Source organism: Xenopus laevis, chromosome 6S (assembly GCF_017654675.1).
Source record: "Xenopus laevis strain J_2021 chromosome 6S, Xenopus_laevis_v10.1, whole genome shotgun sequence".
NCBI lineage: Eukaryota > Metazoa > Chordata > Amphibia > Anura > Pipidae > Xenopus > Xenopus laevis.
Window position 1 is genome coordinate 54665146 of NC_054382.1, and position 288358 is coordinate 54953503.

Genomic DNA, 288358 nt, shown 5'->3' on the forward strand with positions numbered 1-288358 from the left:
GGCCCCCATCTTTCTGAGAGCTGCTGACTTCGGGTAGGCATGGACATTTAAGGGGCCCTGGCCACCAATTTTCTTATAATGTGTGTGGGGGGGGGCCCTGGCCACCAATGTTTTTCCTCATGTCTTGGCCACCAATGTTTTTTCTCATGTGGGGTCCTAGCCACCAATATTTTTTAATGGGGGGGGCCCTGACCACCAATATCTTTTTATTTTTTATTAACATGTGGGAACCCTAGCCACCAATATTTTTTTGTTTTTTTACTGTGTGGTGGGGGGGGCAGACCTGTGGGGTGGGGAGGGCGGACCTGTGGGTGGGGCTTGCGGTGGACGCAGCCCAGGGGGCCCAGGAAATGTTGTTGCATCCTGCGCCAGGGCCTGCCCCCCCTCTAGTTACATTGCTGAAGAGAATAAACTTAGTCAGGCAGGCAAGGGTCAAACCAGGAAGTCAATTAGAGGGGTTAAGCAGAATCAAATTTGGTAATCAGGCAAGGGTCAGGAGTCAGGATTGTCAAATAGCCAGGCAGGGGTCAATACAGGAATCAGAATAGCAGGTTATCACAAAGCTCAGAAAACACCAGGAACAAACTCCTATAACGTCTCCTATCACAAAGGAGGAAGCGGCGCCTGCGGCTAAACAGACTGGCGTTGCTAGCGTCCCTGCCGTTCCCCCACTAGACCACCGGGGTGAGTTTTTATTACACTCCCTTACAGAGGTGTCTCCCCCCATCACGTTACCACTACTTCTATGCACACGGTGGTAAAGGTGTTTCAGAAGTCTCAAAAACTGGCACAGGGAACCTCTACAGCCTGCCCCCCCATACCCCATTGTGGGGCAATAATTACCTACCTCGTTTTCACTCACTCCCAGACATAGGGTCAAGGGGGCAAGTTGTGAGTGGGGAGGACAAAAGAAGATTGGAGACTTCATACATTGTTACCGGAGGGAAGGAATTAAGACATGCAGAAGGGGACTTCGGAAGAAGGCGCTGATTTACATTAGTAGAGGTAGGGATCTGATTGCGGATGGACTCTACTTTGTCTTTAAAGAAATCAGCAAAGTCCTGAGGAGAGTTTGTCTGGTTGACTGATACTGTTGATGAGGGATGGAGAAGAGTATTGAATAGAGAAAACAGGCATTGTGGGTTGGATTTGTGATTGTTTATAAGGGTACTGTAGTACTCTTGCTTGGCTTTTGACAAGGCAGAATTGAGGCAGGACAATAGAAATTTATAGTGAATAAAGTCTGCTTGCGTACGGGATTTCTTCCACATACGTTCAGTAGATCTCGTACAGGAGCTCATAAGAATCTGGTTTGTGAATTCAGTCAGGGTCATAGATTCAGAGCACGTGTACTTAGCCTGCAAATGAGACAATGGTTGAGGATAGTATGTGATTATACTCACTTACCAGGGTATCAGGATCAGACGTTTCCTTAAGGGAAATGAGACTGGACTTGAAAGACTGAGCTAAGGCTGGAAGGTCAATGTCACATGTATCCCGAACTAAGACAGTGGGGGAAGAAGCAGGTGGGCACGGAGAGTGAGAGATGGAAAATGTAACCAAATTGTGATCGGAAAGGGGGAAGGGTTCACTGTTAAAACCAGAGAGAGAGAGAGAGAGTTTTTTAGTAAACACTAGATCCAGAAAGTGGCCATCCTTATGCGTAGGGGTGTTTGTCCACTGCTGGAGCTCAAAGGAGGAGGTTAGGTGGAGAAAACAAGAGGGCCAGGGTTGTGAAGCATCATGAATGTGGAAGTTAAAAACCCCAAGAATGATTGCAGGGCTGTCAGTGCAGAGGAAGAAAGAAAGCCAGGTGTCAAAGTTAGAAAGGAAGGCAGCAGAGGAGGATGCTGATGGGGGTCTGTAAATGACAGCTAAACGCACAGAGAGAGAGGGTGGAATATGTGAATGGCATGCACCTCAAAAGAGTTAAATGAGAAGGCTGGAGGAATAGGTTTGAACCGACAGCGAGAGGAGAATTCCAACTCCCCTCGTAAAATGTACAAGTTACAAGACTACAGGGAGAACCTGTAATCAATATTATGTGACTAGTTTAGAAGTGGTAAATGAACAATGCATACATATAACTCATTAAACAGTGGTAGGTGTAATGCAGATGAAAATGCAATAGCAGTTTTAGCAGATTTACCAATAAAGGTGCAAAAATGCAAACAACTGGGCCACCGCAGAGTTGGAAGGGAATGCAATAGCAGTTTTAGCAGATTTACCAATAAAGGTGCAAAAATGCAGACAACAGGGCCACAGCAGAGTTGGAAAGGAATGCAATAGCAGTTTTAGCAGATTTACCAATAAAGGTGCAAAAATGCAGACAACAGGGCCACAGCAGAGTTGGAAGGGAATGCAATAGCAGTTTTAGCAGATTTACCAATAAATGTGCAAAATTGCAGACAACAGGGTATTCCCTTAGGCGCATGCGCAGCGCGTCTCTTCTATTTAAAGGCGAATGCGCGCTGGCGCCGTGACGTCAGCGTGCAATGGCGTGAAATTCAAATGCTTAAAGGGGACATCCTGGTGTAGAATCGTTGCCCATTATAGGATTTGTTCCTGGTGCTGGTTACTTGCTACTTCTGATTCTGTTCCTGACTATCTGTTGTGACCCCTGCCTGTTCCTGACGCTTCTAACCTCTGTATCCTGATCCATTGCCTGAATTCGACTACCCCTCAAGGAGGAAGACAATGCGGCGGGTGTCCCCACCGAGGGGGCGGCAGGTGTCCCTGCCTTCCCCCCACTAGACCACCAGGGCGAGTTGCTCTTACACATAGGTATAAGTATGGTTCCCTCACATTTCAAACCCTGTACTAGGATCATTTAAGTAACTCAGTAGTTACCTGTGAATTGTCTAAACATGTTAAATTGCTCCACAGAGCATTTAACACGCCCCATGTGTCTTTAACAAAAACAAAAGAAACAAATGGAAACATTTGGGGAACACGGTGACCAGATGGTTCATTAAAACTCCTCAAGAACTAGAAGGGATGAGTCTTTACCATGAGTATTGGGTATTCTTTGGGAATGTACAGTAGGCACTCACTTTCAAAAAGTGAATCTGCCACACTGACATACATACCAACAACATGAAGACTGGCTCGAATTGGCCAATCTCCCCTCCCAACTCTGGACTACAGGGAAGGCAGATGTGGGATTCATAAAGGGAGCAGGGGCAGTCACCATTACCCCCAAATAAAACTTCAGACCCCCATCAGAGGCAATATCCCTTGCAGAGGGAAGCGGGGGGGGGAATACAGCCAATAATCTCTGAATTATTAAAAATTGGGGTTCTCAGACCCTGCCCAGACTCCCCCTGTAATACCCCGTTGTTCCCTGTTAAGAAACCTGATGGGAGTTGGCGCATGGTTCAGGATCAGCTGCAGTAAATCAGGCCATTATTCTAAGACTGACCCAGTGACATTAGGAAATGCCAAATGATGAAACACATTCAAGCCTTAACAGCATCCAACTACCCCCCACTTACCACTACATTGTTTCGCTATGCTGCAAGCCATGCTCAACAGGAGGGATGGTAAATATTATAAACAAAGTCTTTACGACATATGGTTACTCTGCGTCCAAAACCAGGGTGGTTTCCACCAGCAACATACCCATTTTAGACAATCTGCGTGGATTTTATCAAATTACACACACCAGACGCTGACAGCGCCGAAGCTGTGCGGCCATTTCCGAAGTCACAATGTCATGATCAGCCGAAATGCGGAAGTGTTGAGAAGCTGAAGAGGCAAAAAGACCCGAAGACACAAAAACAGGCGAAGCCGAACTCCCGAAACGGTGAAAAGACTGGAAGCCACCAAAATAGCCAAAGCCAAAATCCCGAAGCGGCGAAAAGACCCGAAGTCACGAAAACAGCCGAAATTGAAGTCCTGAAGTGGTGAAAAGATCCGAAGTCGCGAAAACAGCCGAAATTTAAGTCCTGAAGCAGCAAAAAGACCCAAATTCACGAAAGGAGGCGAAGTTGAAGTCCTGAAGCCATGAGTTCAATTCTACTGAACATCAATTTGTGTGTTTTCTTTTTAATCCCCTGGCCACTAATGTATTATTTTAATACTCTAAAGGCCCCTGCCACCAATGTTTTTTTGAAAAATATTCTCTGGGCTCCAATTTTTTAAACTTGTTAGGGGGGCCCTGGTGCCAATTTTTTTTTTTTAAATATTCTTTGGGGCCCCAATTTTTTTTAACTTGTAAGGGGGGCCCTGGCACCAATGTATTTTTAAAAAAATATTCTTTGGGGCCCCAATTTTTTTAACTTGTAAGGAGGCCCTGGCGCCAAAGTTTTTGTAAAAAAATATTCTTTGGGGTCCCATTTTGTTTTATCTTGTAAGGGGTGCCCTGGCGCCAATGTTTTTTAAAAAAATATTCTTTGTGGCCCCAATTTTTTTTAACTTGTAAGGGGGCCCTGGCGCCAATGGTTTATTTTTTTACTTATAGGGGGGCCCTGGTCACTAATTATTTTTTTTAACTTGTAGGGGGGCCCTGACCACCAATTTTTAAACAAACTTTTAAGGGGGGCCCTGACTCCACCGTTATAACCATCAATAGCTTTTTATAACTTGTGTGTTTGGGGGTTACCTTTTTTATCAGTGATGTCTGTGTGGTCTTTTAACTGTTGTGTGGAGTGGGTGGGATCTGGGGTGGGGCTGGGGTGGGCGGGGCCCAGGGGGATAATTTTGTTGTACGGGCCCAGGGGGATCATTTTGTTGTACGGGGCCCCGTGATTTCTAATGGCGACTCAGCCAGAGCACATCAATAGTTATAATGGTTCCCACTTCGTAAACCAGATCATCACCCAACTAACAAAACATTTTTCTATTTCACTAAGAAACTGCGCTAATCATCCACAATTAGCAGGGTTAGTGGAAAGGCACAATGGCATATTGAAAAACAGGCTAAGGAAATTAATGGAGGAAACAAAAATGATATGCATATAGTGCCTGCCATTAGCATTATTGGCTATATTTCGAGATCATCTATGGTCGACCATACCGTATACCTCAGCTTAGCCAATTTCAGATCATTGAGGAAGAGGCAGACCAGAGTTTGGCCAAACACGTGCAGAATGTTAAATAAACAAGATCTCCTAATTCTCTTCCCATAAGCCCATCCCAACAGTAAAGGTAATAAAGAGAAAGAATTGGGCAGCTTCTCGTGGGAAGGGCCTTATCAGGTATTACTGTCCATCACCACTGCTGTAAAAATTGCAGAAAGGGTGTCCAGGGTACACGTCAGCCATTCTAAACTAGTGAAAAAACTAGGGCAAATAGGCCTTTTGGTACAGTCTGACTACAAAGGGGGCTCTCTCCACTAGGGAGGGGGTCTTCTCAATGTCAGTGATGAACCGTGGGACTATTTGGGAGCAGTAGCAGGAATATGGAAAAAGTAGAACCATACAATACCTGGATACCATTTTCAATGTGAGGTTGTGCAGGCATGTTGGCACTAAAAACTTTTTCATTCCATTTCCATGGCTTTTCTTCCCCTTGCATCCTAATGCTGCCAGCCACAATAATACACCCGCTGGGGAGCATCCCTCACCCCCAAAAAATAGAACCCTTCGGGGTGTACGAACAACAGCTAGATGGGATTGGGGACCACCTCTCAAGTATTATTCATATCCACCGTGGAGCAAACCTCTAGACATTACCATTATCGAAGGAACTACCACCACAGTTGAATTTGATGCCAGTGACGTAAATCAGTGTGATTCCTTAGAGAATGCTAGATCCTTTGCCAAGGAAAATAGGTATATGTGCATTATTGCACACCCCAACCCCTGACTAAAGCCCTGCCCGGATTGGTCTGGTGGAGTACAGATCCCCAAGGGTGGGAGATAGCACCATGGGTAGGAGACTTTAAGAAATTCATGCAGCAGTGAATTTCCATAATAAAGAAAGCACCATCTGCTTACTGCACTATGAAGTCATGTAACCTACTGCTCCTAACTATTAAAAATGCACATCTCCGAGACCAAAACCTTTTTGGTCTCGGGATTACCATCACAGGAACAGACCCCATGGGATTGATATAACCATAAGTAGGGCAGAGGCCATAAAAGGTGATTCCACAACCCCATTCCTCAAAGAAAACATCTCTATCTCTGATATTCTGAGCCCAGGCCCTGAAAGGAGGGTAACTTACTTACCAAATCTCACCCTCAAAAAATTTTTCAAACGGAGAGAGGTGTCCCAGACTGGAACGAGTGGCTAAAGTGGGTCACATACACGGCCACCCGGGAAGGAAAAGAAAACTGCTTCACTTGTGCAAAAGCACAACCAGCCCTTGGCACAATGCCATTCCCGCTAAACCCTGATAATGACTTAGATGGGTTGCATTGTGTGCTTAAGTTACAGTATATACTCAAAAAAAACCCCTGCAAACTGTACCACTCTGTCCCTTCTCTACCCTGCTAGCCCTTTGAAAGATTTGCCACCTGCCACAATTCTGACACAAAAGATACCACATTTAAAAAACTATGGTTCCAGGACCACTGTAATGTGCAGGCAGATATATGGTGGTTATGTGGAGACATGAAATTTTGCCCCTTACTCCGAGTCTCTGGAGTGGGAGCTGCTGTTTAATACAACCTATATTGCCTTTCTATGCTTTTCCCGTAACCTCTATTTTGGAGGTACAAAGATTGGAAATGATTCACTGCTCCAAACGAGAAGTCCGACCTTAAGGATCTTTCGACAATTATATATACATTGATGCTATAGGAGTACCCCGAGGAGTCCCAGATGAATATAAGGCCAGAAATCAAATCACCACTCTTTTTGAATCCTTCCTCGCCTGGTGGGCGACTATAAACAAGAACGTCAATTCGATTAACTCATCTACTACAACCAACAGAGATTTGTCAACTTCACCTGTGATGAATTTAAAGGTGTAGCAAGTTAACTGGAAGCCACCTCCTTGGTTGCCTGGCAAAATCGTATAGACTTGGACATGCTTCTTGCCGAGAGAGGTGGCGTATGCAAAATCTTCGTTGACGTGTTGCACCTTCGTCCCTAATAACACGGCTCCTGATGGGAGCATCACAAAGGCGTTGGAAGGGCTGAATATGCTATCTAATGAACTGGCAAAAAAACTCTGGGATATCCAACCCTTTCACAGACTTTCTACAGACTTGGTTCGGGAAATGGAGCGGACTTGTATCCAGTGTGTAAATTTCAACTGCCATGCTTGCAGCTATTTTGGTAACCTGTGGGTGCTGTTGCATCCCTTGTATTCGTGGCTTATTGCAGCGTCTTGTTGATACTACCTTTAATTGTGAAACAGATAGGATGCGTAGGATGAAAATGCTACTCCCAATCACTAATGGGTTTGTTTCTGTCACACATAATGCATTCACAAGTATAAAAAGGGTGGAAATTTAAACTTAATTTTACTTGAAATTTTACTTGAAATTTTACTTGAAACGCATGATGTGCGTATGTATGGAATGGCCTAATCCCGGGGATAGTGGCGTTTTCTGTTGTCAGATCTCGCTCAGACGTGGATGGGTAGACCTTCTGTAAATGTATCAAATCACAAATGTGTGTGGGTAGGCTCAGAAATCCGGATGAACCATCCTATGCCCATTCCTATATCCAACCATTATGTGTTAAATTTATGTAGCTCACATCTAACTTTTATCAATATAGGTATGCAATATCATATCTTGTATTCAGGCACTTTGGTGTTCTAATTTCAAGCTTCAGAATCCAAAATGCCTCTCTTAAATTTATGGAATATAGTGGATCACCTCCTCTAAAGGGTGTCTTGCCTGTTCGATAACTTTGACGGCCAGATCTTGAATGCCCTTTGAAGAACATAGGGCAAAATGTTTGCCCACAGGGGACCCCTCATCTTTTTTATCAATTGCCCTAATATGCTCCCTAACCCTTTCTTTTTTTTTTCTACCTTTATTTATTTTTTTTTTTTATAACATTGGTTTTTTATTAGATTTTCATCACATATATAACATGCAGATGCAGTAGGAAGATAGCAATTACAGTAGTAAAGTTTGCAGTATTACAATGTACAAAATTAATACAGTCAAGTGATCTACAAAATTATAGCAGACACATAGTAAGTTGGCTATACAATATGTGCTAGAAGAGCTAAACAGTGATGAGAGATTAGTGAACTGAGTCAAACCATAATAAGTAAAGAAGTAAAAAGAAGTAACTTCCTGTATGTGAACAAATAGATTGTCCGTGAAAATTGAGTAGGTACAATATGGCAATTGGGAATTTAGCACTCTAGTGCTCGGATTTTAGTATGCAGTTGTCCGAGAGTATTTTACTGTTGTATGTTTTCTGTTTTCTGTTTGCCCTATGCATGTAGGAGGAGAGCAAGCTGAGTTACAATGACAAAGTGGTATGGTTACCATGTGGAAAGTTGTATCTAACCAAAGTGTAGTATACTAGTTAATTTTTCCATTATAAAGGTTGCGTTAATTCTAGCCTTCGGTTCCCCAAATTGTAAGGAGGTAGATAGCCAGGATTTTGCCATAATCTGTTTTGCTGCTGTAAAGATATGCGTTATCAACGTATACGCAGGTGCTGGTATATCCTTTATGGTGCAATTGAGTATTGCTTGTGCTGGGTGTTTGGGTAGATTGATATCTAAAACTGAGTAGATTAACTGGTATACTCTACGCCAAAATCTCTGTGCTTGTGGGCAGGACCACCAGATGTGACTCATTGTGCCCTGGTCTTGGCAACCCCTAAAGCAGCAAGGGTTAGCAGTGGGGTCCCATTTTGCTTTGCGGGCAGGTACCATGTACCATCTGCTCAGTACTTTGTACAAGGTTTCTTTAGCAGATATGTTAATGGAACAGTGGTTGGACCGTTCTATTGCCTGTATCCAATCCGCTTCTTCCAAGTTGCAGTTCTTGGGTCCAATCCAGAATGTATTTAAGTCCCATTAGTGGGGCAGTGTTAGTCAAACGTTGCTGAGGGTATTTAGCATAAATGGACTTTGAGTAGGGCTGAATTTGGTAAAAGCGAAAGATTTCGGAATCAGGAGCTTGATACTTGTCTCGGAACGACGGCCAATCCTTGACCACATCTTGGGGTAAATGAAACAGTTTGGTAATACCTTTGTCAATCCACCACTGAAATGGTAAAGAGTGTAACCCTGGTGGGAAATCAGGATTATTGAAGATTGGCGAGGCAGGGTTACTTACGGGGAGAGATGATGGAGTGTTGTCGCCTAATTTTGTCCCAGGTTAGCAGTGCAAATTGTATCACCGGATTAGAAAGAGGGGGTCGAGAGCATTTTTCTATCCATAGTAGATGTTGTAAGTCCAAAGACGGGCAATGCGTCCTTTCAATATCTACCCAGGCTGGAGGATTGGTGGTTACATGCCATTTAATAAGTTGTGCCAGTACAGCCGCGTGGAAGTAGTTTAAATATTTTGGGACACCCAGGCCTCCTTGGGTCCGGTGGCGAAATACTATAGTTTTTGGAATCCGTGGTTTAATGCTCCCCCATAGGAACTTCTGGCTGGCTCGTTGTAACTGGGTGATCAGCCCCATAGGTGGGGTAGCTGGTATAACTTGGAATAGGTACAGAATGCGTGGCAAAATTGAAATTTTGAGTGCTGATACCCTACCGAGCCATGAGATATTAAATTTTCCCCAATGTTCAAGGTCTTTGAGGAGAGACTTAATGAGCTGTGGATAGTTAGATTGAGCCAACGTGGAATACTCCGGTGTAATTAACCCTTTCTTTTAGGCAACGTTTTGTGCGCCCCACATATTGTTTCCAACAACATTTGCATTCCAATAGATAAATTTCTCTCTTAGTATTGCAGTTGTAAAAGCCATAGTTTTGAAATGTCCTTCCCGTGGCATTGGACTTGAAATCAGGCCCTGTGGAAATGACTGTGCACATCTTGCACGGTATTGTCCCACATCTGTAGGTTCCTTTGACTGAAAGCCAGGTAGCACTAGAAATGGAGCGGACTTGTATCCAGTGTGTAAATTTCAACTGCCATGCTTGCAGCTATTTTGGTAACCTGTGGGTGCTGTTGCATCCCTTGTATTCGTGGCTTATTGCAGCGTCTTGTTGATACTACCTTTAATTGTGAAACAGATAGGATGCGTAGGATGAAAATGCTACTCCCAATCACTAATGGGTTTGTTTCTGTCACACATAATGCATTCACAAGTATAAAAAGGGTGGAAATTTAAACTTAATTTTACTTGAAATTTTACTTGAAATTTTACTTGAAACGCATGATGTGCGTATGTATGGAATGGCCTAATCCCGGGGATAGTGGCGTTTTCTGTTGTCAGATCTCGCTCAGACGTGGATGGGTAGACCTTCTGTAAATGTATCAAATCACAAATGTGTGTGGGTAGGCTCAGAAATCCGGATGAACCATCCTATGCCCATTCCTATATCCAACCATTATGTGTTAAATTTATGTAGCTCACATCTAACTTTTATCAATATAGGTATGCAATATCATATCTTGTATTCAGGCACTTTGGTGTTCTAATTTCAAGCTTCAGAATCCAAAATGCCTCTCTTAAATTTATGGAATATAGTGGATCACCTCCTCTAAAGGGTGTCTTGCCTGTTCGATAACTTTGACGGCCAGATCTTGAATGCCCTTTGAAGAACATAGGGCAAAATGTTTGCCCACAGGGGACCCCTCATCTTTTTTATCAATTGCCCTAATATGCTCCCTAACCCTTTCTTTTTTTTTTCTACCTTTATTTATTTATTTTTTTTATAACATTGGTTTTTTATTAGATTTTCATCACATATATAACATGCAGATGCAGTAGGAAGATAGCAATTACAGTAGTAAAGTTTGCAGTATTACAATGTACAAAATTAATACAGTCAAGTGATCTACAAAATTATAGCAGACACATAGTAAGTTGGCTATACAATATGTGCTAGAAGAGCTAAACAGTGATGAGAGATTAGTGAACTGAGTCAAACCATAATAAGTAAAGAAGTAAAAAGAAGTAACTTCCTGTATGTGAACAAATAGATTGTCCGTGAAAATTGAGTAGGTACAATATGGCAATTGGGAATTTAGCACTCTAGTGCTCGGATTTTAGTATGCAGTTGTCCGAGAGTATTTTACTGTTGTATGTTTTCTGTTTTCTGTTTGCCCTATGCATGTAGGAGGAGAGCAAGCTGAGTTACAATGACAAAGTGGTATGGTTACCATGTGGAAAGTTGTATCTAACCAAAGTGTAGTATACTAGTTAATTTTTCCATTATAAAGGTTGCGTTAATTCTAGCCTTCAGTTCCCCAAATTGTAAGGAGGTAGATAGCCAGGATTTTGCCATAATCTGTTTTGCTGCTGTAAAGATATGCGTTATCAACGTATACGCAGGTGCTGGTATATCCTTTATGGTGCAATTGAGTATTGCTTGTGCTGGGTGTTTGGGTAGATTGATATCTAAAACTGAGTAGATTAACTGGTATACTCTACGCCAAAATCTCTGTGCTTGTGGGCAGGACCACCAGATGTGACTCATTGTGCCCTGGTCTTGGCAACCCCTAAAGCAGCAAGGGTTAGCAGTGGGGTCCCATTTTGCTTTGCGGGCAGGTACCATGTACCATCTGCTCAGTACTTTGTACAAGGTTTCTTTAGCAGATATGTTAATGGAACAGTGGTTGGACCGTTCTATTGCCTGTATCCAATCCGCTTCTTCCAAGTTGCAGTTCTTGGGTCCAATCCAGAATGTATTTAAGTCCCATTAGTGGGGCAGTGTTAGTCAAAGGTTGCTGAGGGTATTTAGCATAAATGGACTTTGAGTAGGGCTGAATTTGGTAAAAGCGAAAGATTTCGGAATCAGGAGCTTGATACTTGTCTCGGAACGACGGCCAATCCTTGACCACATCTTGGGGTAAATGAAACAGTTTGGTAATACCTTTGTCAATCCACCACTGAAATGGTAAAGAGTGTAACCCTGGTGGGAAATCAGGATTATTGAAGATTGGCGAGGCAGGGTTACTTACGGGGAGAGATGATGGAGTGTTGTCGCCTAATTTTGTCCCAGGTTAGCAGTGCAAATTGTATCACCGGATTAGAAAGAGGGGGTCGAGAGCATTTTTCTATCCATAGTAGATGTTGTAAGTCCAAAGACGGGCAATGCGTCCTTTCAATATCTACCCAGGCTGGAGGATTGGTGGTTACATGCCATTTAATAAGTTGTGCCAGTACAGCCGCGTGGAAGTAGTTTAAATATTTTGGGACACCCAGGCCTCCTTGGGTCCGGTGGCGAAATACTATAGTTTTTGGAATCCGTGGTTTAATGCTCCCCCATAGGAACTTCTGGCTGGCTCGTTGTAACTGGGTGATCAGCCCCATAGGTGGGGTAGCTGGTATAACTTGGAATAGGTACAGAATGCGTGGCAAAATTGAAATTTTGAGTGCTGATACCCTACCGAGCCATGAGATATTAAATTTTCCCCAATGTTCAAGGTCTTTGAGGAGAGACTTAATGAGCTGTGGATAGTTAGATTGAGCCAACGTGGAATACTCCGGTGTAATTAACCCTTTCTTTTAGGCAACGTTTTGTGCGCCCCACATATTGTTTCCAACAACATTTGCATTCCAATAGATAAATTTCTCTCTTAGTATTGCAGTTGTAAAAGCCATAGTTTTGAAATGTCCTTCCCGTGGCATTGGACTTGAAATCAGGCCCTGTGGAAATGACTGTGCACATCTTGCACGGTATTGTCCCACATCTGTAGGTTCCTTTGACTGAAAGCCAGGTAGCACTAGAATTACTTAAGCCTTTAGTCACTAGGCTGGAGGCTAGTGTCTTTCCTAATGTAGAGGCCTTTTTTGAGACACATCTGATGTCCATCAGCTTCGGTGTCTCGGCTAGCCTAATGTCATTATATAGGACTGGAAGGTGTTTCCTAATAATACCACAGTTCTTGCTGTATTCCTCACTATATTCCGTTATGAAATGGATTTGGTTCCTTCCCTTTGTAGCCGATGCCTCCTCCTGTGAGTCAGTGAGTGGGCAAGTACTAATTCTCATAGGCAGTCTTCCTGCTTTATCATATGATGCCCTTATGATTTCCTTGGAGTAGCCATGCCTACGTAGTCTATCGCCCAACAATCTTGATTGTTATTTAAAATTTTCACTCTGCTAATGGCATGAATAAATAATCTTTGATTCACATATCGGAGTGCTGCTGGAATTATTGCTTTACTTGTCACCCTGACTACAGTTCCTTCTATATCTAACAAACTGGCTATAAGGGATACTCCGTATGGTATGCTTGGGATGGCAACTACTGGCTTTTAGTATGGTGTTACCTGCTATCTGTTTCCTAAAAATGTTAGAATCAATGCTCCCCATCTGGCAATTACCTCTTAGGTTGAGATCCAGGAAATTGATCTCCAAATGATTGTGCTCTAGTAAAAAAATTAAATTGTGCAGGTTTTCGTTTAAATAAGTATGTTTAAATTAAATAAGTATAATATCAACTCCTGTGGACCGCCCCATATAAACAGGAGATTGTCTATATAGCGGCTATACCACACTATATGTTGACGAAAGGGGTTCTCACTTCCATAGACGAGGGACCGCTCCCACCACCCCATATAGAGGTTGGCATAGGAAGGGGCAAAGGATGCCCCCATATGGGTCCCCCGTCTCTGGAGGTAGACCCCCCCCGTCAAAATATAAAAAATTATGTGTTAACAAATATTCTAAAACTAAAAGTGTGAAGTGAATGAAATCTCCCGTGTATTGTTGTGTATCTGTCAAAATTTCAGTGATGGCTACTATGCCCAATTTATGAGGTATCATTGAATAGACTTAACGTCCATTGTGACCCATGTGTAGGTGTCCAACCATTTTACAGTGGACAACCTATCTAGCAAATGACCTGAATCTCTAATAAAGGAATCCAATTGGGGTACCAGAGGGTTCAAGCAAGTGTCCACCCAATCTGAAAGGCCCTCTTTAACAGACCCTATAGTGGCCAAAATGGGCCTGCCCTCCAGGGATGATAGTGATTTGTGTTCTTAGGGAGGTGGAGGAAGATCGGGACAATTGGCTGTGTTCTCTCCAAATATTCTTTATCCTGAGGATCCACCATCCCCAACGATAGCCCATAGGAGAGCAATTGTTCAACAATCACCATATACTCACTTTGCGGATTAGATGGCAATCTTTGGTAGGTGTCGGGGTCATTAAGCTGTCTTTCGGCTTCAGATATGTAGTCTGTAGTGTTCATGACCACAATGCACCCTCCCTTGTCTACCTGTCTGATTGTAATAGCTGCAACCTGCAGCTTGCTTCTGTATTAGCTTGTCTCCTTGTATACGAGAATAAAGAAACTTACATGGTTCTTTGTGTACCCATGTCATTGGCAGAATTTTCTAACACATATCTACATAGGGGTTGCTCCAAAAAGTTCAACAAAGTTTGGTTCCCTTGGATATCTTTCCTGCTTCAAAGAATGGCAGTAGTCTACAATATCTTGGGAAAGTTGTTATGTACAAAGGAATCTTTTTACATCAGGTAACGTGATAGACATGCACTTTCTGTTTTAGGCATTCAACTAAATGATAAGCATATTATGTTTGTAAGATAAAAATCAGTTGGGAGACTATCTACCAATGTAAATAATCACCTGCTAACTATATTCATATGGTATGGAGTTGTCTAGATAGACAAAAATTCTGTAAATGAGTGTCTGAGGAAATAAGCCCACTAGACCCGGTTATACTCCTACTAAACCAAGTAGAGAAAACTGCTCCCAATCCAGCAGAAAGGGCGCTCCTGTGTTATCTTTTTATCCAAGCCAAAAGGCTCATTGCACTTAATTGGAAAACTAACCAACCCTCCTTCCAAAAAGAAACAGTGGGTGGAGATGGTTAACGTCTCAGTCCCCTTTAATCAACTAACATATCTACGTATGGGTTATTTGATTGCAAATAACATCCCCCCCTTTTCAAAGAACGACAGTTGTCTACAATAGGTTGGGAAAATTATTTTATTGTTACTAATAATCTCTAACATTTTGGGGGTTATTTAATAAAATCCAAAAAAAAATCACTATTTTCTTCTTCTTTTCAAAACCACTTTGACCAAACTCCTGTGTATATTTTATTATCAATACATTTTCTCAAGAAAATCAGAAATTGCCACATAACAATCAGGTGTCAGAACATACACATTTCACAGGGTTAAACACAGAACAAAAATGGGAAGTCTTTAAAATGCTACTTAATAAATATACTTGTAAGCAAGAAACGTTGTTGCAAAGCAAAACCTTTTTGGTTCAATAGAAGCGTTGGTGTTGAAGTGGGTAAGAAAAGACGTGCTTTTAAGGCTTTCAAGTTAGCTGGTAAAGCCGAAACATTTATAAGGTACAAGGAGACCAATAAATACTACAAAGAAGCTATAATGCAAGCTAAAATTGATATAGAAAAGGATATTGCAGCAAGCAGTAAAAAAAAATCCAAATTTTTTTTTAAATATATTAATAGTAAAAAAATTAAGCAGGAAGGGGTGGGACCCTTACTATCAGAGGGGGGGTCAGCTGGTTGATGAAAACAAAATAAAAGCGCAGATTCTGAACTCATATTTTTCATCTGTCTACACAAATGAGGAACCAATAAGTGAAGGTTTCCTTCTTAATAGTACCAATTCTAGTAATACAACTAATGATGCATGGTTCACACATGAAGAAATTCAAAAGAGACTTGAACATGTTAAGATTAACAAAGGTCCGGGGCCAGATGGTATTCATCCCAGGGTAATTAGCGAGCTTAGCTCTGTGATTGCCAAACCTCTTTACTTAATTTTTCAGGATTCATTGAGATCTGGTATAGTGCCGAGAGACTGGCGAATTGCTAATGTGGTGCCTCCATTCAAAAAAGGATCCAGTTCTCAGCCTCAAAACTATAGGCCAGTTAGTCTGACGTCAGTGGTAGGAAAGCTTTTCGAAGGGTTAATAAAGGATAAGATACTAGACTTCTTAACAAATCATAATACTATGAGTTTGTGCCAGCATGGTTTTATGCGTAATAGATCTTGCCAGACTAACTTAATTTCTTTTTATGAGAAGGTATGTAGAGACCTTGATTCTGGGATGGCAGTGGATGTGATTTACTTAGACTATGCATTTGATAGAGTGCCACACAAAAGGTTACTGGTTAAATTAAGGAATGTTGGCCTGGAAGATAAGAATTTCTTACCTGTAAATTGTCTTTTCTTCAGGTCCCCTCAGGCAGCACACCAAAGAGATATAGGCCCTCCTACTAGGGACAGGAAACAACATAAAAACACCCTCCCCCGTTATTCCCCTGTGTTAGTTAACAAGATCCACACACACAGAGGTTGCTTTGACAGAATTTAATTAAGAGGAGGGTTAAATGGTGCTGCCTGAGGGGACCTGAAGAAAAGACAATTTACAGGTAAGAAATTCTTATCTTTCTTCAGGTCCCCAGGCAGCACACCAAAGAGATTTTGAAAAGATTAATGGGAGGGAACACAAACTGCCTGTAGTACTTTCTGGCCAAAAGCAGCCTCCCTTTGCAGAGAATACGTCCAGCTTGTAGTGCTTGGAAAACGTATGCATCGAAGTCCACGTTGCAGCCTTACAAATCTGCTCTGCCGATGCTTCCGCTATCTGTGCCCAGGTCATAGCCACTGCTCTGGTCGAATGAGGTTTGATTCTTGCTGGTGGGGACAGATTTCTGGACTCATACGCCAAAACGATAACCTGCTTTAACCACCTAGAAATCGTAGGCTTTGAAGCAGCCAACCCCCTAGAAGGGCCTGAGAAATTGAGGAAAAGATTATTCGATTTCCTGAACTGTGCTGATCTAGACAGGTAATAAATCAGGCATCGTCTGACATCCAACTTGTGAAGCTTGCACTCTTTATCCCCCACCGGATGAGGGTAAAAAGATGGTAATATAATCTCCTGAGAGGAATGAAAAACAGAAACCACTTTAGGAACAAAGGATGGAGGAAGTCTCATCACGACCTTGTCAGGAAATATCTGTAGATAAGGATCTTCCACAGAAAGACTCTGCAATTCCCCCACTCTCCTAGCTGAAGTGAGAGCCACCAAAACCATAGTCTTCAGCGTCAGAAGCTTAATATGGATCGAAGAAATTGGCTCAAATGGATCATCGGACAAAACTGATAGGAGAAGATTGAGATCCCACGGTGGACAAACATCCCTAATAGTAGGCTTCAACCTACTTGTTGCCTTGATGAACTGTTTGACAAGGAGATTCTCACCTAGTGAAATGCTCCTCATTGCCCCCAAAGCTGCCACTTGAACCCTAAGGGTAGCAGGTTTCAATCCCATATGAAACCCTTCTAGCAGGAATTGAAGTATCTGAGGAACAGAAGCCTTGTAAGGATCAATAGAACGGTCTCCACACCAAAAAGAGAATCTTTTCCAAATTCTAGAATAGATCCTATTAGTTCCGGCTTTTCTACTGTGAACCATAACAGCAATGACATCGGATGATAGCCCCTGCTGTGTTAGTGACTGCCATTCAGGATCCACGCTGACAGAGCTAGTCTGCTGGGATTCGGATGGTTCACCGGTCCCTGATGAATCAGAGTTCTGCTGGAGCCCAACAAAACAGGATCTTCCTCTGCTAATTCCAGCAGAAGAGAAAACCAAGCCCTCCTGGGCCAGTATGGAACTATCAGAATGACTCTGGCTCTGTCCAGTTTGATCTTCTTCAGAACCCTGGTGATCATCGGAAGTGGAGGAAATATGTACCCCAGACTGCCTCTCCAACATTGAAGCATAGCATCCACTGCTACTGGCCTGTCTTGCGGAAACTGGGAATAAAATCTTTCCAACTTGGCATTTTCTCTTGTTGCCATGAGATCTGTGGTCGGACGGCCCCACCGTTGACTCAACATTTGAAATACTGGTTGACTTAGAGACCATTCCCCTGGCAACACCAGCCTGCAGCTCAGAAAATCTGCTCTGACGTTGTCTGAACCTTTTATGTACACTGCTTGCAGCGTCTGGAGATGTGTCTCTGCCCAAAAGAGAATCTTGAGAGCCAATTCTAGCAAGCTCTGACTGCGGGTCCCTCCTTGTCTGTTCAGATGAGACACTACAGTAGTGTTGTCTGTTCTGATCTTTACCGACCGGCCTCTGGATAAATGTGCTGATGCTCTGAGAGCTCTCCAAACAGCCAGGAGCTCCCGGTGGTTGGAAGAGAGAGACGCTTCCTGAGGAGACCACATGCCTTGCCAGACATTCTGCTCCAGAGTCGCTCCCCACCCTTGCCTGCTGGCATCGGTGGTGAGAACAAGCCACTCCTCTATGACCCATGGTACACCCTTGGACAAGTTCGGATCTTTCCACCAACTGAGTGAGTGCCTCACATGAGGGGGTAATATCATGAGATTGTCCAGAGAACTCTCTGTGCCATCCCAAACTCTCAATATTGCTCTCTGAAGAAGCCTCATGTGCAGTCTGGCCCAAGGCACCGCCTCTATAGTTGCTGTCATCATTCCCAGGGCTGACATAGCCTGCCTGACTGGGACTTCTCTCTGCTGAGAGAGACCCAACAAGGACCTGCACAGGCTGGTCTTCCTCAGCTGAGGAAGGAAGGTACGGCTCTGATCTGAGTCTAGCAGGACTCCTAGAAACTGCTTCCTCCGAGACGGCTTGAGACTGGATTTCTGATAATTGATCTTCCAACCTAAAGTCTCTAGACAGCAAATCGTCTTCTGGAGATGACTGAGAAGAAGACCGCTGGAAGACGCTTTCACTAGCCAATCGTCTAAATAAGGAACAATCGGAATCCCCTGAGTTCTTAGAAAGGCCACCACCACCACCAAAACTTTGGTGAAAATTCGAGGAGACGAGGACAGACCGAATGGTAGGGCCGCAAACTGATAATGACTCGTCTTGTGCTGATCTTTGATAGCAATCCTCAGAAATTGTTGATGCTCCTCCAAAATTGGAATATGGAGGTAAGCGTCCTGAAGATCGATCGTTGCCATGTAATCTCCTTCTTGCAAAATTGAGACTGCTGATCTGAACCCTTCCATCCTGAAATGAATCTTTTTCATGAAGGTATTGAGATAAACTAAATTGATGATCATCCGGAATTTGCCTGACCGTTTGGGGACCAAAAAAACTGAAGAATAGATTCCTCTTCCCTCCTCGCCTCGAGGAACAGGAACCAAAACACGGGACTGCACAAATTCTTGAACTCCCTTGAGAAGAAATGTTCTCTTCACAAACTCCCTGGGAACTCTTGTGCAAAGAAATCGAGGTTTTGGGTAAGAGGCCAGCTCGAGCCTGTACCCTTCCTTGATGATGCTTAGGACCCAAGGATCGCTGGTAATCCTTGTCCATTCGTGAAAAAAATAACGTAGTCTTCCCCCCACCGGTCTGAATAATCTGGCGTCAAAACTGATCTGTTTTGCGGGACCCTTCTGACTTAACTCCTCCTTTCTGAGGCTTACCTGGTCTGCCACGTACGGAACGAAAAAAGGTCTTCTTTCTTTCTCTTGAATCTTTATATTGACTTGATGGACGAAAAAAAATTTTCTGAGGGAAAAAACGTCTGTCTTGAGGCAAATACTTTTTCGTTTCTCCCAGCTTAGAAACTAGAGCTTCTAATTCCTTACCGAACAAAAAAGGACCTTCAAACGGCATGGCACACAGCCTATTCTTCGACGCCAAATCCGCTGCCCAATGTTTAAGCCACACCGCACGCCTACCAGCTACTGCCAAAGCAGAAGACCTAGCTGCCATTCTAATGCTCTCAACTGATGCATCACATAAATAATCGGCTGCCAGTTTAATTATTTCCATGGAAGACCTCAAATCTTCACGAGAGACTCCATCTTCTATGTCTTGATCCAGCTGAGTAAGCCACAGCCTAATAGACCGAATGACACAAGCTGTAGCAACACCTGGCCTAAATCCTGCTGCAGAAGATTCAAAAAGCTTTTTGAAGGCAGCATCCACCTTTCGATCCATAGGATCTCTGAAGCTAGCTCCATCCTCAACCGGAATAGTCGTCTTCTTTGCTAGTCTGGCCACTTCCACATCGACTTTAGGAGAAACATCCCAGGCGGCGGCCACTTTGTCATCAAAGGGAAATAACGCCTTAAGCTTCTTAGGCAGTGATAATTTCTTTTCAGGTCTCAACCATTCCTTGGAAATGATGCTTGAAATAACTTTGTGCACTGGAAAAACCCTAGGTGATTTCCTGCAACCCAAAAACATCAAGTCTTGCTTTGAGCGAGGCTTATCTTCATCTTTAAGATCCATAGAAGATCTGACAGCCTTAACCAGATGATCAATATTTTCTACTGAAAATACGTAAGCATCTTCCTTAATCTCCTCCTCATCCGAAGAATCCACCAAGACTTCATGTATATCAGGCACCTCCAACTGGGGAGCATCAGAAGTACTTGCCTGGGGTTGAGGCTGCGCCGCAGATTTAAACATATCAAAGGTTTGCTGCATATTAGACTTAAACCAAGTCATGAATTGCGACATAGATTCAGGAATTTCCTGATGAAAATTTTCTTTAAAGCAATCTGGACAGATCCTCTTCGGAAAATCTAGAGGAAGCTGGGCCTTGCACAATGCACATCTCTTAGACCTTTCTCCTTCCTGATCTCTAGTTTCCGAGCGGGAAGACATGGCTAAAAGAAAGGGAAAAAAGAGAAAGAGAAATTGCCTACAATCATTTCCTTAATCTCCTCAATAGTGCCTGACTCCAAACAAGAACTTACCAGAACAGTAACCAACCACACAGCGGCCGCAGAGTAGGGAGGCCACAGAGAGGCAAAACGAAACTGGCTTTTAAAACTGCCGCCGGGTCAACACGTGACCCGCAACCAGGAAGAGAAAACCTACTAGCGCAGCAGATGGACGCGGCTATTCCCCGCCGCATAGTTAGAGCGCCGCCGGATCGTCACGTGATCCGCCTGACTACCAGGAAGTGAAGGATTTCAATGGCGCAAAAGCGCAGGAGTCAGAAGCGGCTATAACAGTGAAAAACGGCCGCACAGATACAGCGCCCGCTGGCGCCTTCAATATAGCAGGGAAGCGTCACTGTTCATCATGAAGGTAACACTTAAATATTTAGGCAGTCCACAGCCCCAGCTGGAGCCCCTGACATTAACCCCTACAAGGGGATGATAGCAACCAATCCATATAAAACCCTAAAAGGAAGAAAAAAATAGGAATCCTGCTGGACCCCCATAACACTCACCTAATCCCTAGAGGACAGGAAACAAAAACACAGGGGAATAACGGGGGAGGGTGTTTTTATGTTGTTTCCTGTCCCTAGTAGGAGGGCCTATATCTCTTTGGTGTGCTGCCTGGGGACCTGAAGAAACATAGTATTTGTACCTGGATAGAGAACTGGCTTAAAGATAGACTACAAATAGTGGTGGTAAATGGAACATTTTCTAATTGGACCAGTGTTGTTAGTGGAGTACCGCAGGGCTCTGTACTAGGTCCCTTGCTTTTCAATTTGTTTATTAATGACCTGGAGGTGGGCATTGAAAGTACTGTTTCTATTTTTGCAGATAATACTAAATTGTGCAGAACTATAGGTTCCATGCAGTATGCTGCCACTTTGCAGAGTGATTTGTCTAAATTGGAAAACTGGGCAGCAAACTGGAAAATGAGGTTCAATGTTGATAAATGCAAGGTTATTCACTTTGGCAAAAATAATATAAATGCAAGTTATACACTAAAAGTGTGTTGGGAGTTTCCTTAAATGAGAAGGATCTAGGGGTCTTTGTAGATAACACGTTGTCTAATTCTGGGCAGTGTCATTCTGTGGCTACTAAAGCAAATAAAGTTCTGTCTTGCATAAAAAAGGGCATTAACTCAAGGGATGAAAACATAATTATGCCTCTTTATAGGTCCCTGGTAAGGCCTCATCTGGAGTATGCAGTCCAGTTTTGGACTCCAGTCCTTAAGAGGGATATAAATGAGCTGGAGAGAGTGCAGAGACGTGCAATTAAATTGGTAAGAGGGGTGGAAGACTAAAATTATGAGGGTAGACTGTCAAGGTTGGGGTTGTTTTCTCTGGAAAAAAGGCGCTTGCGAGGGGACATGATTACACTTTACAAGTACATTAGAGGACATTATAGACAAATAGCAGGGGACCTTTTTACCCATAAAGTGGATCACCGTACCAGAGGCCTCCCCTTTAGACTAGAAGAAAAGAACTTTCATTTGAAGCTACGTAGGGGGTTCTTCACAGTCAGGACAGTGAGGTTGTGGAATGCACTGCCGGGTGATGTTGTGATGGCTGATTCAGTTAATGCCTTTAAGAATGGCTTGGATGATTTTTTGGACAGACAATATCAGAGGCTATTGTGATACTAAGCTCTATAGTTAGTATAGGTATGGGTTTATAGAATTTAATTAAAAGTAGGGAGGGGTGTGTGTATGGATGCTGGGTTTTCATTTGGAGGGGTTGAACTTGATGGACTTTGTTTTTTTCAACCCAATTTAACTATGTAACTATGTAACTATTGTTAAGGTTCTATTCCTTGGTCTGCCTGCATTCAGCATAAATAATAACATAGACAGCAAGATTATCCCAAAGTTTTGAAAAATACATATATGTGAACCCTAGTTAAAATATTTTTGACAGTTAGTATCATAAAATACTCGTACAGTATATATCAGGTAGGGATGCACCGAATCCAGGATTTGGTTCGCGATTCGGCCAGGATTCAGCCTTTTTCAGCAGGATTCGGATTAAATTTAGGGTTGGGGAGGGAAATCGCATGACCTTTTGTCTCAAAACAAAGAAGTAAGATTAGGAATCGGTTCGGTATTCGGCCGAATCTTTCATGAAGGATTCGGGGGTTCGGCCGAATCCAAAATAGTGGATTCGGTGCATCCCTAATATCAGGATAAATGCTCCAATTGTATTCATATCCATAGTCATTGTATCCAATCAGATATAAATCTAGTACATAAAATCTTGATCATCATAATCGTAAATTAAACTTTGGTTTTTAAAATTCCTACTATAAGTTAGATAAAACAAATCACGTCAAATTCGTAGTTAATACCAAGTGGTAAGTGAGTATGTAAATAAAAAAATCCAAAATACCTTCCTTTTTGCTAAAAGGCCTGCTAAATCACCCACTCTTACACCTACCCTTATTCTGCTGATCCCTTGTACTGAAAAAAAGATTTTATTACTCCCATTGCATTGTTCTAAGTGTTTTATTACTTTTTTCAACAGCTTTTGGGTTTTTAATCTTAGACGTTCCCTCACTCTTTCCTTCAATGACCTATTTGTGCAGCCTACATATTGCTTTTGGCACTTAAGACATGTCACTAAATCAATCGTCGTAGGTGTATTGCAATTTATATATTCCTTTATCTTAAAACTCCTGTTTGTCATTGTCGATTTAAATTCTTTTGACAGCTCTCACTGTAAAAAAACCCCTTCCGAGTATTTAGGCGGAACTGATTTTCTTCTAATCGGAATGGGTGACCCCCCCTTAAGCGCCTCTTCTCCAGCATGAACATCCCAAATTTGGCTAGTCTTTCCTTATAGCTAAGATTTCCTATACCTTTTACCAGCTCAGTTGCCCTTTTCTGTACCCTCTCTAATACAATAATGTCCTGTTTGAGTGATGGAGACCAAAACTGTACTACGTATTCTAGATTGGGCCTTACCAATGCTCTATAAAAAATGACCGCTTTCTGTTGTGAATCAATGAGAAATCAGCCCAGTTCTCCAAAAACCCTCCTCCCTACACCATATATAGGTAGATATATCTTAATGATATTCAGGATTGCATAAAACTGCTTACTGTACCTGGTGACAAAAGGGACCCTATCAAAATTTTCTACCTGTTTCCTAACTAGTTTTTTAACATTCAATAATTCCTGCCTTTCTGTTTTTTAGCTCTCCGATAGGCTTTTGCCACTGTCTCTTGTCTATAACCCCGATCAAGGAATCTCCTTCCCATGTCATCTGCCTGTTCATAGAAGGCCCTATCTGTTGAGCAGTCCCTACGTAATCTCAAGTACTGTCCCACAGGTATTCCCCCAATCAGACCTTTTGAATGGCAGGACGATGCATGTAGGAGGGTATTCCTGCTACAGGGTTTTAAATAAATTGTTATATGTATCTCCTTACCAACTGCCATTAGTTTCACATCTAGAAATTGTATTATTCTCTCTCTATATTCAATAGTGAATTTCAAATTTAGCTCACTTTGACTGAAAACTTTCCAGATCTCCCTGCCATATGCAAAGTAGGTCATCGGTACAACGTAGGTACATTTTTAGGTGTCCCTTCATACCGGCAGAGATGTGGGTATCCTCCAACCAACCCATGTATAGACTGGCGTAGGATGGTCTTAAAGGACCAGTAACACCATTTTAAATTCATAATCAAAAATAATGGATATACATTACTTACCTCCAATATGCTGCTCTTTCCTGCTGTTTGAGTAAGACATCGGAAGAAACTCAAACCGGCACTGTCCCATGGCCTCCAAGGGGTCCCCGCCATCTTCTTGCTTCTTCTCCCTTGTTCTTCCCTACATGCTTGCTGCTGTGAGCCTCTTCCGGGTCTTGACCTGGCTTCCTGTTTCTTGGCGTCACTGTTACTTAGCAACCAAGTCGCCGGCTTCAATTCCCTCTGTCCCCCAGCCACTCTTCCCCTGCTGTTCCTCTCCCCTCACTGTTCTCATTCTTCCTGCAGCATGGTTTGCCCATCCATTTTCCCTCTCCCACCACAGTTCTCTCTCCCCGCAGCCTCCCTTGCCCAGCCGTTCCAGCCCCTCCCCTCAGCGTCTCTGACTCTTCCCCGCAGCCTTTCCCTCCCGCGCAGTCTCCCTTGCCCAGCCGTTCCGGTCCGTTACATCTCTGCAACTCTGTCTTCCCTGCAGTGCAGCCTTTCCCTCCCCCTTAGTTTTTCACATCGCACAGTCTCCCTTGCCCAGCCGTTCCAGTCCGTTACATCCCCTCCGCAACTCTGTCTTCCCTGCAGTGCAGCCTTTCCCTCCCCCTTAGTTTTTCACATCCCACAGTCTCCCTTGCCCAGCAGTTCCAGTCCGTTCCATCCCATCCGCATCTTTGTCTTACCCACAGTGTAGCCTTTCCCTCCACATAGCCCCCCTTGACAAACTGTTCGCTCACCAAAGTCTTTTACTCCTTCCGCCTCTCTCCAGTCTGCACAGCAATAATTACCTCCCGGCTTCTCTGAATTACCTCCAACTTCCGGGTTCCTTACAGCGGAAGTGCTGTGTGGAGGAACAGCGTTGGGAGCGAGCGGTCGCCTATTCCTTGTTCTCCAGAGAAGGTTTTTTGGAATTTTTAAAAAAAATGTAAACTATGTCATATAAATGTATTGGGGCATGACTGTTATTTGTAGCTCATAGAATCGATTTTTTTGATAAAATTTTTTAATGTTACTGGTCCTTTAACTACGAATTTGACATGACTTGTTTTTTCTAACTTATAGTAGGACTTTTGAAGGAAAGGTTACATTTACGATTATGGTGATCAAGATTTTATGTACTAGATTTATGTTTGGAAAAAGCCGAGAAAGAATCTGATTGGATACAATGATTATGGATATGACAATTGGAGAATTTACCCTGATATATACAAGTATAAAAAAAAATATTTTAACTAGGGTTCACGTATATGTATTTTTCAAAACTTTGGGATAATCTTGCTGTTTGTTATTATTTATGCTGAATGCAGGCAGACCAAGGAACAGACCTTAATGTGTATGCATAATTGTGTTCTGACACCTGATTATGTGTCAATTTCTAATTTTCTGTGGTTTTAAGATGTAGAGGGGAGGGAACTCCTTTGGTTTAAATAATGTTGGGTATTGGGTTGGGTATTATCAATGCCTATGATTAACTACCAGAGGATATGAAACGCGTAAGGTGGAATACCAGGTGGTCTGTATGACTATTTTTTAACATGATTTTTGAATAAAAAAAGAGCTTTTTTTAGATATCAGAGTTATGGGATGTTATTTTTGGATTATCGATTGAAAAACCACGAATTGTTCGGATTATTGTATTAAGCTCATAGCAGATCTCTTCCGATTGTAAATGGGACATCTTCCATTGACTTCTACATGACCTCGGCAGGTTTGAGATGCTTTTTTAATCAGACTTTTAGGAGCCTCAGGGTTTAATAAATTAGGAAAAAATTAAAGTTGGTGTTTTCCCCTTTAAAACTCAGAACAGAAAAAAAAAATCTTTAAACTTAAAAAAATAACCCCCTAAGACTGTTCCTTTGTACCTCAGGTAATGTGACCATGCACTCTCTGTTTTAGGAATTCAACTAAATGATACTAAATGATATGCATGTGATTGCATGTAAGAATAAGTCAAGACTAATTACTTGCAGTATCACATCACAACATTGTTTATTATGTGACTTTGTACAATACAAAAAAAAACAAAACAGAACACAGCTAAATTATGTTGTTCCGCTTCTTATTAGGCAATTATTTCATGTCTAGTCAAACATAAACTAGACTGCACAGAGGGATAAAACAGGCTTGTTAATTTGACCTTGAAATCACCAATAAAGAATAATTCCTGCTGCCTTACCAGAAAACATAAGGAGGGATTGATAAATTGAGGATGGAGGAAAGTTGTACTCAACTGTTCATACTACAACAAAATAATGTAATAAGTAAATGTTATTACAAAAGGAAGCAGAAATTAGACTTTCCTGGCTAAAGAAGTAACTAAATAGAAATAGCATATACGTAAAGATTTCACCAAACACAATAGGGTGATTGTATATAAAAAAGAAAATAAAAAATAGCATTTTGTGCAACTGTAAATGGTATATTCCTAAGTGTATAATTAAACAATGGAAGTGTCAAAATGATAGGAAAGTTGTAAATTACAATGTATGGAAGTCTTGCATTACATAAGCAATAAGCATAAGCAAGTTAGATGCAAGTATGGCATTTTATCTTCATTGTAAGCCACAGTCCATGTATTGTGGAGTATCCTGCAATCAGCCCCAAGACCTTAGTTATACAAGTGGAAATGCTTTATATTGTGTCTTAAATGAAGACATCTGTTAAAAAGAGATAGAGGGAAGAAGGGAAAGCAATCACTTGCAGTATATAGTTCTCCAAGTATACAAAACCTCAGTCAAGGCATGTTTCTCCCTCAAGAATTATATAAAAAAAATGTCATGCTGTTTAATCCAACATTTATGGATGCAACTGGTTTCAATAGTGGCTGAATGGTTCCAACAAATACTGATGTCTGGGCTGGCAGGTTGGCAACTTATAAAGTATGACAGAGTGGTGCTCCAGGAATGTTTCTAAAATATCTTCCCTTTCTTTTTGTTTTTCTCCAAAGTCCTGGGGAAAGAAGCAAGATAAATAAGCAATATAAAGTGAGAAAGACATCAGCGATATAACCGTAAACATAAATATGGCAATACAAAGATAATGTTATAATTGAAATCATTGGGTTCTCCAGACAAAAGATGGGAAAGAAGTGGAACTTCAACAAGTAGCTGCCCATTGTTTATTAATGATTCTTTATGATTTCAAATATTTTGTGATGATCACACACAGGGTGCCATTTAAATTCAGACTTTACTAAAGAACCATTAGGTTTAAATAAGGTTTAATAATTGTGATGTTAAAACATGAATAGACTAGCTGACAATGCAGTAATGAAAGTAATAAAGATAATAGGGGTCAATACCTGGATTATTATTGTAATTTTATAATTAAATGCATTATACACTATGAACTGCATTGAAGGATTAGATTGTATTATACGTTGAAAGTCCCAGACACAGTGGGGCTCATTTATCAAATTTGCCCATGGGCAGTAACCTGTAGCAACCAATCAGTGAGTGGCTTTCTTCGGCCAGTTGCAGGTAGAACAGTGAATGCAACAATTTGATTGGTTGCCATATGTTACTGCCTATGGGCAAATTTGCCCATTGTTGATAAATGACCCCCAGTGAGACATTTCTTTTGGTATAATTGTAACATATGTAATAATAATCTAGTATGTAGTTTCCTTTAACAATGTCTTGAAATTATGTTGCAGTGAATATGATGTATAAGTGGATAAGGAAAGATGTTTACGGGACAACGTTGGGAACGAGAAATATGGAATGATGTCTGTACATTAATAGTTGAAAAGAGAAGATACTACAGTATGTACTACATGCAGCTATTATTGGTTAATTGCACATTGAAATGCACTTTATATTTAATATTAATCACAGTTTAGTGATATGAGATATGTAGCACATTATGTATTATATATACAAGAGGTAATTTATAAGTAATTTATACACAATTGATATACAATTTGTGCACGAGTTTGAGGTGTGCTTTTAAAGATTGGGACTCGAATATGATAGTCATGTTTAAGATTCACTTTATTTTAATGGGTATAATAGCATTGTGATCTATTTTATATTTGTATTTATCAATTTTAATAATACACCATAAGTGAACACAGGTGTGTAGTGTGTGTATTTATCACAGTATTTATAAAGGTGTGTTCATGTGTTAGCTCTGATGAAGTGCCAGTAATTCTGGGCACGAAATGCATAGGCTGAAACTGCACGATTGATTGCCACTGTTTGTCACACTGTTTGCTGAAATAAAGCCACAATTGATGAAGCATTACATGCCTCCTAATCTATCTGGCTGAGCACCCGCAGTGTGGAACTCATCGTGTTCTTTACTAAAGAACCTGCTTAATTATCCTTACAGATATAACACTGAATTGGAGTCAAAGGAATTGAGTAAACTTATACTAATGTAGTTTTTGCAAACACTGCTAATAATTTAGGCCACTGAGGCCAAGATTCTCCATGGATAGAAAACTTGCCCACAGGTTTTACTTTTGCAATATGCCTGTCCTCTCAGCATCACTGTCTGAGCATTCTGCAGTGTGGAACTCATTGTGCTCTTTACTAAAGAACCTGCTTAATTATCCTTACAGATTTAACACTGAATGGGAGTCAAAGGAATTGAGTAAACTTATACTAATTTAGTTTTTGCAAACACTGCTAATAATTTAGGCCACTGAGGATAAGATTCTCCATGGATAGAAAACTTGCCCACAGGTTTTACTTTTGCAATATGCCTGCCCTCTCAGCATCACTGTCTGAGCATTCTGCATGACTAAAGATGTGCAGGTTTAAATTGATATAGACAAAACAGCTATTCAAAAGATTAATGTACATTAAAAGTTATTTATAGGTTATGTAGATAATATTTCGCTGATGGGGCTGCTTTTGTAATTTATTGTTAGTTGAAGTTCCTAACCCTGTTTATTAACCTGATTGTCCTTTCTCAACATGTCAGTTATAGCCTCTACTGCTAATGGACCACTTCTACACAAATATGGCAGCCCCCTCATAGAGAATATTGGTGATCAGACGGGTAATGTAAAATCACTTGGCAAATAATTTTATGCCAAAATTATAAGGACAATATTATTATAGATGCAAAAAAGCAAAACAAGTTTCATTTCTGGTGTCCGTATCCCTTTACATGTAAACTGTAATTCTTTGTATACAGGGTCCTCACAGAGAAAGGGATTACCTCTAGTTTACAAAGGTAAGAACAGAATATTGTAAGAATTTTCAATGAAAAAGGGTTAAAAATAAAAAGGTAAAATCACTAAGGGATGCCAATTATTTGCACCCCTGATTATAATGGCTTACTTCAAACCTAAAAAAAAACATGGCAGCACATTGCTATCTAGAATAGTACCCTGGACTGGTGCAATTTTTCAAGAGAAGCACTGGCCTGGGGTAGAAGATAAGAAATGTTGCCTTTCCTTCTCCTTAAAGGATACATTTTACATAACCTTCATATTCAGAGATTTGATTAATCTTTCCTCAAACAATGTAATGATGTAGAAAAAAAAACAGTTTTGAATGCATTTTACCTGCTAAAAGTGTCATTACATCAGAGCTGCAATGAGAAACTCTCAGTTCAGAAGCTAGGCTGAAATGAGAGGTGGGAGCGTCTTCATTCTCTCACAGGTAATGGTCATAACACTGACTGACAGGCTGAGCTCTGCTGTAGCTTGGAAACCCCCTCCTTCCTAGCTCCTCACCTGCTAGCACAGCTATCACTGCTCGTATTGCTTCTGCCATAATCTGATTATTGCTGCTGCCCCCTGCGACCCACCCCCATCTTGTGTGTAGGGCAGGGAAATTCATTGGGGAGGGGGGAGGAGCGGGAAGGGCGATAACCAGACTTAAATCGAAACGGTTTCATCGTTAAGCTGGCTGAATGTGTCACGGCTGGGATACAGCTGGTTTAAATGAGCGGATCACTTCCACTCCTAGCTCCTCACTTACCTGCCCGGCTGTCACTGCTCTGTTCTGTTCTGCCCCCCCCCCACCTAATTGTTCAATGCCCTGTTCTTGTGTAGTGTGGAGAAACGCATTGCCGAGGGAGAAGAGAGATGAGTCACTGGTCGCTTCTCCCTCAACTCTGAGCTCCGTTGCTGCAGTCTGAAGGTGCACCTAGTCTGTGTGCAAGGGTGCCTGCTCATGCACAGACGAAGCTGGGCGGGGACGAGCGCAAGCAGCCCTGAGAAGGACCCAGGCGTAATTAAAATGGTGCCTAGATGATATCGGTAACCAGCGCCTCCCACCAATGCACGCCCAGTCCTTCTCAGTTGCTGCTGCTCTCTGAAAAAAAGAAAGTGAAAAAAAAAAAGAGACGGCCGGCGGGTGCCCTGGCCGGCTGTAGAGATAACAGGACAGGAAATCAGGAGAAAGGGAGGAGCGAGATAAGAAATGCTAAGATAACAAAGAAAGTGGGCCTGAAAGGTATATAAAACCATGTGTTTTATTAAATTTTATTGCAAAAAGAATGGATTAAGCCACAGTTCAAAATTATGGTATATGTCCCTTTAACACTTGGCTAAATTTGGATGGGTTTAAAGAACGCCAATACAAAAAAAATATTGAAACTGCTATTGAAATATTCTCTGTCCCTTTATTTTCTCTGCACTGGTGGCGCTGGCTTTTGAAACAATGTAACATAAACCAACAGATGAACAGACCTGTCTTGTTGAAGGAGATGCCACAAATGCTGCTTTCAATAGCAATTATTTAAAAATAACTTTAAAGCACTAACAATTCTCAATAAATTCATATTGGAAAGTTGCTTACAATTGTGTTTTCTTTTATTAGGCAAAAAATTTTTTTGGTTTGTCCTTTAAATGCCATACCGATTATCAGCAATACATTTCTGCCAGATGTTTTTTCTATTAAATATACTAAACTATAAATACAAAAATATATCGTTGATTTATATATTTTATTTCATTTATCAGTAATCCACTAAGGAATATTTGCAATGCAATAATCTAAACACATAATATAGAAGAGAATATGGCTCAGTTACCTGGAAGTGTTTTGCTGGTCCAGTATACGTTGTTGAGTCTCCCAGTTTAATTTTTCCTCCTCAAACTGACGCCGCCTTTCTTCTAATTCTTTGTGTTGAGCTTCTAGATTCTTTTTCATCTGTTCGTGGCGTCGCTGAAGCTACAAGATAAGTAAACAAAGTTAAAAAGAATTGAAAAACTGTTTTACAAAAGACCTAATACAGCACAAAAAAGTAGTAGGTAAATACAATAGAAGAAAAATCAAAAAGCAGTACTAAGATATGTAAAGGTTGATAGCTGAATAAATCAACTATACAGGCAGTATTAAATAATACTGTTAAAGAACTTGACATCCTCTTAATAAACACGTTTAATTAATAAGTGTCACAAAAGCGACTCACTCAACCACACTTAACTCTTGGGTTTGGCTACAAGGGGTTACAATCAGTCTCTCAATCACCTTACACACAGGTTAGACTAACATCAGACACCCCAAAAACACACCACCACCCACAAAGTTCATTCGCTGCCACCATCTATCATTAACAGGCGATAGAAACCTAATGTGACTATTCCCCTGCCCTCTATAACAGGTAATAACTCACACTACACAATACATCAAACACTCTCTCCTATGGTAGTTACTCAGGGTAAGATCCTACTAGTCTAACAAGCACTCCAGCAGCCAAAGGGTTAATCTACATTCAAACACACTTTCCTGCTAGCCGTACTAGTTATTCAACATACAAATAGGCAACTTTCCCTTTCCACACATACACGTAGGCACAAGCATTCATATGGGCAATGAGTTCGTTTAGAGCACAAGGACTAACGTATTAAATGATATTTAATATTTAAAAGAAACAGTGCATATGAATATATATAAAAATAATATTACAAAGATGACACACAGTTGCAAATACAGTAAATAAAATAAAAGGGAGTAAAAACACAAAGAAAACCCTTACTTTACCAAGTTTTGAAGTTGTCAGTGTATTTCCTCTGAGGCACGAGTTGGAAGCTGGACATACAATCCACTGAAAAAATGGAGCCTCCTTGTATGACAATGTGATATTGGGAATGTCACCTTTTTATTTCCTGCTGGGACACTCCCCTCATTACCTTATGCATGAGGTAGGAGTGCCCAGGAACATGTCATTTACGACCCCCTGCAGGGGGTTTGCTACTCTCAGGCAATATTCCCCAATATCCCTTAATGAAATATGGGTACTTGCCAGTACCCAATACTATAATAAAAACATGGGCAGGCTGTGATCCATATGTGGGCAAGAAGAACAATACCAAACACTAATAGGTTCCCACTTTCCAGTCCCCCAGGAACCAGCCCTCCTAACAGGTGGGTATAGGCTAGCCCTGTTTGGTATTGTTAGGAAGCATGTGACCTCCTCATAACCAATATGTAAGTTATAAGGTTGTGAATCCTATGACACAGGAGATATGGATACTTTCCTATAATCCATAATTTTCTACTAGCTATCCCCCCCTGCTGCTCTAGGTCCACAGCTCTGTTCTTTGATCAGCCGATCAAAGAACAGACTGGCCCAGCTTCCTTGCCCAAATGGTGTGGCTCCAGACCGTCTCAGATGACCGATATGGATGTCACCTTTCCACAGCCCCCTGGTGAGATATACAATTAAGGGTCTCTGTGTGAGCCTGAGACTGAGTAATTATAGTATTAACTTTTAAAATGCCAGTGCAAGGTGGCCCTGGCATGACACCTCCCCCCTCAGGAATGGGTACAGAGGATGGCCTATCGGCCTTCCCCTGTGCCCACTAGCTCAGCACAGTCTCCCTGTCTGGAAAGACCATCTGCATTCCCATGCTCACTGCCCTTTTTGTGCTGTATAGTGAAGTCATATTGCTGAAGGATTAAACTCCATCTGAGGAGTTTCCCATTATCCCCAGCTACTTTGTTTAACCAGCTTAGTGGATTGTGGTCTGTGATAACCGTGAAATTGCGCCCATAGAGATAGGGTTGTAATTTCTGCAAGGCCCAAACTACAGCTAAACATTCCTTCTCTACAGTGGCATATGCCACTTCCCTGGGTAACAGTTTCCTACTCAGGTATATAACAGGATGTTCTTCCCCTTTACTGTTAACCTGGCTTAGGACAGCTCCCAGGCCATAGTTAGAAGCATCAGTCTGTACCACAAATCTGCGGGTAAAGTCAGGAGCTTGTAGAACAGGGGCACTGGCCAGGCTAGTCTTTAGGGTCTTAAAAGCCTGGTCACAATCGGCTGTCCATTCCACTAGACGGGGTAGCTTCTTTTTGGTCAGGTCTGTTAGGGGTTTGGCCAAGGCGCTGTAATTTGGGACAAATTTCCTATAGTACCCCGCAGTGCCCAGAAAGGACATTACTTGCTTCTTTGTCTTAGGGGTGGGCCAATTTGTAATTGCCTCTACTTTCCCCGGCTCAGGGCGAAGTGTACCGCTCCCCACTCTGTGTCCCAAGTACTGCACTTCAGTCATCCCTATTTGGCATTTCTCAGGCTTAATAGTTAAGCCTGCCCCCTGGATCCTGTCTAGCACTTGGGACAGGTGAGCCAGATGCTCCTCCCAAGAGTTGCTAAAGATGGCGATATCATCTAGGTATGCCACCGCAAAGCCTTCTAGTCCACCCAGTAGTTGATTTACCAATCTTTGAAACGTGGCGGGGGCGTTTTTCATGCCAAAGGGCATTGTTTGGAACTCATACAACCCAAAAGGTGTTATAAATGCTGACCTTTCCTGTGCCTCTGGAGACATTGGGATTTGCCAGTATCCCCTACTTAAGTCCATTATTGTAATGTACTGGGCGCCAGCCAACTGATCCAACAATTCATCTATCCTGGGCATAGGATACGCGTCAAAGGTGGTGACTAAATTTAGTTTCCTGTAGTCCACACAAAACCTAGTAGTACCATCCTTCTTTGGAACTAGAACTACAGGGGAAGCCCATGGGCTGTGGGATGGCACAATTACACCAAGCCCTATCATCTCCTCTATTTCCCGCTGCAGGTTCTCCTTTACTTCCAGGGATACCCGGTAGGCCATCTGCCTGATAGGGCGATTATCCCCGGTGTCTACATGGTGTATGGCTAGTGAGGTTCTGCCAGGTTTTCCGGAGAACGTACTAACATAAGAGTTAAGTAACCCCATCACCTGAGTTCTTTGGTTAACGGTGAGCATGCTGCTGACCTGTGACCCTCCTATGCCCTCTGTTCCCTGGGCCATCGCAACTAAATCTAGTAAAGGATCAGAACCTGATTCCTCAGCCATACCACAAACTGGCATTACAGAGACCTCCCGCTCATAATGGGCCTTGATCATGTTTACATGATAGACCTTTTTTCTTTTCCCATCTTCATCTAGGGCAATTACGTAATTCACATCATTAGCCCGTTCTAGAATAGTGTATGGGCCTTCCCAGGCAGCCTGTAGCTTATTCTGACGCATTGGCACCAGGACCCACACCTTCTGTCCCGCTTCATAAACTCTTTCTCTGGCATGGCGATCATACCATTGTTTCTGGTAGGCCTGTGCCTGGGTTACATTGTTATGTGCCAATCCCGTCAATGCCTCCATCTTTTCCCGGAATCTTATTACATATTCAACTACTGACACCTCAGGAGTATCTAGCTTGCCTTCCCATGCCTCCCTTACCAGATCTAAGGGGCCACGTACCCTCCGCCCATATAACAGTTCAAATGGGGAAAAGCCAGTGGATGCCTGTGGTACCTCTCTGTAGGCAAATAAGAGGTGTTGGAGATAACGCTCCCAGTCCTTCCCTTGGGATTCTACAAAGGTCTTTAGCATATGCTTTAGAGTGCCATTAAAACGTTCACACAGGCCATTAGTCTGGGGGTGGTAAGGGCTGGCAATTAGGTGGTTCACCTGTATTTTCTTACACAGGCACTGCATCAGGTTAGACATGAATTGAGTCCCCTGATCAGTGAGCATTTCTTTGGGAAACCCCACTCTTGAAAATATGCTTAAGAGGGCATCAGCAACCTTGTCTGCCCGGATGGAGGATAGGGCTACTGCTTCTGGGTACCGGGTAGCATAGTCTACCACAGTGAGAATAAACCGTTTCCCTGAACTGCTGGGTATAGCTAAGGGCCCTATGAGATCCACAGCTACCCTTTGGAAGGGTTCATCAATAACTGGTAACGGAACTAATGGGGCCCTTCCCATATCTCCATTTTTCCCCACTCGCTGACAAGTGTGGCACGAACGACAGTAATTGGCAATGTCTGTACCCATGTTAGGCCAATAGAAATTATGTACTAAACGGGCCTTGATTTTCTGTACCCCTAAATGCCCAGCTAGGGGGATTTCATGAGCTATTCTTAGAAGCTGTTCCCTAAATTGCAAAGGCACCACTAGTTGCCTGTCACTTACCCACTTCTCTTGTGTAGTTGTAGGCATGGATTCCCTGTACAACCTATTTTCATGCCAGTATATTCTTTCTTTATCAGTCTCAGCAGGGGGTTGGGCTGCAAGGCCTCTCATCTTTTCGAGGCTGGCATCGGTCAGGAGGGCTGCCTCAAATTCCCGACCGCTTGCCTCAAACCTGGGATCTGGTGTGAGTGTGAGCAGGGCCCCAGAAGCTGGAACCCCCCTGTCCTCTGGGTCAGGACACAGCAACGCTACAGGCAGGGGACTTCCTTCAGAGGGGCCCTCCTCCCCACTCAGTGACAGACCCTCCAGCCCTGTACCCCCAGTCTGATACTGGCTTGCCCTTACAGACTGCTGCCGGGTTACTGCTGCAACACAAGGGAGGTTCCCCCCTCCCACATCACAGTGGCTTGCTACTGGGAATCCCCCTACACTCCCTGTGAAATTGTTCTCCCCCCGAGATAGAGATGGGACATACACTTCCCCTCCCCCCAGGTCTATGCATGGGGATTCAGCTGGCTCTAATACAGAATTGCATGCAAACACATCCTGATTTCCCTCCCAGCCCCCATCACAATCAACATCATTATCAGATACCTGTAGATGAGCAGGATTCACGTAGGGCTCTGCTGGCTCCAGAGGGTCCCCTGCGGGCACATACTGTGACACCAACCTGCCCAAGTCAGTACCCAGTAACACATTAGTAGGGATGGTTTCCGACACCCCTACCTCCCGCAACCCCCTCCCTGCTCCCCAATCCAGGTAAACCCGTGCCATGGGCACTGCAGGATGGACTCCCCCAAATCCTGTGACAGCCATGGTCTTCCCGGGAATAATATCCTCACAGTTTACTAGCTCTGGGCGCACTAAAGTCACCTCTGCTCCTGTGTCTCTGAGTCCCACAGTTACCTGAGTGCCCACGGTAACCGGCTGCAGATTGTCCTTGTGGCTCCCCTCTGTCCCAGCAACAAACAAAACAGAAGGAGATGGGCCAGGGGGTTTTCCAGGTGGTGTAGGTTTCCTTTTGTCAGGGCAGACATGACTAAGGTGGCCCACCTTATTACATATAAAACAGCGGCGTGCATCCACCTGTCCCGGCCTTACCCCTGGGCTACTTGCAGGAGCAGCTGCAGATCCCCCCGGTTTGTAAGAAGGGAAGGAGGGGCTTCCTCCTGGCTTTCCTCCTTTCCAGCTATGGGACCCTGGGTTTGGAATAGGCTTCCTGGATACTGGCATCCGGTTTGCAGTATATGCATCTGCAATTTGTGCTGCCTGATCAGCAGTTTTGGGCTCACGGTCAAGGACAAACTGCGGGACTTCCACTGGACAGATACACAGGAACTGGTCCAGTATCATCAGGTCCTCCAATTCTGTAAATGTTGAGACACTGCGACCCTGCACCCACTGATGGAAGGTGATTCTCAGCCTCCCAACCACATCAGTGTAGCTGTCGTGCGCCCCACGCTGTAGACTCCTGAATTTCTTGCGGTGTACCTCTGGGGTGAGGTTAAAGTGCCTAATTAAAGCTTTTTTTATTTCATCATAGTCCCCATCATATTCTAGTGGAAGGTCCGCAAAAACTTCCAGAGCTTTGCCCTTAAGCCCTGGGGTCAGGAAACTTGCCCACTGCTCACGGGGTAAATGAAATTGCCTGCAGGTTTTTTCAAACCCCCTCAGAAAAGTGTCCAGATCCCCATCCTTCTCCATCACGGGAAAATTCTCCAGACGGGGTTTGAAGACATTGGCCTCCCGGGAGTCACTGCTGTGAGGTGGGGCAGTACCTTTTTGGAGCCGTGCCATCTCCAGCTGGAATTGTCGTTCTGCTTGGCGCTCAGCTGCCTCCCTCTCTGCTGCTGCTGCTTCCCTCTCGGCTTGGCGCTCAGCTGCCTCCCTCTCTGCTGAGGCCTGGCGTTCTGCTGCTGCAGCCTCGGCCTGCTGGTATTGCAGTATAAGTTGTAGCCGTAAGTTAGGGTCCGATGAGCCCAGCTGCTGCAAAACCAGTTGCAGAGAAGATCCTGTACCACTCTGCGAACTGTTGCTGCCACTCTCTTTCTTTTTCTTTTGAAATTCTTTTTATTGAGATTTTCAATAAAATACAAGTATATGACAATATGATAAACATACAGTGTTTCAATAAGGAGAAAAAGAAATATTCATAAGCATTACAGTAAACATTTGACATGAAAGACAACAAAATAAATAAACAAACAAAGAAAAAGGGGAAATACAAATAACATAAAATAATGAAATATCAGAATAATAATAATAAAGTAAAATAAAATTAATTTAGATAATTTAGAAAAATAGACCTGGTATTCTCTCCTACAAATTAAAGTCTGACAATGCAAAAAAAAAAAAAATATATGAAGAAACATTTTTGTGAATGAAGGCATTAAATATCTCTTTTAGCATTTTATTAGCATAGATCTTGTCCCATAAGGCTAAGGATAAATGACCTCTTATCAGCCTCTAAAGATGAGATATAAAGAGACCATCTATTCCTTATTCTATTTCTCTGGAGAAGATCATCCATTCTAAATCTAATTACCTCTTGAATACATAAGTTAAATAGATAAGACAGCACATCCTTCAAAGAAGGGGGGTTCTCTTTTATCCAGTACAAGAATATAGATTTCCGAGTAGCTGCCATAACTAACCAACAAAAAGATAATATTTCATCTGAGACATTAATAGAAGAGCCATTGCAAGATACCTGAAAAAAGTCCTTCACATCTACTAGAGCATATTGAGGATTTAAAGAGACATCTAAATTAGTCAATTTTTTAATAAAACCTTTTATTTTTTCCCATAGGTTTCTAATAATCGGACAATCCCAGATATAATGAAAGAAGTCAACATTCTTCTCTGTACATTTTGGACAAAAAGAAATCTTCTGAGCGCTATCACAGTTTTGGAACAATAAGCCATAACCTAAATGAATGAGCCGGAAATGTTGGTCTCTCCAAGACTCAGAACATATATTCTTTCTAAAATTTTGGAAAGAATGCAGAAGTTCCCTGGAAGAAACATCAGTTCCCAAAAATGAAGACCATTTTTTGCTCGAGTTCTCTAGTGGATCTAAATCCTTGGAGACTGACTTTAAAAGATGTAATGAGATCCATGAAATATTATTTAGTTTAATATCTTCAACCAACTGTAATAAACCTTTATAAAACTGATGATGACTTAATTGTGTTTTTGTTCTATTATCGATTAATTGAAAGCCTTGTCTAACCTGCAAATAGCTGAGCCTTTCCTTCTCAGAAAGACTATACTTTTCCTTAAACATTTTCCAAGGGAGTGGGTCTCCCAAAATTGGATCTAAAATGTGAGTAATTTGAGAAATACCAAATTTTCTCCATTTGTAAGAAAATTGATTTCTTTGCTTTATGGGAAACCCCTTCAGAAAGAAAGGAGATAAAAAAGGTGAGACATTGAAGTTTAGATTATTCAGTTTACATAGAATTTTCCAAGTACTGGTTGTATCCCTAAAAATTGGATTTCTCTTAATATCTATATGTTGCTCAGACCAGTTTTTATGTAAAGAAGATATAATATGTTCTTTTGAGTCCAAAAATAATTCCAGATTCAGATTAGTAAATTTCTCAGTACCCGACAGCCATTCCACAATATATCTAGTATTAGCAGCAATATTAAACTTTCTGAAGTCTGGGACATTAAGTCCTCCTAAACCTTTAGGCTTTCTAAGTTTAGATAAAGAAATTTTAGGTTTTTTGTTATGCCAAATAAAATTTCTGAGGATTCGGTCTAACTTCTGCACATCAAGATGTTTTAGCAATAGCGGAAGGTTCAGAATAGGAAACGCAATTTTTGGAAAAATTAGCATTTTGAATAATGCTATCCTTCCCATTAGGTTCAATGGACTATCCATCCATTTTTTGCAATGGGTTTGCATTATGTGACTTAATGGAGAAAAATTTAAAGGGTATAATTTAGAGAGATCAGAAGGGATCAAAATTCCCAAGTATTTCATTTTACCAGAAGGAGATTTAATTTGAAGATCAGCTAGCAATTGCCTCGGAATGTTAGAACAAATGTTCAGAATATCTGTTTTACTGGAATTAATGAAATATCCTGAAAAAGTCTTATAATAGTCAAAAATATTTTTAAGTGATAACGTTGGATTACTAACAATCAAGAGAAGGTCATCAGCATATGCTAATGATTTGAAATGTTTACCATCGATCATCAGACCTTGGAATATATTTGAAGAATCCAGAAATCTAATTAAAGGCTCCATAGAGATATTAAACAAAAGTGGGGACAAAGGACACCCTTGACGAGTTCCTCTGAAGAGATCAAAAGTCTCTGATAATTCCCCAACTGCTGCGATTCTTGCTTTGGGATTAGAATAAATAGAGCTAAGTAATAACATAAACTGACCTTTAAAACCAAATCTGTCACAGCATTCTGAGAGATATTTCCAAGAGACATTGTCAAAGGCTTTCTCAGCATCTAAGCTCAATATTGAACATGGAATCATAGCTTTCTTGGCTTTGTAAATAATATTTATTAAAGTACGTATATTCTTAACCCCTGTTCTATTTTTTACAAAACCATTTTGTTGAGGAGAGATAATACTAGGTAGCAATAAAGAAAGCCTATCAGCTATTATTTTTGTTAAAATTTTAATGTCGAGATTTATTAAAGAAATAGGTCTAAAGGAAGCCGGTTGAGAAAGATCTTTGCCTTCCTTTGGAATTAATTTGATATGAGAAACCATACTAGAATTTAAGACTTTCCCATGACAATAAATTTCATTATATAGATTGGTCAAAAAAGGGGCTAGTTCCAATTTTAGTGTTTTATAAAAAGGAGAAATTAATCCATCCGGCCCACCAGCTTTGAAATCCTTTAAAGAATTTATGGTAGACAATACTTCCTGAATATTAATTGGTTGATTAAGCACATCTAGTTGCTCTTCAGATAGTTTTGGGAAATTAACCTTCGAAAGAAAATTCAGACTTTCAGTTTCATCTAGCTGTGAAGGAGAATAAATAGATTCAAAATAACATTTAAAGATATTTACTATGTCTTTTGGGAGGTTAGTCATCTTACCCAAATGATTTCTAATCATCATTGGTTTATGAGACCATTTACTATGTTTAAACATATTGGCGAGAAATCTATTTGATTTATTATGTAAATTACCAAACCCAGCTTTACAATAGGCGAAAGAAGATTGGTCCCTCAAATTAACCCAATGTTTAAGTTTATCTAATGCTTCTTTATATTTTTCACTATGTTGTTTAGTAGGATGCATAACGAAATTCAAATATGCCTTTTTTTGAGCTTTAGAATGCAAAATAAATTCTTTATTAATTTTTCTCATATAATGTATTCTATATGAAGTAATTTCCCCACGGATTACCGCTTTCCACGCATCCCATAACAATGGCAAGTTGGGTTCATCCTCCTGAGTTGACATATTTTCTTTAAGAAACAATTTCCATCTCTCTCTCAGCTTTTTATTAAATTCCGGCTTATCTTTGAGGAAAATTGGGTAAGACCAAGGAATGTAAGATTTTGGTGAAGGACCTAGAGCTACCTCTATTAAGACCGGGGCGTGATCTGATAAGTTGATACTACCAATATTTGCTGATCTAGTTTTATTAAGTACATCTATTGATGAAAATAAGAAATCAATACGAGTTCCTATTCCATGAGGATGAGAGAAGAAGGTAAAATCTCTATCTGTCGGATTCAACATTCTCCAAAGGTCCACCATCTTAGTTTGACTTTCAAAATTCGATAACAATTTTGATTTTTTAATAGACTGTTTTTGGACTGGGCCACTTTTATCTAAAGGCCATAAATAGGATTCATTAAAATCTCCGCCAATAACAAATTTATTTTGTGGATAAGACCCTATCTTCTGGATTATCTGAGAGTAGAACTGTTCTTTACCTGAATTAGGAGCATATAAGGAACTCATGAACCAAACCTTATTTTGTAAAAGCACCTCAGCTATCACGAATCTTCCATCATTGTCCCTTTCTGAGTTCATTAATTGGATATTCAAAGACTTATGAAATAAGATCGCTACTCCTCCTTTTTTTTTCACTGCAGGGGAATAGACTACATTTCCAACCCATCCCTTTTTTAATTTTTCAGATTCTACGTCAGAAAGATGAGTTTCCTGTAGCATAACTACTTCTGATTTCAATTTTTTAACTCAGCTAACACTCTTTCTCTTTATAAATGAATTAAGCCCATTCACATTCCAAGTAACAATATTAAGCATTAAAACCTATCATAAGATATAAAACATTGTTACAAGAATACCAAAAGTTTCTAAAAATACCAGGTCTAGTAAAATAAGAGGAGAATGTAATGTAAGCCAGGTCACTTAAGTGAATGAAAAAATAAAATCGAATCATCATAAAAAAAAATTGGACAAAACTCCAATAAAATACATAAAAAGACATCAGGGATGTAAACCATCTATTGATGAAATGAACATCTTTAAGTATATCAACCCAAAAAAACCAAAAGCTTCTTAACTTTAGTGCTTTGGTATCAAAAAATCTCAACCAACCAAAAAAGAAAAAAAAACAAAGCACCAGAAGAATAAACATTAGGTTCAGTGACTTCACTTTTTTCCTAAAGAGAGAGAAAGCTTAAACTCTCTTACAAAGATAAGTGGCAGGGAAAATTCCACATCATCTACCACTTACAAACTCAAAACCTTCAAATTTTAATTTTAATTGAAATATCAAGTTAAATTAGGTCATCATATTATCCAAATTAGATTGTTCCTGTGTAATAGGGGATCTGGATCTAGATCTTGGATTTGCTGTTGTATTCTTATCTTGAATCTTCTGTGTGGGACGAGAAAAAACTTTTGTTTCTTGCCTCCTTTCCTTAGCCGAAGCAGGAAAACCAAATCTTGCATCTTTAGGGTGATCCTTAATAAAGGATGAGGATTGTTTCTCAAGCCGGAATATGAAGTTTGAAGCATCCTTCGGGTTTTCAAAAATGTGGGTTTCAGTTGCCAGAAAAATCTTCAATTTAGCTGGGTACGTGAGTGCAAATTTAATGTTCATCTTAAATAAAGATTGGCAAATTGTAGTGAATTCCTTCCTTTTTTGAGAGAGCAAAATTGAGTAGTCTTGGAATATGAGGATTCGGAAGCCATCAATATCCAATGTATGGTTTTTCTTATAAGCTTGAAGAAATAGAGCTTTTTCAGAATAGTCTAAGAACTTAGCAATAACTGCTCTTGGTTTGAGGGGAGCTTGTTCTCTCAAAGGTCCAATGCGATGGACTCTTTCTAGCTTAATGTTTGTCAAGTTTTGTGAAATCCCTAGTTTTTTAGGAATCGTTGAAGTAATCATAGTGATAATGTCACTCATCTTATAAGATTCCGGAATTCCTATAAATCTTAGTTATTTCTTCTTGTCCTATTTTCGAGATCATCAATTTTAGATTGCATATCCTTTGTCTTCTTTTCCAGATCATCCAATCTCGTAGAAGTGAAAATTGTGTCATCTTGAATATCAGAAACCAGAGATTGTAATTCCTGCATCTGGCGATTCTGTGAGGTAAGGTTTTCAGACAAACTTTTAATAGTGCCTTGTAGAAGTTCAAGTGCTTTTTCAATAGCTGATTGAATAGCCTTTTCAATCGTTGGGTTAAGTAGTTTTGCAACTTCGGCTGCTAGAAGAGAATTTTCAGTAGATTTTTGTTGTGAGCTTTTAATAGAGCCATTGTCATTTTCAGAATTTTTGGAATTCTTCAATTTACTTCTTTCGTAGGTTTTCCCATTACTTTTAGTAGAGAAAACTGAGGGGGCAGGAGAAGTATCCATATTTCAGCAGTAGATTTTCGTCAAAAAAAAAAAAAAAAAAAAATATAATATATATATATATATATAACGAAATCCACTATAGTTGCAAGCAGTATCTCGAGAAAACACTTAATCTACTTGAATGTAGACTGGTGTGTGTTTCAGACTTGGGGTGGAATAAAATGTCCCAAATATATATTTTCTTCACAGTTTGCAATACTCTTTGCAGTCTGGTATGAAGATGCAGTAAATAGGTTCAGATAATTCACTTGTTTTTACCTCAGCTTCTGTTTATTTGCAATACAAGAGTCTTTATGCACAAATATTACTATTTGTGAAGAGAGTATAACATGAGGCCATAGTTTAACCACCTTTTTTTCTCACACAGATGCGTCTCTCATTAGTCAAAGTTAGGTATGACTGAAGATCTTATCATCTCCTTAGTAAAATAATGAGACTCACTTTGTCTTTCCCTTCACACCGGTTAACTTTTCCTCCAGCTCAATACTTTTTGTGTAGAAGCATTAAGGCATAATATAAGGGTGCATCCTGAGGTAAAGAAAGAACCCCTTGTCGGCCATCTTGCTTCATAAACAAATGCGTCACACAGTAATAACTTTTGTTATACTTGGGGTTATTACTGCTCCTTTACAAAAACTTAGTCACTGACTTTTTCCTCAATAAATATTTCCCTTTACCTCAGTTTGGTTTTCTGTATTTTGAAAACTGTTAGGCTTGGTAAAAGGAGTTATCGTGAGGTGATACTTCTGTCAGCCATTTTGTCCCAAAAGTATGACTCCCAAATCTTTTAGTTTTGCCAGGAACTATTTAAATCATTAATATATAAGTTATAGTTACTGAAATCCTCGAAATAATTCTCTTTCCTTTCCGGTTCACAGGTTAACAAGTCTCCGTTTCAGAGCCAAGGCCATGGGCACCCGCCAGCACAGAGTCAAAACTCTCCTCTGCTCTCCCCAGCCGCAACCGGATCACTTCGGAAGACTCGCAAAAGAGAACAGGAACTCAGAGGATCTTCAAGGTAAGTAAATGAAGTATCTTGCCGAATTTAAATAGCTGTTGTAAGTGGAAATGCGCGGAGCTTCACTCCTGCCCTCCCGCTCTCTCAGGCGCCATAACCAGAAGTCTGCTGCCACTCTCATCAGAGTGGTACTGGCCAATAGCAATGTCCATGGTTTGGCCCACCTGCCCAGTGCTGGACTCTTGGTCACTTTCAACCAGGGATGCAATAAGCCATTCCTTGGTCTGATTTGCTACTGCGATCCCTCTCTCCTCACAGAGTCTGGACAGCTGTTCCTTGCTCTGCCTCTTGTAGGATGCCATCTCAGAGGACAATTGCCAAATAAAAGATAGGAAAGAAAAAAGAAGGGAAGGGCACTACTGTTTGCAAGTATGTCTTTTCTAGACTATGCACTGCGTTTGTCCTTGAAGACTGTATATTCCTCGCAAGGATGTACAGTCCTTTAGTGCAAGGGTTAAACACTTAATCCAAGCACTAATGCTCTAATAAAAAATTAAATTATCCCACCGCTGCCAACCAATTGTCACAAAAGTGACTCACTCAACCACACTTAACGCTTGGGTTTGGCTACAAGGGGTTACAATCAGTCTCTCAATCACCTTACACACAGGTTAGACTAACATCAGACACCCCAAAAACACACCACCACCCACAAAGTTCATTCGCTGCCACCATCTATCATTAACAGGCGATAGAAACCTAATGTGACTATTCCCCTGTGTCACGAACACAGTACTTCCAACCGCACGTGACTTTAGGTGTGGCTATCAGGGGTCACTCACTCAGTCTCTCACCCACCTTGCACACAGGTTAGACTAACACAAAAGCACCCCAAACACCAACCAACACCCACAAAACTCATTCGCTGCCACCATCTATCATTCACAGGCGATAGAAACCTAATGTGACTATTCCCCTGTTCTCTCTAACAGGTAATAATTCACAATACACCTACTGATTCAACAAGTACTTCAGTATGCAGAGGGTTAAGGCTCAACTCTTTCAGGCTAGGTTCGTTTAGAGCATCAAAGACAATCTTATTAAATTCTCTTTAATATTATAAAAGGTATAACAGTGCAAAATACAAAAAGATGTTACAAAAGAGACATACATTCAATAATACAATTACAAACAGTTGTAAAATAAAAGGGAAAACATGGAAAACCTATACTTAACTCCAAAGATATAGAATTCCTGGTCCTGGAGGCAAGGGGAAACAAACGGGATAACTTCCAATCGCAATTGGTCCTCCAAAGTAAATCCAAAGTTTAGTCAGAAGAGCTGACTATTTATTAGTGATTTCAGGGCATCAGGTAACTGCACACTCCCCCCTCCCTCAGGAATGTAAGGGGGTGTGGCCTAGCAGGACACAGATTGAGTTTTTATGACCTCCTGTGAGTAGGAACTGGACCAAGAATATAATGACCATAACTCCTTATTGGAACCTATGTTCCTATGAGAGAGATGATATTATATTCATTGGTTATTAATTCTCTCAGGGATTCCATAGATACTAAACATCAATACTTTGTGACCTGCCCCTGCCCAGATATTCACATCTAATATACAGAGTACCAAACCTAGTCATGTTTGGACTCGTTGGAAAGATGAAATTGCCTTGAACCCATCATCAGTTTTTTATACTGTTGGTACAACAGGTCTGGGTTCTGTAAGGATAAATATATTGGAGTATACATTATATGTAACCTTTACTTCACCTTTGAGGGTCTTGCTGGGAACTTTAAGTTCTCACTCCTTGGGCTTCCCCCTCCCCATGGAATGGCTCTTATCAGCCAGGGCATGGAGGAGGGAATTACAGCTCTGACCCCTCTGACCATAGTGAAAAGAGGCCTGTTATGTGTCTGATTTAGATGCTGGTAGAAATATTTCTCATGATACCTTGGCCTGTTTTATTAACTATTACAGGCCTGTATCATGACACCTCCCCTTTTTAGAGTGAGCAAGGGGAGATTGACTTACAGGTCACTCTTAACCTTGCCACAATAAAAACATAAATCCATAGCCATAGCCAGGTCATTATCGAAATATCCATTCATATTATACAGTATGAGGGATCAGGCTACCTCCCAGGCCTAAAGTCTTGTTCCTTGAGGGCTGTATCAGTATAATCCCAGGTACTGGACTGGTTTGATGTAGGTATACTTCCCGTTTTGCCTCTATCTGCACTGTCTCTGGACAGAGTGCAGGTTTGCATAGTAGGCAATGGTCTATCACTTCTCTCCTCAGGCATCTGACCTATTCCTCCCACCTTGTTCACTGAGGGGCCCTCCAGCCTATCTCTAATCTCCCATTCCCTGGGCCTAGACATAGAAACTAGCTGGCGGCCTCCCACCTTGTTCACTGAGGGGCCCTCCAGCCTATCTCTAATCTCCCATTCCCTGGGCCTAGACATAGAAAGTAGCTGGAGGCCTCCCACCCCCTTGATGCCACCCTGGTCTCCACTGACCTGCTTAGTCTTGGGTTGGCATAAACCACTGGGCTCGTCCTTAATACTCTGGACTTCTGGAAAAATTACTTTGTTGCTATCTGACTTGGGAGCAACTCCTGGTACTGTCAGCCTTTCCTCCTTAGTACTGACCACCTTAGCCCCCCTCAGTACTGGTTCTGGCATGAGGGCTATTCCTGGCCCACCACTACCATCACTCTCCCCAGTCTGAGTGGCACTATCCACTAGGACCCTACTCTGAGTCCTAACCACCTGTCCCTCATGCTTCTGCACTGACTCCTGAGCTTGGCGTAGCTGCTGACCTCCACTCAAGACCTCAGGCAGTTTGGGTACAGGATCAGGGATTACACGCTGGAAATCCCTCACTGCCGGTATACTACCGGGCTGCACCAGGGAGACTCCTAGGGGAAACCTCTCCTCCCCCTCTCCCTTCTTATCCCTACTTTGGGACAACACTGGTTCAGGCACTGGTTGACTCTGGCTCCTGCCTCCCAGTCCTCCCTCCCAGTTACTTTGCTGCATTGTACTTTTTACAATTACCTGTTGAGGTGGGTGGCCACACTCCAGCGCGGCTGGACCTAGTGAGACCTGGTCATAGGGCACAAAAGCAGTTATCATGTAACCCAAGTCATTCCCCAACAAGACATTTACAGGAATTTCATTAGTTACACCCACTTCCCTTAGACCTCTCCCCGCACCCCAATCCAAGAAAACTTTTGCCACAGGCACCTTTGGGTGGCTCCCACCCACTCCCTTTATGGACAAAGTCTTTCCAGGAATAATGTCCCCAGTGTTTATCATCTCTGGACGCACCAGAGAAAAATTAGAACCTGAGTCTCTTAGTCCCTGAGTCACTTTGTCCCCCACAATCACAGACTGCATATGATGATGTAGATTCTCAGGCTTACCAGACACAAGCATCACAACAGGCTGTCCAGGTGAAGTTGGTTCCTTCTTTTGTGGACAGTCAGTCCTCACATGGCCCATCTGGTTGCAGGAAAAACATCGGCGGGTATCCTTCTGCCCCACAGCTGCAACAGACCCCCCAAGAGATGAATTCTCACCAGACTGTAGACTGCTGTGTGCGGTTCCTCCTGTTGATCGCTCCTTGTAGCTTGGTACAGATGTTCTGCGGTGGTCAGACATCCTATTTGCAGCATAGGTGTCTGCTATCTCTGCTGCCTGATCTGCTGTTTTGGGCTCGCGGTCCATAATGAATTGCTTAACTTCCATAGGACACGTCTGCAAAAATTGATCCTTTATCATCAGATCTTCCAGGCACTGAAATGATGTAACAGAGAGTCCTCTCAACCAGGATCTAAAAGCGGTTCTCAGACTACTCACAACATCAGAGTAGCTGTCTGTAGGTCCGCGCTGCACAGTTCTAAATCTTTTGCGGTATACTTCTGGTGTAAGATGGTACTTTTTGATGAGGGCATTTTTTATAGCATCATAGTCCCCATCAAACTCTGGTGGTAAGTCCACAAAGGCATCCAGGGCTTTGCCTTTCAACCCTGGGGTGAGATATTTTGCCCATTGCTCACGGGGTAAGTGATACTGTCTACAAGCCCTTTCAAAGCACCGCAAAAAGGTATCCAAGTCACCATCTTTATCCATAACTGGAAATTTATCCACAGAGTTTATTAAAGGGCGTACTTCCTGGGTCTCACTGGACCGTGAGTGTGATCCCTGCTGCTGGAGCTTGACTAACTCCAGTTGATGCTGTCTTTCAGCTGTAGCAGCATCCCTCTCTGCTTGCCTTTCAGCTGCTGCTGCTGCTGCTGCTGCTGCTGCTGCTGCATCTCTTTCTGCCTTTCTTTCTGCTGCTGCTGCAGCTGCTGCATCTCTCTCTGCCTGTTGATATTGCAGGATGAGCTGAAGACGCAGCTGGGGGTCATCTGAACCCAACAATTGCAAAGCTGCTTGCATGGATGAATTCCTGTCATCCTGCCCACTGCAACTAGAACTGTCCTCTCGCTGAGAGGATCCTGGAACAGAGTTCATCACTGGGACATCCTGAGTTGCATAGTCTCCTGACTCAGGTGTGTAGTTCTGCTGCTCCTGTTGCACCAAGGCACAAATCAACATTTCCTTCGATTTGTCCGCTGCATCAATTCCTCTTTGCTCACAGAGATTGATGAGGGTCTCCTTGGTCTGCCTTTTGTAAAGTGCTGCCATCTTGCAACACTTTGCCAAAATAAAAGATAGAAAAGAAAAACAAGAAGGGAAGGGAAACTGTTTGCAAGTATGTCTTAATAAAAATAGTATGCACTGAGTTTGTCTTTGAAGACTGTAAACTCCTCGCAAGGATTTACAGTTCTTTAGTGCAAGGTTTAATGACTTAACCCAAGCACTAATGCTCTAAATAAAAAATATCCCACCGCTGCCTACCAATCTGTCACGAACACAGTACTTCCAACCACACGTGACTTTAGGTGTGGCTATCAGGGGTCACTCACTCAGTCTCTCACCCACCTTGCACACAGGTTAGACTAACACAAAAGCACCCCAAACACCAACCAACACCCACAAAACTCATTCGCTGCCACCATCTATCATTCACAGGCGATAGAAACCTAATGTGACTATTCCCCTGTTCTCTCTAACAGGTAATAATTCACAATACACCTACTGATTCAACAAGTACTTCAGTCTGCAGAGGGTTAAGGCTCAACTCTTTCAGGCTAGGTTCGTTTAGAGCATCAAAGACAATCTTATTAAATTCTCTTTAATATTATAAAAGGTATAACAGTGCAAAATACAAAAAGATGTTACAAAAGAGACATACATTCAATAATACAATTACAAACAGTTGTAAAATAAAAGGGAAAACATGGAAAACCTATACTTAACTCCAAAGATATAGAATTCCTGGTCCTGGAGGCAAGGGGAAACAAACGGGATAACTTCCAATCGCAATTGGTCCTCCAAAGTAAATCCAAAGTTTAGTCAGAAGAGCTGACTATTTATTAGTGATTTCAGGGCATCAGGTAACTGCACACTCCCCCCTCCCTCAGGAATGTAAGGGGGTGTGGCCTAGCAGGACACAGATTGAGTTTTTATGACCTCCTGTGAGTAGGAACTGGACCAAGAATATAATGACCATAACTCCTTATTGGAACATAGGAGAGAGATGATATTATATTCATTGGTTATTAATTCTCTCAGGGATTCCATAGATACTAAACATCAATACTTTGTGACCTGCCCCTGCCCAGATATTCACATCTAATATACAGAGTACCAAACCTAGTCATGTTTGGACTCGTTGGAAAGATGAAATTGCCTTGAACCCATCATCAGTTTTTTATACTGTTGGTACAACAGGTCTGGGTTCTGTAAGGATAAATATATTGGAGTATACATTATATGTAACCTTTACTTCACCTTTGAGGGTCTTGCTGGGAACTTTAAGTTCTCACTCCTTGGGCTTCCCCCTCCCCATGGAATGGCTCTTATCAGCCAGGGCATGGAGGAGGGAATTACAGCTCTGACCCCTCTGACCATAGTGAAAAGAGGCCTGTTATGTGTCTGATTTAGATGCTGGTAGAAATATTTCTCATGATACCTTGGCCTGTTTTATTAACTATTACAGGCCTGTATCATGACACCCTGCCCTCTATAACAGGTAATAACTCACACTACACAATACATCAAACACTCTCTCCTATGGTAGTTACTCAGGGTAAGATCCTACTAGTCTAACAAGCACTCCAGCAGCCAAAGGGTTAATCTACATTCAAACACACTTTCCTGCTAGCCGTACTAGTTATTCAACATACAAATAGGCAACTTTCCCTTTCCACACATACACGTAGGCACAAGCATTCATATGGGCAATGAGTTCGTTTAGAGCACAAGGACTAACGTATTAAATGATATTTAATATTTAAAAGAAACAGTGCATATGAATATATATAAAAATAATATTACAAAGATGACACACAGTTGCAAATACAGTAAATTTTTTTTAAGCAAAACCTTTTTGGTTCAATAGAAGCGTTGGTGTTGAGGTGGGTAAGAAAAGACGTGCTTTTAAGGCTTTCAAGTTAGCTGGTACAGCCGAAACATTTATAAGGTACAAGGAGGCCAATAAATCATGCAAAGAAGCTATAAGGCAAGCTAAAATTGCTATAGAAAAGGATATTGCAGCAAGCAGTAAAAAAAATCCCAAATTATTTTTTAAATATGTCAATAGTAAAAAAATGAAGCAGGAAGGGGTGGGACCCTTACTATCAGAGGGGGATCAGCTGGTTGATGAAAACAAAATAAAAGCGCAGATTCTGAACTCGTATTTTTCATCTGTTTACACAAATGAAGAACCAGTAAGTGAAGGTTTCCTTCTTAACACTCCCAATTCTAGTAATACAACTAATGATGCATGGTTCACACAAGAAGAAATTCAAAAGAGACTTGAACAGGTTAAGATTAACAAAGGTCCAGGGCCAGATGGTATTCATCCCAGGGTAATTAGCGATCTTAGCTCTGTGATTGCCAAACCTCTTTACTTAATTTTTCAGGATTCATTGAGATCTGGTATTGTGCCAAGAGACTGGCGAATTGCTAATGTGGTGCCTCTATTCAAAAAAGGATCCCGTTCTCAGCCTCAAAACTATAGGCCAGTTAGTCTGACGTCAGTATTAGGAAAGCTTTTCGAAGGGTTAATAAAGGATAAGATACTGGACTTCATAGCAAATCATAATACTATGAGTTTGTGCCAGCATGGTTTTATGCGTAATAGATCTTGCCAGACTAACTTAATTTCTTTTTACGAGAATGTAAGTAGAGACCTCGATTCTGGGATGGCAGTGGATGTGATTTACTTAGACTTTGCTAAAGCATTTGATACAGTGCCACACAAAAGGTTACTGGTTAAATTAAGGAATGTTGGCCTGGAACATAGTATTTGTACCTGGATAGCGAACTGGCTAAAAGATAGACTACAAAGAGTGGTGGTAAATGGAACATTTTCTAATTGGACCAGTGTTGTTAGTGGAGTACCACAGGGCTCTGTACTAGGTCCCTTGCTTTTCAACTTGTTTATTAATGACCTGGAGGTGGGCATTGAAAGTACTGTTTCTATTTTTGCAGATGATACTAAATTGTGCAGAACTATAGGTTCCATGCAGGATGCTGCCACTTTGCAAAGTGATCTGTCTAAACTGGAAAACTGGGCAGCAAACTGGAAAATGAGGTTCAATGTTGATAAATGCAAGGTTATGCACTTTGGCAAAAATAATATAAATGCAAGTTATACACTAAATGGCAATGTGTTGGGAGTTTCCTTAAATGAAAAGGATCTAGGGGTCTTTGTAGATAACACGTTGTCTAATTCTGGGCAGTGTCATTCTGTGGCTACTAAAGCAAATAAAGTTCTGTCTTGCATAAAAAAGGGCATTAACTCAAGGGATGAAAACATAATTATGCCTCTTTATAGGTCCCTGGTAAGGCCTCATCTGGAGTATGCAGTTCAGTTTTGGACTCCAGTCCTTAAGAGGGATATAAATGAGCTGGAGAGAGTGCAGAGACGTGCAACTAAATTGGTTAGAGGGACGGAAGACTTAAATTATGAGGGTAGACTGTCAAGGTTGGGGTTGTTTTCTCTGGAAAAAAGGCGCTTGCGAGGGGACATGATTACACTTTACAAGTACATTAGAGGACATTATAGACAAATGGCAGGGGACCTTTTTACCCATAAAGTGGATCACCGTACCAGAGGCCACCCCTTTAGACTAGAAGAAAAGAACTTTCATTTGAAGCAACGTAGAGGGTTCTTCACAGTCAGGACAGTGAGGTTGTGGAATACACTGTCGGGTGATGTTGTGATGGCTGATTCAGTTAATGCCTTTAAGAATGGCTTGGATGATTTTTTGGACAGACATAATATTAAAGGCTATTGTGATACTAAACTCTATAGTTAATATAGGTATGGGTATATAGAATTTTAATTAAAAGTAGGGAGGGGTGTGTGTATGGATGCTGGGTTTTCATTTGGAGGGGTTGAACTTGATGGACTTTGTCTTTTTTCAACCCAATTTAACTATGTAACTATGTAACTATGTAACTATGTAAATAAAATAAAAGGGAGTAAAAACACAAAGAAAACCCTTACTTTACCAAGTTTTGAAGTTGTCAGTGTATTTCCTCTGAGGCACGAGTTGGAAGCTGGACATACAATCCACTGAAAAAATGGAGCCTCCTTGTATGACAATGTGATATTGGGAATGTCACCTTTTTATTTCCTGCTGGGACACTCCCCTCATTACCTTATGCATGAGGTAGGAGTGCCCAGGAACATGTCATTTACGACCCCCTGCAGGGGGTTTGCTACTCTCAGGCAATATTCCCCAATATCCCTTAATGAAATATGGGTACTTGCCAGTACCCAATACTATAATAAAAACATGGGCAGGCTGTGATCCATATGTGGGCAAGAAGAACAATACCAAACACTAATAGGTTCCCACTTTCCAGTCCCCCAGGAACCAGCCCTCCTAACAGGTGGGTATAGGCTAGCCCTGTTTGGTATTGTTAGGAAGCATGTGACCTCCTCATAACCAATATGTAAGTTATAAGGTTGTGAATCCTATGACACAGGAGATATGGATACTTTCCTATAATCCATAATTTTCTACTAGCTATCCCCCCCTGCTGCTCTAGGTCCACAGCTCTGTTCTTTGATCAGCCGATCAAAGAACAGACTGGCCCAGCTTCCTTGCCCAAATGGTGTGGCTCCAGACCGTCTCAGATGACCGATATGGATGTCACCTTTCCACAGCCCCCTGGTGAGATATACAATTAAGGGTCTCTGTGTGAGCCTGAGACTGAGTAATTATAGTATTAACTTTTAAAATGCCAGTGCAAGGTGGCCCTGGCATGACAATAAGGAATAAATAAAATTCAGTGTGGAAGATAATTCTGCCCCCCATTCTTGAACAACCTTAAGGCCCATGGTGCATTGTGTTTTCCTACCAGTGGGTAACCTCCTGAATGTGGCCATGCAGTAAGGTCACACACTTGAATGAAAAAGGAATAACTGTAAGCTCTTTTGAGCAGAGTCTTCTTTACCTCTTGTATCACCTTGTGGTTGTTTATGTACAGTCATATGAAAAAGTTTGGGAACCCCTCATAATTCTTTGGAGTTTTATCATTGGCTGAGCTTTCAAAGAACTTCCTTTTAATATACACAGTAACATGCCTTATGGAAACAGTAGTATTTCAGCAGTGACATAAAGTTTATTGAATTAACAGAAAATATGCATCATAACAAAATTAGACAGGTGCATAATTTTGGGCCAACAGAGATATTACATCAATACTTATTAGAGCCTCATTTTGCAAATGTAACAGCCTCTAGATGCCTCCTATAGCCTTTGATGAGTGTCTGGATTCTGGATGGTGGTATTTTTGACCATTTGTCCATACAAAATCTCTGCAGTTCAGTTAAATTTGATTTCTGCCATGCATGGACAGCCTGCTTCAAACCCTAAAAAAGAATATGGCTAAAATGCCATATTTGATATACATTGTACCAGCCTAAAGGTTCAGCTTAGAAATAGCAGCAATGATCCAGGACTTCAAACTTATCACAGAGGGTCACCGCCTTTGAAAGTCTCTGCGACACTCACATGCTCAGTGGGCTCTAAGCAGTTGTTGAGAAGCTAAGCTTAGGGGTCACTGCAAATGAAAATAAGGTTTGTCTGTAATATAAGCCGATGCTACAAGGCTGAATATTAAATTCTGATGCGAATTGCACTAGTTTCTGAGACGACATGTAGTAATTAACTGTATTAATTACTAATCAGCATCATATTCTGCATCTATTCTGTATATATTGTATATTGTGAGTTGGTCCCTAAGCTCAGTAAGTGACAGCAGCACAGAGCATTTGCAGTGAATCAGCAGAAAAGAAAAGCATGGGGAGCTACTAGGGCATCTTTGGAGACACAGATCTTTACTGCTAAAGTACTGTTGTTGCCTTGGGCTGGTGAATAAGCCCAAAACATAAAGTACAACATTTCTAGCCTATTTCTTTAGTTAGGCTTTAGTTCTCCTTTAAAGTGACCTAAAATAAGATTATTACCTCTGCTTCAGAGTCCTTAAGTTTCTGAACCTTCTCCTTGACCTTCATTTCAAAGACCTGTTCCATCTCCATCTCCATCTTCTTCATCTTGGACACATGTTCTCGTCTCTCTTCTTCCATTTGAGCCAGTGGGCTCCTATAATACAACAAAACTCGTAAATAATTTGAAAGCTTTCAAAAACCTAGACAAATGCTTAAATAAGGCAGGAAAGAATAAGTAAAGAAAGATGACATGACCATGGAAAACGATCAGTGACTGATTAAAGGGAATCTGTCGTCATTTTAAACTTTTTTTTTTTTGCATTTTTATAAAAAACACACATCCATAAACACTGTCTGGCAAATAAAATGTTAATCCACAAATCCATGCATAAGTTATTTTAGTTTGTATTTTGTCATGGGGGCTTCCATTTCTGCTCATTACACATTCATCCTGTGCTGCTCTAACAGCAGGCACAGCATTACCTGTGTGCTTGGAGGCAGCCACTCTGTAATTAAAAGCCAGGTCGCACTACGACATGAGAATCTAGCTGTACACTCCCCCTCCCCTCTCTGCCCATGCGTGTGATGTTTGGAGGAGAGAGTTCACATGGTTTGCAGGGAAGCAATTATTCACTTTCCTATGTTCTGCATGCTCTACAGCGTGCACTAGCAGACCCTCCTCCCACAGACACTATCAAAGCTCCTGCCTTTCTGTAAGTTTGTTCTCTGCATTCCTTTGGAGGGGGGACCTTTCTCTCCTTGCTGCCTTCCTAGTTTGTTTTACTGGTTACTAGATGAGGTAAAGGAGCTGTTAGTTCCCTCTGCTATCCACCTCAAACAGACCTTGCTCCTTTCCTGCCTGCAATACTTCTTTTTACATTAACTACTTACTGCCTCCTTTCTCCTGAGCTATTTTAACCCTTCCTAGACTTCCTCCTAAGTTTTCCTGGTTTTCAAGTATGTCCTCCTTATTTTATCCTTTTTTTCTATTCCCTGTCCTCAGTCCTGGGAGTGTACTCCTGTGTTTCTGCCATTCATTTTTGTTTAAACAAATATAATAAAGTATCTATATAAAATATTTTTTCCAGTGCCCAAAATGAATTGTGTGTGTGTGTATATATATATATATATTTATTTATTTTTGAAACGTAAGTGGGGGAAGTGATCACAGGACTATCTTATTTCAGTCCTTCTGAAGTGTGGTGTCAGTGGGAGCTTATCTTGATACCTGCCTATTGTTCAATTGACAGGCTCAGCAGACAAGGCTCTATTTACATTACAGCAGCTTGTAGGAGGGAGGGGTAATGACATCATTCCAACTTGCAGTGCAGCAGTAAAGTGTGACTGAAGTTTATCAGAGCACAAGTCACATGACCTGAGGGCAGCTGGGAAATGTCAAAATGTCTAGCCCCATAGCAAATTTTAAAATTAGGTATAAAAAATCCATTTCTTGTTTTGAAAAATGGATTTCAATGCAGGATTCTGCTGTAGTAGCACTATTAACTGATACATTTTGTAAAAACATGTTTTTCCATGACAGTATCCCTTTAAATTTAATTCCACAATTTTGCAGTTTCAAATTGACATTGCATTCTACCACGTTTCAGAGGAAACATGTAAATTGGGTCCAGACAGTACAAAAAGTATTAATGTGTTTTTAGTGTGCACACTATTACACATAGTTTTATGGCTATATGGCTGGTCATATAGGGGTTAATACTGCCTGCTAAACTGGCCACACTCCATACTAGAACTAGCTAATTTGGTATGTATGGGCCAAAAAACATCTTCCTGAATGATATATGGTCATGGTCAGCCACAATTAAAAATGCAGGGCAAGGACTGCATCAGGTCATTAATGTAGTCCTCTACTGCTGGGTCTGCATAGTTCCCTACTGTGATTGAAATGATCTATTGACAAATAGATCATTATGGGTATGGCTAGTTTTAAAGGGGTGGTTCACCTTTAAGGTAATGTTTAGTATGTTATAGAAAAGCCAGTTCTAAACAACTTTTCAATTGGTCTTCATTATTTATTTTTTATATGTTTTTTTGGGCCTTTTTCTTAGGAGTCTTTACAGCTTTCAAATCAGGGTCCTCAGGGCCTCTAGGCCCTCTCCTAATCACATTCCAGTCACTTCAAATAATTGCATGGCTGCTAGGGTAATTTGCACCCTAACAACCAGATTGCTAAATAAAAAAAACTAAAAAACTCAAAACTACAAAAAATTAAAACCAATTGGAAATTGTCTCAAAATATCACCCTGTGTATCATACTACAAAGTTACATACATGCATACAAAGTTTAAATTAACTTTTAGCATGATGTAAATTGTAAAGAGTGATATTCTGAGGCACTTTGCAATTGGTTTTCATTTTTTATTATTTGTGATTTTTGAGTTATTAAAGGACCAGTAACATCAACATTTTTTACAAAAAAATTTGTTAGAATACAACGAAAAGCAAACCTCAAGACAAATTGAAATTTAAAATAGCAAAGCCTTTATTAAGAAATAACTTACAGAAACTCCACTTCCTGTCCTCTATAGAAAAGGTGAAAGGGCGACCATCCATCCTGCTGGGCTCGATTTCTCCTCCCTGGCTCTTCACTGACAGCGTGTCAATCTCCTTCTCCAGCACTTCCTGAAGGCAGGCTCTGCAGAGAAATGCGGCTCCCTTTACTGCTCCACACAGTGATTGGGCGTCTGCCCAGTAGCCCGCAGCAGCAGGCAGAAGGAATCTTCTCGGTGCCACAATAGCCATGTTTTGCTGATCCGGAAACAATACATTTACTATTAGAGAGAGCCTAAAAATAATGCAGGGGGTTCTGCGTTACCCGTGTGCATGGAAGGTATGCTGCCGGTCTGCTATCTTACAGTGGGGACAGGAATAATGACACCGCTGCGGCCCTCTGAAGAGCTGGAGAAGGAAATCAACACACTGTCAGTGAAGAGCCAGGGAGGAGAAATCGATCACAGCAGGACGGATGGTCGCAACAGGAAGTGGATGGACAGGAAGTGGAGTTTCTGTAAGTGATTTCTTAATAAAGGCTTTGCTATTTTAAATTTTAATTTCTTGATGGTTTTTTTTCTGTTGCATTCTAACGAATTTTTTTGTAAAAATTTTTGATGTTACTGGTCCTTTAAGCTTTTATTTATTGAGCAGCTCTTCAGTTTTCAATTTGAGTAATATGATTGCTATGGTCCAAATTACCCTAGCAACCATGCAGTGATTTGAATAAGAGACTGGGTTATGAATAGGAAGCAATCTGGATAGAAATATAAGATGTAAAAAGTAGCAATAACAATACATTAGTAGCTTTACAGAACATTTATTTTTTGATGGGATAAGTGACCCCCCCCCCCCCCATTTAAAAACTGTAAATAATTAGAAGAAGGCAAATAATTAAACTATACAAAACAAATAATGAAGCCCAAATGGAAAATGTCTTAGAATTTACCATTTACCTAGTAAAAGCTAACTGTAGGTGACCCACCCCTTTAAGAAAGAGAGTAGGGTAATGGCAGATGGGGAGATTTGTAATGTTTTTGTTGGGACAGCAGTGGGTACAAGATTTTCCACTAATTAAGCCACTCTCTATATGGGGCATTGGGAATCCTTAGTGACTGACCCCAAGTTGGCACAAAGCGCCAACCATGTAGCCTGAAAATGTTACATAGATGATTATCTTTTAATTTGGAAAGGATCAGTAGAAGGACTTGAAGAATATTATGTGAATACATATAACCTATGATTCACTTAGTACTTATAGCACAACAACCATAAACTTTCTAGATCGAAAAATCCATAAAGAAAATTTGAAGCCAGTTTCTATCAGAAACCAACTGACTAATGTCTATGTATCATATAGAAGTGGCCATTATAAGAGATGGCAATTCACTTGATTTATTGCTATGATGATGGGGGACTAAATGCTGCCAAACCTTCTCATGTGTCATTAACCTTAAAGGACCAGTAACATAAAAAAAAATGTTTAAAAATTCGAAAAATAAACACCAAGACAAATTAATCTTTTAAATAGCAAAGCCTTTATTAAGAAATAACTTACAGAAAGTCCACTTCCTGTCATCTTCAGAAACGACGAAAAAAGGCGACCATCCATCCTGCAGCAATCGATTTTTCATCCCTGGCTATTCACTGAAAAGGCATCGCCTTCATCCTCCTCCTGGTGTCAAGCAGCAGCGGTGTCCAGCATCAGCGGTGTCACAGTCTCTCCTGTAATTTCCCGACTCCTGGTGTGACAGCAGTGTCAAGTTTGTTCCTGTGCTGGCGCGATCAACTAACAGCAGCGGGTCCTCGCTCATGCCTTCCACTAGAGTCTCCCAACGCACTCGTTCGTGCTAGTAGCTGTAATAGTGCTGACAGGACAGAGCGCAAGACTTCCCCGGGCGCAGTTTAGTTTCAGCCAGGCACAGTCAGGCTTTCCTGAAGCCGCAGTTTAGTTCCAGCCGGGCGCAGTCAGCCTTTGTCTTGGTGTTTATTTTTCGTTGTGCACGAACGATTTTTTAAACATTTTTTTTTATGTTACTACTATGTTCAAAATGAGTCAGTTAATAGTGTTGCTCTAGCAGAATTCTGCACTGCAATCCATTACTCAAAAGAGCAAACAGTTTTTTTATATTCAATTTTGAAATCTGACATGGGGCTAGAAATATTGTCAATTTCCCAGCTGCCCCAAAGTCATGTGACTTGTGCTCTGAGAAACTTCAATCACTCTTTACTGCTGTACTCCAAGTTGGAGTGATATCACCCCCTCCCTTTTTTCCCCCCAGCAGCCTAACAACAGAACAATGGGAAGGTAAGCAGATAACAGCTCCCTAAAGCTCCCCGTAGACGCTACGATTCTTCTTGCTGAACGACCGATTTTAGGGAAGCCTGACCAATCCTTCGAAATTATCGTGCGGATAGTGGGATTCGAACGATCGTACATCTTACGATTTTTCGGCCGACATCTGTCAGGAAATTGATCGGCCAGGTCAAAAAATCTTTGTCGGTCCCAGTGCAATCTATCTATGTTTGCAGGGCCAAGCAGGCAGCTCCCCTTTGTTTTCCTGGCAAATTGGTCTTTTTAGTTGATGGTAAATTCATACGATTGTTCTGAGAAGATCGTGGTCTCACGATCAGGATCTGATCTTTGAAAAATCTCAACATCTATGGCCAGCTTAACACAAGATAACAGCTGCCTGGTAGATCTAAGAACAACACTCAATAGTAAAAACCCATGTCCCACTGAGACACATTCAGTTACACTGAGAAGGAAAAACAGCAGCCTGCCAGAACGCATTTCTCTCCTAAAGTGCAGGCACAAGTCACATGACCAGGGGCAGCTGGGAAATTGACAAAATGTCTAGCCACATGTCAGATTTCAAAATTGAATATAAAAAAATCTTGTTTGCTCTTTTGAGAAATGGATTTTAGTGCAGAATTCTGCTGGAGTAGCACTATTCAGTGTCGTACTGGGGGTCCTTGGCCCACTGGGACTGCTACCTTGGGGGCCCCCACACACACTGTTAGACTGGGACACCAGGGGCCCACCCAAAAGTACTATTATTCTTCCTCTCCTCGCTCAACCTTTATTCTCCTAGTCTCTTTTCTTTACATACTATAATCTATTAATCCATCTATTTAGCTTCTTAGTTTTCATAGAAATTGATAATGACCATGAAATAGGCCAAATGATTAGCAGCAAGAGGGCTCACCGGGAGTTTTCCTGGTATCCCGGTGGGCCAGTCCGACACTGGCACTATTAACTCATGCGTTTTGAAAAAAACATGTTTTCCGATGACAGGATCCCTTTAAGGCTATGGGCACACAGGCTGTTGTCAGTCTGTATAATGTTGCAGCCTGAGAGAAGCAGATCTGTTCCTTCGATTTAAATCCAATCAACCTGTCTGCAGTCACACACAGCGGAGCTGAAGTGGTCAGTATTTGGACTGACCTCAGCAGGTGTGTGACTGATTGGATTCAAATCAATGGAGCAGGGGCACTGAGCAGATCTGCTTCTCTCAGCCTGCAACAATATGCAGGCCTGACAACAGTGTGTGTCCATAGCCTAAAGTGACCTACCTACTGTGTTACAAAAATCCAGAAAAACAAATACAACTTCTTTATCAGACAAAGTGGAGAGGAAGGAGAAAACTTACAAAACCTAGAAAAATGAGAGTCCTTTAAAAAACGTGTCATTCATTGTAATGTTGAAATCAAATTGTGAAATGTAAAACAAAAGCTTAGGTAGTTCTCAAATTAAATCCTCACATTCCTTAGGGCTGATAATAACTGGTATCTTTAGAACAAAGCATTGTAATGTAACACAGAAATCAGACTACTGACTATAACAAGCTACTGACTATAACATAATAAAGAATCACCTTTAAAGGGGTTGTTAACTTTTTTTCAGTTCAATTGGTTTCAGATAGTTCACCAGAAGTAAAGGTTTTATCCAATTAGTTTCTATTTTGTATTTGTGACTTTTTCTAATACTGAAGTTTCATTTTTCACCTTCTAAAAAAGCTTTAACTGTTTTAAATTAATACATTTAGTTGTTACATTTGTTATCTTTGTCCCTGCTAAACAGACTCCCAGAGTTTCATTAAAGGCAGCTGTTAGAGTTGATACAATAGTTGTGAATATAACACAGATGCTGCTGAAAAATTTATCAACTAAATGTAGCAAAATGCAACAGTTCAGAATGTTCCTGCATCACTGAGCTGACAGATTGAGACACTAAAGCAGGCATGTTCAAAGTCTGGCCCGCGGGCCAATTGCACCCCGTTTTCAAATATACACGGGCCCGCAGCCTCCATCATGAAATTAATAATAATGCGGCCGCCAGCACAGTGCGATCAGGAATCCCGTAACCATAATATTTGGGATCATTAGTGAAATGATCTGCCACTTGGTTATACTGCTGCCTGTGTGCGGAAGGTGTTAGCAAAAGACACGTACTTGGACATAGTGATGCAACGCTGAAGGTGTTAGCAATAGACACATACTGGCACGTAGTGACGCACCGCTCTCGCATACTTCTTTAGGGATGAAGGTGTGAATAGACATACTAACGTGCCAGTACAGTAAACTAAAGAGGTATGCGAGAGTGGTGCGTCACTACGTGCCAATATGTGTCTGTTGCTAACACCTTCAGCACACAGGCAGCAGTATAGACCAAGTGGCAGATCATTTCACTAATATGCCCAAATATTACTGCTACGGATACACAATTCCTTGTTTAAATGAGTTAAATTATGTTAATGGTTCAAAGAATGTCAGGCTGAATGGTCGGCCCCCACACATTCTCACCTTACCAAAAAGTTTGGACACCCCTCTACTAGAGACACAAACATTTAACGTTAAAATAAAATTCTGGGAAACGTTAAGAAAATAAAAGATGGAAAGTGATTGAAAAAAGTTTGTTTACGGTGAACAATCTGATAACAACTGAACTGAAAAAAGTGTTTGGAAGGTGAACAACCTCTTTAATAGCCTAGTTAACTATACAAAGAAATGTTGGGACCAGGGCCGGACTGGGAGTAAAAAGCAGCCCGGGCAAAAAAATCAAAGCAACCCACATGTACACATGCGATGGTCTTGTACTCATCCACTTATATATATATATATATATATATATATATATATATATATATATATATATATATATATATATATATATATATAGTAAAACTGCAAAACATAATGTGCATAAAGAGCTGCCTTTCTCACTTAACTGTAATTCATGTAAAATATGATAAATATTCTCTACCCATGTGCCTTTATATGGTAACAGAACAACCCCTCAGTGACATCTAATATCCTTATTTACAGTAGGGGGTACATTATCCCTTATAATACATGAGTGATACTCAGAGTTCCCTGTATAATCAGCCTGCAGCCTTGTGTCTTTATATGGTCACAGAACCCCTCAGTGACTTCTAATATCCTTATCATTTACAGTAGGGGGTACATTATCCCTTATAATACATGAGTGATACTCAGAGTTCCCTGTATAACTCAGCCTGCAGCCTTGTGCCTTTATATGGTCACAGAACAACCCCTCAGTGACTACTAATATCCTTATCATTTACAGTAGGGGGTACATTATCCCTTATAATACATGAGTGTTACTCGGAGTTCCCTGTATAACTCAGCCTGCAGCCTTGTGTCTTTATATGGTCACAGAACCCCTCAGTGACTTCTAATATCCTTATAATTTACAGTAGGGGGTAGCATGAGTGATAAAATAAACAAAATAACGAGACCTAAATATGATGAGGTGTGGGCAAACTGAGAATTTTATCACTCAACCACCACAAATGAAAGGTAGGCCATCTACCCGCCCTTACCTTCAACCCAACATTGCCTAGTGCTCTAGTAAGGTGCCAATTATTTTCTTGTATTTTTCTTTTTTGTGTAATTATTTTAAATGTTATTTTACTCTCAGTATGTTTTATTGTTATTTAAAGATATGGTCATTACCATTACGGTTATATGTTCCACTGACATCTGTAATTTAGGATTTAGTTTTCATAACAAAACAAAGCAAAAACTTCTATATACTAACTTTTCAATATGATTTTTTGTTACACACCTGGATCAGTTTATTCCAGTGTCTTAGGTAGCCATACACCAAATAAAGTTTTTTTTTTTTTTTTTTATAAAAAGGAAGCAGCTGTCTGTAGGAAAGGTGAGGCTGGGCTGAGCTTGCACGCACTGATGCAGGAAAGGCTGGGCTGCGCATGCACCAATGGTTGAGTCCCGGAGTATACGCGCTGCCACTGCTTGCGGTGTGCCGTCTGTGTATGTGGGTGGAGATGGATCGAGGGCGCTCGCCCCAACACATGGAACCCCTGTATAATGTCTCCTATACTTCTCCCGAGCCTTTCAAAATAGAGGCCCCTGTTCCCCGCCCCAAGGTTGTGGCGTCTGCCTCCCCTGTTGTTACGTGCCTGGCTGCCTTCTCGGTGCAGCTGCTAAACACGCACCTCCCTCCCTGCCTGGGCGACTTGGGTCAGCTTCAGTTCGCAACTTCACCTCCTGGGCTGCAGAGGGCGCACGTCACGCTTGCTGTAGGAAACAATCTTTATGAGCTGAGTGTCAGTGAAGGGGCTAGTCAATAGTGCGGTAGAGACGCTGCAGCGGCCCACTTGAACAAAATACAAAGCGGCCCCTCGGGCATTAGCCCGATATGACAGATTGCCAGTCCGGGTCTGGTTGGGACAAAGTAATTAAAACAAAGTTTGTTTATGGTGGACAATCTGATAACAACTGAACTAAAAAAAAGTGTTTGGAAGATGAACAACTCCTTTAATAACCTAGTTAACTATACAAAGAAAAGTTGGGACAAAGTATCAATTTACAGAGCTAAAAGGAATAGTGTATTACTTTTGTACATAGTCCTGTGAATACAACAGCACAAGTGAGGCTTTCTTTAGATAAATTTGTCGCCACACACCCAAGACAAGTGGTGGCTCAAATTGGTTAAAGCTGGCCATACAAAGGCATGGGCGTAACTACCGCGGGAGCAGGGGGTGCAAATGGGCCAGGGCCCGCACCCCCGCAGGGCCCCCCCGAAGATCGTGCGCGCTGCAGCCGGCTGGAGTCGGCTGCACGAGCGTGGGGGCGGGCCAGTCTGCACGGCCCGCACCAGGGCCCGTCCCCACCAAGTTACGTTACTGTACAAAGGCCAACATGTCTGGTACTCTGTGGGTTGCACGGATGGATACACTGCCCACTTTTCTATTATTTCAGTCCCATTGGCTTTCTGATCAGCAGGAATTATAAAGCAGCTGTCCCTCCTCTTCACATCATTTCAGGAGCCTGACAGAAACTTTCCATTGGGAGCATAAATCAGCCTTCTGGGCCACCCGAGTTAGCAGAACTAATTCTACCCCCACCCTTCCCTCCATTGCTAGGTGTTACTATACACTCCACTTTGATTGGAGTTCTGCTCTTTTAGCATAAATTAAACTCCGCTCTAAACGTTACTAGGTAATATTTCTCACTTTCCCTCATGGCAGAAAGGCACTGCCCAAATCAAAAACTTTAATAACAAATGTCAAACATAGAGGGGCTTCTGAATAACCTGATGCAGATGACCCAAATTCTGCCTACTCACTTAACTTTCAAATAAACAATTATTGCAATTACTTGACTGATGTATATAAATATGTGTGAATGATGCTATAAGATCAATTTTAGTCACTCGTGAACCTGTTAAAAAGCAGAAAACTGGTTTCTGACATTTTTAATGTTTAATAAATAAAGTGAGGATTAAACAAAAAATTATTAAAAGACAAAAAAATTAAAAGGACCACTCACTTGCCTTCAACTGTGTCATATCTAAAAAAATAAAACAACACACACAAAAACACACCAAACAAACCAATAAGCAATTAAAAGTCTTAATTTTGCATGTGGTGTTTCAAAGATAGATTAAACAGATTCCAGAAAAGGGGCAAACAGTGTTAAAGAATTGTGACATGCCACTGGCCTGCACATGCACTTTTAAGGGGGAATTAGCGTTTGGTAGGCAGGTAGCGTAGGATTTTGGAGCTTAGAGACAGGGACACCAAGGTTTAGGACAAAAACACAGGTTTATTAAGCACTGGACATTCCCAACAAAAAGGCAACAGAAAAAATGTTCAGGTTACAGTTCAACTTCACTGTAGCACATGCAGGGTACAGTTCAGTAAATACACTGCAAAACATTCAGGGTTTTCCCCCCTCTGGTCGCTCACCATCAAAGGAAACTCTCACCCTCTTTCTTGCACATTGAAGTATTTGGGCTTCACACTCAGCCCTGCTGGCTTACCCTCCTGGGACTCAGACTCACAAGCCTCTGCCAGTCCTTTCCTCTTTCTTTCTCCACAAGGGATTTAGGCTCCAAGCTCTGGAACTCTCTTGCTGGCAGAAAAGCTCCTTCTGCCCAGCTCTGTCTCTCACAGCACCTCACTTCCCTGGAGAGCCCTGAACTGTGCTCACACAGCCCTTTTACATTGCCAGGTAGATCCTCTCTCAGCTGCCACTTAATTACCTGGCTGAGAGGGAATATTAACCCTACCTGAGCCAAATATTCCTTTGCAGCACATACAATGCAGTTTAAATGCACTGTTTTATGTGTCTTTTGCTCTAAGACAGTGGTGTTTCCCAAACACCCTGTCACAGAATGTAGTCAAATTGTATTTTAGACAGGCAGATTAGTTCAAGTATCAGTTCACTAAGGGCAGCACCATCAGTAATATGCATTACTAATGTTTTATACTCCTTAAATATTCATACGCTGTTTGAGTCTATGCCTGGAGAGAAAACACTTGCAGCATGTAAAATATGCCGGAGAATACTTTAAACTGTGTTGGCATGTGCAGTCTTGACAGGCTGAAACAAAACAGTAAATATCAAACTATCTTCAAATAATGAATATTGCTGTCTCTATATTTTAATGTGTTTAGAACAGGAAAAAAGGGAAAGCGAGACAAATTAGAACTATTATTTTAGTCAATGTGTAGGGTTTGCACATTGTAAACATTTTGGTCTCTTATTGCTTTTCAACAAATACTATACCATGTGCACTGCAGTGATACTTTTTAAGTGGTACACACCACATTATCCGCAACCTTGCCTACAATATCCCATCCATCTCCCTCCAACACCCACCTTGTTTATTATAATGGCCAACTTATTTTTTAAATTAACAGCTACCACTACATTCCCAGATGGTCCAGCAATGTGGTTGATACCAGTTAAACTGCAAAAGTAAATGTGTGCACCTATGGCCTGCTAAAATTACCAACAATTGGATCATTTGGGGGAGCGTCTAAAGCAGCCACTACTTTTGCAACAAATACTACCATGTGAACTGCAGTTTACAGACACTTTTTAAGTGGTAAACGCAACATTCTAAGTAGCCTTGCCTATAGTTCCCACTCATCTTGTCCATTACAATGGCTGCAATGTATTATTATTAAGCAGCTGTTTGTTAAAATAGACATTGGCATTCATATTGCTCTGAAGCAAATAAATCGGAGCTCTGTTAGTAAAAATGTATTCACTTTGTGTACAAGTCAACACATTTGAATGAGTATAAGAACCCAAACCAGGATGGCCCCAATGCTCCAGGTATGTCATCAAGGGATGCCAGCTGCAGGGGAATAAAACTGCAGTCTCCCTCTCACACTGTGGTGGTCGCGGATGAACAAGGAGCCTTCCTGCTGTCTGCTGTGGTCCCCGATGTCCTGTGCCAGCGTGATCTGACTTGCCTGCCACAAGTATAACTTTTACACATCTGTTATATACACTTAATTATATTTTTGCCTAAGGGTTCAAGCACATGGGCAGATTCGGGGAGATTTAGTCGGCTGGCGACTAATTGCCTCTTCTGCGGGGCGACAATCTCCCTGAACTGCCTTCCCCCTACCTGCTATAATGACAAAATGCTAGTGCCCATGCACTCGGCACTTCGATTTCCGAAGTCGCCTGAAGTTTTTTCGGGCGACTTCGGAAATCGAAGCAACGCAAGTGCATTGGCGCTAGCGTTTTGTCATCATAGCAGGCGGCAGGCAGGGGGAAGGCGGTTTGGGTATATAGTTGCCCCGCAGAAGAGGCGATTAGTCACCAGACGACTAAATCTTCTGGAATCTACCAGTGTGCTAGCTCCATGACTTGACTTTTTTTTTTGCAGCGCTCCACTTTTTCCAGTTAGTTGAGCACACACACGGATACACATATACATTAGTATATTGCACACTAATCACAGGTTGTCACTTTTCATCACTGGGTTTTTTCTGTGGTTTTATTGAGTTTTATAATTTGTATTGCCAGTCATTTGCTGGTTTTTGCTTATTTCTTGCTTATTCGTGATTGTTTTTATCACAGTTTTAGGGATTTTATTACATTTTTAGTTTTGTGTTGCTGCTTATTTTGATTGTTCTTCATCTTTGGTTGTTCTCAATCTTGATTGTAGTTATTGAATTTTCATCTCTATATTACTTTTTACTGCTTGTGTTAGGTTTATTACGCTAGTAGTTAGTATTCTTAACTTGAATCACACAGCATAATCACTTTTTCTGTTTTATTGATTTTATTGTGTTAGTTATACAGTTGTATTGCTGTTCATTATTACAGTTTCTGTTCATAGTTTTTAAAACCTGTTCATATTGCAGCGTTATCAGGTAATAATCACTGTTCAATCAGTTAGTTTTAGATCAAAGTTTTTGGTTCATAGGTGTTTTATTTGCTATTGATTATAAGTGCTCTAGAATAGTGAGGGTTCTGTTCTAGAAACTTCCAGGGAGTTGCAGGGTGTTGGGCATTTTTTTTTCTTTGCCAGATTTGTTTGAATTAAGTTTTTTTTTTCTCTAGTCTCCACCTTGGTGAGTAGTTTTACTGCAGTAGTTTCTGCGTTTGCAAAGCTGTCAGTGGTGAATCACACCATAATCACTTTTTCTGTTTTATTGAATTTTCATTGATTTTATGGAGTTGGTCATACAGTTGAATTGCTATTCATTATTGCTTTTGCTGTTCATTACTGCTGTTTCTGTTCATAGTTTGTAAAACCTGTTTATATCGTAGCGTAACTAATGATCAGGTAATAATCACTGTTCAATAAGTTGGTTTCTGATTGAAGTTGTTGGTTGATAGGTGTTTTATTTACTGTTGATTGTAAGTGCTATAGATTAGTGTGGTTTCTGTTCTACAAAGTTCCAGGGAGTTCAAGAGGTTGACATTTTTTTCTTTGCCAGATTTGTTTATATTAAGTTTTTTTCTCCTCCTTGGTGAGTAGTTTTACTGGAGTAAAGCGGTCAGCTTTATTGTTTTGACTGCTGATCCCACTGTTCCATTTCTGATTACATAGTTTACTTTATTTGTCACGGATTGTAAGCTCTTTGGCCTGTAAATCTATAGATTTTGTTGGCAACATGACCAAAAGGTTTTATTTAATTGAAGAGGCGGCTGCTCTTTGCATGGCATCTAGCTCAGAGGAGTTTAGTGACTCTGAGTATGTGCTCCTGCATCAGATAGTGACTCGTCTACTGATGAGTGACCAGGTTGTACTAGCAGCACCCCCCTTACTGCCCTTGAGGAGCCCATGGAGCTTGAGCAGGATGTGGATGATCAAGGTGTTGACAATCAGGAAGAGGGCAATAGGGCTGATGCTGCAGCTGGAGGAGAGCCTGTATGGGGGCCTGCTGGTAATTTTCATCCTGAAATCCCCCCATTTACTGCAGTCTGAGGTGTAGAGGTGAACACCAGGAATTTCGACCAAATTGATTTCCAATTATTTTTGACTGAGGCCATCCTACAGGATATGGTCCTCTATACGAATTTGTACGCCGAGCAATATCTTGCCAAAAATCCCCTACCCAGATATGCTCGAGCACATGCGTGGCATCCTACAGATGTTAACGAGATTAAGAGGTTTATGGGCATCACTTAAGCAATGGATCTCGTAAAAGCAAATTATTTGGAGTCCTACTGGGATACAACTACAGTGTTGTCTATCCCTGTTTTTTCAGCCACGATGCCTAGAAACCGGTATCAGCTACTGCTCTGGTTTCTTCATTTTAACAATAATGCCACAGCTGTACCTCTTAACCCTTTAAGTGCCAGCAGAATTTCACATTTTGGTTACGCGAAATGCCAGCCGTTTTTAAGCATTTTGTACTTGTTCAGAATAACACGGTTTTATTGTAGGAAAACCTCGACGAAACTAGGAAAATTATATATTGTTTTTTTCGTTACAAATTGGGCTTCGACATGCAAGTGGAATTTTGTGACTTTTCAGGAGATTTAATGTATATTTTGGGTGAAATATGTAAAAAAAAAAAAAAATTGTTAAAAAATTGTGTATATCTTGAGTTTTTTTTCCACAGAAAAGTTAATTTTACATGAATTTTTTTCCTGTTTCTAAAAGCCCAGATCCTGCCAAGTCCAACGATACCAAATATGTATCAGTAACCCACTTTCTTTGTCCAGGAGTAACCCCCAAACTAAAACAGCAGTTTGTATAATTTTACACCAGAACAAACTAGATAAACACACGTGACAGTTGATGCTGCATAACTTATATGTAAATCTAACTTATCCCTTCATGTTTGGTATTTATAAAAACTACAGACCTTCAGGTTTCTAGGGGTGCTGTAGTTTTCACTCAAAATTCAAACATGTTTTACAAGTGCATCATGATATTTAGAGCTTTTTTGTTGCATTTTTAGTTTTTTTCTAAAATGCAAACTAAGACGCAGGCACAAATGTAAATTTGACAAAATAACACCGTTCTAAATGCTATAACTACAGACAATTTGAAAGACAAACTTCTCTTGAATAAAACGATACCCCATATGTATGGATACACATAGAGACGCAGCCCCCAAACACCCCAAAACAGGAGCAATGCATAAGGGCAATTGCAGTTGAAAATCTGGGGGCTGCTTTCTATGTGTACTACTTGCAGTTCTTCAGTCTAAACACCCCCAAACTGTGAAATAACCCCCACAAACCATATATTTCCGAAAAGTGCACTTCTTCAGCTATTCAAATATGCCATTCTTGCTTTTCTACATGGAAAACTGTGGGCGCAGTCATTCATAGAAGTCAGCGATTTGGTCTGAAATAAATTAAAAAAGAGTTCCAAAGTTAGATTTCTCCCTAATTTTCCATGGCAACTAACAAAAACCTGCTCAATTACAATCTGCAGGTTCCCCTGAATAGAACGATACCCCATATGTATGGATAAACATAGAGACGCAGCCCCCAAACACCCCAAAACAGGAGCAACGCATAAGGGCAATTGCAGTTGAAAATCTGGGGGCTGCGTTCTATGTGTACTACTTGTAGTTTTTCAGTCTAAACACCCCCCAAACTGTAAAATAACCCCCACAAACCATATATGTCCGAAAAGTACACTTCTTCACCTATTCAAAGATGCCATTCTTGCTTTTCTACATGGAGGATTGTGTCCGCAGTCGTTCGTAGAAGTCAGCGATTTGGTCTGAAATAAAGGAAAAAAGAGTTACAAAGTTCAATTTCTCCCTAAGTTTCCATGGCAACTAAAAAAAACCTGCTCAATGACAATCTGCAGGTTCCCCTGAATAGAACGATACCCCATATGTATGGATAAACATAGAGACGCAGCCCCCAAACACCCCAAAACAGGAGCAACGCATAAGGGCAATTGCAGTTGAAAATCTGGGGGCTGCGCTCTATGTGTACTACTTGTAGTTTTTCAGTCTAAACACCCCCCAAACTGTAAAATAACCCCCACAAACCATATATGTCCGAAAAGTACACTTCTTCATCTATTCAAAGATGCCATTCTTGCTTTTCTTCATGGAGGATTGTGTCCGCAGTCGTTCGTAGAAGTCAGCGATTTGGTCTGAAATAAAGGAAAAAAGAGTTACAAAGTTCAATTTCTCCCTAAGTTTCCATGGCAACTAAAAAAAACCTGCTCAATGACAATCTGCAAGTTCTCCTGAATAGAACAATACCCCATATGTATGGATAAACGTAGAGACGCAGCCCCCAAACACCCCAAAACAGGAGCAACGCATAAGGGCAATTGCAGTTGAAAATCTGGGGGCTGCGCTCTATGTGTACTACTTGTAGTTTTTCAGTCTAAACACCCCCCAAACTGTAAAATAACCCCCACAAACCATATATGTCCGAAAAGTACACTTCTTCACCTATTCAAAGATGCCATTCTTGCTTTTCTACATGGAGGATTGTGTCCGCAGTCGTTCGTAGAAGTCAGCGATTTGGTCTGAAATAAAGGAAAAAAGAGTTACAAAGTTCAATTTCTCCCTAAGTTTCCATGGCAACTAAAAAAAACCTGCTCAATGACAATCTGCAAGTTCTCCTGAATAGAACAATACCCCATATGTATGGATAAACATAGAGACGCAGCCCCCAAACACCCCAAAACAGGAGCAACGCATAAGGGCAAATGCAGTTGAAAATCTGGGGGCTGCGCTCTATGTGTACTACTTGTAGTTTTTCAGTCTAAACACCCCCCAAACTGTAAAATAACCCCCACAAACCATATATGTCCGAAAAGTACACTTCTTCATCTATTCAAAGATGCCATTCTTGCTTTTCTTCATGGAGGATTGTGTCCGCAGTCGTTCGTAGAAGTCAGCGATTTGGTCTGAAATAAAGGAAAAAAGAGTTACAAAGTTCAATTTCTCCCTAAGTTTCCATGGCAACTAAAAAAAACCTGCTCAATGACAATCTGCAAGTTCTCCTGAATAGAACAATACCCCATATGTATGGATAAACGTAGAGACGCAGCCCCCAAACACCCCAAAACAGGAGCAACGCATAAGGGCAATTGCAGTTGAAAATCTGGGGGCTGCGCTCTATGTGTACTACTTGTAGTTTTTCAGTCTAAACACCCCCCAAACTGTAAAATAACCCCCACAAACCATATATGTCCGAAAAGTACACTTCTTCACCTATTCAAAGATGCCATTCTTGCTTTTCTACATGGAGGATTGTGTCCGCAGTCGTTCGTAGAAGTCAGCGATTTGGTCTGAAATAAAGGAAAAAAGAGTTACAAAGTTCAATTTCTCCCTAAGTTTCCATGGCAACTAAAAAAAACCTGCTCAATGACAATCTGCAAGTTCTCCTGAATAGAACAATACCCCATATGTATGGATAAACATAGAGACGCAGCCCCCAAACACCCCAAAACAGGAGCAACGCATAAGGGCAAATGCAGTTGAAAATCTGGGGGCTGCGCTCTATGTGTACTACTTGTAGTTTTTCAGTCTAAACACCCCCCAAACTGTAAAATAACCCCCACAAACCATATATGTCCGAAAAGTACACTTCTTCACCTATTCAAAGATGCCATTCTTGCTTTTCTACATGGAGGATTGTGTCCGCAGTCATTCGTAGAAGTCAGCGATTTGGTCTGAAATAAAGGAAAAAAGAGTTACAAAGTTCAATTTCTCCCTAAGTTTCCATGGCAACTAAAAAAAACCTGCTCAATGACAATCTGCAGGTTCCCCTGAATAGAACGATACCCCATATGTATGGATAAATATAGAGACGCAGCCCCCAAACACCCCAAAACAGGAGCAACGCATAAGGGCAATTGCAGTTGAAAATCTGGGGGCTGCGCTCTATGTGTACTACTTGTAGTTTTTCAGTCTAAACACCCCCCAAACTGTAAAATAACCCCCACAAACCATATATGTCCGAAAAGTACACTTCTTCATCTATTCAAAAATGCCATTCTTGCTTTTCTTCATGGAGGATTGTGTCCGCAGTCGTTCGTAGAAGTCAGCGATTTGGTCTGAAATAAAGGAAAAAAGAGTTACAAAGTTCAATTTCTCCCTAAGTTTCCATGGCAACTAAAAAAAACCTGCTCAATAACAATCTGCAAGTTCTCCTGAATAGAACAATACCCCATATGTATGGATAAACGTAGAGACGCAGCCCCCAAACACCCCAAAACAGGAGCAACGCATAAGGGCAATTGCAGTTGAAAATCTGGGGGCTGCGCTCTATGTGTACTACTTGTAGTTTTTCAGTCTAAACACCCCCCAAACTGTAAAATAACCCCCACAAACCATATATGTCCGAAAAGTACACTTCTTCACCTATTCAAAGATGCCATTCTTGCTTTTTTACATGGAGGATTGTGTCTGCAGTCGTTCGTAGAAGTCAGCGATTTGGTCTGAAATAAAGGAAAAAAGAGTTACAAAGTTCGATTTCTCCCTAAGTTTCCATGGCAACTAAAAAAAACCTGCTCAATGACAATCTGCAAGTTCTCCTGAATAGAACAATACCCCATATGTATGGATAAACAGAGAGACGCAGCCCCCAAACACCCCAAAACAGGAGCAACGCATAAGGGCAAATGCAGTTAAAAATCTGGGGGCTGCGCTCTATGTGTACTACTTTTAGTTTTTCAGTCTAAACACCCCCCAAACTGTAAAATAACCCCCACAAACCATATATGTCCGAAAAGTACACTTCTTCACCTATTCAAAGATGCCATTCTTGCTTTTCTACATGGAGGATTGTGTCCGCAGTCGTTCGTAGAAGTCAGCGATTTGGTCTGAAATAAAGGAAAAAAGAGTTAAAAAGTTCGATTTCTCCCTAAGTTTCCATGGCAACTAAAAAAAACCTGCTCAATGACAATCTGCAAGTTCTCCTGAATAGAACAATACCCCATATGTATGGATAAACATAGAGACGCAGCCCCCAAACACCCCAAAACAGGAGCAACGCATAAGGGCAATTGCAGTTGAAAATCTGGGGGCTGCGCTCTATGTGTACTACTTGTAGTTTTTCAGTCTAAACACCCCCCAAACTGTAAAATAACCCCCACAAACCATATATGTCTGAAAAGTACACTTCTTCACCTATTCAAAGATGCCATTCTTGCTTTTCTACATGGAGGATTGTGTCCGCAGTCGTTCGTAGAAGTCAGCGATTTGGTCTGAAATAAAGGAAAAAAGAGTTACAAAGTTCGATTTCTCCCTAAGTTTCCATGGCAACTAAAAAAAACCTGCTCAATGACAATCTGCAGGTTCCCCTGAATAGAACGATACTCCATATGTATGGATACACATAGAGACGCAGCCACCGAACACCTCAAAACAGGCACAATGCATAATATTGGGGCTGCGAATTTATGTGCAGTTCTCAACTCTTTTCATTCTAAACTGCCCCTTACCTGTGAAATAACCCCCACAAGCCATCTATTTCCTAAAAGTACACTTCTTCAGCTTTTCAAAGATGCCATTCTTTCTTTTCTACACAGAGAATTGTGGCCGCAGTTCTTTGTAGAAGACAGCGATTTGGTCTGAAATAAAGGAAAAAAGAGTTACAAAGTTCGATTTCTCCCTAAGTTTCCATGGCAACTAAAAAAAACCCGCTCAATGACAATCTGCAGGTTCCCCTGAATAGAACGATACTCCATATGTATGGATACACATAGAGACGCAGCCACCGAACACCTCAAAACAGGCACAATGCATAATATTGGGGCTGCGAATTTATGTGCAGTTCTCAACTCTTTTTATTCTAAACTGCCCCTTACCTGTGAAATAACCCCCACAAGCCATCTATTTCCTAAAAGTACACTTCTTCAGCTTTTCAAAGATGCCATTCTTTCTTTTCTACACAGAGAATTGTGGCCGCAGTTCTTTGTAGAAGACAGCGATTTGGTCTGAAATAAAGGAAAAAAAGAGTTCCAAAATTAGATTTCTCCCTAAGTTTCCATGACAACTAACAAAAACCTGCTCAATGACAATCTGCAAGTTCCCCTGAATAAAACGATACCCCATATGTATGGATACACATAGAGACACAGCCACCCAACACCCCAACACAGGCACAATGCATAATATTGGGGCTGTGAAGTTATGTGCATGCATCCATATTTTATCCTAAACTGTCCCTTACCAATAAAATAACCCCCACAAACTATAGATTTCTTGAAAATAAACACCTTCAACTATTCAGAGATGCCATTCCTGCTTTACTACGCGGATAATTGTGGCCACAATCCTTTGTAGAACTCAGTGCTTTGGTCTGAAATAAAGGAAAAGACAATTTACAAAGTTAGATTTATACCCAATAATTTTGGGACCAGGCCCGGACTGGCAATCTGTGGGTTCTGGCAAATGCCAGAGGGGCTGCTGTATGGTTCCATAGAAAGTTACCATATAGTGGGCTGGTAGGAGGCTGTGTGGGCTGGTAGGGGGCTGTTTGGGCCTCTGTGTACTTGGAATGGCAGGGCCTATTTTGACTCGCAGTCCAGGCCTGTTTGGGACTACTCTTATGGATCTGCATCTGGGCCCCACTACCCCAAAAATATATTTCACTCACCCTTTTCGATTTAGTGGAGCGTCCGAGTTTCATCTGTCCTGTTGTGCAACGATACCAATTTTATTTGCTTCTTCCTACACTTTCACCAATGACAAAATCTGTACCACATTTGCAAATATATTTACCAACAGAATCCATAGTACATTTGACCCATAAAATTATGCAAGTGTCCTAAGAAGTGCACACCAGAAGTTTGTAAAAAAGCTGGTGCCCTACTGGTGGCAGACATGGCACGTGATAAAAGTACTATTCCTATTCAGAGAGCCACTGCAACTTGTCTAACCTAAATACTGCATAAATATTCAATGTGCGCTACAAGTACAAAAAAATGAATTGTTCCAACCACAACTTTTCGGGAAAAAAATTCTGAATGCCTACACTATAAACAATTCTAAATGGAAGACCATAGTGTTCCGCCACCCTGTGCTCAAAAACCTTTACTATACAAGAAAACTGAAGACATGCTACCCACAAATCCAGAGATGCCTAAATCTACAAAAACAAATGCAAATGTTGCCCAGAAATACAGACAAAACTATAGATAAATGCGCTGATAGAGGAGCTTTTGAGGTGCCAGTAAAAAAAAAAAAAAAAGACTTGTGGCATCAGCATTAGAGATGCACATCATCCCATGTATTCATCACGCACCACAAGTTCTATCGTGCGCCCTCTCGACCAACCAGCACCTCAGTTTTGCTATAGCACCAGCGCAATACAAATGCTATCCATAAAACTACAACTGGCCTAAAGCACCGTAGCTCAACACAAAAGCTGAATGCATAGACTAAGAACAAACCTACATACAATTATCTATAACCTAGTTATAAGCCAAGTAGGTACCTGCCAAAATGTTAAATCTCAATGGGGGGCTTGAATCTGAAAAACCACTGCACAAAACAAAAGAAAGGCACATCATTTTGCCAGCACATATAACCAGTTATTGCTAGCTCATGCATAAAAACCTAGAGTGTGAAATGTTAGATCTCAATGGGGGGCTTGAATCCAAAAAACCACTGCACAAAACACAAAAAAGCGCATCATTCTGCCAGCACACCTAACCAGTTATCGCTAGCGTGTGCATAAAAACCTAGAGCGTAAAATGTTAGATCTCAATAAGGGGCTTGAACCTGAAAATAAAGAACAAAGAAGGACCGCTACTGCTCACCGCTCTTGCCTATATCCAGGTGCTCAGTCAAACAGTGTCCCCATTGTGGACGCTACAAAACTCGACAGACAGACGGCACTTCTGGAATAGGTTTATTGTGGTTGGCTGTAAAAACCTAACGCGTTTCGGGAGTAGATCCCTTAGTCATAGGACCTATGACTAAGGGATCTACTCCCGAAACACGTTAGGTTTTTACAGCAGCAACCCCAATAAACCTATTCCAGAAGTGCCGTCTGTCTGCCGAGTCTTGAACCTGAAAAACCACTGCACAAAATACAAAAGAAAAGCACATTGTTTTGCCAGCACACCTAACCAGTTATTGCTAGCATGTGAATAGACACCTAGCGTGTGAAATGTTATATCTCAAAAGGGGCTTGAACCTGAAAAACCACTGAAAAACCACTGCACAATCACAACTTCAAAAAAAACACGAAATAAAAAGCATCACTTTGCCAGCATGTGCATAAAAACAGAGCATGCCAAGTTTACTACATCCTTTTACCACCAACAAACCCAGAGAACCCTAACCTACCAACACAACTCAAGTCCTCTCGTAGTGTACCACAGTGTGGTACACCTCAAAACAGGGTTGGAAACACAAAGCAGGCTTGCTAGGACACTTGGGACAAAAATATCGCACATCTTTTCGAACACCCCTGGAACAGCAAACCTTACAAGTTCTCTGGGCATATCTTTTATTAGGAGTTGGTGGAATTTGTGCAATGAAATGCTTACCCACCATTCGGGCAACATTGTCATTGCCAGGCATTTCTGGAACCTCCTGTACATCACCAAACAAAAGGGCAGGGAGCAGTTGCAGCAGATAATTGTATAAAGACAATTTTGGGCCTGGTACTGCCGCCTTGTAAACGACATAGGAATTATAAAGGGCCATTTGAATCATGTAAATTGCTGCTTTTTTGTACCAGGCCCTGATTTTTCTGGTGGCGTCATAGTAAGTTTGAATTTGGTCTGTTTTATCAACGCCACCCATATGCTTACTATATTCTTTACAACAGAGTGGCTTTGATTTTGCGGGCCTGCCACGTCTGTGTTGGACAACTACACTCTCATTGTGGATAGTAGTAAGCATACAAACATTTTTTGTGTCTGCAAATTTTAGTGCCAGGAGCTCATCACTTCTAAGAGCATATACTTCTCCACGTTTTAATTTCTTTTGCACCAGTTCCTTAGGCAGTCCTTTGCGGTTTTGCCTAACGGTGCCACAGGCTGGGGTGTCCAACCAGTAAAGGGTTCTAAATAAGGGGATGCTAGTGTAAAAGTTATCCACGTATAAGTGGTAACCTCGGCCCAACAGTGGAGATATGAGCTCCCAGACAATTTTACCACTGGCAGTCAAATCAAGGGGACAACCGGGGGGGTCCAAATTAGTGTCCTTTCCCTCATAGAACATGAAAGAATTAGTATAGCCAGTGCTGCTTTCACAGAGTTTGTAAAATTTCATCCCATAGCGAGAACGCTTACTAGGGATGTATTGGCGGAATCTTAGGCGCCCTTTGAAGAGCAAAAGGGACTCGTCCACACATATATTTTGGGAGGGGGTGTAGACCTCTGTGAAGCGCTGAGACAGGCTATCTATAAGGGGCCTCAATTTGTAAAGCCTGTCGTGACCGGGCTCATTAGGGGGAACAGCCGCTGCGTTGTTGCTAAAATGAAGAAACCGCAGTAAAATTTGGTAGCGGTTTCTTGGCATAACGGCTGAAAAAAGAGGGATGGAAAGGACTGTAGTGGTATCCCAGTATGAAGCTAAGGTATTGCGTTCTACGAGTCCCATTGCCAATGTGAGCGCCAGGAATCTTTTGATTTCATTTACAGTAGTGGGATACCACGCCTGGGCTCTTGAATACCCTGGTAAAGGGTGGCTGGCAAGATACTGCTCAGCGTATAAATTTGTGTACTGGACCATGTCCTGTAGGATGGCCTCTGTGATAAAAAGATTGAAGAAATCTATGATTTGAAAGTTAGTGGTGTCCACCTTGACGCCCGCGACTGCAGTGAATGGGGGAATTTCGGGGGCATAATTACAGGGAGGCCCCCACATAGGCGCTCCGACTGCTGCATCACCACTACCCTCACCCTCTTCTACCTCCATGGGTGCATCTGGCACACTGCCACCAGCCTCTGCCTCTTCCTCTGCTTCTTCAGCAGTAAGCGTGCCGCTACTACTAGCCTCTGCGCTAATAGTGCTGCTATCACCAATCTCTGATTCCTCACTAGAGTCATCAGATGGGACATACTCAGAATCGGAATTGCTAAATTCCTCTGAGCTGGAGTCCTCGCAATACCTAGCCGCTTCCTCAGCGGTATAAAACCGTTTGGCCATTGTGCCAGAAATTTACAGACAACTACAAAGCTAAGAATCAATAGACAAGTCAAACAAATAAAAAAAAAATACAATCAACCACAAAAAAAAAAAAAAAAAGCAAGCCAGCAAGATGACTGAGACTCCTGCTAATATAAACAACCAGAAGAAAAAAAAAAGCAAGGCTGCAAGATATGACCAAAAGTTAACCCCTGCTAATATAAACAACCAGAAGAAAAAAAAAAGCAAGGCTGCAAGATATGACCAAAAGTTAACCCCTGCTAACAGAAACAACCAGAAGAAGAAAAAAAAGCAAGGCAGCAAGATATGACCAAAAGTTAACCCCTGCTAATATAAACAACCAGAAGAAAAAAAAAAGCAAGGCTGCAAGATATGACCAAAAGTTAACCCCTGCTAACAGAAACAACCAGAAGAAGAAAAAAAAGCAAGGCAGCAAGATATGACCAAAAGTTAACCCCCTGCTAATATAAACAACCAGAAGAAAAAAAAAAAGCAAGGCTGCAAGATATGACCAACAGTTAACCCCTGCTAACAGAAACAACCAGAAGAAGAAAAAAAGCAAGGCAGCAAGATATGACCAACAGAAAAAACCTTGAGCTTGAACAAATGAACCCTTATGGAATGCTATGGAATAAAGATATGGCACAGTTTACAATCCACGTAATCCCTGACTTTCTGGAACAATCACCTAAAATCAGAAAACAGAATAAGACCACTAAATGGTGTCACAGCAAAGGGAACTTTCTTTTGGGGCACTAAACAAGCAATAAAGTGTGCAATAAACAGTGCAAAGAAAACTCCTGAAAAAATCACTAAAATGCAACACTACTCAAAGCAATAAAAGAACAGCGAATACACTAAATTCAGCGGTCAAGGGTCCTAGATTCACTAGTGTCCTACAAAGGGAACTTTTTCGGGGGAACTAAGCAAGCAGTAAAAACAGCTAAAGCAATAAAAAAACTGTTATTGGAGTGAAATTGGTGGTCAGAACTATAGATCCACCAGCGTCACTGCAAATGGAAAGTTTTTTGGGGAACTAAACTAGCAGCAAAGAACAATGCAAAGGGTAAACGTAATAAAACCACCAAAAGCAATACAATGAACAGTTATTTGGGTAGGGGAAAACTTTTCTAGAAAACTAAACCAGCAGTAAAGAAAAATATAAAGAATAAACGTAATAAAATCACTAAAAGCAATAAAATGAAGTTATTGGAGTGAAATCGGTGGTCAGAAATCTAGATCCACCAGCGTCACTGCAAACAGAAACGGATGAGAACCAAAAAAGTAATAGTGCAATAAAAGTGCAATAAAATCACAAACCAATGATGAAAATGGCCAAAAAACAGTAAAATGCAATCAAATCAGAGCAGAAATAAAGTTTGAGCAACAAATAAAGACAAATGACTAAAGAAAGCAAAGTAAAAAATAAGTAGAGATAAAAAGTAAGAAAGTAAGTGTGTAAGTGTGAGTGTGTGTGTGTGTGTGAGTGTGGGAGTGTGGGAGTGTGAGTGTGAGCTTGGCAAAGTTGCCTGTAAGTGTGCTAAGGCCAAAGACAGAAGAAAAAAAAAGAAAAAAAAAAGATTTTTTTTTTTAGAGAGAATATGTAAAATAAAGGGTGTAGAGAGGTGCAGTTCAGCTCACAATGTTGGATCCAGGCAATCCAGGCGACCAATCCAGCGATCAAAGCTCAGACAGGCAGCAGGGGGTACTCCAGCAACCAAAAGTGCGCAGCAGGAGGGAAGGTGTGTCAGTTGGGGGGAGTTATTTATAGGGGGAGCAGTGGAGACGTCATCAGTGTGCTCCTCGTGGTCTCCACTGCTCCCATTGGCTGCCTGCGACGATCGACGCAGCGATCCGGTAAGTGGACCACCTCTGCTCGTTGCCTAAGGGGATCTGTGCCTCTTAGAAGCGATGCGCCGGCTTTTTGTGCGCATCGCTCACTGCGCTGGGTGAAATGCTGCAGAACGTAGAAGCTACGTTCTGTGGCATTTCATGTTACTTTGCCTCAGAACGTAGATTCTACGTTCTGTGGCACTTAAAGGGTTAATGAGCCGGCAGTGGCATAACTACCGGGGGAGCAAAGGGTGCGATTGATTATGGATAAAACAAAAGGGTCCAAAGAAGCGTAACTTTTTATTACTCGTCTTTGGAGAGAAATCTAATGTTGAATCTGTAACCATGTAATTCTGTGGTGAATAGCCTCCAGAATTTTGTATATACGAAGGCAAGGACATCACTTCTACAAAACTAAAGGTGTGTATGTTCACTACTTATACAATTTGTGGGGTATTTCACAGGTAATGGGGTGCCTGGAAACAGCGCCGACGCTGCTTGCTCACATATAAACAGCGCCATCTCATGTTGAAAGGTGGTACTGCAGCTATAATTGTTATAGTTATAGCTGCAGTATACAGTTATAATACACAAAAGCCATGAATATCTTGTAAATTATATCCTTATAAACGGTGAGTTCTGATGTCATCAGTTATAAATGGTGAGTTCTGATGTCATTTCTGTCACATGACTCATTGAAATTTGTGTATTATAATAAATAAAGTACCCCCAGTTGCCAAATATGAGGATATTAGAAGTTACCTCGGAGTTCCATGACCTGTACTTTTATATGGTCATGAAACTCCTCGGTAACTTATAATATCCTTATATTTTACAAGAGGGGGTACTTTATTCACTATATACATTTATCTACAAGGGCCCCACCCATATTGGGATCCCCAGGGCAAAGGGTGTTGGAAGGGCCACAGACTGGATATTGCAGGTCTAGTTAATGGGTGTAGCATATATAACGACCTGTATATTGGGCTACACTGTAACAATTACAGACTAGATGTAGGCAGTTTGTTGTTTGCATCTGAAAGGTGGGGGCTATTTGCCTGCCTCAATAGGTATGGGGGGGGCAAACCATCCTTGGAAACTTTATCTTTGGACAGAAACAACCAACAAGTGACTGCAGCGCAGAGAAAGAGAAGCAGAAATGCTGTAGAGCCTGGTGAAGGTTGCTGGCACTAAATGTTTGGAGTTGTATGTACTGTAAAGTATAACTGTTTTCCATTGTGGAATAGTAGCTGAAGGGCCACATATTGAACATGGCTGGTTTATTCATACACAGTCCTGGCTAACACTTCTTGTGGCACCCAGACATTGCATCACAGCATTTAAAACACTGTTGAGAGACGGGGTTACATTACGCACTAGTCTGCGGTGTATTTCAGTAACCAGCCATGCTCATTTGGCTGCCTATTGTGCAATTGTATCTCAGTTTCTGTCACATCAGTACTGGGCTTTGCTCCAAAGTTAAAACAAAATCACCAGTGGCATTACTAGATATTGTTAAAGAGCAATTCACCTTCATTAGCAAAACTGTAATAACACACAAAAACCACAGAAATTTGTTCAAACTTTCATAACCTGCGAAATTATGGTAATGTAGAGAGGGTGCAGAGAAGGGCAACTAAGCTGGTAAAAGGTATGGAAAATCTTAGTTATGAGGAAAGACTAAGGCTAAATTGGGGATGTTCACGCTGGAGAAGAGGCGCTTAAGGGGTGAAATGATAACTATGTATAAATATGTAAGGGGATCATATAATAATCTCTCTAATGCTTTATTTACCAGTAGGTCTTTTCAGCTGACACAAGGTCACCCATTCCGATTAGAAAAAAAGAGGTTCCGCCTAAATATTCAGAAGGCGTTTTTTACCGTGAGAGCTGTGAAGATGTGGAATTCTCTCCCTGAACCAGTTGTACTGGCTGATACATTAGATAGCTTTAAGAAGGGGTTGGATGGCTTTTTAGCAGGTGAAGGAATTCAGGGTTATGGAAGTACAAGTTGATCCAGGGACTAGTCCGATTTTTTTTCTTTTTCCCCCTCTGAAGCAAATTGGAGAGGCTTCAGACGGGGTTTTTTTGCCTTCCTCTGGATCAACTGCCATTACTAGACATTGTTAAAGAGCAATTCACCAGCAGGTTAAAAAAAGTAGAAAGTTTGAACTTGATGGACGCATGTCTTTTTTTCAACCTAACTTACTATGTAATTAGGGGGTGTGGCCACAAAAAATGGGCATGGTCAAAAAAACCTTTTTGTTTCCAAAATGTTGGGAGGTATGATTTTGGGGAAAAATCTAACTTTGGGGCTTTTTTTTTTCAGGGCAAAATGCAAATTTCTATGGAGAACTGCACCCACAGATCTGCATGTAGGAAAGCAAGGAAGGCGCCACTGAATAACTGCATGTGTGCACTTTCAAGGCATAAATAGTTTGGGGAGGTATTTTAGAAGTAAGGGTGTTTAGACTGAAAAACGATGGTGTGCACAACCCCAAATTTAGGGTGTTTGGAGACTGGGTCTTTAGGTGCACCGATACATGTAGGGTATCATTTTATTCAGAAGAAGTTCTACACTGATGTTTAGCAGGTTTCATGCCAATACTGGGGAGAAATCTAACTTTGGATCCTTTTTTCTTTATTTCAGGCCAAACTAGAAATTCTACAGAGAACTGCGTCCACAGTTCTGCATGTAGGAAAGTAAGGATGGCACTGCTGAATAGCTGCAGGTGTGCACTTTCAAGGAGGGGGTATTTCACAGGTAAGGGGGTTTAGACTGAAGAACTGCAAGGTATGCATCTAGAGTTCAGCCAAAAAACTTACCAGCTGAAATTGCTCATGTATTGACCCTGTTTCACAGGTAAGGGGATGTTTAGAATGAAGAACTGCAAGGTGTGCACAGCCCCAAACTTTCCAGCAAAATTGTCCGTATGTATTGCCCCTGCTTTGGGGTGTTTGGAAGCCGCATCTTTAGGTGCACCCAAACATGTGGGGTATCGTTTTGTTCAGGAGAAGTTGCTGATTGATATTTAGCAGTTTTTTTATTTTTTTAGTAGTCATGGCAATTTTGGGGAGAAATCTAACCTTGAAACTTTTTTTTTTAAGGGCAAACTGCAAAATTCTATGGAGCCCACAGATTTGCATGTAGGAAAACAAGGAAGGTGCCGCTGAATAGCTGCAAGGAATATATAGTTTGTGGGGGGTATTTCACAGGTAAGGGGTGTTTAGAGGCAAGAACTGCAAGGTGTGCACAGCCCCAAATTTCCCTTATGTATTTCCCTGTTTTGGGGTGTTTGGAGGCCGCGTCTTTAGGTTCACCGATACATGCAGGGTATTGTTTTACTTGGGAGAACTTGTTTGTTCATATTTGGGTTCATTGGACTTTGCGATACTGATGGTGTTTCAGAAAAAAAAAATCACCAAAAACATTGTTGCGTTTTAGGTTGATCTTTATGAATGCAGCTACATTTAGAGCACAAACTACAAAACAGCTTAAAACCTAGAGATCGTTAGTTATGCCATGTTAACCTATAGATGCCCTTATCTGTTGTGTTCCAATGGTAAATTTAACAAAATGCTGCTTTATTATTTGGGTGTGTTGCGGACAAGAAAAGTGGGATACCAATACATATCTGGCATCGTTGGTTTCAGCAGAATCAGGCCTTTTACAAACAGTAACATTTTTGTCAGTAAATGTAATTTTTCTTTGAAAAAAAAAATTTTTTTTTATTTATTTTACTTTTTTTATTTATTTATTTATTTTTTTACATATTTCACTCAAAATTTCTGTTATATCTCCAGAAAAAGTACAAAATTTCGTTTCAGTGTTCAAACCCAATTCATTAAGGAAAAAACAATATATAATGTCTCTTATTTCACGTAGGTTTTCTTGTCAAAAAATTTAAGTAAACTTAATGAGTGCAAAATGTCTAAAAACTGCTTGGCAGTAGATGTTTGCATTTAGGCCAAATCAGCCGGCAGAGAAAGGGTTTAACCTGGTTAAAAGGGAAAAAAAAGTTCTGCAATGTTCCAATCTCTTTTTTTGTCAACTGAAGTTGTACAAAATATCTTAATCATAAGGAATAACGTAGGGTCTGTACAAGCCATACACCCAATAAAGATGGGATGGTAGTCATATTTATGCCTACCATCCCAATAATCATTCACATGTCAAATCTAATATACTACTAAGCCTGGCCTAAATGTTCATTGTAAGTCAATAAAGTAGACACAAGCCTCCCAATTTATCAGACAGTGTCGGACTGGCCCACAGGGATACCAGGAAAACTCCTGGTGGACCCAGGTGTCAGTGGGCCTCTTGCTTCTAAGAATGTGGCCTATTTCATGGTCATTCTCTATTTCTTTATGGTAAAAAAGAGGATTAATAATGGAAGAATAAAGTATAGTAGATATAATATAGTAAAGTAAAGTATAGTAGATTAATATAGTAAGTAGATAAAAAAACTAGGAGAATAAAGAGGTTGACTGAGGAGAGGAGGAATAATAGTTTGGAAAGTGGGCCCAAGGTTTTCTGGTGGGCCCCTGGCATCCCAGTCCGACACTGTTATCAGATATCCCAAGTTAATACCCAAATAACATACAGTCCCTATGTTAGTGCAGCTATCCAGACATCTTGCTTGATTGTGTGCACTATGTGGTGCAGAGAGATATTACAATATGTCTTGTTCTTAAAGGGATACTGTCATGGGAAAAAAAAATTTCAAAATGAATCCGTTAATAGTGCTGCTCCAGCAGAATTCTGCACTGAAATCCATTTCTCAAAAGAGCAAACAGATTTTTTTATATTCAATTTTGAAATCTGACATGGGGCTAGACATTTTGTCAATTTCCCAGCTGCCCCTGGTCATGTGACTTGTGCCTGCACTTTAGGAGAGACATGCTCTCTGGCAGGCTGCTGTTCTTTCTCAATGTAACTGAATGTGTCTCAGTGGGACATGGGTTTTTACTATTGAGTGTTGTTAGATCTACCAGGCAGCTGTTATCTTGTGTTAGGGAGCTGCTATCTGGTTACCTTCCCATTGTTCTTTTGTTTGGCTCTTGGGGGGGAAAGGGAGGGGGGTGATATCACTCCAACTTGCAGTACATCAGTAAAGAGTGATTAAAGTTTATCAGAGCACAAGTCACATGACTTGGGGCAGCTGGGAAATTGACAATATGTCTAGCCCCATGTCAGATTTCAAAATTGAATATAAAAAAATATTTTTGCTCTTTTGAGAAATGGATTTCAGTGCAGAATTCTGCTGGAGCAGCACTATTAACTGATTCATTTTGAAAAATGCTTTTTTCCCATGATAGTATCCCTTTAACATAAATGATACTTTGCTTATGTGTCTATTAGATTTACATATGTAACACTACACACAGCTGTTTGCAAGTGTTGCTATGACAGCTTGCAAACTGTTCTGGCACCATTTGCATGGGGGAGAGGATTTAGGCCTTTGTTTGTCCATTGTACTCACCTGAGGTTAATGTCTGTGACCAAAAACATTGGATACATTTCTTTATGATAAATTAAAGGTCTTTATGACCTGATGAGTGAAAACATTACACACTAAAAGCCACAGCATAGTGTAAAACTAAGCAACCAATACAGTTGCTAATAATTATTTTAGCATTTGTCAAACAGAACTGGGCTAACAAGAGGCCTCAGTTGATGATGGATTGGAAGTCTGTGGGAAGACCTGTAGCTAGTGCCCTTTCTGCTTCGTATGGGTGGCCTGCCCAAAAAATATTATTACGTTGCATATAGTGATAGGCGAGTCTGACCTGTTTCGCTCTGCCAAAAATTTGCGAAATGGTGAAAATTCCACAAAATGCATTGAAGTCTGAGGGCGCAACAATTTTTTTTTCACCCATTGGAGCCTATGGGCGTAATTTTTGAGGTGAAACTCATCAAAAATTTTCACTCATTACTAGTTGCATACATTTCGCCCACACTTCTTGTTTAAGTACAGTGTCATTCACACATGTGGCCATATTCTGTACAAATGGATTGCAATTTGGATAGTGCCATGTGTAACCATCTTAACCAAGATCGTTTTCTGAATATATAGCTACGGTAACGTTACTTAAAGGGGTTGTTGACATTTGAGTTAACTTAAGTATTTTGTAAAGAGTGATTCTGAGACAATTTGCAATTGATTTCCATTTGTTATTTGTGGTTTTGAATTATTTAGCTTTTTATTCAGCAGCTCTTTCTAGTTTGCAATTCCTGCAATCAGGTTGCTAGGATTCAGTTTACCATAGCAACCATGCACTGATTTGAATAAAAGACTAGAATATGAATAGGAGAGGCCTAACTAGAAAAATGAGTAATATAGTAGCACTAACAATACAATTGCAGCCTCACAGAGCATTTGTTTTTTTTTAGATGGGGTCCCCCATTTGAAAGCTGGAAAGAGTCAGAAGAAGAAAGCAAATAATTTCGAAACTATAAAAATAAATAACGAAGACCAATTGAAAAGTTGGTGAGAATTAGCCATTCTATAACATACTAAATGTTAACTGAAAGGTGAACCACCCCTTTAATATGGATGCAAATCATGTACAAAACACTTTACAGATAGGAAAGCAACCAGTAATGGCAGGAGGAGAGAACTGTAGAGCATGCACAAGAGAGTGGTGATCTGAAATGTGTATGTTGAAAGAATGAATATTGTAAAAGGTTAGATGAATGGAAAACGGAGATGTTACACAGAACAGAGGATATGTAGTGAATGGCACTTACTTTGTTAATTGCCCTTTGTTCTTATTGTTATCAACTCCATTATAAGTCACGGCTGCCAGTTTCCTGCTTCTGTAGTTCTCATAATGTACATTGTTGGTCACATCCTTGAGATCTTGCATATGAGTTCTAAAAAAAAATATAAAGCAAAACGTTGTGTAGCAAAAAACTAGATGAAAAATATTTTTCTCCTTATTTTTGGAGTATAAACAATGTAAAGTGTTAAAATGAAATTACTCCATGTTTGGTCCTTGCAAGGCAGATCATTAGATTATCTGCGCACTGGCAACCTATCTTGCTTGCAAGTACCAAACATGTTTGTCTTGTGTAGCTCAAGAAATAACAAAAACCATATAGGCCAGCACAAGCACAATATAATGGAATGGGGGTATATCACCCCTTCAAGAATGGAAAGGCACAACGATATAAGCTTCTGTGCTTGTCATTAAAATCATTTAATCCCCTTACTTCCCGCGAACTTCAGGCAAACAGGCTTCAAAATTGGACAGTGCTCTAGAACGGATATAAAAAATCAAATAACCCAAAGGGCAGAGTCACATGAGATGTTTTATCAATAGTTTTCTAGGAAGAAAACAAAAAGAGAACCAAGACCTGTTGCAAATAGCTTACCATTGGAACTTACAAAATATGCAACCATTTGTAACCTAAAATAGCAGGGTTTAACATTTCAGGATCATGAATTAGGCACTAGGTTTATTACAGATGCTCATTCTGTAATTTGGATAACTGGATATTGAGCCTTGTGGAAAAGAGATTCCATACTCCTATCAGCTGCTTTGTAAGCCAACCGATTTTTAATACAGGACCACCACAGCACCCTGAAATTTTCATTGTGCTTGGCAGGTTACTACCTATATGCTGGTATATAATCCCCTGAGAGGTGATATGGTGCTAGAGCCAGCCTGGCTGCTTGAGCAAGGCAAATAAGGCCTAGCCATTTTTAATATTTTTATTTTCAAGAAAGTAACATCTTTTACAGGAATAGGCGGACACTGGACATTTCCCAGCCTGCTTGGGCATTAATAAATTCTAATTTTTACCTCTTATTCCTGTGTTATATGAAATAGCATGAACCGTATGGTAATTTTCAATGACCGTTCTCACATTTTAAAAGGAAAAAGAAAAAGGGAGGGGAAAAGGAAACGTAGTAAAAGAAAAAACAACTATATGTAATGATGCTGTCAATTCTGGTCTTATCAACTATATCTGTCCTATGGCGGGGAATGGTAAGAATCTGCCAGTTCCAGTTAAGGCAATATGGAGTTCTATATGAATTAAGTATTTTGATGGAAATGCTTTCATAAGCCATCCATGAATTCCAAATCTTGTTGTACCGTTTCCCTGTACATCGGCTTGTAAGTTTCTCCAAGATAAGAACATTGTCGAGTTTGGTTTTTACTGTCTGCATATATAGGGCAGATTGCTTTCCACACTTTGGCAATTGTTTGCTTTGCAGCTGAAAAAATATGGGTAATCAATATCCTTGTATATTTATTCCCACTTTTGGGCACTCCCACTATAGAGTATGTGCAAAAAAGAGCCCGATTGGCCACAGTTCCTGAAGCAAAGAGATGATGTAGAAGGGTACCATTTTGCCAGGGTGACTGGGACCAGGTTCCATTGGTGTAGCCCTTTCTGTGAGGTTTCCTGTATGGAGATATTAATGGAACAGCAGATGGAATTTATAATAATGTTCCTCCATGTGTCGCAGTCATAGCAGGTCTCTTCAACATCATTGGACAAAATGCAGATCCTTTATGTCAGTTTGGTGGACCATATGGTCATATAAGATTGAAATATACATTTATTGTGGAAGAACCTGAAGGCACAGCAGTTCAAAATAAGTTGGGCGTGGGAAGTTGCTCTCCTTCCATAGTGATGTAATGTCGTATTTGTAAATATCCGAAGATTTCCTGATGAGGCATATTGTATTGGTCTTTAAGTTGCTGTTCTGAAGGTAGTGATGTCTGTTTAATGAAGGAATAAATTGTAGTTAGATTTTTCTGATCCCACCACGAGAAACTCCCCTGGGAAAGTCCTGGAATAAAATCCGGATTAGATAGCAGACTTGAGGCTGGTTTGTATGAAGATACTAATTTATATTTGGGCCCAAATCTCCGCCATAATTTAAGGGAATGTGTTATAATTTGGTTTGTTTGTCTTTGTGGTAATAAATATTTAGACCATAATATATTCCACGCAAAACCAGTGTTCATAACATCTTGTTCTATTATAGCTCACAGTGGGGCATTATCATCCCCCTGCCATGCTGTCAACTGACTTAATTTGGGCTGCTATATAATAATAATGATTAGATATACCGAAGCCCCTTTTTATCTATTCCTAGGTGCTATGGAGAAGGTAAGTCTGTCTCTCTGCCAGCCATTTTGTCCTAAATGTGAACATCTACTGCATACCAGTTTTTAGACATGTTGTACTCTTTCACTTTAAAGGGCCCCATAGACGCAAAGATTTTTATTTGGTGAACGATCGATTTCAGTGCTATCCAACCAATCCATCTAATTATTGTGAGATTAGTGTGAATTGAACGATTGTGCATATTATGATTTTTCGTCCATGTGTCAGAAAATTGATCGGCCAGGGTAAAACATTTTTATTGGCCCCAGTGCAATCTATCTATGTTTGCAGGTCCAAACAGGCAGCTACCCTTCAGTTTTCCTGGCAATATCGCTTGAAATGGTCTTTTTGGTTCATAAGACAAATCGTACATTTAAACAATAGTTTCAAGATAATCGTGGTCTCCCGATAAAAAAAAGATCTTTAAAAATTTTTACATCTATGGCCAGCTTTAGGGCCTTTCCAGGGAGGTCTTTTAGTTTACCCAGGCAAACAATATTTTGTTTTTTTTTTCAGGACAGTTTCACATATGCTAGAATTTTGGTGTAATTCCACTTTTGTAAAAAGATATAATATTTTAAAAATCATGTTTCACATAGTACAATCACATATATCAGAAATATAATTCATTTTATGTATGAGAACACAGCTGATTTGGAAAGTTATACAATTAGGTCCATCATATTTGGACAGAGAACTTTTTTGTAATTTTGGATCTGTACATTACCACAATGAATTTTGAAACAAACAACTTGGATGCAGTTGAACTGCAGACTTTCAGCTTTAATTCAGTTGGCTGAACAAAAAGACAAAGTACACATTCCCCCGAATCCAAATTGGGTATGCATGTCTTTCTACTCCAAAGCACCAAGCCGCAAACCTTCCTTAACCTTGGCAATTTTGGTGACATTTCCAAAAATCATCTTAAAACTTCCAACCTGCAGCATCGTATTTCCCACATACAGGGCCGTCATCAGGGGGGCACAGGGGGTACTCATGTACCGGGCTCGGGCCTAACGGGGGCCCTGGCTGTGCTGCACTTTTCAAATAGCCGGGCCCCCCTTGTCAGTAACAAAGCCGTGCCAACTCTTCTGAAAAGCCGAAGACCCGAGCAGCCAAAGACCCTGAGCAGCCAAAGTCCCGAGCATCCAAAGTCCCGATCAGCCAAGTCACGAACAGCCAAGTCACGCACAGCCAAAGTCACGCACAGCCAAAGTCCTGACGCTGCAAAAAGACCCATAGCTATGAAACGAGTCGAAGTTGAAGTCCTGAAGCCACGAAAAGAATCAAACTTGAAGTCTATTGCAACAATGTTTAGTTACAAAATTGTTAATGTTTACAGTATAACTTTTTGTTTCCTTTTTCTGATAACTAGCTTGCCCTAAGGGGAGGTCTTTTTCACACTAATGTATAAATGTTTATGTCTTCACTTGTACGGTATAACACTTGATAAAGGGCATTGAGCCTGAAACATGTTGTGGCAATAAAAGCACATTTAGCATCAAGTACTGCATTGCCGGCTGAATCTTTCAGTAACTCCGTATTATTGTGAATTTTTGTACATCTGAGGTGGGGGTGTATACTAAGATTGAAGAGCCAATTAACTTATCCCTCAGAGCACAGTCATCCTTATCTTGTGGAAGTTCAGTTCTACTGAATACCAATATGTGTTTTGTTTTTTTTAAACCCCTAGCCACCAATGTATTATTTTAATACTCTATTTAACAAATATATTCTGGAGTCCCAATGCTTTTCTTTTAACATGCACTGGCACTAACATTTTTTTTTAACTTATGGGGGGCCCTGACCACCAAGGATTTTTAAAAAACTTTTCTGGGGCCAATGTTTTTTTTCTTCTTAACTTTTATGGGGGGCCCCGTAATTTCTAATGGTGGCCCTGCCCACATATTATTAGGTATCAAGACAAATCACTACAAATATGAAAGCCTGGGGTCCTCTGAACAGTTTTATGTTTCTCATATGTATAGGTTTACCCAAATACATGGCATATAGGGGCCCCAAAATGGAGACCCCCCCATATGGTCTGCCATTTCAGGTTCTGCAAAATCAACACATTTACATAGTTTTTGGGGGGGGGAGCAAAGGTAGAAAAAAGTACTTTCACCCCAGAAAACCATATATTTTTGGAAAGTACACATTACCCCGAATCCAAATTGGGTATGCATGTTTTTCTATTCCAAAGCACCAAGCCGCAAACCTTTCCTAAATTTGGCGATAAAGGCAGCTGTTTTTACATTTCTGAAAATCACCTAAAAATATTGCGATTGCCCACATTTATCTCTCCCAATTTCTTACATACAATTGGAAAACACCCTAGATATAGACGCCAAGAGTCTACTGAACAGTTTGATGCCCAATATGCATAGATAAACCAAAGCAGCTGACATGTGCAGACCCCAAATAAAAACAGTGCATATGCATTTTCTCGTCTGCCGATTTGACTTCTGTGAACAAAAGCCCCTCATCACTGAGTATTATGTGCCACAAGACTGCCTAACAGCACAAAGACAACCCCAAAACCATATATTTTTGTAAAGTACACATTCTGACGAATCAAAAATAGGTAATTAGGTCTTTCTACTCCAAACTACCATACTGCAAAGCTACACTAAACACAGCAGTTGTATGACATTTCTGAAAATCGCCTAAAAATATTGCAATTGGCTGCATTTACTGTATCTCACCCAATTTCTTACATACAACTGGAGAACACCCTAAATATTTATGCCAAGGGTCTACTGAACAGTTTATGCCCAATATGCATAAATAAACCAAAGCAGCTGGCATGTGCGGACCCCAAATTAAAACAGTGCATCTGAAATTCCTCGGCTGTCGATTCGACCTTCTGTGAACAAAAGTCTCTCACTGCATATTATGTGCCACAAGACTGCCTAACAGCACAAAGACCCCCCCTAAAAACATATATTTTTTGACATTTCTGAAAATCGCCTAAAATGTTGCAATTGGCTTTATTTATCTCACCCAATTTCTTACATACAACTGCCATTTCACCTTCTGTGAACAAAGACCCAACTGCATATTATGTGCTACAAGACCCTCCTAACAGCACAAAGACCCCCAAAAACATATTTTTGGAAAGTACACATTCTGATGAAAACAACAAAGATAAAGACGTCTTTGCACACTAACTAACAAACTGCAAAGCTTTTCTAAATATAGAGGTTTTTACAACATTTCTGAAAATTCCTAAAAATTTTGCAGTTTGCCACATTTATCTCACACAATGTTTTACGTACAAAGAAAAATCATCCTAAATATGGATGTCAGAGATCTACTGAATAGTTAGATGCCCAATATACATAGAATTACCAAAGTATGTGGTATGTAGGGGCCCCAAATGAAAAACGTGCATATGAATTCTCATGCTGGCCAACTCAGCTGCTAAAAACAGAGCCTCAACTGTGCATTATGTGCCGTAAGACCACCAAACTGTAAAAAGACCCCCAGAAAACCATATATTTTTGGAAAGTACATATTCTGATGGATCAAACAAAGTAAAATATATCTTTCTATACCAAAGCACCAAACAGCAAAACTATACTAAATATACATAAGGAACAATAATGGATAAAATGCAATAAAACCACAAAAATTGTGTAAATCAATGAAATAAAATAACTGATCCGACCACGTAATTAGTGGCCAAAAACGATTATCCAATAGTCACGCTGCCAAAATAAACAGTTTTTAGGTAAAAAAAAACTAGGGATGCACCGAAATCCAGTATTTTGGATTCGACCAAACCCCCGAATCCTATGCAAAAGATTCGGCCGAATACCGAACCCGAATTTGCATATGCAAATTAGGGGTTGGGAAGGGGAAAAATTGTTTACTTCCTTGTTTTATGAAAAAAAGTTGTGCAATTTCCCTCCCCCCTTTGTATGTGCAAATTAGGATTCGTTCGGCCGGGCAGAAGGATTCGGCTGATTCCATTGTGCTAAAAAAGCCTGAATAGCGAACCAAATCCTGGTAAAAAAACGCGCACTTAGCGTTTCTTGAAGCAGGAGGATCGCTGACATGCTTGCCAGACAAAGGGTTAAACTGATTCATTAGTTATTATATTTATCTTTAGTCCAGCTGTGCAGAATCTCTCAGTTTCCAGTTTCAATAATGGTAGATGTTATAGCTGATATAATAGTTTCTAAGATTCCACAGATGCTGAAATGGATCACTCATGTAGTAAATTGCAGCAGGATTACTGAGCTGCCAGATTGATGTTTAGTGTTCCTGTCTCTGGTGTTCAAATAATTGGGAAATGGTAAAAAATAATTCATGGAGCAATTCAAAAAGCTCATTATTTCTGGTGAACAATCTTAAAACAACTAAACTGAAAAAAAAAGTTGAAAGTACATGTATTTGCTTATACATTCTTCCAATGCTTGAAGAATTTCAAGTGCAGTTTGAAATAGGACAGATCATTATATATAAATGTCTAATTTAAGACACCATTCATCTGAATGGTGTCTTAAATGCGACATTTATATATAATGATCTGTCCTATTTCAAACTGCACTTGAAAGGAAAAATTAAGGCAAAATCATGGAGGGTGCCAATTTGCTTGACAACACCCAGCAACTTTTAAAAAGAAAAATATACTGAACTGGGTTCTGCTTAGCAAAGTGTGTTGTGGCCATTTTAGATGTCTTCCCAAATATCCTCTGCTTCATATATTGTGTGATGCACATGTGCACATCTTAATTTGGTGCAGGGGACCATTTGGAAGGTATATGGAACCATCAAACTCAGAATCCACTTGGCGTGTCAAGCTCTATATTAGCAAAGGGAATCACAAATTACCAGTGCCTCTGATTTTAGTTTGCATTGTACTTCAAATTTCACTTGTTAGAGAGGCAGCAAAGCATAAACAAAATTGAAGACCAAATAAAAATTTGTAAAACATGTTTGACACCGAAAAAGGATCTCCGTCTGTAGTTTCTGAACTAGTAGTCCACACACAGATACACAAACAACTTCTCCTTACCTTATCAACATGTTTCGCAGAATAGTGAAATCACAGTGTTCCCCATTTTCCACTAGAAAACACAATTATATATTAATTAAAAACAATTCTTTAGCATAAAAGCAAAAATGGAGAGCATTATTTTGTAATATCATATTAAAAATACATAAACACTGTGTTCCCTATTAAAGGGGATAAATCTGGTGCTGACTTCACATGTTGACATTAATTAAAATTAGCATTTATTTATACACAAAAAGAAAAATATTTAATCAAAGGATATATTTAATCAAAGAATATATTCATTGCTGCCAGTATATAATCACATAAATTGCATATGCCACTGAATAAAGTTTGACAGTGTATTGGATCATGTTCCTGGAAGTAAATTCCCCAGACATTATCTGCCTTATGCAATGTATTAATTGGGTTGCCACCCAGCATGTAAATCTTCAGCTTGGGCTGGGGCCAGTACTACTAATTCACTAGCAATGTAACTGCTAGTATATTTCTAACACCCTATAAATCCCTCCCTTCCCTGACCCTCTCCACCGACAGATAACTAGTGATGAGCAAATTGTTCTCCAGGTTTCGCTACGAAAAAGACACATATAGAATCCAATGGGTGAAAAAATTGTTTCGCTTCAAAAAAAAAAGAATGCATTTGGAGAATATTTGGCGAAACGGGTCAGATTTGCCATCACTACCAATAACCCCTTATATGGGTAGCCCTGCCTATTCCTGTTCCCTGCCAGTGACGTAATGCCACCCCTCCCATGAGATTTCACCACACACGCTCCAACGGAAAGGTCAGTTTTATTCATGTAAAAAGATGGCAACCCTAATTGGGGGAAGGTTTAATTTACAAATTGCAAATTGGACCCATACATTAAATAATGACCTGCTTTTTGGCACCAGAAAATACAGATCTCAGGAGGAAGGTTTTGGTGAAATACCTGAAAATTGCCTCAAAGCTTCAACTTTACAGCATCGTATCGCCCATGTATCATTACATACGAAGTAAAAGCACCCTAAATATGATTGCCAGGGGTCGTCCAAACAGTTTGATGCCCATTGTGCATAGGATTACCAAAGTAACTGGCATTTAGAGGCCCCAAAATGAAGTTAGCGCATACTAATATTATGAAATATATAATTAAATATATTATTATAATATCACTGTCAGCTAATAAAAAATCAACACATTGACTGCTTTATTTGTGGGGTAAAACCACAGAAATATATGTTTACCGCCCAAAACCATATATTTTTGAAAAGTACACATTCTACTGAATCTAAAATGGGTACCCATGCCTTTCTGTTCCAAACTCTTGAGTCGCAAGGCTTTCCCAAAATTGGTGGTTTTGGTAAAATACCTGAAAAATACCTCAAAGCTTTAACTTTCCAGCATCGCATCATCCGTGTATCATTACCAGCATAAATTATTCGAAATATGAACGCTGGCAGTCTACAGGTTGATACCCAATATGCATAGATTTACCAAACTATATGGCATACAGAGACCCCCAAATCCAAATAGTGCATATGAATTCTCACGTATGACACTCTGGCTACTACAATATAAGCATCTGGTATGTGTATTATGTGCCATAGGACCCCTCAGTATAGAGACCCTCGAAAACCATATATTTTCCAAAAGTATATATTCCGACGAATCTTAAACAGGGAATACTTCTTTCTACTGCAAACTACCAAACTTCAAAGCTATGCTAAACACTATTTAAGATATTTCTGAAAATAGTCACAAAGCTTGCAGTTTACCCCATTATATACCCCACAATTTGAAACATACCAGCAAAAGGAAGCCTAAACATGAATGCCAGGGGTCTACTGAATAGTTTGATTTCAAAACACTTTACACAGACCATTACTCTAATTAACCATGTACAGAGATTGATACAGAGTTCGGTGGCAATATACCCTAAGTACTTATTTTAACACACAAGCTCATGAGTTTTTGCTTTAAGTGGGGTAATGCCTCATCTAGAATATGCTTTCTCAAAAACTGACCCTGCCTATGTATATTGGCGAGATCTGGAGGATACATAGGTATCCCTTTTTAGTTGTTTAAGTCCTTGATGACACTTAACTGTTACTGTAACGCCAAGGAAGACAACTTTGGGCCCAGCACCAATGTTTTCCCATCACTGTCTTACATGCGAGTAAATGGCAAGCATTTGTCTCAGTGCTTGGCACGTGAAGGTTGCATGGAAAAGCATCAGTGTGCTACTTTTGCTTTCAGTGCCGGCACAATCACTTGGAGTCCTTAATGATGAGGCCATTTTGGAGGTATTTTATTTTTTGGCTACCTATAAATGTGGTGCTTTGGTGCCTGAAATTTCCTTAGTGCTGCTGCCGTTAGGTGTTATTTTGTCTTGTAAAAAGCTATACTACAATATTTTAAACGTTAATTAAACCCCATATTCTGGACAGAAAAGTAGATCAGACAGCTGTAGCAATTATATTTTAAAAACTGAGCAACAGTTTACAGAACACAAAAAGCGGATTTGCTAAAATATTTTTGTGGTAGCCTCTTCCAGTGCAACGGTTTAATGTTCTATGCCAAATCTACATTTCCTGTCAGCCAGGAAGACATCAAAGTACTTCCTGTTCTAGCATTCCAAATAGTCTCAAGGCATTGCATACTTTTATACATTAAAATGCAACTCCTTGCACTGCTAAAAATATTTTTTCTTTCATTTAATTTTACCAAAATGTAAGATCACAAATATATTTGGCAGACTTGCTGAGTGATAAAGTAATTATGTTTATTAATTTTTTCAAATGTAGAGGAAATTGACCATACATTTATAAAATATCATGGGGCTTAATATATTGTGGCATGACTAATATGATTAGTCAATACAGAACTAAGTATGAGCTGCAATTCATCCAGAAAAATTTCTACATGAAAAATAAGGATCAAGGGAGGAAAAAAGCTGCAACAAAGCATTAAGGAAAAAGACCAGAACAGTAGGGATGAAGAAGCCGTGGCTCCTCTTTTCTTCCATATCTACCAAATCACTATAAACGAGCAGATATGGTGAACACTGATTTTCATAGAGGCCTGATGGAAAAACGAACTGACTTTTGCACCACAAATAACATCACACGTTGGGCACCTTGCACATAAATCATGGTGTGTGTAAATATACGCATCCTTTTGAACTGTGTTTAGTGAGGTTATCAGTTATAATTAATGCTTAGTGATGTAAGTTGTCTTGAATGACTCACTGAAATCTGGTTATTATGAAAAATAATGTAAAATATTGGGATATTACAAGACACCCAAGAGTTTATCCATAGTTTACCTTAGTGATTATAGATAAAAGTGCAATGCTGGCGTGTCTGTGAGGGGAGGACAAGGTTTACAAATGTGTGCAGAGACAGGATTTTGTTAAGATTAAAATAAATAAATAAAAATCAACTCACCTTCAGCAACTCCCCACGGATATTGTCTTCCTCGTACTCTCTTGCCATTAACTTCTATGGTAGTATTACTTCCCACCACAGCAAGAGGTAGGCCATCCTAAAACCAAATATAAAGTTATTGAATAGATCAGCACAATTGGTGCTGTGAAGTCAGAAAGGACCCCCCCCCCCAAGTAACATTACATGATTGTAATAATCCTGTATATACAGTTAGGCCCATAAATATTTGGACAGAGACAACTTTTTTCTAATTTTGGTTCTGTACATTACCACAGTGAATTTTTAATGAGGCAACTCAGATGCAGTTGAACTACTAAGACTTTCAGATTTAATTCAGTGAACAAAAAGATTGCATTAAAATGTGAGGAACTAAAGCCTTTTTTTAACACAATCACTTCATTCCAAAGTCACAAATTAAAAAACTGAAAATAAAATGTTAATTTCCAATACTTGGTTGAAAACCCTTTGCTGGCAATGACAGCCTAAAGTCTTGAACTCATGGCATCACCAAATTCTGGGTTTCCTCCTTTTTAATGCTCTACCAGGCCTTTTTTTTTTTTTAAATTCGGGTGGTTTATTGAGAAAATAAAAGCAAGCAGTTTACAATGAAAAGTCAAAATAAGGGAAAACAATGTATTACAAGTTACATGTCCAAAAACAGATTGTAAAAAGCATAGCATGCATCAAAATTTCGACATAGGTACATACAGTAATGTCAAGACCATATTGGGGTCTCCCTTTCGACTTAAACTGCTAGAGGTTATCTTGGGTGTTGGGGGCAAATGTCGGTCCAGGGTCCCAAAATTTGATGGAATTTGGTGGGGACTCCCCTTTTTAAATACATTAAATACTCAGTGTTGCAGGTATCCTGCATTATTGCTTTCCAGGTAGAGAAGGTAGGAGGAGTCACTGCTCTCCAGTTCTGGGTAATTAATCTCTTAGCTAGTAGTAGTGTCTCAAGGAGGAAAAGTGACTGGTATTGATTTAACTTCAGGTCTTGTATTATGGCCAAGATACATGTTTTAGGTGTTCTGGCAATTGTCACCTGAAGCACCCCTATCTAATACTTCCCTCAAGTATGAAGTAAGCTTAGTGCAGCTCCACAACATGTGAAGAAGAGTTCCCTTGTCCAAAGCACACCTAGTACAAACATCCGGGGTGCTTGCATTCATGTAGTGAAGTCTGACAGGGGTGTAGTAAGCCCTATGAAGAATGTAGAATTGAATTAGCCGTAATCTGTAGTTGGGGGATACTGAGGGGATTCCTGCGCTTCTTGCCATTCCTCATCAAGGATCGTGCCCACGTCCACCTCCCATTTAGATCGTAACCTACCTAGGTTATTTACGTGCACTTCTTGTAGCAACGTAGCATAAAACATAGTGTCCTGACCTTTTGTATGGTCCCTCTTAATGTAAACCAAAAGGGGGTGTGTGGACGGCGATATGTCGTGGCACTTGTGTGTGACATTGAGCTTGTGAAAGGACAACCATTGGTTATGTGGAATCTGGAATTGGTCCTTTAATTGTGCAAAGGAAATTAGTTTACCATTGTGCCATACATCACCTAAAGTATTCACACCATGGTCTGACCAAAGACTCATTGGGCCTAAATTTACCAATAAGGGGTAGTCTTGGTTGTTCCATAGTGGTGTAAGTGGGTCTGTGGCAGGAGATTTAAGAAGTGTATTTGCCATTTTCCACACCTTACATAGGAAGCTGATGGGGGGGGGGGGGAAGTAATGCCTGAGATGTAGTGGTAGATTTCCCTAGGATCCATCTTACTGGATTATCAGTGAAGCCAGTCAACTGAGCCCAAAGTGAGTGCAGCACTCTACGATGCAAACTTTCCACCCATGTGGTTAAATGACATAGTTGTGCGTCCCTCTGTATTTACTTTCATGCAGTCTTCTCTTTATGGTAGACTTGGATATTAATACGCCTACCTCCTGGAGACTGTTGTCCACTTGTTTGGCTGTTATGAAGGGGTTTCTCTTCACCATGGAAATGATTCTGCAATCATCCACCACTGTTGTCTTCCGTGGACTTCCAGATCTTTTTGCGTTGCTGAGTTCACCAGTGCTTTCTTTGTTTGTCAGGATGTACCAAACTGTAGATTTTGCCACTCCTAATATTGCAGCAATTTCTTGAATGGGTTTTTTCTGTTTCTGCAGCTTAAGGATCACTTGTTTCACCTGCATGGAGAGCTCCTTTGACCGCAAGTTGTCTGTTAACAGCAAAATCTTCAACATACATGCATTTTGCTTCATTGATAATGACATAACAAAGGAATGGCCCACACCTGCCCATGAAATAGCCTTTGAGTAAATTGTACAATTGGGAGGCATTTCTTTTGAGCCCCTGAAATGAAGTGATTGTGTAAAAAAAAAGGCTTTAGTTCCTCACATTTTTATGCAATCTTTTTGTTCAACCCACTGAATTAAATCTGAAATAGAGTTGTTTCATTTAAAATTCATTGTGGTAATGTACAGAACCAAAATTAGAAAAAAGTTGCCTCTGTCCAAAGATTTATGGGCCTAACTGTATGCACAAATTCTTCAAACACAGCAATGCATACACAGCAAAACCATTGCCTCAATACAATCAGTTCTCAGTAAGGAGATACCATATAAACATATAATTCAATGATGCATTTAAAGGCAGATTGTTGTATCAGTATATGGTTCCTGAAATATATTTATAATTGATGCAAAATATATAAAAACACATTTAATTTAAAGCCAGAGAAAGAACGCTTAAAAATGTGCAACATGAATACAGTGTACATATACAGTCATATGAAAAAGTTTGGGAACCCCTCTTAATTCTTTGGAGTTTTGTTTATCATTGGTTGAGCTTTAAAAGTAGCAACTTCCTTTAAATATATAACATGCCTTATGGAAACAGTAGTATTTCAGCAGAAAATATGCAATATGCATAAGAACAAAATTAGACAGGTACATACATTTGGGAACCCCAAAAGAGATGTTACATCAATGCTTAGTTGAGCCTCCTTTTGCAAATGTAACAGTTTCTATATGCCTCCTATAGCCTTTGATGAGTGTCTGGATTCTGGATGGTGGTATTTTTGACCATTCGCCCATACAAAATCTCTCCAGTTCAATTTAATTTGATGGCTGCTGAGCATGGACAGCCAAGTATGGACAGCCTGCTTCAAATCATCCCATAGATTTTCAATGAAATACAAGTCAGGGGACTGTGATGGCCATTCCAGAATATTGTACTTTTCCCTCTACATAAATGCGTTTGCAGAAGTGTGCTTAGGGTCATTGTCTTGTTGGAATATCCAACTCCTGTGTAACTTCAACTTTGTGACTGATGCGTGAACATTATCCTGAATATTGGGTTGAATCCCTGAACTAGCCACACAGCTCCACAGCATGATGACAGTAGGTAGCAGGTGTTTTGGTGTTCTTCTTCCACCATACAAAGCGCTTTTTGTTATGACCAAATAACTAAATTTTTGTATCATAAGTCCAAAGCACTTTGTTAAAAAATTCTGTGGCTTGTCTAAATGAACTTTGCATAGAACAAGCGACTCTGTTTGTGGCGTGATTGCAGAAAGGGCTTCTTTCTCATCACCATGCCATACAGATGTTCTTTATGCAAATTGTGCTGAATTGTAGAACAATGTACACCATCTACAGCAAAATGTTCTTGCAGGTCTTTGGAGGTGATCTCTGGGTTGTCTGTAACCATGCTCACAATCCTCTGCATATACCGCTCCTGTATTTTTCTTGGCCTGCCAGACCTGGGTTTTACAGCAACTGTGCCTGTGGCCTTCCATTTCCTGATTACATTCCTTACAGTTGAAAAGGACAGTTTAAACCTCTGAGATAGCTTCTTGTAGCCTTCCCCTAAACCATGATACTGAACAATCTTTGTTTTCAGATCTTTTGAGAGTTGCTTTGAGGATTCCATGCGGTCACTCTTCAGAGGAGAGGCAAACAGAAGCACAACTTGCAATTGGCCACCTCAAATACCTTTTCTCATGATTGGATGCACCTACCTATGAAGCTCAAGGCTTAACAAGCTAATCCAACAAATTTGGTGTTGCCAGTAATGAGTATTGAGCAGTTAAATGCATTCAAATTATCACAATTACAAGGGTCTTTGTTCAGAAAACACTCCAGTACTCAGATGTTCATGGACAATGAAAGACATACCACTGCTTATTGTTGAAAGTGGAGTAAATTATTATGCTGTCTGAGAGGGGTTCCCAAACTTTTTCATATGTATTCTTTTTTTTTTTTTTTTCATTTATTAAAACGGATTGACAGGATTTTATTTTCTATAGCAACCAGCTAAAGTCTTCAATGTATGGTAGAGGAAAACATCAAGCTTTGCCGAGTTAATAATGTGTTTTTTTACTCTGGTCATACTTAGCTTTCTTATACAAGCTTGAATTGATTTATCTATCAGGAGGTTCTGACCAAAACTAGGTGAAAGGTGACTTAAAACAATACAATATGCAATGTGTATACTTTATACCTTAATTTTTTTAACAAGCTTATTTTCTTCTTCATCATCTGTTTCTGGAAATTCATAAATCTTGATTTTGTGCTCCTGAATTTCTTTCATTATCTAGAACACACAGTAAAATTATTTAGAACATACAGAAAAAAATAACACAGTGTCAGACTAGAGGGCCACCCAGAGAACCTAAAATTCAGGACCCAAAACTATTAGATTAGGAGAGTGGTAAATATTATTGTTATAGGAGGGAAATAAGCATCATATGGTATTGTGCTTGGCAGTGGCCCACCAGGGGATCCCCTGGTAGTCTGGGAAGTCAGTCCATCCTTGGATCAGCCTACAACAAACCGAGCAGACTGACTCTCAGAGCACCCTGGGAGGCAGTGGCTCAAATCCGGGTGGTGGAGGGAGTGCAAGGAAGGAAAGGCAGGTTTTAGTTATAGGGGATTCAATTATTAGAAAGGTGCATATGGTAATCTGCCGTAAGGACCCTTCATGCCGAACAGACTGCTGCTTGCCTGGTGCTAGGGTTGGCATGTGGTGGAACCAGTGGACAGATTATTGGGAAGGGCTGGGGAAGACCCGGCAGTCTTGGTACACATAGATACCAATGACCAAGTTAGAGGAGGTGGTGAAGTCCTCAAGAACAATTTTAAAAAACTAGATGCAAAGTTGAGGGCGAGGACTTCCAAGGTAATTTTTTCAGAGATATTACCTGTGCCACGAGCAACACTAAGAAGAAAGTGGGAGCTTAGGGAGATTAATGCGTGGTTGAGGGATTGGTGTAGGGAGGAGGGTTTTGGGAGAACTGGGCTGATTTCTCAGTTGGCTACAGGCTCTTTGCTAGGGATGGGCTATACCTCAATGATGATGGTGCAGTTGTTTTGGGGGAGAAGATGGCTAGACGGTTGGAGATTTTAAACTAGGCGTTGGGGGGGGGATTCAGTAAAATATTCAGTGGAAGACAGGTTAAAAGAGATAGTGGGCAAAGGAAGGGAAAATGGGGGAGGAGATTTGTTTGGGGGTACTGTTAAGGATAGGGAGGACCACATGCCATTTGTTCAATATGGTACCAGTATTAAATGTATGTTTGCAAATGCAAGGAGTCTGACTGGTAAAATGGGAGAGCTGGAGGTGCTGGAGGGAAAATGTGATGTGTTTGGTGTGGCCGAAACATGGCTGAATGAGTCGCATGACTGGGCAGTTAATATCAGCGGCTATATTTTGTTTCGGAGGGACAGAGGCAATAGAAAAGGAGAAGGGGTATGTCTGTTTGTTAGGCAGGATTTAAAAGCTTATATAAAGAAGGATGTTATGTTAGGAAATGAGGGGGCAGATTTCTTATGGGTAGAGTTCTTCACCAATTGTAAAGAGTCCAGTAAATTAATTGTAGGCTTATGCTATAGACCCCCTAATGTAAGTGAGGAGGAGGAGGCGAAGCTCCTCATGCAATTAGAAAAGGCTGCTAGTTTGGGTAAAGTAATGATTATGGGGGATTTTAAATTATCCAGATATTGACTGGAGCAACAGTACTGCCAGATCAGTTAATGGGAAAAAGTTTATAAACTTGCTGCATGACAATTTTATGGCACAAGTTGTTGAGGAGCCAACCAGAAAAAATGCCATTGTGGATCTAGTGATCTCTAATGACCCAGAACTTATAGCAAATGTGCAAGTCATTGAACCCCTATGTAATAGTGACCATGTTATATCATATAATGTCTGGTGCAAAAAACAAATATATACTGGGGCCACAGAATTTCAGAAAAGCTAATTTTAGTGCCTTGAGGGCTGCCCTTCAGAGCATTGATTGGGGCATTACGTTTTCAGCTAAAAACACAGAACAGAAATGGTTGTCATTTAAAATAATATTAAATCATTACTGTTCTCAATTGATTCCCTTAAGGAGTAAATGTAGAAGCTCTAAGAATCACCCTATGTTGCTTAATATAGGAGTAAAGAAGTTAATAGGAAAGAAAAGAAAGGCATTTAAAAACTACAAGTCTGTTGGGGCAAAAGCTGCTGTTGAAAATCAGCAATCCGGAAGGCAAAGAAAGGAAATGCTGAGTGCATTGCGGCGGAGGCTAAGACTAACCCCAAAATGTTTTTTAAATATATTAATAGTAAAAAGACGCAGGATGAGAGTGTTGCTCCATTAAATAACAGTACCAGTATGGTTGTAACAGATACAGAAAAGGCAAATGTGCTTAATCAGTTATTTTCTTCAGTGTATACAATAGGAGTGTGAGTTCACAGGCTCACGTCATAGCTGCACTGATGGCTCAGCGCAATCTACGTTGATTTTGTTGGTGGTATAATAAAAGGGGAAATTCCCCTACTGCAAAAAATTGTGTGTGTGCGGATCCGTTAATCTTCTTTGCTGTTGCTAAGGGACCCTGCCTGGTCTACAGAAGTCCAGCACCACCATAAGCAGTGAGGGTGAATTACAGGTGTGCGGTGGTTACAATATACTGTATGAATCAGCTCAATCTAGTCAGTGGCTGACTCAGGATATGATCCATAATGTTTTAATAAAAATTAATGTAAACAAAGCTCCAGGGTCTGATGACATACTGTACACCCCTGGGTTCTAAGAGAGCTTAGTTCAGTTTTAGACCAGCCACTATTTCTGATTTTCTCAGATTCGCTAGTATTGGGACCTATGGATTGGAGAAAAGCTGATGTAATTCCATTATTTAAAAAGGGATTACGATCCCAGCCTGGCAATTATAGGCCAGTAAATTTGACATCTGTGGTGGGCAAATTATTTGAAGGCTTATTAAGGGATCACATTTAAAATTTTGTCCTAGTGAATGGCATTGCGGGCAGCAATCAGCATGGCTTTATGAAGGATAGTTCATGTCAGACTAATCTGTTTTTATGATGAGGTAAGTAAGATGCTGGACAGTGGGGGGGCAGTAGATTTTGCCAAAGCATTCGATACCGTGCCCCACAAATGACTGCTTTCTAAACTAAGGTCTGTTGGGCTTAATGAAGTCGTTTGCACATGGATAGGAAACTGGCTACAGGAAAGGGGTACAGAGGGTGGTTGTTAATGGTATATTCACTACTTGGAGTAAGGTTCTTAGTGGGGTCCCTCAGGGCTCTGTATTGGGTCCACATTTATTTAACTTGTTTATTAATGACTTAGGGGAGGGTATTGTAAGTAATGTATCAGTGTTTGCAGATGACACAAAACTATCCAGCCCAATTAATTTCATCTATGATGTGGCATCCTTGCAACAGGATCTTGAAAAACTGGCAATCTAGGCAGCTAAGTGGCAGATGAGATTCAATGTTGATAAATGTAAAGTCATGCATAGGATGTAAAAATATCCAAGCCACTTATACCCTTAATGGGCATGCACTAGGCAAATCCATTATGGAAAAGGACCTTGGAGTTCTTGTAGATGATAAGCTTGGCTGTAGCAAGCAAACCAGTCAGCAGCATCAAGGGCAAATAAGGTATTTAGCTGTATTAAAAGGGGCATTGATTCACGGCAGGAAGCAGTCATTCTTCCATTTTATAGAGCACTGGTAAGGCCCCATCTAGAATATGCTGTACAGTTTTGGTCTCCATCTCTCAAACAGGACATTATTTTATTAGAGAAGGTCCAGAGAAGGGTAACTAAGCTGGTAAAAGGCATGGAAAATCTTAGCTATGATGATGATGATATGATAACTATGTATAAATATATAAGGGGATCATATAATAATCTCTCTAATGCTTTATTTACCAGTAGGTCTTTCCAGCTGACACGAAGATACCCATTCCGATTAGAAGAAAAGAGGTTCCGCCTAAATATTCGGAAGGGGTGTCACGGACACGGTACTTCCAACCACACGTGACTTTAGGTGTGGCTATCAGGGGTCACTCACCCACCTTGCACACAGGTTAGACTAACACAAAAGCACCCCAGACACCAACCAACACCCACAAAACTCATTCGCTGCCACCATCTATCATTCACAGGCGATAGAAACCTAATGTGACTATTTCCCCGTTCTCTTTAACAGGTAATAATTCACAATACACCAATGCATTAAACACTCTCTCTCACTATAGTCAGTTAGTTCCTACTAAATCAACAAGTACTTAAAGGGATACTGTCATTGGGATAAATATTTTTTTCAAAATGAATCAGTTAATAGTGCTGCTCCAGCAGAATTCTGCACTGAAATCCATTTTTCAAAAGAGCAAACAGGTTTTTTTATATTCAATTATGAAATCTGATATGGGGCTAGACATTTTGTCAATTTCCCAGCTGCCCCATGTCATGTGACTTGTGCCTGCACTTTAGGAGAGAAATGCTTTCTGGCAGGCTGCTGTTTTTCCTTCTCAATGTAACTGAATGTGTCTCAGTGAGACATGGGTTTTTACTATTGAGTGCTGTTCTTAGATCTACCAGGCAGCTGTTATCTTGTGTTAGGGAGCTGCTATCTGATTACCTTCCCATTGTTTTTTTGTTTGGCTGCTGGGGGTGGGAAGGGAGGGGGTTGATATCACTCCAACTTGCAGTACAGCAGTAAAGAGTGATTGAAGTTTATCAGAGCACAAGTCACATGACTTGGGGCAGCTGGGAAATTGACAATATGTCTAGCCCCATAACAGATTTCAAAATTGAATATAAAAAAATCTGTTTGCTATTTTGAGAAATGGATTTCAGTGCAGAATTCTGCTGGAGCAGCACTATTAACTGATTAATTTTGAAAAAAAATGTTTTTTCCATGACAGTATCCCTTTAAGCGTGCAGAGGGTTAAGGCTCACAGTTACACTCTTTCAGGCTAGGTTCGTTTAGAGCACCAAAGACAATCTTATTAAATTCTCTTTAATATTATAAAAGGTATAACAGTGCAATATACAAAAAGATGTTACAAAAAGAGACATACATTCAATAATACAATTACAAACAGTTGTAAAATAAAAGGGAAAACATGGAAAACCTATACTTAACCCCAAAAATATAGAATTCCTGGTCCTGGAGGAAAGGGGAAACAAACAGGATAACTTCCAATCGCAATTGGTCCTCCAAAGTAAATCCCAAGTTTAGTCAGAAGAGCTGACTATTTATTAGTGATTTCAGGGCATCAGGTAACTGCACACTCCCCCTTCCTCAAGAATACAAGGGGCGTGGCCTAGCAGGATAGAGATTGAGTTTTTATGAGCTCCTGTGAGTAGGAACTGGACCAAGAATATAATGACCATAACTCCTTATAGGAACATAGGAGAGAGATTATATTATATTCATTGGTTATAAATTCTCTCAGGGATTCCATAGATACTAAACATCAATACTGTTCGATCTGCCCCTGCCCAGATATTCACATCTGATATACAGAGTACCAAACCCAGTCATGTTTGGACTCGTTTGAAAGCTGAAATTGCCTTGAACCCATCACCAGTTTTTTATACTGTTGGTACAACAGGTATGGGTTCTGTAAGGATAAATATATTTGAGTATACATTATATGTGACCTTCACTTCACCTTTGATGGTCTTGCTGGGACCTCACTCCTTGGGCTTCCCCCTCCCCATGGAATGGCTCTTATCAGCCAGGGCATGGAGGAGGGCATTACAGCTCTGACCCCTCTGACCATAGTGAAAAGCGGCCTGTTATGTGTCTGATTTAGATGCTGGCAGACATATTTCTCATGATACCTTGGCCTGTTTTATTAACTATTACAGGCCTGTATCATGACAAGGGGGATTTTACAGTGAGAGCTGTGAAGATGTGGAATTCTTTCAGTACAGGCTGATACATTAGATAGCTTAAGAAGGGGTTGGATGGCTTCTTAGAAAGTGAGGTAATACATGGTTATGGAATACAGCTAATAGTACAAGTTGATCCAGGGACTAGTCCGATTGCCATTTTGGAGTCAGGAAGGAATTTTTTCCCCCTCTGAGGCAAATTGGAGAGGCTTCAGATGGGGGTTTTGCCTTCCTCTGGATCAACTGGCAGTTTGGCAGGTTAAAGAAAAAAAAAAGTTAATAGGTTGAACCTGATGGACGTGTGTCTTTTTTCAACTTAACTTACTATGTTACTATGTTTAACCATTTCACTGCCAGCAAATTTGACAATTTTTATTGCCAGACAATAAAAATTATGAACAGTTTGTGTGCTTTCACTTTAGGGGCCTTTACTGGGGGGGTCTTTAAGTTTAACCAGGAAAACAAGACATTGTTTGTTTCAGGACAACCTAAGCTTTCAAGATATGCTAGAATTTTGTTGTAATTTTACTCCTGTAAAAAGATATGGGCTTCTAAGTGTATAAAAAATGTTTTGCATGATACAAACGCATGTATCAGAAACATAATTTATTTAATGCACGAGAGCACAGCAGCTTTGGAAAGTTCTGTGTCTCCTGAATGCGCCAATACCAATTATTTATAGTTTTATGGAGAGTTCTCACTTCTATAGATCAAAAACTAGAAGCAGCAAACTACCAAATTTCCAAAGCACCTCTCCACAAAACTGCATACATCTGATTTCAAGGCCATACATTCCACTAACAGTAGGTTTACCCTAAAAAAAACTACACATTATTGGAATGAACAGATTCTAACGAGTTCAAATGGGTAAATATAGATTTGTACTCAAAACTACCAAGTTGCAAATCTTTCCTAAAATTAGCAGTTTTTATAAAAATGTGTTACATTTTTGAAAAGTGACCTCAAAGTGTCCAATTTACAGCACTGTATCCAGGTCCGGATTTGTGGAAAGGCCACCTAGGCCCGGGCCTACAGTACACTGGGGATGTGCTGGAGATACAAATTTTTAAATCTCCATTGCTCCAGTCCAGATGAATTTGCATGAATAAAGGAGAGGGGACAGGGGCGATGAACAGCAGTGGGCCTAGGGGCGCCCACTATGTAAATCCTGCCCTGATCGTATTTCAAAAATATCAAGACATACCAAGATACCCCCTAAACATGAAAGCCCGGGGTCCGCTGAACCGTTTGATACCCAATATGCATAGGTACACCTAAGTATTTGGCATATAGGGGCCCCAGAATGACGACATCCTATACGAGTTATCAGTTCTGTAATTCCAGATACTGCAAAATCAGCACATTTACAGCATTTTCAAGGGCAAAAGTACAAAAATGTATGTTCACCCCAGAAAACCATATATTTTTAGAAAGTACACATTCTGACGAATCTAAAATGGGTATGCACGCCTTTCTACTCCAAAGTACCAAGCCTCAAAGCTTTCTTACATTTGGCAATTTTTTTGACATTTCTGAAAATCACCTCAATACTCCAACTCTGAAGCATCGTATTTCCCACATATCATTACATACCAAGATAAAACACCCTATATATGAAAGCCCAGGGTCTGCTCAACACTTCGATACCCAATATGCATAAGTACACCTAAGTAGGTGGAGTATAGGTGCCCCAGAAAGAAGACACCTCATACTTTAGTAATTCCAGATGCAAAATCAGCACATTTATGGGCAAAAATGTATGTTCACCCCAGGAAACCATATATTTTTATGAAGAACACATTCCCCTGAATCTAAAATGGGGCTGCATGTCTTTCTACTCTAAAGTACAAAGCCGCAAAGCTTTCCTAATTTTGGCAATTTTTATTAAATTTCCAAAAATCACATAAAAATATTGCAATTTGCCACATTATCTCACACAATTTCTTACATACCGTATATACTTGAGTATAAGCCGACCCGAGTATAAGCCAAGGTACCTAATTTTACCTACGAAAACTGGGAAAACTTGACTCAAGTATAAGCCTAGACACAACTACAGCCCTGTCTCCCAGCAGCGCACATTCTGCCAAAGCGACCCCCCATCGATCAACCGGACTTCTTTGCAAAGTTGATGGTGACAGAGAATTGCCAAATAGATTACTGTGTGCATTGTCCCACTGTCCCACTACCATGTTCAGAGGGTGCTGTGTGATATTGCCATCACTGTTAATCCTTCATATAACCAACAGAGAGCGCTGTGTGATATTGCCATCACTGTTAATCCTTCATATAACCAACAGAGGGCGCTGTGTGATATTGCAGTCACTGTTAATCTTTCATATAACCAACAGAGGGCGCACTGTTATTCTTTCATATAACCAACAGATGGCGCTGTGTGATATTGCAGTCACTATTATTCTTTCATATAACCAACAGAGGGCGCTGTGTGATATTGCAGTCACTGTTATTCTTTCATATAACCAACAGATGGCGCTGTGTGATATTGCAGTCACTGTTATTCTTTCATATAACCAACAGAGGGCGCACTGTTATTCTTTCATATAACCAACAGAGGGCTCTGTGTGATATTGCAGTCTCTCCCCAAGCGAATTGTTGTTATAGGAATGATTAAAAGTGACTGCAATCTCAGCTACTGCCCACTGACTCGAGTATAAGCCAAGGTAGACTTTTTCAGCACATTTTGGATGCTGAAAAACTCGGCTTATACTCGAGTATATACGGTACAATGGAAAACCACCCTAAATATTGATGGCAAGGGTCTACTGAACAGTTGGATACCACATATGAAGTGACGTGATTGGGATTACTGGACTATGATTACATAATAGTACAAAACATTCAGGCACTTGAATTGGATCAATTGCAAAATAAAGTACTTTGATTTGAACTCCTGCCTCAAAGGTGGTCCAATGTGCAAGCTAAACATTTATTGTAAGAGTAAAGTTCCAAAAGAAACCAAAACACTAAACTATAAAAGAGTCAAAAAAGGTAGGAATTGCACAGCATTAAAATTGGATTAAGAATGAATTTCATTGGGTTTGTTGGTGCCAATCAACGTGCATCATGTTGCATATATACTATCTAAAAGCAGCCGTTCCATTCATTTGAGAGAGATGCAGGTGGTCGATTTCCTTTTAGAATCTGAATTGCAGAATCTAAATGGGCTTCTTGCAGCATTTAGGGAAATGAAAACAAGGGGGTGGGATAAGCAGCAACTGTCAAGTAAACTGGAAGCAAGAGACGGGACAGTTAAGGTATATGAGTTTATCACAGTTAAAAAGTGGAGTAGGCAACTGATAGGGCCTATGACTATCTCGTCTCGACCAGAGATAGATTGATTCAGTTCAAGATCCTACATAGACTCCACTTAACTCCAAATAGGCTGTTTCGTATGAACAGACTCGACTCACCACAGTGTCCTAAGTGTAGGGTCTCAGAGGCGTCTTACCTAAACCTCATCTGGTCATGCCCCCGAATTCAAGCCTTCTGGTCTCAGGTTCTCAACTATATTCAGGATAAAACGACACTACCCAATCTGATAACCCCTCAGGTGTGCATTCTTGGTGTAATAGATGAAGTAACCCCAAGGGCGGCCATGAGAATTCTTTTTCGTACATTACTGTTCTATGCCAGGAAATGTATTCTCCTGAATTGGATGTCCCCCCAACCACCCACATTTAATGGCTGGTTGAACTTGCTAAAAACAACACTCCCCCTAATACAACTCACCTATACTGCAAGAGGATGTCCTCAGAAATATGATCTGGTGTGGCAGGACTGGCTGGAGGCCACAGAGGAGCCTTAATGTTAGAAATGGCAAGATAACAATGGCATTTATATCTATATCACCTACTTAAGTGCTCTAGGGGCAATAGATCCAGAATTATACCCGAATTAAAGTATATACAAATGTAAAGGATTCAATTATTTCAAATGCTGATATACTGTGTGATATATTTACAATAAGATGGAACCATGCATAATACAATATTTGTTTGTTTTTTTATTGTTTCAAAATGCAAAATAAAAACCTTAAAAAAAAAATGTGGAGTAGGGGAATGAAGGGCCAGGGGTGGCGGCTGGTCAATAGCTAGATCACAACAGATTTTGGTGTTTTGGGTGAATATGTTGAGGATAACCACTCTGAACTGGCATGTATGGAGCAAGTTGACTCACAGAGTAACTTGGTATTAGGAAGGAGTGCTAGGAATGTTCTTTCAGCAGATATAAACGGCATCTACCAAGATAAGAAGAAAGGAGGTACTGTCATAATAGTGGAAAGGTTTGGCTGTACTGGCAGATAAATTACAGTAGATTCAAAAAGGGGCTGGGTGGCTTAGCAAGTGACAAACCATGGGGTTACTAAAATTAGCTATTACCACAAACCTGATCCAGAGATTGGTCCAAATGTCATACTGGGAGTCAGGAAGGAATTGCTTCCCCTCTTAGCCAAACTGGAAAGTCTTCAGATGTGTCATTAGGCCAAACGTTTTGACTTGATGGGATGCACTTGTTTTTTTATTTTTAACCCTTTGCCTGCCAAGCACATAGGCTGTACGTTCTGGCAGGCAAGGGCTCAGACTGCCAAACACGTACCTTGTACGTTGTTTGGTATTTCCTGCTTTCTAATGTGATCTGCGGCTCGCAGGGGAAGGAAACAGCCGCAGATCACTTTGCAACCCCCTAGGCAACGCGCACTCGGCCCTCGATCCCCTGCTGGCCCCACCGATCGACCCCCCACCCGACCCCAAGATCCGCCGACTACCCAAACACTTACCGTGTCGGATTTCAAGGCACTTTTCTTTTCTTCTGTGATCTGCGGCTCGCGCTGCTGGGAAAAGCCGCAGATCACTTAGGCCAGCGCCTTAGGCAACGAGCTCCGGGTCCTCAGTCGCCTGCTGGCCCCACGATCATTCCCCCACGTGACCCCCAAGCAGCGCCAACGTCAGCTGACACGTGGCTGCTTCTGGGGTAAAAAATCCTGCCTCTCAGCACCGCCCCCCTTCTTCTCTGCTGGTGCTGATCTGCCTGGGAGCCTTCCTGCTGCGGACCTCCAGTTGTGTTCGAGAGGGGGAGACTTTGCCTATCCCCAGGTACAAAATTTACTTTATTACACTTTGTTTTTATCAAACTTGTTTTTTTTTTTTTTACTTTTTTCAATTTCTCACTTCTTTCCCCCACTATATTTGTATATTTGTACACCCATATACCCACACCAATACTCACATATATACACACACCTTTGCAAGAGTATACACCTGCATAATTATATTTATTTGCTGTCATTTTATCATTTTCGCTTTTTCTGTGATTTTTTTTATTGAATATTCTGTTCTGTTTTGCTTATGTATCTTTAGTATAGTTTTGCTGTTTGGTGCTTTGGTATAGAAAGATATATTTTACTTTGTTTGATCCGTCAGAATATGCACTTTCCAAAAATATATGGTTTTCTAGGTTTTTTTTACAGTTTGGGGCTCTTACGGCACATAACGCACAGTTGGGGCTCTCTTTTCAGCAGCTGAGTTGGCCGGCGTGAAAATTCAAATGCACATTTTTCATTTTGGGTCCGTACACACCACATACTTTGGTAAAGCTATGCATATTGGCCATCAAACTATTCAGTAGACATCTGACGTCCATATTTAGGGTTTGTACGTAAAACATTGTGCGAGATAAATGCGGAAAACTGCAAAATTTTTAGGCGATTTTCAGAAATGTTGTAAAAACCTCTATGTTTAGAAAAGCTTTGCAGTTTGGTAGTTTGGTGTAGAAAGACGTCTTTATCTTTGTTGGATTCATCAGAATGTGTACTTTCCAAAAATATATGGTTTTGGGGGGTCTTTGCTTTTAGGAGGGTCTTGAGGCACATAATATGAAGTCAAGGGTCTATGTTCACAGAAGGCGAATCGGCAGCGGAGAAAACTCATATGCACTATTTTCATTTAGGGTCCGCACATGCCAGCTGCCTTGGTATATCTATGCATATTGGGCATCAAACTGTTCAGTAGACCCTTGGCATCAGTATTTATGGTGTTTTACAATTGTATGTAAGAAATTGGGTGAGATAAATGCGTCCAATTGCAATATATTTAGGAAATTTTCAGAAATGTAAAAACTGTTGCTTTTATCGCCAAATTTAGGAACGGCTTGCGACTTGGTACTTTGAAGTACAAAGACATGCATACCCAATTTGGATTCTTGGGAATGTGTTAATTCCAAAAATATATGGTTTTCTGGGGTGAATGTAGTCTTTTCTGCCTTTGCTCCCCCCCAAAACTATGTATGTGATGATTTTTCAGTACCTGAAACGACAGACCATATGGGGGTCTTCATTTTGGGGCCCCTATATGCCACGTGCTTGGGTACACCTATACATATTGGGCATCAAACTGTTCAGAGGACCATAGGCTTTCATATTTGGGGTGATTTCTCTTGATACCTAAAAGTATGTGGGAAATACGATGCTGCATGGTGGAAATTTTGAGGTGATTTTTGGAAATGTCACCAAAATCACCAAATTTAGGAATGGTTTGCAGCTTGGTGCTTTGGAGTAGAAAGACATACATACCCAATTTAGATTCGTGGGAATGTGTACTTTCCGAAAATATATGGTTTTCTGGGGTGAACTTACTTTTTTCTACATTTGCCCCCCTCAAAACGATGTAAATGTGTTGATTTTGCAGTATCTAAAATGACAGACCATATGGGGGTCTTCCTTTTGGGGTCCCTATATGCCACATGCTTGGGTACACCTATACATATTGGGCATCAAACTGTTCAGAGGACCCTAGGCTTTCATATTTTGGGTGATTTCTCTTGATACCTCAAAGTATGTGGGTAATACGATGCTGCAGGGTAGAAATTTTGAGGTGATTTTTAGAAATGTCACCAAAATCACCAAATTTAGGAATGGTTTGCGGCTTGGTACTTTGGAGTACAAAGACATGCATACCCAATTTATATTTGTGGCAATGTGTACTTTCCGAAAATATATGGTTTTCTGGGGTGAACTTACTTTTTTCTACATTGTCCCCCCTCAAAACGATGTAAATGTATTGATTTTGCAGTATCTGAAATGTCAGACCAAATGGGGGTCTTCGTTTTGGGGCCCCTATATGCCACGTGCTTGGGTACACCTATACATATTGGGCATCAAACTGTTCAGAGGACCATAGGCTTTCATATTTGGGGTGATTTCTCTTGATACCTAAAAGTATGTGGGAAATACGATGCTGCATGGTGGAAATTTTGAGGTGATTTTTGGAAATGTCACCAAAATCACCAAATTTAGGAATGGTTTGCGGCTTGGTACTTTGGAGTAGAAAGACATGCATACCCAATTTGGATTCAGGGGAATGTGTACTTTCCGAAAATATATGGTTTTCTGGGGTGAACGTACTTTTTTCTACCTTTGCTGCCCCCAAATCTATGTAAATGTGTTGATTTTGCAGTACCTGAAATGACAGACCATATGGGGGTCTTCCTTTTGGGGCCCCTATATGCCACGTGCTTGGGTACACCTATACATATTGGGCATCAAACTGTTCAGAGGACCATAGGCTTTCATATTTGGGGTGATTTCTCTTGATACCTAAAAGTATGTGGGTAATACGATGCTGCAGGGTAGACATTTTGAGGTGATTTTTGGAAATGTCACCAAAATCACCAAATTTAGGAATGGTTTGCGGCTTGGTACTTTGGAGAAGAAAGACATGCACACCCAATATGGATTCAGGGGAATGTGTACTTTCCGAAAATATATGGTTTTCTGGGGTGAACGTACTTTTTTCTACCTTTGCTGCCCCCCAAATCTATGTAAATGTGTTGATTTTGCAGTACCTGAAATGACAGACCATATGGGGGTCTTCCTTTTGCGGCCCCTATATGCCACATACTTGGGTACACCTATACATATTAGGCATCAAACTGTTCAGAGGACCCTAGGCTTTCATATTTGGGGTGATTTCTATTGATACCTAAAAGTATGTGGGTAATACGAAGCTGCAGGTTACAAATTTTGAAGTGATTTTTTGAAATGTCACCAAAATCACCAAATTTAGGAATGGTTTGTGGCTTGGTACTTTGGAGTACAAAGACATGCATACCCAATTTGGATTCTGGCGAATGTGTACTTTCTGAAAATATATGGTTTTCTTGGGTGAACTTACTTTTTTCTACTTTTGCCCCCCCCCCCATGCTATGTAAATGTGTTGATTTTGCAGCACCTGAAATGATTGACCATATGGGGGTCTTCCCTTTGGGGCCCCTATATGCCAATGCTTTGGAACACCTATACATATTGGGCATCAAACTGTTCAGAGGACCCCAGGCTTTCATATTTGGGGTGATTTATCTTGATACTCAATAGTATGTGGGACATACAATGCGGCAGGGTGGAAGCTTTGAGGTGATTTTTGGAACTGTCACCAAAATTGCCAAATTTAGGAAAGTTTTGCAGCTTGGTGCTTTGGAGTATAAAGACATGCATACCCAATTTGGATTCGGGGGAATGTGTACTTTCCGAAAATATATGGTTTTCTGGGGTGAACGTACTTTTTTATACCTTTGCCGCTTCCCAAAACTATGTAAAGGTGATGATTTTGCAGTACCTGAAATGACAGACCACATGGGGTGTCTTCATCAAACTGTTCAGTGGACCACAGGCTTTCATATTTGGGGTGATTTATATTGATACATAATAGTATGTTGGAAATACGATGTTGCAGGTTGGAAGTTTTGAGGTGATTTTAGAAAATGGCACCAAAATTGCCAAATTTAGGAAGGGTTTGCGACTAAGTGCTTTGGAGTAGAAAGACATGCATACCCAATTTGGATTCGGGAGAATGGGTACTTTCCGAAAATATATGGTTTTCTGGGGTGAACGTACTTTTTTTCTAACTTTGCCCCCCCCAAACTATGTAAATGTGTTGATTTTGCAGTATCTGGAATTACAGAACTGATAGCTCAAATGAGGTGTCTACATTTTAGGGCCCCTATATACTACATGCTTAGGTAAACCTATACGTATTGGGCATCAAACTGTTCAGTGGACCCCAGGCTTTCATATTTGGGGTGTTTTACATTGATAACTAATGATGTGTGAGAGATATGATGCTGTAGAGTGGAAGCTTTGAGGTTATTTTTCAAAAAATTCACCAATTTCTATAAAACATTATAAATTTAGGAAACAATTGCAACTTGATAGTTTGGAGTACAAAAATATATTTACCCATTTTTGATTCACCAGAATCTGTTCTTTCTAATAATGGGTTGTTTCCTAGGGTAAACCTACTGTTAGTGGAATGTTTGGCCTTGAAATCAGAAGTATGCCGTTTGGGGAGCGGTGCTTTGGAAATTTGGTAGTGTACTGCTTGTAGATTTTGAGCTATACAAGTGAGAAATTCCCCTAAAACTATATATATATTTGGTATTGCCGCGTTCAGGAGACATAGACCTTTCTAAATCGGCTGTGTTCTAGTACATAAAATAAATTATGTTTCTGATATATGTGATTGTTCTTTGTGAAACATGATTTTTTTCATTTTATTAGACACTTAGAAGCCTATATTTTTTTACAGAAGTTGAATTACACCAAAATTCTTGCATATTTTGAAAGTTCAGGTTGTCCTGAAAAAAACAATATTTTGTTTTCCTGGGTAAACTAAAAGACCACCGCAGGAAAGGCCCTTAAAGTGAAAGAGTGCAAAATATCTAAAAACTGCTTGGCAGTAGATGTTCGCATCTAGGACAAAAGGGCTGGCAGGGAAAGGGTTAAAGCTTAATTATTATGTAACCTTAAACAGATTTCCATGTATATAGCATAATCAGTCCTTTCAAATACTGCAATCTCATATGGGTGCTTTATGCCTAGGACAAAATTAATCTTGTAGCAGACTTATTTCATTGTAAAGAGGCTTTACCGTTTACTCTAGGGCTCACCACACAGACCACAAAATGCAGTAAAAAGGAATTTATTTTACCCTTCTACAAGTAGTCAACTACATGTTGCAATGTTTAGGACTGAATATTGTCCTATATGTTGCAGCTAGCTCTGATCATATTTGGCTTCAAGGCCTGATAGAATGCCTCTGCAGTATTATTACTAGCATTGTAGTAAATCTCATTATAACCTACCAATTATGATACACAGCATTGTTCCACTAAAGCAATGCTCCCCATGCAGTGGCTCACAAGCAACATGTTGCTCCCAGTAACCTCAACACAGGTGCTTCTTTCTAAGTCCCTGGTCACGATGGTAGCTTCTTTCTTACTTTTCAAGTAAAAAAAAAAAAATTCCGATGGGAGGTGCACAGTGTTGGTTCGGCTGCAAATACAAGCCTTCGTACTGTAGAAACAAGATAGGAATAAAGGCACACGCCACTCAATGCTTCTGCACAAAAAATCCAAATCTTCTTTATTAAGGTGAGATCCCAGCAAAATTTTGAATTCCTGGCTTGAAGGCAACCTTTGGTTGCATAAAGACTACGTGCATTGCCAGGGCCTTTTGTAGACTGCCAGTCCACATAGGCTACAACAGCCAATAACAGCACCTATTTGGTATCCGTGGGAAATTTTCCATGCTTATGTTGCTCTCCAAACTTTTTTACATTTGACGTGTAAAAATAGTTTGGGATCTCTGTTCTAAAGGATGTCCAATACTGGCCAATGGGGAGTCATTTACCAGCACTGGGCACATTTGCCCTTAGGCAGTAACCCATGGCAACCATATTGCTGCATTCAATTCTCTTGTTGCAGTTTGGCTTTAAAAAGTTAATCAATGATTGGTTGCTATGGGTAACTGCCCATAGGCATATTTGCCCAGTGTTGACAAATGATCCCTATGGGAGATGAACTTCCTGTAATGCTCTGGATAATGGGTTTCCAAATAACTGATCCCATACCCATACTAGTAAAGATAAAGCATAAAGGAGGTTTAACATGGGTCCAAAAATGGTATCACTATGGAATAGGCTTTAGACTAATGAGCTATGATCACCTGTTTTTTGAACTGGTGGCATTCTTCTGGTGTGAGAGTATCAGCTTTGGCAATAAGCGGAATGATGTTGACCTTCTCATGCAAATGTTTCATGAACTCAGTGTCCAATGGTTTTAGCCTAAAAAAAGAAGAAAAATTATTGGTAAAGGCTTTTGCCAGTGAAAGCAGTATATGTTGTATAGATCTCGCTACTTTCTCTGTAGAACCAACTTCAGCTACACCTAGAACAGACTGGGATAAGCAAGTGTTTCTTTCAGTTGCATTTGCAAATAACACAATTCAACATATATACTTAAGGTACATTGAATAGTTGTTTCAAATTATATTTTTTCATAATTATTGGTGATTACATTAATAGTTTTTTGTTTTCTTCAGTCTTCATTTATTTTCAGTCATATCCACAAACTGTTTCAAAATGTACAAAGAAACATTCTAGCTTCTATCTTATAGACTAGAAAACAGTCTTTACAATTTTAAATGGGCAAATAAACAACTAATGTTCCTTCTGGATTGCTCATTTCCACTCTCCTTGTTCTTATAGAGCAGTGGTGCCCAGCCAGTGGCTTGTGAGCAACGTTACTCACCAACACTCTGGATGTCGCTCACAGTAGCCTCAAAGCTAGATCTTATTTTTGAATTCCTGGCTTGCAAGCAAGTTTTGGTTGTGTAAAAACCAGATATACTGCCAAACAGAGCCGCCTGTAGGCTGCCAGTCCACATAGAGGCTATCAAATAGCCAATAACAATCTGTATTTGGAACCCCCCAGAATTTTTTGAATGCTTTTGTGGCTCATGGGTGAAAAAGGTTGGGGACCCCTATTAAAGAGCAATTGCATACTGCATAGTGCACTGTCACTCCAACATTACAGGGTGGTGAAATGTGCATATAGTTTTCCACATTTCAAGAGCGGAATGTGATAGATAGCTAAGGAATATGTAATGTAAAGATCAAACTTTATCTAGGCATTAGGTTAAAATGTATCAACACATAACATTGACTGGGGTAATGGGGTTGCTAAGACAGAAAAAGCTAGTAGGTTTGTAAATATGCTGAATGACAACTTTTTATTCCAGCTCGTTCAAGAACCTACTAGAAATAACTCTCTTTTGGACCTTGTAATAACTAACAATACTGAACTCATCTCTAACATTTGTGTGGGTGAGCATTTAGGGAATAGTGATCATAACATGGTCTCCTTTGAGATTCTGTTGCAGAAGCAATTCTATAAGGGAGTAACTAAAACACTAAATTTCAGACGTGCAAACTTTGACAGTATAAGGGCATCTCTGCAACATATTAAGTGGGAAATGCTTTTCACAGGGTTAAACACAGAACAAAAATGGGAAGTCTTTAAAATGCTGCTTAATAAATATACTTGTCAGTATATTCCACTTGTAAGCAAGGAACATCGTTGCAAAGCAAAACCTTTTTGGTTCAATAGAAGCGTTGGTGTTGAGGTGGGTAAGAAAAGACGTGCTTTTAAGGATTTCAAGTTAGCTGGTACAGCCGAAACATTTATAAGGTACAAGGAGGCCAATAAATCATGCCAAAGAAGCTATAAGGCAAGCTAAAATTGCTATAGAAAAGGATATTGCAGCAAGAAATAAAAAAAATCCAAAATTATTTTTTAAATATGTTAATAGTAAAAAAATGAAGCAGGAAGGGGTGGGACCCTTACTATGAGAAGGGGGTCAGCTGGTTGATGAAAACAAAATAAAAGCGCAGATTCTGAACTCATATTTTTCATCTGTCTACACAAATGTGGAACCAGTAAGTGGTTTCCTTCTTAACAGTCCCAATTCTAGTAATACTGTACAACTAATGATGCATGGTTAACACATGAAGAAATTCAAAAGAGACTAGAACATGTTAAGATTAACAAAGGTCCAGGGCCAGATGGTATTCATCCCAGGGTAATTAGCGAGCTTAGCTCTGTGATTGCCAAACCTCTTTACTTAATTTTTCAGGATTCATTGAGATCAGGCATAGTGCCGAGGGACTGGCGAATTGCTAATGTGGTGCCTCTATTCAAAAAAGGATCCCGTTCTCAGCCTCAAAACTATAGGCCAGTTAGTCTGACGTCAGTGGTAGGAAAGCTTTTCGAAGGGTTAATAAAGGATAAGATACTGGACTTCATATCAAATCATAATACTATGAGATTGTGCCAGCATGGTTTTATGTGTAATAGATCTTGCCAGACTAACTTAATTTCTTTTTATGAAAATGTAAGTAGAGACCTCGATTCTGGGATGGCAGTGGATGTGATTTACTTAGACTTTGCTAAAGCATTTGCTACAGTGCCACACAAAAGGTTACTGGTTAAATTAAGGAATGTTGGCCTGGAACATAGTATTTGTACCTGGATAGAGAACTGGCTAAAAGATAGACTACAAAGAGTGGTGGTAAATGGAACATTTTCTAATTGGACCAGTGTTGTTAGTGGAGTACCGCAGGGCTCTGTACTAGGTCCCTTGCTTTTCAACTTGTTTATTAATGACCTGGAGGTGGGCATTGAAAGTACTGTTTCTATTTTTGCAGATGGTACTAAATTGTGCAGAACTATAGGTTCCATGCAGGATGCTGCCACTTTGCAGAGTGATTTGTCTAAACTGGAAAACTGGGCAGCAAACTGGAAAATGAGGTTCAATGTTGATAAATGCAAGGTTATGCACTTTGGCAAAAATAATATAAATGCAAGTTATACACTAAATGGCAGTGTGTTGGGAGTTTCCTTAAATGAGAAGGATCTAGGGGTCTTTGTAGATAACACGTTGTCTAATTCTGGGCAGTGTCATGCTGTGGCTACTAAAGCAAATAAAGTTCTGTCTTGCATAAAAAAGGGCATTAACTCAAGGGATGAAAACATAATTATGCCTCTTTATAGGTCCCTGGTAAGGCCTCATCTGGAGTATGCAGTTCAGTTTTGGACTCCAGTCCTTAAGAGGGATATAAATGAGCTGGAGAGAGTGCAGAGACGTGTAACTAAATTGGTTAGAGGGACGGAAGACTTAAATTATGATGGTAGACTGTCAAGGTTGGGGTTGTTTTCTCTGGAAAAAAGGCGCTTGCAAGGGGACATGATTACACTTTACAAGTACATTAGAGGACATTATAGACAAATGACAGGGCACCTTTTTACCCATAAAGTGGATCACCGTACCAGAGGCCATCCCTTTAGACTAGAAGAAAAGAACTTTCATTTGAAGCAACGTAGGGGGTTCTTCACAGTCAGGACAGTGAGGTTGTGGAATGCACTGCCGGGTGTTGTTGTGATGGCTGATTCAGTTAATGCCTTTAAGAATGGCTTGGATGATTTTTTGGACAGACATAATATCAAAGGCTATTGTGATACTAAGCTCTATAGTTAGTATAGGTATGGGTATATAGAATTTAATTAAAAGTAGGGAGGGGTGTATTTATGGATGCTGGGTTTTCATTTGGAGGGGTCGAACTTGATGGACTTTGTCTTTTTTCAACCCAATTTAACTATGTAACTATGTAACTCCATTTAAATATATGATTGAATAAAAAAATTGGGGGATGTAACCCTTAAAACATTTTAAGTATGTTGTAAACAGTTATTATATTTCAATACATTTTAATTTAAGATATCAAGATCAATTGGATTTATTGTTTCTGTGTGTCTGAACCCAAACTAAAATGTAATTTCACAATATGAATTTGTGTTTTGATCTGTTTAAGGGGAAACAAGGATTTCCCACTGGATGAGATGGCACTAAAGACAGAAAGGGCAGCATTTTAGAACATGTTTCTTAAAGGAGAAGAAAAGCTCCAAGACAGTTTATTGGCAACAGATTAGCCACAATAGTGCAGGATAGAATGCTATATTTATTCTGCAGAATGCTTTACCATACCTGAGTAAACAGCTGTAGACACTGTCTCTTTTTGTTTAGGATAGAAGCTGCCATATAAACTTGGTGTGACATCACTTCCTGCCTGAGTCTCTCCCTGCTTACTTACAGCTCTGAGCTCAGATTACAGCAGGGATGGGAGGAGGGAGGGGGAGAGGAGCAAACTGAGCATGCTCAAGCCCTACCCTGGAGGTTTATGCTGAAAACAGGAAGCCTGATACAGAAGCCCATGTATACACAATAGAAGGAAAGAAATACTGTGTTTCTTTTGACAGAGGACTCAGAGCAGCATTACTTTGAGGGTTTACTGGTGTATTTATATACACCTTTCTGATAAAGCTTACTTAATTTTAGCCTTTTCTTCTCCTTTAACCTTTAATCCCCAGATATTGTATATGCTAAGAATATGGTAGTGTAATGGTTGGCACCCTGAATCTAGAACCAATGCCAAGCACCCTGGTCTCGGTTCGTGCTTCTGCCTGTAGCAGCCGCCTTTGGCCTCAGGAGGAGCCCTCAGTTACTCAGATGCCGCCAGATCTTAAAACGAGAGGTGCAAGGCGAAAGGTTCTAAACAAGCGAAGGGGCACAACTGTAGGTAAAATCTTTGGGCAGAAGGTCACGGTACAAGACGTTAGGCAATAGAGTAGTCAGATCAGGCCGGGTCGAGGCAGGCAGAGAATAAACGTAGTCAGGCAGGCACGGGTCAAACCAGGAAGTCAATCAGAGGGGTTAAGCAGAAGAGGTAGTCGGTATTCAGGCAAGGGTCAGGATCCAGAAGTCAGAATAGTCAAAAGCCAGGCAGGGGTCACAACAGGAATCAAACAGGTTCAAAACAGATTAGCAAAAGCTCAAATAGCACCAGGAACAAACTCCTATAACGGGCAATGAACTGCAACCTAAAAATCCCTTTTATACTGTTTGAATTTCGTGCCATTGCGCGCTGAAGTCATCACGCCAGCACGTCCACGTCTATAAAGGAGACTAGATGAGGGCGCGCGCCCTAAGGAGCAGCAATGGCGCAAGAAGAGGGGCGGCGGTTGTCCCTGCCGCACCACTACACCACCAGGGTGAGTTGTATTTATCACAGGTAGAATATGCTGAGTTGTACCCTCATGTAAAAAATAGGATTTCTGTGCTTCTCCAGCATAAACACACACATATATTATATAGAAAAAAGTGAACCGCTAATATTAAAATAAGCATCAGAACATTTTTATCACTTAATTCTTATTAAAGGAGCAGTATACCCCTTTGTTCAAGATGGTGAAAAAACTTCTGAACAAAATGTTTTCCCATCACTGATTTACTTTACTGCCATCGGTAAAAACATTTTGGGACCTCAAGTACCAACCTGCATGGATGGTTATAGATTTGCAGAGGAAAATTAGTAATTGAGTGGAAAATTGCAGACCAATATTTAGCTTTCCATTATACTTAAATAGACAAGTTGTTTGCACATCTATCCATAAATAAGTGCTATTAAGACAGTGTGTAAGAAGTACTGTGCATAAGGTTGAGCAATGTAACTGTAGGCAGCTGTAAATTCCCACACAATAACATTAACATAAATGCAGTTATGTATACATAGGTTTGCTGAATTAACTAAAATCATCAAATCCATTTATTTCACCTGTAAGCCATAAAGAAAATGCATTTCCTGCAAGGAATAAGACTATATAGGACTGTATGTCAGATTAAATTCAGATTAGAATAAAATACATTTTTTTAATACAAACCCGTGGCCTGAAGGAGCAATAAAATATAAGCAGCAGTGCACACGGTTGTCTGGCATCTGACGTCTGTTGACTCGTGATTCTGCATTTAGGTAGTCTTCAAATTTACTGTCAATGTAATCAATGACAGGCTGCCAACTGAAAATGAAGAGTAAAAAAAAGCTTAGAACTTACTGTGACCTGACAAAACAGCAAATGATTTCAAATGTTGCATTTCAGTCTTTGCTCCAGTATCCGGGCCTTGGAGAGGCCAATATGCAATCTGCACCGAAAACCTTTTTTTTTTAAAAAGAAAACTTTAGAAATTCTACTTTATTTGTTGAAACAACATTCACAGCCCCCATCAAACTATCATCTGTTCGAAGATTCATCTAAACCCCAAAAACTGAATGATGATATGATGATGATGCTTCTCTGAGCACTTTGTAATTCACATTAATTTTCTATTACTAGCAATTTTGAAAGACCGTTTTAGACAGCTAAGATATAGACTTTCTGAAAGTGAGCAACTTTAGGGTTAGGTGACTGCACATAAAGTGCATAGAGAAGTGCAAGAAGTTTGTGCCACTGTAATTTTGGCTTTCAAAGCATGGTATTAGCAGTCTAACAATAACTAAAATAGGAGCCAGTGGACAAATGTTCAAGGACAAACAAAGAAAACATATAATGTAATATTCTTTGTTATATAGCACCAGTTATTGTGTTCAAATTAAAATCAATATGGACACCGCAGGTGTGTAGACTGCCTCCAGATGAGAAAAATAAATCATTATTATTGTTATAAAACTTTTCTTATTGAATTCTAATTCAACTGATTTGAATTAGATCTGCTATCGGCTAGCAAGATACCCATCTCCACAGACCACTTTCCACCTATAGCTGATGCTTCTGCTGGTAGTCAGGTATTTAAGTAAAAGGGGAAGTAAAGGCTAAATATTCAGAAAGCACTTCCCGGCACACTTTAAACAAAGAAATATATATATTATAGTTCTACAGATGGATACCTATGTGGGAAAATTCAGTTAACATACTAACCCACACACCTTGCATCAGAATTTACAAAAGCCGGAGCAGACAGAGGAAAAAAGGGTTTAAGCCAAAAAGGGGTATTCTGATGATCCCTACTTGAAACGAAATATCACATTGTCTGTAGCGGATTTCTTTTAATTGATCTGAACTAGAATCCTCAAAGGAGATGGTTATTTCCTGAAAACGCACGCTATCACCTCAACAGCACTATCAATAATAACCTACACAGGGCTTCCCATGCATGTCAAGGTAAGCTATCAGTGAGAGGTAGGTGTGTGTGAGGCATTTGTCCTTAGAGTCTTTAAATTCCTTGATGGTTTACCATTGGGGGGAAATGAAACAAAATCTCACCAGTTGCTATTATCCACTGCATCACCAAATCCTGGTGTGTCTACTATTGTCAAAAGCAGCTGAACTCCCCCTTCTTTGATAAGAACCTTTGACTGCTCAACCTAAGGAAATAAAATATAAAAATGGATATATCGTACATTAATACAAACTATGAACATCATTAATCAGTATATTTCTTAAAGAGGAAGTAAAGTTTAACAAAGATATGGGCTGGAAATTCTAGCCACTATGTTTTGGGTTACTTTACTACACCAAGGCATCCACAGCTCATTAGCAGGGAAGATCTGTGCCTCCAAAATGCTCCCAATATCTTCTCATCTTCTTTTTGCCAATTAACAGCACATGCTGTTGGCTGCCGTCAGTACATATTCACCAAACACAGTATAATATTTATATAATTTCTCTGCACTCGCCTCAAAACAATTTGTCGAGTTGCACTGTTGATTAAGTATGCATATGGTTGGGAAGGACCAGCACTCTCTTATATTCCGTCACAATACAATCAATTTAGATTTACATCACATGAATATTATAGATTGTAGAATTTCAGTGTCCTTGTGATGTCCAGACTGTGTCAATGTTATTTGTGCAGAGATGATATCTTAGGATAGAGGGATGGGAGGTTGATCTCTTGGTTAAGGTGAAAAGTTGATTTGATTGTTGGAAGGAAAGTGCAACTTTGACTTTGTAAAAAATACAGAATGCAGTCTTATGGCTCAGATTCCCTAACTTGGACATAAGTCTACCGGGAGAGATAGCCACCAAAATACCAGATCCCAGGTAAGGAGATTTAGGTCGATGACAGCAAGTGTTTGCAATGGAGTTCTTTGTAGAGCATTGTCTACATGTAAGTAGCTTCTATGAGAGTTTTCACTAGTGCACTCTCTATTTCATCTTAATATACAGAAAAAATTGCTTTGCACACCATGACAATAATACATTTTAGAAGAAACCGGCAACAATTTCTGATCCACATGCTCCTTTGTCATGTCTTGAAAATCACTTAATTTTGATGAATGTACATTTTTCTTTACTGTACAGGTGGGAATAGTACCCTTTAAAGGAGAACTAAACCCTAAAGTTAAAAAAACCCTACCCCCTTCCCTACATAGACCTCCCTCCTTCCTCCCCCCCAGCCTAGCTGCTACCATGGGCAAATGCCCCTAAGTCTTTACTTAACCCTCTGTGCAGATTCTGTCCAGTGGAGTTCACGGGCACCATCTTCAGCCACTTCGGTAATCTTTAGCAAGAGACTGGCACACTTCGGCAATTTTCATGAGTTTCGGCACATGCGCAGTTGGAGCAATTTTCTGTTTCGCGACAACTGCTACGCCAGTCTCATTCCAAAGCGAAGATTACCAAAGAGAAGACGATGGCTGCCGTGAACTCCACTGGACGGAATCTGCACAGAGGGGTAAGTAAAAACTAATGGGCATTTTCCCGAGGTAGCAGCTAGGCAGGGGGGGGGTCTATGTAGGGTAGGGGGTAGGGTTTTTTTAACATTAGGGTTTAGTTCTCTTTTAATGTACCATTTACAGGTAATTTTTGCATAAATGTAAAATATTTTGTTTTTTGAAGCATTTTATTTAGTGTAAACAAACAAAAATGCTCTACTGGAGGTTTTAGCTTAGCATCATAGCATACTACAATCTAGTTTGAATATTGTGACCTGTAGCAGCTTGTTTCTCCATACATGGTCAAAGAAATATATAAAAACACATCTTGAAATGATCCAGCAATACATAACTGTAAACCAGTGTCATTTGCGGTTAAACATCCAACGTATCCCATCATCTGTTTGAGAACAAATTTCCAAGGGACTCATGTAAAACAAATAAGTCTGAGACATGTAATTTTGAACTTTTCTCAACAGTGATACTTGAAATGGCTGTTTTCCCACGCACTGCCTAAAGCAATTCACTTCCATCTATTTTAAAGATCAACTTGTTGTCCTGCGAACAAGTTAAATCTGGAGACTCAATGGTGACTTTCTGATATCCTTATACTTTAAAACAGGGGGTACATTATTATATTTATTAACTTGTGTATTTATCAATACACAAGTTTCAGTGAGTCATGAGACAAAACTGATCATAGTTTATAATTGATTAAATAACTAATCCCATTATTAATGTATCTGGACCCACAGCAAATAAAAAAATTAAAAATAGGACTTGCATTCCTATTAACTTCCCTCAAACATTTAACAGAGGTCTAGCTGCATACACAAAACTTTGCCATTGAATATATTTTGAGTGGGTAGTGACCTGTGGCATATTTTTGCATGACCTACATACAGTAGAATGCAATAATAGCATAACAGTTGCAGTTCAGTTCATTTATTGGGCTAATTGGTGGAGGGATTTTGTGGTGATTTTCGGGGGGAGGGGGGTTAAGTAAAATCAATTTCCATGCAGAATACCTCAAAACACCTTGCATGATAAATGTAGTGCCAGTTTAATACTCCCAGAGCACCTGTGATAAATTTAGTGCCAATTCCATATATAATGCACGTAGACTACACACTACAATATAAGGGGCAGACTTATCAAAATGCGAGCTTAGAGCTCACCACAGAAAAATCCGCCAACCTTCTACTCATTCCGATGAGATTTTTAGAATCCCACATCAATGAGTAAAAGTTGGAGTTAAGCATTTAATAAATATGCTTCTAAAAATCCCACAGTAATTAATAGGGTCATAGAATAGCGCCGATTTCATGTCTAATGCCCCGGGTCACCTGGCAGGATAAATGTAGTATCAAAATTATGTAGAATTACTTAATATTGATTTTTTGCAGCAACTGAAAATCTCAAATCTGCCCGTGTTATGAAGCAACTAAAAATTTTAAATCTGTGTTTTTGCTAAGAGAATGCCTCAGTCATAGCAAGCAAAATGGGTAAGGATACTAAAATCAACTTCATAATGAATTAAAAATTGCATAAATATATAAAATACAGTTTACAGTTCATAAATTCCGTTTATAGAAAAAGTTGGGACATGTGGTAAGCAGCATTCTTTATACAGGTATGGGATCCGTTATCTGGAAACCCAGAAAGCTCCAAATTACAGAAAGGTCATCTCCCATAGACACCATTATAATCAAATAATCCACATTTTTAAAACTGATTTCCTTTGTCTCTGTAATACACAATAACACAGTACCTTGTACTTGATCCAAACTGTTATCTTGTTTTAGGGAGCTGCTATCTGGTTACCTTCCCATTGTTCTTTTGTTTGGCTGCTGGGGGGGGGGGGGAAAGGAGGCGGGTGATATCACTCCAACTTGCAGTATAGCACAAGTCACATGACTTGGGGCAGCTAGGAAATTGACAATATGTCTAGCCCCATGTCAGATTTCAAAATTGAATATAAAAAAATCTGCTCTTTTGAGTAATGGATTTCAGTGTAGAATTCTGCTGGAGCAGCAACTATTAACTGATTCATTTTGAAAAAAAGGTATTTTGTAGGGCAACAATGGTTAAAATATTTTACATTTCCTTAACCAGTTAATGGTGGAGTTGAGGCACACAGACAGAGAGTTATGCTATAATACAGAAAGGACTATTTAATACAGTATGTAGCTACTCACCTGAACAGTTTTTTTAATTCTGTGTGATGGCCCAGGGTAGTCGGTTGCATATAAATCCGTAAGAAAAAGAGAATTGATAAGTGTTGATTTTCCCAAGCCTGACTCTCCTGCAATTAATATTAAAAAAAAACTTAAGTTTAGGAAAAATAAATATAAAAATGGCAGTATACAATCTTTTCCAATATGACCTTGATAGTGTTTTGTGCTACAAAATACTTTTGAACATTCTCTTAGGGTGACTGCGCGTGTAAAGATTGTTTGGCTTTGATATATCTCCTTCAGTGTGGGCAAAACAATTTTTTCAACAATCCTTGGTGTTGAAGTCAATCAGAATTACCAATGGTAAAACAAAATTACCTTCTCCTGCATTTACAAACGATTACACTATGGGGCCTTTTTATCATGCTGTGTAAAACAGTAGAGAAAGGTACCACCAGTGATGTTGCCTACAGCAACCAATTAGATCTTTGCTTTTGTTCACAATCAAATTACCAGTTGCTACAGGCATCATTGTTTATGTGTTTCTTCCTTGTTAGTCTCCACCGGTGTGTGGTTTTCTCCAATGACTTCTGTTTCTGCATGACGAGATACTTCATAGGCCTTGGTGCAGACAGACATATCAGTTTTCAGCTGGCACCACCAAGTGTTCATTTTTGCACTAAAATCTCTGCGTCTGTCCCAAGGCAAACCCAGTGCCTTTTGGTGCAGATATAGGAGCCAGCATAGGCCAGTGGACTGGTTAATTGGCAGTCTGTGTTTGTCTGCAAGCCAGGAATCAGTCCTGTCTGAAATTAGCCTTAACCATTTCCTGGTTTTGCAGAGCAGAGAAGCTGATTAAACCAGTCCACAGATAATCTATCTGTATAATGAGCTGAACATTATACAATCACTGTATATTTAGAGCTTCTTATCTGTCTTTAAACAAATTACTCTGTTTATGTAGAAAGTGTGTTTTCAGTGAAAAAACTAATTTTCTATTAAAGCTTTACAATGGCAGAGATTAAAGAACTGGGAGAATATAACTCACAAATAAGAAAAAAAGGAAAGATGCCCCCAAACACCTAGAACCTACAGTGCTTGCATTCTACAATCTACAAAGAAGGTGTTAAACACCTTCTAAATGCAATGAATGGCAACAAGCTTTCTCAGGTACAACAAACTTTTTCTTTTAAACATGTCACCCTTAAATGGACCACGATTAGTTACAATGGGTTACTGCACCTATGCAAACATTGTCTGTTAAATATCCCCAATAATCTTAACCAAGGAGTCAGGACCAAGAAGGAAGCCTTTAGGGGTCAAAGTTCAGGTTCAAGGTACAGGCAAGGGTTAAGGCAAATACAAGGTCAAAGTCCAGGCTATGGTTCAATGGCAGGCAGAATGGATCCGAATCAAAGTCCAGGCAGGGGTTCAAAGTCCAGAATAACAATAATAAAGCACCCAGGAATGCTACTAAACTAATCCTATAATTGGGCAGCATCTAGATGGCCAGGGCGCCCTTTTATATTCAAATTTGGCGCCATTGGTGACGTCATTGCGTCAGCGTCGATGCGTCAGCGTCAACTTCATTGCGCTGGCACCGCTACCCACGTGGCAGCCGTGGGCAGCGCCATTTTGGGAGCGACGCCGGCTCCCAAAGAGCATTCTTCTGGACCAAAGCCCTTCCATTTGATGAGGTACTGAAGAGATTCCCTGGAGAGTCTGGGATCCAAGATCTTCTCCACTTCATACTCTAGTTGGCCGTCCACAGAGATGGCAGAAGGAGGAGACAGATCAGAAGAGAAGCGGTTGGAAATAACTGGTTTCACCAGGGAGACATGAAACACATTAGGAATCCGCATCTCAGGAGGAAGTTGAAGCCGAACCGCCAGAGGGTTGATAATTTCAGAGATGAGAAAAGGACCAATGAACTTTGGACCCAGTTTGGAATCTTCAGACGAATATTCTTAGAAGAAAGCCATACTTTATCTCCAACTTTATAAGGTGGAGAGGGCTTCCTTCTGCGGTCCGCAAAGGTCTTATGCACCAGAGCACTTTTTTCAAGATTAGATTTGGTTGCCGCCTAAATAGCAGACATGAGCCGCGTGGTCATCAGCGGCGGGAACGTCAGATAGTAGGAAGTCCTGTGGGAATGCTTGTGGATGCAGACCATACACAGACAGGAAAGGAGATCTTCCAGTGGAAGTGTGACAAGCATTATTATGAGCGAATTCCGCCCACGGGAGGTGGTCAGACCAGTCGTCTTGACAGAGAGAAACATGATTCCTTAGGAATTGCTCAAGGGCTTGGTTCACCCGCTCCGCTGCCCCATTAGTTTGAGGGTGATAGGCAGAGGAAAATTGGAGAGAAATGCCCAACACTTTGCATAAAGAGCGCCAGAACCTGGATACAAACTGGGATCCTCTGTCCACTGGAATTCCATCGCAGAGGGAAGTTTTCGCAGGGGAATGAAATGTGCCATTTTACAAAAGCGGTCAATAACCACCCAGATCACAGTGTTCCCTCTTGAGGGTGGTAATTCAAAAATAAAGTCCATTGCTAAGTGAGTCCATGGGGGAGAGGGGATGAGTAGAGGTTGTAATAATCCACTAGGGCGAGAATGGCTAGCCTTGGAAGTGGCACAAATGGTGCACGCAGCCACAAAGTCTTTGATAACTTTACGAATAGTTGGCCACCAAACAAGGCGTCGTAATAACTCTAGAGTCTTTTCAGGACCAGGATGTCCAGCCTGCCGGGAACAATGAGTCTGTTGTAGGATGGGCAGACGAAGTTCAGAGGGTACAAATGCCATCCCAATGGGAGTATCGGCAGGAGCAGAAGACTGTCCAGCCAAGATTTGTTCAGCAATTGAGCAAACAGGGATGCAATGATCTTGACAGGAGGAACAATTGGTTCTTGCTTTTCAGAACAACGATCAGCCGGGGAGAAGCTTCGGGAAAGAGCATCAGCTTTATGATTCTTGGAGCCAGGGCGATAAGTCAGGATAAAGTTGAAGCGGGAAAAGAAGAGAGCCCACCTTGCCTGTCTAGGATTCAGTCTCTTGAGAGCTTGTATGAACTCTAAATTCTTATGGTCAGTATAGATAGTGACCGGGATCAAAGATCCTTCCAGGAGGTGACGCCACTCCTCGAGAGCGAGCTTGACTGTCAAGAGTTCACGATTCCCACATCGTAATTCTGCTCTGCAGGAGAGAACTTTTTGGAGAAATAGGCACAAGGGTGTAGTTTCCCATTGGCAGATTGTCTTTGGGACAGAATAGAGCTAGCTCCAACTTCAGAGGCATCCACCTCAATGAAAAAGGGTAATTCTGGATCAGGATGTCGTAGGACAGAAGCGGAGGTGAAAGCATCTTTCATGGACTGAAATGCTTCTACTGCTGAAGGAGGCCATGAATTGGGTTTACCCCCTTTACGGATGAGAGCCAGCATAGGAGCAATACGAGAGGAGAACCCCTTGATGAATTGTCGGTAGTAATTGGCAAATCTGATGAATCTTTGAATCGCCTTGGTACTCAAAGGAAGGGGGCACTCCAGAATTGCAGACACTTTGGCCATCTCAAAACCTTCTGGGGAAATGATGTAACCTAGGAAAGGGATCTTGGACACCTCAAAGACACAATTCTCCAGCTTGGCAAAGAGAGAGTTCTTCCTCAAATGAGAGAGTACTTCCTTTACCTGGGAGCGATGGCTTTCTAGGTCCTTGGAGAAGATCAGGATGTCATCTAGGTACACGACAACAGATTTTCCCAAGAGATCCCGGAAGATGTCGTTCACAAATTCCTGAAAGACGGCGGGGGCATTACAGTGTTGAATGACGTCTTCCATTCATCACTCCCACGAATGTGGATGAGGTTGTATGCCCCGCATAGATCCAACTTCGTGAAGATCTTAGCCCCTTTCAGTTGGTCAAAAAGTTCTGCAATCAGAGGCAAGGGATACAGGTTCTTAACAGTGATTTTATTAAGTCCTCGGTAATCAATACAGGGACGTAGACCACCATCCTTCTTCTCCACGAAGAAGAAACCAGCCCCTGCAGGAGAGGTAGAGGGACGAATAAACCCCCGCTGGAGATTTTCTCGGATATATTCTTTCATGGCGGTAGTCTCTGCTGGGGAGAGAGTATAAGTGCGACCTCTAGGGGGCATGGTTCCCTGAAGGAGATCGACAGGGCAGTCATAGTATCGATGTGGGGGAAGGAATTCTGCAGACTTTTTACAAAAGACATCCGAGAATTCCTTGTAAAAGGAGGGCAGTGTCTTCAAATCTGTTGTAGAGATATTCACCCTCAGGAGGGGTTTAGCAGGAAGACAGTGCTGTTGACAGAATGGACTCCAACGAGAGATCTGTCCTGAAGACAAATCAATGGTGGGGTTATGCAAGCGCAGCCAGGGTAGACCCAGGACGACAGGAACTGAAGGGCAGGAAATAATCAGGAACAATAACTTTTCTTTATGCAAAGTCCCAACCTGCACAGGTAATTCCCCGGTCGTCATGGAGATAAACTCGGACGTTAGAGGCTCGTCGTCAATGGCAGTAACCCGAAGGGGAGTAGAAAATGGATAAAGGGGAACATCCATATACTTGGCAAAGAGAGCGTCCATAAAATTCCCGGCAGCCCCAGAATCGATGAAGGCAGAGCCGAAAATCGTTTAGTGGCCAGCCGAATCTGAAAAGGCAGAAGAAACCTGTGAGAGTTCTCTTGAGATTGGGAAATAACACCCCCTACTCGCGTTACCCAGGCTTTACCTTGGGGAAAAGAACCCTTAGGCCTCACAGGACAGGAATTGGCAAAGTGAGATTGACCACCACAATATAGACAGAGCCCCGCCAAATGCCTCCAATGTTTCTCCTGCTCAGTGAGACACGCTCTTCCAATCTGCATAGGTTCCTCCGGCGGAATTACAGAAGTCTGTTGGGGAGAAGGAGGCAACAGAGGTCTTTGAAATTGAGGAACCAGCGTGGGTTGAAATCTCTTGACTCGGTCCCTATCAACTTGATGTTCTCTCAGCCGAGTGTCCACCTTGACAGCCAAAGCAATAAGGTCTTCTACCTGTGTGGGTAATTCACGGGAGACCAGGTCATCTTTTAGGCAGATAGAGAGGCCATTGTAGAATGCAGCATGATAGGCATCATTGTTCCAACTAGTCTCAGCAGCAATTCAATAGCATATTCAGCCACGCTGCGATTCCCCTGGCAAATCTGGAACAAGCGGGAAGATGCGGTCGCAACCCGACCAGGACCATTCGGAATTCTTAAAGGAAAGCCTTGGCATCATCAATTAAAGGAGACTCTTTCTCCCAGTGCGGAGATGCCCATTCGAACGCTTTTCCAGCCAGACGAGTAATTACAAATCCCACTTTAGCTCGCTCGGAGTCGAATTCAAAGGGTTGCAGGGCAAACCGGATCGGACACTGGTTCACAAAACCACGACAGACTTGGGGATCACCACTGTAGAGAGGCGGTGCCGGAATACGTGGACCAGTAGTGGAAGACTGTGGGGCAACGGCAGTAGCAACAGGAACAGGTGCTGATGTAGTTGGCGTAAGAATGGATAATTTTTCCAGGATCGCCTCCAGTGTTTGTCCCACATAGGATTGGCGTGCTTCATAAGCCTCCATGCGAGAATGCAGACCATGAAAGGCCCTTCCGAAATCAGGTTGAGCTTCCTCAATGGGGTCCATGGCCCAATTATAATGTCAGGGGGCCTATCGGCTCCCAGCGGGAGAGTCAGGACCAAGGAGGAAACCTTTAGGGGACAAAGTTCAGGTTCAAGGTACAGGCAAGGGTTAAGGCAAATACAAGGTCAAAGTCCAGGCTATGGTTCAAAGGCAGGCAGAATGGATCAGAATCAAAGTCCAGGCAGGAGTTCAAAGTCCAGAATAATAATAATAAAGCACCCAGGAATGCTACTTAACTAATCCTATAATTGGGCAGCATCTAGATGGCCAGGGCGTCCTTTTATATTCAAATTTGGCGCCATTGGTGACATCATTGCGTCAGCGTTGATGCGTCGGCGTCATTGTGCCGGCGCCGCTACCCACGTGGCCGCCATTTTGGGAGCCGCCATTTTGGGAGCGACGCCGGCGGACAAGGGTGGCGTTCCTGACAAGGATTAAGGCCCAAAATACAGATAAGGTCCAGTGGTGGAAATACCGGGGGAGCAGGGGGTGCGAGCGGGCCAGGGCCCGCACCCCCTCAGGCCACTGAAATGCGGGCCGTACGGAGGGGGCGGGGGCCTGGCTGCGCATCAGGCACCAGGGCCCGCCCCCTCTAGTTACAGTACGGATAAGCTACATACAATATATGGTTTCAATTAACACATTTTCCCACAAGATTTTGTGAAATGGAACTAAATCTAAACATCCATTCTGTAATTCAAAATCTGACCAGAGAATGTCACATTTCTTGTTTTCATGCATGTAGCACAACATTCTCTTCTAACAGTTGTGCTAGATTGCAGATACATGTACTTTACACATTGATGTTGATGATGTGCTGAGTTATACTTATGGGCATAAAGTATGAAACTGAAAAAGATAGCTACAATATGTATTTATATGTTAAATAAAAAATATTAATAGTGAGTTTAAATCCATAATACCAGTGGGGTTTGTGCATTTTCATATGTACCATGGACATGACAGACCAGGTCAGTCATTAGTTAACTGCGCTTTCAGTTTTTGATCAGATGACTGCATTATCAGAGATCTAGCACTGAAGTCATTTTTATTCTGTGATACAGATTTTCATATGGAGAACAGTCAAACAGTGAGAACTCTGCGTGCATGTGCCAAGAAGAGTATTCTACACAGACATCTTAAATATTAGGAGAAAACGTGTAGTAAAGTAACGTTTAGTAAATTTACTCTAACTGGCCTTATACAGTGTTGGACCAAAATCTGCTTATGCAGACCAGTTGGAAGATGGGTTTTTCAAAGATCCTGGAAGCTTTGTTTGCAATGCAGAATTCATTTGTGGGGGGGAGATGTAATATGACTTACCTTTGGCAGCACCAGGTTCCTCAACTAGGGGCATTTAACACTTCTGAACTTGATTATCTTTTACAGAAAACATAATTGCTTTTCTATGTTACAGCATTATTATGTATGTAGTACTTTTCAAGCGACCAAAAGTAACTGGACAACTGACTTACAAGTTGTTCCATAGCCAGGTGTGGGCAGTTACTGATTTTTTTCATGAACTATTAAGCGTGTAAAAGGTCACTCTAACCATGAAATTTGCATTTGGAAGATGATGCTGTGAAATCTCAAAATGAGGTCAAAAGAGCTGTCAATGCATGTAAAGCAGAATCATAAGACATTGAAAACCAAACAAACCCATCAGAGAGATAAGCAGGAACATTAGGAGCGTCAAAACTCCCTTTTGAGAAAGGTCCCAATAGGATCCAAAACATCACACAAACTTTTTTGATAATTCTAAAATCCCTGTACTGCTGGCTTTTTTTTTTTTTAAAGGTTTTTATTTAGCATTTTATAACAAATAAACCAAGGAACAATAAAACGTGCATGGTTCCATCATTATTGTAGTCATCACAGTACAGCATATGCGTTTAACCCTTTCCCTGCCAACCGTTTTGTCCTAGATGCGAACATCTACTGCCAAGCAGTTTTTAGATATTTTGCACTCTTTCACTTTAAGGGCCTTTCCTGGGGTGGTCTTTTCGTTTGAAAAATGACCTCAAAGCTTCCACTCTACAGCAACATATCTCCCACACATCATTAGGTATCAAACACCCCAAATATGAAAGCCTGGGGTCCACTGAACAGTTTGATGCCCAATATGTATAGGTGTACCCAAGCACGTGGCATAGGGGGCCCCAAAAGTAAGACCCCCTGTTTGTCAACACATTTACATAGTTTTGGGGGGCGGCAAAGGTAGAAAAAAGTACATTCACCCCAGAAAACCATATATTTTCCGAAAGTACACATTCCCCTGAATCCAAATTGGGTATGCATGTCTTTGTACACCAAATTACCAAGCGGCAAACCATTCTTAAATTTGGTGATTTTGGTGACATTTCCAAAAATCACCTCAAAATTTCCACCCTGCAGCATCGTATTTCCCACAAACTTTTAGGTATCAAGATAAATCACCCCAAATATGAAAGCTTAGGTCCTCTGAACAGTTTGATGCCCAATATGTATAGGTGTACCCAAGCAAGTGGCATATAGGGGCCTGAAAAAGAAGACCCCCATATGGTCTGTCATTTCAGATACTTCAAAATCAACACATTTACATCGTTTTGAGGGGGGCAAATGTAGAAAAAAGTAAGTTCACTCCAGAAAACCATATATTTTCGGAAAGTACACATTCCCCTGAATCCAAATTGGGTATGCATGTCTTTCTACTCCAAAGTACCAAGCCGCAAACCATTCCTAAATTTGGTGATTTTGGGGACATTTTCAAAAATCACTTAAAAATGTCTACCCTGCAGCATCGTATTACCCACATACTTTTAGGTAGCAAGAGAAATCACGCCAAATATGAAAGCCTAGGGTCCTCTGAACAGTTTGATGCCCAATATGTATAGGTGTACCCAAGCACGTGGCATACAGGGGCCCCAAAAGGAAGACCCCCATATGGTCTGTCATTTTAGGTACTGCAAAATCAACACATTTACATCGTTTTGGGGGGTGGCAAAAGTAGAAAAAAGTAAGTTCACCCAAGAAAACTATATATTTTCGGAAAGTACACATTGCCACAAATCTAAATTGGGTATGCATGTCTTTGTACTACAAAGTACCAAGCCGCAAACCATTCCTAAATTTGGTGATTTTGGTGACATTTCCAAAAATCACCTCAAATTTCCACCATGCAGCATCGTATTTCCCACATACTTTTAGGTATCAAGATAAATCACCCTAAATATGAAAGCCTAGGGTCCTCTGAACAGTTTGATGCCCAATATGTATAGGTGTACCCAAGCACGTGGCATATAGGGGCCCCAAAACGAAGACCCCCATTTGGTCTGTCATTTCAGTTACTGCAAAATCAACACATTTACATCGGTTTGGGGGGGGGGCATAAGTAGAAAAAAGTAGGTTCACCCCAGAAAACCCTATATTTTCGGAAAGTTCATATTCCCACAAATCTAAATTGGGTATGCATGTCTTTGTACTACAAAGTACCAAGCCGCAAACCATTCCTAAATTTGGTGATTTTGGTGACATTTCCAAAAATCACTTAAAAATGTCTACCCTGCAGCATTGTATTTCCCACATACTTTTAGGTATCAAGTGAAATCACCCCAAATATGAAAGCTTAGGGTCCTCTGAACAGTTTGATGCCCAATATGTATAGGTGTACCCAAGTACGTGGCATATAGGGGCCCCAAAAGGAAGACCCCCATATGGTCTGTCATTTCAGTTACTGCAAAATCAACACAATTACATCGTTTTGAGGGGGGGCAAATGTAGAAAAAAGTAAGTTCACACCAGAAAACCATATATTCTCGGAAAGTACACATTGCCACGAATCTAAATTGGGTATGCATGTCTTTGTACTCCAAAGTACCAAGCCGCAAACCATTCCTAAATTTGGCGATTTTGGTGACATTTCCAAAAATGACTTCAAAATTTCTACCCTGCAGCATCGTATTACCCACATACTTTTAGGTATCAAGATAAATCACCCCAAATATGAAAGAAAGCCTAGGGTCCTCTGAACAGTTTGATACCCAATATGTATGGGTGTACCCAAGCACGTGGCATATAGGGGCCCCAAAAGGAAGACCCCTATATGGTCTGTCATATCAGGTACTGCAAAATCAACACATTTACATTGTTTTTTGGGTGAGCAAAGGTAGAAAAAAGTAAGTTCACCCCAGAAAACCATATATTTTCGGAAAGAACACATTCTCAGGAATCCAAATTGGGTATGCATGTCTTTCTACTCCAAAGTACCAAGCCGCAAACCATTCCTAAATTTGGTGATTTTGGTGACATTTCCAAAAATCACCTCAAATTTCCACCATGCAGCATCGTATTTCCCACATACTTTTAGGTATCAAGATAAATCACCCTAAATATGAAAGCCTAGGGTCCTCTGAAAAGTTTGATGCCCAATATGTATAGGTGTACCCAAGCACGTGGCATATAGGGGCCCCAAAACGAAGACCCCCATTTGGTCTGTCATTTCAGATACTGCAAAATCAACACATTTACATTGTTTTGAGGGGGACAAATGTAGAAAAAAGAACGTTCACCCCAGAAAACCATATATTTTTGGAAAGTACACATTCCCACAAATCTAAATTGGGTATGCATGTCTTTGTACTCCAAAGTACCAAGCCGCAAACCATTCCTAAATTTGGTGATTTTGGTGACATTTCCAAAAATGACTTCAAAATTTCTACCCTGAAGCATTGTATTACCCACATACTTTTAGGTATCAAGAGAAATCACCCCAAATATGAAAGCCTAGGGTCCTCTGAACAGTTTGATGCCCAATATGTATAGGTGTACCCAATCACGTGGCATATAGGGGCCCCAAAAGGAAGACCCCCATATGGTCTGTCATTTCAGGTACTGCAAAATCAACACATATACATAGTTTTGGGGGGGAGCAAAGGTAGAAAAAAGTACATTCACCCCAGAAAACCATATATTTTCGGAAAGTACACATTCCCACAAATCCAAATTGTGTATGCATGTCTTTGTACTCCAAAGTACCAAGTCGCAAGCCTTTCCTAAATTTGGCGATAAAAGCAACAGTTTTTACATTTCTGAAAATTGCCTAAAAATATTGCAATTGGCCACATTTATCTCACCCAATTTCTTACATACAATTGTAAAACACCATAAATACTGATGCCAAGGGTCTACTGAACAGTTTGATGCCCAATATGCATAGATATACCAAGGCAGCTGGCATGTGTGGACCCCAAATTAAAATAGTGCATATGATTTTTCTCCGCTGCCGATTCGACTTCTGTGAACATAGACCCTTCATATTATGTGCCTCAAGACCCTCCTAACAGCAAAGACCTCCCCCCCCCAAAACCATATAGTTTTGGAAAGTACACATTCTGACAAATCCAACAAAGATAAAGACGTCTTTCTACACCAAACTTCCAAACTGCAAAGATTTTCTAAACGTAGAGGTTTTTACATTTCTGAAAATCACCTAAAATTGTTGCAGTTTGCCGCATTTATCGCACACAATGTTTTACGTATGAAGAAAAATCACTGTAAATATGGACGTCAGAGGTCTACTGAATAGTTTGATGCCCAATATGCATAGATTTACCAAAGTATGTGGCGTGAATGGACCCCAAATGAAAAACGTGCATATGACTTTTCACGCTAGCCAACTAAGCTACAGAAAAGAGAGCCCCAACTGTGCGTTATGTGCCGTAAGACCCACAAAATGTAAAAAGACCCCCAGAAAACGATATATTTTTGGAAAGCATATATTCTGGCGAATCAAACTAAGTAAAATAAATCTTTCTATACCAAAGCACCAAACAGCAAAACAATACTAAAGATTCATAAGGAACCATAATGCAGGGATAAAATTGCAATAAAACCACAAAAATAGTGTAAATCAATGAAATAACAAAATAATTGATCCGACAGCGTAATTAGTGGCTGAAATCAACTATCCAATAGTCACGCTGTCAAAATAACAGTTTTTAGGCAAAACAAACTGTACAATGAATAAGTAAAAAAAAACACCTGTTTGTGAGTTTTTGTGTATACATATTTGTGCACTAATAAAAGTTGTCTGAGTGTGCAAATACACGTAAATAAGTGTAAATAAGTGTACAAAATCAACCAAGTGTGCTAAAATAAAAAAATAAAAATACAAATTTTTATTAAAATGTTTGTGTAAGTGTATAAATGTACTGTAGGTATGTGTAAGTGCAGGTAAGTGTGTAAAAAAACGTGTACTTACTGTTTTTTAGCTGGAGGATCGCTGGAGTGTCTGCAGAGTTACTGCGCAGCAGGAAGTGTGTGGGCGGCTGTGCAGGAAGGAAGAGGTAAGTTACAAGCAGCAGCGCTATTTGCAGCGCATTTGCGACTTTGAAGTCGGATCTGCGACAATCGTGTCGCAGATCTGACTCAACAGCCCCCCAGCCTTGTTGCCCAGGGGGCCGTCAACCCTTCTGACTCTCTGCGGAGGCGGCAAAATGCCGCCGATGCAGAGAGAAGGGCTCAGCTGCAGGAGAACGTACAAGGTATGTTCTTGGCAGCCTGAGCCCTGAACCGCCAGCACGTAGTGACACCTAGGAAGTGCCTAATAGAAAGTGAAAGTAAGTGCTTGCCCCGCCTCTATGCCTAGGCATAGAGGAGGGGCAGGCAATATTTGATTGACAGCTGATATTTTTAAATGAGCTTACAACAGCTATGAACACTTTAATAAAAAAAAGAAATTGTATTTCATATTTAATTTGAAAAGGACTTTTATTATACAGATTTTTATGTCTGGGTGACGGGTCCACTTTAACATTTTTGAATCCTGTACATTCGTATACATTTCGGTTCAGTTATGGTTCTGTATCTGTTACCCCTAGACAGTTTGAACATTGAGTATGTATAGCTATGCTCCTACTAGCTTGTCATCTCTGACATTAAGGCTTCTCTGTGGCTTCCAGCCAGTCTTGCCACACCAGGTCATATTTCTGGGGACAACCTCTTGCAGTATAAGTGAGCTGTATTAGGGGGGAGTGTTATTTTGCATTGGTTCAGTCTATCTCTGGTTGAGACTAGGTAGTCATAGGACCTGTCAGTTGTTTTTCCCAGTCATCATCCTCTAACTCTGGTATGTCTCTACTCCAGGCTGTACCCATTGCGTTAAATGGAGGTTTAATGGTAGCTAGGAGAAGTGAGTATAGCCTAGTGACAAGTTTTCTGGTGGTGTGGCTCTAAGGGCTGATTCTATTTTAGAAATTGTAATTGGGTATTGGTGTGCATAGGTCCCAGTGTGGCCATATTTTGTACTCCGCTATGTGTTGTAGGTGCGGGAGGAAGGAATTTCCCATAGGGGTAGATGTAGCAATAGTAGAGGTAGTGCAAGGTTGCAAACTTTAAGTGCTGCCACCCATGCTTTCTATGGGGTGGTTATAACTGGGTGGGTTGTGTGTAAACTGGGAGGTTTGTGAAATGGGATATATGAGGTACTCTGTTGAGTGGGAAGTTTGGATTATATGGGCCTGGATTAAGCCACCATATAGTAGCTGGGCTGCCAGTGAGTAAAAATACCAATGTTGGGAGGTTTCCCCCTTTGCTAACTGGAGCACACAATTTGGCTCTAGCAACCTGGGGGGCTTGTTTGCCCAAAGGAAAGCTGTTTGGGCCGTATCAATAGATGTAAAGAGGAAGGGGGATGGGGACAGGGGAATTGTGGAAGATATAGAGGAACTTGGGGAGAAATATCATCTTTAGGAGATTGATCCTGCCCCAGATGGAAATGGGCAGGTTAGCCCACACTTTCAGTTTGTTTTTCATAATGGAGAGGATCGGCTCAATATTAGAGGGTATGAAGGCATCTAAATTCCTATGTACCACAATGCCAAGGTATTTGAAGGAGTCCATCCAGACCAGAGGGGTGTCGATAGAGAATATGCTTGATTTCTCCCAATTGATTTTTAGCCCTGAAAATCATCCAAAGTGGTCCACTATACCTAGCACCGCCTGGAGCAACCAAAGATAATAGCAACCAAAAGATAAAGCAACCAAAGATAATCAACATAATAATAACATTCTATAAAACCCTTTCCTCCCAATCTGACCCAGTAATTTGGCAGGCATTGTACCCAAAACATTGTAACTGGGGGAGTGGTTACCCGAGGGCAGGTAACTTTTAAACTAGGTAAGACAGGGGTAAAGTTTTGAGTCTCAGTGTTACCTTAATAATATAGTCCTAACAGGTTGATCCTAAGTTTCGCTGTGGCAGCAGGACCTGACTGAAATAGCCGAATATTTTTTTTTGAGTCCCTTGCATTTGGGGTAGGGCGGTGGAGGTACACTACATTAGTTAAGTATTGTTCATAGTGTGCAAGGCCCTCCTGACATAATTAATGAGGGGGCTCTAGTGTAACCCAACATGATGGGTTCTCGCTCATTCCCAGTGGGAGGAGTAGTCTTACTGGTTTGGCTGTGGTAAGTCCAAATGTCCCATTGGAGTACAGTTTTTAGGCAGTGTGTGATCTCCTGCCGTTTAATATCTCTTTGGTAGTGACCAGTGTCTCCGAAATTCCAGGAATGTAGAGAAAAGAGGTCTTTTATAACGACCCCATATTAATGAAATTCCAGTGGTGTAAGGGAGAGTACTCTGTTATAATGACTCCATATGCTTTTGTCATCATCTTAGTTGGGGCGGTTAGGGCTGCCTCTGGGAGAAGGATTGCCTTGTGCATCCAGCCACCCACTTACCTCTTGAGCTGAGGTGAAGATCATGGCTCTACTGCTGGCCTTTTAGCTACATTTTTACAAATATATATATATTAGTGAACTGCAGTTCGACTCTCATCTGACCCTAACGCCGGGAGGGTAAACTTGCGGGATCTGTGAGCTTTGGGCTCGCCTGTGCATCATATGTATGTATGTATGCGTGTGTATAAGTACATGCATTAGTGTATGTTTATATGTACATGTATGTTTGTGTGTATGTATGTGTGTGTGTGTATGTGTGTATGTGGCACAAACACACACACACACTTACTTGAAATTCTGTGTCTTTAAATTCAAATTACTATTCAAATGAATGGGGCAGCTGCCAGCAAACACGGGCCTATATTAATTTCCATGAATGCAAAACAAAATGACAATATGCTATAAGCAAAAAAATAAGACACTGTTTAATAAATTTTAGTCCATTCTTTCTACTGTAAACTAATTCATGACAATTTCTATTGTTAAAGCAGCATTATGGAGTTAAGGTTTTTTGGACAAAATCCAACAGACTAGCATTATATCCATAGAGGAATTGCATTGCATTTTAACTTGCAAAACCCTATATTAAGCTGGCCATAGATGTAAAGATCTTTAAAAGATCTTTTCGTTATCGTGAGACCACGATTATCATGTACGATGTGTCCATCAACTAAAAAGACCATTTCAGACGATATTGCCAGCAAAACTGAAGGGTAGCTGCCTGCTTGGCCCTGCAAACATAGATCGATTGCACTGGGACCGATAAATTTTTTTTAACCTGGCCGATCAATTTTCTGACAGGTGTCGGACGAAAAATCGTAAGATGTACAATCGTTCGAATCCCACTAACTTCACGATAATTTGACGGATTGGCCGGACTTGGCTAAAATCGGTTGTTTGGCAAAGAAAATCTTTGCGTCTATGGGGACCGTTACACTTTTATTAAATGTTTCTTCGGAAGGCTGCAATGTCTGTTGTATTATTGCACTATACTGTATTAAGAACAGGTGAAGACTTCAGTAAACCAACCTCTGCTAAAATGCAAAGCTTTGCCAGTACTTAGAACAGCTCACTAAAACTGTCCAGTCAGTTGGCTCAATGCTGCAGTTGCTTGAATGAAAAACACAGGAAGTTGCCCAGCCCAAGCCAAAGAATTTTGGGGGATGGGAAAGGAAACTATGGAGAAGAAACCGGGGGTCATTTATCAACACTGGGCAAATTTGCCCATGGGCAGTAACTCATGGCAACCAATCAAATTGCTGCATTCATTCTTCTACTTGCAGCTGGCTTCAAAAAGCTAATCACTGATTGGTTGCTATAGGTAACTGCCCATGGGCAAATTTGCCCAGTGTTGATAAATGAGCCCCACTGACTTTTTTTTTTAGCCCTTTGGCGCTCAAAAAATGTGACCATGCACTGGACTCACAGGAGAGAGAGCACATTGTTTGTATAATGTTATCAAGAAAAGCACATAACTGTGACCAGCAAGTTATGCAGCACTCTTAAATTATATTATAACAGAGAAGTTACAGTAAATGAAACAGAAGGATTGTTTTAAGGATCTAAAGTGTATTTATTTCACTTCTCCTTTTAGTTAGCTTCAACGTTTAAAGGTAAGCACATTAAGAATACCATTACTTGTAGAGATCTTTGCAATAAGCTTGGTTTTGAATTCTTGTTTTTGGTGTCCAAACAATTACTAGCACCACTAGATGATTTCAGCTGCCATAAAATACATTTCAGAGGAACAATAATATGATAATATGACCTGCAAGTGCATGAAAAATCTAGGTTGATTACCCTTGCCCAACAGCAACACTGAGCATTATGCAACGCAAACAATTAAATCCCTCTCTTATTAAATTATGTAAATTGATAAAGAAAATAACTGCTCTAATGCAGCTCTAAAAAATGGGGGAATTCAGGCAGCAACAGTAATATCATAACCAAATCATAAAACCATATCCATTTCTTTCTGCCTTAGATCTTACTATGAATTTTCCAGCTCTGCATCATATTTGGGTTTTCTGTTGCACAATACGCAATGGCTTGTTTATTCTAATGCCAAGCCAGAGTCAACACTGGTGACTTCTAGTGCACCAGTAATTAAAGATGGCTATACATGCATACAAAGGTTCATGCAATTTCGGAGCATGTATGGTTGCCCACCAATGCCAACTGATTTCCATGTAGCATAGATATATGTCAGATCTGACAGATACCACTGTATGCTACCTGTCGGTCAAACATCTTACAATATCAGGCACTCTACGTCTTTATATTTTGGCTTACTCTAGGGCAGGGGTCCCCAAACTTTTTTTTTTAGGTAAATTTGAGTAATTCAGCGGGACGGGTAGGCCAGGGGGGAGGAGGGAGGGTGGGCAACACACGGGAGGGGGGGAGGGGTTTTGCGCCACCTAGGTTTCCTTCCCCTTTAATGTTTGGCTTTTGGCACAGCAGCTCCAACAGCTGTTGCAACGTCCAGGTGCAAGACAGTTAATTGAACAACGCAGGCTATTTCTTTGGTCATTTAACCCTGTGGCAGCTGAATGAACAGCAGCCGTAAGAACCAATCGAAAAGCAAAAAATTTGTGAATATATATATATATAAAAAAAAAAAAAAATTAACATTAATTCAAACTGTGATAATGCTAATAAGAGCAGTATTGCTAATAAAAATATAAACTGCAAAATTCACTCCACACAACACTTGAAGTAGATCTATGGGTTCTTACTCAGGGGTGTTTTTTCCTGCGATCCTCTTTGTTAATTTTTAATGTGTTCGCCACAGAGGACTGCGGGACGAAACAATCTATTCTTTTAAACTGGGCTGTACTCTTACAGGTGCCTGTAAGTGCCAAATGCAGGTGGAACACAACATGATGGGACCTTTTCTATACTATTTCCCTATGTAAGCAAAAATGCTTACAAATACAGTACAATTTTAAACGTTTACAGCAGGCTAAACAAATGCTGAATTGTTAATGGGTACTTACAAGGCAACTGAAGAAATACACATAAGGAGATGTCCTTATAGGGTGTCAAATAGGACAGCTGCCCAGAGCCCCACAGAAGATGACAGTGTGTGCCGACTAAACAATCCAAAAAGAACCCTAATGTACCGTATATACTCGTGTATAAGCCGACCCGTGTATAAGCCGAGGTACCTCATTTTACCTACAAAAACTGGGAAAACGTATTGACTCGCGTATAAGCCTAGACACAACTAAGACCCTTTATGCTACAATCACTACAGCGCAAACAAAATCACTGAAAATTTGTCCCCCCCCAGTGGATTTATATTACAGATATTTTTCAGCTGAGACAAAATATACTTTCCACTAGCAATTATACACACATAGACACACATATACTTTACACACACACTCTTCCCACAAAATAATCACACACACATACTATACACACAAACTCCCCACACATATACTATATACACACACAAACTCTCTACCCACACCATCATACACTATATACCGCACACACACTCCCCACACAATAATGACAAGGCTGATAACATACCGGTATGTTAATGCAGAGCTGAGAAAGTTTCTAATACCGGTAGTTGTTTGTGTAGGACACAGACTGCCAGGGGCTGCTGAGGTCGCTCTCCCCGACTCTCCGGCTCCTCCTCCCCCATTGGCCGGAAGGTGAGACCCGGCGGCAGCAGCTGGAGACGAGGGAAGAGCCGCGGAGAGACACAGACGCTCCCGGCGGAAGTGGAGAGAGCTGCGCAAAAATGGCTCGTGGCAGAGAGTGGTGAGGCGGCCGGGAGCACAAGGCAGAGGCGGCCGGGGATCTGGTGTAAATTGGGGCGGAAACGCGCGTCCGACTGCTGCTCGAGCTGTGGGGCTTCCAGGGACTCGGGCTGAGGACTCGGGGGTGGCGCCTCCTGAAATTTACCGGTGAGGCAGCCTACCGTATTTCATCTACAAGAGGTACCCGCGTATAAGCCGAGGTCAATTTTTTCAGCACTTTTTGGGTGCTGAAAAACTCGGCTTATACGCGAGTATATACGGTACCTGACGTTTGTCCTAAGTGCTCCCAGTCCCCAGCGAATTTCATACACATGGTGTGGCTCTGCCCAAAAATAAGGAGGTTTTGGGGAAAAGTGATAGAGGAAATAAGTCTCGTCCTAGCGCTTATTGTCCCTTTCAACCCTGAAACTGTACTATTAAACCAAGTTGAGGACACTGCCCCTACAATTGCTGAGCAGACTCTCCTTAATTTCCTTGTAAAAATTGGAGACAAAAAGGAACACCAAGAGCCCCAATAGTGTAATATGTTTTAACAAGGAGTAATGGTAGAGTAAACAAGTTAATACTCACAAACCAGGGTTACCGCTAGGCAACCACTGTATAGGCAGGTGGGGAAATTATCCTGACCCCACTCAGGAATAAGAAGTCGCTCTCTGTAAAAGAAGAAAGTGGGGATGATACCCCTCCACTCGGGGTGGACTCGATATGGTAGTAAAACAAAACAGAGGCGCCAAAAGGATAAAAATAGCTAAAAGCAATACAGTTTTGTGAATAAACTACTATTGAAAATTACCACTTTTGTTGGTGTCTGCTTGGAGGAGGTAAGTTTATTACTACCTCCTCTGAATTACCCATTGGGTTTTTAAGTGCTTTTAGCTATTTTTATCCTTTTGGCGCCTCTGTTTTGTTTTACTACCTCCTTAATTTCCTGTTTATACAGGCAAAAAGACTCATTGCTATGAGGTGGAAATCAGCCCACCCCCCTCAAAAACTCCATTGGATACAGATGGTCAATGATGCTGTCCCTCCATACCAGCTATTATATTTACAGAGAGGTTGCCCAAACAAATTTAAGAAAATCTGGTCACCCTGGATCACTGAGCACCTACCTGCCCTAGACTGTCATTTAACTAATTCCCAGGGAACCCACAACCCCCTTCCTCCCTAATTTACCCCACCCCCACCCCAAGTTAGCCAGGGAAGTAATGGTGGAATAATAACTCAAACAATACTGATGGGTATTATGTTATTTTATTTTCTTTGTATGATAGTTGACATCCAGGTATTCTGCATTTCTCCATTCTCTGTAAAGGCTTACGGTTCAATTTGTGTCTACGGTATATTTCTGACATATGCTTTGAACTTGATATTCTCTGTCGATTTTGCATAACTGTTAGCGAATGGATGCTGTTAAAACTGATGTACTCAGGATGTGGATGTATGTTTGTTGAAAAAGCAATAAAAAAAAGAATTTTCAAAAAAAAAACAATCCAAAAAGATATTATCGTAACACGGGTACTAACCAGTTCTGTGATGAGAACGGTTAGACATTTTGGTCTTGTCCCCTCATGCATGCAGCAATCTATGTATGTGTACATGCAACAATAGTACTGTAGTACAATGATGACTACAATTCTACTGCTGTGTTTGCAGGTATGGCCCATCTGATTACCAATGTGCTGTTTCAACAATCATATCTCCAAGGTAGCAGCAATCTTTTAACTAAAAATAACATAAATGGGATCAGAGGGCCTTGTCACAAGTGCTTACAATGTACTAACTTCATCAGTAGAAGTTTGTTACCCTCTCTCTCCCCTGTAGATGTCAAACTTCATTTCTCACAATCTAGCACAAGTTTCTGAAACACGATTGGGACTGAAAAGGTGGTATGTCCGATCTTGCCAGCCAGTTCCCATGTTGGGTGTCTGCTCCTTGATTTTCTGTTATTGCAGTGTTGATCCTCTCAGGAAAGGGGAACTGTCAGGCTATGAAAGCATATACTAAATTTGTGATAACCAAATGAATAAGAGAGAAAGGAGGAGGGGGAAGATTTAACAAGTGACATGCTAGAATATACCCAGGGGATTTTTCCAGTTGCATTATATTGTATTTACACTTTATTACATGAACATTGAGAGAACTCAACTCATATGGGAACAAATGGTATACCAGGTATGGCTTTATTATTATTTATATAGCATTATTGTCTACTGCACCGATTTACAGATTAAGTGGATACAAATGCACGACACAACAATTTTCATACACAAATATTAATCAATGCATGGTTACCAATCCATATTATTATTAGGAGACAATAGGGGGAGGGAATGCAATGTTATTTATTTTCTAGTATTTATCTAGTGCAGCCCTAGAATCACTACAGATAAAACCTAAAAGTAGGAGATGGTATGAAACCATAGAAGAGGGGATCTCATAAAAATGTGGCCATTTCTTCTAATGGAATAAAATCTCATATTTCTTACCTACTATCATAAGCGTGAACTCAAATCCCCTCTTCACTGATTTTCTGTATACTTGGTTTGGCAGATTAGCAAATCCGACATATCCTTCAAGATTCTTCTGTTGCTGCAGTTAATAGACAGGTAATTATTAGAAAGGTACATTTTTTTACAATTAATTACGATGCAATGGATGACTTTTGTTGTCACCCCCCAACAAACACAAATTGCAGGAAAAAAACTGGGCCAGGTGGGGGAGAAAAATAAATAAATATTGGCCTCCACATTCTCTCCCACCTCCACTTATATAACTGTTTTTTTTTTTTACAAATACTTATGGAGTTTATGCACATAGTCCTACCAGCTTCAGTATGGGAAATCCAACTCTGCGTGTGATGTTGGGTGGTGTTGGCACAAAGAAAAGCTGGGGGAAATCAGCCAGGTGGTATGCCTGACAAAAACAGCTTGGTGAGAACACTATTGGTGACACTGCTATATAAACCATAAGCTACACTTACCCATGGGTGACATTATATTAAGTTACACAGTGAAAGCATAAGGGCTACTTACTGCTACTTTGGCGTATCCAAGTGGTCACAATCAGAAGTCCAGAAATTAAAGTTATCAGAAGGAGGGAAAGGGGAAAAAATAAAGTTAGTGACTTAGATTTTTGACAAGTACTTTGTCAAGTGCAAATTTATTTAACAGAGTTTAACATTTTTAGTGACAAAGTTATTAAATAGAGAGGCAATCTTCAGTATTAACAATGAAACGTCCCAATGACAGAAGCAAAGAAGGTACTCCCTACAACTGGCCAATGCCACTAAAGAGTCCCAGCAAATGTATACAGTATGTAAAAGTGTTGATAAATGAAATCAGTTGCACAATATACAAACCAAATTATGGAACTAGAAATAAAAGTAATGCTTTATGCATGGCTTTTTTTTGCCATGTATAAAAAACACATTTGATGCAAGGTTGATGATTAGTGCAAGAAGAAATTTATTTCTAAATGCAAATATGCAAATCAATAAAGCCACCTGTGAAGACCAACACAATGTAATGAACATATAAATGAAAATAAAATAAGAATCATTATGGGGCACATTTACTAAGGGTCAAATATCGAGGGTTAATAAACCCTTGAATTCGACCCTCGAAGTAAAATCCTACGAATTCGAAAATCGAATTCGAAGGATTTACCGCAAATCCTACGATCGAAGGATTTTAATCGACCGATCGAAGGATTTTCCTTCGATCAAAAAAACCTTAGAAAACTGATGGGGAAGGTCCCCATAGGCTAACATTGTACCTCGGTAGGTTTAAACTGCCAAAGAATGTAATCGAAGTTTTTTTTAAATATACAGTACTTCGAATATCGAATGGTCGAATAGTCAAAAGATTTTTAGAATCGTTCGAATCAAACTCGTAGGTCATAGTGGCCTATTCGATGGTCGAAGTACCCAAAAAAAGACTTAGAAATTCGAAGTTTTTTTTACTTCGAAGCCTTCACTCGAGCTTAGTAAATGTGCCCCTATGTGCTGTACATAGTGTATTTTTGCAAATAAACCAATCAATGTCTGGAGATTTGAAAAAGCAAAAAAAACTGACTTTAAAGGGGTCTTTCACCTTCCAACACTATTTTCATTTCAGTTGGTTTCTGACAGTTTACTAGAAATAAAATACTTTTTCTAATTAATTTAGATTTTCTATCTGTGACTGTTTTTCTAATATTGAAGTGCAAAGTGTCTTTTTTCACCTTCTAAGGGTCAGTCCACACAAGCAGATTCGGGGAGATTTAGTCGCCTGGCGACAAATCGCCCCTTCTTCTGGGCAACAATCACGCCAAACTGCCTTTGCATGTCTTCTGTCCGCTATAATGAAAGGCCGCCTGCGTTAAAGCACACGCGGCGCTTCATTTATTTTTATATATATATATATATATACACATACACACACACATACATACATACATATATATACATACATATATACATACATACATACATATATATGGAGCTGGTCACTGCTCCTGTATAACTATACAAACAAGGGAAAGTTGTGCTCACCACTTTGTCTGTGTGTGTGTGTGTGTGTGTGTGTGTGTGTGTGTGTGTGTGTGTGTGTGTGTGTGTGTGTGTGTGTGTGTGTGTGTGTGTGTGTGTGTGTGTGTGTGTGTGTGTGTGTGTGTGTGTGTGTGTGTGTATATATATACACACACACAACTGTCCCTTTTTCGGAGGGACAGTCCCTCTTTTGACAGCTCAACCCGCAGTCCCTCATTTGTACTGGAAAGTCCCTCTTTTCTCTGCACTGAACAGCCAGAAAAAGAAACAAAGTTTCTCACTTAATTGGCTTTTAGCAGAGAGCCCAGAACAGGTAACAGGTGCAAATAAGATACTTTGTAACAATTTTGAGACACAAAAACACAGTTTAGATATAACCTGCCAAATTTTGTAAAACAAACATGGTAATTAGGGGGTGTGGCCACAGAAAGGGTGTGGTCAAAAAATTGCTGCGCTACATGCGGGAAAAAATTTTTTGTCCCTCTTTTTACTTCCAAAATGTTGGGAGGTATGTGTATATATATATATATGTATATATATATATATATATATATATAAATATGTATATATATATATATAACTATGTATATATATATATATATATATATATATATATATATATATATATATATATATAGTTGTCAAATAAACTTCACTTTGCTTGATCTCATTATGAAGTCAAACAGAATGGAATGCACAACCATTAGTATGCAGAAACCTGGGTGCTAGTCTGAGAAGTATGTAGACAAAATGCAGGGATTGACAGCACTCCAAGGAAATACATCAAGTCAATAATTCAAATGAAAGTGGAGATTTATTGGTGATCCAACGTTTCGGCTCCGCACAGAAGCCTTCGTCAGGGAAAGAAAAGCAGTGCACAAGTGTTTGGGGGTTCAAATAGGGTAAAAAATGGCTCCAAGACACCTGTATACGATGCCTGTCACTCATCGTTTGTTATGCAAAGCAGTATATACATGTGGATACAAAGGCAAATGTTATCCATGTTAGGTATGCCCCTTTGTATGGGAGAGTTCTGCTTATACACAGGGTGCGTCCACTGGTTGTAGAGCCTTACCCTTTTTAAGAGCCCTGCTGATGGCAAACCGATGGTTTGCTATTCTCTCCCTTAGAGTCGTAAAAGTTTTTCCCACAGAATATAGTCCACATGGGCACGTAATGATGTATATAAGATAGGATGAGGTACAGGTAAGTCTGTGATGGATTTTGAACCTTTTGCCAGTATGGGGGTGTGGAAAATCAGGTCCAATTAACAGGCATCTACACGTCACACAATTCGGGCATTTATAAAATCCCAGCTTTTTATTCTGTGTTAGCCAATTGGTTTCTTTATGATCATGTCCCTTGAAATCTGTGCGGACCAATAAGTCCCTTAAGCTTTTGTCTCTCTTGTATCCCATCATGGGCTTTGGGGCTAAATGGAGAGACAGCGAATCGTCCATACTCAGCATGGGCCAATGTTCTCTGATGCTGGATGAAAGTTGTCGTGAGGCTGAAGAAAATGTTGTAGTGAATATCAAGGGGTTAGCTGATGATTTTTTTCTGTGTACACTTGTCAGGAGGTCGGATTGTGAGTTCTGACGCGCTCTGTTTAATTGCCCCTGAAGGAGGTCACCCGAATATCCCCTCTCCTTGAACCGAATAAACATTTCCTGTAATTGTGTCTCTGTTGTGTTCTTTGTACTGTTGTTACGGATCACCCTGAGGAACTGCGAGTAAGGGATGCCTCTAATTGTTGACGGTGGATGGTTGCTGGCAGCGTGCAGTATTGAATTCCGATCCGTGGGTTTCCTGTACAGTCTAATCTCCAGTTTGGAGTCCAGGATAAAAATGTTTAGGTCAAGAAAATCGATATTTGTCATATCATAATTCAAGGTGAGTTTGATTGGTGTGTCCAAACTGTTCAAGTGCTGATGATATGCCAACAGTGCTGGTTCTGTATCTGTCCAAATGAAGAACAGATCGTCAATATAACGAAAGTATATCAATATGGAGTTCCCCAGTCGTGGAATTATGTGGGTGTTCTCAAAGTCCAGCATAAATCAGTTGGCATATGAGGGTGCGAGGGCACTGCCCATTGCGGTCCCAGCCACTTGTAGATAAAAAGAGTTCTCAAATCTAAAAAAGTTCCTGGTGAGGGTGAGTTCTAACAAATGCAGTAGGAATTCTATAGGTACTGTTCCAGGTGGTGTAGATAGCAGTGCCTTCCTGCAGGATACAATTCCTTGGTCATGTGGTATCACTGTATAGAGACTTTTTACGTCCATTGTGGCAAGTATGCATTTGGTGGGTATATCCCCCAGTTCCTTTAGTCTCCTGACGTGACTAGAATCTTGCGTATAGGAGGGCATTGCGTGGACCAATGGTTGCAGGTGGTGGTCAACGAAAGTGGAAATTGGTTGGTATAGAGAGCCAACTGCTGATATTATGGGTCTGCCAGGTGGGGAGGATAAGGACTTGTGTACTTTTGGTAATGTATAAATAATGGGCGTACGGGGGTAGTCTGTGGTCAAGTAGCTATACGTATCATTGTCAATCCATCCAGCATTTCTCCCCAGTGTCAGAAACTCATCTATTTAAGTATATAAGTATGAGTGGGGTCATTTGGCAATAGTTTATACGTGCTGGTGTCCCCCAGCTGTCCAAGTAATTCCTCCCTGTAATAGGAGTAGTCCAATAACACAATGGACCCCCCCTTGTCAGCGGGCCTTACAACTAAATTGTTGTCAGCTTGAGTGATTTAATGGCAGAGCGTTCTGCCGAATTAAGGTTGTTTAAGGACCTTACCCCATCCCTTTTTTATGTCGGAAGTAAGGATGCTCCCAAAGGTTTTGATGGGTGCGGGTGTATTTGTGGTTTCAAAGGAGCTTCTACTTTTAACTAGTGGCCTCACCTGGGCAGGGGCCACTTTAAAGTGTTCCTTTAGTTTAAGCTTGCGTTGGAATCTATGCACGTCCACCAATAGTTCCATAGTGTCAGGGGTATTGGTGGGGACAAAAGACAGACCTTTAGGGGCAAATTCACTAAGCGTCGAACGCTAGTGTTAATTCTCTAGCGTTTGGCATTTTCGTTACTGCGCAAATTCACTAACGAACGCTGGCGTAGATTTGCTAGTGTTACTTCGCACCCTTACGCCTGGCGAATTTTCGCTATGGACGTAACTACGCAAATTCACTAACGCACGCAGTGTAGTGAACGCTACCTTTTACGCTAGACTTCCTTCGCCACCTCAGACCAGGCAAAGCGCAATAGAGTAGATAGGGATTGCTTCAAAAAAAGTCAAAATTTTTTCTAAGTCCCAAAAAACGCTGGCGTGTTTTCTACATTATGGGTGATAGGCTGAAAAAGATCGAAAAAATTTTTGGGGCTCCCCTCCTTCCCCCCTACATTTCCTGACTCATGGCAACTTACCTATACAGTGGGCACATGCATGGGCATCCACAGAGGGGGGCAAGAGGGGGTAGTGCCCCCCCCTGGGACTGTGCACCTAAGTTTCCACCTGTTCGTGCATTGGCCCCAGCTTACTGTGGTTTCTGTCGCGATCCCTCGAAGATTTTTCTTCTGTGCAGCAGAGTTTTCTTTTAGCTCCTTCCCTAGGTGCTCGCTCCCCCCTCCCTTGTCACGGTGCTGCCGGATCGTATTACTTCAGCTGTGACAGAGAGAGAGAGCAGCCAGGGAGCCTCTGATTGGCCAGTAGCACAGATTGCAGCGCGGGAGAAAACGAAGGAAGGAAAGCCCTATCTATTGCAGTCTGCAGCCTTGTACTTGTGAGTTCTGGGGGTATTTATACAATTACTTGCCCCTGTGCCATCTGTTTGTGTGTTCTGCTGGTATTTATGTATGTACTTGCCCCTGTACCATCTGTTTGTGAGTTCTGGGGGTATTTATACATGTAATTGCCCCTGTGCCATCTGTTTGTGAGTTCTGGGGGTATTTATACATGTACTTGCCCGTGCCATCTGTTTGTGAGTTCTGGGGGTATTTATACATGTACGTGCCCCTGTGCCATCTGTTTGTGAGTTCTGGGGGTATTTATGCATGTACTTGCCCCTGTGCCATCTGTTTGTGAGTTCTGGGGGTATTTATACATGTACTTGCCCCTGTGCCATCTGTTTGTGAGTTCTGGGGGTATTTATGCATGTACTTGCCCCTGTGCCATCTGTTTGTGAGTTCTGGGGGTATTTATACATGAACTTGCCACTTTGCCATCTTTGTGTGAACTAGGGTTGCCACTTGTCAGACAACCGGTATTTTGAAGGGTTGCCCGGGTCAAAACTTCCTGGATGGTTTTTCAAATTAGGGAAACTGTGCAGGATTCCATTGATTGACCCGGCGATCGGCTGATCGCCGTGGCATAGCTCCACCCCCTGATGGCAGTGACACACCCACCTATCTCACAGGCCCGCCCACAGATGCCTCCTTGCCCCACCCTGGAAAATTTTCTGCGGACACCCATGGGCACATGTGTAGGGCAAAATAAAATTTTTATTTGATGTTTTGAAGGTTTTCTAGGCATTTGTAGTGCTGATACGTATTCCTCCATTGAAATTTGAATTTGGCGCCGTATGCAAATTAACCTTCGCTAGCGTAACTTCGCTTCACTTAGCGAATCAACGCTAGCACAACTTCGCAATCTTACGCTATCCCTGTGCGCAACTTCGGATTTTAGTGAATTTGCGGAGTGCTGGCGAAACTACGCCTGGCGAAACTACACCTGGCGAAGTGTGGCGAAGCGCGGCAAAGTTGCGCCTGGCGCAACTACGAATCTTAGTGAATTTGCCCCTTAGAGAGAAGAGATATTTCACCTGGGGTTAAAATGTGTTTACTCAAATTAAATATTACACTCTCTTGCCCCTGGGGGGTTTTCCCTTTGGATTTATGGCCACCACGTCTAGTACTTCGTCTCCTCCTCCCTCTGCCAAATTCCCTTTTCTGGATCGTGTTTTTACCCCTTGGTAAGAGGGGGTGATAGGGACCTGGCCCTACTGAGAATGGAGTCCCGCTGGATTTTGAAACTGGACACAGTTGCTCCCCGAGGTCTCAATGAGACCCTGCCTTTGGGTTGCTTTTTGTGAAACAATATTGACTTTTACTACCGTGTATCCTGTTTTGTTGCCATATAGCTTGCTACAAATGTTGCTTTTTTGTCCAATTATGTTTATTGTCATTTTGGTTTACCTATTTGTCCTCCCCTTCTTATGTAAACACAGCGCAGTTCACTCTGACTATATGCATCTGTTATGTATCCATATTTGCCCTGTCTGTCTGTCCCACTGATGACCACTGGGAGGTTGGTGCTTTAGTCAGTTCCCCTAACATAACTCTGCATGGCCCTAACATGTTTGTACTACCCTTCCCTGCATGCGGGTCCCTATACCAAGGTGAGCACAAGCAGTACGAAGGCCGGTGGCACCCATGTAACCCTAATGATGCGGCTGGGTAGAACCGCTGGCAGCCGTTGGTTTCAGTGACTGCACACTCCGCAAAACCCTCCGCTAACATTCGCCTACAAGCGCTGTCTCTGCTGGCTCCCCTTTGCGGTTGCTAGCAGTTGAGTGCTCGGCGACGGACATGGGCTGCCTAGCAACGGTACAACGCCGCTCACTGTGGGTTTGTGGTGCATTTCCAGCCCATCTTTACAGGGCATAGGACGGGTAGCTTGCAACACATCAGAATAATGTGACAGAGTGGGGTAACAGTAGGATGCACCCTGTGTATAAGCAGAACTCTCCCATACAAAGGGGCATACCTAACATGGATAACATTTGCCTTTGTATCCACATGTATATACTGCTTTGCATAACAAACATTGAGTGACAGGCATCGTATACAGGTGTCTTGGAGCCATTTTTTACCCTATTTAAACCCCCAAACACTTGTGCACTGCTTTTCTTTCCCTGACGAAGGCTTCTGTGCGGAGCCGAAACGTTGGATCACCAATAAATCTCCACTTTCATTTGAATTATTGACTTGATGTATTTCCTTGGAGTGCTGTCAATCCCTGCATTTTGTCTATATATATATATATATATATATATATATATATATATATATATATATATATATATATATATATATATATATATATATATATGTATATGGGATGACTTTGACGTAGTTGGCCAGCTTAAATATATTGCAATATATGGACAAACAATCCCTGTGTTGTTTAAAGGGTAAGGCATTTTTTAGTAGCAGTATGCACAAAATGTCGCTGTCTTAAATATATTGATAATGGGTTGAGTGCAGAGGACCTCTTGTAGTTGACTATATGTATTTTGTGGTCACACCCTCATTGCACCCCCACCTAATGGTTTTAAAAAATAGTGGTGAGCACAACTTTCCCTTGTTTGTTATAGTTATACAGGAGCAGTGACCAGCTCCATGTTGTAGCTCCCACCCTTCCCAGCTATAGTCAGGTGATCCCACTGGTGTCTAATAAAAGGGCAGCCAAGTTTGGGAGTTTTACTTTTAAAGCAGCTAGTAAGTTGCAGGTAAAACTTAGTCCCTTTGTAAAATGTATAATTAAGCAATTGAATTCTTAATGAATCAGATGAAAATTAAGCGTAGGACTGGCCAGATATGGGATGACTTTGACGTAGTTGGCCAGCTTAAATATATTGCAATATATGGACAAACAATCCCTGTTTTGTTTAAAGGGTAAGGCATTTTTCAGTAGCAGTATACACAAAATGTCTCTGTCTTAAATACAGTGCAGAGGACTCTTGTATTTGTCTATATGTATTTTGTGGTAACAGCCTCATTGCACCCCCGCCTAAAGGTTTTAAAAATTAGTGGTGAGCACAACTTTCCCTTGTTTGTTATATATATATATATACACACACATTCCAAGGGTTGCCAGCACTCTCGATAAAGTTACTTAAATTTGCCTGGGTGCAGTGCCAATAAATTATCTATAACTACTACAAGACGGTCTGCACTCTCAGGACTTATAAAAACACACACACAGAGGTCTCGAAGCTGGCACCGCACGTCAATCGGTCACAGTTGCCTGGGTGCAAAAAGCCCAAAAAAAAAAGCCTAAAAATCACTTTTGAGAAAGGCTTGAGTGCGAGCCGAAACGTTAGTTGTTTTTTGTTATCTAAATAAACACCTCTATATGATTTGATAAGTCCTGAGAGTGCGAGCTTCCTCATATATATATATACACACACACACACAGTAAATCCAGAGGTGACGGCACTCACAGGAAAAAAATTGCACTCTTCTTGGAATTTTTCCTCTATATGATTTGATAAGTCCTGAGAGTGCGAGCTTCTTTATATATATATATATATATATATATATATATATATATATATATATATATATATATATATATATATATATATATATATATATATATATATATATATATACATATATATACCACGTTCCAATGAGTATCCGCACTCCAATGCACTCTGGTATAGCTTCTCCAGCTGGGGTGCACGGTTAAAATATATGTATTTGTATTCTCTGAAGAACCAGCACTCCCATATATAAAAAATATAAGTTTTTATTTCTGTTGCATTCCAACGTTTCGGTCCCTGTTGGGACCTTTCTCAAGGATAATTCAGAAACATTTAGCCAATCTTAAATAGCCTTACAAACTCAAATCTTCCAATCAGTGCTTGTTATCCAAACTCCGTTAATTTCGTGATTTAACCCATTGTGACTTTCTTTGCCTTAGTGTCATAAAAATAAATTTTTCTTTGGTAGTGTTGTCATTGTAAAACACTCATCCCAAGTGCATAAGAACATGTGCAAAAAAACAATTTCAAATCTCACATAGTAAAAGCCAGTGTAAAAAATTTTTCATAAAAATTATGTGTACTTGTAAAATTCATTCTGTCCACTAGATGTCACCGCTGTGTTTCATTTGCTCGTGTTACAGTGCTTAGTTAAAATCCATAAGTTACAAAAGTAAAAAGAAAACAGGAAAAAGAAAAACAAAATTGTAACTAATTTATATCTATTATACATAAAACATTTCCTTTCACTGTAAAACCACTAGATGAATAGAGAAAACTTTTTCAGAAAAGACTGTCGGAGCCCCAACTTCCTTTCCTTATTTGTTCTATATAAGAAACGATCTTATGATACACGACTATAAGTTAAGTTAAGAAACACCCCATATTGACCTGTCCATTCATGCCCCTCGGCGAGATGCAATTGAGTTCATATATCCAAAAAGCCTCTTTTTTCAGGAGCGTTTTTCCTACATCTCCTCGTCTCGGATGTACTTGTATCTGGTCAATTGGCATGCATCTAAAGGAGGAGGCACTATGTTTGGCCTCCGCCCAATGCTTCACCACCGGCTGTTGGGCCGATTCTTGGGTATCTGATCAATACCCAAGAAACCTAGAGGGGGCAATTATGATGACATGCTTCTGAAGAAAGAAGCATTCTGGATACACGAGCTAGATTGCACGGCACCCAGGGGCCTGAATGGGCAATTAATCCTGAATTGTTTCCTAACCTAAAAAATTTTTCCCAGTCTCAATTGTAAAATACGAGTAGAGATATGATACACAATAACGGAATATAAAATGAAACGTGAGCAGCAACAATGTTTAATATTGATACATATACTTTTTTCTTTTAGATGGTGTTAATAGCTCTATCATGCTGAGACAAAGTAAGCAGTCCAATAAGATACTAAAGAATTTTCTTTGCGACATATTCTTTTATTGTTTTTAATGATTTTCTTGATACACATTGTACACATATACAACTGCACATGATCACATATGATTATGCGAAATTCCACACAAAAATGGAAATCACAAGCATTATTGTAAAAAGTAAAATGATGAAATTGGTACAATGCTGACACCTAGTGACTAGATTTGGAATTGTAACACACCATACACTTGTATGAACTAAGGCACTCATTTGCATTAATTGGTTGTTAATGATGTCATCTTGACGCCCACTTTTTTTGTATTTAAACACCCACATGATCACTTGCACTTATCCTTGATAAAGGCCCTAATGTGGGCCGAAACGTTGGACACATGAGTGATGTTAAAATAAAACTCTTTTGATTGAAAACTTCGGTGTGCTGGTCCACTTTGAACATTGTATACGCTGATTGACCAAGCACCCACATTTGAACAACAAGGAAGGAGTGCAGGTACTTTGTGAATGCTTATATATGTGTATATATATATATATATATATATATATATATATATATATATATATATATATATATATATATATATATATACACATACACACACACACACACACACATATATATATATATATATATATATATATATATATATATATATAGTAAATCCAGAGGTGACGGCACTCACAGGAAAAAATTGCACTCTTCTTGCAATTTTTCCTCAAAAAATTGCGTTCCTTATTGGAACCTTCATCAGGGAAAGAAAACTTCTTTCCCTGATGAAGGTTCCAAGAAGGAACCGAAACGTAGGATTACAATAAACCGTCATGGTTTTACTCTATTGGACTGTTGCAATTTTTTCCTGTGAGTGCCGTCACCTCTGGATTTACTTTATTGGTTATATTTGGACTGGCAACCAGGTAATTATATATAATTGTTTTAACAACAATGTTACTTTATTTTCACATTATATAGACCTGACTTTACCGAACGAACAAGTCTTTCCCAGAATCCTCCCCACCAGGCACCTCTCTCAACAATGTACTTCCAAGTAATTCCCTTCTCAGTGAAGAAGAACTCCCTCAATGAAGTAGTGTTAAGAGTTTTCCTTAGTTCTTGGAGAGAAATCAGATCTCTTAAGTCTTTGCATTGTCAGAATATACAACCTTGCACAGCCCCCTTCTGGCAATAAATCTCCTAAAGGCTAATAAAAAGTTCTCAGTTGTCTGGTCTGAAACAAGTTCAGCTCTTGTGACTGCACAAGTAAACAATGCAATGTAAGCCTTTCTTGTAGATGTTTTGTCCTTCACAAATAGAGGACCTGCAAAATCAACACCTGATACTTCGAAAGGAGGGGCTTCCAAGACTCTGTCCTCAGGGAGTGGAGCTGGTATTTTACTTCCAGCCGTGACATTAATTTCTTACAGATATACATTTTTTGTAGCACAAATTTTACTAACTGTCTTGCTCTTATCACCCAAAATTGCTCTCTGAGTTGTGCGAGTGTTCCAGGTAACCCCAAATGCATCACCTTTTCATGCTGATATTGCACTTGAAGTTCTGAAAAGTGCCCCTTTGCAAACAATATCCAAGTGTGTGTCTGCCTTTCAGCCAGATTTTCCTTGTGTAACCTACCACCTACACACAAAAGTCCATCCTTGGAAATGGATTTACTGTAAGTCTTTTATTCTGGAGTTCTTAGGCAAGCTCTGTGCAGTGTTAAGACAGAGGATTTCATGACTGAACTCACATCCTTGTGAGAATTTGACCCAGTACCTTTCAGCCCTCAAGATTTCTTCCACAGACAGTTCACCAGTAATTCTGTTACTGACTGGTGTTTTGAATAAATCTGTATACCCAGGCAGTAATTCTGTATACAGTACGTAATTTACTAAAACTTTCTAGAGGGAAAATTGGGTCACATTTGAGCTCTGCACTACAGTTGTTATATACAGTCACTTGGTTATCTGATTCCACATCTGCATATTCTAAGACACTCGTGACCATTTGTGAATTTTGTGTCCACCCTGACTGTGGACCTTGTAACCAGACTGGCCCATGCCACCAAAGGTGATTTGTAATTAAGTCCTTTGAGTGTTAACCCCTTGTAAGGAAATCAACAGGGTTATCCTTACCTACACAGTACTGTTGGTTCAGTGAGAGATTTTATCTCTGCTACTCTATTTGCTACAAATGGCTTCCACAAGTTTGTGGAACTTTGGATCCAGTGCAATGCAATCAAAGAGTCAGTCCATAAATGAGGTTGAATAGACTGGATGCTCAGGCAGTCTAGTAAATACTTCATAATCTTGCACCGACTAATGCTCCAAGCAACTCTAACCTTGGAAGAGTGACCTTTTTTAGCGGGGCAACTCATGACTGTGAAGCAACAAAGCAGGTAGATGCAATATCTTGCTGAATATACTGTAAGTAAGCAACAGCACCATAAGCAGATTCACTGGCATCACAGAAAACATGCATTTTCACAGATGAATATGAAGGACCCTGACCGTACTGCCTGGGGATGCCTAGAGTCTGTAACTGTGGCAGCTCTAAACACCACTGAGTCCACTTACTTGTTAAGTCTGGTGGTAGTTCTTCATCCCAGCAAATGCCACATTCCCATAATTCCTGGAAAAGGATCTTTACCCTAACTGTGAATGGAGACAAGAATCCAATAGGGTCAAAAATACATGCGGATGTCATCAGAACACATCTCTTTGTATTTCTCCTGTCTTGCAAAAACACTAAAAGGGTTTGTAGGTCAAATGTAAGGTCATCAGTCTCTGTTCTCCCTCGCCTCTGTGCATAATTTATAGGCATCATCAACGGTTTCTGCTCCAGATATGAGGTCATCCACACAAAGGAACTGGTTAAGAACCTGAACAGTCCTCGGATGTGATCTTTCATATTGTTTTAAATGATGTTTGATGGTAGCTGTCAGAAGAAATGTGCTGGGTGATTCCCCAAATAACACTCTTGCCATCCTCAAAACACATAAGGATGGTTCCCGGTTAGGTTTTGGAATATCATTAGTCCACAAGAATTTGATAGAGTCTGTCCTTTTCTGCAAGGCTGATTTGTAAGAATGCCTTGGTAATGTCTGCCATCAATGCAACCTTGTGAAGTCTAAAATTAATCAGGATTTTAAGAAGGTCCGGATTAAGATTTGGTCCTGTCAGTAGGCAATCGTTAAGTGATACTTTCCCCTTATCATGAGAAGAAGCATCAAACACTATTCTCAGCTTGGTTGTTGCCTTTTCTTCTCTTATCACTGCATGATAAGGTAAGTAATACTCAATCTTACCATTTGAAGCAGTTGGGGTTTCACCTGTGTCCACATCCTCAACAATACCCTCCTCAAGGTACTCCTGCATTACACTGTTGTACCTGTGGTAGAGAGGAAAATCTGTTGAAAGCCTTTTCATCGAGTGATCAAATCTTCCTTTAGCCACAGTAAGGTTGTTTGCCAAGTATGGTTGATCAAGTCGCCAAGGTAGTTCTGTCACATATCTTCCTGCAGTGTATTTAAAGGCATACTGTCATGGAAAAAAAACATTTTTTTCAAAATGAATCAGTTAATAGTGCTGCTCCAGCAGAATTTTGCGCTGAAATCCATTTCTCAAAAGAGCAAACCGATATCACCCCCCTCCCTTTCCCCCCCAGCAGCCAAACAAAAGAACACTGGGAAGGTACCAGATAGCAGCTCCCAAACACAAGATAACAGCTGCCTGGCCGATCTAAGAACAACACTCAATAGTAAAAACCCATGTCTCACTGAGACACATTCAGTTACATTGAGAAGGAAAAACAGCAGCCTACCAGAAAGCATTTCTCTCCTAAAGTGCAGGAACAAGTCACATGACCAGGGGCAGCTGGGAAATTGACAATATGTCTAGCCCCATGTCAGATTTCAAAATTGAATAAATCTGTTTGCTCTTTTGAGAAATGGATTCAGTGCAGAATTCTGCTGGAGTAGCACTATTAACTGATGTGTTTTGAAAAAAACATGGCAGGATCCCTTTAACTGTAGATGAGAACCACTGTAGAATTTCGTCATCTGATTTTGAGTTTACCATTTTTTCTCCAGTCACCCCTAAGGACTCCAATTCCCAAAAGGCTCGTAGTTGACTGGACACAAGGGTTTCATCTGCAATACTTATATTCATGACTCCAACACTTGTGATGCCAGTTACACTGCTTATCTGAACTGGCCCTTGTAGAGTCCACTCAAGGGTTGTTTCACGTGCAACAAGAGCACTTCCCAGTCTTTCTATTCTCCCAGATACTACACTCCTCCAATCAAGACTGCTATTTCTGAGTCTTGGCAGTTCATTTCAGCTGAGTCAGCTAACCTTAGTCCCTTGGCCTTCATCTCACACTTTAGTTGTTCTTTTGGGATTTTCACAACTGCACTGCTGATAGTTGGGATTTCTAGAGCCTCCATTTGAACTTGACTATTCTCTGGCTAGCACTTACAGGGCTTTTGGACCCAAAAGTGTGGAGATTGAGCCTCCCTTCCCTTACAACAGGAAGTTTAAGGGATCTGGAAATGTCTTCACAGATGAAAGTTCTTTGACTTCCTCCATCTAGTAAATAGCATACATTTTTTCTAGTTGTAGTCCCCTGTGCACATGCTTGGGCAGTCTGCAGTCTTGCTGTTGGCCATATTCATGTTATCTGGAGATACTGATGAGATAACCGTGTCCTCTGTTGCTTTCATGGAGCCTTGTTTGGTTCTTTGGTCACACACCAAATTCTTGACTGCACAACAATGAAGTTTTATCTGATCTGGATAATTGTAATGCATGCTCTCTGCTCTCAACCTCCTTTTTTAAGAATTTCAGAAACATTGGCACATTGCATTCGTGCTGTCCCTGCTGACGACTAAATTCTAGAGTTATATCCTCAGGAATCAGCTTCAGTAATATTGGGCATAGCAGGACTCCATAACTGTGAGATACAACTCCCGTAGATTGCAAATTGCGCACTTGTATTTAACATTCATCATATAAGAAATGCAGAGCAGTAACATCAGAGGATATCCTTACTGCAGTCAGGTTTAAGAGCTTATTCATGTGAGCATTTATTATTAAGTCCTTGCAACCAAATCTGTGCAGTATTTTTATTGCCACAGTGTAATTTTCATTGGATAGGGGCAGCCCAGCAATAGCAGTTGCAGCAGCACCACACAAGTACGATTTCAAATAGTTCAATTTATCTATTACTGACAGGCTGTCATTTTTGTGAATTGCAGCTTCAAATTGACTCCAGAATTCCTGACAGCGACTGATCTCTCCTGTAAATTTCCCAATAATCAATTTGGAAGTTTCACTGTGTGATTCTGAGACGCTGATCTGGATTGGGAGATGGCATAGCTGGCTGCTTGTGTTTTTTCACTTGCTAAAATGCCATTCAGCCATTACTTGAAGCTATCTAATGTATCTACCAATACAACAAATTCATAGAGAGAGAATTCCACAATCTCTCAGCTCTCACTGTAAAAAAAAACCTTTTGAATATTAAAGGGGAACTATCGCGGAAATCATATTGTACAGACGGACAGATATGATAATAAAAATAACATTATCAAATATATTTGATTAACAAAATGCTTACTTTTTAAAACAAAAGAAAAAATATTAGTTAGTTAGGAGCCTTTCTCTGAGAGCCAGTTCAAGCAATTGCTGAATGGGATTGGTAACACCTGGCTGTGATGTCACAAAACCAGTAGCAAAGTCCCGCCCTCCCCTATGCTGAATGTAAAGCATTCTTCCAACAACTGTCTGCCATGAATCCTCCTTCTAACTAAGGTTATTCTCCATGTATGTGCAAACCTACTGATCATGATAAAATACAGACATGGAATCTGGAAGCATTTATTTGTAGAAAGCAAAGTGCATGTGTTAGAACTTGACTGCACTTCTGCAGACGGAGACCAGAATATGTGCTCCTATCTGCTCCCTATTCTTGGTGCACTGATGCTTTGCCAAGAAGGAGCAGATGGGAGCATTTGAGCAGTTCTCTGCCTGCTAAACACAGCTAGAGAAAAACCAATCAACAGCTAAGTTACACTAGCTGTAGTTTTTTTGGAAAATAATTCAAAAACTATAAAAATGAAAAAATGAGGACCAATTGCAAAGTTACAAAGAGTTGTCAATTCGAAAACATACTAAACTTTAATAGAAAGTTGTTGCACTCCTTTAACCCTTTCCCTGCCAGCCGTTTTGTCCTAAATGCGAACATCTACTGCCAAGCAGTTTTTAGACATTTGTACTCTTTCACTTTAAGGGCCTTTCCTGGGGGGGGTCTTTAATTTATCCAGGAAAACAATATATATTTTTTTTTTTTTCAGGGCAACCTGAGCTTTCAAAATATGCGAGAATTTTGGTGTAATTCTGTAAAAAGATATATGCTTCTAAATGTCTAATAAAATTTAAAAAATCATGTTTCGGGGTTGGACACGTGATGCGCTACTGAGAGTTGCTCCGGTCCCCTCTGGAAATATAAGGGTACAAACTTAAGATATACAAGCCGATCAGCGACTCAAGTATGTGTGACTTGAACCCGGACATGCCTAAGTCAGCCAAGTCAAAGAAAAAGTCGACCCAAGGCACCATTAAAGGCTTTTGCATGCAAGAGGCGCAAGTGCGCAACGCCGCCATATAGGCCGCACAGCCTGAAATGGCGTTGCAACTAACTGGCTTGTCTCTGCACAGCCCAGGATCACTGATCTCTGAACCAGACTCGATTTCTCCTCAAATCCCGATGCCACTGAGCGATGCCAACCTTCTTGCCAGGTTTAAGACATTGCTACAGACGGAATTAGCTACGGTCACAACGACCATCACACTATCATCGGACTGATCAAGTCTGGTGAATCAAAAATGGGTAAATATATCATTGTACTCCAAACTACCAAGTTGCAATTGTTTTCTAAAGTTATGTTTTATAGAAATTGATGAATATTTTGAAAAATCATTAGGTATCAATGTAAAACACCCCAAATATGAAAACCTGGGGTCCACTGAACAGTTTGATGGCCAATATGTATAGGTGTACCCAAGCATGTGGTATAGGGGCCCTAAAATGTAGACACCTCATTTGAACTACCAGTTCTGTAATTCCATATACTGCAAAATCAACACATTTACATCGTTTGGGGGGGGGGTAAAAGCAGAAAAAAGTAAGTTCACCCCAGAAAGCCATATATTTTCGGAAAGTACACATTCCCACGAATCTAAATTGGGTATGCATGTGTTTGTACTCCAAAGTACCAAGCCGCAAACCATTCCTAAATTTGGTGATTTTGGTGACATTTCCAAAAATCACCTCAAAATTTCTACCCTGCAGCATCATATTACCCACATACTTTTAGGTATCGAGCAAAATCAGACCAAATATGAAAGCCTAGGGTCCTCTGAACAGTTTGATGCCCAATATGTATAGGTGTACTGAAGGAAGTGGCATACAGGGGCCCCAAAAGGAAGACCCCCATATGGTCTGTCATTTCAGGTACTACAAAATCAACACATTTACATTGTTTTGGGGGGGCAAAAGTAGAAAAAAGTAGGTTCACCCCAGAAAACCATATATTTTCGGAAAGTACACATTCCCACGAATCTAAATTGGGTATGCATGTCTTTGTACTCCAAAGTACCAAGCCGCAAACCATTCCTAAATTTTGTGATTTTGGTGACATTTCCAAAAATCACCTCAAAATTTCTACCCTGCAGCATCGTATTACCCACATACTTTTAGGTATCAAGAGAAATCACCCCAAATATTAAAGCCTAGGGTCCTCTGAACAGTTTGATGCCCAATATGTATAGGTGTACCCAAGCACGTGGCATACAGGGGCCCCAAAAGGAAGACCCCCATATGGTCTGACATTTCAGGTACTGCAAAATCAACACATTTACATCGTTTTGGGGGGGGCAAAAGTAGAAAAAAGTAGGTTCACCCCAGAAAACCATATATTTTCGGAAAGTACACATTCCCACAAATCTAAATTGGGTATGCATGTCTTTGTACTCCAAAGTACCAAGCCGCAAACCATTCCTAAATTTGGTGATTTTGGTGACATTTCCAAAAATCACCTCAAAATTTCTAACCTGCAGCATCGTATTACCCACATACTTTTAGATATCAAGAGAAATCACCCCGCATATGAAAGCCTGGGGTCCTCTGAACAGTTTGATGCCCAATATGTATAGGTGTACCCAAGCACGTGGCATATAGGCGCCCCAAAACAAAGACCCCCCCATATGGTCTGTCATTTCAGGTACCGCAAAACATCATTTTGAGGGGGGCAAAGTTAGAAAAGAGTAATTTCACCCCAGAACACCATATATTTTCGGAAAGTACACATTCCCCCCAATACAAATTGGGTATGCATGTCTTTGTACTCCAAAGTACCATACTGCAAAGCTATGCTAAAGGCTGTGGTTTTTATGACATTTCTAAAAAATCACCTAAAAATATTGCAATTGGCTGCATTTTTCTCACCCAATTTCTTACATACAATTGTTAAACACCCTAAATATTTATGCCAAGGGTCTACTTAACAGTTTGATGCCCAATATGCATAGATATACCAAAGCAGCTGGCATGTGCGGACCCCAAATACAAATATGAATTTTCTCGGCTGCTGATTCGCCTTCTGTTAACAAAGACCTTTGACTGCGCATTGTGTGCCACAAGACCTTCCTAACGACACAAGGACCCCCAAAACCATATATTTTTGGAAAGTACACATTCTGACAAACCCAAAATTGCTAAAAATGTGTTTGTACTCCAAATGATCAAAGAGCAAATGACACTAAAAAAATGTAAGGAACAACAATGAAAGCATAAAAATCACAAAAATCAAATACAATCAGGCAAATCAATAAAATAACAAAATAAGTGTGGTTAGTGGTCAGAATGCTTGATCCACTAGTCACTCTGGTAAAGCAACAGTTTTTTAGGGAATAACAAGAGGGAAACTGATAAAAATGAAGAACTAAAAAAAAAAAAAAAAAAAAAAGTAAAAAAGATCCTATAAGTTTGTGTTTGTGTATACATGTGTGTGTTTCTGTATACATGTGTGTACAGCTCTGACAAGTGTATAAGTGTGTGTATATCTGTATGTGACTCTGTAAAATACAAAAAAAGTCAGAAAATTAAAAAAAAATCTACCTTTAGTTATATGTGTGCTGTGTATGTGTAAATGCATGTATGTATGTGTGATTGCATGTATGTGTGTTTGTAACTGTGTAAATAGAAGGGCACTTACCGTTTTTTGGAGAAGAAGGGATCAGAAGCAGAACTGCAAACTCCAGGATCGCAGAGATCAACAGCAGGAAGTGCGTGGGTGGAGCTTCACACGAGGTCGGGTCCAGGAAGAAGCAGCACATGGGGAGCAGGATACAGCAGCCAGGATCAGGTAAGATGTCGGGTCCTGCGACAATCGCAGCACAGGACCCGAGTGGCAGCCCCCTAGGCTCGTTGTTTAGGGGGTGGAGGGGCCAGGAGAACCTCTCTGCACTTCGATTTTTGCAGGAGTGCAGAGAGGCAGCTGTTTAAAGAAAGAACGTAGCTCCTACGTTCTTGGCACTTGCAGCCTTTCTTTAAAATAACGTAGGAGCTAAGTTCTTGGCAGGGAAAGGGTTAAAGGACAAGGAAAGGCAAAAAAATAAAATCCCATTTTTACTTTCTTTAATGAAAAAGAAACCAATATACTTTAGTTAAAAAATGTGTACCGTTTTTATAAGAAACCTGACTGTATGCAGTGAAATTCTCCCTTCATTTACTGCTGTGGATAGGAATTGTCAGATCATCCCTAACTGCTGAGCAGGGAAACAAGCATACTTATGAACAGCAGGGGGAGCCCCCCGCCTTACTTACCAGCCATGCAGAACTCAAGCAACTTTGTTTATGACGATCCCTAAGCAGCTCAGACCACACTGAGCATGTGCAGGGTCAGGCAAAGATGTTTAACAAAGTTACAAGATGACAGCCCCCTGTGGCCAACTTTGAAAGCATAAATCATTTGTTTGATTAGGCTTTGTGGTGCAGTAAGTTCATGCTTATGTTTAGTATACGAAATACAGCATTTCTAGCCTTATTCTATTTTAGACTTTCCTTGTCCTTTAATGTCCCACCATCAATCCACGATGGACCGCCTGGAGGACTTTGAGAATCGCTCACGGTGAAATAATATCAGGATCAGAGGCCTACCAGAAGTGATTAAAGACCTACACGCAGAGATTCCAAAGCTGCTGGTCACTCTTGTCCCAGATATCCCAGAGCAACGCATGGAAATGGATAGAGTCCACAGAGCATTAGGCCCGATGAAACCTGGGGGGCCACGAAGGGACATTATTGCCCGCTTGCACTATTATACTACCAAGGAGGCAATTATGACGGCGGCAAGGGCAACCTCTCCACTTAAATATGAAGACCATACCTACCAAATCTTTGCGGATCTTGCATCCACAACGATCCAGAAACGACGGATGCTGAAGCCAATTACCATGGCATTGCATCAGAAAAGGATTGCCTACTGCTGGGGATACCCATTTAGAGTACTTTTCTCCTATCAAACTCAACACTACAGCATCAAAGACCTGGACGCAGGGAAAGAAACCCTACAAAAGCTCAGTTTATTATCTGCACACTCCTCACCAGTACCGATTTAGCAATCACGATCCCCTGCGACAAAAGCCCAAAGGATGACATCTCCTTGGCTCCTCGATCATGCCAAATTGGCAAAGTGCTCAAAGGAACAAAGGATCGGAGGCTACAGATGACAGATCTATCTCACCTAAACCAACATCACCTGCCTCTGACTGGTAACTATGCAACAGTAAATTGCACCCCATGATATTCTATATTCCCCCCTTTTTTTTGTATGCGGAAATAATCCAGAGAGGGATAACGACCTCCCACACAGACAATCGTTATTGTTACGCTATTTGCGATTGACATTCTCGCCCACTGGGGCAACGCTGAAGTTAATTTCAATTATATGTTTAAACTGTTAACTTGTTATTTCCTGTTTACGATTTTACATATTATGGCACATGAAGTGAAAAGTATTCCTACATTATGGTCTCTACTTTGGGTCAATATGGTGAATTTATATAATGTCCAAATGTACCACCATGGCACTAAACATACCATCGAATAATGTTAAGGGCTTTAATAGCCCAGTCAAGAGGGCCCTTGCCCTAAAATATTATATTAAGATAAATGCCCACATTTTATTCATACAAGAGACTCATTTTAGCAGGATTTCTTACCCTAAGTACTTCCATGCTAATTACCCATTGCATTACTTAGCTAGCCAAGAAAACAAACAGGCAGGTGTAGTGGTCCTACTACACAAAAATATTGGATTCCACCTTAATAAACATATTACAGATCCACAAGGCACATGCTCAAGGGCAGATAATAGTAGGAGGAAATTTTAATGCAGCATTGCAGCCCACCTTGGATAGGCATGACCCACATAACGCTACCAAACTGCCTGCAGCTAAATCCCTCAGAGCTCATATATTAGACAATAATCTTACAGATGTATGGAGGGACAGGCACCCCTTCAAAAGGGAATATAGCTTTTACTCCCACCCAAACAAAACGTACTCCAGAATAGACTATATCCTCTGTTCTCAACAACTCCTCCTTAATGTATCGCTACGTAACACTAGTCTATCATACTGCTCATGGTCTGACCACTCCCCAGTCACAATGTCTATTACAGGTATATATGTGTAAACTAACAAAAGACTGTGGAGACTAAATGAATCAATGCTTGCTATACCCAATATTGTAACTGAACTGGAAGAGGAACTGCCCAATTACTTTGCGACAAATATAACAGAGGATGTAAGAATGTCTGTGATATGGGAAGCGCATAAAGCCTATATAAGGGGCATATTTTTGAAACTAGGAAGCTCACAGAAAAAACAAAGAAACAAACTAATAGAAGATCTCACTAACGAATTGTACTCATTAGAACAATCTAACTTACTAACCCCCTCCACCACTATAGCACAAAAAATTAAAACAAAATGGACAGAATTAAATATGTGTTTAAAGAATGATGCAGAAAAACAATTAAGGTGGACCAAACAACCAAGAGTGTGTCAGCTTTATTACATTTTTGATACAATTTCTAACAAATTAAAAGGCAAACTAGCTTCACACCTATACAAAAACTTGTTAATTTACAGGGGAACCCCACTGCTCATCCGCAAGATATAGTAATGAGATTCCAGGCATTCTATCAAAAATTATATAAACAAGTACAGACTATATCTAATGTTAAATGCAAAACCTATCTACAGAAATTGACCCTGCCAACCCCAACCCCAACAACTGACCAGCAAGAATATGTGGCAAAGCCTATATCAATTGGTGAAATCACCTCAGCTGTCAAAAGTTTTAAAAATTCTAAAGCACCAGGTCCTGATGGCCTGAGTGCACAATATTATAAAACCTTTATAAAAATACTAGCCCCTCACTTATGCCATTTATATGCTGATATAGGTACACTCGATTATTTCTGTCCTGAGACGTTAAGTGCATATATTTCAGCCATACCCAAGCCATCTAAAGATCCCACTAAAGCTGAAAATTACAGACTGATATCCCTACTCAATTTAGCTTTGAAAATATTGGCTAAAATATATACATCCCGTTTGAATACCTTTATCACTGACATTGTCCACAAAGACCAGGTTGGCTTTATGCCAACTCGGCAAGCTAGCAATAATGTAAGGAGAGTGGTGAATCTATTGCATAGGGCCAAGGAGGGAGGCACACAGATGGTGCTCCTCGCCTTGGACCTTGAAAAAGCATTTGATTCTATACCCTGGGTGTATTTACGTGAAACATTAATTCACTACAACTTTCCTGTGAGCTTCCTAAACCCTATTTTTGCAATGTACCAAAATCCAACTGCTAAGGTCAAATATATGAACTTTACATCTGAACCAATTTTTATACAAAGGGGAACGAGGCAGGGTTGCCCCCTCTCCCCAATTCTGTTTGCCCTATGCATGGAGCCCCTCAGTCAAGCGATCAGGCAATGCCCCTATGGGGGAAACATTAAACCATGGATTGCAAAAGCTATAGTATTCCGACATCGAACCCAAGGAGGATTGGGCGTCCCAAACTACATTAATTACTTCTACGCAGCTATACTAGCACAACTTACTAAATGGCATCTAAAAACCAATCCTCCAGCCTGGGTAGATATCGCAATATGCTCACATTTCAACTCTCACTAACTCCCTCCTCACCCCCTGCTATTCCCCAAACACGTACTTACCGTGACTTGCAAGCTGTAGACGTGTCACATCTATCTTCTTCCTTTGACTCTCTTCACTCTAATATCTCAGCCATCTCTAGTCCTAATGTGGCTACCTCTGTCTACTATAGTACTCTCACCACTGCCCTAAATGAGCTTGCTCCTATAAAAACTAAACGTTCTAGACCCAAACCACTTCAACCTTGGCATACTGCTCATACAAAAGCGCTCCAAAGACACTCACGTGCACTTGAGCGTCGCTGGTGCAAATCCCGTTCAGAATCAGACTTTTGGAGCTACAAATCTGCCCTGCTACAAATCTGCCCTGCGCTCCTTTAACACCAGCCTCTTCCAAGCCACACAAACATACTTTACTTCACTCATTAACTCCCTTTCTAAAAAACACAACTTTTGTCCACCTTTAACACTCTCCTTTCCCCTTCTCCACCCCCTCCATGCACATCTGTCTCTGCTCAAGATATTGCTGAGCACTTCAAAAACAAAATTGACACTATCAGAAGGGACATTACACTACTCAACCCCCTAGACTTCCACCACCCTCCCTCCACACTCCCCAGTCTCTCCTGTGCTCCTTCACCCCTGTCACTGATGAGGAAGTCTCAAAGCTTCTGGCCTCTTCTCACCTTACCACCTGCCCGCTCGATCCAATTCCCTCAAAACTTCTCCGCAATACTAATCCTTGTTTAATCAAAGCCTTAACTCACCTATTTAATCTTTCGCTCTCAACTGGACTGTTTCCTTCTCAACTAAAACATGCTCTTGTCATCCCCATTCTGAAAAAACCCTCTCTTGATCCCTCCAATCTTGACAACCCCCGACCTATCTCTGGTACCTTTCATCTCTAAACTACTTGAGCGCCTAGTCTACAACCGACTAACCTCATTCCTCTCTGACAATAACCTGCTGGACCCCCTGCAATCTGGTTTTAAGCCACAACACTCCACAGAAACTGCCCTGACTCGACTAACTAATGACCTTTTAACCGCTAAAGCCAACAATCATTTCTCACTACTAATACTGCTTGATCTCTCAGCCGCATTTGACACTGTAGATCACCCTCTCCTCCTCCAGTCCCTCCAGTCGCTTGGCCTTCGTGACACAGCCCTATCCTGGTTCTCTTCTTACATCACCAATCGTTCCTTCAGTGTCTCCTACAATGGAGTATCATCTTCTCCCCTACCTCTTTCTGTTGGAGTTCCTCAAGGCTCTGTCCTGGGACCATTACTATTCTCCCTCTATACTTCTTCCCTTGGCAAATTAATAAATTTGTATGGTTTCCACTACCACCTCTATGCTGACGATACTCAGATCTATCTCTCAACTCCTGATCTCAACCCAGAACTCCTAACTCGCGTCTCCTCCTGCCTGTCCGCTATCTCTACCTGGATGTCGCAACGCTACCTTAAATTAAACCTCTCTAAAACTGAAATGGTTCTCTTTCCTCCAACTAACACCAGTAGCATCCCCGAAGTATCCATCATAGTTAACAATTCCACTATCACCCCCTCTCCCCAGGCCCGGTGCCTTGGGGTTATCCTAGTTTCTGCCCTGTCATTCACTCCTCATATCCAGTCACTTATTAAATCATGTCACTTCCACCTAAGGAACATATCCAAAATACGATCATTTATCACCCAAGACGCTGCCAAAATTCTTATTCACTCTCTCATCATATCGCGTCTAGAATACTGTAACTCTCTTTTAATTGGCCTCCCCCTCCAGAGACTGTAACCTCTCCAGTCCATAATGAACACTGCTGCGAGGCTCATACACCTCAGCAACCGCTCCTCCTCTGCCTCGCCATTCTGTCAATCCCTGCACTGGCTTCCGTTACCTTTCAGAATCAAATTCAAATTAATGACACTGACTTTCAAAGCACTTCATAACTCTGCCCCACCCTACATCTCTGAACTCACCTCTATATACTCACCCACTCGCTTACTACGCTCCTCTACTGACCTGCTACTCAACTCTTCTCTCATTACCTCCTCACATGCTCGCATTCAAGACTTTGCAAGGGCTGCACCCCTCCTCTGGAACGCTCTCCCACGGTCTGTCCGACTTTCTCCCAACCTTTCTGCTTTCAAGAAATCTCTGAAAACGCACTTCTTTCGAGAAGCCTACCCTCACTCTGCTTAACTACCAAACGCAACACCACATACAATACCACGTTTCTCACCCACTTAATTCAATCTTGCCCACTCCCACACCTTGTGTATTACTCCCTTCCCTTTAGACTGTATACCTATGCATAGGGCCTTCCTCACCTTTTTGTAGCTGTATTGATTGTGATGTTTGTTACTCCATATATTCTATATATGTAATTCATGTGATGTAGTTGTATGATCACATTTACTTTACAGTGCTACGCAATATGTTGGTGCTATATAAATACATGTTAATAATAAAGTGCAAACTGCCCAACTTTGGACTTACAACATCTACTATGGATAGAAAAATGTTCTCGACCCACTCTTACTGCAACGGTAATACAATTTGCACTACAAACTTGGGACAAAATCAGATGACAATACACTAGTATTTCTCCTCATAATGCAGCCTCCCCAATTTTCAATAATCCCAAATTTTCACCAGGGCTGAACCCTTTACAATTTCAATGGTGGATAGACAATGGATTTACCAAATTATTTCATCTACCCCAAGATGTCATCAAAGATTGGCCTTCGTTCCAAGCCAAATATCAAGCTCCTGCAAGCGAAATATTTCGTTTTTATCAAATACAGCATTACTTAAAGTCTATTTATGCCAAAGAACCTCAACAACCTTCCACCATACACGAAACCTACTGTTTAAAATACCCAACATCACAGAGACTCATAGGTCCACTATATAACTATTTGACTAACACCGCCCCTATAATGGAACTTAAATACATTCAGGACTGGACCCAAGAATTACAACTAGATATTCAAGAAGCGGATTGGATACAAGCAATAGAACGATCAAACTATTGTTCCATTAACATATCTGCTAAAGAAACCTCTTACAAAGTACTGAGCAGATGGTACATGGTACCTGCCCGCAAAGCCCGATGGGACCCCACTGCTAACCCTTGCTGCTTCAGAGGTTGCCCGGACCAGGGCACGATGAGTCATATTTGGTGGTCCTGCCCAAAAGCACAGAGATTCTGGCGTAGAGTATACCAATTAATCTATTCAGTACTTAACATCAACCTATTCAAATACCCAGTGCAAGCAATACTCAACTGTAAAATAAAAGATATACCAGCACCCGCACATATGCTGATAACACATATCTTTACAGTAGCAAAGCAAATTATAACAAAATCATGGCTATCCACTACCTTACAATTTGGGGAACTGAAAGCAAAAATAAACGCAACCTTTATAATGGAGAAACTAACTAGTATGCTACACAATAAACAAAAACGACTTCATGTAGTATGGGACCCCTGGATAAAATACACTTTCCCTTATGGCTTTAGTCACGCCACTTTGTCATTGTGATAATACCTGATCTCCTCTAATATGCATAGGGCAAACATAAAACGGAAAATTGAATACTGAAAACCGAATACAGGTATGCTAGAATCCCAATTGCCATATTGTACTCACTCAACTTTCACGGACGACCTATCTGTTCATAAACGGGAAGCTATTTTTTTTTTGTTTGTTATGATTTGACTCAGTTAACTAATCTATCATAACTATTTAACTCTCTCTGAAGCTAACTGTAGCCTTAATATTTACTCAACCACAGAACACTCACTATTCTTTACAGTTTATTCCAACAGAATAATGTGCTGGTGGGTTTAGCACATATTGTATAACCAATCTACCATGTGTTTGTTTTAATATAGTAGGCTATTTGATTGCATATTTTTTTCGTACTGTAATACTGCAGACATTACCAATGTAAGTACTGTTTCTATTTTTGCAGATGATACTAAATTGTGCAGAACTATAGGTTCCATGCAGGATGCTGCCACTTTGCAAAGTGATCTGTCTAAACTGGAAAACTGGGCAGCAAACTGGAAAATGAGGTTCAATGTTGATAAATGCAAGGTTATGCACTTTGGCAAAAATAATATAAATGCAAGTTATACACTAAATGGCAATGTGTTGGGAGTTTCCTTAAATGAAAAGGATCTAGGGGTCTTTGTAGATAACACGTTGTCTAATTCTGGGCAGTGTCATTCTGTGGCTACTAAAGCAAATAAAGTTCTGTCTTGCATAAAAAAGGGCATTAACTCAAGGGATGAAAACATAATTATGCCTCTTTATAGGTCCCTGGTAAGGCCTCATCTGGAGTATGCAGTTCAGTTTTGGACTCCAGTCCTTAAGAGGGATATAAATGAGCTGGAGAGAGTGCAGAGACGTGCAACTAAATTGGTTAGAGGGACGGAAGACTTAAATTATGAGGGTAGACTGTCAAGGTTGGGGTTGTTTTCTCTGGAAAAAAGGCGCTTGCGAGGGGACATGATTACACTTTACAAGTACATTAGAGGACATTATAGACAAATGGCAGGGGACCTTTTTACCCATAAAGTGGATCACCGTACCAGAGGCCACCCCTTTAGACTAGAAGAAAAGAACTTTCATTTGAAGCAACGTAGAGGGTTCTTCACAGTCAGGACAGTGAGGTTGTGGAATGCACTGCCGGGTGATGTTGTGATGGCTGATTCAGTTAATGCCTTTAAGAATGGCTTGGATGATTTTTTGGACAGACATAATATTAAAGGCTATTGTGATACTAAACTCTATAGTTAATATAGGTATGGGTATATAGAATTTTAATTAAAAGTAGGGAGGGGTGTGTGTATGGATGCTGGGTTTTCATTTGGAGGGGTTGAACTTGATGGACTTTGTCTTTTTTCAACCCAATTTAACTATGTAACTATGTAACTATGTAACTATGTAAGTGTTATCTTCCTACTGTATATGCATAATATAAAAGTGATGAAAATCTAATAAAACACCAATGTTATAAAAAAAAAAAAATCATGTTTCACATAATACAATCACATATATCAGAAATATAATTTATTTTATGTACGAGAACACAGCTGATTTGGAAAGGTCTTTGTCTCCTGAACGCGCCAAAACCAAATATATATACTGTATAGTTTTATGCAATTTCTCACTTGTATAGATCAAAATCTCCAAGCACTACACTACCAAATTTCCAAAGCACAGCTCAACAAAAAAGCATTCTTCTGATTTCAGCCAAACACTCCACTAACAGTAGGTTTACCCTAGAAAACATTATTAGAAAAGAGCAAATTCTGGCAAATCAAAAATTTGTAAATATATCTATGTACGGCAAACTTATTGCAATTCTTTCCTAAAGTAATTTTTTTTTTAGAAATTGGTGATTTTTTTGAAAAATTACCTCAAAGCTTCCAATCTACAGCATCATATTTCCCACACATCATTAGGTACTAGGGATGCACCGAATCCAGGATTCGGTTCGGGATTCGGCCTTTTTCAGCAGGATTCGGATTCGGCTGAATCCTTCTGCCCAGCAGAACCGAATCCGAATTGCGTGACTTTTTGTCGGAAAACAAGGAAGTAAAAAACGTTTTCCCCTTCCCACCCCTAATTTGCATATGCAAATTAGGGTTCGGATTCGGTTCGGTATTCGGCCAAATCCTTCATGAAAGATTCAGGGGTTCGGCCGAATCCAAAAAAGTGGATTCGGTGCATCCCTATTAGGTACCAATGTAAAACACCCTAAATATGATTTCCAGGATCAGGAACAGTTTGATGCCCAATATTTATAGGTTTACCTAAGCATGTGGCATATAGGGGCCCCAAAATATAGACACCCCATTTGAGCTATCAGTTCTGTAATTCCAGATACTGCAAAATTAACACATTTGCATTATTTTGGGGTGGGCAAACGTAGCAAAAAGTACGTTCACCCCAGAAAACCATATATTTTCGGAAAGTACACATTCCCCCATATCCAAATTGGGTATACGTGTCTTTCTACTCCAAAGCACCAAGCCACAAACCTTTCCTAAATTTGGTGATAAAGGCAGCTGTTTTTACATTTCTGAAAATCGCCTAAAAATATTGTAATTGGCCACATTTACTTCACCCAATTTTTTACATACAATTGAAAAACACCTTAGATATTGACGCCAAGGGTCTACTGAACAGTTTGATGCCCAATATGCATAGATAAACCGAAACAGCTGACATGTGAGGACCCCAACTAAAAATAGTGCATATGAATTTTCTCGGCTGCCCCTGACTGAGTATTATGTGCCACAAGACCGCCTAACAGCACAAAGACCCCAAAAAAACATATATTTTTGAAAAGAACTCATTCTAAAAAATACAAAAATTGATAAAAATGTGTTTCAAGAAAATGAGGCCTAACTAGTCTATAGAATATAATTTAAAAATTATATACAGTTATGGGATCTGTTATACAGAAAGTTTAAAATTACAGAAATGCCATCTCCCTAGACTCCATTTTATCCAAAAGATCCAAAATTTTAAAATGGTTAATTTTCCTCAGTGATATCAAACCGTACATCTACATTACTCAAAGATCCATTATCCAGAAAACCCCAGGTCCAGAGCATTCTGGATTACAGGTCCCATAACTGTATTGATATACCAGGTTTACAAAAAAAACCTTTCCAGAAACAGCCCATCCGTTCTTCATGGAATGTCAGTAACAGTACTGAGTATGGTGCACAAGCCCCCACCCCTGTGCATAAAAAAATATCTTGGGTTTAACATGAAGGAAACTTTTTTTTATTCATAAATCAGTAAAGTGCAAAGATCCATTTCCTTCGAGAATAGTCTCATATAAGGCTAATGCCATATGGAACCACTGTGTCGGCTGGATGCAGGCATGAGGTAGATTTCAGCTATGAAATGCAAAGTTTTGAGTTTAACTCCTGAAGTCTACTGCAAGTGCCTGCACCTAGCCAACACAGTGGTGCCAGGTGCAGGAACGGAGCGTAGGGGCTGATTCTGGGCCCTGTGTGGCAATAACCTTATGGTGATACACACACAGAGATACACACACACCCACACGGACCTGCCTCTCTCCTTGTGTAAGGCCAGAAGCAGTAGCTCCATTCTGTTTTCAGAGCTCTCTCCTGATCCCTCCCCTCAAAAGAACGTGTAACCATGGGCAACTCCAGTCCCTGACATCCATTAGGACTGCTGCTCTTTGCAGATCCAGCCCCTTCCATCTAGAGGAGTGTATCCAGGCAGCAGCATTGTCAGTTCAGTGGCTTTCTGAATACTCTCTCCGTTTCAGTCAGATCTGTTCAAAACTCCTGCTCTCTCCTTCAACCCCCCTCCCCCCAGACTGTGTGAAAAATAAGAATCTGTAAGGGCTAGGACACACGGGAAGATTTCAGGGAGATTAGTCGCCTGGCGACTAATCGCCGCGTCTAATCTCCCTGAATGACTCGCTGGTATCTCGCACCCGCAAGGGCTAAAGTCGCCTGTGCCTAATCACACGCGGCGACACGTTTTTCAAAGTCGCTCGAAATTGCCTCGCGAGGCAAGGCGAGCGCTGGAGTAGACACACTGAATTATTTTCAATGGGGCTGTACTCACAGAGAGGCATGTAAGCGCTGAACGCAGGTTGGGCAGGGGCGCGCCGCCAATGAGGCGAGCTGAGACGCTCGCCTCAGGCGGCAACGCCGGAGCGGTTTCCAGGGGCGGCAAAAAGCCGCTCCTGCACCTTTAAGAGCCGAATTTCCGGTTTTTAAACCGGAAATTCGGCTTTACGAATGCGAGAGAGCGCAATTGCGCTCTCCGCATTAGTGTTCCTGCCTCCCCTCCCGACAGGTAAGTCGGCGAGGGGGGGCGGCATTGCAGGAGCCGCCTCAGGCGGCCCTAAGGTACGAATCGGCACTGAGGTTGGGATACAGCATGTTGCATTTCACCTGCATTCGGCACTTACGAGCGTCTGTGTGAGTACAGCCCCATTGAAAAGAATTCAGTGCGTCTAATCCTGCGCTCCCCTGCGGCTAAACACATGAAGCCGGAACGCAGGAGAGCAAGCCCATGTCTAAGGGCCCTTAAACACCTATGTGTGCACAACACTTGCATGTTTTATTAATTAACAATGTTATGTTTTTTGCTGGCATTTCAAAGAACTAATTATGCCAAACTAATATTGTGATCCTGTTCTAAAAAACTAATTAGGTCATAAAAGTAGACCACTGGCACAAATGCAGTCCTGACCATTTGAAAAGTCTAATACCAAATTTCAAAATGCAAAGTATTTTTCTGGACTTCAGCTTCCAGAACATTACCATGATGAACTAGCCTGCAAAAATATTATGAACATACAGTTAACTCAGTGTAAAGCATTGCCGAAAGTCGGCCAGATCTCGATCGGATGGCGACATCGCCAAACGAGCGGATCTCTCCATGTATGGCCACCTTAAGAGTTGTATATATATAGAATATATTGGTGCTACATGGCTGAGAAATTGGTCCAGATGGTTATAAAGTGAGGTGTCCAGATTCGCTCATGACATTAACCTTAGTTATACAAAGTTAATTGCCAAAATAATCATTAAAATGTTTAACTGTCACATCAAGAGGGATATAAATGAGCTGGAGAGAGTGCAGAGACGTGCAACTAAATTGTTTACAGGGATGGAAGACTTAAATTATGAGGGTAGACTGTTAAGGTTGGGGTTGCGAGGGGACATGATTACACTTTACAAGTACATTAGAGAACATTATAGACAAATAGCAGGGGACCTTTTTACCCATAAAGTGGATCACCGTACCAGAGGCCACCCCTTTAGACTAGAAGACAAGAACTTTCATTTGACGCAACGTAGGGGGTTCTTCACAGTCAGGACAGTGAGGTTGTGGAATGCACTGCCGGGTGATGTTGTGATGGCTGATTCAGTTAATGCCTTTAAGAATGTATTGCAGGGGCTGGGCTGAAACCTGTAGGACTCATTGTCACAAAGTTCTTTTTTCCAAAAGTGCAACCAAGATGCCCAGAGCTCCCCAGTTAGTGGTCACCTCCAACACTTTGTATGGTTGAGTTGCCTGAAGGCAAAGAGGCAGTTTTGAAAATAACACTGGGCTGTAGGTGGCATTATCCTTTGATAGACTAGGGTACGGTTTACATTTGTACTCTAGTCTAATGTGCACTTGAAGAAAAAAGGGAACCTGTGGCTCTTCATTACGAATTATACAGACATACTCTAATTGGTGAAAGGCAACAAAGCAAGGACATGTAGTTTTTCTTTGTTTAATAAATGCTTGTCACATGGTTACTCTTAAATGTGGACATCTGTTAAAACAACTGCTTATTGTTTCACCCACACAAAGAGTTCACAGAATTCTTAAAGGAGACCCATCACCCAAAAACATAATTCAAAATCCTATTTTATCACATTAGTCAAGCAAAATTAACTTTAATTACACTATATAAATTATTTGAATCTTGCTTCCTTAGGTCTGTGAATTAATAATTATAGCAAGCAGGAGTCATTTTGTGCACACTGTTATTAAGGCAAGCCTTGCATCATCTCAGAATCTTGTTTGTGCACCAGAATGGGGGACCCGATGTCTATCCCTTGCTTCAAAAATAAATGATGAAGAGAACGGTGGAATCTGTGGAGAGCAGTGACATCTAGGAAGTGCTGAATGGAAAGTGAAAGTAATGGTCTGCCCCGCCTCTATGCCCAGGGCATAGAGGAGTGGCAGACAATATTTGATTGACAGCTGAGATTTTAAATGAGCTTACAACAACTATGAATGCTTTAATAAAAATTGGATTTCATGTTTAATTTGAAAAGGACTTTTATTATACAGATTTTTGTGTCTGGGTGACAGGTCCACTTTAATGAATTGCAAAGTCTATGTTGAAATGGTCTTTGAATTCCTAAACAAGATGAGAAAAGTTATAATACTGTGTAAATACATCAGTAATAAGAAAATTGACTTGTCTGTTGGACTAAGCAACAATTCTGCTGGAAAAAAAAGGACATGCAGTTTTAGGCTGGGAAGACCAGGTCTTGAAGATGCGGTGTAAGGCAGGACTACATCAGCATTTAGCAAGCTCCCTCTTTAGACCTTTCTACTTATTAGGTTTCAGTTGGCATGTTAAATGAACACTGTAATCATAGAATTCCCTATTTTTCCAAATTAATCAAAGATGTTTCTGGTGGTCATACGTGGAATATAAGATGCCCCCAAGGCTGTTAGTAGCTTCTTGATCCTCCCAACGGCTTGCCAGACAAAGATTTCAGGTTTTAAAATCCAATCAGGTGAGAACCGCATCAGAGTCTTCCTAGGCTCTCTATTATGGGGGCCTATGAATTTGACCAAGTAAGGTGGTGGCCAAATCAAGTAAGATCCACTTGTTTTTCTTTTATTATATGCTTTTCTTAAAGGGGTTGTTCACCTTTTAATTAACTTTTATTATGATGTAGAATGATTTTCTGAGACAATTGCAATTGTTTTTTTTTATCATTTATTTGTAGTTTTTGAGTTATTTAGCTTTTTATTCATCAGCTTTCCAGTTTACAATTTCAGCCATCTGGTTGCTAGGGTCCAAATTACCCTAGCAACCATGTATTGATTTGAATACGAGACTGGAATATGAATAGGAGGGAGACAGAGTATAAACATGAGTAATAAAAAGCAGTAATAACAATAAATCTGTAGCCTTACAGAGCATTTGTTTTTAGATAGAGTCAGTGACCTGGATTTGAAAGCTGGAAAGAGTCAGAAGAAGGCAATTAAATACAAAACTATAAAAAAGAAAAAATGAAAACCAAATGAAAAGTTGCTTAGAATTAGCCATTTTATAACATACTAAAAGTTAAATTAAAGGTGAACAACCCCTTTCAGTAAAAGTCAAGGTTACTCTGAAGTTAGCCATACAGTGTAAGTAAAGGTGGCCATACATGTAGAGATCAGATCGTTTGCCGATTTCGCCAAACAAGCGGATCTCTCCCCGAAATGCCCACATTGAGGTTGGTGATTTTGGGCTAATCCGATTGTGGGCCCTAGGGCCCAATGATTGGTTCATAATGCAGCCAATACGGGCGGCCGCAATCCAACAGGATTTTTAACCCTGCCCGATCGACATCTGGCTGACTTTAGGCCAGATAATTAGGGAAGCCCGTCGGATGGCCCCACATACTGGCCAATAAGCTGCCGACTCTATGGCCAGCTTAAAGGAACAGTTCAGTGTAAAAATAAAAACTGGATAAATAGCCTGCGCAAAATAAAAAAATGTTTCTAATATAGTTAGTTGGCCAAAATTGTAATGTATAAAGGCTGGAATGACTGGATGTCTAATATAACAGAACAGAATACTACTTCCTGCTTTCAAATCTCTAACTCTGAGTTAGTCAGCGACTTTAAGGGGGGGCCACATGGGACAGAACTATTCAGTGAGTTTGCAATTGATCCTCAGCATTCAGCTCAGCTTCAAAACCAACAGTTATGACCCATGTGGCCTCCCCTCAAGTCACTGAAAGCAAGAGAGCTGCAAAGCAGGAAGTAGTGTTCTGGCTATTATGTTACACATCCAGTCACTCCAGCCTTTATACATTACATTGTTGGCGAACTAACTATATTAGAAACATTTTAATTTTGCACAGCCTATCTATTTACCAAGTTTTTATTTGTATAATAAACAATTCCTTAAGAGGTTGGTGGAGGGCTGAATTCACCACCACCCAGTCACTCCCACGCAAGAGAAGGGGCAGGACAAGCCCAGGTATATAAATAGTTGCAGCACGGAGGGCTGGGTGCAGGTTAGCATCAGGTACAAGTCAATTTTTTTTCGACCTGCTTATCACAAACCACAGTGAAGCAGAGGAGATGGAATAAGTTATTTAATTAAATCATTAATCCCCCTATAATAAAAAATATTATGCTAATAGGACACTAATGTAATCAATCTGCCACTTCCCACAGAAAACTATGAGAAATGTTGTGCCTATCATAGATACTAGCAATGACAAGTAAGCACTGCACAGTGATGTCCATCTGTCAGCAGCAGTGTCTGTCATACATCCAGCATTTGCTATGCTATTCCATAGTAAAAGTCACAGCTGATAAAGGATGTTTTTAATTCAGGTATTATGGTTCTCACTGAGAGCTTCACGACATTCAAAATTAAACAAGCATCATTAACCCTAAATAAAGATACTAACATATTTAAAATGGATGCATCCTTAAAGGAGAACTAAACCCTAAAATGAATAGGGCTAAAAACGCCATTTTTTATAAGGACCTTATTGCACCAGTTCTAAAGTTTAAGCTTCTCAATAACATCAATGATCCAGGATGTCAAACTTGTCACAGGGGGTAACCATCTTGGAAAGCGTCTGCAACACTCACATGCTCAGTGGGCTCTGAGCAGCTGTTGAGAAGCTAAGCTTGGGGGTCGTGGCAAATTATCAAGCAGAAAATGAGGTTGGCCTGTCATATAAGCTGATGTTACACGTTTAAATTCTGATGTTAGTTGCACTGGTTTCTGTGTTGCCATGTAGTAATTATCCATATTAATTAATAATCAGCCTCATACTGTTACATTTCTATTGTATGTGTACTGTATATTGTGAGTGGGTCCCTAAACTCAGTAAGTGACAGCAGCACAGAGCATGTGCAGTGAGTCAGCAAAAAAGAAGATGGGGAGCCACTGGGACATCTTTGGAGATACAGATCTTTACTGCTAAAGGGCCGTGGTTGCCTTGGGCTGGTACAGAAGCACAAACAATAATGTACAAAATTTCTAGTCTACTTCTTTAGTTTAACTTTCCTTTAAACAGGCTGCCTGTTAAGCAAAGAATAACATATAAACTCCTTCTACTAACATTCAAAGCCCTTCACTCCTCTACACTCACTACAGTTCTTCTCTAATCTCGCTATATGTTACTGCTCGTCTGCTCCGCTCCTCTCAGAGCCACCTTCTCTTCACACCATCCACATCCACTGCCACGTCTTGTCTCAAACCTTTCTATCTTGCTGCTGCTTCCCTCTGGAATTCCATCCCTGAATTCCTCAGTAAGGAACCCTCTCTCAATCTCTTCAAGAAAAGAGCACTTGTGGAGCACTATACCTTACCTTGTGCATTTTTTCATCTCCAATTTGTGCCTGTATGTTAGCCTCCTATCCACTTAGACTGTAAGCTGTACAGGGCAGAGAGATCCTTCCCACTATGTTGCATACCACATAGCACTTAAGATCTTTGTCCTGATATGATTCTGTATATATTATATTTATTATGTGATTTGTCTTCCCCATGTATACTTTTATATATATATATTGTACTTTTATGCACTGTTCAGCACTGCTGCTCCTTAACAACGCTTTACAAATAAAATTATACATACATACAAATAAACATGCATCCAAATTGTAGTGATGGTATAAAAATGTTCTTTCTACTAGAAAAACTATGGGTTTTTTTCCCACTAAAATGAATATTGCAACATGCACAATGTGATTCGAAATAACAGTTGACCTATCGTGCGTATAAAGAAGGAAAGAGGTGTTCAATGTATACTAAAAGTACACGTTCATGTATTCCTCCATTTTATGTGGGCCAAAGTATGTAAAGATTGCTTGTTTTGGCGATATTGAAGTATTGATATCAAAAGTGGATTTGTGAATGGCTAGCTTTAGGCAAGTTAAAATAAGTGTGAAACCCTGGTACTAGTTTCTCCATTATGTCAGAAAATACTTAAGTCCTACCAGAGCCGGACTGGGTGCAAAAAGCAGCCCGGGCAAAAAACAAACAAAGCACCCCACATGTAAACACACACACACAAACACACACAAAGAGACACACAACCACAGAGAGACACAAACACAGAGAGACACACACAGAGACACAAACACACAGAGACACACAAACACAAAAAGACACACAAACAGAGAGACACACAGACACACGCAGAGACACACATAAAGAGACACAAACACACAAAGAGACACACAAACACACAAAGAGACACACAAACACACAAAGAGACACACAAACACAGAGAGACACAGAGACACAAATACACACACAGACAGAGACACACAAACACACAAAAAGACACAAACACAGAGAGACACACACAGAGAGACACACAAACACAGAGAGACACAAACACACAGACACCCCTACCTCTCCTAGGAGCTTCGTGAAACAGCACGGGAATTCTGACACCTCCTAGCCCGTCTGCTGGCCAATCACCTTTGCCTTTCCCTGACTGATCTTAGGAGGAGGGAGGAGGAACACGCAGCGTGTGTGTGTGTGTGTGTGTGAAGGAGAAGCACAGCGTACATGCTGTAAGTCTCTCCCCCCGCCCAGACGCCGCAAATTAGAAGCAGCCAATTTCTAAGGTAAATGGAGCGGCACTTCGGGAAATTGGCCGAACTGACAGATTGTCAGTCCGGGCCTGAGTCCTACACAGAAGACAGGACATTCAAGAAAAATACATTCAGGAGAAATAGGCCACTTTATTCACAAAAGAAGATTTAAAGTAAAGCTGGCCTTACATTGAAAAATCTGATCTTTCACTGATATGAGATGGGTGATGTAAGGCTTCACTCCAAGATTTTTAAAATTTTTAAGATTTTTGGCCAGATATTGGTAAAGCAGGCCTGGCAGAGGGCCCATTTACTGGCCAATTAAGCTTAAATCTACCCAGGTACAGCAACTTTAAGGCACACACCCAACCACACATAAAGGTAAAACCTAATGGGAAATTCAAAAATGTGAATGACCTAAGTAACAAATATAATCCATTAATGACCATAATCAAAGAATGCTAAGATAGACAAGAAATTAGCAGATATAATTTGTACAGTTGGTAGGAAAACATTGTTGGCTATTAGTTGTCCCGCCACTACGAGAATTGGTAAAAACCGAACTGTATTTTGTTTACCGTATGGACTGTTTAGAAGCTACTTTCAGTAGAGTCAAGTCTCGTGTTTTTGACACTTAAGCAAATTATTTTCAAACATTGCCTTTACAAAAGTAACAAGAAATATCCTATGTTTTCAGATTTACTACTTGCCACATGTTTGAGGAGATGACATGAAGGAATCCATTACCATTTAGGAATAAATTATGGGTAGGTTTTACAATTTGGTATTATCTGACCCCCAAGATTTAATCCTTGTTGACTAAACACTTTAGAATTGAGGTGATTCAGGGAAAGGAACAAATTCCTAATTTACATTTCGTCTGATATTTAAATATACATACACAATTTGCAATTTAATTCTGGGGAAGGCAGAACAAAGTGTGCAGACAGGACCCACATTTTATAGGATTCAAGTAACATGTTTATGTATTCATTTATGGTTGGGCAAATAAAGACTTTTTTTTAAAAAAAAAGATAGTTTAGAAGTTTGCACTAACAGGTAATTCATAATGCTGATAATAAATTGATAATTAAACAGCAGCGGTATCAATTATCAAAAATGTCAAAGATGAGCAATGCACAGGACATTTTCTTCCAAAGCCAAGCACTGTTTTGACATGCAGGATATGCAACCTGTGTGACTAGACTACTGCTATATGTAAAGCCTTTACCATTTTAAAACAAGTTAATGAGATCATTTGAGAGATTTCTATCAGACCATTTTTAAACATGTTCATTACTAGAGAACCAGTGGGGAGAAGTACCATCTACCAAGCTTAAATTCATAATATGCCCTATATTTTTATTTACTGTAAATTGTACAAGGGCTAAGAAAAGAAACAAGCTAAAATTAGTTGCAGCAGTCAAGCCAGATGTACAAATGATTGCTGTGAAACTAGAAAAGCAGCAGTTGTGCAGATAAGTAACTTTGATGTCAAAATAATGGATGTGACCATTAAGGTCTGACCAGGAAAAGGAACAGAAACAAAACGATACAAAAGAAAAAAAGAAGTTTTTTAACAATTTATTCTAAATATCCAAATAATAGACTGGCAATAGCAAACACTCCTTGAAAGCCCAATTCAGAAGTAACAAATGTCCTGTGACAATTAAGAAATATTAGCATGCCACTTCAGTCCCACTGAAGTACAGAAGTCCTTGTCTCTCGCACACAAACTCTCCCACCAAGTCTCCCTGTTGCCCTATTCATTGCCCAGCTAGCCCCTACTCCCAGCAAGTACCTATTGTTCTCAGGTAGGTGTGCCTTTAACTCTTGAAGAGCTGGTCATAAAGAAATCAGCTGGATTTCAGGACAGTTCTCCACAGATCCATCACATAGCTCCCCCCCCCCAGAAAAAGGTGTGTTGATGGGGCTCCCCTCAGTAGGGAGAGGCCCAGACACACTAGAAATTCAACTAGTATGTGGCACATTCATATGTTCTACTGGCTTTAAGTAAATATACGATATAAGAAAAATCAAATGAATTGAGAATGCCAACCAGCAGTGTTCAATCTAGGGCTTCTGTTGAAACCAAACCAAGGTCAGGTAGACCAACTAAAATTTCAGCCACAACTGCCACAAAAATTGTTTGGGATGCAAGGAAAAACCCACAAATAACTTCAGGTGAAATACAGGACTCTCTGAAAAAATGTGGTGTGGCTGTTTCAAGATGCACAATAAGGAGGCACTTGAAGAAAGATGGGCTGCATGGTCGAGTTGCCAGAAGAAAGCCATTACTACGCAAAAGCAACAAAGTATCCCGTTTACAATATGCTAAACATCACAGAGACAAGCCTCAAACCTGGCACAAAGTCATTTGGAGTGATGAGACTAAAATTGAACTTTTTGGCCACAACCAGAAATGCTACATTTGGAGAGGAGTCAACAAGGCCTATGATGAAAGGTTCACCATTCCTACTGTGAAACATGGTGGTGGATCGCTGATGTTTTGGAGATATGGTCAGAAATGATGGAAAAAGTAATGCAGTAAGTTATCAAAAAACACTGGAGGAAAATTTGCACTCATCAGCTCGGAAGCTGCGCATAGGACGAACTTGGACATTCCAACATGACAATGATCCAAAACACAAGGCCAAGTCGATCTGTCATTGGCTACAGCAAAATAAAGTGAAGGTTCTGGAGTGGCCATCTCAGTCTCCTGACCTCAATATCATTGAGCACTCTGGGGAGACCTCAAATGTGCAGTTCATTCAAGACAGCCCAAGAATTTACGGGAACTGGAGGCTTTTTGCCAGGAAGAATGGGCAGCTTTACCGTCTGAGAAGATAAAGAGCCTCATCCACAACTTCCACAAAAGACTTCAAGCTGTCATTGATGTTAAAGGGGGCAATACACGGTATTAAGAACTGGAGTATGTAAGTTTTGATTAGGGTCATTTGGGTAGTTTGTATAGTGATTATGATTTAAAAAGAGTAAACACAGTTGTTTGACAATAAATGGCTTCAGCCAACCGCTAACCATGAGTGAAAGAAACGATTTTGTGTTATCATTCATATTTTCTGAAAAATGGTTAAGAAATCATAAATTCTGCCAGGGTATGTAAACTTATGATAACAACTGTATATTCCCCAATGGGCTTCGTATGTGGCATGACATAGCTGGGTGTGGTGCTGTAGAGTCTGTATAGGCTGCCATGTTTAGAAGGCCGATAATGGAAGCCAATATTTTCCACTCCCTGTTTTTAGACCACACCCACATTAAACCACACCAATGTTACCCCATGTCCACATTATAGTACACCAAAAAAACAAATGGTTGGTGCTCACTGCAGAGATATTTCACTCATATGTGAAAAAAAAAGTTAAACAATATTAAGACATACCCTTAAAGGAGAAGGAATAGCATTTTACACTTGGGGGTGCCAAAAGTTAGGCACCCCCAAGTGACTACTTTTACTTGCCTGACAGCCCGGACCGGTGCTCCTATCAGCAGAAAGACGCACCGGCCGGGGTTCTTCTAGCGAGCACCACAGAGAGATCCTCTTCCTGCTTCTTCTGGTCTTCTCGCAGTTGTGCATGTATAGTAGAGCGAAAAGCAAACTTTAATGAAAAAGCCGGCTATTTTGCTGTACTGCGCATGCGTCTGCCCTGGGAAATTGCATAAACGATGAAGCAGGAAGAGGATCTCTCCGTGGTGCTCGCTAGAAAAACCCCGGGCTGGTGCAGTTTTCTGCTGATCGGAGCAACAGTCCGGGGTGTGGGGGTGACTAACTTTTGGCACCCCAATTGTAAAATGCTGTTCCTTCTCCATTAAATACATATACCTTCTCCTCCCCTGTGGATAACACAACACATAATTAAAAACCTTAGGGGCCCCTAACAATATTTTTTAAATGATAAACCCCCAGAACCAATACCAAGCTTATGTTCAAAAGACAGAGCAAGGCACACACATGGAGCACAGGGAAGGCAGAGTATGGCACACCCAAGCACAATAGTATGGCACACCCAGGGAGCATAGGGCAGGCATAGACTGTCACACCCAGGGAGCATAGGGCAGGCAGAGTATGGCACACACAGGGAGCATAGGGTGGGCAGAGTATGGCACACACAGGGAGCATAGGGAGGGCAGAGTATGACACACACGGAACATAGGGAAGGCAGAGTATGACGCACACACAGGAAGCATAGGGAAGGCAGAGTATGGCACACACAGGGAGCAATGGGCAGGCATAGACTGTCACACCCAGGGAGCATAGTGCAGGCAGAGTATGGCACACACAGGGAACATAGAGCAGGCAAAGTATAGCACACACAGGGAGCATGAGGAAGGCAGAACAGAGCAGGAGATATGGAAACCCATCAGGACCACTCTAAGATGTACTACATATACAGTTGTAGTGCTGGCACTCCATTAGCATTTTGAATAAGGTTTCAGTCTGGGTCTCAGGTGTGAACAGTACAGGGCTTTAGGGGTGTGAACAATAGAGGTTGTCACAGATGTGAACAAAGCAGGGGGATTACACGTGTGAACAATACAGGGGATTACAGTCTGAATTTGAGGTTTAAACAATGAAGGGGCCAGTTATCTCTGTTGTGATACCTTTGAAATCTTACACGTGATAAGCAGACACAGTAGACTGGCTTTCATGTGGGGAGCCACACAAGGGGGGGTCAGTTGGACAGCCCTGCCCTAGATGGCTGTGGGCATTCAGCCTGTAAATGGGAGCTGGAGCCACACCTGTAACAGGTTTCAGTTCTGTGATGCAATTCCTTGGGTGGTATTCGATTGAGAGGCAGCAAGTAGGTATGGGTTCCTAGTCTCCAGTCTTGGTTCACAGGTTTCTTTAACAGATCCTGACAGAGCCGATTGTCCAAGGCAACTGCATTGCGGCTTTCCAGAAATGTATCTGCCAGTCTAGCAGCTTCCTCTAGGGTGAGTGGTGATCGATCCCACACCCACACTTGCAGGGGCACATTGCTCTACAAATCGCCAGTGGGAATGGCACTTGCAACGCTTCGTTTTCCGAAGCTGCCTCACAAAGAAACTTTGGGCAACTTTTGAATAGGTGAAGCGATCTGAGTGCCATCCCGCCTGCGATTTACATTCTAGCCGGCAGGAATGCATTTAGGGGAGATTAGTCACCCGAAGAAGAGGCGATTTATTGCTGGGCGACTAATCAACCCCAGTAGCCTCGTGAGCCACTGTCCTTAAAAAAATTTTTTTTTACTAAGCACAGGTAGTGTACAGCCCATGTTAAAATGTAGTTTGAGATATAAGAGCAAAAGTAAAAAATGGTATTGTATATAATAAAATGTTATGCCTATAGTGGAGATCGCATTCCTATTCCTGTTGCATTCACTGTTCCTGCGCATATGTGCTACTCCACCAATGATATCCAATCACCAGAAAACATTTTTTCCTTGCTTACAGTGGCTTAAATAATTAACAAATGTACACTTTATGCTACATAAATAAGATTGTGCTTTACAGTCACGTAAATATTCGGCATCCTTAACAATGTAAAGTTGACTATTCCCCACCAAATACAATGGCGAAGAATGTCCACACCCAAAACATGCACAAACAAGCAAATTTGTCAACACTCCATGTTGTTCATGCTACAATTCGTCTTTCAAGTAATCATTCCAAAAAGATGATCAACATAGCATTTATAAACTTTGCTGCTGAATTAAAACTCTCAAAATCTTCATTAAATCGCTGAAAATGAGAGCTCAGCAACAGCTGAGAAGTTCTGAGTATCCAAAAACAAGCGATACGTGCCTATTAAGATACTGAACGATAATATAATATAGTACCATTATGTATAACCCGCTGTATCGTACCACACATTACCACTGAAGGCCTTCTATACAGTTGTATAGATATTTACTGTCAACGCTCTTTCCAAAATATGGCACAACCGAGATAAAGCTACTCTTAGCCCTTCCATCTTCCAGCAGGGCCTCCTATTCGTTCCATGATCTCTTCCCCTGTCACAAAAAGGCCCTCCCTGCAGCCCGTCCGTACAAGATTAAGGCTGACAATCATTGCAGAATCACCATGACAAAGCATATACAAGATATTAGAGAAAATACTAACCCATGGTTCGAACAGGGCTGTAGAGTCAGGGTAGCGGCTAGTTCCTATCGTTAGCGGCTAGTTCCTATCCTCTGAAGGGACCTCCGTGACGTAACTGTCATGTGGTAATACCTTGTGACCGCTCCATTGCGCATTACCCATTATTGAGCTGTACAGTCAAACAGGCAGGAGCGCTAATAGATTCTACTGGCAGGCAGCGAACATTTCATAGGACCTGCAAATTTTAATCTCCGTGCCTGGCATCTTGTAATGTAGGTTTAGTACAGGCTGTAACCTCTACGATAGATTTTGGGGCAGTTACTTTGTCACTGGATATTTGTATCTCACTGTGGCTCTGATTTTCTGTGGGCTATGGGGGGGTAATCACTGTGCCTCTGATTTGCTGTGGGGGGGGGATTATCACTGTGCCTCTGATTTTCTGTGGGCTATGGGGGGGGTATCACTATGCCTCTGATTTTCTGTGGGCTATGGGGGGTATCGTTGTGCCTCTGATTTTCTGTGGGCTATTGGGGGGGGGGGTATCACTGTGCCTCTGATTTTCTTTTGGCTATGGGGGGGTATCACTGTGCCTCTGATTTTCTGTGGGCTATGGGGGGAATATCACTGTGTATCTGATTTTCTGTGGGCTATGGGGGGGTTATCACTGTGCATCTGATTTTCTGTTGGCTATGGGGGGGTTATCACTGTGCCTGTGATTTTCTGTGGGCCATGGGGGGTCACTGCCTCTGATTTTCTGTGTGCTATGGGGGGGTTGTCACTGTACCTCTGATTTTCTGTGGGCTATGGGGGGTATCACTGTGCCTTTGATTTTCTGTGGGCTATGGGGGTGTCACCGTGCCTCTGATTTTCTGTGTGCTATGGGGGGTATCACTGTGCATCTGATTTTCTGTGGGCTATGGGGGGGGGTATCACTGTGCCTCTGATTTGCTATGGGGGCTATCACTGTGCCTCTGATTTTCTGTGGGCTATGGGGGGGTATCACTGTGCCTGTGATTTTCTGTGGGCTATGGGGGGTCACTGCCTCTGATTTTCTGTGTGCTATGGGGGGGTTGTCACTGTGCCTCTGATTTTCTGTGGGCTATCACGGTGCCTTTGATTTTCTGTGGGCTATGGGGGTGTCACCGTGCCTCTGATTTTCTGTGTGCTATGGGGGGTATCACTGTGCATCTGATTTTCTGTGGGCTATGGGGGGGGTATCACTGTGCCTCTGATTTGCTATGGGGGCTATCACTGTGCCTCTGATTTTCTGTGGGCTATGGGGGGGTATCACTGTGCCTGTGATTTTCTGTGGGCTATGGGGGGTCACTGCCTCTGATTTTCTGTGTGCTATGGGGGGGTTGTCACTGTGCCTCTGATTTTCTGTGGGCTATGGGGGGTATCACTGTGCCTTTGATTTTCTGTGGGCTATGGGGGTGTCACCGTGCCTCTGATTTTCTGTGTGCTATGGGGGGTATCACTGTGCATCTGATTTTCTGTGGGCTATGGGGGGGGGTATCACTGTGCCTCTGATTTGCTATGGGGGCTATCACTGTGCCTCTGATTTTTCTGTGGGCTATGGGGGGGTATCACTGTGCCTGTGATTTTCTGTGGGCTATGGGGGGTCACTGCCTCTGATTTTCTGTGTGCTATGGGGGGGTTGTCACTGTGCCTCTGATTTTCTGTGGGCTATGGGGGGTATCACTGTGCCTTTGATTTTCTGTGGGCTATGGGGGTGTCACCGTGCCTCTGATTTTCTGTGTGCTATGGGGGGTATCACTGTGCCTCTGATTTTCTGTGGGCTATGGGGGGGTATCACTGTGTCTCTGATTTTCTGTGGGCTGTGGGGGGGGGTATCACTGTCCCTCTGATTTTCTGTGGGCTATGGGGGGGGTATCACTGTCCCTCTGATTTTCTGTGGGCTATGGGGGGGGGTATCACTGTCCCTCTGATTTTCTGTGGGCTATGGGGGGGGTATCACTGTGCCTCTGATTTTCTGTGGGCTATGGAGGGTATTACTATGCCTCTGATTTGCTATAGGGAGTATCACTGTGCCTCTGATTTTCTGTGGGCTAAGGGGGGGATATCACTGTGCCTCTGATTTTCTGTGGGCTATGGGGGGGGTTCACTGTGCCTCTGATTTTCTGTGGGCTATGGGGGGTATCACTGTGCCTCTTTGATTTTCGGTGGTCTATGTGGGGGTATCACTGTGCCTCTGATTTGCTGTGGGCTATGGGGGGGTATCACTGTGCCTCTGGTTTTCTGTGGGCTATGTGGGGGTATCACTGTGCCTCTGATTTTCTGTGGGCTATGGGGGTATCACTGTGTCTCTGATTTTCTGTGGGCTATGGGGGGTATCACTGTGCCTCTGATTTTCTGTGGGCTATGGGGGTATTACTGTGCCTCTGATTTGCTTTGGGGGGTATCACTGTGCCTCTGATCTTGTGTGGGTTATAGGGGGGTATCACTGTGCCTCTGATTTTCTGTGGGCTATGGGGGGGTATCACTGTGCCTCTGATTTGCTATGGGGGGTACCACTGTGCCTCTGATTTTCTGTGGGCTATGGGGGGTTTCACTGTGCCTCTGATTTTCTGTGGGCTATGGCGGGTATCACTGTGCCTCTGATTTGCTATGGGGGGTACCACTGTGCCTCTGATTTTCTGTGGGCTATGGGGGGCTTCACTGTACCTCTGATTTTCTGTGGGCTATGGGGGGTATCACTGTGCCTCTCATTTTCTGTGGGCTATGGGGGGTATCACTGTCCCTCTGGTTTTCTGTGGGCTATGGGGGGGGTATCACTGTGCCTCTGATTTTCTATGGGCTATGGGGGGTATCACTGTGCCTCTTATTTTCTATGGGCTATGGGGGGTATCACTGTGCCTCTTATTTGCTATGGGGAGTATCACTGTGCCTCTGATCTTCTGTGGGCTATAGGGGGGTATCACTGTGCCTCTGATTTTCTGTGGGCTATGGGGGGGTATCACTGTGCCTCTGATTTGCTATGGGGAGTACCACTGTGCCTCTGATTTGCTGTGGGCTATGAGGGGGTATCACTGTGCCTCTGATTTTCTGTGGGCTATGTGGGGGTATCACTGTGCCTCTGATTTGCTATGGGGGGTACCACTGTGCCTCTGATTTTCTGTGGGCTATAGGGGGGTATCACTGTGCCTCTGATTTTCTGTGGGGGTATCACTGTGCCTCTGATTTGCTATGGGGGGTATCACTGTGCCTCTGATTTTCTGTGGGCTATGGGTGTGTCACCGTGCCTCTGATTTTCTGTGTGCTATGGGGGGTATCACTGTGCATCTGATTTTCTGTGGGCTATGGGGGGGGTATCACTGTGCCTCTGATTTGCTATGGGGGCTATCACTGTGCCTCTGATTTTCTGTGGGCTATGGGGGGGTATCACTGTGCCTGTGATTTTCTGTGGGCTATGGGGGGTCACTGCCTCTGATTTTCTGTGTGCTATGGGGGGGTTGTCACTGTGCCTCTGATTTTCTGTGGGCTATGGGGGGTATCACTGTGCCTTTGATTTTCTGTGGGCTATGGGGGTGTCACCGTGCCTCTGATTTTCTGTGTGCTATGGGGGGTATCACTGTGCATCTGATTTTCTGTGGGCTATGGGGGGGGGTATCACTGTCCCTCTGATTTTCTGTGGGCTATGGGGGGGGGTATCACTGTCCCTCTGATTTTCTGTGGGCTATGGGGGGGTATCACTGTGCCTGTGATTTTCTGTGGGCTATGGGGGGTCACTGCCTCTGATTTTCTGTGTGCTATGGGGGGGTTGTCACTGTGCCTCTGATTTTCTGTGGGCTATGGGGGGTATCACTGTGCCTTTGATTTTCTGTGGGCTATGGGGGTGTCACCGTGCCTCTGATTTTCTGTGTGCTATGGGGGGTATCACTGTGCATCTGATTTTCTGTGGGCTATGGGGGGGTATCACTGTGCCTCTGATTTGCTATGGGGGCTATCACTGTGCCTCTGATTTTCTGTGGGCTATGGGGGTGTCACCGTGCCTCTGATTTTCTGTGTGCTATGGGGGGTATCACTGTGCATCTGATTTTCTGTGGGCTATGGGGGGGGGTATCACTGTGCCTCTGATTTGCTATGGGGGCTATCACTGTGCCTCTGATTTTCTGTGGGCTATGGGGGGGTATCACTGTGCCTGTGATTTTCTGTGGGCTATGGGGGGTCACTGCCTCTGATTTTCTGTGTGCTATGGGGGGGTTGTCACTGTGCCTCTGATTTTCTGTGGGCTATGGGGGTATCACTGTGCCTTTGATTTTCTGTGGGCTATGGGGGTGTCACCGTGCCTCTGATTTTCTGTGTGCTATGGGGGGTATCACTGTGCATCTGATTTTCTGTGGGCTATGGGGGGGGGTATCACTGTCCCTCTGATTTTCTGTGGGCTATGGGGGGGGGGGGTATCACTGTCCCTCTGATTTTCTGTGGGCTATGGGGGGGTATCACTGTGCCTGTGATTTTCTGTGGGCTATGGGGGGTCACTGCCTCTGATTTTCTGTGTGCTATGGGGGGGTTGTCACTGTGCCTCTGATTTTCTGTGGGCTATGGGGGGTATCACTGTGCCTTTGATTTTCTGTGGGCTATGGGGGTGTCACCGTGCCTCTGATTTTCTGTGTGCTATGGGGGTATCACTGTGCATCTGATTTTCTGTGGGCTATGGGGGGGTATCACTGTGCCTCTGATTTGCTATGGGGGCTATCACTGTGCCTCTGATTTTCTGTGGGCTATGGGGGGGTATCACTGTGCCTGTGATTTTCTGTGGGCTATGGGGGGTCACTGCCTCTGATTTTCTGTGTGCTATGGGGGGGTTGTCACTGTGCCTCTGATTTTCTGTGGGCTATGGGGGGTATCACTGTGCCTTTGATTTTCTGTGGGCTATGGGGGTGTCACCGTGCCTCTGATTTTCTGTGTGCTATGGGGGGTATCACTGTGCCTCTGATTTTCTGTGGGCTATGGGGGGGTATCACTGTGTCTCTGATTTTCTGTGGGCTGTGGGGGGGGGTATCACTGTCCCTCTGATTTTCTGTGGGCTATGGGGGGTATCACTGTGCCTCTGATTTGCTATGGGGAGTACCACTGTGCCTCTGATTTGCTGTGGGCTATGAGGGGGTATCACTGTGCCTCTGATTTTCTGTGGGCTATGTGGGGGTATCACTGTGCCTCTGATTTGCTATGGGGGGTACCACTGTGCCTCTGATTTTCTGTGGGCTATAGGGGGGTATCACTGTGCCTCTGATTTTCTGTGGGGGTATCACTGTGCCTCTGATTTGCTATGGGGGGTATCACTGTGCCTCTGATTTTCTGTGGGCTATGGGTGTGTCACCGTGCCTCTGATTTTCTGTGTGCTATGGGGGGTATCACTGTGCATCTGATTTTCTGTGGGCTATGGGGGGGGTATCACTGTGCCTCTGATTTGCTATGGGGGCTATCACTGTGCCTCTGATTTTCTGTGGGCTATGGGGGGGTATCACTGTGCCTGTGATTTTCTGTGGGCTATGGGGGGTCACTGCCTCTGATTTTCTGTGTGCTATGGGGGGGTTGTCACTGTGCCTCTGATTTTCTGTGGGCTATGGGGGTATCACTGTGCCTTTGATTTTCTGTGGGCTATGGGGGTGTCACCGTGCCTCTGATTTTCTGTGTGCTATGGGGGGTATCACTGTGCATCTGATTTTCTGTGGGCTATGGGGGGGGGTATCACTGTCCCTCTGATTTTCTGTGGGCTATGGGGGGGGGTATCACTGTCCCTCTGATTTTCTGTGGGCTATGGGGGGGTATCACTGTGCCTGTGATTTTCTGTGGGCTATGGGGGTCACTGCCTCTGATTTTCTGTGTGCTATGGGGGGGTTGTCACTGTGCCTCTGATTTTCTGTGGGCTATGGGGGTATCACTGTGCCTTTGATTTTCTGTGGGCTATGGGGGTGTCACCGTGCCTCTGATTTTCTGTGTGCTATGGGGGGTATCACTGTGCATCTGATTTTCTGTGGGCTATGGGGGGGTATCACTGTGCCTCTGATTTGCTATGGGGGCTATCACTGTGCCTCTGATTTTCTGTGGGCTATGGGGGTGTCACCGTGCCTCTGATTTTCTGTGTGCTATGGGGGGTATCACTGTGCATCTGATTTTCTGTGGGCTATGGGGGGGGGTATCACTGTGCCTCTGATTTGCTATGGGGGCTATCACTGTGCCTCTGATTTTCTGTGGGCTATGGGGGGGTATCACTGTGCCTGTGATTTTCTGTGGGCTATGGGGGGTCACTGCCTCTGATTTTCTGTGTGCTATGGGGGGGTTGTCACTGTGCCTCTGATTTTCTGTGGGCTATGGGGGGTATCACTGTGCCTTTGATTTTCTGTGGGCTATGGGGGTGTCACCGTGCCTCTGATTTTCTGTGTGCTATGGGGGGTATCACTGTGCATCTGATTTTCTGTGGGCTATGGGGGGGGGTATCACTGTCCCTCTGATTTTCTGTGGGCTATGGGGGGGGGGTATCACTGTCCCTCTGATTTTCTGTGGGCTATGGGGGGGTATCACTGTGCCTGTGATTTTCTGTGGGCTATGGGGGGTCACTGCCTCTGATTTTCTGTGTGCTATGGGGGGGTTGTCACTGTGCCTCTGATTTTCTGTGGGCTATGGGGGGTATCACTGTGCCTTTGATTTTCTGTGGGCTATGGGGGTGTCACCGTGCCTCTGATTTTCTGTGTGCTATGGGGGGTATCACTGTGCATCTGATTTTCTGTGGGCTATGGGGGGGTATCACTGTGCCTCTGATTTGCTATGGGGGCTATCACTGTGCCTCTGATTTTCTGTGGGCTATGGGGGGGTATCACTGTGCCTGTGATTTTCTGTGGGCTATGGGGGGTCACTGCCTCTGATTTTCTGTGTGCTATGGGGGGGTTGTCACTGTGCCTCTGATTTTCTGTGGGCTATGGGGGGTATCACTGTGCCTTTGATTTTCTGTGGGCTATGGGGGTGTCACCGTGCCTCTGATTTTCTGTGTGCTATGGGGGGTATCACTGTGCCTCTGATTTTCTGTGGGCTATGGGGGGGTATCACTGTGTCTCTGATTTTCTGTGGGCTGTGGGGGGGGGTATCACTGTCCCTCTGATTTTCTGTGGGCTATGGGGGGGGTATCACTGTCCCTCTGATTTTCTGTGGGCTATGGGGGGGGGGGGTATCACTGTCCCTCTGATTTTCTGTGGGCTATGGGGGGGGTATCACTGTGCCTCTGATTTTCTGTGGGCTATGGAGGGTATTACTATGCCTCTGATTTGCTATAGGGAGTGTCAATGTGCCTCTGATTTTCTGTGGGCTAAGGGGGGGATATCACTGTGCCTCTGATTTTCTGTGGGCTATGGGGGGGGTTCACTGTGCCTCTGATTTTCTGTGGGCTATGGGGGGTATCACTGTGCCTCTTTGATTTTCGGTGGTCTATGTGGGGGTATCACTGTGCCTCTGATTTGCTGTGGGCTATGGGGGGGTATCACTGTGCCTCTGGTTTTCTGTGGGCTATGTGGGGGTATCACTGTGCCTCTGATTTTCTGTGGGCTATGGGGGTATCACTGTGTCTCTGATTTTCTGTGGGCTATGGGGGGTATCACTGTGCCTCTGATTTTCTGTGGGCTATGGGGGTATTACTGTGCCTCTGATTTGCTTTGGGGGGTATCACTGTGCCTCTGATCTTGTGTGGGTTATAGGGGGGTATCACTGTGCCTCTGATTTTCTGTGGGCTATGGGGGGGTATCACTGTGCCTCTGATTTGCTATGGGGGGTACCACTGTGCCTCTGATTTTCTGTGGGCTATGGGGGGTTTCACTGTGCCTCTGATTTTCTGTGGGCTATGGCGGGTATCACTGTGCCTCTGATTTGCTATGGGGGGTACCACTGTGCCTCTGATTTTCTGTGGGCTATGGGGGGCTTCACTGTACCTCTGATTTTCTGTGGGCTATGGGGGGTATCACTGTGCCTCTCATTTTCTGTGGGCTATGGGGGGTATCACTGTCCCTCTGGTTTTCTGTGGGCTATGGGGGGGGTATCACTGTGCCTCTGATTTTCTATGGGCTATGGGGGTATCACTGTGCCTCTTATTTTCTATGGGCTATGGGGGGTATCACTGTGCCTCTTATTTGCTATGGGGAGTATCACTGTGCCTCTGATCTTCTGTGGGCTATAGGGGGGTATCACTGTGCCTCTGATTTTCTGTGGGCTATGGGGGGGTATCACTGTGCCTCTGATTTGCTATGGGGAGTACCACTGTGCCTCTGATTTGCTGTGGGCTATGAGGGGGTATCACTGTGCCTCTGATTTTCTGTGGGCTATGTGGGGGTATCACTGTGCCTCTGATTTGCTATGGGGGGTACCACTGTGCCTCTGATTTTCTGTGGGCTATAGGGGGGTATCACTGTGCCTCTGATTTTCTGTGGGGGTATCACTGTGCCTCTGATTTGCTATGGGGGGTATCACTGTGCCTCTGATTTTCTGTGGGCTATGGGTGTGTCACCGTGCCTCTGATTTTCTGTGTGCTATGGGGGGTATCACTGTGCATCTGATTTTCTGTGGGCTATGGGGGGGTATCACTGTGCCTCTGATTTGCTATGGGGGCTATCACTGTGCCTCTGATTTTCTGTGGGCTATGGGGGGGTATCACTGTGCCTGTGATTTTCTGTGGGCTATGGGGGGTCACTGCCTCTGATTTTCTGTGTGCTATGGGGGGTTGTCACTGTGCCTCTGATTTTCTGTGGGCTATGGGGGGTATCACTGTGCCTTTGATTTTCTGTGGGCTATGGGGGTGTCACCGTGCCTCTGATTTTCTGTGTGCTATGGGGGGTATCACTGTGCATCTGATTTTCTGTGGGCTATGGGGGGGGTATCACTGTCCCTCTGATTTTCTGTGGGCTATGGGGGGGGGTATCACTGTCCCTCTGATTTTCTGTGGGCTATGGGGGGGTATCTCTGTGCCTGTGATTTTCTGTGGGCTATGGGGGGTCACTGCCTCTGATTTTCTGTGTGCTATGGGGGGTTGTCACTGTGCCTCTGATTTTCTGTGGGCTATGGGGGTATCACTGTGCCTTTGATTTTCTGTGGGCTATGGGGGTGTCACCGTGCCTCTGATTTTCTGTGTGCTATGGGGGGTATCACTGTGCATCTGATTTTCTGTGGGCTATGGGGGGGTATCACTGTGCCTCTGATTTGCTATGGGGGCTATCACTGTGCCTCTGATTTTCTGTGGGCTATGGGGGTGTCACCGTGCCTCTGATTTTCTGTGTGCTATGGGGGGTATCACTGTGCATCTGATTTTCTGTGGGCTATGGGGGGGTATCACTGTGCCTCTGATTTGCTATGGGGGCTATCACTGTGCCTCTGATTTTCTGTGGGCTATGGGGGGGTATCACTGTGCCTGTGATTTTCTGTGGGCTATGGGGGGTCACTGCCTCTGATTTTCTGTGTGCTATGGGGGGTTGTCACTGTGGCCTCTGATTTTCTGTGGGCTATGGGGGGTATCACTGTGCCTTTGATTTTCTGTGGGCTATGGGGGTGTCACCGTGCCTCTGATTTTCTGTGTGCTATGGGGGTATCACTGTGCATCTGATTTTCTGTGGGCTATGGGGGGGGTATCACTGTCCCTCTGATTTTCTGTGGGCTATGGGGGGGGTATCACTGTCCCTCTGATTTTCTGTGGGCCTATGGGGGGGTATCACTGTGCCTGTGATTTTCTGTGGGCTATGGGGGGTCACTGCCTCTGATTTTCTGTGTGCTATGGGGGGGTTGTCACTGTGCCTCTGATTTTCTGTGGGCTATGGGGGGTATCACTGTGCCTTTGATTTTCTGTGGGCTATGGGGGTGTCACCGTGCCTCTGATTTTCTGTGTGCTATGGGGGGTATCACTGTGCATCTGATTTTCTGTGGGCTATGGGGGGGTATCACTGTGCCTCTGATTTGCTATGGGGGCTATCACTGTGCCTCTGATTTTCTGTGGGCTATGGGGGGGGTATCACTGTGTCTCTGATTTTCTGTGGGCTGTGGGGGGGGTATCACTGTCCCTCTGATTTTCTGTGGGCTATGGGGGGGGTATCACTGTCCCTCTGATTTTCTGTGGGCTATGGGGGGGTATCACTGTGCCTGTGATTTTCTGTGGGCTATGGGGGGTCACTGCCTCTGATTTTCTGTGTGCTATGGGGGGGTTGTCACTGTGCCTCTGATTTTCTGTGGGCTATGGGGGGTATCACTGTGCCTTTGATTTTCTGTGGGCTATGGGGGTGTCACCGTGCCTCTGATTTTCTGTGGGCTATGGCGGGTATCACTGTGCCTCTGATTTTCTGTGGGCTATGGAGGGTATTACTATGCCTCTGATTTGCTATAGGGAGTATCACTGTGCCTCTGATTTTCTGTGGGCTAAGGGGGGGGATATCACTGTGCCTCTGATTTTCTGTGGGCTATGGGGGGGGGTTCACTGTGCCTCTGATTTTCTGTGGGCTATGGGGGGGTATCACTGTGCCTCTTTGATTTTCGGTGGGCTATGTGGGGGTATCACTGTGCTCTGATTTGCTGTGGGCTATGGGGGGTATCACTGTGCCTCTGGTTTTCTGTGGGCTATGTGGGGGTATCACTGTGCCTCTGATTTTCTGTGGGCTATGGGGTATCACTGTGTCTCTGATTTTCTGTGGGCTATGGGGGGTATCACTGTGCCTCTGATTTTCTGTGGGCTATGGGGGTATTACTGGCTCTGATTTGCTTTGGGGGTATCACTGTGCCTCTGATCTTGTGTGGGTTATAGGGGGGTATCACTGTGCCTCTGATTTTCTGTGGGCTATGGGGGGGTATCACTGGTGCCTCTGATTTGCTATGGGGTACCACTTGTGCCTCTGATTTTCTGTGGGCTATGGGGGGTTTCACTGTGCCTCTGATGTTCTGTGGGCTATGGCGGGTATCACTGTGCCTCTGATTTGCTATGGGGGTACCACTGTGCCTCTGATTTTCTGTGGGCTATGGGGGGCTTCACTGTACCTCTGATTTTCTGTGGGCTATGGGGGGGTATCACTGTGCCTCTCATTTTCTGTGGGCTATGGGGGGTATCACTGTCCCTCTGGTTTTCTGTGGGCTATGGGGGGGGTATCACTGTGCCTCTGATTTTCTATGGGCTATGGGGGGTATCACTGTGCCTCTTATTTTCTATGGGCTATGGGGGGTATTACTAATGCCTCTGATTTGCTATGGGGAGTATCACTGTGCCTCTGATCTTCTGTGGGCTATAGGGGGGTATCACTGTGCCTCTGATTTTCTGTGGGCTATGGGGGGGTATCACTGTGCCTCTGATTTGCTATGGGGAGTACCACTGTGCCTCTGATTTGCTGTGGGCTATGAGGGGGTATCACTGTGCCTCTGATTTTCTGTGGGCTATGTGGGGGTATCACTGTGCCTCTGATTTGCTATGGGGGGTACCACTGTGCTCTGATTTTCTGTGGGCTATAGGGGGGTATCACTGTGCCTCTGATTTTCTGTGGGGGTATCACTGTGCCTCTGATTTGCTATGGGGGGTATCACTGTGCTCTGATTTTTCTGTGGGCTATGGGGGGGTATCACTGTGCCTCTGATTTGCTATGGGGAGTACCACTGTGCCTCTGATTTGCTGTGGGCTATGTGGGGGTATCACTGTGCCTCTGATTTGCTATGGGGGGTACCACTGTGCCTCTGATTTTCTGTGGGCTATAGGGGGGTATCACTGTGCCTCTGATTTTCTGTGGGCTATGTGGGGGGTATCACTGTGCCTCTGATTTGCTATGGGGGGGTACCACTGTGCCTCTGATTTTCTGTGGGCTATGGGGGGGTATCACTGTGCCTCTGATTTGCTATGGGGGGTACCACTGTGCCTCTGATTTTCTGTGGGCTATGGGGGGCTTTCACTGTGCCTCTGATTTTCTGTGGGCTATGGGGGGGGGGGTATCACTGTGCCTCCTTTATTTTCTGGGGTGTATCACTGTGCCTCTGATTTTCTGTGGGCTATGGGGGGGTATCACTGTGCCTCTAGTTTGCTATGGGGGGTACCACTGTGCCTCTGATTTTCTGTGGGCTATAGGGGGGTATCACTGTGCCTCTGATTTTCTGTGGGCTATGTGGGGGTATCACTGTGCCTCTGATTTGCTATGGGGGTACCACTGTGCCTCTGATTTTCTGTGGGCTATAGGGGGGTATCACTGTGCCTCTGATTTTCTGTGGGCTATGGGGGGTATCACTGTGCCTCTGATTTGCTATGGGGGGTACCACTGTGCCTCTGATTTTCTGTGGGCTATGGGGGGCTTTCACTGTGCCTCTGATTTTCTGTGGGCTATGGGGGGTATCACTGTGCCTCCTTTATTTTCTGGGGTGTATCACTGTGCCTCTGATTTTCTGTGGGCTATGGGGGGGTATCACTGTGCCTCTGATTTGCTATCGGAGTACCACTGTGCCTCTGATTTTCTGTGGGCTATGGGGGGGTATCACTGTGTCTCTGATTTTCTGTGGGCTGTGGGGGGGGGTATCACTGTCCCTCTGATTTTCTGTGGGCTATGGGGGGGGTATCACTGTCCCTCTGATTTTCTGTGGGCTATGGGGGGGGGGTATCACTGTGCCTCTGATTTTCTGTGGGCTATGGCGGGTATCACTGTGCCTCTGATTTTCTGTGGGCTATGGGGGGGTATCACTGTGCCTCTGATTTGCTATGGGGAGTACCACTGTGCCTCTGATTTGCTGTGGGCTATGAGGGGGTATCACTGTGCATCTGATTTTCTGTGGGCTATGTGGGGGTATCACTGTGCCTCTGATTTGCTATGGGGGGTACCACTGTGCCTCTGATTTTCTGTGGGCTATAGGGGGGTATCACTGTGCCTCTGATTTTCTGTGGGGGTATCACTGTGCCTCTGATTTGCTATGGGGGGTATCACTGTGCCTCTGATTTTCTGTGGGCTATGGGGGTGTCACCGTGCCTCTGATTTTCTGTGTGCTATGGGGGGTATCACTGTGCATCTGATTTTCTGTGGGCTATGGGGGGGGGGGTATCACTGTGCCTCTGATTTGCTATGGGGGCTATCACTGTGCCTCTGATTTTCTGTGGGCTATGGGGGGGTATCACTGTGCCTGTGATTTTCTGTGGGCTATGGGGGGTCACTGCCTCTGATTTTCTGTGTGCTATGGGGGGGGTTGTCACTGTGCCTCTGATTTTCTGTGGGCTATGGGGGTATCACTGTGCCTTTGATTTTCTGTGGGCTACGGGGGTGTCACCGTGCCTCTGATTTTCTGTGTGCTATGGGGGGTATCACTGTGCATCTGATTTTCTGTGGGCTATGGGGGGGGTATCACTGTGCCTCTGATTTGCTATGGGGGCTATCACTGTGCCTCTGATTTTCTGTGGGCTATGGGGGGGGTATCACTGTGCCTGTGATTTCTGTGGGCTATGGGGGGTCACTGCCTCTGATTTTCTGTGTGCTATGGGGGGGTTGTCACTGTGCCTCTGATTTCTGTGGGCTATGGGGGGTATCACTGTGCCTTTGATTTTCTGTGGGCTATGGGGGTGTCACCGTGCCTCTGATTTTCTGTGTGCTATGGGGGGTATCACTGTGCATCTGATTTTCTGTGGGCTATGGGGGGGGGGGTATCACTGTGCCTCTGATTTGCTATGGGGGCTATCACTGTGCCTCTGATTTTCTGTGGGCTATGGGGGGGTATCACTGTGTCTCTGATTTTCTGTGGGCTGTGGGGGGGGGTATCACTGTCCCTCTGATTTTCTGTGGGCTCTGGGGGGGGTATCACTGTCCCTCTGATTTTCTGTGGGCTATGGGGGGGGTATCACTGTGCCTCTGATTTCTGTGGGCTATGGCGGGTATCACTGTGCCTCTGATTTTCTGTGGGCTATGGAGGGTATTATTATGCCTCTGATTTGCTATAGGGAGTATCACTGTGCCTCTGATTTTCTGTGGGCTAAGGGGGGGGATATCACTGTGCCTCTGATTTTCTGTGGGCTATGGGGGGGGGTTCACTGTGCCTCTGATTTTCTGTGGGCTATGGGGGGTATCACTGTGCCTCTTTGATTTTCGGTGGGCTATGTGGGGGTATCACTGTGCCTCTGATTTGCTGTGGGCTATGGGGGGTATCACTGTGCCTCTGGTTTTCTGTGGGCTATGTGGGGGTATCACTGTGCCTCTGATTTTCTGTGGGCTATGGGGGTATCACTGTGTCTCTGATTTTCTGTGGGCTATGGGGGGTATCACTGTGCCTCTGATTTTCTGTGGGCTATGGGGGTATTACTGTGCCTCTGATTTGCTTTGGGGGGTATCACTGTGCCTCTGATCTTGTGTGGGTTATAGGGGGGTATCACTGTGCCTCTGATTTTCTGTGGGCTATGGGGGGGTATCACTGTGCCTCTGATTTGCTATGGGGGGTACCACTGTGCCTCTGATTTTCTGTGGGCTATGGGGGGTTTCACTGTGCCTCTGATTTTCTGTGGGCTATGGCGGGTATCACTGTGCCTCTGATTTGCTATGGGGGGTACCACTGTGCCTCTGATTTTCTGTGGGCTATGGGGGGCTTCACTGTACCTCTGATTTTCTGTGGGCTATGGGGGTATCACTGTGCCTCTCATTTTCTGTGGGCTATGGGGGGTATCACTGTCCCTCTGGTTTTCTGTGGGCTATGGGGGGGGGGTATCACTGTGCCTCTGATTTTCTATGGGCTATGGGGGGTATCACTGTGCCTCTTATTTTCTATGGGCTATGGGGGGTATTACTATGCCTCTGATTTGCTATGGGGAGTATCACTGTGCCTCTGATCTTCTGTGGGCTATAGGGGGGTATCACTGTGCCTCTGATTTTCTGTGGGCTATGGGGGGGTATCACTGTGCCTCTGATTTGCTATGGGGAGTACCACTGTGCCTCTGATTTGCTGTGGGCTATGAGGGGGTATCACTGTGCCTCTGATTTTCTGTGGGCTATGTGGGGGTACCACTGTGCCTCTGATTTTCTGTGGGCTATAGGGGGGTATCACTGTGCCTCTGATTTTCTGTGGGCTATGGAGGGTATTATTATGCCTCTGATTTGCTATAGGGAGTATCACTGTGCCTCTGATTTTCTGTGGGCTAAGGGGGGGGATATCACTGTGCCTCTGATTTTCTGTGGGCTATGGGGGGGGGTTCACTGTGCCTCTGATTTTCTGTGGGCTATGGGGGGGTATCACTGTGCCTCTTTGATTTTCGGTGGGCTATGTGGGGGTATCACTGTGCCTCTGATTTGCTGTGGGCTATGGGGGGTATCACTGTGCCTCTGGTTTTCTGTGGGCTATGTGGGGGTATCACTGTGCCTCTGATTTTCTGTGGGCTATGGGGGTTTCACTGTGTCTCTGATTTTCTGTGGGCTATGGGGGGTATCACTGTGCCTCTGATTTTCTGTGGGCTATGGGGGGGTATCACTGTGCCTCTGATTTGCTATGGGGAGTACCACTGTGCCTCTGATTTGCTGTGGGCTATGAGGGGGTATCACTGTGCCTCTGATTTTCTGTGGGCTATGTGGGGGTATCACTGTGACTCTGATTTGCTATGGGGGGTACCACTGTGCCTCTGATTTTCTGTGGGCTATAGGGGGGTATCACTGTGCCTCTGATTTTCTGTGGGCTATGGAGGGTATTATTATGCCTCTGATTTGCTATAGGGAGTATCACTGTGCCTCTGATTTTCTGTGGGCTAAGGGGGGGGATATCACTGTGCCTCTGATTTTCTGTGGGCTATGGGGGGGGGTTCACTGTGCCTCTGATTTTCTGTGGGCTATGGGGGGGTATCACTGTGCCTCTTTGATTTTCGGTGGGCTATGTGGGGGTATCACTGTGCCTCTGATTTGCTGTGGGCTATGGGGGGTATCACTGTGCCTCTGGTTTTCTGTGGGCTATGTGGGGGTATCACTGTGCCTCTGATTTTCTGTGGGCTATGGGGGTATCACTGTGTCTCTGATTTTCTGTGGGCTATGGGGGGTATCACTGTGCCTCTGATTTTCTGTTGGCTATGGGGGTATTACTGTGCCTCTGATTTGCTTTGGGGGGTATCACTGTGCCTCTGATCTTGTGTGGGTTATAGGGGGGTATCACTGTGCCTCTGATTTTCTGTGGGCTATGGGGGGGTATCACTGTGCCTCTGATTTGCTATGGGGGGTACCACTGTGCCTCTGATTTTCTGTGGGCTATGGGGGGTTTCACTGTGCCTCTGATTTTCTGTGGGCTATGGCGGGTATCACTGTGCCTCTGATTTGCTATGGGGGGTACCACTGTGCCTCTGATTTTCTGTGGGCTATGGGGGGCTTCACTGTACCTCTGATTTTCTGTGGGCTATGGGGGGTATCACTGTGCCTCTCATTTTCTGTGGGCTATGGGGGGTATCACTGTCCCTCTGGTTTTCTGTGGGCTATGGGGGGGGGGTATCACTGTGCCTCTGATTTTCTATGGGCTATGGGGGGTATCACTGTGCCTCTTATTTTCTATGGGCTATGGGGGGTATTACTATGCCTCTGATTTGCTATGGGGAGTATCACTGTGCCTCTGATCTTCTGTGGGCTATAGGGGGGTATCACTGTGCCTCTGATTTTCTGTGGGCTATGGGGGGGTATCACTGTGCCTCTGATTTGCTATGGGGAGTACCACTGTGCCTCTGATTTGCTGTGGGCTATGAGGGGGTATCACTGTGCCTCTGATTTTCTGTGGGCTATGTGGGGGTATCACTGTGCCTCTGATTTGCTATGGGGGGTACCACTGTGCCTCTGATTTTCTGTGGGCTATAGGGGGGTATCACTGTGCCTCTGATTTTCTGTGGGGGTATCACTGTGCCTCTGATTTGCTATGGGGGGTATCACTGTGCCTCTGATTTTCTGTGGGCTATGGGGGGGTATCACTGTGCCTCTGATTTGCTATGGGGAGTACCACTGTGCCTCTGATTTGCTGTGGGCTATGTGGGGGTATCACTGTGCCTCTGATTTGCTATGGGGGGTACCACTGTGCCTCTGATTTTCTGTGGGCTATAGGGGGTATCACTGTGCCTCTGATTTTCTGTGGGCTATGTGGGGGTATCACTGTGCCTCTGATTTGCTATGGGGGGTACCACTGTGCCTCTGATTTTCTATGGGCTATGGGGGGGTATCACTGTGCCTCTGATTTGCTATGGGGGGTACCACTGTGCCTCTGATTTTCTGTGGGCTATGGGGGGCTTTCACTGTGCCTCTGATTTTCTGTCGGCTATGGGGGGGGTATCACTGTGCCTCCTTTATTTTCTGGGGTGTATCACTGTGCCTCTGATTTTCTGTGGGCTATGGGGGGGGTATCACTGTGCCTCTGATTTGCTATGGGGAGTAGCACTGTGCCTCTGATTTGCTGTGGGCTATGAGAGGGTATCACTGTGCCTCTGATTTTCTGTGGGCTATGTGGGGGTATCACTGTGCCTCTAGTTTGCTATGGGGGGTACCACTGTGCCTCTGATTTTCTGTGGGCTATAGGGGGGTATCACTGTGCCTCTGATTTTCTGTGGGCTATGTGGGGGTATCACTGTGCCTCTGATTTGCTATGGGGGTACCACTGTGCCTCTGATTTTCTGTGGGCTATAGGGGGGTATCACTGTGCCTCTGATTTTCTGTGGGCTATGGGGGGTATCACTGTGCCTCTGATTTGCTATGGGGGGTACCACTGTGCCTCTGATTTTCTGTGGGCTATGGGGGGCTTTCACTGTGCCTCTGATTTTCTGTGGGCTATGGGGGGGTATCACTGTGCCTCCTTTATTTTCTGGGGTGTATCACTGTGCCTCTGATTTTCTGTGGGCTATGGGGGGGTATCACTGTGCCTCTGATTTTCTATCGGGAGTACCACTGTGCCTCTGATTTTCTGTGGGCTATGGGGGGGGGTTCACTGTGCCTCTGATTTTCTGTGGGCTATGGGGGGGTATCACTGTGCTTCCTTTATTTTCTGTGGGCTGGGGGGTATCACTGTGCCTCTGATTTGCTATGGGGGTTTCACTGTGCCTCTGATTTTTTTTGCAGGGGGGCCTGGGGCACTTTAGTTACACTACTGAGTTTAAACATACATGTTTAGCAGGCTTCACCTTAGTGCATAACATAGTGAGGTTCCATAAGTACTTTGCAGCTTTGGATGGATCTATTATTTGGAATCATTGGGACCTGGTGTTTTACAGATAAAAAAATGTTTATAATAAATTTAGATCACCTTACTTTAAAAAACTGAGAACACTTGAATAGTCAAAACTTAATCACTTAAAAATCATGAAAAACAACTCGAACACAGTAACAGTCACATTTTACTCTTTACATGAATAGGCTAGAAATAGGAATTTTAAAATTGCTTGGTTTTTCTAAATATCTCTCCCATTGACTTTGTATAGAAACTCACCAGCTTTAAGATGCTAAATGCAATTATTCAAGCAAATATTCAATATCTAATTTTTTTTACATTTTCAGTAAACATTTAGGAGCAGATTTATCAAAATGTGAGTGTAGAGTTTAATAAATAAAATCTCACCTCATTTTATTCATTCCTATGGGATTTTTAGAAACAGTAATGTAACTAGCATGGGGCAGGCCCAGGTGTGGGACATGAAGCCAGACCACTCCCCCCCCCTCCGTACATGATTTTCTGGCTGGAATCAGCAGTGCGTGAGCTGCTGGGGGGTGCAAGCCCTGGTCCAATCGCACCCCCTGCTCCCCCGTTAGTTCTGTCACTGTTTAGAACCTTATATATCAAATGGTTAGTTATAACTTTCACCCATAAATAAAACAATTCTAAGAATGAATAGAATGTGGGTGAGATTTTATATATTAAACTCTAAACTCACATTTTGATAAATCCTTCTTAGTTTGGATGTTGATAAATCTTCCCCATAAAGTTTAATATAGTTACATAGTTAAATTGGGTTGAAAAAAAACAAAGTCCATCAAGTTCAACCCCTCCAAATGAAAACCCAGCATCCATACACATACCCCTCCCTACTTTTAATTAAATTCTATATACCCATACCTATACTAACTATAGAGCTTAGTATCACAATAGCCTTTGATATTATGTCTGTCCAAGAAATCATCCAAGCCATTCTTAAAGGCATTAACTGATTCAGCCATCACAACATCACCCGGCAGTGCATTCCACAACCTCACTGTCCTGACTGTGAAGAACCCCCTACGTTGCTTCAAATGAAAGTTCTTTTGGTGGCCTCTAGTACGGTGATCCACTTTATGGGTAAAAAGGTCCCCTGCTATTTGTCTATAATGTCCTCTAATGTACTTGTAAAGTGTAATCATGTCCCCTCGCAAGCGCCTTTTTTCCAGAGAAAACAACCCCAACCTTGACAGTCTACCCACATAATTTAAGTCTTCCATCCCCCTAACCAATTTAGTTGCACGTCTTTGCACTCTCTCCAGCTCATTTATATCCCTCTTAAGGACTGGAGTCCAAAACTGCACTGCATACTCTAGATGAGGCCTTACCAGGGACCTATAAAGAGGCATAATTATGTTTTCATCTCTTGAGTTAATGCCCTTTTTTATGCAAGACAGAACTTTATTTGCTTTAGTAGCCACAGAATGACACTGAATTAGACAACGTGTTATCTACAAAGACCCCTAGATCCTTCTCATTTAAGGAAACTCCCAACACACTGCCATTTAGTGTATAACTTGCATTTATATTATTTTTGCCAAATTGCATAACCTTGCATTTATCAACATTGAACCTCATTTTCCAGTTTGCTGCCCAGTTTTCAAATTTAGACAAATCACTCTGCAAAGTGGCAGCATCCTGCATGGAACCTATAGTTCTGAACAATTTAGTATCATCTGCAAAAATAGAAACAGTAGTTTCAATGCCCACCTCCAGGTCAGTAATAAACAAGTTGAAAAGCAAGGGACCTAGTACAGAGCCCTGTGGTACTCCACTAACAACACTGGTAAAATTAGAAAATGTTCCATTTACCACCACTCTTTGTAGTCTATCTTTTAGCCAGTTCTCTATCCAGATACAAATACTATGTTCCAGGCCAACATTCCTTAATTTAACCAGTAACCTTTTGTGTGGCACTGTATCAAATGCTTTAGCAAAGTCTAAGTAAATCACATCCACTGCCATCCCAGAATCGAGGTCTCTACTTACCTTCTCATAAAAAGAAATTAAGTTAGTCTGGCAAGATCTATTACGCATAAAACCATGCTGGCACAAACTCATAGTATTATGATTTGCTATGAAGTCCAGTATCTTATCCTTTATTAACCCTTCGAAAAGCTTTCCTATCACTGACGTCAGACTAACTGGCCTATAGTTTTGAGGCTGAGAACGGGATCCTTTTTTGAATAGAGGCACCACATTAGCAATTCGCCAGTCTCTCGGCACTATGCCAGATCTCAATGAATCCTGAAAAATTAAGTAAAGAGGTTTGGCAATCACAGAGCTAAGCTCGCTAAGTACCCTGGGATGAATACCATCTGGCCCCGGACCTTTGTTAATCTTAACATGTTCTAGTCTCTTTTGAATTTCTTCATGTGTGAACCATGCATCATTAGTTGTATTACTAGAATTGGTACTATTAAGAAGGAAACCTTCACTTACCGGTTCCTCATTTGTGTAGACAGATGAAAAATATGAATTCAGAATCTGCACTTTTATTTTGTTTTCATCAACCAGCTGACCCCCCTCTGAAACTAAAGGTCCCACCCCTTCCAGCTTAATTTTTTTTTTACTATTAACATATTTAAAAAATAATTTTGGATTTTTTTTACTGCTTGCTGCAATATCCTTTTTCTATATCAATTTTAGCTTGCCTTATGACTTCTTTGCATGATTTATTGGCCTCCTTGTACCTTATAAATGTTTCGGCTGTACCAGCTAACTTGAAAGCTTTAAAAGCATGTCTTTTCTTACCCACCTCAACACCAACACTTATATTGAACCAAAAAGGTTTTGCTTTGCAACGTCGTTCCTTGCTTACAAGTGGAATATACTGACAAGTATATTTATTAAGCAGCATTTTAAAGACTTCCCATTTTTGTTCTGTGTTTAACCCTGTGAAAAGCATTTCCCAATTAATATGTTGCAGAGATGCCCTTATACTGTCAAAGTTTGCACGTCTGAAATTTAGTGTTTTAGTTACTCCCTTATAGAATTGCTTCTGTAACAGAATCTCAAAGGAGACCATGTTATGATCACTATTCCCTAAATGCTCACCCACACAAATGTTAGAGATGAGTTCAGTATTGTTAGTTATTACAAGGTCCAAAAGAGAGTTATTCCTAGTAAGTAAGTATGTGGTCTCCTGTGAGACTTGTGCCCTATCAAAAGCATCTCATAGTAAACCACTAGGTCTTCTTCAACCACTTCCCGTACCATCACGTCCATGGGGCTCCGTGTATGGATTTTATTTCTGAACTTCCACCTTCTCAAGAGCACACTGTTTTTTTTTGCTCAGAAAAGGTTTTTATTGGAAAGCAAATTAAATGGTAACAGTGTGTCAGACAAAGGTTAGAGACATCATGTCACGGAACAGAAAAAAAAGGCACAATCAAAACATTTATCACATAGGCAGTATTTACCTCAGCCTCCCACCCTCCTCAGGACAAGAAACATGAAGACCACCAGGTAGTTGTGCCACAATAGGATTACTAAACTTGTGCAGGTTGTAGGGGTGGAGTGCAGTCCAAGCTACCAGTCCACAGCCGCCAAATCTGTATGTATTTAAGCAGTTGACCTTTCTTATCCAGGGCAGCTCTTTCAATTGCGGCCACATAGTTCATAGCCACGTGCCATTCCTGAATGGATGGTGGTTTGGGGTCCTTCCAATGCAAGGTTATCACTTTCCGTGCTTGAAATAAAGCCTTTAGCACAAAAATCCTGGTGTATTTGTCCAAGGAAGCGTCCAAGTCCAGATATAACAGACAAGATCTTACACCGGCTGCACTCCACCCCGGAATGGCACCATTCAGCCAAGCTATCACCTCCTGCCAGTACTGTTGAAGAGCCGTACATGCCCAGATCGTGTGTACCAGGGTGGCCACCTCCTCACATCTAACTCATATTGGTGATGGCACCGCCTTCATAACAAACAGCCTGTGTTTAGTAAAATATGCCCTGTGGATGAAGTACAGTTGTACTAATCTATGTCTCTGCGACAAAGAGACCAGCAGTGGTGTTTTCAGGATCAAATCCCATTGCTCATCTGAGATAGCTCCTACATCCTCCTCCCATCTCACCCTAGCCGGGAGCTTGGGGTCCCTATGTAGTGGGGTATGGAGCTGTTTGTACAGTGTGGAAATCAGACCTCTCCGTTTATTACCTAACAACGTATCCAGTATAGGAGAATCACCCAGCTTGATTGGCTTTTGACCACTTTGTTTATGTAGGGCCATTCTGAGTTTATGGTGCGTAAACCACTGGGATGGGGGGAGGTGTCTGGTGGTTTGAAGTGTGTGCATTGGGATCACCTGGCCGTCCGCCCAGACATCACCCAAAGAGGTAATCGAGAAGGACTCCCAAACTTTTGGAGGGTCACATAGAAGCAGGTGGGGAAACAAAGCATTACCCCACAGTGGGGTCTGAGGTGGGTAGTCTCTAAATCTAAGAAGTAGATGCGCTTGGCGAAGAGCCTCTGATTGCTGTAGGACCAGGGCGGAGGAATGTTTGCTTGGTTTTTTAACCAGTAAGGCCAGCCAAGGGGAGCCGGGAAAACCTGTTACCGAATTCCAAAGATGGTACAGCGGGGGGAGAGTTCCTCGTGCATCATACACATAGCATGGGACAACTGGGCTGATACATAGTAGAGGAACAGATCCGGGAAGGCCACCCCCCCCTCTTCCCTACCTCTCATGAGGGTGGACAGTCTAAGCCTAGCCCTGGAGGCACCCCAGATAAACTTCCCCAGGATTGCATTCAACTTGGTAAACCATTTTTTAGGTACATGTATGGGAGAGTGCCACAAGATATACAACAGTTTGGGTAAAACATACATTTTGACCAAGTGGATTTTCCCAGCAGGGCCAATTGGCAGAGACCCCCAGCGAGTGCATTTGCTTTGGGTCCACTGGACTAGTGGGTCAACATTTTCTTCTATATACTTAGAGAGGGGCAAGGAGACCTGGACCCCTAGGTAGGTGAACTTGTCCGTTATTTGGAGGGGACAGCCCTGTATTGTCTCATCTTGTTGCAGCTTATCTAAAAGGAACAGGTTAGATTTGGAAGTATTGGTCTGTAAACCTGAGATAGAGCCAAATGACTCTGTCAATTGAGTCAGGGCCACCAGGGAGGTACCCCTGTCCCCCAAGTATACCAACGTGTCATCGGCATAAAGTTGGATTTTTTCACAATGTCCTGCCAGATGGAGACCCTGGATATCCGGGCTTAACCGAACTGCTTGAGCAAAGGGCTCAATGGCAAGGGCAAACAACAGGGGGGACAAGGGGCATCCCTGACGAGTACCCCTCCCAAGTGTGAAGGATTCAGTACTCAAAGAGTTGATACGTAGCATTGCCGAGGGATATCTGTAGAGAAGTTTGACCATATCTATAAACCGAGGTCTGAAACCCATCGTAGCCATGACTTGCCACAGGTAGGGCCATTCGACTGTGTCGAAAGCTTTCGCTATGTCTAGGGCCGCAATAGCTCTAGCACCTTTATTATCATGGGAGGCCATGAGATTTAGGAATAATCGTCTAGTGTTGAGAGCTGTGGTTTTGTTGGGAATGAACCCTACCTGGTCCGGGCCGACTAGCTTTGTTATAACTTTCCCTAGCCTCCTTGCTAATACTTTGGCGTAAATTTTCACATCTGACGTCAACAGCGAGATTGGCCTGAAGGACTCACACTGCTGGGGGTCCTTACCCTGTTTCGGTAAGAGAATGATAGCAGCTTCATACATTGATTGGGGAAGGAAACCTGCTCCAAGAGCCTCTTCATAGACACGTAGAAGTAAGGGGGAAAACAGAACTGAGTGCCTCTTGTAAAGCTCAATTGGGATGCCATCTGATCCGGAGGCCTTCCCTAGGGGAAAATAATCTATGGCTTCCTGAACCTCCTGCAGTGTAATCTCAGATTCCATAAATTCCCTATAGTCAGGCTGCAGTACAGGAAGATCTAATGGGATAAGGAATTGAGTAATTTCAGATTCGGTAATCTGTGACTTAGAGGCATACAAATCTTTGTAGAAGTCTACCAGCAGTTCCTTTACTTTGCCTGGCTCAGTATGTAGTATTCCCTGGGGGTCTTTCAAGGCTGGAATGGAGGGGGGGAGTCATGGGTTCTAGCTATGAGAGCAAGCAGACGACCCGGCCTCTCACCATGGAAAAGTTCTGTTTACTTAGGGCTATTTGTCTTACATAGTTACATAGTTAAATTGGGTTGAAAAAAGACAAAGTCCATCAAGTTCAACCCCTCCAAATGAAAACCCAGCATCCATACATACACCCCTCCCTACTTTTAATGAAATTCTATCTACCCATACCTATACTAACTATAGAGCTTAGTATCACAATAGCCTTTGATATTATGTCTGTCCAAAAAATCATCCAAGCCATTCTTAAAGGCATTAACTGAATCAGTGATCACAACATCACCCGGCAGTGCATTCCACAACCTCACTGTCCTGACTGTGAAGAACCCCCTACGTTGCTTCAAATGAAAGTTCTTTTCTTCTAGTCTAAAGGGGTGGCCTCTGGTACGGTGATCCTCTTTATGGGTAAAAAGGTCCCCTGCCATTTGTCTATAATGTCCTCTAATGTACTTGTAAAGTGTAATCACGTCCCCTCGCAAGCGCCTTTTTTCCAGAGAAAATAACCCCAACCTTGACAGTCTACCCTCATAATTTAAGTCTTCCGTCCCTCTAACCAATTTCGTTGCACGTCTCTGCACTCTCTCCAGCTCATTTATATCCCTCTTAAGGACTGGAGTCCAAAACTGAACTGCATATTCCAGATGAGGCCTTACCAGGGACCTATAAAGAGGCATAATTATGTTTTCATCCCTTGAGTTAATGCCCTTTTTTATGCAAGACAGAACTTTATTTGCTTTAGTAGCCACAGAATGACACTGCCCAGAATTAGACAACGTGTTATCTACAAAGACCCCTAGATCCTTCTCATTTAAGGAAACTCCCAACACACTGCCATATAGTGTATAACTTGCATTTATATTATTTTTGCCAAAGTGCATAACCTTGCATTTATCAACATTGAACCTCATTTTCCAGTTTGCTGCCCAGTTTTCCAGTTTAGACAAATAACTCTGCAAAGTGGCAGCGTCCTGCACAGAACCTATAGTTCTGCACAATTCAGTATCATCTGCAAAAATAGAAACAGTACTTTCAATGCCCACCTCCAGGTCATTAAAAACAAGTTGAAAAGCAAGGGACCTAGTACAGAGCCCTGCGGTACTCCACTAACAACACTGGTCCAATTAGAAAATGTCTTAGATGTTGGAGGTACTTCTCCTGGGTCTCCCTCAACGCCTCTAGATTTTCGGCCGTGGGAGATAGGTCTGCTAGAGAATCTGACTGCGAAACTTGCTTCTCCAACTCTAGCTGTGCTAAATATGACTGCTGTTTGTATGCCTTTATGTCAGCCGTGATGGAATTTCTGAGGTATGATTTGAGTGAGTCCCAAAAGGGGAGAATGCAATTGGGAGGAAGGTTAGCCTGAACGAAGTCATTAACAGAGTGTTCCACCGACTCTTTATTGTCTAGGATTTTGAGCCAAATCGGGTTAATAGATGGCCGTGGGCGTGAGAGTTTGTATGGGAGGCTAAGTTGTAGGCTCAGGGGGGCGTGATCTGAGATCCCTCTGGGGAGGTAATCAGCCCGTCCGAGGTAGGGAGCTAGAGACCCATTGATGAAAGCCAGGACAGGGCAGAGTGGGAGGTAGTAAAGCAGGAGAATTGTGCCAGAGTGGGGTTGGCCAACCTCCATGGGTCATGCAAGGCTAGGGAGGACATGAACCTGGCTAATTGGGTTTGAGCGGGGAGGGGCCTCAGGTGCCTGTACACCCTGTCCAGTGCTGGAGACAGTACTTCATTAAAGTCACCCGCCACAAGTACCATGGCGTGAGGGAACTGAGTCATGTGGTCCGCCAAAGTGTGCAGCACATCCACTTCAAAAGGGGGCGGGCTTTAAATATTGACCAGGAGTAGTTCACAGGCGTAGATGTAACAATGTAGGAATATAAACCTGCCCTTACTGTCAGTTCTGTCAAGTGACCTGAATCTAAAAGGCACTGCCCTATTAATCAGGATAGACACCCCGGAAGAGTGTGTCGAATATGGGGCGTGATAGAGCCATCCCACCCATGGCCTCTTCAGAGCCCTAAGCTTTGCCCCGGTAAGATGTGTCTCCTGCAAGAATGCAATGGAGGTTTTGTGCGCCTTTAAAAAGTCCATTACTAGCCTGCGTTTGATGGGAGAGTTTAGGCCCCACACATTCCAGCTGGTCACATACAATGCCATTTGACTTTAGGAAAGGAATTGTTACCTGTATAATCACGCCCTGCCCTCCACCTAGCACAAGAACCATTCTGAGCATTACCACACAACATAAACAAACAACATTGGATGTACAATGTGAAACAAACAAGATATTCCCAAGGATGCTGCAAGCACCAGTACATCCCAGCAATCCCGCCTCCCCTTCTACCCCATCCCCAACTGGGGTCAGAATTCATTCCCGGAACCAAAAAAGGAAAGTGGAGTGGATACAAAAACTTAGTCCAGTCTAGGACCGTGATCAACTAACGTAAAAAATGGCGGTGCCACGCCTCCCTCCTGAGCTTCGATCTAGCAGCTTGGGTGGCTTGGTTAGGCTACTGCTGCTACTCCTCATGACGGAAACAAATAGTAGTAACAAGTGGGAATAAGAGATACGCCAACTGGCGTAGAACCAGCCTCCCCTTTTTGGGTTGTGTATAGAAGGCATACAAAAAAAGAAAAACGGGAAAAACGTGGAGGGAATAGCCACAGGGAGTATGCTAGTGGGTAGTCAAAAAAAAAGAGAAGTAGCAGTAACAAGGGGGACTTAAAGCAGTTAGCAAGGGCAAGACCGGAGCACAGATCTTACCCGCTCCGGACCTCAGTGAAGCTGTAGTGGTGGTACATTGTTGGCATCCATCCATGCATCGGCCTCCCTCGGGGATGTGAAGAACTGTGACGTGCCATTAATTGTAATCCATAGGCGAGCAGGATAAAGCATCGCATAAATCATCTTGGCCGCTCTCATCCGCTTTTTGACATCCAGGAACTTTGTCCGCAGCCGCTGAACTTCAGCTGAGTAGTCCACGTAGATAGAGATGGACGCCGACTGGAACCGAATGGCCTACTTCGTGCACGCCATTGCAAGAATCGCGTCGCGGTCTCTGGTATTCAGTAGTCTGGCGATGAGAGGCCTCGGCAGGGTGCCCGGAGGGGCAGGTCTTGTAGGGATCCGGTGGGCTCTCTCCACTGCGAATGCCGACGACAGGTTTTCGCGCCCAACAAAGGCCTCAGGTTTGGCACCCTCCACCTTCCCCTCAAAGCCCATAAACCGAAGGTTGTTACGGCGGAGACGGTTTTCCAAATCGTCTGCTTTGACGGAGTTGATGTCAGCATGAAAGCACTGCGTATCTTGACAGCGCTATATCAATAAATGATGATGATGATGATGTTTTTGGACCTCCCGCATCTGCTCCGGTAGAGGGGCACACAGATCCTCCAGCGCGCTCATCCGCCTCTCTGCTTCGGATGTCCTTTCTGCAGGTCTTGCCTTATAATGGACAGATCCAATTTGATCTCGTCGGTTTTGGCATTGATTAGAGTTGCGCTCGCCTCTGTAGATGCTCTAATTTCTTGTAGGATGTCAAGCAGTGTAGTTTCATCCTCGGCCGGTGGGATAGGCGAGGAGGGGGCGCTGGGTTCAGAGCCGCATATATAGCCGCGGGCATATTTCCCCAGCTTCACTGCCGCCGCTGAGGCCCGTTTCTGGGCTCCATTTTGTCCCATAATCGACCTTTGGGTAAAGGTTGCCCCTGCACTTCGTCTGGAGCCATAGTTGGTAGGTAATCAGTAGCCTAATTCAGAATAACCAGGGCTCAGGGAGAGGAGCTCTGCTACACACGTCTAATCACATCTAGCTTCAGGCCACGCCCCCCAAGAGCACACTGTTATCATGGTATTTGTAGATCGTCTTACTAAGATGGCTCACTTTGTTTCGTTACCTAAATTACCTTCTGTCTCTGAGACTGCCGAAGTGTTTATTCGAGAAGTAGTGAGACTTCATGGAGTACCAGATGAAGTGGTCTCTGATTGCGGCTCTCAATTTACCTCACAATTCTGGAAAACTCTTTGTGGAGCATTACAGATTAAAGTATCTCTCTCTTCTGCATTCCACCCCCAATCTAATGGTCAAACAGAAAGAACAAACCAAACTCTAGAGCAATACTTAAAATGTTACTCTTCTCATCTTCAGGATGATTGGGCAGAGTTTGCTTACAATAATTCCTGCCACTCCTCGACCAAACAGTCTTCGTTTTTTGCTAAATATGGGTTGAATCCAGTAATTTTTTCAGCTCCGGCATTTTTTGGGATCCCGGATCAAGCAGTCCGATCGACTCGTCTTTCTAACAAAATATTTTAAACTGTTGCAACAGACAATGGCTAGAGCTCAACAAAACTTCAAGGTCTATGCGGATCGCAAACGAAGGAAAGATCCTGAATTCAAAGTTGGGGACCAAGTCTGGCTATCCACGGCTAACCTCAAATTATAATGTCCCAGTAAGAAGTTGGGTCAGCGGTTTTTGGGGCCCTTTACTATTAGTCGTCAAATCAATTCTGTCTCTTTCCAGTTGAAGCTACCAAAGTCTTATCGCATCCATCCGGTATTTCATGCAGCATTGCTTAAACCTGTGGTACATCACCATTTTCCGGGACAAAGTTTTCCTCCGCCACCTCCAGTTATTGTCGACAACCAAGAAGAATTTGTGGTTGAACAGATCCTGGATGTTCATAGGAGAGGGAAACGACTACAATATTTAATCAAATGTAAGGGCTATGGTCCAGAAGAAAATTCTTGGGAACCTTCTTCAAATATACATGCTCCTAGACTCTTGACTCAGTTCCATTAGACTCATCCTGTCAAACCTTCTACTGTCTGTGTCCAGAGGTCGCATCTCGGTAGGGGGCAATGTAAGAAAAACTTACCGAGCGGATCCCTCGGTGCGCCTCCGTCCTGCAGTTCTGTTTTTTGTATTGAATCTGTGCCTGGTTATCGTTGTTTGTCCTGAGACCTAGCTTTACAGACCTGTCTACTTCTGATTGATTCGTGTGTATGACCTTTGATGTTCTTGACTTCTGAAACTTCACTGCCAGCCCAGACCTTAGCTTGCCCTTCGTTCCTGCTGATTTTCTGTCTGCCATTTGACCATGGATCCGGTTTGACTCTTCTCTTCTCTGAATCCCTGGTACCTCGCTTTGGCTTAGCCTCACTGGCTTCTCTCCACTCACGGCTTCCCCCTGTATCATCCCCGGGTGGGTTCTGTGTTGTGTGAGCCACTTGTGGGTCTTTATCATCCAGAAGAGGTGCATCGCTTCATAAACTATCCGGTAAGCCTGACAACTTGTGCAGACTGGGAAAACCACTTTTTACCTTGCAAGCACATATGCTGCATTTTAAAATATGGGTTGAATCCAGTAATTTTTTCAGCTCCAGCATTTTTTGGGATCCCGGATCCAGCAGTCCAAGATCGACTCGCCTTTCTAACAAAATATTTTAAACTGTTGCAACAGACAATGGCTAGAGCTCAACAAAACTTCAAGGTCTATGCGGATCGCAAACGAAGGAAAGATCCTGAATTCAAAGTTGGGGACCAAGTCTGGCTGTCCACGGCTAACCTCAAATTATAATGTCCCAGTAAGAAGTTGGGTCAGCGGTTTTTGGGGCCCTTTACTATTAGTCGTCAAATCAATTCTGTCTCTTTCCAGTTGAAGCTACCGAAGTCTTATCGCATCCATCCGGTATTTCATGCAGCATTGCTTAAACCTGTGGTACATCACCATTTTCCGGGACAAAGTTTTCCTCCGCCACCTCCAGTTATTGTCGACAACCAAGAAGAATTTGTGGTTGAACAGATTCTGGATGTTCGTAGGAGAGGGAAACGACTACAATATTTAATCAAATGTAAGGGCTATGGTCCAGAAGAAAATTCTTGGGAACCTTCTTCAAATATACATGCTCCTAGACTCTTGACTCAGTTCCATTAGACTCATCCTGGCAAACCTTCTACTGTCTGTGTCCAGAGGTCGCATCTCGGTAGGGGGCAATGTAAGAAAAACTTACCGAGCGGATCCCTCGGCGCGCCTCCGTCCTGCAGTTCTGTTTTTTGTATTGAATCTGTGCCTGGTTATCGTTGTTTGTCCTGAGACCTAGCTTTACAGACCTGTCTACTTCTGATTGATTCGTGTGTATGACCTTTGATGTTCTTGACTTCTGAAACTTCACTGCCAGCCCAGACCTTAGCTTGCCTTCGTTCCTGCTGATTTTCTGTCTGCCATTTGACCATGGATCCGGTTTGACTCTTCTCTTCTCTGAATCCCTGGTACCTCGCTTTGGCTTAGCCTCACTGGCTTCTCTCCACTCACGGCTTCCCCCTGTATCATCCCCGGGTGGGTTCTGTGTTGTGTGAGCCACTTGTGGGTCCTTATCATCCAGAAGAGGTGCATCGCTTCATAAACTATCCGGTAAGCCTGACAACTTGTGCAGACTGGGAAAACCACTTTTTACCTTGCAAGCACATATGCTGCATTTTAAAATATGGGTTGAATCCAGTAATTTTTTCAGCTCCAGCATTTTTTGGGATCCCGGATCCAGCAGTCCAAGATCGACTCGCCTTTCTAACAAAATATTTTAAACTGTTGCAACAGACAATGGCTAGAGCTCAACAAAACTTCAAGGTCTATGCGGATCGCAAGCGAAGGAAAGATCCTGAATTCAAAGTTGGGGACCAAGTCTGGCTGTCCACGGCTAACCTCAAATTATAATGTCCCAGTAAGAAGTTGGGTCAGCGGTTTTTGGGGGCCCTTTACTATTAGTCGTCAAATCAATTCTGTCTCTTTCCAGTTGAAGCTACCGAAGTCTTATCGCATCCATCCGGTATTTCATGCAGCATTGCTTAAACCTGTGGTACATCACCATTTTCCGGGACAAAGTTTTCCTCCGCCACCTCCAGTTATTGTCGACAACCAAGAAGAATTTGTAGTTGAACAGATTCTGGATGTTCGAAGGAGAAGGAAACGACTACAATATTTAATCAAATGTAAGGGCTATGGTCCAGAAGAAAATTCTTGGGAACCTTCTTCAAATATACATGCTCCTAGACTCTTGACTCAGTTCCATTAGACTCATCCTGGCAAACCTTCTACTGTCTGTGTCCAGAGGTCGCATCTCGGTAGGGGGCAATGTAAGAAAAACTTACCGAGCGGATCCCTCGGCGCGCCTCCGTCCTGCAGTTCTGTTTTTTGTATTGAATCTGTGCCTGGTTATCGTTGTTTGTCCTGAGACCTAGCTTTACAGACCTGTCTACTTCTGATTGATTCGTGTGTATGACCTTTGATGTTCTTGACTTCTGAAACTTCACTGCCAGCCCAGACCTTAGCTTGCCCTTCGTTCCTGCTGATTTTCTGTCTGCCATTTGACCATGGATCCGGTTTGACTCTTCTCTTCTCTGAATCCCTGGTACCTCGCTTTGGCTTAGCCTCACTGGCTTCTCTCCACTCACGGCTTCCCCCTGTATCATCCCCGGGTGGGTTCTGTGTTGTGTGAGCCACTTGTGGGTCCTTATCATCCAGAAGAGGTGCATCGCTTCATAAACTATCCGGTAAGCCTGACAACTTGTGCAGACTGGGAAAACCACTTTTTACCTTGCAAGCACATATGCTGCATTTTAAAATAAGTGAGATAGGCTGAACCCTGTTTATTCTAAAAATCCCTTGTTTCTTGTAGATGAAGACTGTCTGTCTACTAGTAGAGTTGAGCCAAAAATTGAGCAAGAGAGTGATTATATGGCCACTCCTTTATCAGACAGTAATGTTCTAGCCCTTCCAGAACATGAAAGAAACTGATCCACAACTGTGTTCAAAATTGAAAGCGGATTATTGATTGTACATATTTACAAAAGAATGAAACAAACCTTGAAGAACTAGATGAGAACCTAAAATTCTTGCTGCAAAATGTACACACAAACATTCCATTTGATAAAGAATTGCTGCTTATCGAGACCCTGAAAAAAAATCAATAGTTGAAAAAATACATCCACTTAAAAAGGCACAGTATGGAAGGAGCAAACAGCTTGGATCAGATAGATATGGGCAAAAAGTCGAAATGTTGAAAAATGACACCTGGAAAACTGTATTTTCCAATGATGAAAGCCAGAAGGAGCAGGAACCATCGAGTAACTGGTTGATAATCAACAACATAACACTGACTGTAGGCTGACAAATCAGTTGTACAAAATAATGACTGGCTTGATGAAAACATAATAAATACCTGTCAGCACCTGATTTCAAAGCAATTTGGAACAATTTTAGGATTCTTTGATACAGTGCTTCTGGCACATGGTTTCTTGTCACTACATGATAGTGACCATCTACTTCAGATCCATCATGTAGGAGCACACTGGATGGTTTCAGAAAGACATAACACAACTGTGACCAACCGGGGCTGCTGGTGTAGGGCCCCCCTCCAGGTCCCCTGCCACTGGGTTCCCACGCTGAGTCGCATAACCGCCGAGTTGTGCCCCTGCCAGCGCAAATGTAATTCTCCTACCGCACACCTATAGTTCACCAATCCTGCAAGCTGGTGGTGTGTTCCTTCCGTTGACCCGGCCGGGTCCCTTAGCAACCAATGTGTAACAGAAACGGATCCGCACACACACCGATTAATGCAGTCGGGGAATATCCCCTTTTATTCAGCCACCAAACATCAACGTTTCGGGGGGGGAAACACCCACCCTGACATCTGATGAAGGGTAGGTGTTTCCCCCCCGAAACGTTGATGTTTGGTGGCTGAATAAAAGGGGATATTCCCCGACTGCATTAATCGGTGTGTGTGCGGATCCATTTCTTTTACACATTGCCTGCCAGAGCAAAAGCATGTGTGCACGCACCATGTATTCCGCCGTGTCGCATCCCCCCCCGCGCAAGCAGGCGCATAATGGCGTGCGTGAATGCGCACTTTGTATTGGCAAGAGGAGCAGCGCAGGGAACAGGACTGGGGGCCCACCGGGTTTTTTCCCGGTGCCCCACCGGCCCAGTCCGACCCTGAATACAGGGATAGCAATAGCAGTGAAGAATGCCCTTAGCTGTCTGCTCCTATAGAGTAGAGGTACTGCAGACAACATGAAAATACCAGATTATTAGTTCAACTCCAGGCAGGATGTGAGAAGTTTCATGGATTGTTTGTACAGATACCATTCATCAGGCCATATTTACCATTAAAAGGCTATATATGTTTATGCTTTATGTAAAGAAATCATTGTTTGCCCTGGTGCAGTTACCCTAGCAACCTATCAGCAGTAAGCTTTTACTCCATAACAGAAAACATTTCAATGTTTTTTTAAAAAAATCTTACATTAATAAGGTTAAGGTGGTCACTTAACTATAATTTTAATTAAAAGTAGGGAGGGGTGTGTGTAGGGATGCTGGGTTTTCATTTGAAGGGGTTGAACTTGATGGACTTTGTCTTTTTTCAACCCAATTTAACTATGTAACTATAATTTTAACTATGTAACTTAACTGGAAGGAAGTATCCGATTCATGCTTTAACAGACTAGTTTCTATCCCTATACTAGACCTGTCATGTATTTGCCTATTACAGATTGTCCCTGTACTAAGTTAGAGAAGGTCCTTAGACAGGATGGGAATTAGCTAGTTCTTATATACACTGACTAGTTTCTATCCTTATACTGGACCAGTACGGTAATTGCCTAATATAGATGGTTTATGTACTGTTAGAGAAGGTCCTCAGGCAGGATAGGAATTAGCTTGTTCATATATGAACAGACTAGTTTCTATCCCTTTACTGGACCTGTCACGTATTTGCTCAATACAGATGTTTCATGTACTGTTAGAGAAGGTCCTTAGACAGGATAGGAATTAGCTTGTTCATATATGAACGGACTAGTTCCTATCCCTTTACTGGACCTTTCAGGTATTTGCCCAATACAGATGGTCCATGTACTGTTAGAGAAGGTCCTTAGATAGGATAGGAATTAGCTTGTTAATTTACGAACGGACTAGTTTCTATCCCTATACCGGACCTAAAAATGTATTTGCCCAATACTGATGGTCCCTCCACTGTTAGAGAAGGTCCTTAGACAGGTTAGGAATTAGCTTGTTCATATTTGAACGGACTAGTTCCTATCCATTTAGTGGACCTTTCAGGTATTTGCCCAATACAGATGGTCCCTGCACTGTTAGAGAAGGTTGTTAGACAGGATAGACTTAAATTATGAGGGTAGACTGTCAAGGTTGGGGTTGTTTTCTCTGGAAAAAAGGCGCTTGCGAGGGGACATGATTACACTTAACAAGTACATTAGAGGACATTATAGACAAATGGCAGGGGACCTTTTTACCCATAAAGAGGATCACCGTACCAGAGGCCACCCCTTTTGACTAGAAGAAAAGAACTTTCATTTGAAGCAACGTAGAGGGTTCTTCACAGTCAGGACAGTAAGGTTGTGGAATGCACTGCCGGGTGATGTTGTGATGGCTGATTCAGTTAATGCCTTTAAGAATGGCTTGGATGATTTTTTGGACAGACATAATATCAAAGGCTATTGTGATACTAAACTCTATAGTTAGTATAGGTATGGGTATATAGAATTTTAATTAAAAGTAGGGAGGGGTGTGTGTATGGATGCTGGGTTTTCATTTGGAGGGGTTGAACTTGATGGACTTTGTCTTTTTTCAACCCAATTTAACTATGTAGGATAGGAATTAGTTTGTTCAAATATGAACGGACTAGTTCCTATCCCTTTACTGGACCTCATATGAAGTAGCAGTAAAACAGCTGAACAAAGGATGATGTATTCCACACATCTTATATATAAATAACTAAGTACTATCTCTAAAAATGGCAGAAATATGTCATTTAATGAGTTGCAAATTAGTTTCTATCTATTTAACATATCAAAAGGTTAATATATTGTGAGGGCCTTAACAAGGATGGGAAAAAGCCAGCTCTATGAGAACAGACTAGATTCTATCCTTATTTGGGACCTTACTTTGAAGGTCCTTGTACTGGATCGCATTAAGCTTTGTCAGTATAGACTGGACTAATTCCTATCCTTTTCTGGTACCTCACCACTAGAGGCATTAGGTCCTTTCTGAGGATAGAAACTAGCTCACTGCTATGTGAATAGTCTATTTCCTATCCACTAGAGGGACGGTCCTTTCCAGGGATAGGAACTAGTCACTACCCGTAGAGTCAGTGCCTCGCCTTGCGCACCTCTATATTCTCTTACGCAGCCCAGGGACATTGCATTACATAAAAGAATGGTAAGGAGGCTGAAGAGACTGCCGACACACTGACGTTCAACAGAATTGTGCGAATGCGCACTCAAATCTAACCTTGCTGTGCTTCTGAGTGCTCCTTATTGAATATTCTTCCGCCAGAACTTTGTGTACGTCGAGTAAGTCAGTTCTTAGTGTTTTGACATCTGTATAGGAATTAGTCCAGTCTATAATGACAAAGCTAAATGCCATTCAGTACTAGGACTTTCAAAGTAAAGTCCCAAATAAGGATAGAATCTAGTCTGTTTTAACAGAGCTAGCTATGTCCAATCCTTATAAAGGCGCAAACAATATATTAACTTTTTGGGATGTTAAATACATAGAAACAAGTTATTTCCTATCCTGTATAAGGACCTTCTCTGACAGTACAGGGACCATCTATATTAAGCAATTACCTGACAGCTCCAATATAGGGACAGAAACTAGTCCGTTCATATAAGAACAAGCTAATTACTATCATATCTAAGGACCTTCTCTAACAGAACAGGGACCATCCATATTATTCAAATAACTGACAGGTCCAGTATAGGGCTAGAAACTAGTCAGTTCATATAAGAACAAGCTAATTCCTATCCTGTCTAAGGACCTTCTCTAACATTACATAAACCATCTGTATTGGGCAAATATTTAACAGGTCCAGTAAAGGGATAGAAACTAATCAGTTTATATATGAACAAGCTAAATCCTATCTAAGGACCTTCTTTAACAGTACAGGGACCATCTGTATTAGGCAAATACCTGACAGGTCCAGTATAGGGATAGAAACTAGACCGTTCATATAAGAACAAGCTAATTACTATCATATCTAAGGACCTTCTCTAACAGAACAGGGACCATCCATATTATTCAAATAACTGACAGGTCCAGTATAGGGCTAGAAACTAGTCAGTTCATAAAAGAACAAGCTAATTTCTATCCTATCTAAGGACCTTGTCTAACAGTACATGGACCATCTGTATTGGGCAATTACCTGACCGGTCCAGTAAAGGAATAGAAACTAGTCAGTTCATATAAGAACAAGCTAATTTCTATCCTATCTAAGGACCTTCTCAAACAGTACAGGGACCATCTGTATTGGGCAATTACCTTTATTGAGACATGGGCTCAGACTCCAATACACTTGGCAATGTTTCAGACTGCCATTGGTCTTTTATCAAGCTTGATAAAAGCTTGATAAAAAGCTATCAAGCTTGATAAAAGACCGATGGCTGTCTGAAACGTTGCCAAGTGTATTGGGGTCTGAGCCCATGTCTCAATAAAGGCATTTTAAGAAAAGAAATCTTCGAATGGTGCTGTCAATATTTGAAAATTGTGAGTAAACGTATACATGGTGGAAACCGTTGAACGTGCACCAGGCACAAAGAGTTGGGAGGTCACGGGTGCTAGCTAAGAAACCTGTTTGGGCAATTGCCTGACAGGTCTAGTATAGGGATAGAAACTAGTCTGTTCCAATAAGAACAAGCTAAGTCCTATCCTGTCTAAGGACCTTCTCTAACAGTACAGGAACAATCTGTATTAGGCAATTACCTGCAGGGGTGCTTCGCCAATGAGGCGAGTTGAGGCTGTCGCCTCAGGTGGCAACACCCCACTAGGTACCAGGGGCAGCAAAAATGCTGCTCCTGGTACTTTAAGAGCGAATTTCCGGGGGAGGGGGGCAGCGGAGGGGCCAGGATTGCCCCTGATTACCTGACAGGTCCGGTATAGGGATAGAAACTAGTCAGTTCATAGAAGAACAAGCTAATTCCTACGCCATACACGGAGACATTCCCACATTGAGGTGGGCGATATCGGGCTGTGATCATGGGCCCAATGATCGGATCATAGTGCTGCCAATATGGGCGGTCGGATTGCGGGACCATATCTGTGAACAGATGGTGCCACGATCCAACAGGATTTTTAATCCAGCCTGATTGACATTGGTCTTGCAAAGATGTATAACAAAGTTACAAGAAGATGACCCCCTGCGGCCAACTTTGAAAACATAAATAATTTGTTTAATTAGGCTTCTGGTGCAGTAAGTTCATGTTTATGTTTAGTATGCAAAATACAGCATTTATACCGTTATTGTATTTTAGACTTTAGTAAATCAATCTAATCTATGCAGGTGGATCCCAGATTAATGGAAAGGCATCACGAGAAGGTTTCACAGCCTGGTTATGTTCCTACCAGCAAGGTCTTTGTTCCCTCTGAATCTTTTACTCTTGTTCAATCCCCTGAGGATCCAATACAGATTGGGACCACTAAGCTGTCACTTGCCTAACGATTTCACAGATGTTCCCAGGGCCTCTGCATGCACTGTGGTACTAAAGGCCATTTTGTCTGTACCTGCCCAGTACAAGTGGGAAAACTCCTGAGCCTGAATGAGGTGGGGAGATTCATTTGGGCTGTATTTCAACTCCCTGTAACACTAGTTCTAGGATTAGTGTTCCTGTCACTCTGTCCTGGAATAACACACCTGTTTCTGTTAAGGCTTTCATTGATTCAGGGGCTGCTGGAAATTTTCTTGACGCAACTTTTGCTGCTAAAATATCTGTCCCTTCCATTCCTCTGTCAATAGATGAAAATCCCCTTGGCAATGGCTTAGTTACATCAGTAACCCCTAAACTTGAGGTGTGTGTGGGAGGCACATGTACATCCACTCCTGTGGAGTTAGGCCTGCCCTGGTTAAGGCAACATAACCCATGCAATGGGGTCTTGGCTGCGTCAGTCTGTATTAAATGCCCATTACATCTTGCTGCCACAGTCCTTGAGAGTCTACTTGAATGTGTTGGGAATTTCACGGATATCACTGTAAAGACCACTATTATTCCCATGTCAGTGTTTGCTGCAGCCCAAAGCCCTGTCCTGCAGACAGGGAGACCAGGGTTAGCAAAAGGTGCAGTACCCTAATATATTTGTTGGTGCCCACTAGAAAAGAACCATTGACAGACATCATAGGACTGCTCCTAGGTACCAGGGTTTAGCAGTCTACTAAAAATATCCTATTCCAGGTTCCCTCTGCCCAGTTACGACCTAAGTTTATTGGTCCATACAAAATCCTTGAAATTGTAAGTCCTGTCAAGGTTCGTTTAGAGCTGCCAATATCTCTTAAAATGTATACTGTGATTCATATTTCTTTAAGCTGCGCCAAGACACCAACTATTGGCTCCAGAGGCAGCCCTTTGGGGTAACATATTATTAACATGTATTTATATAGCGCCAACATATTGCGTAGCACTGTAAAGTAAATGTGATTATACAACTACATCACATGAAGTACATATATAGTTACATAGTTACATAGTTAAATTGGGTTGAAAAAAGACAAAGTCCATCAAGTTCAACCCCTCCAAATGAAAACCCAGCATCCATACTGTGACCAAAACCCCCTTCTACTGGCCCCATTTTACCCATAGTTTACTGACTAGTACACATACAATCCAAGATGGTGTTTCTTTGTTCTACTTTCCCGCCAAAAAGCTTGAAACAAAGGAGCTCCCAGGATTGCCCTCCAGAAGAGCTGGACAACCCCCTCCAAGGTATTTCCCCCTCCCCTCATGATGCTGCAGGGCCCCTGCCAATCAGACCTGCTTGGGTGGGGTTAACCAGAAGCAGGGCCGGCCTCCCAGCCAATCAACCCTAGGGGGTGGGGAAAAGGGCAGGGTCACCAGATGCAGGGTATAAATACCAGGGGGAAGGGGGGAGAGGGGTTGTTGTTCGTCTGGGGTGTAACCTGGCTGCGGCAGGTCACCCTCCTCTGCGGTTCCTTGGAGTTTATCCTAGCTGAGGCAAGAAGACTCCCTCCAACAGTTTGGATCTCCCTACCTCCCAGAGGACTGTTTGTACCTGGATCCCCTTGAGGTATGTTTATTCTGTGGATTCACCCAAAGGCACTTTGCTCCTTACCCCTTTGAAATTGCCCAAAGGAACTCCCTGACTTTGGATTTGCCTGGAGGGCGTGTGCATCTTGGAGTGGATTGCTCCAAGGGAGGCTCTTTGTTTCGGACCAGGAGTGTTTTGGGACTTGGGGGAGTTCACATGCTAATGCCGTGTTCCTGATCTACTGCTTGTTGTATATCGGAAATAAACTCCTGTGTAAACCCCTCTTAAAGGTGTGGTATTTCCCTGTGTGTGCTAGTTGGTCATATGTCACACGTTACGTGACACATACACACACCCCTCCCTACTTTTAATTAAAATTCTATATACCCATACCTATACTAACTATAGAGTTTAGTATCACAATAGCCTTTGATATTATGTCTGTCCAAAAAATCATCCAAGCCATTCTTAAAGGCATTAACTGAATCAGCCATCACAACATCACCCGGCAGTGCATTCCACAACCTCACTGTCCTGACTGTGAAGAACCCTCTACGTTGCTTCAAATGAAAGTTCTTTTCTTCTAATCTAAAGGGGTGGCCTCTGGTACGGTGATCCTCTTTATGGGTAAAAAGGTCCCCTGCCATTTGTCTATAATGTCCTCTAATGTACTTGTAAAGTGTAATCATGTCCCCTCTCAAGCGCCTTTTTTTCAAGAGAAAACAACCCCAACCTTGACAGTCTACCCTCATAATTTAAGTCTTCCGTCCCTCTAACTCTTGCACGTCTCTGCACTCTCTCCAGCTCATTTATATCCCTCTTAAGGACTGGAGTCCAAAACTGAACTGCATACTCCAGATGAGGCCTTACCAGGGACCTATAAAGAGGCATAATTATGTTTTCATCCCTTGAGTTAATGCCCTTTTTTATGCAAGACAGAACTTTATTTGCTTTAGTAGCCACAGAATGACACTGCCCAGAATTAGACAACGTGTTATCTACAAAGACCCCTAGATCCTTTTCATTTAAGGAAACTCCCAACACATTGCCATTTAGTGTATAACTTGCATTTATATTATTTTTGCCAAAGTGCATAACCTTGCATTTATCAACATTGAACCTCATTTTCCAGTTTGCTGCCCAGTTTTCCAGTTTAGACAAATCACTTTGCAAAGTGGCAGCATCCTGCATGGAACCTATAGTTCTGCACAATTTAGTATCATCTGCAAAAATAGAAACAGTACTTTCAATGCCCACCTCCAGGTCATTAATAAACAAGTTGAAAAGCAAGGGACCTAGTACAGAGCCCTGCGGTACTCCACTAACAACACTGGTCCAATTAGAAAATGTTCCATTTACCACCACTCTTTGTAGTCTATCTTTTAGCCAGTTCTCTATCCAGGTACAAATACTATGTTCCAGGCCAACATTCCTTAATTTAACCAGTAACCTTTTGTGTGGCACTGTATCAAATGCTTTAGCAAAGTCTAAGTAAATCACATCCACTGCCATCCCAGAATCGAGCTCTCTACTTACATTCTCATAAAAAGAAATTAAGTTAGTCTGGCAAGATCTATTACGCATAAAACCATGCTGGCACAAACTCATAGTATTATGATTTGCTATGAAGTCCAGTATCTTGTCCTTTATTAACCCTTCGAAAAGCTTTCCTACCACTGACGTATACTGTAGAATATATGGAGTAACAAACATCACAATCAATACAGGTACAAAAAGGTGAGGAAGGCCCTATGCATAGGCATACAGTCTAAAGGGAGGGGAGTAATACACAAGGTGTGGGAGTGGGCAAGATCGAATTAAGTGGGTGAGAAATGTGGTATTGTATGTGGTGTTGCGTTTGGTAGTTAAGCAGAGTGAGGGTAGGCTTCTCGAAAGAAGTGCGTTTTCAGAGATTTTTTGAAAGCAGAAAGGTTGGGAGAAAGTCGTACAGACCGTGGGAGAGCGTTCCAGAGGAGGGGTGCAGCCCTTGCATGCGAGCATGTGAGGAGGTAATGAGAGAAGAGTTGAGTAGCAGGTCAGTAGAGGACCGTAGTAATCGAGTGGGTGAGTATATAGAGATGAGTTCAGAGATGTAGGGTGGGGCAGAGTTATGAAGTGCTTTGAAAGTCAGTGTCATTAATTTGAATTTGATTCTGAAAGGTAACGGAAGCCAGTGCAGGGATTGCCAGAATGGCAAGGCAGAGGAGGAGCGGTTGCTGAGGTGTATGAGCCTCGCAGCAGTGTTCATTATGGACTGGAGAGGTGACAGTCTCTGGAGGGGGAGGCCAATTAAAAGAGAGTTACAGTAGTCTAGACGCGATATAATGAGAGAGTGAATAAGAATTTTGGCAGCGTCTTGGGTGATAAATGATCGTATTTTGGATATGTTCCTTAGGTGGAAGTGACATGATTTAATAAGTGACTGGATATGAGGAGTGAATGACAGGGCAGAATCTAGGATAACCCCAAGGCACCGGGCCTGGGGAGAGGGGGTGATATTGGAATTGTTAACTATGATGGATACTTCGGGGATGCTACTGGTGTTAGTTGGAGGAAAAAGAACCATTTCAGTTTTAGAGAGGTTTAATTTAAGGTAGCGTTGCGACATCCAGGTAGAGATAGCGGACAGGCAGGAGGAGACGCGAGTTAGGAGTTCTGGGCTGAGATCAGGAGATGAGAGATAGATCTGAGTATCGTCAGCATAGAGGTGGAAGTGGAAACCATACGAATTTATTAATTTGCCAAGGGAGGAAGTATAGAGGGAGAATAGTAATGGTCCCAGGACAGAGCCTTGAGGAACTCCAACAGAAAGAGGTAGGGGAGAAGATGATACTCCATTGTAGGAGACACTGAAGGAACGATTGGTGATGTAAGAAGAGAACCAGGACAGGGCTGTGTCACGAAGGCCAAGCGACTGGAGGAGGAGAGGGTGATCTACAGTGTCAAATGCGGCTGAGAGATCAAGCAGTATTAGTAGTGAGATATGATTGTTGGCTTTAGCGGTTAAAAGGTCATTAGTTAGTCGAGTCAGGGCAGTTTCTGTGGAGTGTTGTGGCTTAAAACCAGATTGCAGGGGGTCCAGCAGGTTATTGTCAGAGAGGAATGAGGTTAGTCGGTTGTAGACTAGGCGCTCAAGTAGTTTAGAGATGAAAGGTAGCAGAGAGATAGGTCGGAGGTTGTCAAGATTGGAGGGATCAAGAGAGGGTTTTTTCATAATGGGGGTGACAGAAGCATCTTTTAGTTGAGAAGGCAACAGTCCAGTTGAGAGCGAAAGATTAAATAGGTGAGTTAAGGCTTTGATTAGACAAGGATTGGTATTGCGGAGAAGTTTTGAGGGAATTGGATCAAGCGGACAGGAGAGACTGGGGAGTGTGGAGGGAGGGTGGTGGAAGTCTAGGGGGGTTGAGTAGTGTAATGTCCCTTCTGATAGTGTCAATTTTGTTTTTGAAGTGCTCAGCAATATCTTGAGCAGAGACAGATGTGCATGAGGGGGTGGAGAAGGGGAAAGGAGAGTGTTAAAGGTGGAGAAAAGTTGTGCTGGTTTTTTAGAAAGGGAGTTAATGAGTGAAGTAAAGTATGTTTGTTTGGCTTGGAAGAGGCTGGTGTTAAAGGAGCGCAGGGCAGATTTGTAGCTCCAAAGGTCTGATTCTGAACGGGATTTGCGCCAGTGACGCTCAAGTGCGCGTGAGTGTCTTTGGAGCGCTTTTGTATGAGCAGTATCCCAAGGTTGAAGTGGTTTGGGTCTAGAACGTTTAGTTTTTATAGGAGCAAGCTCATTTAGGGCAGTGGTGAGAGTACTATAGTAGACAGAGGTAGCCACATTAGGACATGAGATGGCTGAGATATTAGAGTGAAGAGAGTCAAAGGAAAAAGAGAGATGTGACACGTCTACAGCTTGCAAGTCACGGTATCATAACATAACATCCTGCCTATAGTTGAACCAATGATCTGGTGTTTTTATTTTGTTTCCATTACCGCTACTATATGACCAGACATTCATGTTACTGGTTCACTTATATTGCTATCCCTAAATTTGCAAGTAGGCATGGCCTATTTACCTGTACCTTACCTGGCCATAGGTGATCAATGAAAGCCATTAGTCTGGCTATTTAATTTTTACATGGTTTTCTAGTAGACCCGTCACCCAAAAAAATTATTCAAAATCCTATTTTATCACATTAGTCAAGCAAGATGAACTTTAATTACACTATATGAATAATTTGAATCTTGTTTCCTTCAGTCTGGGAATTCATAATTATAACAAGTAGGCAGAAGCCATTTTATGGACACTCTTATTAAGACAAGCCTTGCATCATCTCAAAATCTTGTTTGTGCACCAGAATGGGGGACCTGATGTCCATCCCTATGCCCTGGCTACACAGTTAAACGGTGAAGAGACATGGGAATGTGGGGAGAGCAGCAGTGCTGAATGGACAGTGAAAGTAATTGTCTGCCCCGCCTCTATGCCCAGGGCATAGAGGAGGGGCAGACAATATTTGATTGACAGCTTAGATGTTTAAATGAGCTTACAACAGCTATGAATGCTTTAATAAAAAATAGAAATTGGATTTCATGTTTAATTTGAAAAGGACTTTTATCATACAGATTTTTGTGTATGGGCTACAGGTCCACTTTAAGGTATGACGATCCGAATTAGAGAAACATCCCTTGTCCGGAAAACCCCAGGTCCCGAGCATTCTGGATAACAGGTCCCATACTTGTACTATCAACTAAGGCTGACTTTGACAAGTGTAACACTGTGCAGGGTCTATTTCAAGACAAGTAGATAAAGTTACCTTTAAACTTCTAAAAATTAACTGTTCAAAAATTTTTATTTCAAACAAAAAAGATCATTTTATTTATATAAATCCTATAAAAATCATAGGAACGTGTCAGTATCAAGTAGTTGCTGCACCCGGGATAGTTCCCCTGAAAGCCTCCCTCAAAGTTGCCCAAAGCCCGGCGAACCTTTGCACAGCAAACTTTCTGATACTACTAATGGATCTTCTGCCTTGCTTCCATGATGCTGGGCTGGGGGTGGAGTGATCCTTCCATAGGCTGAAGTCCTGTTTTCATTCGTAATTAGCCTATGGAAGGATCTCGGCGCCCACAGCCCAGCATTACTGAAACAGCACAGAACATCTTTTAGCAGTGTCGGAGGGTCAGGTCAACTCAGGTTCGTGGGGCTGGCTTTGAGGGGAACTATTCCGGGTGCAGCAACTACTTAATACTGACATGTTTCTATGATTTTTAAAGGAACGTGTCAGTATAAATTTAAACACCTCTTCTCCAGTGTGAACATCCCCAACTTGGATTTTCACTGTACCAGCTTAGTTTCCCATCTCTGTACCCTCTCAAATTCAATAATGTCCTGTTTGAGCACTGTAGACCAAAACTACATGGCATATTTTAGATGGGGCTTTAACAGTGCTCTATACATTGGAAGAATGACCCCCTCCTCCCGTGAATCTCTGCCCATTTAATACTGCTCAAGACCTTATTTGCCGTTGATGCTGCTGACTGGCATTGCTTGCTAGAGTCAAGTTTATTATCTACAAAGACTCCAAGTTCAATCTCCATTATGGATTTGCCTAGTCCAGTCCCATTAAGTGTATAAGTTACATTCTCTGGTGCATGACTTTACATTTATCAACATTAAATCTCATTTGTCACTTAGCTGCCCAGTTTACATAGATCCTGTTGCAAAGTGCCACATCCTGGATGGAATTAATTGGGCTGGATAGTTTTGTGTCATCTGCAAATACTGATTTACAATACACTCACCTAAGTCATTAATAAACACGTTAAATAAAAGTGGCCTGATACTGAGGCCCGAGGGACTCCACTAAGAACCTTACTCCAAGTAGAGAATGTACTGTTAATAACCACCTTCTGTACCCGATCCTGTAGCCAGTTTCCTATCCATTTGCAAATGACTTTATTAAGGCCAATAGATCTTGGTTTAGAAAGCAGTCATCAGGGTACTTTATAAACTCTAGCAAAACAAATATTTTGAACATTGGTAATGCCATTCCGAGACAATTACTTGCTGACATTAAATCTCCTTCTGGTACATTGAAATATTTAGGGTTGCTGATCTCTTCTGATCTCTCTAAGTTATATTCATTAAATTATAACCCGTTAATTCAAATAATGAATACTCTTTGTAAAAAATGGATGGATAGTCCATTAAATTTAATGGGAAGAATAGCATTATTTAAGATGTTGATTTTTCCAAAGATTGCATTTCCTATTTTAAATCTCCCACTATTGTTAAAGCACTCAGATATGCAGAAGATGGATCGAATTCTAAGTAATTTTATCTGGCATAACAAAAAAGCAAAAATTTCTTTATCTAAACTTAGGAAACCTAAATGCTTAGGGGGACTTAATGTTCCAGATTTTAGAAAGTTTAATGTTGCTGCAAACACTAGATATATTGTTGAATGGTTGTCTGGTAGAGAGAAATTCACAAATCTAGATTTGGAACAATTTTTAGACTCAAAAGAGCATATTATTTCTTCTCTACATAGAGGTTGGTCAGAGCAAAATATTGATATTAAAAGAAACCCAATATATAGAGATACATTCAGTACTTGGAAAATTTTATGTAAACAGAATAATTTAAATTTTAATGTTTCACCTTTCTTATCTCCTTTTTTTTTGGGAGGTTTTCCTAAAAAGGGAAGAAATATTGTCCCTCATAGGTGGAGAAGATTTGGTATCTTTCAAATTAGTCATATTATTGATCCGGTTTCAGGAGATCCTCTTTCTTGGAACAAAATTAAAGAACAATACGGTCTTTCTGAGAAAGAGAGGTTACGTTATTTGCAAATTAGACAATGTTTTCAACTAATTGATAACAAAACAAAGTCACAACTAAATCATCATCAGTTTTATGATTTCGTAGTGCAATTAACTGAAGATCTCAAACTAAATAATATTTCATGGATCTCATCACATCTTCTAAACCCTATTTCTAATGATTTTGATCCACTTGATAATTCCAGTAAAAAATGGTCTGTGTTTTTAGGGATAAACATTTCTTCCAAAGATCTTTTGAGATCGTTTCAGAATTTTAGAAAGAATGTACTTTCTGAGAGCTGGAGAGATCAGCAATTTAGATTCATTCACCTGGGTTATGGACAATTATTTCAAGAAAATAAAGATTCTCAGAAGGTTTCTTACTGTCCGAAATGCAAAGAGCAAAATGTTGATTTTTTTCATTATATGTGGGTATGTCCACTTATCACAACTCTATGGGAGAAAATTTCACGTTACATTAAAGGAGTGGTCAAGTTAGATATATTGTTGAAACCCCAATATGCACTGTTAGATCTTAAAGATTCGCTTCAGTTATCACAGAGTGGTTCTTCTGGGAAGATTACAGATGAAATACTGTCTTTTTGTTGGCTGGTTATGGCTGCTACTCGAAAGTCTATTTTTTTGTTTTGGATTAAAGATAAACCCCCTTCTTTGAAAGATGTAATTTCATATTTGCATAAGCTATGTATGCAGGAAGCTGTTAGATTTAGGATGGATGATTCTATTCAAAGAAATAAAGTTAAAAACAGATGGTCCCTGTATATTTCATCTTTAGATGTTTCTAAAAAAGATTTTATCCTTAAACTGATGGGACAAGATGATCGCTAATGAATGAATTTGGTAATAGTGTGTTAAAACTATTTGTACTGACTTCCCATGTCTTAATTACCTTTTTAAAAAAAAAAGTACGGGTCTTTTTGTTTTTGTTTTGATTTGTTTTTGGTTATTTCATGGTTTAGATTACATGAAAACATCTCTTGAACTTTACTCATATGAATTATTCTTTTATTCCATAATATGATTGTTCATATATTTAATTCATTGTATTTTCATGAAAATTCAATAAAAAGAATTTTAAAAGAAAAGAAAGCAGTCATTTGTGGGGCGAGGTATCAAAAGCTTTGGCAAAATCCAAATAGCTCTTCCTTCACCATCACTCCCCTCGGAAGATTTACAAATCATTAACCTTTCCCACCTTACACTTACACCTTCTTTGATTCACACTCTTCAAAGAGGTCTTTCCTTTGTACCTTCTAAACCCCTTGATCATTTTTCTTTAATTAAAGATATTCACTTGTTTGCACGCAAATTATTATTGCAGCTTCACTGGCACAAAGGACACCGGGGAGAATTCAGAGACTTCAGCCACTTTGATACTCGAGATTTTAAAACTCTAAAAATCTTATTAGATTTATGGGATGACCCAAGATCTGATGACCAAAATTTACAAGATACATATGAGTTGTGGTTTGAAAACTCTGAAAATCTCGTCACTTTACCTTCTCTCAAGAAAAAATCACGAAAATATCCCAATATCACTGAAAATGGGGCCATTGAGACTTTCACACGCTTAGTCACTGATGACATTTTACAAATTAGAAAAAATGTTAAATATCCGAATTTATCGCACGAAGAGATATCTGAACTAAAATTATTACAATCTAATTCTGACATTACAGTAAAACCCTCAGATAAGGGATCGAATGTGGTTATAATGGACTCGTCACAATATGTAACAATGTGCAAAAAAATCTTAGGGAATAAACAATGGTACCAACCGGTCCTCTTACCTCAATTACAACTTTACAAAAGCCAATTATTCAGGCTAATAGATGAAGCCCGGGAGGAGGGCATCATTGACGGCAATACCTGTGAATTTCTAAAGGTTCACCACCCTAGAATGCCCACTTTTTATGCCCTTCCTAAGGTGCATAAATCTGTGAGTGACCCACCAGGCAGACCTATAGTGTCTGGCTGTGGGTCACTCACAGAACCGATTTGTGAATATGTGGACTCAATATTGCAGCCCCTGGTGCAACAGCTTGACTCATTCGTATTGGACACCACTCATCTCCTTAAGGAGATTAATGGATTAAACTTAGATGAAGACTGTATCCTGGTGGGTCTGGATGTTGAGGCACTATATATGAGCATTCCCCATGATTTGGGCATTCAAACCTTGACAAGAGTCTTTGAGCGGATATGTGTTCCTATTTCGCCACAACATGGTTTTATTTTGAATGCATTACAATTTATTCTTCACCATAATGTTTTTCTCTTTGACGGCATTTACTATTTACAAAAACAAGGCGTGGCTATGGGTGCCAAATGCGCCCCTAGCTACGCTAATCTTTATTTGGGAGAATGGGAGCGACACGTCTACTCGAGTGAAGAGTATGGGATGTACCTGGGCCACATACTTCGCTGGCTCAGGTACATCGATGATATCTTCCTAATATGGCAGGGGCCCGAATATCTTTTGAGGGAATTTATTGCAAAGCTGAATGTGAATACATTCAATTTATCTTTTACTGCTAACTTCAACACACAAAAACTTGAATTCCTTGATGTTGAGATTTACAAAGATGATAGGGGCAACGTGTCTACGACCCTATTTAGGAAAAAAACAGCAAGTAACAGCCTCCTACATGCCCATTCCATGTACCCAAATAAATGCATAACAGGTATCCCCAAGGGGCAGTATTTAAGATTGAAAAGAATATGCTCCTCAGATGAGGAGTTCAGACATGAAGCCTATAAGCTTTATAAAAGATTTAAGGCTAGGGGATATAAATCCAGATGTTTACACCGAGCATATCAATGGGCAGCAGCCCAAGACAGAGACACATTATTATATAAGTCCATGAAACCACAAAAAGTCCAGAAAGTTTCTGGATCACGGGAAGGAAGAGAGACCAGACTTATTGTCACTTACAATACTAATGACAGTGAAATGCGATCAATAATTCAGAAACACTGGCAGGTTTTATCTGGAGATCCCCAAGTGGGCAAGTTAGTTTCCACATGCCCAAATATTACTTATAGGCGTAATACAAGCATTGGGGATATGGTAACACATAGTCACTATCAAAAATATTCCAAACAAGCCTGTTGTAAAAGACCTGGCACCTTTAGGTGTGGGGACTGCGAACAATGCCAATTCCTTAGAATATCTGGTGTCTTTGGAAGAAAAGATAAAGAGTTCAAGATGCACCATTATATATGTTGTAACACCACCCACGTGATTTATTTATTCACATGTCATTGTGGTGCCTTATATGTAGGTAAAACAACTAGGATGTTAAAAAGGCGTATCTATGAGCACATAAGGGACATTAAAATTTGTAATTTGCTATCTAGTATTGCCAAGCACATCCATTGTGCACACAATGGACGGGTGGGAGACGGTTTCTTTCAAGGAATTGATCGCCTACATGGAGATATCAGGGGAGGTGACCTGGACAACAAGTTGTTGCAATTAGAGACGGAATGGATTTTTAGATTGAACACTTACAAATCCCAATGGGGCTTAAATGGGCATTTAAATTTTCAGGCATTCATCAACAAATGATGGAATATATAGCCCAATTAATATTGGTATGAATTTACATACCCTTTACATCTTCAGGCCCATGTAATCTCAATCGCTGTTCCTCCACTTAACATTTGGGATCACTACTGTTTCTCAAATGTGGACGGCCCCTTGGGGCTCTCTTTGCCTTTCCATCTCAATATGCCCCCTTTTCAACTATTACGTTTATGATAGTACAATTGTCTTCCTTGTTAAGGTCGCATTTATATTTTATATTTCATATACCTTCCTTTTTTTTTTTGGGATTATTGCCCTGCTGTGACAGATCTTTATTATTGTAACCAATAGATATAAAAATATTTATCTTGTTTACTTGAGAAAGGTAGTGTGCTCTATTTGAGCGATATTGTCTTCCATAACACTTACTAATCTTTAACTTTAATTTTGTTTATTTTTTTGTTTATTATTATTTTTTGTTCCAATTATTAATGCTATTATACGTTAACCTTTAGGATATAATACCATGCAGTGATTGTATAGCAATCACGTATTGCCCCTCTAGCATTCATGGATCACAGAGATATAACCAATGTTATTTCAGCGCACTCCCAAGAGTCCGAACAGCAATTGAAGTGAAATGATGTTTCCGGGCACTTTTGGATACAAACTCAATTCTGAATAAAATGTAACAGCTGATTAGCATGTGGATCCGATTTTCACAATGAACTTTGTCTAACAAGTGAAGTTTACAACATAATTGCAATGATACAGCGAGAGGACTGATCACGTGATGAGATGTTTAAAGCCCCACTCGATTTCCGACGCTTGATCTCTTGACAAAGCCACTTTCGTGGCGAAACAGCTGTCGAGCAGTTCGGCGCTGCTGGGCTCAAGGCGGTGTTATTCCCCTGTGGATTGGATGCATTTTTTATCCCGGGGATGATCTGACGGATATTTGTGAGCGTTCCACTCCACGGACGATATCCACACAAGGGCAAGTATAGGAAACCTTTTGCTGGCATACTGAACTGGGGTTCTGCATATATAGCCCTTAGGCTACTACATTGGATCCAGCGTTTGCTACAGCTAACTCCTAACTTACCCTGCACTTAACCTCGGCTCAAGGGGCTTCCGCTGAGGGACTTGCAAGGGGAGCCAGCCCCTACCCTGTTTGGGATATACTTCTTATACAGAAAAGAAGGGACATTTTGGCACGTATGCCCTTAATGTGGTCTGAAACTAACTCACACTAATGCAGAAAAGTAATGCTTTATCTTTGCCGGGAGTTTACATCTAATACGTTATACTAAACCATCTATACTGCTCCAATCACATTTTTTTACCTACGCAAGGTTTTTCAACCAGCATGGAAAATAGTGATCACTAACTAACATCAGGGCATTCCCCGATTTTTGTTTCCAGCAGGGCTGTTGGTTTTTAAATATGTTTTAATTTGTTTCACTAGCATGGTTATTAATAAATATTGCTTTTTACTGTAATATATTGTGTCTAATTCTCTACAGTGCAACTGGATAGGGGGATAAGTCCTCTTTTGTATATAGGATAATTGCAAAATCCAAATAGATCACATCTACTGCCAGCATCTTACTTACCTCTTCATAAAAAGCAATCAAATTCGCCTGACATGACCTTTCCTTCATAAAGTCATGCTGATTGCTGCTAATAATGCCATTCACTAGGACAACATTTTGAACATGATCCCTTAATAAACCTTCAAATAACCCGTATCTTTTTACTATTAATATACCTAAACTTTTTGTGTTTAGTCTTCCTCAACTGCATTGCACTCTTCATTTCTTTTCTTTGGCTTCCAGATTGCTATTTTACAACATTTATTATAGTGTTTATATTCATTAAATGCAGCTTCTGTCCCAACAGACTTGTAGTTTTAACCCTTTCCCTGCCAGCCAATTTGTCCAAAATGCAAACATCTACTGCCAACCAGTTTTTAGACAATTTGTACTCTTTCATTTTAAGGGCCTTTCCTGGGGTAGTCTTTTAGTTTACCCAGGAAAACAATATATTGTTTCAGGACAACCTGAGCTTTAAAAATATGCTAGAATTTTGGTGTAATTCCACTTCTGTAAAAATATATAGGCTTCTGCGTGTCTAATAAAATGAAAACGAATCATGTTTCACATAGTACAATCACATATATCAGAAACATAATTTATTTTATGTATGAGAACACAGCAGATTTGGAAAGTATCTCCTGAACGCGCAAATACCAAATAAGGAGATTTTGTGGACTTATCATTAAATCTCTTTCTCTTCAGTCACTTGGGGGACACAGGAAACTGTGGGGTATAGTAGTATCACTAGGAGGCAGGACACAACCAAAAGAATATGTAGCCAGTGGACGGAGCCCTAATCAGTTTGTACCAAAGAAGGTCGTAAAACGTGACCCAAGTAAAAATTAATGAACAAAACTGTTGGCTAATGCCAAACCATGTCTAATGAAAACAGTGGGCCTACAACCAGAGAGGGAAGTCCTGTGTCCCTCAAGCGACTGAAGATTTAACAGTGAGTCCACAAAATCTCCATTGTCTGCTTGGGGGACACAGGAAACAGTGGGGGCGTACCAAAGCTGTCCCCAAAGTAGGGTGGGCAAGAGGTGGAAGAGACCACTGCAGCTTGTAAAACCTTCCTGCCAAAGCGCAAAAGTGTCAAAGTAGTAACATTTTGCAAAGGAGTGGATTGAGGTCCATGTTGCTGCTTTGCACAGTTGTTGAGCAGAGACTTGGTTTCTAAATGCCCACAATGTACTCATTCCCCTGGTGGAGTGAGCTTTGTTCCTGTCAGGTGGCACCACTGCCTACGAAAAACCCTTCCGCTTCAATATTCGGTTCTCAAGAGCCAGGCCATCAAGCTGAGACTGGCTATGCTGAAGCTGAGCTTCATGTGGTTTGTAGCACTCCATACTCCCCTTTAAACTAATGGTGGTCCTATGCTTTTTAAAATGGATGTTGGTTTGGGTAATCGCTCTCTCTTAAAAGCTGCATACTGGCGGGGGAGGATTTAGCCCTCAGACTGAAACTAAGGTTCTGGATACACTTACTACAAGGAATGCTACTATGTAGAGAAGTAAAATACGTTTTATACTATTGCCAGAGGTAAACAAGTTATGGACCACTGTATGGGGTTTACCTTAATGTGGTATGGTGGCTTATCAAATTTATGATCATAACTAAAAACCCCTGTTTTGTAAACACATGCACTTGCATTTATACTGAATTACTTATGAGACAGGGGACCAGGGACTGTGCACTGAAATGTAGCACTTCCATTATACTTAAATATACTTTAACTTTTGAGTGCTCCCACAACCCCTCTTTTTGAATATTGGCTATGCTGGGATGACAAATTGGCCCTTGACGACGAAGGTCTGGATGGGCAGGTAGGGGCTAGGGTTCTGCTATTGAGAGATTATGGAGGTCTGAAAAACCACGTTCACCGTGTCCACCTTGGACAAGAGTGTTTTGTTCCCTTTGTAACTTTTTATCATTCTGGGAAGTAATGGCAGTGAGGGGAAAGGCATACACCAGATGAAAATTCCAGGGTGCTGTCAGAGTGCCTGCTGCTTCCGCCAGAGGGTCCCGGCAACACGAAAATAACTTTGGCACCTTCCTGTTGTGTTGCTTTGCCATGAGGTCCACCTCTGGAACTCCCCTTCTTAACGTTATTTCTTGAAAGACTTCCTCTTTTAGTGACCACTTGCCTGGATCCAGCTTTTGACGAATGAGAAAATCTGCTTCCCAATGAGGTGAGTGTGGTGGGCTTCTGCCCATTGAAATATGAGCTTTACCTCATTCAGTGCTGCTCTGCTTCTTGTGCCACCTTAGTGGTTTATGTATGCCACCATTGTGCAATTGTCTGACTGGATCTTTGCCATTTAATTAGATCCTGCTGCCATTGGAGTAGCCCCAAGCGGATTGCATGTATCTTGAGCAAGTTTATTGGCAAAAGGCCTGAGACCACTGACCCTGTGACATGCGACCTTCCAGTACCGCTCCCCAGCTGAACAAACTTGTCAGCAGTTGTCTGTTGACTGTTGTCAGCAGTCTCCACTGAGGCTTCCCTAAGGCCTGCCGGTGGAGAGGTGAAATGTCTGTTGCCACCAGAGTAGGGATGATAGGGTCTTGTGTGACAATTAGATTCTCTGGAAAAGGGATCTCAGTTTCCAGGTTCCCAGTATGTTCCATTGAAGCTCCTTGAGGTGATACTGAGCATTGGGACCTGTGTTTATCGATAATACCAAGACCCCCAGGACCCCCATATAAACCTGATTGTGTGGCTCGACTATGCTAGTATAGAGTTGACAAGTGATTGAAGGTGCAGAATCTTCTCCTGAGGCAGAGAAAGGCAAAGAAATGTGTTGATTTGCATCCCGAGAAAAATCATGAACTGACTGGGAGTTAGGAAAGACTTTTCCAAGTTGAGGCACCAACCAAGTTCTTTCAGTTTGATCATAGAGAGCTTAAGTGATTGATGTGCCTCCTGCAAGGAGGGCACTTTGATCAGTAGGTCATCCAGATATGGAGTGATGGACACTACTGTGCTTCTGATTTCTGCTGTGACCACTGTCATGATCTTTGTAAAGACCCTCAGAGCTGATGTTAGTCCAAAGGGTAGGGCTGTAAAGGCAAAGTGTAAGAATCTCTGATGCGGAGGGAAAATTGGCACATGTAATTAAGCGTCTTTGATGTCAAGGGAGGCCAAGAATAGGCCCGGACTCATTGCCGCGATAATGGATCTGATGGATTCCATCTTGAATTTTTGTGGTTGAATAAACTTGTTGAGTTCCTTTAAATCCAGTACCGGACACACCGATCTGTCTTTTTTTGCAACCACAAACAGGTTGCAATAATAGCCTTTGAATTGCTCCACTGGAGGCACAAAGGCAATTACCTCCACCTGACGGGATGTTATCACCTCTTGAAAAGCCTTGCGCTTATCTGTTTCCTGCGGGAGCCTTAACATAAAAAATCTTCAAGGTGGTAGAGATGTAAATTCTAGATGATAACCCGATGTGACAACCTCGTGAATCCAAGAGTCTTGTGTAACCATTAGCCAATTGTCCGCATAGTGGTGTAGCCTTTCCCCTAGGACAGGCCCGCTGGACTGTGGGGGTACCCCGTCATGCCGAAGTGGACTTATCCACCGGTCTGGAGGATGGTTTGCGACTCTGCCAGGAGGATTTTGGATTACCTCCTAAATGTCCCCTACCTGAATACAACTGGCGTGGTGGGGAAGGCCTGGAACCCTTGTTCTGTGAGAAGAGAAAAAACTTTTCCCTACGAAAGGAAGATCTTGCCTTCGGCTGTGGCAATGGGGTGCTCTTGCCCCCTGTGGCTTGGCTGATAATCTTATCCAGGTTGGGGCCAAATAGTAGTTTCCCGTTAAATGGTGGCGAAGTTAGGGATTTTTTAGACAACATGTCCGGTGACCACAGTTTCATCCAAAGAGACCTGCAAGCTGCTACGGACAGTGCTGACGTTCTGCTGATCACTTGAGCCGCGTTGAAAGGCTTCATAAATGTAGTCATTTGTTTCCTTAATTTGATATGCCCATTGGGAAAGCTCATGACGTGGGGCTCCCGAGAGAATCACTTGTAGAAGTGAATCTGACCACGATTGCTTAGCCCTGCTCACCCGGGCTGTGGCTAAAACTGGACGCAGTGAGGTACCCGAAGCTTAAAACAGAGAGCGAAGAAATCCCTCCATCTTTTTATCCATGTGGTCTTTAAAGAATGAAGCATCTGAGACTGGAAGGTAGAGTCCTGCGCAGAACCAATTTCTGAGACCTGGACACGAACCTGCAGCCTGAACCGCGAACCGCATATTTACCCACTTTGAACCGCTACCTAACCCTGACCTGCCTTATCCGCAACCCGACCCCCCGACCACCATCAAACCGGAAGTGATTTTGCTGCAAACCAGAAGTGACATCATCAAACGTGGTCGAGAGGGAGAGAAGCATGCTGTGTGATGTAAGAGAGCTTTGCCGGAAGTCAGATGGGAGGGGGAGATGAGTGGAGGGATAGCTGCAGGGAGAGAGCTGCAGCATGAAGAGACCCACAACCTGTCCCGCAGACCCGCGATCCCGCAGACCCCCATCTATACACCTGAAAAGCCTACCCTCATTCCGCAGGGTAACCACTTTTTTGCGGGTAACCCGTGGGTACCCGACTAACGGTTGGCACCCTAAATCTAGAACCGATGCCAAGCACCCTGGTCTTGGCTCATGCTTCCGCCTGTAGCAGCCACCTTTGGCTTTGGGAGGAGCCCTCAGCTACTCAGATGCCGCCAGGTCTTAAAACGAGAGGTGCAAGGCAAGGGGTTCTAGACAAGCAGAGGGGCGCAACTGTAAGGCAAGAGTCTTTGAGCTGAAGGTCACAGTACAAAGTGTGAGACAATCGTAATCAGAACAGGCCGGGTCGGGGCAGGCAGAGAACAAACGTAGTCAGGTAGGCAAGGGTCAAACCAGTAAGTCAATCAGAGGGATAAGGCAGAATCGGTGTCGGATATCAGGCAAGGGGTCAGGATACAGAAAGTAGAATCATCAAGAACAGGCCGGAGTCACAATAGGTAGTCAATAACAGGTTTTCAGAATCAGAATAGAAACAGCTAAGCACCAGGAACAAATCCTATCATGGGCAAGGTCCAGTAATCAAAATAGGCTATTTATACTTTTAAATTTTGCGCCAATTGCGTGCGGGTTAGCAAATTGTCTAGAGACATAGCAAGCTTGTGAATACTGGTTGCTAATAAAGTTGCCCATTCTGGCATGGCTTGCGTCCCTGATGAGGGTGGGTTGCTCCTGGTCCCAGAAGCCACTTCATGTGGGGCTTGGTCTCCCTGGGAGGGTGCAGATACCGAGTGTTTTGGGTTCTGTTCAGGTGGTTTTCATTTTGAGCAAAGTGGGTCTTTGTGACCTGATGGTAGCCTTTTACCGCACTTGGCATATGCCAGGAACTTCACCAAAGTGGTACAACTGGTTCCGTAAGACATGGTATGGGGATATAGTGTGCTCTCCCTTGGTTTTCCTAAGGGGTAACCCGATAGGAGGAGTGACTGTAAACTCCTAGTTGCGCCTCACTAACTGTCTAGTGACACACAAAGAAGCAGTAATTTCTCCGGTCTGCTCCCCTCATGGTAAAATGGCTTCCGGTGATGCGCTACCAGTTGAGCAAGGCTTCTCTTCTTTGCAGAATTTGTTACCCCTGACAACCAGAGCTGTAGCCTGCGGGCTGGCCTTAATGCATTTACTGTGCCTTGCAAAAGTATTCACCCCATTCACGCACTTTTCATGTTTTGTTCCTCACAACCTGGAATTAAAATGGGTTGTTGAGAGTTTGCACCATTTCATTTACAGAACATGCCTACAACTGTGAATATGTTTTTTTTTGTTATTGTGAATCAAACAACAAATAGGACAAAATAACAGAAATCTTCAGCGTGCATAACTGTTCACCCCCCCTAAAGTCAGTACAGCTACAAATCGCTTTGGATAAGTCTCTATGAGCTTGACACTGGGATTTTTGGCCATTCCTCAAAACAAAACTGCTCCAGCTCCTTCATGTTAGACGGTTATAACTTGTGAACAGCAATCTTCCCAGTAGAATATTCCTGTATTTAGCACCACCAATTTTTCCCTTGACTTGGACCAGTTTCCCAGTCCCTGCTGCTGAAAAACTTCCCCACAGCATGATGCTGCCACCACCGTGTTTCACTGTGGCGATGGTGTTCTTGGCGTGTTGGGTTTGCGGCAGACATAGCATTTTCCTTGGTCGCCGAAAAGTTCAATTTTAGTCTCATCTGACTAAAACACCTTCCTCCATAAATTGGGGAGTTGTCCACATGCCTTTTGGCAAACCCAAACGTGCCTTCTTATTTTTAACTTTAAGTAATGGCTTTTTTCTGGTCACTCTTCCATAAAGCCCAGCTCTATGGAGTGTAAGGCTTATTGTGGTCCTATGGACAGATACTCCAGTCTCTGCTGTGGAACTCTGCTACTCCTTCAGGGTTACCTTTGGTCTCTGTGCTGCCTCTCTGATTAATGCCCTCCTTGCCCAGTCTGTGAGTTGTGGTGGGCGGCCCTTTCTTGGCAGTTTTGTTGTGGTACCATGTTCTTTCCATTTGAAGATGCTGGATTTGATGGTGCTCCGGGGATCATCAAAGATTTGGATATTTTTTTATTACACAACCCTGACTTTTGTCTTCTCAACAACTTTGCCCCTGACTTGTTTGGAGGGCTCCTTGGTCTTCATGGTATGATGCCTCTTGCTTAATGGTGTTGCAGCCTCTGGGGCCTTTCAGAAAAGGTGTGTTTATACTGACAAATTATGTGACATTTAGATTGCACACAGATGGACTTCATTTCACTTATTATGTGACTTTTGAAGGCAATTGGTTGCACCAGGATTTTTTAGGGGCGTCATGGCAAAGGGGGTAAATATATATGCACACACCAATTTTCAGGTTATTTTTTTAAATTATTTTTTATATATATTTTTATAATTTCACTTCACCAACTTAGACTATTTTGTGCAGATCCAATTGCTGATTAGTGATTCATTTATTCAAAACCAGTGCACTGGTTTTGAATAAATGAATCACTAATCAGCAATTGGTTCTCCAGAGTCTATTCTTTATATTGTGACAGTCACTAGGTCTGGCGGTGCCTAACTCTGAAGTTGAACCAAACTAAACAACGAAAGGACTACATCATCCAATAATTCATATTTTGTGCAGATCCATCACATAAAATAAGATTAAGAAATATTTTTTTTTCTTTTTTTTTTCACAAATGTTTTTATTCGTTTTAAGATGCAGACAAAATAATTCGAAACAAAATTAAAAGAAACAGAAAGGAAAAATAATAGAAACAATCAGTGCCAAGTACAGATTCTAATAATAGAATGCAAAGACAACAATAATAGTCTAAAGTCATGCCAAGTGATTGCAGGAAAGAGACGGAGAAGCAGTCCCCCAATTGCGGACATTGAAAGCTACTCACAGTTGGACAGTCCAAAGATGGCAGGTTAGAACATTAGAGACTATACCGGTTATGGTAAAGTATCAGTAAATAATCGGTTAAGATAATGACTCCTGGGGGGTCCCGTAGTAGTCGGAAGTTGTGGGGTTCCCGCCAAACTCATCAGGTGGTCCGCCTCACAGACAAGATCGGTCCCCAGCAGCAGCTCCCTGTCATACCACGTGGTGTTGTGAAAGGTTTGGATAGTAAGGGATTTCGTGAGTGGTGGGAGGGTGTTTATGTAGGACATCCAAGTGTCGAAGAACGATTCTGCGTGTTTTTCTCTATGTGTAAGGGATTCTATCCAATCTAAGTGGAAGATATAGTGTAATTTACGCTGTACCAGAGATAAGGGCGGGGAGATTCGGGATGGCCAAGTGTGTAAGATAGACTTTCTGGCTGCCCCCCGCTAATCTTTCAGCTAGGGCACGCTCCGGCTTGGAGATGGGAAGGGTAGAGTGCAGTTTACTAAATATAGCCCAAGTGGCAGAAACGGTTAGCGTTTTACCAGTCAAGGTTTCCCAATAGCTGGCGACTTCCCTCCAGAACTGCTGTATAAGTGGGCAGGATCATAAGCAATGTATGTATGTATATCAGCTGTGGGCGTTTCGCATTTGAGGCAGTTATCCGAGTACGTCGTACCTATGTGGAACCTCTTTAAAGGTGTCAGATAAGTATGGTGTAACAGTTGCAGGGACATTTCCTGGTATACACTAGCAGGTAAAAGTTTCATCATGCGAGTGTGATAACGAAGAATGTCTGCATTATCAGCATGTGGAATAATTGAAGACCACTTCGTAAAAGCCGTAGTGGCAGTATCAGCGTCAAGAGTTGTCCTAATCTTTTTGTAAATGTGTGCTGTAGATTTGATAGTGTTACGGTTGGGCCATAGTGAATCAAGTGGGCTATTTTTATCCCTGCCCGTCAGGCTGGTCAAACGTTGCGTGACAAAATGTAAGAGCTGGAGCAGTGAGAATCGATGAAGTTGTAAAAAAGGGTATTTCCGAAGCAGGGTAGCAATGGGTTGTAACAAAGTATCAGGGGTGACCACGTCTTTAGTCTTGTAGTAGTGAGTTGAGTGACATCCCCTCCGACAGGGCAGCATCCAGGGAGATTGTGGTATATACGTTCCTGTGGTGAAGCCAGTCACCCACATATCTGAGAAGAGCCGCATCGTTATATTCCAGTATGTTCGGGAGATTGAGACCACCTTCATGTTTTTGGTATTGGAGTGTAGTGAATTTTATCCGTGGACGTTTCTTATTCCAAATAAAGGTCCGTAAAATGTGTTGAAGTCTCCTGTTATCAGTCAAGGAGATGCGGTAAGGTAACATCTGTAATTTATAAAGTAATTTAGGGAATATAGTCATTTTTATTAAATGGATCCTACCCGAAAACGTTAAATTCGTGTTCATCCATTTGTGAGTGCCTTGTTCAATGTGGTCTATGGTACATCTAATATTGGATTTGTACATGTCCTTATGGTGTTGCGTCAGATGGATTCCCAGGAATTTGATATGGTGTTTGGCTTTCTGAAATGGGAACGGATTCGCCCAATCAGAGGGGGCAGTGTGTTGAAGGCGCAAGGCTTCGGATTTTCCTAGATTAATTTTAAAACCAGCTATGGTACCAAATGCATCGATTTTATGCAGAATTACTGGTAGTTCGATGTGTGGCTTATTTAAAAAAAGGAGGATATCATCCGCATAAACTATCAGCTTAATCCTCTGTGTACCAATCCGAATACCTTGAAAAGTATCACTATTAAGTAAATGCCTCAGCAGGGGATCTAGGGCTAGGTTAAAACGTAGCGGCGAAAGAGGTCAGCCTTGCCTGGTGCCCCGTCGTATTGGGAATCTGGGCGAGTTTGTCCCATTCGCCGTGATATGAGTATAAGATTGTGAATATAGGGTTCTAAATAAATTGAGCATTTGTATGCCAAAATGTTGGAATTTGAGTAATCGTTTAAGGTGAGCATGCGTTATCCTGTCAAAGGCTTTATCCGCGTCTAGGTTAATTAGTATACCATGTTTTCTCTCTTCCAGATTACAGTGATAAATAGCAGCTATGGCCGTCCGGAGAGCTTGGACCGGGTATCGCCCTTTGAGGAACCCTACTTGGTGAGAGGTAAGTATATGTGGGAGGATAAGTTGTAACCTGTCTGCCATGATTTTAGTCAAGAGTTTCAGGTCCTGATTCAGTAAAGAGATGGGTCTATACGAGGATGGAAGAGTGAGATCTTTCCCCTCTTTTGGGATCAATATGATCCTGGCCTCGTTTGCCTCATTCCATAGGGGGGAACCCTGTAGAACATCATTAAAAAGCGTAGTAAGTAAGGGGGCAAGCTCTGGGAGGAGGATTTTGTAATATTCAGCGCTTTAACCATCAGGGCCCGGGGATTTCCCATTTTTTAGACGTTTTATCGTTGACAGAATTTCTTGTTCAGTTACAGGTGCGTCCAGGATTTCCCTATCTTGTACTGAGAGCTTAGATAGCTGGGCATCACGCAGGAAAGAAAGACCTTCCTCAGGAAGATCCTGGTTTTCTTCATAAAAGTGCTTAAAGTAAGATTCTAGTTCTGCCATAATGGTTTCAGTATCCCGAGCCCAACCATCCTTTGTTTTTAACTTTTTAATAAAACGCGACGTAGCGTTAAGTCTGGTTAACCTGGCTAAAAGCCTACCCGGTTTGTTTCCCCATCTGTAAAACCTATTCCTTGTATGAAAGAGTTTGTAGTGAGCACTATCGTGTAATAAAGTATTGAATAAAGCCTTTGTGTCTGTGTAGTGCCTTTTATCTTCCTCAGAGTTCGTGCATTTGAAAGCCTTATAGTGAGTCGTGAGTTCCCGTTGCAGAAGCATGTATTTGTCCTGAAAGCATTTTTTTTGTTTAATTATGTACGCAGTAATATGGCCTCGTAGTACAGGTTTGGAAGCCGCCCACAATAGATTTTGTTCATCCCAGTGTTGTATGTTATCGTCCAGACAATTCGCCCATTGTTGTTTAAGGTAAGTGCGGAAATCAGAGTTCTCGGACAGGTAGGAGGGGAATCGCCAGTTATATGGTGTCGCCCTGGAGACAATTTGTTTCAAAATCAGAGTGACTGGGGCATGGTCAGTTATATGAATGTCACCTATGGCAGAGGCCAAAATATTGGAGGTTTGGGATTCAGCTAGAAAGAAATAGTCAAGTCTGGAATGTGTCCCGTGAGCTCCCGAATAAAAGGTATAATCCTTGGTATCTGGGTAAGTAAATCTATAAGTGTCGTGCAATTGTAAAAACTCACACAAGGTATGTAATGGGGTGATCCTTCTGATCGGGTATCTGGAGGTGGCGTCCGATCTGTCCATGAAGCGGTCCCACACTGTGTTCATATCACCACCCAGTATCAGGTTGGTGGGTCCCCAGGAGTCAATCCGTTGCATTAGTTCTGAAAAGAAAAAATTATTGTCATCATTTGGGGCATATACAGTACGTTAACCACAGTATATTTTGAGTCAGGAGTTTAAATATCTACAATCAGGTAGCGTCCATTTTTGTCTCTATATGTTTTAGTCACGGAGCCATTCAGTGATTTACTCAGTAAAATTACTACCCCCCTAGATTTGGCAGTGTAAGATGCAACTATTTGCTCCTGAATCCATGAGTCTCTCAATGCTATTTTAGCAGTGTTCTTCCAATGTGTCTCCTGTAAGAGGACGATGTGAGCTTTCTCACGTTTCAGAAAGTCTAGGACTTTCCGTCGTTTTATCGGGGTATTTAAGCCATCTACGTTCCATGAGAGTAGTTTAAGGTGTTTGGGTTGAGTAGTCAGGGGGAAATGTTGCGTGGGTTCACCCATATCAGCAATGTTAACCAATACCCGTTTTAGGGGTGAGCAGGGTGATCCTTAGCTGCGGGGGGATAAGCATTCTGTCCCAGCGAGCAGAAGCCATCCTGGGGGAGTCTGCATGGCATACATGGGAGGGGCAGATGTAGTAATCTGTCGCAATCACTTGGCAAAATAAGAACAAAGTAACTATATACAATAGAGGAAAGGGGTTGTCTAAATTAGTCATTACAACCTTAAGTTCCAGATACAACCACAGTAGTACGGGAGGACAGAATAAACTGTCATGATAGGCAGAAGGGTTCAATCAAATAATAAAACATTGGCATGGTAGGTAGGTTAAAAGGCGTAAAAGGAGAGAGAAAGGCGTGGAGACATGCAAGAAACAATGGAAATTAGCAACATTTGCATGAGTGCAGAAAAACAAAGAGAAGATAAAAGTAATATCCGGTAATGAAAACCAAACGTGAGAGAGGGAGGTACAACAAGGTTCCAATTTTTTAGTCAAACCATTGCAGAATGGAATAGCATAGTCAATATCTCCAGGACAGTATCACATACGGTGTGAGCTCCGAACGCAGAGTTATAATCAGTAGTCACAGGTCGCCGGATCTGCCCCCAAGACATGGTCTCTGGATAGGTAATGTAGATGTAGAGGAGAATCATAGTCAAACAGAGGGGGGAAAGTGTAGCAGTGTCGCAACATCAGGCCCAACCATGGAGAAGTGGAGCAGAATAGTCAATATCCGTAGGGTACATCCAACCACGGTGACAACGTCGGAGTTAGGGACTAGGGATGTCGCGGACTGTTCGCCGGCGAACTTGTTCGCGCGAACATCGGCTGTTCGCGTCCGCCGCAAGTTCGCGAACGTCGCGCGACGTTCGCCATTTTGGGTTCGCCTTACCTGGCGCTTTTTTTTGACCTCTCACCCCAGACCAGCAGATACATGGCAGCCAATCAGGAAGCTCTTCCTCCTGGACCACCCCCACACCCCCTGGACCACTCCCCTTCCATATATAAACTGAAGCCCTGCAGCGTTTTTTCATTCTGCCTGTGTGTGCTTGGAAGAGCTAGTGTAGGGAGAGAGCTGCTAGTGATTTCACTGATTTGAGGGACAGTTGATAGTAAGTTTGCTGGCTAGTAATCTACTTGATACTGCTCTGTATTGGAGGGACAGAAGTCTGCAGGGATTTGAGGGACATTTTAGGGTAGCTTTGCTGGCTAGTAATCTACCTTCTACTGCAGTGCTCTGTATGTAGCTGCCTGCTGTGGGCACTGATCTCTTCTGATCTCATCTGCTGACTGCTGTAATAACCCAATAGTCCTTGTAAGGACTGCTTTTATTTTCTTTTTTGTTGTTTTACTTTGCTACTTTAACAGCCAAGTGCTATTAGTCTAGCAGTGTTGGGGAGTGGGACTGGTGTGCTACTGTGCTGCTCCTAGTAGTTCAGCAGCACCAACCCGAGAATATTTTTTTTTTTTAATATACATATAATTTTTTTTTTTATTTTACTTATCTTACTGTTCTTTAAGGTGTCCAGTGCTGTTTGCTGTTCTTCATAGTAGTGCACCAATAGTAGTGCACTTGCAGGCATTATTTGCCCAGTGGCCATCTAGCTGTGTGAGCTTGTTCACATTCTGTCTAAATATCAATAATAATACCGTCTCCAGAAACACCACCTGAGTGACGTTTTTCAAGCAGCAATAATATATTCCGTATCCACCACTGCTGTAGTGTATACGTTGACCTTGTAGGCATTATTTGCCCAGTGTGTTCTTCATTTTCAAACCACTGCCACTTAGCTGTGTGAGCTTTTTCACATTCTGTCTAAATATCAATAATAATACCGTCTCCAGAAACACCACCTGAGTGACGTAGTGTGATTTCTGCCCTTTACAGCACAAAACGCAGCGCTGTGTCAACAATGGATTTTTTAGAAACATTTTTGCCCTTGATCCCCCTCTGGCATGGCACTGTCCAGGTCGTTGCACCCTTTAAACAACTTTAAAATCATTTTTCTGGCCAGAAATGTCTTTTCTAGCTTTTAAAATTCGCCTTCCCATTGAAGTCTATGGGGTTCGCGACGTTCGCGAACCGTTCGCATTTTTGACGCAAGTTCGCGAATATGTTCGCGAACTTTTTTTCCGACGTTCGCTACATCCCTATTAGGGACACAATCAGGAGTTACTCAGCAATCAGCTGTCGAACCATCCCCTCACATCCAGATCCCGTGGGAAATGACACTGGTGTAATAGGTAACAGTAACCAGGTTAAGTGGGCGTGCAGCCGAATACTCAAAAACGGAGGCCACAGTCATGAGTTGGGAACGGCAAAAAGGTGAACGAATCCCCTGTATCAAAGGTCCATAAGAGGTGGAGCAAGGGGACAGCAAGCAGTAAGTGGGGAAAAAAAAAACAGAATGCAGTTCAAGTCTGGGATTTAGACTCGACGTATTTCAATGCTTGTTTGGGGTCCTCAAAAATGCAGATTCTGCCAGTATCTCTTTCAACAATTTTAAGTTTTGCCGGATACATGAGAGAGAATTTGTAGCCAGAGTCGTAGAGTTTTTTGCAGACAGGTGCAAACTCTCTGCGTTTTGCCGTTACAGAAGCAGAATAATCCTGGAAGAGTAAAATGGAATGTCCATCATAGTTAAAGGACCAGTAACGTCAAAAATTTTTACAAAAAAATTCGTTAGAGTACAACAAAAAAAAACACCAACACAAATTAAAATTTAAAATAGCAAAGCCTTTATTAAGAAATAACTTACAGAAACTCCACTTCCTGTCCTCTTCAGAAACGGCGAAAGGGCGACCATCCATCTGCACCGCTTGATTTCTCCTCCTGGCTATACACTGACAGCGTGTCCTCTGCCCGATCGCCTTCTCCAGCTCTTTTTCATCCAGCAGCAGCGTGAAGGCGATGTCTCCTGCTCCTCCGCTCCAGGAATGCAGCCCTGACTGCCGACCCTGTGCCCACTCCGTCACTGTCAAGGCAGCTGAAACAAAGCAGCCGCAAAAGAATGCGTCCAACACTGAGCCGGCAACCCCAGGAGGACGAGCTTCTTTTGGTGAGCCGTGCTGCTCAACGCCTGCAGCTGCTGCTGCTCCCTCTGTCAAACTGCTGTTTGGCTGCTGAATGTTGAATCGTGAACCGGTAGGATTTTGTGGGGGACAGCCTTTCGCCCTGGAGCAGTGCAGACGCAGCCTCCTAATACACTCAATGCAGACCTGCCGGGGTTGTATGATTTACTTTTATTTACTCCTCCTGCCGGCTCAGTGTTGGACGCATTCTTTTGCGGCTGCTTTGTTTCAGCTGCCTTGACAGTGATGGAGTGGGCACAGGCTCGGCAGTCAGGGCTGCATTCCTGGAGCGGAGGAGCGGGAGACATCGCCTTCATACTGCTGTTGGATGTAGAAGAGCTGGAGAACGCGATCGGGCAGAGGACACGCTGTCAGTGTATAGCCAGGAGGAGAAATCAAGCGCTGCAGATGGATTGTCGCCCTTTCGCCGTTTCTGAAGAGGACAGGAAGTGGAGTTTCTGTAAGTTATTTCTTAATAAAGGCTTTGCTATTTTAAATTTTAATTTGTGTTGTTGTTTTTTTTTCGTTGTATTCTAACTAATTTTTTTGTAAAAATTTTTGACGTTACTGGTCCTTTAAGGTTATGCTTTATTCTGTAGGCTTCCAAGATCCTGGTTTTGTCAGTGAAATTCAAAAGTTTAAAGATGACTTGTCGCGGACGTTGAGCGTCCTGGGTCGGTGGCGGGCCGATTCTGTGGAATCGTTCCACAAGATAGGGAAGGTATTGATCCTCAATACCAAGGGCGGTGGGAAGCCATTCATGTATAAGTTTATCCAGGTCTTTAGTTTTAACTGATTCGGGAACTCCCACCAATCTCAGATTGTTTCTCCGACTACGGTTCTCCAAATCCTCTACTTTATCAGACAAGATAGAGATCTCCTTCTGCTGTAGATCAATCGTGGATTGAGCCGTAGTTAAATTGTCTTCCAGGGTCGATATTCTGTCTTCAGCCTGGGTCAACCTCTGGGATTGGTTGGTCATTTGTTGCAGAATTTCAGAGACAGATTCCTTGATGCTTGCCAGCTTCTGGTCAAGCAGAGGGCCTAGAATGTGAACCATGTCTTCTACATGAGAAGTGGCAGAATCATTTTGGGTTCCCGTTTCCATATCACTCTCGGTCTGAGCGGCCTCTTGGGTCTGTTTTTTGTCTTTTGGCTTGGTGATTGTCCTACGCGAAGTCATAGTAGTAGGTTGGCCCAAATATTTTTCCATCACATGGTGGCAGGCCCAAAATCATGGAATGCAGAGCCCAGTTAAAAAAAATGATCATCAATTGAACAGGTATATGGTGGTTGTATCATTCAAAGGTTCTATATCATGGTAGAACGGAAGGTGCCATAACAGAAATGCAGTCCCCATCCTCGTAGCGACATTGCTGCGGTGAAAGATTTAGGTATAAACAGCAGAAGTTGTCCAGCAATTGCTGTAGAACAGGAAAGTCAGAAATGTGGGTGCATACCCAGTTATCCAGCTCACAAGAGCGTTTTCAGTGCGCACTGACAGCAGCAGTGAGAACACGTTATGGCAATTTCTTCGAAATGGGGCAAAACAGGTGGTTAAGCTGTGAAGGTGGTGTGAGCCCAAAGGCAAGCTGGTGATGCCCGCACGTGGTCGAGGCAGAAATTGGCTGATCACTGTTGCATAATAAACATCAAAACATAACTGCGTCACTGGACAGTAGCAGAATAAACAGCGTTCACACTGTATGAAGGATCAATATGAGATCAGGGGGCAGTATTGGTGTATGTCCCGCTGGTTCGTAAGTAAGGCCGCCCGCTGCGTCTATCAAATAAATATAGCCCAGCCACAGTAAACAGTATCTGCGACACACAGCTGATAGCAAAAGCAGTGCTTACGGTGGGATCCGAGCCGGAGGTAGGAGCTGTGGACAAGTGGTGGCATCGATGGGCTATAAAGGCGCGCCAAGCGCGAAGGCAATGGACGAGTAGGGCCACGTGGTGCGTCGGGCCTACCAATGTGACGCCGCCGCCACACAGGCCGTAGCAGGGACAGTTAGCGCCAGGTAGTTGGGCAAGGCCTCCCCGGGAATGGGCAGACTCAACTGTGAGTATCGCGTAATGGCAGCATGCACCTCACCGGGAGCGGGTCCTCGTCCGGTCCTTCTTGGAGTCCGCGTGGCATGGGATCTCGAGCCAGTCAGGCTGTGTCCAGTGACGGTGTGCGTGGCGCGCTGGCCTCCGGGGTCGCAGATGGGGGGGGGAAACTTCAGTCCCCAGTTTGCCCCCAGGTATTCCGCTGTGTAATCACCACCTTTGCCGTGCAATTTTGATGGAACTGCGATGGTCGTGATCGCAAAAAAGGCAGATGATGGCGGAGCTCTGTTAAGATGCGACCATTAGCTTTGGCACGCCCCCAGGAAGTCAAGAAATATTTAAATTACAGGTTGAAATGTAACAAAATAAGTAAAAAGCCAAGGGGGGTGAATACTTTTGCAAGGCACTGTATGTCAGCTTGTAAATGAGAAAGAGGGAGGGGAAGCCTGCTGCATAAGTGCTGGTGAGATTGAGATATATACTCAACACCTCAGTGAGGGGGAGCAGTCTCCCTGTTGTCTCCTGGCCAGCAAACACTCGTCTCCTGCAGATAGTGAGAGTGACAGAAAGAAGGTTGGTCTGAGCTTGTAGCAATAATGACCCCAGAGACAGTCCCGTGGGGGGAGAGGATCCAGCAAACAACCTACACAGTGTAGGTGTTCTGATCAACCCCTTTACAGAGAAAAAATAAAAAACATCCTAATCTCCTGGGGACACAACTAAAACTGATTAGGGCTCCGCCCACTGGAGGGGGATAGCCAGTGTTGGAGGAGCAACTTCAGCCACTAGCCTCCTCCTAAGGTGGTTAGCCCTGGCATCAGATTCGCACTGCCCCTTTATCAACACTGGAGGAGGACATGATTGCTGGTGAACCCGTATGATAAATTAAACATATCAGATAACTTGAGACAGACAGAGGTAGGGTTAACAATCTCCACGATAGAAAATGGACCAATAAACCTGGGCCCCACTTAAGAAATGGAATTTTAAGCTTGATATTCCCTGTGATAACCAAACCAAGTCCCCACCCGATATTTGGGTACCTCCCGACGGGGCTTATTGGCTGCTCTTTTCTTGGCGGAGGTAACTGCTGAAAGAGAACCATGTACCCCAGAACGAGACTTCAAACAATGCTCATCAGAAGGGAGTTTTTCTAGGAAAACAACTGCCATGGTTAGAGTGGAAACTAGACATGATTCTTTACACTTGGAACCACACTGAATAACTTCCCCAGTTACCCAATCAATGTGCGGGTTGTGTATCTGTAGCCAGGGTAACCCCAGAATTAATGGGGAGGGTAACCCCATTTTAAGGGAATAACCCTTATCCCCACAATATATGCACAGACCCAGGGATTGTCTTCAGGCCCTTACCTCAGGGGTCAAATGAGTAGCCCCCAATTGCATGGGTTCCCCCTGAGGACTTGGAAATGAGGGAGTTGGTGATTTGTCATTATTACATATACCTGTAATAGGAAAATCTGTACCACCTTCAGCCTGCTTCTCTCTTTGCCTCCTATCAATTTAGATGGCTAACTTCATAAAGTCAAGCACTAAGCTGAAATAAAGGCATTTTAAACAAAAAGATTTACAGTCTGGTGCTGTTCTGCAAACAAAGGTTGTTGTGATATCAGTGGGAAGTGGCCACTGAGGAACGTGCGCCAATTCTTTACAGGAGAGATAATCGATGTGCTGACTGTTTTTCCAAGTTCCTAACTTCATAAAGTCATCCAAAGTGGATGAAGAAGTGTAATTAACCAGGCTGTCTTTGACAGAGCTAGAAAGCCCCACCCAGAATTGTTTATAAAGGGCTGTATCATTCCACCCCGTCTCAACTCATCAGCGGCAGAATTCAGTACAGTACTCCTCAACTACTCCTTTCCCTTGATGGAGTTTATGAATTGCAGAATCAGCATAGTTAGCACGATCCGGGTCATCATATAACATGCACATGGTAGCAAAAAATGCATCTAGGGAAAGACGGGCAGGATCAGAGGGGGGTAAGCGTAGTGCCCAGACTTGTGGGTCACCTTGTAGTAAGGTCATAACGAACCTTACGAAAAAATTGAGGTACAATTTACATGCCTCTTGGAAAACAAAAAATGTACTCCTATCCCCACTAAACTTATCGGGAAAGGGGATTTTGGGGTTATGGGAAGAACCTCTATAACACGGAGTAGATGTCGGGGCAGACCCCTCAGGAATCACAGTACAGGATTGCTGAACTGCATCCAACCTGTGGGAAAGGGAAAGCAGACCTTGGATAATGTAGTCCTGTGTTCCCTCTTGTTCCTGCAGGTACTGAAGGAGGGTAGAGTAAAGCAGCTCAGCAGTTTGCGGAATAGCAGGAGCTTCTTCCATTTTTTTTCCATCTTATGGGCCTGTTGTACTATCACATTCGGCACCCTATATCCAGAACCATTGCTAGGCTCCCTGGTCTCATGTCTAGCTTCTGCCTTAAACAGCCGCCTTTCACTTCAGGAGGAGCCCTCCGATAATTGGATGCCGCCAGGTCTTAATAAGAAAGAAGCAAAGCTAAAGGTTCTGGACAAGCAAAGGTAAACGATCGTTTCACCAAGGATACTGGATGGAAGACAGGCCAGACAGACAAGCGTAGACAGGCAGGCCAGGACAGCACAAGCAGATTACAAGAATAGTCAGACAGGCCGGGTCGGTGCAGGCAGAGTTCAAGGAATGGTCAGACAGGCTAGGAACAGGATTGGATAGCGTAGAATAGTCAGCAGTTAGGCAAGGGTCAGATTGGAGAGATCAGAATAGTCAGCAGGCAGGCAAGGGTTAGATTGGAGAGTTCAGAATAGTCAGCAGGCAGGCAAGGGTCAATGTCAATAGATCAAGCAGGATTCACAAGAAATAAACACCCAGGATACTAACGAATAGAACCTAACAATCGGCAATTTCCTCAATGCGAAAATCCCCTTAAATAGCATTTGAATTTCTCGCCATTGCTCGTCATCACACGGGCGCATAAACCCGGAAGCGCGTTACTGCTCGTGCCATAGGAGAACTGGTGCTGAAGGGGGAAACATCCACGTGGCAGGCACCCCTGCCCGTTCCCGCCGGCCACTAGACCACCAGGGTAAGTGCCAGTCCTTACACTTCCATACTGCAAAGCTATGCTAAAGGCAGTGGTTTTTATGAAATTTTTGAAAATCAGTCTGCATTTATCTCACCCAATTTTTTACGAATTGTAAAACACCCTAAATATTGACGCCATGGGTCTACTGAACAGTTTCATTCCCAATATGCATAGATATAAAAAAGCAGCTGGCGGGGGCGCTCGTGAGCAGCCAACCAAGATGGCCGCATCTTGACAGAGCTGCGCTTCTCTACGCGGTAAACCCCGCTGATCACCCAGCAGAAGCACCCGGAATTGGGTAAAACTGATATCTCCTGACAGCCAACATAGCTCGGATAAACATATGGCCTACAAAAACCGCAGGAGAGCAAAAAAAAAGCCACTGAGCCATAAAACACCACGAGGAGTATCGCAGCATTCCTAACCAGGCCGCAAGCCTCTCCTCCACCCACGATGACTTCCCAGAAGGACTCATAGCTAGGCCCAGACTCCCAACCAGTGCTCTCGGCATCTCCGGAAAATGTCCCGATCGCCGAACCAGCTCTCCTGGATAAATTTTAAATTATGCTTCAAACGGAGCTGGCCTCTATGGCGGCGGCGATCACGTTGGACATATCCAAGCAGATCCAGGAATTAGGCCACAGGACGGACATTCTCAAGCATAAGGTAGATGACATCACTACTGTACTAGATGCTCATGAGCAAGATATTATCAGCTTGGAAAGGCAAATGCATGATGCCCTGGACAAAATAGAGGATGCAGACAATCACTCCCCCGCAACAACCTGCGTATTAGGGGACTCCCAGAATCTATAACAGACTTGCAAGAAGCAGTCAATTCTATATTTACCAAGCTAGCCCCTAACCTGGCGTCTGATCGACTAGAATGCAATCACATACATCGGGCCCTGAGAGCCATGAAGGACGGCGACCCCCGCGGGATATCATCTTACGCCTCCACTACCACCAGTCTCAGGTTTGCATTCTAAGAGCAGCACATCTTAGAACAATTGGAATACCAAGGTCACAGATACCAGATCTATACGGATCTAGCTCCAGCTACTCTCCAGAAACGTAAGGCCCTTGCACCGCTCACAAAAGTCATGCAAGCACATCGAATCAGGTATCGTTGGCTCTTTCCTGTCAAGCTGGCCTTCACGTTGGAGGGCCGCCAACATTTCACTAGCACCCTTCAGGCCGGTACAGACCTTCACAGTTTGGGGCTGATGGAAAAACCTGCGGATGCCTCCCCACGAGCCTCACACCCTTCACCACCACGCAGAGTCTCCCCTATATGGGAAAAAGCGGGAGCCTCTCAGAAGGGCAAGCTTTCCTAACCAACCCTGATCTCTTCAATGGCTATTCCCTCAGCCTTACCTCAGCTCCATGTGGACCCACTACTTCATGTTATGTAAAATTGTTGTTCACCTTACCCCCCCTTTCTCCCCATATTGGAAAGCACACATTCCACCCGAACATTTTCCTTTTTGCTGCCCAAGTTTCGGCTTTCTCCCCAGGGGTTCCCCTGTTGAGCCCTTCAACTATTTTATGGTTTCAACCGGCGGGACAAGCGCAGAGAAGGAAATTCGAATGACCCCCAAAAGTCAGTCACCTCGACCTTCCCCTAAGATTGGCTCGGAAGGCAAATGGACACGGACTGCCATACCAGGTTCAGTTCCGTATACCTTTTTTTTGATTTCACTGTTTTTTTCTGACTTTTGCACAACAAACTGTTCCAGTATGTAGTTCTTCCACTACAGCTCAATTTTTTCCCATTTTTTTATCATTTTGTTCTTGGTCAAACAGCAACATGCCTCCTTTTATATGGTTACTGTATATAACATTATCTATACAAATGCTGGTTTAAGTCAGAGTATACTCTGGGGATGTTTCCATATGCTATACTACCTTCATTGCCAATATGGGTTTATTAATAGTCTCGCATAATGTTCAAGGTCTGACCTCTCCGCTTAAGAGGAAAAAGGCTTTCTCTTACTATGCTTCAGTTCACGCTGATATACTCTGCCTTCAGGAAACCCACTTTTCTCAAGGATCCCACCCCAAATTCCTACACAAAAATTTTCCATTGGTCTATATGGCCAATAATGTAACTAAAACGAAAGGGGTTGCAATATGTATCAGGGCGGGACTACCCATTCAATTTATCGACAAATTTGAGGATCCTGAAGGCAGATTTCTAGCCCTTAAAATTATTCACAATGACGAGAAAATTACATTAATGTCATATTATGCTCCCAACTAGAAGGGAAAATAATTTTAGGCGGTGACTCCAACATTACTTTGGATAGATTCTGGGATAGACAGTTGAATGCTCAACCACCTCCTACAAACCAGCCTCCCACTGGAACAGAGGGCAACAAAGTTTCACTGTATGGGGTTAATAGACATTTGGAGAGAACTGCACCCTGGTACTAGACAATACACCCACTACTCTGCCCCTCATAAACTACATACCAGAATAGACCACATTTGGATATCCCAATCTTTGGTCTCATTACCACAATCCTCAAAAATACTGAATGTTTCCTGGTCTGACCACTCTCCTCTGGCTTACAAGATAACTCTCTACCAAGCAAGCAAAAATTTCTCTAGATGGAGGCTTAACGACCTCTTACTGAAAACAACAGATACCTTCACTCAATTTGAAACAATCCTTAAGGATTATTTTGTAAATAACACTGGGTCAACGCCGTCATATACCACCATCTGGGAAGCCCATAAAGCAGTAATGAGAGGTCACTTAATCCAGTTAGGTGCTCGTAGAAAGTCAAGGTTAAACGCAGAACAACTGAAATTGTCTAAACAGCTTGAGACTGATCTCTCCAAATAAATCCAAAAAGCCAAGACAGAGCTAGACTTACTGCTCTCCTCTAAAGCCCAACATTCATTACAATGGACCCAGCAACACTTTTATGCCCAATCTAATAAACCAAGCCGGTTATTTGCTCGTAAATTAAGACATAGGGGCAAATTCACTAAGATTCGTAGTTGCACCAGGCGCAACTTCGCCGCGCTTCACCACACTTCACCAGGCGTAGTTTCGCCAGCGCTCCGCAAATTCACTAAAATCCGAAGTTGCGCACAGGGGTAGCGTAAGATTGCGAAGTTGCGCTAGCGTTGATTCGCTAAGTGAAGCAAAGTTACGCTAGCGAAGGTTAATTTGCATACGGCGCCAAATTCAAATTTCAGTGGAGGAATACGTATCAGCACTACAAATGCCTAGAAAACCTTCAAAACATCAAATAAAAATTGTATTTTGCCCTACACATGTGCCCACTGTATAGGTAAGTTGCCATGAGTCAGGAAATGTAGGGGGGAAGGAGGGGAGCCCCAAAAAAATTTTGATCTTTTTCAGCCTATCACCCATAATGTAGAAAATACGCCAGCGTTTTTTGGGACTTAGAAAAAATTTTGACTTTTTTTGAAGCAATCCCTATCTACTCTATTGCGCTTCGCCTGGACTGAGGTGGCGAAGGAAGTCTAGCGTAAAAGGTAGCGTTCAGTACACTGCACGCGTTAGTGAATTTGCGTAGTTACGTCCGTAGCGAAAATTCGGCAGGCGTAAGGGTGCGAAGTTACACTAGCGAATCTACGCCAGCGTTTGTTAGTGAATTTGCGCAGTAACGAAAATGCCAAACGCTAGCGAATTAGCGCTAGCGTTCGGCGCTTCGGCACTTAGTGAATTAGTGGTCTGGATTATACCCCCATCTCCACGCTTAAAACTACATCAGGACATACTTCTAATGCAATATCAAAAATCTTACAAGAATTTACCAAATTCTACAAACACTTAGGGGCCGATTCATGAAGCTCGAGTGAAGGATTCGAAGTAAAAAAACTTCGAATTTTGAAGTGTTTTTTGGGCTACTTCGACCATCGAATGGGCTACTTCGACTACGACTACGAATCGAACGGTTCGAACTAAAAATCGTTCGACTATTCGACCATTCGATAGTCGAAGTACTGTCTCTTTAAAAAAAACTTCGACCCCCTACTTCGGCAGCTAAAAGCTACCGAAGTCAATGTTAGCCTATGGGGAAGGTCCCCATAGGCTTGCCTAAGTTTTTTTGATCGAAGGATATTCCTTCGATCGTTGTATTAAAATCCTTCGAATCGTTCGATTCGAAGGATTTAATCGTTCGATCGAAGGAATAATCCTTCGATCGTTCGATCGCAGCATTTGCGCTAAATCCTTCGACTTCGATATTCGAAGTCGAAGGATTTTAGTTCCTAGTCGAATATCGAGGGTTAATTAACCCTCGATATTCGACCCTTAATACATCTGCCCCTTATATACTTCTTCAACAAAAGTTTCTCAGCCCCAGCTCACTCAATTTTTTCACAAATTAACTCTTCCCTTGTTAAAAGACTCCCAGAGGGATTCCATGGAACATAAAATAACTGAGGAAGAAGTTACCCTGGCAATTCGGCACCTTCAAATTTCTAAATCCCCCGGCCCAGACGGGTTTTTGGCACTCTAGTATAAAAAAATTTCCCATATTGTTATCCCCCACCTCACCAAATTGTTTAACCAGATAATTCTAGGAGATAATTTCCCTCAACAGACTTTAACAGCTAATGTCACCCCGATCCCCAAGCCCAATACAGATTCCCTAGACTGTAAAAATTACCGCCCCATCTCCTTTCTTAATGTAGGGACCCCTACTGGGTAATCTGCCCTGCAGCTTTAAGGCCCCCACCTTTTTTCTTAGAGTGATCTGCCAGGAGAGAATGACACTCCCCTGCTACACTGCTATATAGTGTGTGTAGGGAGTGGCCACTTCCTCTTTGGCCTGTGGATGGTGATCCAGCTGGGTGTGCTCAGGGGAGCCTGGGCACAGCTAGGCCCAGAAAGGCCCATGTGCTTTGGAGAAGAAGTCGGGGACCAGGTAACCCCGTGAATGAGGAACAGATATACTAGGGCAGACTTGTCATAGTCTCTCTAGGAGAGAAAGGCAGAGAGGTGAGAGAGAAAGAGCAGCTGAAGCTCCAACAAGGATTTGCAGTAAGGGAGTAGCTTCCCAGAGGCTTTATGTGTTGCCTCCAGTCAGGGACCTCAGTGAAGAGGGACTGTAGGGTAGAAGCTGCTTTCCTGACAACTTCCAGGAGGGAATGTGTGTGAATACTGCAAATGCCTAATGGAGACCTTTCCTCTGTGAGAAATGCCTAATGCCTGCAGCTCTGTGTGAGTAATGTGCTATTGCCTCAGCTCCTGTGTGAGTACTAAGCCTGTGGTCACTTGCCTCGTGCATAGTTAATAAACCGTTTCTGTTTTACTGCAAGAACCTCCTGGCGCCCATCTTTTGTTGTATGCACAGTAGCCTGGGGGGATGTAGTTGCACTACACCATAGAGGGAACACTTCCACATGGCGAAGGCCCTGACCCTGTTGTGTGAAGTCGCATGTAACCCATGCTTCTACTGCTAGCTGGACAGTTTAACTATTTGTGTGCTATGCAGCCCAAATAGGTGTTACATTTGGCGCCCAACGTGGGGCTCGATTCCCTAAATCCAGGCTGTGCATTGTTTTGTTCGAATCGTACGAATGGATGTACGAATTTGTCGGAGTGTACGAATGGATCGTACGAATTTTTCGAAAGTGGATAAACGGAACGTACGAATTCTTCGAATCGTATGGATTTCCTTCGAAGCATTTGGCCGTGGGTTCGGGCTTGGAGGTTCGCCCCGAATTTCACGAAGGCCTGCGGATGTCAGTTGGATGGGAGGAAGATGGATGTCCCGGATGGAGCCATTTCCTGCTCATGGGTGATCCCGGATCATGGATCTGGAAGAGGAGAACCTGGAGGATGGATTCTTCTGATGTTTGCTACAGCTCTTCTATGGACTCCTGCAGCGTGAGATGCCTAGAGTGCTGCTTGCTTGTTTTTTGTGGCTGGAAGGACTGCTGGACTAAGTGGGTTCTAATTCAGGACTATTGATCCCCACCACCATTTCTTCTGCCTTCACCTACTCGCTGAGTAGTGTTTCTGCACCCAAGGACTGGCCTGTGTGGACCCTTGGGAGGGGGAGAAGTATTTTTGCTGATGTGTAATAAAGTTGACCAACTGCAATGTTTATTATGCAATTGAAAATGTTTGATACAGTATTGTGCATGCTGTGTTTCCTTTACAGTGACCATTGTTACCAGGTATGCCTTAGGAGAGGATACCAGAAGTGGATGTGATGGTACTGTAAGTTGATATATGTTGGGGATGTTTAAACCATTGTCGGGACGAAATGGGTTTTTCCCCCGGGTGTATGTAGGGACCCCTACTGGGTAATCTGCCCTGCAGCTTTAAGGCCCCCACCTTTTTTCTTATAGTGATCTGCCAGGAGAGAATGACACTCCCCTGCTACACTGCTATATAGTGTGTGTAGGGAGTGGCCACTTCCTCTTTGGCCTGTGGATGGTGATCCAGCTGGGTGTGCTCAGGGGAGCCTGGGCACAGCTAGGCCCAGAAAGGCCCATGTGCTTTGGAGAAGAAGTCGGGGACCAGGTAACCCCGTGAATGAGGAACAGATATACTAGGGCAGACTTGTCATAGTCTCTCTAGGAGAGAAAGGCAGAGAGGTGAGAGAGAAAGAGCAGCTGAAGCTCCAACAAGGATTTGCAGTAAGGGAGTAGCTTCCCAGAGGCTTTATGTGTTGCCTCCAGTCAGGGACCTCAGTGAAGAGGGACTGTAGGGTAGAAGCTGCTTTCCTGACAACTTCCAGGAGGGAATGTGTGTGAATACTTCAAATGCCTAATGGAGACCTTTCCTCTGTGAGAAATGCCTAATGCCTGCAGCTCTGTGTGAGTAATGTGCTATTGCCTCAGCTCCTGTGTGAGTACTAAGCCTGTGGTCACTTGCCTCGTGCATAGTTAATAAACCGTTTCTGTTTTACTGCAAGAACCTCCTGGCGCCCATCTTTTGTTGTATGCACAGTAGCCTGGGGGGATGTAGTTGCACTACACCATAGAGGGAACACTTCCACATGGCGAAGGCCCTGACCCTGTTGTGTGAAGTCGCATGTAACCCATGCTTCTACTGCTAGCTGGACAGTTTAACTATTTGTGTGCTATGCAGCCCAAATAGGTGTTACATTAATATAGATATAAAGCTCCTAGCAAAAGTCCTGGCCCTACGCTTAAACCTAATTCTGCCCTCAGTGATCCACAGAGATCAGGTAGGCTTCATACGAGGTCGACAGGCAACAGATCTAATAAGAAGACTCTCTATCCTCACTGATCAAGCCCAAAAACTGAACATTCCTTCTATGCTACTTAAACTAGATATAAGAAAGGCATTCGACTCAGTCGAATGGCCTTATCTCTACCACACTTTATCAGAATGGGGCTTTGGGCCTAATTTCACGACTTGGATTAAGGCTTTATACCACGAACCTCTCGGTAGGGTAACCATAGGACCTCATTCCTCTCCAACTTTCCCAATACAAAAAGGAACAAGACAGGGCTGCCCTCTGCCTCCCACCCTTTTATTTGACTTAGTCCTGGAACCCTTGGCTATAATGATCAGAGATCATCCTGAAATACATGGTTTACAGATAGGAGCCCAGGAACATACATTACACCTATTTGCTGACGATGTTACCCTGCTTATCACCAGACCGTTAACATCACTCCCCCATATATTTAAGACCCTGCAAGACTTTGGGAATCTATTGGGGCTGGTCATCAACTCCACTAAAACTGAAGCATTAAACATCAACCCGCCCCCCGAGATGCTTAAACTTCTGACGATAAATTTTGACATTCAATGGTGCAAATCGCACATGACTATTTTGGGAGTACGATTCACCATCATGTATCACCACCTATACAAAACAAATTACCCCTACATGTTTAAGAAACTTCGGAAATTGTTGGAAGATTGGGGCAAATACCACATCTCATGGTTAGGCCGTATAACGGCGGTGAAAATGACTCTGCTTCCGAAACTATTGTACTTGTTCAGGGTCCTTCCAGTTGACATCATTAAGAAAGATCTCGTAGTGTTTGAAAAGCATGTCCTATCTTTTATCTGGCAGTCTAAGCCACTGAGGGTCAACAGAGCAACATTGGAAAGGAGGCCCCAGGAAGGTGGTCTGGGTCTCCCCAACTTGAGAAAGTACTTTCTAGCCGCTCAGCTAGCTCAAATACCTTTATTACACCTCTACAGATCCCCCCCCATCCATTATGGGTAGAACTTGAGAACACTCTCTCACTACCATATTCCGCAGAAGGCTTATTATGGTCAGCCCCGGCACTCCGACCTCGGACCCTCAGTCCAAGTTTGGGATTCATGTTATCCTTATGGGACCAGAATGCTAAATTATACAAACTAACCTCACCACACTATCCAGCAGCCCCAATTGCAGGTAACCCATCATTCTCTCCAGGTCTCCAAACTCACTCCTTTACCTGGTGGTTCTGACTAGACTGGGAAATCTGCTCACAATTAGGGGCCCCCTACCTGAAGGAAAATTATAACCTCCCTGATATGGAACTTTTTAGGGCAACCCAACTATTACATTGGGCAAAGGAAGCTTGTAACCTGCGAATCCCAGATGCAGCTAATCAAACTTACTTTGAACGCTGGTGCACCAATAATACCATAACCCCACGAGAACCATTTCACTGTTATACCGAAATATGGTATCCCCGGTTAACCTGCTAGGCCTGTCATACATCAAAGCATGGCACAAGGAGTTGGGTATTACCCTGTCAGACGACGATTGGCTGAAAGCCTGGAACAATTTAAATCATAGTTCTCTTAACACAATTACTAAGGAAGCTGGATATAAGGTGCTATTCAGGTTGTATTTGACCCCTGTTAGGTTAGCTAAGATCCATCACAGCTCTAATAACCAATGCTTTCGAGGCTGTTCATCCCCAGGGAATATGGCCCACATTTGGGGGACTTGCCCAAAAGTGGCCAGGTTTTGGGTTAGGGTCTATAACCTTATTTTCTCTGTTCTACATCTGAACCTACCAAAGGCCCCCCAGGTAGCCTTGCTTGGGGTACCTCTTAAGGAGACCCCAAAGCTTAAACTGAAACTGCTAAACCACATATTTTTGGCAGCCAGACAATCGATTGCCAAAGCTTGGAAATCTCCTACTATCAACTTTTCCCATTTTAAAAACAAAATAGACTGGATCTATATTAACGAACAGCTAACTGGGCTAGCCACCGAGAATTCCCAAAGGTCATTGAAAAATTGGCAACACTGGCTTCTATACAGATTTAATGGAACCCTCCCTTCTAACCTGCTGTCAACATAATATCTACGGTCCGCCCTCTACCTCTCACTATATAGAGTCATCCCCCTAAACCAGAAACCAGCTACGATACCCAATACCAGTACTCCACATCTGTTTGACCACATTTTGTTCCCCTGTTTAGATTTAAACTCTATTTTGTGTTTATTGTGATTCTGTTTATAATGACAAAGCTAATCTGTCTAACTGCATTTCCGTTCTGGAGACTACTCATATATGGCTTTACAAGCCTCACACTTATAATCTTTTTATATAAGTACCTAGCTATAGCTCCCACTTTCTCTTAAAGTGAACTGGTACTTAATATAACAAGATAGGGGTTAACTCTGGCATTCTAAGAGAACTAGACTGAATGTTATGTATTTTTGCAATATGGAACTGCCAATTGTACCACTGGGAAACCCCCAGCTTTACTATTTTGCTGCCAATGTTGATTATAAGGATCTAATAGTTGTATTGCACCTTTCCTGGGCTATGTACACTAAACATTTTCTATGCTTGGTTGTACTCTACAACTATTTTATTGTATGAAAAGTCTCATAAATAAAAACATTTAAAAAAAAAAAAGCAGCTGGCATGTGTAGACCCCAAATAAAAATTATGTATGTGAATTTTCTCCACTGCCGATTCACCTTCTGTGAACAAAGACCCCTGACTACGTATTATGTGCCACAAGACCCTCCTAACAGCACAGATTCCATATATTTTTGGAAAGTACACATTCTGACAAATCCAACAAAGATTAAGATGTCTTTCTACACCAAACACAGTTTACCGCATTTATCTTGCAGAATGTTTATCGTACAATGAAAAATCAATCTAAATATGGACGTCAGAGGTTTACAGAATTATTTGATGCCCAAGCCCAATATGCATAGATTTACCAAAGTATGTCGTATGTACGGACCCCAAATTAAAAACATGCATATCAATTTTCACGCTGGCCAACTGCCAAAAAAAAACCACAAAATGGTAAAAATGAAAATGTAAAAAAAAAAAACCTTTGCGAGTTTTTTGTGTATACATGTCTGTACACTTTGTGGCAAGCTGGCTGCTTGAACACGTAACCTTTGGGGGAATTAGTCAATGGTAGGCAGGCAGCATAGGACAAAGCAGCATAAAGACAGCGACACACTGCTTCTTCAAGGAAAACACAGGTTTATTTTCCCACTTTCAGTGTAATCCACTACTGTCACAGCACCTCCTCCCTGAGAGCATACATCACACAGTACTGACACCACAAATGCTACATGACACTAGAAGGAAGGGACTGTGGCTGTGGGATAGCAGGTATAGTAGGAAGAGATGGGGTCTATAGTAACAGTAGGATAATAGTCTCTGGGAAGGGAGTATAACTGTATGATTCAAGGTATAGTAGGGAGAGATGGTGCCTATAGTAAAAGTGGGATAACAGTTTCTGGGAAGGGAGTGTGACTGTGGGATAGCAGGTATAGTAGGGATAGATGGTGCCTATAGTAACAGTGGGATAACAGTCTCTGGGAAGGGACTGTGGCTGTGGGATAGCAGGTATAGTACGGAGAGATGGTGCCTATAGTAGCAGTGGGATAATAGTCTCTGGGAAGGGACATTTTTTTATTAGTAAACTTAACAATATACAATTAGAATCAATAGCAAATATTCACATATTAACACCACATACTGGTGTATCAGTTTTGAACCCAACCCCTTTCAAAGTCCTTCCTTTGTCCATAAACCCACCCAAAGGAATTGATTCCCTGTAAAGTCCTCCTTTAGTCCAATTGGATGTCTCCCAACACCAGCACAATACACAAAAACCCTGGCCTTTAAGTCTTTGCAACAGGCCCCCTTCCCCAAACACACCACCAATTTCAGTAAAGAATGAATGAATGAATAAATAAAATTGACAACAAAGGAGAAAGTGTATGGCTTGACTGAAGTTTTTTTTCCTTTCTCCAACAACTGTAAGCAAGCACAATGTCTATTTTTGAGGTTGGTGTGCACATCTCTGTAGCATCTCATTCACATATATACATTTGCATTCTTTTGAAGAGACAAAAAGAATGCAAATTAAACTTGAACAAATAAATCTCCAGGAAGTTAAGTGCATGTAAAAGGAGGAGGACAGTCAGAGTCTTACACCATTCCATTTTGACAAGTTTGCAGCATTTATTCTCCCTTCCTTTTCTTTCAGGAAACCCAAATCACCAACTACAGTTTTAACTATTTGGTCAGTAGAAACATCCCTCTGGTTAAGGAATTTCCCACAACGGTATTGCCACAAGTAGTACCTCACTACAGATATTATTGTGTACATAGTTCCTTGGTCCAGGGGATGTTGTACAGGCAAAACCCCATAAGCAGCACCAGTGTAGGACAATTGCCCAATGCATGACACCTTCAAGGTTTGAGCTAGCTTTTGATAAACAGCCTTCGTCACAGGGCAATTCACCAAAAATTGCTCCTGGGTTTCCTCTGTGGGACACCCCCATGGACATTTTTTGTCAGTAAGATTAAGATATCGTAGATTGCCACACAAAAAGTCTTCCTTGAAGGGCAAGCCAGTTGATGTCAAAATACTTGGGGGGAATTCTTTTGTCATTAAGCCACCCGAAGGCTCTGGGACAGAAAATCCCCTGTACAATCCTTTGAAGATAAAGGAGCAGTAAAGTAGGTCTTAAGAATCCTCCAATAAATCTGCCTTCTAGAGGCTGACCTAAGCTCTTCCAAACTAACATCCTATTTCCTCAGCAATTTCAGTCCCAGCTCAAGATGTGGTGGGAGAAAACCCGCACACCCAGACTTCCTTCACACTACTGTCTTGTACACAGTTGTAACAACTGTACCTGGTGGTCTAGCGGGAGGGGGTCTGCCGGGACACCTGCAGCCCCCTCAGTGGGGATGACCACCATGCTGCTCCTCTTCTAAGTCCCCTTCTGCTTCTTAGGACGTGCACAGCGTGCCTCTTCCTGGTTTGTAAGCATATGCGCGCTGGCGTGATGATGTCAGCGCGCAATGGAGCGAAATTCAAAAGGTACTTCAGTGTGTGATTCATTGCCGTTATAGGTTTTGTTACCTCGTGGTGTTTTGAGCTTAGAGCTGTTTTGAATCCTGATCTGTATCCTGTTTTGACCCCTGCCTGGCTATCGACTATTCTGAACTCTTGTATCCTGACCTTTGCCTGAATACCGACTACCTCTTCTGCTAAATCCCTTCTGATTAATCACCCGGTTTGACCTTTTGCCTGCCTGACTACTTTGTACTCTGCCTGCCCTGACCCGGCCTGTTCTGATTATGATTCTGTCTCACGCCTTGTACTGTGACCTTCTGCCAAGAGACTTTTGCTTACAGTTGTGCCCCTTTGTCTGTCCAGAACCCCTCACCTTGCACCTCTCGTTATTAAGACCTGGCAGCATCTGATACTGGTATTCTCTTATACTGGCATTCTCTTATTTTCTGGCATACTATACTGCCATTCTCTTATTCCGAAATGCAAGATTCCAACTTACTTACGAGAGTTAGGTACTTTTTATATTTATTACCCTCGCTGCGTACAGATAGACCTAAAAAAGACCTAAATGAGCATTTGGCATCCTCCCACTAAAGAGACACAGAGTTGTAAAAATCAACTCTGTCTGTGCGATCCTCAGGCCTAAGTACCTGGTTAAAGTCACCAGCCAAGACAACCTGGAGAGCTGTGTGCAGGAATGGTCTTATTTCAGCTAACAAAGCCGCCTACCTGACACTGACTGAGGCCCATAGATGTTAATGAGGAGAACACATCTCCCATCCACAGTTACATCTATAAGAACACAGCGCCCTACCTGGAATTCAAGGAAACAATGTACTCTAATTTTGAGGCTATCACAAAACAGCAAGAGCCCCATATGGTTCCTCCGCTATTGACCAAAAAGAGGAACCATAATGCCAGTCAGCCTTTGCCCTTCTTAGATCTGCCCTAATAGCAAGTTAGGTTTCCTAAAGAAAGATAGTCTCAGCACCAGACCTAGTCAGACTCTCAAAGGCCAAAAATCTAGTATTCCGAGCCTTAAAACTACAGACATTGGATGTTGAAAATCTAATTGGAGACTGTGCCATCAGGGATGTTCACTAGATTTTTTTTGCTTCCCTTAACTGGAGAGGTGGTCTCCCTATAGTGTTTCACTTGAACACTAGGAAAATCAGACCCTACTGTGTCACCACACACAGCCTCAGATTTCCCCAGCAAAACTGGATCTGCTCCCACAGACTTCCTTCTAACAGGCTGATCTTCAGCTTCTCTGCTCCTCTTTTCGGATGCCAAATGCACCTCCATATCCTCCTGCTCTGGAGGTTGTATTCCCTCATGTACTCTCTACTGCTCCTCCCCCTCTGAATCCTTTCAAATCCCTCCTGCTCCTCAGTTTCTAACCTATTTCCCCAGTCATCCGGATCCTCATCCAGCACTGAGTATTTATTTCCAGTGCTGACTGAGAAAACTACAGAGGAATCTTCACCTGGGTCCAGTGTGTGAGCTTGCTTTTTATTCTTATTTTGAACTGTTTGCCAACCATCATTCTTATGCCGAGGCCTAGTTTCCTTTCAATTCACCCCTAATTTTCTTCTCTGGTTGCCTTTCTTTATATTTAGTATTTCTTGCCTTAGCCCTTGATCTTTTTGTATCTATTTCTTCCTGTGAAACTAAAACTTCTGCATTGGGCTCCTGACTGTTTCCCTCTGCTGGTGGTGACACATATATATATATATATATATATATATATATATATATATATATATATATATATATATATATATATACATATATATATATATCTCTCTTCTCATCTCTTTATCCAAGCCTGTAAAGAGACAGACCATGTTATGATAGGCTTCTGGGCACTTCCTGTGTGTATGACCCATTCTGGAACACAAGTTACACCTTATTCTATCACAAGACTGGGCTTCCTGTCCTGTTGCATTACATGAGGCACATCTTAGGACATGGCAGGCATTAGCTAGATGATCCCGTGCACCACATTTAGAACAGCGTTGTGGTTGGCCTACCTAAAAACAGATGCCCCTCTCCATACCAATGAAGAAAGAAGTTGGCAGGTGATCAGGCACATTACCAGACACTTGCAACTTTACCTGTGTCCACCAAACCCCTGCCCAGACCCCATCTATATCATATTCTTTAACTAAGGGAGTTAACAATGTACAATGGCGACGTAGCCAAAAATGTCTTCAGGTGGGACTGCATCATTTTTCATCACAACACTGGCTTAGTCATGGGTATTACAACCAAATTCTCACAGTTTTGGTGACCTGCCCTTTTTTGAATGTTATAAAGTCTCCAAAAATGATCTAAGGATTCGGGTAACTGCATTTCTGACTGGGATATCACTGCTGAGAGTTCACTTGGAGAAAAATCCATGTCATCTAAAAGGATGGACCTAACAAGAAACCTCCTAGGGGGCACATTCTCCCTTTCTCCATCCCACTTAATTTTTACCCAGTTTTTTCTTTGAAAGGGATCATTATCAGAGGAGATGTCTGGTAAAGGAAAAAGTCTCCTCCTCTCCCAAAAATTTGCAGAAAACTCACCTGACTTCTCAACCCCACCTACTATTACTGACTCCACCTCTACTGACTCCTGTAGTTCCTGCTGCTTTTGAACTTGCTCCTTCACTTGCCCATTTGCCCCCTTCCCCAAACCACCATCTGCATTGAAAAATCACTCTGCTCACTCTCTCTCTCATACTCCTCCACTTGTACTTCATAACATCTCCACCTGTCACTTCAACTTCACTCTCTTCATCCACCCTTTCATCATTTTCACCCAGATACAGCACATTCACCTGATTCACCCGTTCACTCTCATTAGTAGTAGCACAGGGATCTGGCAGCTATACTTACATTTTGCTTTCTGGCACAGCTGTAACTTGGCTTTTAGTAATTCTGATGTTCTTTGCCTTTTGCTCTGGTGCAAATTCATCCACTGACTTTGGAAGGTCGGGAAAGTCTTGAGCTGATGTAATTTCAAATGATCCCGGTTCCTGATCTTGCTTCTGTTGAACTGTAAAATTCTTTTGCTCTGACTTCTTTTTCTCCTTCATTAAAGGCCATATTCTGGCAGTTAATCCGTTTCTTGTATTTTGATGGCAACGGCTTTACAAAATCAGCTTTACTTTCAAAAGATACTGGGCTACTTGTAGTACTGGACTGATAAGAATGAAGCTTTGGTTTTTGTAGCATTGTTCTTCTTGCAGCTTTACCAGATCCCAGTTTCATATTTTCAAAGCTTTGTCTATTTTGATAAATCTCCTTCCATGGTTCCACATCTTTATATAGCTCCTCTACACGGGACTCAATTTCTGCTAGCTCAGTGTACATTGAATTTCTTTTCTTTTTGTTTGATTCCTTTAGTTCTACCGAGCTAGAAATCACATTTGTTAAATACTTAATTGATATGTGCAGGCTCTTTTTTCTGTTCTGCAGTCTGTCAAGTTCTTTAAAGGGATACTGTCATGGGAAAACATGTTTTCTTCAAAATGCATCAGTTAATAGTGTAGCTCCAGCAGAATTCTGCACTGAAATCCATTTCTCAAAAGAGCAAACAGATTTTTTTATATTCAATTTTGAAATCTGACCTGGGGCTAGACATTTTGTCAAGTTCCCAGCTGTCCCTGGTCATGTGACTTGTGCTCTGATAAACTTCAATCACTCTTTACTGCTGTACTGCAAGTTAGAGTGATATCACCCCCTCCCTTTCCCCCCCAGCAGCCAAACACCATACCTCCCAACATTTTGTAAGTAAAAAGAGGGACAAAATTTGTTTTCCTGCACGTAGCGCAGCAATTTTTTCGACCACACTCCATTCTGTGGCCACACACCCTAATTACCATGTTTGTTTTACAAAATTTGGCAGGTTATGAAAGTTTGAAAATATTTCTCCTTATCTAAACTGTGTTTTTGTGTCTCAAAATTGTTACAAAGTATCTTATTTGCACCTGTTAGCTGTTCTGGGCTCTCTGCTAAAAGCCAATTAAGTGAGAAACTTTGTTTCTTTTTCTGGCTGTTCAGTGCATAGAAAAGAGGGACTTTCCAGTACAAATGAGGGACTGCGGGTTGAGCTGTCAAAAAAGGGACTGTCCCTCCAAAAAAGGGACAGTTGGGAGGTATGAAACACTCTGCAGTAATTGCTTTAACTGTGGCAGATACTGTGTGCATAACATAATGTGAGTCCACTTTACTTTTAAATGCACTTATGACATCACTGCTAGTTTCTTGTTATATCCCAGCTGAAGCCATCTTTGTTACTGGCATGTCCTCACCAGCAATAGCTGCAAGATGATCCGTATGCTGAAGATTCTCTCCCACAGTCTGTTTAAACATTACTTCACCCTCAACGGACTTACCACATTCCTCCGCAGTTTGTAGCACATCCATATGGGCAGAGCTGTGTTTCTTTCCAGCTGAGTCAGGAACCAAAGATATGAATTGTTGGATGATGTAGTCCTTTCGTTGTTTAGTTTGGTTCAACTTCAGAGTTAGGCACCGCCAGACCTAGTGATTCTTTATATTGTGAGTCAGGAACCAACAGTTTGGAGTCAGATTTAAAAGGTAAGTTTTTCTTATCAGCACTCACAGGTTGTAACACATACTTTGCCACTTTACTTTGCTTTCCTTCTTGCACATTTCCTTTTATACTTTCCTTGAGCCCCACTTATTTTAGCACTTGAAGCAGGGTCAGGGCTTGCTGCTTCAGGGGGAGTAGTTATTCCCTGCTGGATACCACGGCGAGCTTCCACATGTAAATCACGTGCTGCCTGTTTCAATTTCTGTGTCCTCCTTGCCTTCATTGGTTTTCTTTCCATTTATGGATCTTGGGGCTCCCACAGAGAAAGACCTCAATCTTGGCCTTGTAGTTTCTGCCAAAGGGCAAGGCCCCAAAACCTGAGCCTCAGTTTGCCGGGGAGCCTGACCAACCCTAGCAGGGCCTTGGCTTACTCCAGCCATTCTTTAGGGTCCTCAGAAAATGCACGTCCTTACTCTATAGTAACAGTGGGATAATAGTCTCTGGGAAGGGAGTGTGACTGTGGGATAGCAGGTATAGTAGGGAGAGATGGTGTCTATAATAGCAGTGGGATAATAGTCTCGGGAAAGGGAGTGTGACTGTGGTATAGTAGGGAGAGATGGTGCCTATAGTAGCAGTGGGATAATAGTCTCTGGGAAGGGACTGTGGCTGTGGGATAGCAAGTATAGTGTCACACTCAAGGGCCCCTAGCAATCGGGGACATTTTGTACCCCCAGAAAAGCCATCCAAAATAAAGGAGGGATGTTATAAATCAGAAGCAGCAGCGGGAAAGAACAGCAGTACACAAGCTATTGGCAGCACATTGGGCATGAGGCAAGTGCATAACTAGAGGCACAGTGTGGACTGCTCATGCCCATGCCAAGGGGGGAATGATCACCTCATCAATTGCATTCAGCTCTTCTTGTATGAATCCATTCCTGCCATCAAAGCCAGAGATGAGCTGAGGTAGCAGTCTGACACACATACAGGAGCAGGAAAACATAAAATCCGGGGACATAAAATCGGGGTTATACTGTAAGTGCAAGGGCACATGGAGCTCCGATGCTGTCACCCTGCACTTTTTCTGCAGGAACAGAAAAGCGGATCTTTTCTCTCTCGTATCTCTTTCCCTTAGTCACCATGGCCAGCATTCACCACATGGGTTAATCTCCCCTGCTGGCCAGCAGACAGGACCTTCCCCTGATAGTTCAAATTTCTGCTTCCTTTTCTTTCCCTCATCTTTTTTGTCCCGTCTGGCCAGAGAGAGGAGAAAACATTTTTTAAAATGTATACTTCTGATAGGAGTAAAAGAACAGCAGTTGATAAGGGCCAAATGAGCTCCCCTGGCAGGGGGTCAGCATTAGGCTACATTAGGGTTGCCACCTTTTCTGTAAAAAAATACCCACCTTCCTATATATTTATCTTTTTTCCCTATTAATAACATTGGGATCAACCATCATTTTTACAGGCCAGGCAGGTAGAATACCGGCCAGGTGGCAACCCTAGGGTACATACATAACCAGGGCTGTCCTCCAGTTTGCGGGACTGGAGGTTTGGCGGATGAGAATTGCAGGTGAAGCACCACTGGAAGAGGATCAGAGCAAGGCTATGGTTATGTTCTTTAAAAGAAGGGAGATGTAATTTAATGTGGCGCACACTAGGTGTCGCTATAACATGATTATGCTTTATACATAAAGATACAAGATGTGGTCACCCAAGGACTGAACTTATAATTATACTTATTTACATTTTCATTAATGCTTCTCTAAGCTTTTATACTTTCATGGTTATGTTCTTTAAAAGAAGGGAGATGTAATATAATGTGGCGCACACTAGGTGTCGATATAACATGATTATGCTTTATACATAATGGTGTGTAACTTGTTGATGTGGGAGGTCCTGCAGCCATTTTAAGTTTTGCTGGACTGATAGAAATACAGATCCCTTACAACAAGAATATCTCCTGTGTCTTTATGTACAGTTTAAACCTCACATCAGAAACATTACACCTCCCGCTTGTCGGGATAGGTGTGCCAGAAGCTCAGAGGGAGTTCGCAAGGAGATGCATTTGACCTTTTCATTAGCATACCAAAGCACCATTGTTAACAATGGTGAATGCTTTAATTAGATTTGTTTTGCAATTTTCTGTGTTAAATGGGATAAGTAGGTTAAATGTGTTTAGATATTCTGTGTTAAACAGAAGTGGCTTCATCTGTATGTAAGACTAGGGGAGATTGTGGATGCACACCTAAGGCCAATTTCAAAAAGTTTAAAGCCCTGTCTAAATGATTCAAGTAAATATGCAAGTGCATGTAATTTTGAAACAGGGTTTTTTTGTTACAAAGTTATGATCATAATATTGATAAGCCACCATACCACATCAAGGTAAAACCCCACATGGTGGTCCCTAACTTATTTATCTTTAGTCATAGTAAAAAAGGAACATTACCTCTCTGTGTAGTAACAATTCTATTCATCTGTATGTAAGTTACCTTTTGAAGGAGAGATGTTATTTGGGGAGAAGCTGGATGCTATTATAAAGAAAGTATCTGGGGGCAAAAGTGTGTTTTTGCCTCAAGAAAATCAGGCCAAGAAGGCTCGCTATGATTTGGGGTACAATAAGGCTAAGGAAAAATCATTCAGAACTTCCAGACCTGACCCCAGTGGGCTTTTATCAATAGCAGAAATCCTCATAGGAGGTGTGAGGGCAATAAGGGGAATATTATACCTTTCTGCGAAGGCAGCATCCAAAAAATTCCCCCCAGCCCCAGAATCCACCAAAGCCGAAACTGTAACTGAAACCCAAAGCCAGGACAAAACTACGGGTACTAAATTTTTTGAGGCGAATTGGGGAGAAAAAAAATCTCTCTACCCTTATGGAGCTTCCCTTCTCCACATAGGTTTTGAGAATTTCCAGGCCTCTTGGGACAATTTTTAAGGAAATGCCTCTTATCCCCACAATACATGCATAAACCCAGGGATTGCCTATGGGACCTTTCCTCGGGAGACAAGCGTGTAGCCCCCAATTGCATGGGTTCCCCCTGAGGGTTAGGAAACGAGGAAGTTGGTGACTTGTCATTACGTATAGTAGGGAAATCTGTATCCCCCACAGCTCGTCTTTCCCTTTGCCTCCTATCAATTTGGATGGCTAACTTCATGAGGTCATCCAAAGTGGATGAAGGAGGGTAATTAACCAGGCTATTTTTGACAGAGCTAGAAAGACCCACCCGGAATTGACTACGAAGAGCTGTATCATTCCATCCCGTCTCAACTGACCAGTGGCGGAATTCAGTAAAATACTCCTCAATAACTCTTTTCCCTTGACGGAGTTTATGAATAACGGAATCGGTAGAGCTAGCACGATCCGGGTCATTGTATAACATGGCCATGGTAGAAAAAAATGCTTCTAGGGAAAAATGGGCAAGGTCAGAGGGGTGATCTTAGTGCCCAAACTTGTGGGTCACCTTGTAGTAAGGTCATAACGAACCTTACTTCATCCTCACCAGTAGGGAAGTTGTGAGGTAAAAAACTGAGGTATAACTTACATGCCTCTTGAAAAACAAAAAATTTACTCCTATCCCCACTAAACTTATCAGGAAAGGGGATTTTGGGGTCATGGGAAAAACCTCTATTACCCGGAGTAACTGACGGAACAGACCCCTCAGGAATCTAAGATTGCTGTGCATCCAACCTCTTGGAAAGAGACCGCAGACCTTGAATAATAATGTTCTGTTTTCCCTCTTGTTCATCAAGGTGCTGGAGGAGGGTCGAATACAGCAGTTCAGTGGTTAGTGGAATAGCGAGAGCTTCTTCCATTTTCTTTCGTCTCATGGGCCCGTTGTACTGTCACGTTCGGCACCCTATATCCAGAACCTAAGCTAAGCTCCCTGGTCTCGGCTCTCACTTCTGCCTTTAGCCGCCGCCTTTCACCTCGGGAGGAGCCCTCGGCTAATTGGATGCCTCCAGGTCTTAACAGAGAGAGGAGCAAAGCTAACAGTTCTGGACTGTTAAAAGGAAAGCATGTAAAGATTATGACAGACAACACAACAGCAGTCACATATATATAGAAAACAAGGAGGCACCAAGGGTGTAACTCTGATGGAAGAAGTAAAGTCACTGTTTCAGTGGGCAGAGAATTTGTTGGAAGGGTTAACCGCAATACATCTCTCAGGGAGAGAAAATTGGAAAGCAGCCAAACAGTAATAGATCCGGGGGAGTGGAGTTTACACAAAGACATTTTTGGAGAAAATGTAGGAAACTGGGGGGCTGGCTGTCAAAGGGGTCAGTCCAAATTCAGGGGAGCAATCATCTGTCCTTGATGGCATAGCAGTTTAGAGGGAGAGATTGAAGTGCCTCTCTCTAAAAGATGAAGTCATTGAGCTGTTGCTAAAGTTGAGGAAAGAGAGTACTTCTAGACAGTATTACAAAGTGTGGGAAAAGTTTGTGGAGTATGTCAAGGAAAAGAAAGGTGATCCCTTGTCTCCATCACCCACAATAGTGGTAGAATTTTTGTTCTCAGAATATGAGGAGAATTTACATTTCAGCAAACTGAAAGGCCAAAGTGTTGGCGATTTCAGCCCTAACTGGGAAAACTTGGGCAGAAGAGCCATTGGTGCAAAGATTCTTTAATGCCTTGATAAGAGTTAGACCAATGAAGAGAAATTGTCTTTCACCATGGGATCTTCCCTTTGTGCTAAATATCTTGACTGGAGCTCCATTTGAGACATTGGAGAAGTCATCCGTTTGGAATCTGACATTGAAAGTGGTACTCTTGGTGGCAATTACTTCGGTCTGTACAGTAGGAAATAAGAAAGTTACTGTTGTGTAATGCAGCCATTACACAACAGCAACT

The 288358-nt window shown here is 42.1% G+C and overlaps 2 protein-coding genes and 1 long non-coding RNA gene across 9 annotated transcripts; 1 reads left to right on the top strand and 2 right to left on the bottom strand.

Moving 5' to 3' along the window:
* Nucleotides 1-26390: 26390 nt before the first annotated feature.
* On the bottom strand, nucleotides 26391-195996 carry septin7.S (septin 7 S homeolog). 7 transcript variants are annotated; one of them, XM_041567592.1, is made up of 14 exons: nucleotides 195858-195996; nucleotides 190945-190946; nucleotides 151407-151509; nucleotides 130753-130859; nucleotides 127161-127261; nucleotides 125784-125918; nucleotides 120175-120292; nucleotides 103462-103554; nucleotides 98954-99050; nucleotides 95522-95573; nucleotides 88123-88248; nucleotides 55198-55333; nucleotides 31420-31559; nucleotides 26391-27375 (listed from the first exon to the last, which is right to left on the bottom strand). In XM_041567592.1, exons 1-14 carry the CDS (start codon nucleotides 195859-195861, stop codon nucleotides 27336-27338), a joined length of 1254 nt encoding a protein of 417 aa, XP_041423526.1. In that variant the 5' UTR covers nucleotides 195862-195996; the 3' UTR covers nucleotides 26391-27335. The 7 variants fall into 7 exon arrangements, with proteins under 7 accessions (XP_041423526.1, XP_041423525.1, XP_041423524.1 ...); XM_041567591.1 differs by lacking the exon at nucleotides 190945-190946 and adding an exon at nucleotides 151953-151957 and having other exon boundaries at nucleotides 195858-195995; XM_041567590.1 differs by lacking the exons at nucleotides 190945-190946; nucleotides 195858-195996 and adding exons at nucleotides 159351-159352; nucleotides 161304-161331.
* Nucleotides 46514-49657, bottom strand: LOC121395066. The gene is made up of 2 exons (XM_041567588.1): nucleotides 47001-49657; nucleotides 46514-46916 (listed from the first exon to the last, which is right to left on the bottom strand). The coding sequence occupies exons 1-2, from the start codon at nucleotides 49290-49292 to the stop codon at nucleotides 46728-46730; spliced, it is 2481 nt and encodes an 826-aa protein (XP_041423522.1). The 5' UTR covers nucleotides 49293-49657; the 3' UTR covers nucleotides 46514-46727.
* Nucleotides 195997-234694: 38698 nt separating the features above from the next.
* LOC108720014 lies at nucleotides 234695-257397 on the top strand. Its single transcript, XR_005962227.1, has 3 exons — nucleotides 234695-235253; nucleotides 256674-256755; nucleotides 257075-257397. It is a non-coding gene; the product is annotated as an uncharacterized LOC108720014 (long non-coding RNA).
* The last annotated feature ends 30961 nt before the right edge of the window (nucleotides 257398-288358 follow it).

Excerpts from the sequence above, each read along its gene's own strand:
- LOC121395066 (XM_041567588.1), bottom strand. The coding sequence starts at position 49,292 with ATGGCAGCACTTTACAAAAGGCAGACCAAGGAGACCCTCATCAATCTC. Across the intron at positions 46,917-47,000 it reads AGGGCCCCTCAGTGAACAAG|GTGGGAGGAATAGGTCAGAT; the intron begins GTGGGAGGCCGC and ends TCAGTGAACAAG.
- septin7.S (XM_041567589.1), bottom strand. The coding sequence starts at position 151,887 with ATGGTTTATATAGCAGTGTCACCAATAGTGTTCTCACCAAGCTGTTTT. Across the intron at positions 125,919-127,160 it reads GCAGTGGATAATAGCAACTG|TTGGCAGCCTGTCATTGATT; the intron begins GTGAGATTTTGT and ends CTTCATTTTCAG. Across the intron at positions 99,051-103,461 it reads AGCTTGTTAAAAAAATTAAG|GATGGCCTACCTCTTGCTGT; the intron begins GTATAAAGTATA and ends ATTTGGTTTTAG.